We start from the raw sequence: 255,398 nt of genomic DNA on the forward strand, positions 1-255,398 counted from the left end.
TTGGCCACCACAAGCGTGGAAGGGTATGCTCAGATGTGAGTCCCTTGCTCACTGCACCATCAGGATTCAAGCAAGCCGGCCGAAGACGGCTGTAATGCCAGAAACCGGTCCCCGGAAGCTTGTTTCCTTTCCAGTAAAGAATTGACTTGGTAGTTTGGTCTGCCCTGTTCCCATGATGCACTGGGCCAGGGACAGACTAATTTGCATGTAGCCAGGTTCTGAACTGGGATGGTGCAGTGAGCTAAAAAACGGTGATGGATCAAGCCCTGATCTTTTGACTGGGTAGGAGTGTTCTGCTTAATTCAGATACTCTGTCCATCACCACCCCCCTTTATGAATCGTTTTGGCCACCACAAGCATGGAAGGGTATGCTCAGATGTGAGTCCCTTGCTCACTGCACCATCAGGATTCAAGCAAGCCGGGCCGAAGACGGCTGTAATGCCAGAAACCGGTCCCCGGAAGCTTGTTTCCTTTCCAGTAAAGAATTGGCTTGGTAGTTTGGTCTGCCCTGTTCCCATGATGCACTGGGCCAGGGACAGACTAATTTGCATGTAGCCAGGTTCTGAACTGGGATGGTGCAGTGAGCTAAAAAACGTTGATGGATCAAGCCCTGATCTTTTGACTGGGTAGGAGTGTTCTGCTTAATTCAAATACTCTGTCCATCACCACCCCCCTTTATGAATGGTTTTGGCCACCACAAGCGTGGAAGGGTATGCTCAGATGTGAGTCCCTTGCTCACTGCACCATCAGGATTCAAGCAAGCCGGGCCGAAGACGGCTGGAATGCCAGAAACGGTCCCCGGAAGCTTGTTTCCTTTCCAGTAAAGAATTGGCTTGGTAGTTTGGTCTGCCCTGTTCCCATGATACACTGGGCCAGAGACAGACTAATTTGCATGTAGCCAGGTTCTGAACTGGGATGGTGCAGTGAGCTAAAAACGGTGATGGATCAAGCCCTGATCTTTTGACTGGGTAGGAGTGTTCTGCTTAATTCAGATACTCTGTCCATCACCACCCCCCTTTATGAATCGTTTTGGCCACCACAAGCATGGAAGGGTATGCTCAGATGTGAGTCCCTTGCTCACTGCACCATCAGGATTCAAGCAAGCCGGGCCGAAGACGGCTGTAATGCCAGAAACCGGTCCCCGGAAGCTTGTTTCCTTTCCAGTAAAGAATTGGCTTGGTAGTTTGGTCTGCCCTGTTCCCATGATGCACTGGGCCAGGGACAGACTAATTTGCATGTAGCCAGGTTCTGAACTGGGATGGTGCAGTGAGCTAAAAAACGGTGATGGATCAAGCCCTGATCTTTTGACTGGGTAGGAGTGTTCTGCTTAATTCAGATACTCTGTCCATCACCACCCCCCTTTATGAATCCCTTTGGAGCGATGGCATAGTAACACAGACATGGTCACTGGAGTCAACTCTTCTGTCACTTTACGCAGCTGTAGTGTAGGAAAAGCACTATACATTTACCCAACGAGGTAGCACTTACTGATTAGCCAGTAGAAAGTACTCCAGGTGAGTAGAGGTATCGCACAAAACGGTGGCGTCTTCTTGGATAAATATGAAGGGCAAGGTTCATTCTGGCACGATGCTCCTGTCACAAAATTAAACCTCAACAGGAAGCACTTACAGCAGGTGCCCGAGTTGAAGCTCAAGTTCAGTAACGCATTCATCAGCCCAAAAAACAATTGTGAGCCTTTCAATGGCTGGGCTGGTGTGTTTTCTCCCCATATCTACCGTGTGTGGGCAAAGCCAAACGGGGGGGGCTTCCATGCGAGTTCACATGCCTCTTGTGTGTATAAAAGGTAAGAGACCGATCAGAGCAGCAGACGAAGAGAAATAAGCTCCTGGTCACATTAACTGCACAGGGATTGCGCTTGTGAAAGTGAAGGATGCAAAGCTCTGATCGGTCTCTGACCTTTTATACACACAAGAGGCATGTGAACTCGCATAGAAGCCCGCCCGTTTGGCCCCGCCCCACACACTAGCAGTGTGCACCGTCTTCCCGCCATTTACCCACTATGATGGACAGCTCACTCAAGGGACCCCTGCACCCTTCGGCGCGATGGCATATTAGTAACACACACATGGTCACTGGAGACAACACTTCTGGCACTTTACGCAGCTGTAGTGTAGGAAAAGCACTATACATTTAAAAAACCGTGAGTTCGTAGATTCTTTCAGATTCTTCCGCGAACTCGCTGATTTTTATGCCGATTTCGCGCAAATTTGCGGATCGCAGATCCGCAAAATTCGCCCATACTTAATAGATATCATCGACATATGACAATGCCTCGTCATCATAAATTTGTAGTAACTCTGTTACCCTTGCTGAGAATAACCACGGACTATTCTTGAATCCCTGTGGGAGACGACAAAACTGATGCTGGGTCCCCAATATTGAGAATGCTGTCAAATACCTGCTTTCAGGTGCTTTGTTTTCACAAAAGAAACCATTTGAAATATCTAATGTGGTTTTATATTTTTTACGTACAATGTCATACATTAATGCTGTGCTGTGTGCATTTTGCACTGCAAATGTTTTACAACAAGAGTTTAAGGGTCCCCTTATGATGTCGGGCGGATTGCCCCAGCCAGGCTTGTGGTAGCCACCGCCAGCCTGGCAGGGGCAATCCGCCCGACATCCACACTCGTTTCCCCCCGTGCGGGGGGGAACTCGGCGGACGGAAAGACCGTCCACCGCTTTTCCGCCCCGGTCGCCTTGTGGCCGTGGCGGAAAAGGAATAATATGGTGGCGGTGTCTATCAGACACCGCCAGCCATATTATGATGGGCATTTTTCAATGCATTGCCGCCACGGAAAGGCATGCGGTCTTCACTTTGGGGGCCCCCTGCGGGCCCCCAAAGTGAAGGAGGGGTGCGGGGTGCACACGGGGTACCTGTGGTACCCCCCTGCATTTGCATATACAATGCGGTAGGCAACGCGCGGTGCCTGCCGCATTGTATATGCAAATGCATACATGCATTTATGGCATTGTGGCGGGCGGTGCAGAGAGCACCGCCCGCCACAATGTTATAAATACAGGATGCGGCCGCATCCTAATACCACCCACGGGACCCCCACACTTATGGCGGGCGGTCCCTAGTCCCGATAGGACGCCCGTCATCCTAATGACCCCCCTAAGTGTCTGTAATCCAAAACTAGACAAAATGTTTTGTCTGGTTTGGAAACTAGAAACAAAAGATTGTTCATTGATGAGGTGCATGTTTCAATCACCCCTTGGTATTCAAGTTGATTTAAGATCTCCCTGACCTGTTTTTTAGCTTCTTGCTTTATTGGATACTGCCTTTGTGCAGTTGGTTGATTTTTTAACTGAATCTTATGATGGGGTGAGTCCTCATCCCATCCTACATGATTTTTGTATAATGCTGGGGCTTGGGCAACTGTCCATTTCCTGGCATAAGTATATTTTAAATGTACTGGAACATTGTTGGAGAAGGCTGACATAATGATGTCTTTGCCATGTGGGCACTCTCTGACAAATTCTGGTGGCCAGTCCTGTTCTGCTAGAAGTATGTCATAACCCATTGAAAGATGCTCCCAAAAGAGTGCTTTCACTTTTTCTTGGTATGTTTCCCTCCATCTGGAGTGTTATTTCATATAACCTATGTGGAGAACAAACCCTGGTGTCTACAGTCTCAACTTGAATGTACTCATTCAAGTACACTGTCTCCAGAAGTTCCTTCAGGTTCAGGCGAGCTATTGTTACTTCTGCTGCACTGTCCAACATTGTCTAAGCCCATTTTCCATTCTTGAGTTGTGTTCTCAGAATCCTCGGCACGTCTGATCTTCAGACCTGATTCCTTCTTTTTGGAGAATTGAGGTTTTGGTTTGTTTTTCTGAATGTGTTGATCGTCTTTGGACTTCACGCGTTCTTCTTTTTGATCCGACTGTCCTCCTCTTTCAGATGTCTGTGACGATATCTGAAAGGTACGAGAGGAACATGTATCAGTATCTTGATACCTATCAGGTTTTCTCAAATTATCCCTATTCCTGAGGTTATACCTCCTTTCAGAGGGCTCCTTTTGAGGAGACCTACCTCAGGATTGAGAATGCTTCTCTTTTATATGTTGTTTATTAGTTTCCCACTTCATTTTAGAAAAGGTAGAATGTGTCTAATAGAGTCCTTCTCAGGACCTCCAGACAGTTGTGGTTTAACTGTATAGTTCTATTAACTTGTGTATTTTACTAAGTAATTCCTTCTCTGACATTTATTCAATGTCAGGATCAGGTGTGTAGCCGGCTAAAATCGGCCATGTTGCTTCTGGTCTACCTAGTGGACCGAGCCTGGTAATGTGATTTGAATGTTTTAGGACGCCTTTAAACCAGAGATCATGCTCCTGGAATGTGAGTGGAATTTCAATATCCTCGAAAGGAATATATTCCTAAGGTGGATCATCTTCTTTGTAGAAGTGAAACATTTTTGTTACTGGATTTGATTCTGGGAATACTATCCATGAGTAGAATGGTATACACTCAAAATATCGAGTTTTAAATATCGATTTGCATAAATATTGAATTAAAAATATAGAATGGACACAATATCGAATGGACCGAATATAGACTACAAAAATATCGAAAAGAATAGCCATAATATTGAATTCAAAATATAGAATGGACAAAATATCGAATGGACAGAATATAGTCAACAAAAATATAGAATGGTCAGAATATAGACAACAAAAATATTGAATGGACAGAATATAGACAACAAAAATATCGAATTTGAGGTAAGTTGATATCAATTTTTTAACAATATCCAATTTTTTAAAGTGTTTTTATGTTAGTATATGTGTGAAAAGTGTATATTTATTTATAATTTATTTTAATTAATAATTTTATGGTATTTAATGTTTGCGTAATATAATTCTGTAGTGGGTTGTGGGTTTATAGGGTGGGAAGTAATTTAATTATAATTAATTAAATATGTTAATTTATTTATTGGTATTTATTTTGAATTATTTGTTAATTAATTGTTAATTGGTAATTAATTAAAATATAATTGGTAATATTTTTTAATTAATTGATTAATTCATAATTAGGTTAATTGTATTAATTTATTTTCTGTAGCGGGTTGTGGGTTTATAGGGTAATAGGGTGGGAAGTAATTTCATTATTATTAATTACATTTTTTAATTTATTTATTTTGAATTAATTGTTAATTAATTGTTAATTGGTAATTAATTAAAATATAATTGGTAATTAATTTTAATTAATTTATTAATTGATAATTATGTTAATTTTATTAATTTATTTTCTGTAGCGGGTTGTGGGTTTATAAGGGAATAGGGTGGGAAGTAATTTAATTATAAATTACATTTTTAAATTTATTTATTGTTATTTATTTTGAATTCATTTTTATTTAAATTTTTAATTGGTAATTAATTACAATATAATTGTAATTAATTTTAAATAATTGATTAATTGATAATTATGTTAATTTTATTAATTTATTTTCTGTTGCGGGTTGTGGGTTTATAGGGGAATAGGGTGGGAAGTAATTTAATTGTAATTAATTAAATATTTTTTTTTGTTGTAATTTGTAATTATTTTTTAATTGTTGATTGGTAAATAATTTGTATTATTAGGTAATCATTTTTAATAATTATTTTTATTTTTATTTTTAATTGATGAATTATTATATTATATAACATTGTTAATTACATTCAATTAATTTGTAATTGGTATTAATATTTAATTTATTTTTATTTATATGTGAAGTATTTACTTACCCTCCTGTTGCACTCTTTGGAGTGGGAATAGTAATTTTTACCCCTACGCTATCCAACATTTTCCCTACTGTTGCACTCACTGGAGTGGGAATAGTAATTTTTACCCCTACGCTATCCAACGCTTTCCCTACTGTTCGCTCACTGGAGTGGGAATAGTAATGTTTACCTCTACGCTATCCAAAGCTTTCCCTACTGTTGCACTCTCTGGAGTGGGAATAGTAATATTTACCCCTACACTATCCAATGCTTTCCCTACTGTTGCACTCACTGGACTGGGAATAGTAATTTTTACCCCTATGCTATCCAACGCTTTCCTTACTGTTGCACTCACTGGAGTGGGAATAGTAATTTTTACCTCTACGCTATCCAACGCTTTCCCTACTGTTGCACTCTCTGGAGTGGGAATAGTAATTTTAACTCCTACGCTATCCAACACTTTCCCTACTGTTGCACTCTGTGGAGTGGGAATAGTAATTTTTACTACTACGTTTTCCAACGCTTTCCCTACTGTTGTACTCTTTGGAGTGGGAATAGTAATTTTTACCCTCCCGCTATCCAACGCTTTCCCTACTGTTGCACTCATTGGAGTGGGAATAGTAATTTTTACCCCTACGCTATCCAACGCTTTCCCTACTGTTGCACTCACTGGAGTGGGAATAGTAATTTTTACCTCAACGCTATCCAACGCTTTCCCTACTGTTGCGCTCTCTGGAGTGGGAATAGTCATTTGTACCCTCCCGCTCTCCAATGCTTTCCCTACTGTTACACTCACGGGAGTGGGAAAAGTAACTTTCACTCCTACGCTATCCAACACTTTCCCTACTGTTGCACTCTGTGGAGTGGGAATAGTAATTTTTACTACTACGCTATCCAACACTTTCCCTACTGTTGTACTCTCTGGAGAGGGAATAGTACATTTTACCCTCTCGCTATCCAACGTTTTTCCTACTGTTGCACTCATTGGAGTGGGAATAGTCATTTTTACCCCTACGCTATCCAACGCTCTCCCTACTGTTGCACTCACTGGAGTGGGAATAGTAATTTTTACCTCTACGCTATCGAACGCTTTCCCTACTGTTGCACTCTCTGGAGTGGGAATAGTAATTTTTACCCCTACCCTTTTCAACATTTTCCCTACTGTTGCACTCACCGGAGTGGGAATAGTAATTTTTACCCCTACGCTATCCAACGCTTTCCCTACTGTTGCACTCACTGGAGTGGGAATAGTAATGGTTACCTCTACGCTATCCAACGCTTTCCCTACTGTTGCGCTCTCTCGAGTGGGAATAATAATTTGTACCCTCCCGCTATCCAATGCTTTCCCTACTGTTACACCTACTGGAGTGGGAATAGTAATTTTCACTCCTACACTATACAACACTTTCCCTACTGTTGCACTCTGTGGAGTGGGAATAGTAATTTTTACTACTACGCTATCCAACGCTTTCCCTACTGTTGTACTCTCTGGAGATGGAATAGTAAATTTTACACTCCCGCTATCCAACGCTTTCCCTACTGTTGCACTCATTGCAGTGGGAATAGTAATGTTTACCCGTATGCTATCCAACGCTTTCCCTACTGTTGAACTCACTGGAGTGGGAATAATAATTTTTACCTCTACGCTATCCAACGCTACCCTACTGTTGCACTCTCTGGAGTGGGAATAGTAATTTTTACCTCTACGCTATCCAACCCTTTCCCTACTGTTGCACTCATTGGAGTGGGAATAGTAATTTTTACCCCTGCGGTATCCAACACTTTCCCTACTGTTGCACTCACTGGAGTGGAAATAGTAATTTTTACCCCTACGCTATCCAACGCTTTCCCTACTATTGCACTCACTGGAGTGGGAATAGTAATTTTTACCCCTACGCTATCCAACGCTTTCCCTACTGTTGCACTCTCTGGAGGGAGAATAGTAATTTTTACCCTCCCGCTATCCAACGCTTTCCCTACTGTTGCACTCACTGGAGTTGGAATAGTAATTTTTACCTCTACGCTATCCAACGCTTTCCCTACTGTTGCACTCATTGGAGTGGGAATAGTAATTTTTACCCCTACGGTATCCAACACTTTCCCTACTGTTGCACTCACTGGAGTGGGAATAGTAATTTTTACCTCTACGCTATCCAACTCTTTCCCTACTGTTGCGCTCTCTGGAGTGGGAATAGTAATCTGTACCCTCCCGCTCTCCAATGATTTCCCTACTGTTACACTCACTGGAGTGGGAATAGTAATTTTCACTCCTACGCTATCCAACACTTTCCCTAATGTTGCACTCTGTGGAGTGGGAATAGTAATTTTTACTACCACGCTATCCAACGCTTTCCCTACTGTTGTACTCTCTGGAGAGGGAATAGTAAATTTTACCCTCCCGCTATCCAACGCTTTCGCTACTGTTGCACTCATTGGAGTGGGAATAGTAATTTTTACCCCTACGCTATCCAACGCTTTCCCTACTGTTGCACTCACTGGAGTGGGAATAGTAATTTTGACCTCTACGCTATCTAACGCTTTCCCTACTGTTGCACTCTCTGGAGTGGGAATAGTAATTTGTTACCCCTACGCTATCCATTATTTTCCCTACTGTTGCACTCACTGGAGTGGGAATAAGAATTTTTACCCCTACGCTATCCAACGCTTTCCCTACTATTGCACTCACTGGAGTGGGAATAGTAATGTTTACCTATACGCTATCCAACGCTTTTCCTACTGTTGCACTCTCTGGAGTGGGAATAGTAATTTTTACCCCTACGCTATCCAACGCTTTCCCTACTGTTACACTCACTGGAGTGGGAATAGTAACTTTTACCCCTACAATATCCAATGCTTTCCCTACTGTTGCACTCACTGGTGTGGGAATAGTAATTTTTACCCCTACGCTATCCAACGCTTTCCTTACTGTTGCACTCACTGGAGTGGGAATAGTAATTTTTGCCTCTACGCTATCCAACGCTTTCCCTACTGTTGCACTCTCTGGAGTGGGACTAGTAATTTTAATTCCTAAGCTATCCAACACTTTCCCTACTGCTGCACTCTGTGGAGTGGGAATAGTATTTTTTACTACTACGCTTTCCAACGCTTTCCCTACTGTTGTACTCTTTGGAGTGGGAATAGTAATTTTTACCCTCTCGCTATCCAATGCTTTCCCTACTGTTGCACTCATTGGAGTGGGAATAGTAATTTTTACCCCTACGCTATCCAACGCTTTCCCTACTGTTGCACTCACTGGAGTGGGAATAGTAATGTTTACCTCTACGCTCTCCAACGCTTTCCCTACTGTTGCGCTCTCTGGAGTGGGAATAGTAATTTGTACCCTCCCGCTATCCAATGCTTTCCCTACTGTTACACTCACTGGAGTGGGCATAGTAATTTTCACTCCTACGCTATCCAACACTTTCCCTACTGTTGCACTCTGTGGAGTGAGAATAGTAATTTTTACTACTACGCTATCCAACGCTTTCCCTACTGTTGTACTCTCTGGAGAGGGAATAGTATATTTTACCCTCCCGCTATCCAACGCTTTCCCTACTGTTGCACTCATTGGAGTGGGAATAGTAATTTTTACCCCTACGCTATCCAACGCTTTCCCTACTGTTGCACTCACTGGAGTGGGAATAGTAATTTTTACCTCTACGCTATCCAACGCTTTCACTACTGTTGCGCTCTCTGGAGTGGGAATAGTAATTTGTACCCTCCCGCTATCCAATGCTTTCCCTACTGTTACACTCATTGGAGTGGGAATAGTAATTTTCACTCCTACGCTATCCAACACTTTCCCTACTGTTGCACTCTGTGGAGTGAGAATAGTAATTTTTACTACTACGCTATGCAACGCTTTCCCTACTGTTGCACTAACTGGAGTGGGAATAGTAATTTTTACCCCTACGCTATCCAACGCTTTCCCTACTGTTGCACTCTCTGGAGGGAGAATAGTAATTTTTACCCTCCCGCTATCCAACGCTTTCCCTACTGTTGCACTCACTGGAGTGGCAATAGTAATTTTTACTGCTACGCTATCCAATGTTTTCTATACTGTTGCACTCACTGGAGTGGTAATAGTAAATGTAACCCTCCCGCTATCCTATGGTAAAAATATTGTATATTTTTTTATTAATATTATGTTTATATATATATATGTGTACTAAAAAGTGTTTTTTAAGTTACATTAATTATGTATTAATTTTAAGGTTATTTAAGTATGTTTAAGTTAATTATATATATTATTTCATTAATTTTCAATTACTTTTAAGACATTTAAAAAAATTCGATATTTTGACTAACTATATTTTTTACAACAATATTTTTGATTCAATATTGTTGTACTTACCTGTTTGGAGATAGGGATTCAATATTTTTGCATTCTATATTTTGTACTCGATATTTTGGCAAGTCTATATTTGTGTCATCGATATTCTTTCAGTGATCCGAGTAGAATACCTCTGTCTAGTGAGATTCATATGCCTCTATCACAAAAACTGCTCTACCACCTCTTTGTGTTTTTTAAGTTTTAGAGTGATGGCGCTCCTTAAATTTGGAGCGATGATTATCGCATTTTCATTAGTTTCATTAAGACCTGTATAATCAAAAGTTGACATTGTTGGGTACAGCCTCGTTGTTAATGCCGTCTTTGGTCATTGCTTTTAATGAAAGTTGCAGAGCAAGTTTCAAGGGAACGAAGATAAGGTGCACAATATTTTGCAACACTGTATCCTTCAATGTTGAACAAACCAAACAGCTAATACATAGGGTTTTTGTCCTACTCAGCGATGGCGGATATTATCCCTACCCACTCAAGACGTCTTATGGAGTTTTATGAGTAGGGGTCTCTGAGAAAAGCTCGACTGAGTTACTTCAGTATCTAGCATTAAATGAGTGCCTTACCAAACCGTTGGGTGCCATGTAGTGTAGTTCCTATATCCCTGATAGGCTCTGCGCATTGGAATAATATACACTATAGATTTGACATAGGACTTAGGTCAGTATGTCTCTATCGAGTACATTAAACTTAATTACGTGTGTGTGCCAGCTAACTCAGAGGTCACTAGAAACTTCTTGAATAAACAAGAAGGGATTAGTTTCTGACAACCGCATAAACATGACAACTTTGTTTCCCTTAGAATCGGAACAGTCTCAGCATCATGGAAACAATAGATAACAGTTTCACTAAGTCAATCGTGCATGCTTCCTTTCTACAGAGTTTGCACTGAAATAGAAAGACAGGCGTTTCAATAAAAAGGATTTATTGAACAGTCTTATTTCTTGTGCAAGTGATATGAACTGCTACAATCGTAAGACAGAATGCGAAGTATAATACGTACAGCGTTAGTAGTAAGATTAGATAATACTGCAATAGCATTGTTTGTAGCTATGACATATATTCATAAAAATACATACATAATAACACAGGCTAAAATGTAAATACTCATCTGATGCTTCTAGTTAGTTCTACCCCAGTCTACCTAACCTAAGTGTAGTAAGAGGTAAGAAATAGGTGCTGTTTCTAAAGTATAGTTAGCTATAGTTTAGTTTTGCCAGAGTTGCCAAGAGTCCCTCTAGGTTCTAGTCTGCTCCATACCTTAGAATGAGGGAGGTTGGAATATCTTTCCGGGTCTAGATCTCTAACACCCCGCAAGAGGAGTCAGAAACACTGGAGCTGGATTCTCTGTGGGGAGGATTACAGCGTCTGGTCAGTGCGTCAGGAGGGGACTTGCCGTCCTTCCGAACTTGCCTTGGCAAGCCGCGTCATTCAAGTAGGCAGCCGAACCGTGGTTTGCCGTGGCAAGTGAAGGTATATTTATACCTCAAAGGTGTTTAGGAAGTCCAGTATTGACGTAAAAGTCAGGCAGAAGAACGTCATGAATGAACCCCTAAGGAATAGATGTTCATGCATACTGAATGAGTTCTTGGTTAAATCAATAATCCAAACAAGGGGAAGTCCTAAAGGCTTAAGAGTCTGGTTTTCCAAGAACTCCTTGTGACGTTGATGGACGGATGTAGGTGGCCATACCTGTATTTGGTTAGCATGGATAATGCCTAAATAAGGGTAGGATTTCAATGCCTAAATATAGGCAATGCGAATTGTGGCCGTAGAAGGGCATGAATCGGGAAACCTATATACGGTATCTAAATCGACACACAGCAGGGTGATCGGAAGAGACACATTTAGACCACTAGAGGGGATAAGGAACCATTGGGCAGAGGACATAGGACCCCTCATGGGGACAAGGACTGGGAAAATATACTGCAAAGCACACCAAGGGTATCTCGGAACACACGATTCAGGCTCATAAGTTTCTACACGTTACATCAAGAATACATCACTCCGGAACAAATAAACCGGTAGTTCCACAGGGAGGAACCAAAGTGCCCTAGAAGTAGAGCAGTAGAAGCACATTTTATCCACATGATGTGGAGCTGCCGGGCATTGGTCCATTAATTGTAGGAGGTCACAAGGGAGACAGCCCAAATCACAGAAAAAATAGTACCCTGTACACCGACACACTGTCTGCTCAATATGTTCCCACACACGGCCAAGACCAAAGTTACAGCAGGATTCCAAGACCTGGCTTTCATATTAGACAAACGGGAAATCAACGGCAGGTGGAAGGCACGGATAGCCCTAGCATCACTATGTGGAGGCGGGAGCTGGAACGATGGGCGGGTTGTGAGAGCAGGGCCCTGATGAGTAACGCAAGACGCGGCATAGGCAGAATAGAGAGGGCCCAAGCATGGGAGATACTTGTGGAGGAGATTAAGCACACTGGCTAAGAGTCTGGCAACCCCTCCACAATGGCAGGATCCAGACAGGGGAGTCCCAGAGACAGGACCCTGAGCCTGACCCAGGACTGGGACCCAAGGAAAATGCACACAGAATTAGAAAAGAGGACCAGATCATGTACGTTTAGGAGGTGCAGATATGAAGATTACACAGCCCGCTACCGATTATTAAAGTAAAAGCGATCCATTATGGAAGGTAAGACTTGTGACAGCCTGCAGTGCGAGGGAGGCGGGAGATTTGGGGAGGGGGAGTTTGAACGAGCTCAAACAACTTGGAGATGCCAAGACAGTAACTGGGTTATCAAGAAAAACAGAATGTAACTCAAAAACAGTCAGTCATGTTGCATGAGATATGTAATCTTAATTAAAGACAGCATGAGAATGTGTGACACCAAAACCCAATAAAATATGTTTTTTTTAAAACATGATATGAAAATATGACATTGTCTTTAAAATGAAAAGTTATTTCTTTAATATGCATAAGCGTTCCAAAAGCGCTTCACCTTAATACATAAGATTTTTTTTGCACAGCGCACGCCATGAACTCATGTATTAGAAGATACCCTCAAATGTGATGACAAAGAATAAGGAGGCTCTGGAAACTAAAGTATTTGACAAGAATTAAACATTTTAGTCAAGCAGGAAAGCCAGGATTAGTCCCAGGTTTTCTGGTTTCACATTATGCAATTCACCCACTAGATGGCTACTGCCTCTTTCTCTCCTTTTCAACACCAAAGTTTTATGCTTTGCTTTTCAATTCTATGTGCCTGATGGTAGAACATGGGAGGCAGGCAGAACCCACATAAAGCTCTGTTCATTTTGAACTTGAGGGCCCAAGAGTATATCGAGTTGAGCCGGAGCCAGGCCTCTGGCTTGCACCTTAGTCGAGCCTTAAGGGGCTCGCCCATCTCTCTGTACCACCTGTCACATCAGTCTTGTGCATCCAATATTTTTGCGTCCCTCGAGTACGCCTAAGCAAAATTTTGATTACAGTGGGGTAATCTGAGTAATTTCACAATGCTCTTGTGATGTTAAATTACTAAAATCACACGATTACACCGGTTCATGCAGGGCCGGCCTAAGGCATGTGCAAGCTGTGCACCTGCACAGGGCCGCCAAACCCCAGGGGCCGCCACGCCAATATATATCCTTAGATACATATTTGTGTGGCGGCCCCTGGCAGGGATTTGGCGGCCTCGGGCCCCCTACCTACACTCCCTGCTCAGGGCCTCCGTGAGCCTAGAGCCGGCCCTGGTTCATGGAATTTAGAGTAATCTGGGGCAAAAACGCCAACCCACGAGCACAGGAACAGAGATCAAGCAGCTACTGCTGTTCCTGCTCTATTGAATTTAGCACTATTTTATTAGAGCAAAATATGATCCTCTGGGTAATGTTGGACACGAAGGTGCATCTTGTGCTGAGAAAATAGCTCTAAAGGCAGGGTTATGCTGCTCGCATAATTCTGTGTATTTTTGCTGTAATTTCATGTAATTACACTACAAGAAATTATGCAAGTTATGCCCACAATCTCTTCTCTCAGTCAACATTTACCTAATCCCCTTACCAGACCTAGGGGGTCATTAGGCACCCTATCGGTATTCGGGACCGCCCGCCATAAGAGCGGGGGTCCCGTTGGGGGAATTAGGATGTGCCCGCCACAGTGGCGGGCACATCCTTCATCTTTAGAATTGTGGCGTGCGGTGCACTCTGCACCGCCCGCCACAATGCTAAAAATGTTTAAACGCATTTGCATATGCAAAACCGCAGGCACCGCGCGGTGCCTGCCGCTTTGCATATGCAAATGTGAGGGGGCACCCTAGGTACCCCCGTGTGCAACCCCCACTCCTCCTTCACTCTCGGGGCCCGCAGGGGGCCCCCAGAGTGAAGACCGCATGCCTTTTCGTGGCGGCATTGCCGCCACGGAAAGGCATTGTCAAACGCCCATTGTAATATGGCTGCCGGTGTCTGATAGACACCGCCACCATATTAATCTTTCCGTCCGCCGAGGTCCTCCCCGCCATACTAATATGGCGGGGGGAAAACGAGTGAGGATGCCGCCTGGCGTGGGCAATCCGCCCGCCATCCTAATGGACCCCCTAATTAGATTGTTCAACCTCACTTGCTACAATTTAGTAGCTTATACACAAATAATTCTAAAACTGAATGGCCACAAATAATTCTAAAAATGAACGGCTAAAAAGACGTCTAAGGATTTGGAGATTATGAATGCCTCCATGCTTTAAATGCATGGATGAAGAATAACCACCTAAATGTCTACACCTCACAGATAGAGATTATGACATGTGGACAATGGGACACGCACCAGTATGCTGACATATGGCCTAAGGAAGTCAGGAACCTTCCAACTACATCAAGACAAGTGAGAAACCTAAAGGTAACCACAGATTCAGACCTATTCTTGATAACACATATCAACCAGGAGAGGGTGAGGGGGGGGTGTGGCGTAACAGCCAGAGCTGCTGACTTTTGAGCTAGGGAACCAGGAACGAGTCTCAGCGTTGGAGCAACATTCTATGATTCTGGAAAAATCACTTAATCTTGTTGTACCTATCAAAAATGAATGTGGTCTTGTGTAATGTAACTGGTGCTCATGTGAAGCGCTCCAACAGCTTCGGGTCGAATTCACGCTATATAAAACGGAAGGGAAAAAAAACAAGGTCACAAGGAAAACCTTCTACACAGTGAAAACACAGGGATCAGTGGTGTAACAATGGCTCCCGCAGCCCCAGCAGTGCGGGCCCCCTGAGTACAGTAGCCTGCCTTGACAGCTCCTGATTGAGTCCAGAGGGGGGTCCCTCCATATTGTTTGCATGGGGGCCCCTGAAGTTTTATTATGCTAGTGACTGGGAGAAATCTTCCAAAACCTTGGATAACAACAGAAGCTACAATCCAGCCTTACGCTTACAATCTCCAAACTCAACTATGTCACCTGCCTATATTTTTGCTCCTCCAGTTTCATCACATGCAAAATGTAATTAACCCATAATGTTACTTCAAGACTGTTTCTCCAGCTCCACCCCTGAGAGCGCCTCACACCATCTTCCAAGCACTTCACTGGACACCTGTAGCAAGGTGAGCAATGTTAAGGTACTTTGCATCATCCACACAGCCTCACAACGAAAAGGAACACTATGCATTCAAATTAAATTCAAACAATGCAAACAAACTAGGGCACTGCGCTTGAGCTTTGCATAATGGATCGTCAAAAAAACCATTGGAGACATCGCTTTCTCAGTACAATCCGACAAACCCTGGGACACACTACCTAAAAAGAATTGAAGCGCGCAAGAGCATTTACAGTTCAGAATTGAGGTGAAATCACAGCTATTTTCGAGATAACCCATAACCACACCAGCCCATAGCCCTGAGATAGGATCCAAAACAATAATCATCACAAATACAATATACGGTCTAAAGTCAACAGGTATGGGACAGCCCCACCATCACACAACTTCCAATGTCTGGTGATTTCTCTGATATTACCACAAACATTGCTTGCAGCAAGCACAAATCTATTCAGTGTGTCATGCCTTGCAAAAGGTTTATACAGCGTGCCTCTGCAGGTACAAAACTGCCATGATTTGCAAATGTGGACCGTTTGATTGGCTAAAAGGGGCCGCGTTTAATTTGGTGCCAGGGCTCTTTTTTGGTCCCATTCCCCCCCTACAGGTAGGCTGGGTCTTTAATGCCCAGGCAGGGCCTTAAAGTCAAGCAGGGTGTGTTACAAAGACGCAGCGCGTGCTAGACAGAGACAGAGCTCTTGTAGAAGCAGGCAGTGTCTGTGGCACCCAGGCAGGGTGTGATACACACAGACATGGCTCTATTGCAAGCATGGAAGGTCTGCTACATCCAGGCGAGGCATGTTACACCCACGCATGGTGTTATACACGTATGCAGGGCGGGCAAAAACCCAGGTAGCACTCCGTGACTGACAGGCACAGTCCTGTATTCCCTGGTAAGGTGTGTCCCTGGCAGGTGCCATTGAACAATTATGTATCTGCAAATAGACTGGTCAGAGATAAGAGGGAAAAAAAGAGGCTTGTCGGAGTCATTGCCTTGTGAGAAGGGCAGGAAGGAAGGAGGGACCTGCGCGGAGCTACCTCTTGGAGCACACCGAGGCCCTCTCCCTGGGCCGCTGCCAACCAACGACCTCACGGTGCCCTTGAGATGCCAGGTAGGGAAGGCAGACGACGCCTCGCCCAATAATATTAATTATAAATTGATTTGTAGCTACCTGTTCATATTTGAGTCCTGCGGGTTGATAGCGCTTTGGCTAACATTGTGGGTCCGGCGGGTGAACGTGTGCTTTTGGCCGAGGGACTAGACGCACGTGCCGCGGGGCTCGTGATCGGAGGTATTTAGCTCCAGGTGAAAAATTAAATGCGTGAAAGGGAATTACGCGAATTTCGCACAGCCCTTAATGTTAGTTATTCTGTGACGGGTGTTAGTCTAAAGTGTTCGCTGCGCTTGCCATGCTCTGACCGTAACAGAACAAAAAAAATCGCCCCCTTTACAATGATTTTAAATGCCTTTTGGATCCTTTGTCTTGTTTGTTAAACCACTTTCATATTAAATGTAACAGGAGAACCCCGATCCCTGCCAGTTTCAAGGATCTTGACAATCTGCACTGATATACCTCAAAGAACAAATATTTCCCTACAAAACTTTGCGTTAAAAGAGCTCATATTACCTTAAATAGCACGGACGCCAGTCTAAATTCAATAGAAACGCAGCTGTGTTGCTGCTCCTTCGTTCTATGATTCCCACTGCTTCGGATGGCATTTTCTTGCACATGGAAACATGGACTTATTTGCACTTTGGGTTTGGCGGTCTACTAACGCACACCTGAGGAGCTGAACTATGAATGACATTTGGCCTGGTAGTTGAAGCTTTGGCTCAAGCCTGTACATTTTAAGAGCATGACAATGCTGGCCACAGGGCGTGCAAGAAGAAAAATGTGTCTTAAAATGTTATCATCAATAAAAAAAAAACTGCAAACTAATAGCATCAATAAAAATCACCAAAATAATAGCATCAATAAAAAATTTAAAATACTAATAGCATCAATACAAAAAAACAAAATAATATTTATTTATTTATTTATGGGTTTATATAACGCTATGAATAAACTCCCAGAGGAGTATCTCCGCGCTGTAGCAACCGGTACAGAAACTGATAAAGGAGCAAAGAATTAAAAGTACTGTGAGCAGAGGGGCTAATTAAAATGAACCAAACAGAAAAGTTTTCAAATATTTTCTGAATTGAAGGTGCTCATTGGATTGCCTTAATGACAGCGGGAGTGAGTTCCACAAGTTGCAATAGCATCAGTAAAATAACAAACACAAAGTTTTGTGCTTTTGGAATTGTAAAAAACACATCCACAACCGTAACACTTGAACTTCCCAGTGGTTTGTCTTTGTTAATATTCAATTTCTTCTCTTTCGATGTGCCTTCACAAAATTTATCACCCACTTTGGCTATGTCCACCACATTCGGTTCTTCATTCTCCTTTACCCATCCTGAGGTAGGTTCTATACTCTCAATGATGGAAATATGTGACTCTTATTTAATTCCACGTGGGGGTCTTATCCGGCAAATAAGCAAGGTACCCTTTTCCATAATTTAGGGATTGAAGGGAAAAATATATATTAGAGAATAGATGAAGATCCTATTGGTCAGGATGGCGGAGAGCCAGCGCACGTCACCTCATCGCCATGTAATGAAACTCGTTCCCCGGAATCACTTGAAAGAAACAGGAAATACGGACATAAGTTAAGTACAACCTCGTAAACCATTATCAGCTGATCGAAGTCCTAAGAGCTCGCAACTCAGTGCTTTCATTTCCACATATTTTCTTGTGAACATTTGAAACACGTCCTTGAAAGAAACAGCACAATACATACTCAGAACATTGATATAGTATTGTCAGCGATTGTGTTGCCATACAAACACTGTCTAGGACCTACGCGGGCAAGAAGGAAACAAGCCCATTTAAATATAATGTTCTGCTATGTTAGGATATCTTATGCTATGCTAAGTTATGTTATGCTATGCTAAGCTATGTTATTGTAATTGTAATTATATATATATATACATATATATATATATACATATATATACATATATATATGTATATATATATATGTATATATATATATATATATATATATATATATATATATATATATATATATATATATATATATATATATATATATATATATATATGTATATATAGTACTTACTACCCTTGACGAGGCGTTGCAGCACTTTTAAGAAATAAACACATTACTCTGGAACCCAAAGGATTAGTGGTGGATTAGTATAGGTAAATATAAGTTGTTCATTTGGTGGTGGATATGGGAGTCTGTTAGTTTGACTGAACAGAATAGAGGAGGCAAAGAGGGAAAGAGGAGGAAGCGTCTAGATAGAGTTATTTGGGAGTTTATATTAGTCAGATGAGGTTTGGGATGAGTCAAAGGAGGACTAGAGGAGGGAAGAGTCTAGAAAGAGTTATTTTGGAGATCATAGTAGTAAATCGAGGTTTGGGATGGGTCAAAGAGGGATAGAGGAGGGAGGAGCCAACAAAACATATTAGGGAGACCATAGCAGTAGAATGGGGTTTATAATGAGTCAGAGAGTGATGATACAGGATATATTGAGAGAGGTATGTGATGAGACATAGAGTAGTGAGTTGGAGGTGGTTGAATGTTCTTTCTTTCTGTCTGTCTTTCTTTTCTTTCTTTCTTTCTTTCTCTTCTCCTCACTCTGGGTCTTTCTTTCTTACTTTCTTTCTTTCTTTCTTTCTAATAAAGTCATAAATATGTAGATACATACCTATATAGGAATGGTATACATGTATAAGGAAAATGAAAAAGGGATATAAAATTGTATTGCATAAAGTTCCATAGTGCAAGTATAGATAGAGAGAACTTCAGAATTTCAGGTGTTGCTGTATGTAAAAGGCAATTTAATTGAGTATTTTTATAAGTTGTTTTAATGTTTTCCTCAATATTTTAATAGTGAACCATTTATAGATGCAATTCTTTTAATATTTACATATTGTGATAGTAAATAAAATAAGCCGCGAACCATAACCATCTAATGAAAAACTGTATATGAAAACTATGCAGTGAACGATATGCATGTTAGGCATAAAATAATGCACAAATCTATCTATCTATCTATCTATCTATCTATCTATCTATCTATCTATCTATCTATCTATCTATCTATCTATCTATCTATCTATCTATCTATCTATCTATCTATCTATCTATCTATCTATCTATCTATCTATCTATCTATCTATCTATCTATCGGTATATATATATATATCAAGAGTTGCCAATAAGAGACACTAGACAGTAAGAGGTACTACACCCATGATATTGTTCTTCTTTTCTTTGTGTCATGACTGAAAAATCATCTTTTCAAACTTTATTGCACTTGACTTGCATTACCTTTTCTTAAAGAATATAGCCACACATTGATTGAAGGTACTGCACCTATAAAGTATCACAACTGTTGCATTATTATGCTGTGGGTCTTTTAACAATCTCTCACTGACATTTAACATGTATAAGTAATTATTGTTATGAAATCACTGTTATATTTTCTTTTCACAATAATTGTTTCAAGCACTATGACTCAAAATGCATTTAATATTGAGTCTTTTTTTCATTTGTATGTCTGTCTACACGTGATGATGTGAGAGAGAAAAAAATGCATTTATACTTCCGGACCAGGAAGGGTGGTCATGTGACCAAGAGCAGGATTGCTCGAAACGCGTTGTTTGTTGTACCCGATTAAAACTTAACTTTGAATTTAGTGGATCGGTGTGGCTCGTTCTTCGTTTCCTGGCTGGAGTGAAGTTTCTTGTTGGATATATATATATATATATATATATATATATATATATATATATATATATATATATATATATATATATATATATATATATATATATATATATATATATAGGTACTTATAGTTATGACCTAGGAAATTTGTTTTTTGACTTCCCTATAACTTAGGGGCTGTTTGACGAATCTTCAAGAAATTTCCCCAAAATAGTGCACCCTTGATTTTGGTTGTGCATGTCAAATTTCAGGGTGATCTGTAAAGCAGGGGATGAGAAAAAGGGGGAGGGGGTCAAAAAAAGTGTGTTTTCCATGTTAATTTCTATAGAGGCTTTAGGCACAACTACAGTCCAAACTGCTGGACAGAATTACACCAAATTTGGCAGAAATGTAGCTCTTGGTCCAGAAAGCACTCTTTTTGTTATTTGATGGAAAAGTATTCAGTAGTCTTGGAGATATTACAGAAAATCCAAATTTGTATATCTATGGTCATAAATACTTAGGAACTATTTTGCAATGAATCGCAAATGCTGACCTCTCAGCAATCCCAGGGTGTGGGACTTACTGAAGGTAACAGGAGGGGTAGTTGGCCCACATGGACGTCCTTGGGGGCCAACAACAACTGGCACACTGATGGTTGGGGGATGAAGTCCTTTTAGTTCCAGAGGGTCCTTGGGGCCAACAATCCCTCCGGTTACCTACCATAAGGACCACACAGTGGGCTGAGAGGCCTTTGGAGGCCACACCCCCTTTCTACACCACTCTGCAACCGCACCCCCAGGCACCTTGCTGGTTGTTTGATGAAGTCACCTTGGCTCCAGAGAGTCCTTGTGGTCAACAATCCCTCCTGATACATCCTGTAAGCCCAACACAGTGGGATTGCTGAGAGGTCTTTGGAGGCCAACCCAACTTTTTCTACCACTCTGCAAACGCATCTCCTGATGCCCCACTTGTTGGGGATAAAGTCCACTTTACTCCTGAGGGTCCTTGGGGGCTAACTACCCTTCCTGTTACCTACAGTAAGTTCCACACTGCTGCATTGCTAAGAGGTTATTGGAGGTCGGGCCCCTTTTCCCACCACTCTGCAAATACTGCTCCTGGCACACTACTGGTTCAGGGAAAAAGTCCACTTTAGTCCTGTGGCCCTCAGGATGCATGGGAACGTCATCCCTCTCATCAGCAGTGCGCCAAGAGGTGCGTTTGCAGAGTGGTGGAGAAAGTAGGTGTGGCATCTGACCTCTTTTCAGAAATCCTGCCGCATGGGACTTACTGGAGGTAAGAGGAGGTCTTGTTGGCCCCTAAGGTCCCTAAACGGCCAAGGAGACTTCATCCCCCAAACAGCAACACAGCAGGAGGTGCGATTGAAAAGGTTACAGAAAGGAGACTGGGCCTCCTCCATCGTGCCGGTAGAATATTCTTTTATTTAACTATAACGGAATGGGGGCCATGTGGTCCCCCTTCCCTGGGCCATATTTGGCCCTAGGGACCCCTTCCCCCAGGGCCAGACATTTTAAGAATGGGGGTTGGGGGCTATGTGGCCCCTTCCCTGGGCTGATTACGGCTCTGGAAACCCCATCCCCTGGGGCCCGGCGTTTCTTTAAAAAAAAAAAAACAGAAAGGGGCCCCATGGCCCCCATTTCCTGGACCAATTTTTGGCCCGGGGACCCCATCCCCCGGGCCTACCCTTTATTTTTGTTTTAAATGTATTTATGAAACAAGGGCGGGGGGCTTCATGGCCCCCCTCCTGGGATGTATTCAGCTCCAGGGACTCAAATCCCTGAGGCCCGGTCTGTAGTGTGCTTGCCTTGTTCCCAACCATGGCACCCCCACATCCAGGGCACCCACTGCCTTTTATGGCTCCCCATGTCCTGCAGGAGCTGGCATTGCTTTTACCTTTTGGGAGCTGCTAACATGCTGCTCCCTGTGTGTAAAGGCAAATTGTGCACCATTTCGAGCAAGCAAGAGGAAAATGCACTTGCTTGCTCAAAGTGTAGCACTGTTTGCTATGGCTTGGCATGAGCAGTGCTTCCGCCAGGCCCATCGGCCTCCCTCTTTTCTTTGTATTTGCCCCAGAGAGGTGGTGGTCCCCTGAGCTGCGGGTAGGCACTACTACTCCCCACACTAAATCTAAATAAAGCCCCGGGGAGGTGGCAGCCCCAGGGGCTGCTGGGGGGTCCATGTGGTCCCCCAACTTTTAATAAATTAAAGCCCTGGGGAGCTGGCAGACCCTGGGGCTTCGGAAGCATCTATGCAACCCCTCACAATAATTTACAATAAAGCCCCAGGGAGGTAGCAGTCCCTGTGGCTGAGGGGGTCCAAGAGGCTCCTCATTGGAAAGGTAATAATCCCCAGAGAAGTAGTGGTCCCTGGGGCAGTAGGGGAGGCGTTACGGGCATCCCCACATTCAAATTTTAAGAAGCCACAGGAAGGTCGTGGGCCCCGGAAAATAATGATCCCCAGGAGGGGGAGCCCATGCGCCCCTCCCATTATTTAAAAAAAATCCCCCAGGACTTGGCTCACCAGTGGGCAGAAAATGAAGAGCAGGATTCCATTCTTTTTTTTTTTTCTTTTTTCAGAGGGATCCACTGATTTCTCCCCCCCAAAAATGCCTTTTTGGCCCTGAGGGGTCCCAGTGGGACCCACCAAGAGGCCTAGGGGGTCAGTGTGTCTCTACCCTGCCCCCTCTTCTATTGTTAATATTTCTTGTGGGACTCAGTTCAACCGAGTACTAAGATGGCTGCCAACACTTCCTGGTTGAAGTGTTGGCAGCTAATTAAATTTCAGCCGCATTTCCGTAAGATTTTGGTCTACCCAATATCTATACTTTTTATGGTTTAAATCTTTTTATTGAAGTTTTTATCACATACAAAAATAATCATGCAGGTTTAGCCGCCGTGTCGTTAACATTGCTAAATTCATGACCCTGAAGGGACAAGCCAGATCCGTTAGTACAATAATGGGTTTGTGCCAAATTAGAAAAACCTTACATGAAATATAATTAGCGCGAAGAAACATAACAGTGCGAAAACATAATAAACCCTCCCCTTCCCCTTCCCAACCACCACCTGTGTTCCAAGTCCACCACTTAAGCTATTTAAACTATACTTGGTCTCAATCTCTATTCCGTCTGTTGGGTATCAGAGAGGCACAGTAAGCAGAGATATCGGGGGCAAGTAACTTCCCGGAATTCAGAGGCCAACATGGATAGAAAGGGTTGCAATAGTTCGACATATTTGGATCCCTCCCCCGCTGTTGTCAGTGTTAGCTTCTCCATTCCAAGTACATGCCACAGGCGGTGTACCCAGCCTGTGAAGGTTGGATGTGGGAGGCACGCCAGTGTGTGAGTATATTTTGCATCGCTGAGCCCAGCGCAATTGCTATCTGGCGGCCTCTACGAGAGCGTAGTGGATAGGTCAGGGGGTCTGGGAGGCCCAAAAGAACATATGCAGAAAAACGTGGAATTTCTGTATCAAAGTGTTTATCCACCTTGTCCAGCACTTGTTTCCAAAAAGGTTGGATATGGTCGCACTCCCACAATAAGCGGACCTGATCATTGAGCGCCCAGTGTCATGCTTGCAAATTCCGAAGTCTCTCCGCTTCAGGCATCCCATGCTCCTGTTTAAATTGGTAAAATGGGATAACTCCCTCTGTGGTATACATGTGATACAGGAATCAACACCCAGCGGGTCCCATCTTGCAAAGACTACCATGTCCATACCAGGTTGAAATCTGGGTTGTCCATCAACGGAGTGAGCGGAGATGGGAAAGTAGTAAGTTCATGTTTAAGGTTGGTTTGATCCCATATCTCCATGGGGACTTGCGTAATATGTGAAGCATATAAATTAGGGGGCCTATGTTGTTTGCGGAGAAAGGGGATTTCCTGTAGGAGCCTGGCAGCCACTGCCTGGTCCTGGAATAACCAGTGTTTTTCCGATTCCCAACAACCCCACTCAACCAGTAGGCGCAGTTGGGCTGCCTGGAAGTAGAGCTGTAAATCAGGGAGTCTGAGTCCACCTCCCTCCAGGGGGAGTGCCATCAGCCTCTGCTTCAGGCGCGGCTTCCGGCCATTCCAGATGAACTGGGCAAGTTGTGATTGCGTCTGCTGTATCCAGCCTGAAGGTGGCCTAAGAGGGATAGTACGAAATAAATGAAAGATCTGAGGCAGAATGGTCATCTTGACTGAGCTACTTTGCCTAGCCACGATATGTGGTAATGCTTCCATTGTCTCAGTTCTCGCCGGATTTTCTGTTACAGGTGCGCGTAGTTAGTGGTAGCTGTTTTCGAAAGAGAGGAGGCCAACTGGATCCCCAAGTACGGGACTGCATATGTTGCCCATTGAATGGGGAACAGGCTTTGAAGATATTCACGGGTGAGTCGCATTAGGGATAGATCTAGGGCAATCAACTTGTCCATATTCACTTTGAATTTGGCAATCCGTGCAAAGAGATCCAAGTCCCCTAGGTATGCCGGTAGTGCGCCCAGTGGGTTAGATAGTGAAATCAAAACATAATCAGCGTAAAGACTGATCGTATGGGTATAACCGTCAAATCAGATCCCGGTGATTGATGGGTTGTGCCGCATCTTTTGGGCCAGTGGTTCCATATAAAGAGCGAAAAGGAGAGGCGATAAAGGGCACCCCTGCCTTGGACCTCTCTTAATGGTGAATCAGGAAGATGTGTGTCCGTTTACGTGAACTGTAGCCATCGGGAATGTGTAGCAATTCAAGACAAATATGCGGAATTTCTCGCCCATCCCCACTCGTTCTAGAACTTGCTCCAGGTAAGGCCAGTGGACTCCATTGAACGCCTTTTCAGCATCAATAGCGATCATCATGTATTCTCCCTGTGTACGTGTGGCTTTTTCTATAAGGTGCAGTGCTCGTTTCGTGTTGTCAGAGGTTTGACGTTCAGGGATGAAGCCCGCCTGATCTGTATCAATGAGATCAGGCATATGAGGCGCAAGGCGGGCGGCCAGAATCCCCGTGTATAAGTTAAGATCTATATTAAGAAGGGAGATAGTATGATATGCCCCACACTGAGTCTTGTCCTTTCCTGGTTTGGGGATCACCGTTATGGAGACCTCCAGGAGATCTCACGGGATCGCACCAGGTTCCGTAAAGGAATTAAAAAGTTGAGTGAGGAGAGGGGCGATCTGGGCACATTTTTATAAAAAACAGCAGAGAAGCCATCCGGCCCGGATGCTTTCGCTGGTTTGAGGTGCGCAATGGCGGCAATGACTTCTTCTGGTTGAATGTCTCTATCAAGGTAGTCGGCTTGAACTTTAGTCAGAGCCGGTAGAGGGATGGAGTCGAGGAAGGCTGCCCCAACTGAGCTCTCTAGTGGAGAGTTGGCATAGAGGTTGTCCCTGTCCTCCGAGACACGTTCATCATCCCTCCGGAGAATTTCCTGAACCCTCTGCTTTTTACTGGTCTTGCGTAGCTTATGAGCAAGAAGTCACCCCCACCTATCTCCCCCTGTATAATAAGCGTGCCGCAGTCGCAAGGCCGTGAATTCCGCCCCCTATCCTGGTCGAGTGCCACGAGTTGTTGGCGCACTGCCTTAAGTTGCCTCCACACTCGAGGAGCTCCCGTTCTCTGATGCATCTGTTCCAGCACTCTGTTTTGTTGGGTGAGTTCTTTCCTCTTGCCCCTACGCTCTCCCTTGTCTGCAGCTGAGATGGCTATTAACTCCCCCCTAATGACTGCCTTTAGTGCCGCCCATTGTGTTGCGAGGGTGGTGTCAGTGTTGGCATTGTGAGAGAGGTAGTCAGTGATGGCGGGCTGTACCTGCTTAACCACTTCCTCGTGATGCAGTAGTATATACCTGAGGCGCCATGTCCTAGAGGGCCGGTGTATATGTGGGAGGGTAAGAACAGCTGTTACCGGTGCATGATCTGAGAGAGAGGCAACTCCTATTTCTACCTCTGTCGTTAGCACGTGTACGGGCGTGGATGCCAGCAGGTAATCTAATCGGGCGTATGTTTTATGCGCACTCGAGTAGTAAGAGTATTCCCGGCTTTGGGGGTGGTAGCTACGCCATAGGTCGCTGAACCTTAAGTCTTGTAAACTGGTCAGACCCTCTGCGGAAAGGGCGCCTGTCTGATGTGTTCATTGACATGATCTGTCTAGGGTGTTATCAAGAACCAGGTTCAGATCTCCCCCTAGAAGAATGTGGCGATCGGGCGTGGCTGTGGCTTCCATAAGAGCGGAGTGTACGAATCGTTCCTGGCCATCATTTGGGGCGTACACTGAGCCAATGGTGAGTGTTAAACTACCTATGAAAAATCTATAAGTCAATAGTCTACTCTTTATCTTGGCCTCTTTGTGTAAAACCTCCCCTTTAAACCGCTGAGCTACCAGGATACCAACCCCGGCTGTTTTAGTCGGACCTGAGGAGAAAAACTGAGTTGGGAACTTCTGGGACCGGAGGCGGTGATAATCTTTAGACAAGAGGTGCATTTCCGGCAACAGGCAGATATCCGTTTGGGTATGTTCCAGACACAAAAGAACCGCTCTGCGCTTCACCGGGTTATTAAGACCTTTCACATTTAAGGTGAGCATTTTAAGCGTGGTAGCAGGCCTTCACAATGGTAACAGCATAAAAAGCAATGGTGGGGCGCTGAATCCGATACTACCTAGGGGCGGGGTATTCTCTTGCCTTAGAGTGCCAGGATGACGTAGACCTACGCTAACCCTGAAAAGAAGGTGAACAATGAACACTGAAACCCCCCCAAATGTATAAACTTTGAAAAAGGAGAACAGTAACATATTGTCCATCATCCGTAGGTGATTGGAAGTGTGGCAAATTGGGGTAGTCGACCAAGATTCGAAAAGCCCCCTTCCCGCCAACGGCCCAGGGCATAGAACAAACAATCAGTCAGCCATTTGATATCGTAAAGTTCAGCCAGGCTGAGATGTAGCCAGTTCTGTCGAGGCAGTTTCAAGAGCGGTCTGCTGGCCCTTCGTTATTTCTGCAGCAGGGGGTTTCCTAGGGCGACTTCTGCGCCATCGGGGCTTGGAGTCATCCATTTCCATTTTGGGGCCCTCCGTATCATTCTCCTCCGTAGGGGGATCCACCCCCAGCAAGTGGCAGGATTCTGACAGGGATCGTAACTGGTACAGTTTATTGTCCATGCGGAACACGAGACGGAACGGATGGCCCCAACTGTATGAAATATTGCGCTGTTGGTAGTGAGCAGTGATGGGTCTAAAGGTTCTAAGTTTTTGCAGGGTGAGGACTGACAAGTCCTGGTATAGAACTGGCGTCTGATCGCAAAACGTCAGAGGGTGTAGCTGGCGAGCTTTTTGGAGGGTATCTTCTTTTATGCCGTGATCTTGCACGCAGACCAAAATGTCCAGTGGCGGAGCCAATGGGGCCCACGGGGGACCCACCCTATGTGCTCTGTCCAGGCGTAGCTCCGTTTCTAGGGGTATCCCTAGGATGTGATTGAATAGCTCCTTCATATACCTGAAAAGGTTCTTTGTGTCGTCTTCTAGTTTCACTCCTCGAATCCGGATATTATGGCACCTGGAGCGTTTTTTCAGATCTTCGAGGTGTGTCTGAAGGTCAATCTGCTGATCATTAATCCTGAAAACCTCCTGCTGCAGCGCTGCTAGTTTTGTGTCCATTCCGTCGCTTTTGTCTTCCAGCTCGGCGACTCCTTCACCTATGCCGTCCACGTCCCTGCGGACCTTCTTTATTTCCTCTGCAAATTCTCTCTTGAGTGTTTGGATATCTTTCCTTAGCGCAACAAACATGGATTCCAAGAATGCCTTGGTGATCGGTTTCGCCCCATCATGTCGCTCAGATGTGGGCCGGGTAGTGCCTGATGCCATGCTGGTAGATTGTTGCCCGACCTGGGCTTTCGCCGATAAGTCTTTCAGTGTCTTATCTCAGCGCCCCCGGGAGGAGGACATATCGCGTCAACTACTGAGTTCCAGAGGAGCTGTGAGCTAACAGTGTTCCCATCGGGGTACCAAGACCACTACCCCAGGGAACGTTGGGATCTGGTATGTCTGACCTTCTCGCTGCACTTAGCCCTTTTGGGAAACAGGGCACAATGGGTGGTGCTGTGGCTGGGCAGTCACTAGCGGAGGGGTCCCGGTGTCTCTCTCCTTGTACCCCCTCTAGTAGGCCCAACTTCTCACCCCGTGCTGTCTTACACCGAAATCCGCTGATGGCTCACTGTTTGCAGAGGTAGTCTCCCTCGCCGCTCTTACCCGCCACAAAGCTGCGCTCCTTAGGCAGCGCTTGCCTGAAGACGTCTGTGGTCTCTGTCAGACTGTGTGGAGCTCCGAGGGGCCGGTTCTTCTTCTGCTAGGACCTAGCAGCCGTATTTCCCGGCGTGAGGGGGCTCTTCCAGGCTCCCAGGGCCCCCTGTCAGTCTTGTGCCCGCCTCCGCCTCTTCGGCTTGTGGCTCTGTGATTGGTATATGGCGCTCTCTTCGTGTCCCAGGCTGGGCCTCCAACCCCCACCTCCGTGTGGCAAATGCCAAGTCAGGCTGCTCTGCACCTATAGTGGATCCGCCGAGTCAGATCATCCTCTGCTTGCACTCCGAGGCTCACCCGGCCGGGATGCCTGGCGCAGTCCGCTGCTTCCCCTCACTCTCCCCCAAATGGCAGCCGCGTCTCTGCTAGCCGTGCCGACGGCAGGAGTTTGCCTCTACACCCCCCAGTGGGGCAGGGAGTCATCCAACTGCAGGCGTATCTCTCTCGCCGCTCCCCCCGTCGCGTAGATGTGCTCGAAAAAAGGAAGGGGGGCACTTGCCTTAGATGGTCCGTTGTCTCCGTGGCTCTGTGTCAAGTCCTGCGGTGCCGATCCCACGTCACCTGGGGCCCATCAGCCGCCGATCCCAACGCAGGAGTGCTCAACTGGGCCCCAGAGCTCGTGATCAGCGTCCTATCGGACGGTGTCTCCTTGTTGTGCTTCTCGTGGGTGGCAGGTAGTTCTCCCCTCGTTGCACTGGCAGAGCTTCGATATCGGGCCTCGTGGTGGGTTTCACCGAGGCAGGCCGCTCTCTCTCCCCGCCCAGGGGATCGCCTGGCAGTAAGGCCCAGATCAGGCCAAAGTGTGCCCAGCCGGCTGCAGCTCGTCCCGCCCCGCTCAGCAAATGGCGGTCGCGTCTCTGCCCGCTGTGCTGTCAGCCGGATTCCACCCTCTCTGTCCCAATCAAGTAGGGTCCTTCGATGGGCAGCGCGCTTTAAATGGAGCCCGGGTAACAAGCCCACTCTACTCCACAGCAACTCCACTTCTGCAGTTCAGCCATCAGCGGCCGCCTGGCCGGCCGCCTGGCCCCCATCTCTATGTGCAACACCCGGGCCCCGTGCAACAACGGTGGCTGGTTTCTCAGCCGCGCCTCCACGGTAGGGCCCAGGATTGCTGCCGGGCCCTCAACCATGGCGGGGTTCGGCAGAGTCACTCCCAAAAAGGCAGACTGGAGTATTCGTCTCTTCCCAGCTTCGCTATCGGACCGCAGCCAGGCTGCCCCTTGGATCCGCCTCCTGTGACTGCTCTCTCGTGGATCAGGACCGCCAACGCTGAGTACCATCTCTCTTAGGACGTATGAGGCCTGCCACTTCGTCACCTGGGCTTCCCTCTGCCCCGTCAGAAGTCTCCCGGCCTCTCCGCGCGGTTCTGCAGGTGAGTCGCATTTGTAGTTGCTCGTCTCACGCCATTGAGGGTATGCCCTCCTGGGCTCCTTGAATGCCTCGGGCAGGTGCCCCACCAGTACCACTACTGCACAAGCCCTGGTTCTTGGGCCAACAACAGCTAAAACTGCTAAAAGCCGGTGCTATAGCGGGCCGTCGCGGGAGCTCCGGAGCAACCATCTGCTCACGCCGCCATCTTGGCCACACCCCCATCTATATATTTTAAACTTAAATATCTCTGTAACTACCGAACAAATATATACCAAATCACAAAAAGCACACTTTCTGGACCAACTGGTAGCTTTATGCCAAATTTTGTGTAATTCCGTTCAGCGGTTCAGGCTGTCGTCGTGTTCAAAAAATGAAAAATCCCAAAGACATAACATAGGGAAAATATGTTTTGGGAACCCCCTTTTTTCTTGGCCCCCGCTTGATGGATCATCCCTAAACTTTCAACACCGCAGTTGAACCTAATAGGGGAAGTTTTTGGAAAAATGTGTTAAGATTCTTAAAGCGACACCAAAGTTATTGGCAAAACAAAAAACAGTTTTCCTTTGGAAACTTTGGTCCTAGACATAACTACCAACTGGCGACCGCTAGTAGGTAATACATATATTAATATATACATATATTCATATATATAAACCATAAATAATATGTACATTTGTTAAGCAGACCTAAAGTATCTCTATATATTTTAAATCATCAATAGTATATATTTGTACAAAAAAATTCACATATCTAAATACATACATATAATTCAATTATACATATTTACATGCACAAGCATATATTGTATATTTGTGTTTGAGTGTGGTGGTCATGTGGGAAACAGTCAACGCTTAAGTAGGTTCTGAAGATAAGAAAGCTATCTTTGGCTCTTAAGCTTGGTAGTGATGAATTCCATAATTTGGTTGCTTCAACAGAAAAAGATGTTCCACCATGTTTTTTTACTTGTATGCTAGTGATTTGAGGTGAGGTGACTATATTGAGCGGAGGTTCCTTTGTTGAACGTATTTAGTGATTATATTCCTGATAAAAAGTCATCTTGTTCCATGTATTGCTTCTGGGTTACACAAATAAGCTTGCAGGTGGATGTTATGTGCCTTTGTAGAGTGCTTATAACTACAATTATATCATTATTGCGGTTTCGCACTATGGGTGCCTTGTGTATGATGTTGTGAGTGCCCCATCAATACATTGTGTCTGTTTTATGTTGGTGATTGGTTGTACACGTTGGTTAGCAGAATTCTTTTCACTGTTTGTGTTAAAAATGGTTTGTGTTGGTGAGCATGAAAGTAAATTGTAGTAATTTTGGAAGATCTTTATAGTATTGTATGCGCATGGACTAGCTTGCTGAAGACATTTCCGTTTTCTTCAGAGGCATCATCTGTAGACAATCTCTAGCTCAGAATAAAGTGCTTTCCACGAATACATCACTATCCATGGAGTTTATTATTCAGAATTTGCTGAAATTAACTGTTGTAGAAAGCCCCTTTTCTCACGTTCTTATTTTTGTTTAATTACATGTGTTGTCTGACACTTTTAAAGAAATTGATGTCAATGGGCAGGGGCGGCTCTAGGCTCATGGCAGCCCTGGTCAGGGAGAGTAGGTAGGGGGCACCGGAAGAGGAGGTCCGGGCGGGGCGGAGCGTGGAGTCCAGTGAAGAGGGGGATCAGGGTGTTTGGAAGTGGAACAGAGTCGGAGGCCGCCAAATCCATGCCAGGGGCCGCCACCCCCCTGGCAGAGGATTATTATATTAAGGATATATATTGGCGTGGTGGGCCCTGCGGTTTGGTGGCCCTGTGCAGGTGCACAGCTTGCACATGCCTAAGGCCGCCCCTGTAATGGGGTGACGTAGATGTGAAATAAGGTCGGCGATAATGCTGAACCGTGCTGTACCCTGATTTCAAATTGTCCCAGCACACCCTCTGCTCCCTTGATGTGAGAAAAGGGCCTGTAAGAACCTTTCTAGCTTGGAACACATGTGCATTGATGCTGTGTGGTGAAACACCCTATTTAATAAGAAGTAATATAGACACTGACAGCATATTATGAAGTCACGTGACAAGATTATTAGATCTTAGCGCGGCCTTCGACACCGTCAACCACTCCATTCTACTTCATAGGGTGGAGGAGGTCGGTGTCTCGGGCCGCGCACTTCAGTGGCTGCAATCTTTTCTCGCCGATAGGACCTTTGTGGTATTTGAAAATGAAGCCTCCGCCCCTCAAATGTGTCTTAACTGCGGTGTACCCCAGGGCTCATCCCTCAGCCCCACCTTATTCAATATCTATATGAAGCCGCTGGCTGAGGTGGTGCTTCCCTGGGGAATACAACTTGTTACATACGCAGATGACACACAACTGATCATCTCACTATCTACCAATGATGCCCCTTTTGAAAGACTCTCCAGCTGCCTTAATAAAGTTCAGGAATGGATGGATGAATCCTTCCTGAAACTAAACGGGTCAAAAACTGAGGTGATGATGCTGGGACATAAAGCACCCACCACAGTGGATGGTTGGTGGCCGGACAAGCTGGGCCAACCACCCAAACCTAAAACCCAAATTAAGAGCCTTGGGGTATGGATTGACCCAGCCCTTAATTTTTCTGTGCAGGCCCTGAAGGTAGCTGCTACATGCTACGCACTCTTGAGGCTTTTAAGGAAAATCATCGTTCTTCTCCCCTTTGAGGCCAGACGGATTTTAGTGCAGGCGTTGATTTTGTCACACCTTGACTATTCTAATGCACTTTATCTGGGCTCCCCTCAAGGAACAATCAGGACATTGCAGACTGTTCAGAATTGTGCTGCACGCATGCTGCTGAACATTCCACGAAGAACCTCCGCCAAACCCGCACTCCGTTAGTTGCACTGGCTTCCAGTGCAACAGAGGATCGAATTTAAAACCTTGGTGACGGTCCACAAAGTAATTCATAAAAAAGCACCCCTACTGGTACAATCATTTTTTTGTCCCCACCTCCCTAGCCGGGAATTAAGATCCTCCAACAAGAACCTGCTCTCAATCCCTAAAACTAAAAAGGTGCGGATGGGTGGCCGACGTTTCTCCCTACAGGCTTCAAGACTCTGGAACAATCTGCCACTCGATTTGAGAATGGAAAGTAACCATCTTAGTTTCAGGAAGTCGCTGAAAACCCTGCTGTTTCTCTAAATTGGGTGAATGAACGTTTGTCCAAAGCGCTGGGATGCCTTCGGGTAGCCATGCGCGATACAAATGAGTAATCATTCATCATTCATTCAGATGCATCATGGTTCCACTGTTCCAAAATGTTCTTGCCTTGACAGAGTCCGACTTACAGGGTAAAACACATGTTGGCTGTTTCGGATCTACATTTGAATGTGCTGTTATGCTTCGATCAATGTGTCTACTGTGATTCGAACACATTGTCACATCATAAATCAGAGCAAAGACTGTGAATACGTAAAAGAAGAAAAACAAATCACTGATCGATCAAGAATTGTATCGCAATTGTTGATTCTTATGTTTCTGTTGAACCTTTGACTTGCTCAAATTCTGGGGTCGTAACAAACTCATGTTGCATTGTACGAATCTGTGTTTGACCCCAAGGTCACAGGTTCAAATCCCGACGGGTCCACTTAGACTTGGATCCTTCCAATATCAATAAAATGAGCACCACTGAATTAAGTAAAACGATAACTTTGTTATTCAGCGTCAAGATGCCCCGAGTGTAATGTGTGTTTTACGGACACACGTTATGCAAGGTTTGTGTTATGCTGCATTGAGGCGCCATACCATTTGTCAGTCAGGTATACAAAGACTTTGTGCAACATCTCTTGCTTTTTGCGGTCTCCCCCTCCTTCTATGTCTTCAAGCACATATTGTCTTTATACAGGTATAGGAAGGTTCGGACTGGCCCACAGGGCAATCAGGCAGAACCCAATGGGCTGGTGTGTTGGCCAGTTTTTTAGTAGTTGTGGGTCGGTTTTATGGCTAGGTGGACCAGTTTTTGCTGTTGATTTCTCTGATATTCCACTTTTTTTGTTTGTTATTTGCTTCACTAAAGAGGCCACTTTTAATGTGGTGTCTGTGCCTGTTTTTTGCTCCAGCCACTCCCGGCTGTACCTAAACTTGTTAAAATAGCAAAGGCAGAAGTTAAACCTATACGCTGGTGCTTATTTGCTTAAGTGAATATGTGCTTAGAAAGTTTACGAAGTGTGCTCACTGTGTAACTTTCAAAGGACCTGCCTACCAATCACACATATGGAAATGTGCAACGTTGTTTTTATAAATGAAAACATATATGTAAGAAAGTGCTGTTTGCAGAGTACTGTACCGCAGATAAGGTAACCAATGAAGTGAAACACTGCCAATTGACAAGCTGAAGTGTTGCTACATCACTCGCTTGAAACCAGGCAAGCTAGCTCAGATGGAACATGCCCCTGCAGCAGAGATATGAGTGTAAGGTACAGGCTATGGATTTTTACTCCTACTGCTACTGCCATCGTCTGCATGCAATCTGCAGGAGAAAGGTTCCAATGCTGATAACATGCCTCAGTGTTTTAGTGCAGTTTCAGATGAAATTTGTATAAAACTTACAGATTTGAACATACAGGCACACCTATGCAATCAGGCAGCATACATAGGGGCACCTCTGCACCCAGACAACACACAGCCAGGGATTGATACACTCAGACAATACACATATAGGTATACATGCACTCAGACAACACACATACAGGTATACATGCGCGCAGACAACACACATAGAGGTACACATGCACTCAAAAAAGAAAGCTTTAACATCCATACACCTAGACACACACATACAGCACCCATGCACTCTAATAGCATGCAAGCACTCAGAAAACACGCACAGAGGCACAACGGCAACACATAGGCAGGTAACGATACACTCACATTACACTTACAGGCATCCCAGCACCCAGACAACACACATACAGGCACATATACACTCAGACAACAAAGGGCCACACATGCAACCAGACAAAATACATACAGGTAGGTATCCCTGCACTGAGACAACGCACATGCAAGTATCAGTGTGGTCAAACAAAACACATAGAGGCACAAAAACAAGAGCATACACCGATGCACACAAGTAATAAACATTCAACAATCACCTACCCTCACCCAACACACAGGAGCGTACTCTGCTTCACTCTTCCTGGTTTACGTACCGCTGATCAGGGGTATAACTAGACTAACATTTAAGGAGGGGGGCTAACACATGGATTGTGAAGACAGAGACATCATTAAAGTCGAATCACAATTACTTGTGGGGTGCTCCCTTGCGCTTTTCCGATGTAGTGAGTATAAAACCGAGTCATTCTTTGAGACTACATGTGGCAAATAGGGCATTTTAAAGCACATAGGGTCAGTAACATTAAAGGTATAACATGATTTTGGGGCTCTCAAGGAATTTTAGCACAGTGAATGGCAAATGTTCTATTTTAATACACATTAGGCCAGTAAACCTGGTGCAATGTGAAACACCAGATTCTATTTTACATCACATTCTCGGGCAAAACATACACTCCAAACACTCTGGGCTAGTTTTGTCCACCTAACTAGTCTTAAAAATATCTTTTATGGGTTTTACACGATATTTCACCATCCTTCCAATAACCAAAGGTTTTGAAAATTGGAAGCAAATAATGCAGTTTAAGCACATTTATTTAGTTACTGCTCTGTTCATGCTTCATTTACCGGCACACAATACTTTTATGTTATTTTCTGAATATGATGTTACTATAGTAAACAGCTTTGTAGCTGTTTGGGGGAAGCTGCCACATATCCTAGCTCTATAGCACAAAGAATGTTGAATATATATTATTTGACCACTGACGTAACGAACATTGAGAGGGCCTCCCTGCAAGGTACGGTGAGGGGCCCCCTCTGGGCTCAAATAGGAGGTCTCAGTCTCAGACCAGAGTGCAGTGCCGCGGGGGCCCTCTATAGCTTGGGGCCCCCTGCACTGCATAGGCTGCGGGGGCCTGAGTTACACCCCTGTTCGTGACAACTCCCACCAAATATTTTTTAATTTGAAGTGCTTGGGTGGTCATTTAGCAAGAAACACAACCCATGTTTGATAAGATTTGCTCCAATAACATATATTAAGGATAGAAACTGAGCACACAAGCTTGATTATAGATGATACCTTCACATCACAGATGGGTGTCAATCTGGGATTACCCAGGTGCTAACATAGTTTTCCATTTGGCACTCCTCGCAATGCTCTCAGGACCCCTTGTCTAAGTGAAAGGATCAGAAAATAAACAGAGCCTTAAAAGTCTTATGTATTTTTTACATTCCAGTTCCTCTACTTAGCCACTCTTCAGCAAATAAGTAGCTATTATGGAGCTAAGCAAGGGTAAAGAGATCAACCTTTGATGCCACTACAGCTATTGCTGCCATTTTAGTGAATAAATGCCATGGCAGCTCAGGGCTGACATTCAAACCGGAAACGTACCCCTGAACACAAATGGGAGCAGATTATTAAATAGCAATAACATTGGTGAAAATTATTTGCAAAAGTGCTCAAAGAATGAGAATGTATTTACTGATAATGGTTGCCGATTTCTGTTGAATTCTTGTGAGAAGTAAAGTAAAGTAAAGTCCACATTTGTAAAGCGCACAATCACCCGTAAGGGTCTCTAGGCGCTGGGGGCCGTCGGGAAGATTAAGCGAGCTATTGCCCAGAGTCACATGGTGCTGGGCTAACCTGCCGCCGGAGCCGGGGATTGAACCGTGGTCCCCAGATTCCAAGCGTCAGTCGCCCTGGCCGCGGCGCCAATGACGTATGGAATATGACTTCTTGGGGTGGAAGCTTAGTAGCAGTATGACGAAGTAATCCCAGAAAGAACTTTGGATGCATGAGTCTGTCATCTAATAAGAATGATGGGGCTAAATTAGAACAATTGCATAACATTTTGAAGTAATCATAGTGTGAGAAGAAGACTGGACTGCAGACAAACTAGTCGCTGCTTTGTTCTGGCAGGCAGGAAATTAGGCACAATCGCTAGGCCCTGCAAACCAAATCCCACCCTCATTTCAGTTAACATATTGGCTCTTCTGAGCAGGAGGCAATTACTGCAGAGACAGAAAACACCTTCATGAAGTTTTATCCATTTTAAGCACTGCCTGTCCTGCTAACAGAGCCTTCTGGCCTATAAACTATTGCAGAAGGCAAGACATCAATGCTGGCCTCTGTCCTTTTTTCCTCCTGCTGTCTCCTCAGCTAAATGTAACTATTATAGCGAGGATCATGAGAGATTTGCTTTGAGGCCCTATGTAGAAGGTGGACAGCTTCTGCTTCCAAGGGGTTCTACCTGGCCTGCCCTAGTATCTCCTGCTCTCAAAATACTTAGTCACAGCAGCAGTCCGTGCAGGTAACAGCGGTGGGGCCGTGTAAGGGGGGATTTCAAGGTATGATGCAGAGGGAAAATTAATTATTTATTAAATTTTCCCTCAGCATCGTCCCTCGAAATCCCCCTTACACCGCCCCACTGCTGTTATCTGTACGGCTCACGGGTGCCTGGTCAGATGTTCTTCTTTCAAATCACTTTTCATTACCAACAGGGGAATCTCAACAAAGCTTCACTGATACACACAGACAAGAACTCTGGCCTCAAAACTGGCATCCGAGCCCTTATTAATTTCGTTCAGGAAGCTACACATTGAAGGAACTTCCTTCTCTGTCCACAAAGTAACATTTTAAAACTCCCTCCCTGCAAAGATAAGAAACATCCAAAACACCCTCAGATTCAGGGATGCAATAAAGACCTGGCTATTCTGTAAAAGGTGACACCCCTATGGCAAAGCAGTCCCAAATCCTAGCAACCCCACAAAGTTGAGTCAGTCACCTACGTACTGGTGGTAGATACTTGCATCTCTCAGTCGTCTTGGCTCCATTCCAAGCTTAAGTGTAGCTAAGAATATTGCATGCATATATCTTTTTCCAAAAACACATTGAAAATGATGCTCATTAGGACTGCGCAAACGTAGGCCCTGTTTACGAATGCAATGGGGAGAGTGTGATACCTATTGCACATGTTCAGTTTGATACTAAGAGGGGGTGTCAATTTATCCGGTGTGATAAATAGCATCAATTGTGAGTTTTGTCTGAAAATGGGACATACAATACAGATTTTAGTGTCCTCTGCACCAAAATCCACATGATCTGTTATTTTCAAGGCACTTATCCCCCTGACAAAGATTTCCCAGGTACGTTTTGGCAAGGGAAACCTGTTGAAATGTACCCAGGAAAAGTGTCATGGTTGTGGAGCTTGCGATGTGGATATGTGCTGTACCAGGAGCTACCATACATTTCAAAATGAACTAGGCCGAACATATTCAGTGGCTTTAACCACTTAAGTTCATATGATACAAAGTTTTAAGCATGGTACAAAGGTGGGGACTACAAACTACAACACTTAAAAAATATATCTCAAACGTTTTTGAAAAGCATCATTGATGGTGCTTTTAAAGCTGTACCTAATTCTGAAAGACTAACGATTACTCCACAGCACACAACATTATTAAGATTTTCACAAGGCTGGGATTTAAAAAAAAGCAACATAACTGATGCCCTTCTGTACTTTTGAGACTTTTATTTATAGGGGTTCCAGTATACAACACATTGTAAACTTAGCATTGCTTGAAAACTGTTTAAGTTAAATATATAAATGTGTGTTCTACATTACACAGGCTACAGGATATTTTAAGGTTTTGCAGGATGGGGTTAGCTATTTTATCGATCCCGGAAGGATGAAAAGGTAAGATGCATTTGTTGGAATTCAAATTCAAATCCATTTCCGGGGGGCTTTAGAGTTGGTTGAGTGACTGAAGGTTCAAGCCAGGTTCGAGACAGATGCCTTGCTCTGGCTCACCTTGAGGTCCTCTTAGACCCTCAAGAACAAAAAGAGCCAAGTTTGCTTGATGCATGTCACTGTCACTGCCACTCATACTCTAACCTCATGCAGCAAATAATGAAAAACAAAGCATTGACCTGTGATGTAAAACAGAAGAAATTAATAGCCATCTAGTGTCTGAAATTCACAATGAGAAACCAGAAAAACTGAGTTCAATCCCGGCTTCCTTGCTTGACTAAATGGTGTGATCCTAGGCAATATTTTATTTCACCATACCTCCATTTATTATTGCACAAGGGAGCACCTTGAAATATGTGAGAACTGTATAAAAACTTCTTGTATTTGATTTAATAGTCTATAATGCCTCTACATCTCTATATATAAAAACGAATGTATGTCTGTCTGTTTGTCCTTTATGCATTACTACACCATTCATCCGATCTACATGAAACTTTGGGAAGTTGTTGAGTACACTCCCGCGAAGGTTTCTGGAATAACATTTTTTTACATATCGCCCCCCAGGGCCCTCATAATCTTTCGAATATCGCGCGGAATTACAAAAATCATCAGTGGCTCAGTGCACGTGCTATATTAGCAGCTACGAACAACGATGTAAATGCCATCAATTTCAGCATCCAAAATGGAATACCAGGCGAAGCGACAACGTATAAGTCCATCGATACTGTGATGAATCAAGACAAAGTTGTCAATTACCCAACAGAATTCTTGAATTCACTGGATTTGCCTGGTATGCCACCGAACATTTTGACATTGAAAATTGGCGTGCCTATCATTCTTCTCCGAAACATCAATCCACCACGACTTTGCAACGGTACAAATCTTTTGGTGAAAAAGATGATTAACAATGTCATCGAAGCTACAATTTTGAATGGGAAATTAAAGGGGGAAGATGTACTGTTGCCACGTATTCCAATGATCCCAACAGATATGCCATTTGAATTCAAACGTTTACAGTTTCCGGTGCGACTCGCTTTTGCAATGACCATCAACAAAGCACAAGGACAATCGCTGCAAGTGTGAGGACTCCATTTGGAGAATCCGTGCTTCTCACAGGGACAACTGTATGTGGCCAGCTCACGGGTCGGAAAACCTTCTGATTTATTCGTGAACGCACCACACAGAAAAACAAAAGATATTGTGTATCCACAAGCACTCGAATAAATAAATAGAATTAAAACGACACTTTGAAATGTTTTCCATATTAAAATGAATAAGTTTCAATAAAAATGACACAATGTAAATTGAATGTTATTATAACAAGTTTCCTTGAATTTCCTTTCTTCTGAGATCGCAGCAACGCGCGACGGGTAAGCTAGTGTATAATAGGAATCTAGGCCATATTTATGGTGCACATGACAACTGTCTTGCTTATTTATGGGATTTTTGCATAGGTCTGTACAACAAGACACCTAACTGTGCTGCCCTATGCCAAAGTGAAAGGGCAGGAATTCATTATTTTTTTGCACTATGGTGCATTCCTATCCTTTCACCCTGTGCTTAATGCAGCACACATAGAAAGAGGAAACAATGAGGAGAAATGAACATATTACTCAGTACGCGTCATCTTGTGAAGCATACAGATTTGGCGCTTCTCCAGGTTTACATGACTTTGTAAATCTGGGGCAGCGTCAAATTCCATAGAACGCCTCCAGGGCGCAAAGTAAGGCGATGCAGCGATTTATGCTACATCGCCTTAGTCATGATTTATGTGTGGCATCTAAATTGAAATAAGAGCTAATCATCCGAAGTATGTATGGCAGGGTGTCGGAGTGCGTTACATCACACACCTATTAAATAGAGACAATGACTCATAAATGTGAAAGTAAATGTATAGGAAATGTTACTTAAGACATTGCGGGTTACAAGGTGTAAGAGTCAGATGTCATCCATACTGGTAGGCAGTGGCATAGCATGGTCAGGGCCACAGGGGTGGTTGACCCGGGCACAATATTTTTAGGGGTGCAAAATTTTAAAAGAAAAAAACATTTGTGGTGGAAGGGACTTGAGTCACGTCGGTGCCGTTGTCTGCAAGTGCAGGTTATGTTGCCTTGCTCGCCTTTCCCCGCAGAAGGGTTGCACAGAGATGTGTCCTCGTGCATCCCTCATGGCCTTGGGCAGGTGGGAGCTGCCTGCGCTGTTTTCCAGTGGCATGAGAGCAGCGCTGCCCAGTGGCATAACAGTGGAACGTCTCTTGTGGTATCACAGCACCATACAAGGAATTTGTTTCTGCTTTTTGGCAGGCAGAAGGAGCATTTAAAGCCGGAGTTCTGAACTTGCTGCCTAATGTCATGTGTCGGTTTGGGATGGTGGGTTGAGTCACCCGGGGGGGGGGGTGCATCCATTCATTGTTTGATCCATTATTCAGTCTTTCACCATTCATTCTGTCCTTCCATTGGTGTGCCCATCCATATCCAAACCTATTCAACCATTCCCAAACCTATCCATCATCTAACCTTCCACCCATCATTTCAGTCATCCATCCCTCCACCCACCCTTTCATTCATCCATCATACATCCATACTTTCACCCATCCATCATTCATTCATCCATCCATCCATTTACCCTCTCACCCATCCAGCCATCCTTTCATTTGCTCATCCATCCATTCACCCAGTCCCTCATTAGTCCATTCATCCATCCATTCACCATTTCACTCATTCATCCATCCTTTCTTCCAGCTCTTCAACCTCCCTTTCACTCATCTGTGCATTCTTTCACTCTCCCATCCTACTTTTCACTCATTCATACACCCACTTGCCTATCCATCCTGTCAATCAGGCATCCATATTTTCACTAATCCATCCATCCTCCCTTTCTCTTTCCATCCCCCTTTCACTTAGCCATCCTTTCACCCATCCATCCACCCAACAATCCATCCACTCATGAATCCATCCATTGACCCTATCACTCACCCAACCATCCTTTCTCTCATCCATCCACCCTTTCACTCATTCATCCATCCTTTGGCCCATCTACCCTCCCATTCACTCACTCGTCCATCCTCACATCCACCCTTTCTCCACCCTTTCACGAATCCATCCATTCACCCTTTCACTTACCAATTCATCAATCCATTCATCATTTCACTCACTCATCCTCCCTTTAACTCACCCATCATCCATCCTTTCACTCATCTATCCATTATTTCACTCCTCTATCCACCCTTTTAGCATCCATCCACCCTTTTACCCTTCCATCCACCTTTTTACCCATACATCGACCATTACACTTATACATCTATTTATTTACCCTTTCTCTCATGCATTCTTCCACTCACTCATCCAGCTATCCTTTCTCTGATTATCCATCCATTCACATTTTCACTCATCCATTCATCCCTTCACTAATCCATCCAGCCATTAACCCATTCCTTCACTTACTCATTCACCCACCTTTTAGCCTTTGTCTGCAGAGTTGCGGACAGAATAGGCCCATCACGAACTTCACCCTTGATGTTGTTCCCAAAGCAAGGCTGGGGCAGGGGAAGTTCACTATGCCCCTGCACACAGGCAATCTGAAAACTTGGGGGCGTGTCCCGTGTAATTGAGGGCATGGCTTAAAACACATAAACTAAAAATCTGTGCTTAGCATAGTGTTCTGCTGCTTCTGTTATTGCATCCAGATATATAATACATCACACCTACAACAAGCCAGGACTATTGGCTTTGTCAATGGTTGTTAGTTGCATAAAATAAAAAAGCAGCAACTACGGCATTGTTGTATATAATATTGAAAATACTTCCGTTCTAAAATGATGGGACTGAAAATACTATAACCCCTCTCTTTTTTATTTCTTTTGCTGTCTTCTTTTCATGAATTGGGTTCTGTACATTTCTTCCATCTCGTGAAGTGCAACATTTTTCTTTATGTACTGTTAAAACAGAACGCCCTGCCCTAGACCGAGGCAAGAGGAGGCCACCACATGCTTTAACAGCCCAGAATGGCCCATTGTCATTCTGAATGTGACAATCAGCAGGCATACAGAATGAGAATGGGCAGGTGGGGCTGCTCTTGTGCTTAGAGGAGGAGTGCGAGGCAGATGGCACTGCTCCCCGCAATGCCCAAAAGTATGGACAAAAGGTGTCCGTAAAAGGGATCATCAGTCATGGACAATGGACGTGAGGGCCAAATCACAGATGAACGGTTGGTCACCGTACTTGAAGGTCAGGCTGGGACGCAGCAACTCCCGCTCAGGCAGCCCAGCTGGCGGCAGATAACGGGGAGGGGGGTGGTTGCCGCCCAATTAGTGTTGCGAGCCTGCGGCTGATCATGTGAGATATAGTCATGGTGGTTTCAGTGCTACATAGAAGGAAAGCTCACATGCCCAATTGCACAGCTTTCAAGTGGCACCATGTCATTTGGAGCACCATCAGCCAGTCCTCTGTGTACTGGGCCAGTGGCATTCCGCATGGCAGGATCTTTAAGCAAATACTTATAATAGCAAATTCAAATGAAAATTACAAGATCAAAAATGCAGAGTACTTCTATGTAAAAATCCAGAACAGGCAGTCCAGCTACTTCCATTGCTATTTAAGATTAAGATTGAAAGAGGTTGTGATACCTTAGAAGATTCTGCTGTTTCTCAACTACCAGCCACCAACGAAAAACAAAGGCCCCACTCAGCATGACTGAATACACAACACATGTTATTGCTAAAAAAAACATATTCAACACAGTAAGGGCGTACAGCAAAAAAGGGTGACCCCCTTGAACTTGTAAATGGCTGTTTTTAATTATGTGTGCTTCTATTTATTGCTCACCGCCAAATAATCAGTTGACTCCATCTACTGCAGCTTAATGACCTCTGTTCCACCCGCCTGCTTCTGAGCTGTCGGCCAGGGGGAGGTGCGGGGCTGTTTGCATGACACACTTTGTGCCATAGTCGTGCGTGTTGTTATTTGACTGGATCAACAGATGACAGAGAGGGGAAGGGGACAAAAGCACAGCGACTGACCAGAACCTGGCGACTCTGGAAAAATATGCAAACACAGGTTAGCAAACAATATTCCGTTGTCTTGAGGCACTGGCGTAACGAAAAGTGAGGGGACCTCCCTGCACGGTACTTAGAAGGGCCCCCTCTGGGCTCAATCAAGAGCTCTCCGGCCAGAGTGCAGTGCCGAGGGTGCCCCTTGGAGCTAGGGGCCCCCCGCACCGCGGGGGATGCGGGGGCCTGTGTTACGCCCCTGTCTTGGGGGAAGAACATTAAACTTGGTATGAGCACGTAAGGCTGGCAGCCAGAGAAACATTCAGACATCAAGCACAGCTAATAACACAATGGATGCTTTTGTATATTTTGTACCGTGGTAATTTAACCTTGCATCTTTTTAAAAGTACCTACCTGTAAACAACCCCAAAACCAGACATCCTGATAGTAAATCTGAGCCTAAATGTTTCCCAAATGCCCTCATTCTAACCAAACATAAATCCCCTACAGCTAGCTAATCCAAGCTCTAATCCAAACCTTAGACAATAACCCTCTAGCTAATTCCCCAATCATCCTAACCCTAAACCTAACATTAACATTCACTGCCTAAGACTGCACCAAGGAACATGCGTAACTACCAATCCCTAAACCTAGCCCTTCTGCTAACCTTAAATCTAGTACCATACACGTAACCTTATCCCTAACCCTACACTTGGCACAACCTCCAGCCACATTCTTAACTCTGTTACATTCATCCATAGGCCTAAAATTGACCATTTACCCTGACCCTAAGCTTCAAACTAACTACCTTAACTCTAACCCTAAAGCGTTACATTAATCCCTAAACTTAAAACTGACCTTCACACTGACATATGCTTCAAATAATAACTAACTTAACTCGAACCCTAAACCTAATATTAAACTCTTAACTATAATCATATATGATGGAAATATTCGACCAAAATGTGGAACGTGTAAAACCTGCCAGTAAAGACTTTTTACAACTGGAAAGGGTTGTTGAAGGTTCTGCAAACCTGTTATGTCTAGCAAAATTCTACAGAATTTCATGGCTTCATTGGTTAGGGTTTTTTTGGGAATGTTACAGAGTTTCTTGGTAGTTTGCATGATTCACAACCCACAACACAACAACGATACATTCAATAAATTTCGTGGCTGCTCTTCGGGAGCCTTTTCCCTTTTGTTAGGTAGAACACTAAAGCAAAGTTTCACAAATCACAGCTCTTTCATTACCACATTCCGCAAATCAAATAAAAAATATTGCCCAGGCCAAACTACAACCGTAATATTACAAGTATTATCTTAGAGAACTAGACCTTATTGCAAATATAACTTTATAACCCTAATCTCAGCTTTGCAACCATAACCATTACTATACTGTACCCTTAATTCTAACCTTAAAGCTACAACACTTACCTGAGTCCTAAGCTTAGACCCTTGACCATCAGCAATACGTTACCCTAAAGTCAACACTGGGCTGTGCATTAATCTTCATCCTCTAATGTCAACCCTACCCTAACTACAAGGTTCTTTCTTATCTTGCATGCTGTTTGAGTATGTTGGGTTCTGGAATGTTTAGGTTTGGTTGCCTGGGAGATTTTATTGGATCCGCTGAGAGGACGCTCTATGCTTCTGTGGCTGCCCTTCTTATAACTTACTTGTTAATAAGCCCTGTTTGTTCCTGGTGCATCTGTGACCCTGCCGAAGCCCACTATCACACTTTAAAACTTGCCTGCCCTGAACATTCTAACACAACCCACAACCCTAGCCTTTATAGCTATAACCCATAACCCTCTAAATCCTCTCCCCAGCACTCTAGACTTAACTCTAAAAAAATTAAACCTAACCACAATCGCTTACTTTACAACGAATCATGAAACCCTAATTCTAAGCCTATCTATAGCCAGACCCAAGAAACTCTAACTTTAACTTTTACCATGCAACTCTTAATACAACCCTAATTCTAACCACCTAAACCAGGATTCTCCAAACCCGGTCCTGGAGGGGTGGTTCCATGCCAGATTTTTAGCATATCAGCATTTAGATAAATGTAGTTATCTTAAAAATCTGGAAATGATTTGGCCCTCCAGGGCGGACTTTGGAGGACCCTGATCTGAATCATCAAACTCTAACACCAGTATTAACCCTAAACATGTAATCCTAACTCTAATTGTGTGCCTGGTCCCATAACCATCATCTTCTCTCCCTAACTGTAACACATATTAATATTTACCATTTAACAATATTGTTACTCTTGAGCCTAATCTTAACTGTGTGCCTGATTCACATTGGTAAATGTACATGTGTATATTTACTTGTGTATATTTACTACTACACCTATGTGTAATTCCACTTTTTTGTTATTCGCCATTTTCGAGTGGAGAGTTCCACTAAGGTATAGACCCACATGTATCCACCACTTCAAAGGAAGGGGTGGAGCCTCCTATGACTGTATTTATGACTGGAAAGTTACGACAATTAACTCTAGGAGTGTATTTTAAGTTCTGACGGATTGGCAGAGACCCCCACAACAGATATGGAGAGCTCCTTATGGAAAAGTATAAGGATATTAAATAAAGATTATTTTAAAAAATAAAACATCTTAATGTACAATTTAAATGTAAAAAACAATAAATAGTTATTATCCCAGGAATAATAAAATATGACTCGCAAATCAAATAACCCTCTCATCCTGACTATGACCCTATACGCAACCGTCTCACTCCATTTCCAACCATAACCATCAATTTCTATCCTATCATTAACCATCTAACTGTTCTCCCAGCCCTAATAAGGTGGTATCTTTTTTTTTGTAGTTTTATATAGCGCGAACTAGACCCGAGACATCAAGCCGCTTTACATGAGGACATATTCATTTTTTGTTAGGGGAGATTAAGTGATTTGCCCAGAATCACAGGATGTTTAGTGTCCTTGCCGAGACTCGAACCCGGTTCCACAGCTTTGAGGTCGACCGCTCTAGCTGTAAGGTTACAGCCGCTCTCCATATTCAGATATGCCCCAAGCCCTAATTCTAACCATCAAGCCACCTTCAATCCCCACACTTTCACATCAACCAGCCAGTGGCGTAACGAAACTTGAGGGGGCCCCCCTGCAAAGCACATGGAGGTGCCCCCACCCCCCCCACCGGCGGCACGGCCCACCATGTACCACTTTGGGCATGTGTAACAAACTCAGCCAGGGTTGGCTTTTCAGACAACAGCAGTTTCCATTGTAGGGTTTTGAAGCTCATGTTTATTTAGATGTGAAAACGAACCTGCAAGTGTAAAAATGCATATTGAGGTAGCCTAAAAGCCAAGACTGGCAGAAGGTGTCACCTTGACATGAGGGCCATGTGGCAGCCAAGCCTGTGATGACATGGGCCCACTTGACACCCAGCCTGGGCTTCTATGGTCCGAATTCTCAGCAGTACAAGTTTGGGTGCATTGTGCTCTCTCTGCTCATCGGAACCAGCCTTACCTTCCCCAACACTGACAGCGCCGACCTCTGAAACATAAGGCCCAACTTAGGAAGCCTTTGTACAGGCAAACAAGAGGGCGGCACGCACTGTAACATCTTGACAGTGTCGTGGTCGTAATGTTTTGATGGGCCAATAAAAACATGTCTGCCAGAAGCAGCCATTCCTGGCCAGGAAGGGCCATAATGGGGCGCAGAAATGGCTGGTGGCTGTAGCAGGGTCTGTCGGTGTTTGCAAAGGGCCAGGCAAAGTGGCCCTGCCTGGCACTGCCGAGCAAATTATCCGAGAGATTTCATTGTTGTTTCCCACGTTTTGTGCCAGACATAATTTCTGGAAATGTATATTCCTGGGTACTCAGGCCAGCTCTTGTCGTCTGATGTTATATGTTGTGCGACGCCTAGAATGTGTGAATGGGTCGAAGCTCATGGTCGTGGTACAGTTACACTGTGTGTTCTTCCGCAAGCCTCCCTTCCCCAATGCGCCTTATCTACTCACCGTTTATTATCGGTAACCTTTGTACTGCTTTAAAATGCACCATTTACACCTTATCTGTAATCACGGCTAGTAAAGTAGGCGATTCTGTGGCTCTGGCGTTTCCTGCATAATTATGATTTACAGCGCATCTGCCACAAAATCCACCATCTGCTGGTTATATTTCAAAAACAAAAAATTATTTCCTGCAAAAAAGCATTAAAGGTGCCACGTATTGGCAAACTCTTTGCAAAGACTACATGTTGTCCTATCTGCGGTTAATATAGTTCTAACAAGGTTAAACCTTTGTCCAGACAATATTAACGTATGTTAAAATGACGAAACAGTGAAATAAGAATGCGGCCACAAAGTGCGTGCAGCCGTTCAGAGCCACATATTTTGTAGACTACTATGCCGCATAAATTGGTCCTCCTTTGTATGATTATTCCAGTGATCGTGGCTGCAGTAAGTGGCACTAACTTATCTCCACCAATTTTATTTTTTTGTTTGAAACAGTTGACCCGCTTGTGGTTTGCGGCATTTATTTTTATGCTCCTATATATTTGATGAAGTATGTTTCCCACCATTGTATTTTCTGTTGACTTTATTCTCTTTATATAAACCTTATTTTCTGTTGTGTCAAAGTGCTTGTTTTTTATCTCAGTGATCCCTTTGCTTGTATTTCTCCATTTTTTAGTCTGAACTACTAGACTGAGCCTACTACCTAGCCGCAAAAGTTTTATTGTGAACTTTTAGCAGCCCATACATGGTTTGCCATTGGTAAGCTTTATTTTAACCCTCGTTTGCTCGGTTCTTATTTAGTGACTTGCATCCCTATTCTAGGATTTTCCCCTCCACTTCAGCACATCATCCCCTTACCATTTGTTTGATTGGCTAGCTAATATCTTTCCACTGCTCACTGTTAAGAATCGACTATTTTTTTGGTTAAGCACTCCAGGAGAGTGCATGTGTTTTAATCCTCTCTCCCTTGAATGCTTCTTCCACACCAAATACCCACGACTGTGCTCCATGTTGGGCACTTCCTCATGTGCTGCTCGCTGTCTACACTCCACCCATGCTACGTATTGCTCTCTGCCTCTTGCACTTTCCCCAACCCCTGTGTTGCTCTCCCCCTTGTGTGCTGCTTTTGCCCTCCTTCTTCAATCCATGTGTCTTTTTAAAATATTTTTGTTTAGGGGCTAATTAAGAGTCTGGCGGTCTGACCGCCATTGCAACGCCACAGCCGCCAGGGAACGGCGGTTCCCTGGCAGTAGTGCAGCAGTCAGGGTCTCAGTAATATACTGGTGGTGCCACTGAGGCACTGCCATGCATATAACGAGTTTCAGGACCGCCAGCGGTCCTGAAGTACTTCACTTTAAACACATTACATGTGTTGTTATCAACTACTAATTGATAACAAATGTAAAACTCTTAATATAAACAATGTTAATTTACATAACAAATATATATATATCAAAAATAAAAAGCAAATAAACAATTTGCATAATTAATAAACAGTTGAACAATAAATTAGCGATTAAAAATAATTATTATTTAATTAACTTTCCACACTACACCCCCTACAAACCTAGCAGCCCATACCTAAAATATAGCTAAAACGAATAAGTATATATCTAATTACATAATTAATAATCAATTCAAGAATTAATTGATTAAGTAATTGTTAATTAATTATTACTTAATTCACTTCCCACCCTATACCCCTACAAACCTAGCATCCCACAACTAAAAATATATCTTAAATATATAATTATTACACAATATACATAATTATGCATCAATTCAAATATTAATAAACATTATTCACTAGTTATATTAAATTATTACTTCATTAACTACCCACCCTATACCCCTACTAACTTAGCAACCCACACTTAAAATAAAACTAGCATAAATCAATATAGCATAATGAACAATGTTAATATCAATCATATACTTACTTAAAATTAATTAATGAATAACGAATTATTATTTAATTAACTTTCCACCCTATCTGTCTACAAACCCAACTACAGCACTATAAATTACTATTAGCAATTGAATTTTAAGAAATCACAACTATAGATAAAATTATTAATAACAATTATACAAACAATATTACATAAAATTAATATATGCACTAAAACATTAAAATAATCCCAAAACAATATTTTTAACTACTATATTATTGAAAAACAACAATATTACTTACCTAAATAAATGATATTTTTGACAACGATATTTCTCCCTTACAATATTTTTGTATCACAAAATGTTTTTCCCAATATTTCTGTGTCCCAATGTTAAAAACTCAATAGTTTAGCATCTAGAGGGCTACGGTAGAAATATGGGTTCACTTTTGTATTGAGAAGGACAGCCTGGAGTAGGAATAGTTTACAGGGACACCAAAGTAATGTACTTATTTGTATATGTTCTAAATCAATAAAAAATGTGCTAAACCATAAATGTGTCCCACTTGGTTGATCCATTTGCTCCGCGGTGAGGTAGGGGAGTCAGTTTCTATTGTTAAAAGGATTTATATACCAGTTGTAAATACACCTGCCTGCCAGGAAGCTCACATTCTGTTCTATTACAGTAATATGAAGTAGTTATTTTTTGTATTGACAATATTTATTGGACTCACGTGGTCGCCACATGTACTCAATGGCAGTTTTTTCCTTTTTTATTTTCGTGGCATGAACGTGCCATAAAGTTTTTTTCTCAAACTAACCATCTTGCCAGGACCTGACTTTTTTTTGCCAATGCTTCTTATGGATACTTTTTGTGATTACACGTGGCTGGAACAACAGTTAATGCTATCTATATGCCAAATCTTTAAAAATATTCAAAGGTCTTATGGCAAAAAACACATATTTATGGATTAAATACACTGCTTTGAGCAAAACTCTCGACAGGAAACAATAAACCTGATGGATATGAACCTTTCAAGCACACCCGTTCAATGCCCCTCTCCTCCCAACATCACTCACGTTACGCATGACTGCCCGCTCTTTGTACTGCCTGTTCTTGCGTTCACACATCACCCTGACTGACCTCTCTCGATCTGAAAGGGCCCAGTTCCAGACTTCTGAAGTGTAAAAACATAAAAACACCTGCAAAATTAGTCTTCACTGAACAAACCATCCCAAAACCAAACAATGGGCTATGTGCTCCATATAATACTGGCATTCGTTTGGCTGTAATGTTTTGTTGGACCAATAAACCAATATAGGGTGGCCAACTTTCCACCATAACTTCTCTGGATGCTTTGCATGTGTGGAGACACATTGCACTTGCAGAGACACTTTGCATGCATAGAGATATCAGAAGTCGCTTTTTGAGGGGGGCAAGTGAACAATGAGTCATGTGGAAAACTTTTGGGATTGAATTTGCCACCTCCTGGAAGGTGTGGGCTCTGTATATCAAATCAGGAACACCGAGTGGACACAATATTGGGACCAGAATATCGGACGCCAAAATATTGACAGATAAGTATGTATACATTTTCATTACCTATCTCCATATATATGTACTTTGAGAAGATTTATATGTATCTTCGTTCTACATAGAAGTGGATTTTGGAAAGTAAATCTATACCTCCCTCTGTACATTTGCCTCATCAGAATTTTGGGTTTTGATATTATCGTCACAATATTGCGACTGCTTGATATTCCTGCTTTGATATTCCACACTACAATTATACAGTAATTACGATTTGACTGCACCCCATTGCAACTTTTGAGAGACAAGTTTAGAAAATGAACAACTCTGATATCCAAAAGAAATGAAATAATGTTATGCACTGTCCTGGAATGGCAGGCTGGGAGCATAGTTAACACCCCCTAGGTACAACTACGCTCAACCTGGTCTGCGTTGGCAAACCGGCCAATGTTTCTGAACATCTTATTAGCACATCTTCCAAGCCTGTGTAGGAAGGCGCACGCACATCCCCACTGCTTCGACAGCGAAGATGTGCTCAGGGCCCTGAGGCTACACAAGAGAATCGGCAACAGGAGTATCGCATTAGAATAGCCGAACTCCCTTAGGGATGCCCTCATGGTATGGGACAACCACCTCAGATTTAGCTGAGGCGTAGGCAATGCCAACCTTGGCAGAGGTGTAATGGCGCCCCACAGGCCTGCTATGACAGGCCTGATACAGTGTTGACAGGCTATCCGGTAGGTGACACACTCAGTGCTACGGCCCACTACTAGCCAGTGCCGTAACCACCCTGGGTATGTGGAGTACCTCTTTATGGAGTGCACGTAGGTACAGCACATAAACCCATCACGTATGCACCCCTAGTCCAATGTGGACTTCCCTCTTCAGTATAGTGGGAAGGTGCCCAGTTTCCTAAGGTCATCCGTAGAGAGTCAACTAAGCCTAGGAGGAAAAAGCCAGAAGTTTGGGGGAAAATTCCCCTTAGAAGGGCCATGTCCAACACATTGTTTATATTGTTTTTTTGTTAATTAAAGCTTTCAAGTTCACTGTAAATCTATACTACTAGTATAAAGAGAGAACAGAAACCTTTTGGCAAGGTAAACTCAGGAACCACAGCGCTAATCCACACACCCAATACATTGTTGGAATCCTCAGGATGTGTAGATGGACATAGGCAACATAAAATAAAAATAAAACGTAAATTAAAAAATTAAAATTTACAAACAAAGTAGTCCCCTAAAACTAGTGCCGGCCGCGACGTAGCGCTGACCGCGACCTAGACGTGCGTGATGACGGCGGGGAGGAGAGGTGACGAGCAGCAAGGAGTGGCGGAGAAGTCCGGAGCTCGGGGAGGAGCGGCGCATCAGGTAAGGCGAGGCGGAGGCGGGAGGCGGTCTGGGCAATGTCGGGGCGGACGGGGGCCCGGGAGTGGCGGTGAAGTCTGGAGCGCGGCTCAGGTAAGGCAGAGGCGGGAGGCAGGCGGGCAGGAGGCAGGCGGGCGGGAGGCAGGCGGGCGGGAGGCGGGAGGCGGTCTAGGCAATGTCGGGCGGGCGGGGTCCCGGCCGGGACTGCACAACTGCAGAAAATGCTGCCCCCAGCCCCCTTCTGCCCCGGGCAATGCCGGGGCGGGCTGCTAGTAAAGGATAAAGGTACATTATAGTTAGGTTATGGGAATAATATCTTACTTTACATTAAATTTACAGAAATTCACAGACAAAAGTAACTATAACTCACACCCTCGCCATGCACAGTGTTTTCATAAATGCTGTAATTTCAGATGTCATCAGTGATGTTATCAATGCTATCACTGAAAATGACATGAGTGATATAATATATGAGAGTATAAGCAGTGCATGGCGAGGGTCCGAATTATAGTTACTTCAAGGCGCGAGTTATAATCACTTCAGTTAACTATAACTAGTGAATTTCAGTTGTTTTCTATTTAGCTAAAATGTTATGTTGCAACCAACATTTTCACCTAACTATAATATCACTTTACCATTTGTTTTATTACAGTGAATTTCTATGTTTTAAAAAAATATATAAAGTAAGATATTATTACCATACCTATCTATAACGTCACCTTCAAGCTTTAGTGTTTTCAGTGAATTTTTAGGTTAATTTTCACATAAAGTTATTTTTTTACCATAACTTATTATAACGACCCTGTGCCGTGCTGTGGATGGCCTCTGGTCATGCATAGCATGTGATGGGGCACAGTGCCTGGCCTGCGGAAAGGCACTCCATCCACCTCCCTGCAGGCGCCCAAGACTCACCCCCTTTTTTTGTCAACGGTGCAGCGGAACTGCAGTTCCACCGCAAAATAACTTGAGGGTCACGCCGAGCACCGTAATAGCTTTGTCACTCTGTGGTGCAGCAAACAAAAAGATTATTTTTGGCCATGGTACCCCAAGTCTTAACATGGCAGATGCAACTTTTACTTTAGGGTGTGGCCAGCCAATCAGATCATGTAGCTTTTGCTTGGGGAACCACAGATCTCCTGGGTGGTTTTTCTGTGGTTCAGGATCGTGAAATATACGTACATTTTGAACCTAATTTCTCAAAAACTACTGAACAGATGGATTTTAATGCACAATCTCCTTCATAGTAAAAGGTATATATTATAGTGCTAATGCTTCAAGTACATAAACATCACAGATCTATCATTTGCTTGCTCAAAGCAATAGTTGCCATCAGGCTCCTATGACTATGTTGTTAATAAAATGTGTGCATACCTGTCACAAGATACGGGCTTTCAGCTAGCCCTGTTCATTCTGCACTACAGAATCAGAGTGGGGGTGGGGGGGCAGTTTTGTCAGCTCATTGCACTCCCTTCACTGTGAGTGACAGCATTATGCCTCTTCACAAGAAGCCCTCCTGAACACAAAACAGTTCAGCTCATTGACAGGGACTACTATGGCAATATGTTTTTTTGAGAACAAAAATATTTTTTCTTTAAGGCACTGTCTTCTGTTTTTTAGATTGATGAGGGCCCAGCAGTTTCCCCAACAATAAAGTTTTGTAATTCAACCTAAAAAAAACAAGAATGAAAAACTGAAAAGGCTGGCTGCCACCGCCTGACCTACTGGCTTTGCCAGCACTTATTGTATACTGCTTGCTAGCATGGCTGAAGAGCTGCAAATGCCTTACCATTTTCCGAGTCAGGCATACGAAATTTACCAATATCAGAAGTCTGGATGGCTGAGTTGACCCTACTAGGATTGTGAGTTTTGACCTGCAGTTCGCAGTGAAAGCCCAAAGCAAGTGTTTAAATCACTCAGGCATTACACCCTTTCTAACCTTTGTGTCATTCTAAGTGTTGCAAATATCCACCTACAGGCCATTAACATCTACTGTAGACTCCTTAATCCCCGACTTCTGAAACAAAATAACACTTGTAAAGTGGTCGAATCTGAGTAAAACTCCTCATGTGCAAAGAGGCAGCCCTGTCACTTTTTCAAGGACCGTCAGTGACTCTCAGCTTCATTCCAGGATTTTTCTTTGCATTCTAGCAGTTGCAGTGTTATTGATCCCATTATTCAACCAGGACTCCAAGTCCCAGAAATAAAAAGAAACCTAGGTTGGAGCAGCTAGTCATGCCTGGACCTGGAAATGTTGGTAGCTCTGAAAGAAGGGGTCTTTGTGCGCCAGTAATGTCTGGATCATGTCTTGATTGTAAAAATTTTGTTGGGCAAATAAAGGCGTGTGAGTAGAGAGAAGATAAACATGAATAAATAGGAAAGTAACCAAGCAGGTATGTCAATTATTTACCGAGACTCAAGTGTAGGTTAATGATTACAGGTAACCTCAGTAGCACCTTGCAGTGCTTAGAGATGATATGAGAAAGTCGCCATGCCTGGTACCGCTGACAGAATTATCCCTGTGATTAGATTTTGCATTGTTTGTGCGGGCCCTAGTTTCTGCCACTTTCCGTGCCTGGTGCCGGTTGATCAACACTGAGCAGCTGGTCTTGCCTGGTGTGAAAGGGGAACAAACTCGAACTTTCCAAAAAGGCACTTCCTTGGCAGCACCATATGTACACCTTACAAAGCAACTATGCTATTGCGATGGCCCTAGAGGCAAAACACCTCGCCGAGAGCTATGAAATGTGTCTCAAAGTTAGTTCCAAAAATGCACTAGAAGCCATGAACCTGTATGTTTGTATTTCACACTGTCACTGGCCAAATGTACTCCTCACAACACATATTCACAAGTCTCTTTTCTATAAATTTAGAAGTTCATGAAAACATTACACATAATGTATGTTTATAGCATGACTAGCCAAATGGCAGTGGTGCGCTGTACACGGCCAAAGGCAAAAGTACAGTCAACCAATGATTGGGAGGTATCGAAGTTCTGGCTGCAGAAGTGGCCGTTACAGCCTTGTGATGTAGCGCTCTTCAAAGACGTGGATCTTCAACTTCAACTTGGAAGAGGGTTGGAACTGTATTGGTGGAAACAGGGATGTTATTCCGGATCCTGGATCCTGGATGCAGAGATGGACAAGGCAGGTTGCCTACTTTTTAGGTCTCAGCTAGAGTGGCTGCGCACATGTGCAGCTCGCTCGGCGAGATTTTATGATTTAAGGAGCTTCAGTAAAGGGCTTTAAGCACTGCCACTCTTTTCCATTGGCTGGCATCACGGTTTATGCTAAACGGTGGCCAGTCATTGGAAAAGAGGTTTGTATGATGTATACTTTTCTCTTTTTGAGACGGCCCACTTGGACAAGCTTGCCTGCTTTCCTTCTGAAGTAAAGGGTTTCTTATCTTTATGCGGCCATGTTTAAACACATGGCCAGATAAAGATAAGAAACCTTTTACTTCAGAAGGAAAGCAGGCGAGCCCGTCCAAGCGGGCCATCTCAAAAAAGAGAAAAGTATATGTCATAACCGGGGCTGCCTGGTGAGGGCTTGTTTTTTAGCTGTTTCCAATGCTCCTCAAATACTTTATCCAGTGTATCCTCTATCATTTCGGACCCCAGCATGCCCACACCAATTGTACTGAAGCATGTCCTCGTCCTCGTCATTGCGTCTCCGGCAGCCCAGCTACGTACCTCTGCAGCTAGCCCTCCCTTTGTTCTGTTCAGCGTGCCCCATCCTCTCAGCGTGCCCTTCGCTCCAGCCTCTATCCAACTTGCCCTTCCCACTCCCTCTCCATAGCAATGCCCTCTACTCGTGTCCCCCTGCTTGCTGGCTCTCTCTGTCATTCTGCCATGCCTTCGTGTCCCTAGCAAGCATGTCCAATCCGGTCTCATACAGCTTGCCCTCGTCTCGCCGAGTCCCCACAATGCCCACTTCTGTTTGCACATACACTCCCGGATTTGCCCCTCTCCCTGACGCCCTTGTTCTCCGCTGTGCCTTTCTCTAACATGCCATTTCCACGCGACTGAACCAAAAGTTTTGACTGAAATGACTCTCCTACGCTTCACTCAAACTTGTCCGGGCTCCATTCAGCCCTCTATCTATCATGCGCCCTTTAGTCTCCCCGGTGTCTGTTAGTGTCTTGTCCTTGCATCTACAGGAAGCACATCATTTTAACTATTCTTTCCAAAGCCATACTCTTCTAGATCCAGGTTCTCGTGGAGGTCTGGGCCTGTGTACTCTGTTGTCCACTTACCCTGGCTTTTTAATTGCACGCCCGCCCCCAAGCACTAGTTGCACCCCATCCCAGAGCCCTGCTCATCTTCTGCCGTATCTGCCCGGAGGTGGCCACCTTGCGGATGAGTTTCTGAGGGGCTCCGGGCTCGGACTCCGCGTCACTGTCTGAGGAATCCTCCGGCGGCAGCGCCGCCATCCTGCAGCTGTGTCCGTGGTTGCGTCGCCCGGTAAGGGGCGCCGCCTGCCAGGAAAATGGAACTACTACAGTCCAGTGATCCGAGGCCGGCTTGTGAACTTGCGCCCTCTGCCGGGTGACTGACGCTATTGCAGACTCGCATTTGAGGATTACAGGATAAACTGTGTAATCTTAGGGACACTTTTTACTTATTAACAACTAAGATCAGGGAGGGGGGTCCTTCTCAGATCTGGTGGGTAGATAGGCCCTTTCACTGTCGGAAAGGAAAAAGGGAATATTTCCTATCTATACATACATACAACTCAGTGTCTCACCTACAGTATCAGATCTAGTGTCAGGGCTTTAAATTGACCTGGTCCTGCTGGTGCTCCTCACTGGCAGTTTTTAAAAGCAGGTGCCGAGACGGGTCCCTTTCGGGTGCACCATTTCTATCCCCGTGGTGAAAAGAGTGAAAAACCTTAACTTTGCAATAGCACAACCCGTCACTGCCTTTGATATATCTGCAAAGAGACGTTTTCAAAATACTTTTCCCAAGAAATTGTTATATGAGTAAAGAGAACATATTTTTATTGAAGTTTAAAAATGAAGGGAGAGGTGCCTCACGATATAGGCATCACAGATAAGGTTGATGTTAGAAATGGACTTGAACGTTAAAAGCTAATGTACCATGTTATTCAAGCACAGCTTTTACATGTGTTAAGCACTGGTGAATTGTAGTTACATGAAGATGATCTTGCTTTTGCCGACAATTTTAGTACAAAGTGGAGAAGCGTGGCTCAGTGGTTAGAGGCGGCAGACCCGGAAGCTGAGATCGGCTGTGGACCAGGGTTCGATTCCCTGCCTCGGCGGGTCTCGGGCTCAAAATTCCATGGACTCGACAATTCTCGCTCCGGTGCCTACTCGACTCACGGGTCACACTCTGCGACTCTGGGCAATAGCTTGCTTAATCTCCACTACGGCCCCTCGCGGCGGGATGCCTGGCTTTCACCTTGTGGATACCCTGCCGGGGTATCTCACAGGGGAATACCAGGACGGGTTCCCTAAGCAAGCGCCTTGAGACCCCTGGGTGATTCGTGCGCTATATAAATCGAAATACATACATAGAGAACACTGTTGAAAGAGTTGTTCTCAAAGCTGCTTGTTCTAACTAGCATTGAAAATGCAATAGGTCTTGCCTTTTATTAAGTTAAAGCCATTTGCTTTGCTATACAATACCATTAGCAAAGCAAATGGCTTTAACTTAATCAAAGGCGAGACCTATTGCATTTTCAATGCTTGTTTACACTTCTTTTTCTCCAATCTGATGGTGTTCTGGCTGAGTGTGCCGAGAACGACCAGAGGTGGTAAGTACAGACCAATGTCTTTTCTGTGCACTCCCTTGTGAAGCCAAGCTTTAGAAGCCAAAACAAGGCCTGTTTGAGCCCAACTCCTCTGTCACTGTTCCTCCCAAAAGCAACAAGCATTGGCAATGCAAGTAGGGATGACTAATAGCTGAAAGTGCCTCTTGGGTCACTAGTGAGTTTCAATATATGCAATCTTCACTCATCCTTACACTCATGCATTCATTCATCCACCATAGTATTCACCGACTCAGGCATCTATATTAAAACACACATACCATCTACAAGCATATGCAAGTTAAATATTAGGACAGTGGGAGCAATGTTGCATAAATGTGACCGTCGTGCCTACAATGAAAAATATGTAAAGACTTAATAGTGGTTGACCATCATGGAATGGTATTGTGCATAGAATATCATTGCTCTAGGGAACCAGGTTGGTCAGCATGTTGTTTCTAAATATGGGCGCCATCTTGGACCGGTAAAACAATAACATACTACGGACAAAAACATTCCTAGAGCACCACCCAGTTTAGAAGCATTGGTCTCATAGGATGTGATGTACTGCAGATAGAATGAGCAGCACGCGATGTAGCTTTTTCTAGGGAGTTGCTGAGCACTGCAAGGGGAATAAACTAAATTAAAATGAGAAAAAAGAAAGACAATTATCTATAAATGATCTATATGAGCGATACATAAAAAGAGAACATAGGAAACGAAAGGATTGGTTCAAAAGTCAGAGCACTGATGCACACTCAATTTCAGGCAGATGGGTACATGTGAGCAGGCAAACTGCCATCACTAACAGGACAATCGAGCTAATGGCTACAGCAGACTAACCTTTTATCCCAATCTGTATGCTGACATGAGCGGAAACAGAATGTGAATGGCACTCGAACAGACCAGTGGCTGAAATGTGATGTTCCAAAGCCCCTTTATGTATAGTACATGAGCTAAGGTATATATCCTGCATGAGTCAATTGTTATGGGAAGTGGTAAAGCCTTACACAGAGATTTTGTTACATGGAATTCCACAGATAAAATTAGTAACCAAGGGTTTTGGTGCTGGTTAAGCGTTGGGTAAAACCTTTGGAGTAGAAGATTAGAACTGTGGTAATCCTTGTTAGATCTTCTTAAGTTGCGTAGTGTCCAGCATGCCATTGTTAAAAAAACATTAAAAAATCTACATACGTGCATATACATACACAAAGGGTCTTTGGATCCACCCTGTTCTGTCTGTTCAAGTGTCATTCTTGTGCTGTTTCTCTGCATCACATCCTAATGCATGTGGCAACCTGTTCACCCATTTGTTCCATTTGCCCTATTGCCCTCTGACTAACAACATTTGGCCTGGTCACATGTGCACATTGTCTTGAAGGAGTGTACTTCCTTGTCAGAAGCCAGTTCTTTAGTGTTCTATTTTTTCGATTTTATAGGTCCTCTTTCATTTCATTCATTCTTCTTTTGAAAACTTTTATATGCATTTTTCATTAATTGGCACGTAATATTACAATCTGACAGATATTGATACATGATGGTACATTGATTAAGCACGAAGCGGTTAAGTACATTTATATGCTCTGTTTCGCAACTCTCCCTCATAGTCCATTCTTCGCATTTATATGAATGGTGAGAGCCCCACATTTCCCCATCCCCGAATTTAGTCACTGACATCCGATATCGAGTCCTCTAGTGGCGGCTCACAAATGTTTCCCCTAAAAGTATTCCATTTTCCCCACACCCTTGTCCACTTCAAAGGGCATCCCCTATGTACATATACCACTTTCTCCGCTAACATTCCACCTTCCATGTCACAGCACCACTGACTGTGGGAGGGAGTAAGTCCAGCCCCCAGTGTTGAGCTATATTTCACTTTGCCATCATCATACCTAGCGTCGCCCAGCCCTGGGCCATTTGGGTGAGGTCTGTAGGCTCCCAGATGTTTAAGAGACATCTCTTGGGTTCCAATTCGAAAGGAGCTCCGGCCACCCACAAGATGGTGCCCATTATACTCTCCCAGTATAGTTTGATCTTCGGGCATTCCCATAGTATGTGGTAAAAGGTACCCTGCCCCCGACATTGCCTCAGACAGAGTGGTGTGTCAGCGCGACCCATGCGGTGTAGAGTTGTTCACGTATAGTAGATTCGATGTAGGATTTTTAGTTGCACTAATTTCAATTTTGAGGGTATTGCTGCCTCCTGTGGGTAAGCAAGTGCTTCCTGCTAGTCTGTCTCATCCAGCTCCCAAATGTCTGTCTGCCACCTGTCCCTTAGAGTTTTTGTGGGATCTGGTTGGTTAGTTATGATCTTGCGGTAGGTTTGGGAGATCTCCTTTTTTATCATGTGGTCTGTCAGCAGTCTGTCTTCTAATGGGGAAGGCTCTGTGAGCTCAGTACCTGGAGGGAGAATCTTCATGAGTGCATGTCTAATCTGCATGTAATGAAAGGTTTCGGTCGGCGCCATCCCATATGTTTCTTGTAGCTGACTGAACGGAATGACTGCACCCTTGTTCCATAGGTCCCCGACATGGGAAATGCCTATAAGGTGCCATTGCTTGAACCCCTTGCTATTGCATAGTTTACCCAAGCGCCGGGTTTCCCAAAGTGGTGTGGCCTTTGTTATAACCCCCTCCCATCCAAGTACACGAAGTATGGTGAACCATGTACACACTGTGTGTGCCCGTGGTCCTATAAGTGTAGTCCCCCGGTTTTTATTGTAAAGAGCCCCCATAATGCCGTCTGATCTGAGGCTATATCTATCCATACGCAATGCCAGTTCTTCCTGTGGAGCATGGATCCATTGGTTGATTACGGTGAGCTGCAAAGACCAATAGTGGACCTTTATGTCGGGGAGGGAAATTCCACCATCATACCAGCTCTTTACCAATTTATGCCTCGCTATGCATGCGAGTTTTCCGTCCCATAGAAGATTATTTACTTTAGTATCTATTGCTTTGAAGTAGGTGGAGGGGACCAGGAATGGGGTGTTTTGTAAGGTGTAAAGGTATCTAGGGTTTGCCATAATTTTTAAAAAGGGCAGCTCTTCCTAACAATGTCAGGGGTAGGGAGCGCCACTGTTTCACATCACAGTTGAACCGACCAAGGGGCTCCAGGAGTTTTTTTTCCCATAAACTGCTCAGGCTGGGGTGTAATATATATACCCAGCTATTTGAACCCATTGTCCGCGATCAGTATCTCACAGTTCCTTGGTAGTCGCAGCGGGGAGCCCCTAGGCACGTACAAAAGTGACTTTGCCCAATTAATGGTGTAACCCGAGACCCTACCGTATGCCGCACTGATATCCAGGAGGCAATTAATGGATCGGGCGGGGGATGCCCTGCATAGTAATACATCATCTGCGTATAGAGAAATGCAGTCCTCTCAGCCCTCTGACCATTTCAGTCCCCGGATTACCGGGTCACATCTTATCCAGGCCGCTAATGGTTCAAGCACCAACGTGAACAGAAGGGGTGAAAGGGGACATCCCTGCCTTGTCCCTCTGCCCAAGGGGAAGTCGGCTGAGATGTGTGTGTTCATTACCAAGTGTGCTAGGGTTTTCGCATAAAGAAGTTGGATCCACACGCAGAACTTGGGGCCAAGGCCCAAGTGTCTGAGTACTGCGAAAAGAAATGGCCATTCGACTAAATCGTATGCCATACACGCATCCAAGGAAAGAATGACAGCATCTTGCTCAATAAGTGGTATTCGCGCCATGATGCTGTGGAACCTTCGCAGGTTGAGAGCCGTGTTGTGACCCGGCATAAAACCAGATTGGTCTGGGTGCACTAACTTTGTGAGATATGGTAGTAGCCTGGTGGCCAACATCTTAGCCAGTAATTTAGCTTCTGCATTTAACAATGAAATCGGCCGATAGGACGTCCATTCCTGCGGTGGTTTGCCAGGTTTATGTATTGTGTCTATTGTCGCTATACGTTGATCCCAGGGGAGCTCTCCCTTCACCCAGGCTGTCCACATACATCCTCAGTAGATGTGGTGCGACATGGGTCACTTCTTTTTAATACAGTTCAATAGGCATGCCATTTGGACCTAGACCTTTCCCCGCGTGCAATGCACCTATAGCTATTGTTAGTTTCTCTGACGTCAAGTCTGTTTCTAATTGCTGCATCTCACTAGGGGCATGCGTAGGCATCTGGATATCTCTGAGAAATGCAAGGTTGTCATCTACTGTGGACGTAGCTGCAGGTGTATAAACTTTCTCATAATGAAGCACCAGTGCTTTGACTATTTGTTGCGGGTCTGTAGTGGTGTCCCCGTTATCTAATGTCAATTTCGCCACCCGCCCCATGAGCACATGACCCAACACCTACGAGGCCTTCAGTGGCTCACCGTCGAGAAGAGGGTCACCTTCAAACTCCTCACTCACGCCTACAAATCCCTCCATAACATCGGGCCCAAATACCTCAACAAGAGAGTATCATTCCACGTACCCAAGAAGAACCTCCGCTCCGACAACCTCGCCTTGGCAGAGGTCCCCCGCATCCGCAGACACAGAACCCGTGGGAGAGCCTTCTCCTACATCTCAGCCAAAACCTGGAACAAGCTCCCTCTGAACATCAGGCGCTCCCCGACCCTGCACACATTCAGGAAGGACCTCAAGACCTGTCTCTTCGACTGATCCGGAACCGTGCCCCCCAGTGCCTTGAGACCCTCATGGGTGAATAGCGCACCTTATAAGCCCCTGATTGATTGAGCGATCAGCCCTCTCACATCTATCCAGCCACGCCAGCAGTTTTCCTGCCTTATCCCCGACTTCATAAATAGTATGTTGTGTCTTGGTGAGCCTACTCTTCGCCTCCTCCTACATATAATCCTGATATTGTTGTTTGTCCAAGTTTAGCTTCTGTATCGTAGTGTCATTAGTGTCTGAGGCATGGTCCTCTTCTGCTTGACCCATCGCCCTCTCCAGTGCCTCTATGTGGCCCACTTGCTCCTTTTTATGTGATGTGATTAACGAGATTGCTTGGCCCCTCAGCACTGTCTTATATGCCTCCCACAAAGTTGTTGGGATGTGACTGAGTGTTCATTTTCTGAGAAGTACTGTTTTGTGGTTGTTAGTAGGCCCTTCCATATCTTAGGATTTTTCAGAAGCCCTGGATAGATGGGAAATATGCGTCATCGGGTCAGGGTATGGGATGCATATTTAACCAGAACTGGGGAATGGGCAGAAATGCCTCTAGGCAGGTGCAATGTCTCCAACATTCACTCCAAACCCGTTGCTAGTGTGAAAATATAATCTATTCTCAAGAGACTGTCATGTACTCCAGAGTGGAAGGTGTATTTACGATTCTGTGGGAACCATGAGCGCCAAGTATCCACCAAATCAAAGGCATCTAGAAATTCTGATTGCCGGAGATTCGTGCCACTCTGATCCCTTGGGGGCTGTTGGTCTATGGTGGCATCTATCACAGCATTAAAGTCGCCCCTTAGTATCAGTTCACCTTGTGGGAGTACAAGGAGGAATTTACCGAGGGCAGGGAAGGCTACCCAATACAGAGCCGGAGGGATATATACTGAAACTAGATTATATGGACGCCCCTCCCACTGGTACGCCACCGCTGCAAATCGGCCCTGCTCGTCAGTCCATGACCCAGCAATAACAATCGGGAAGCGTTTATTGATCAGACCGCCCACCCTACGAGACCCAGAAGTAAATTCAGATTGCACTACCAATTTAAACCCCCACCTATCTTGTGCCTTACAGGCTGAGCCCATCAGGTGTGATTCTTGGATTAGGGCCACTGCCGGTGCCCTGCGTAAAAGTCCTCTTTTTATTTTATCCCTAAGGCTGTTTACATTCCATGATATAACAGAGAGAGGGGCGCTCTCCTTATCAGAGGTCAGTGATCGTGCGGCCAGAGGGTCAGCCCGAGCAGTCGTTTGAGCTATGTAATACCTTGTCAACTGGAGAATCCACAGAGCAGTGCATTACCACCATCATGTATAAAGTTTGCATATGCCTAATAATCACGTAATGTGCCTGAAACATTGAGAAAACCATAATGATAAACTGGACCCGTCCCCTCACCCCCCTCCCTGCCTCCCTGCACAGCGGGCCTAAAACTACCCACCGCCCAAACATTGCAGAGTGCTTTTGACCCATAACTTGTACTTGCTTAAGGGGGGAGAGTAGTCTCACGAGCATCCCGCATCTTCCCCACATCGAAGTCATTGTATTTCGGATAGCAGTTCAATTTAGAAGTCTTTGTCTCACCTCAGCGAGAGCGCCAGTCAGAGTGAAGCTCGCTACAGTCCCAATCACAGCCAGTGATCCGCTTCAGTCCAGGCGCCTAGTGCCTAGGCCCTCCATCTACCACGTGTGGTTTCTTTCACCAGCAGATGGAGAATCACAGAATCCGGTCATACTCTCACTGTCCACCTGTCGCGTGGTATCCTCTGGTGATCTTGAGTCCCTGGAGCCCGGAGTACACCTCCAGCAAACTATGCTGTTGCTTCTTGCCTAATGCCCTCCAGCCAGTCGCGGGCCTCTTCCGGCGTCTCAAAAAACCAACGTTTCCCCTCAGCCTCGACCCTCAACCTTGCTGGGAAGAGCATAGAGTACTTCAACTCCTGGGTTCTTATTTCTTTCTTAACCTCCAGGAAGCTGCGACGTTGTTTAGTCACTGCTGCCATATAGTCTGGAAAGAAGGTAACAGTGTAGTTCTCAATAAGGACTGGAGGAGCAATTTGTGCCATCTGTAGGATCGCGTCGTGGTCACGGAAGTTAAAGATGAGGGCGAGTATGGGCCGGGCGTGCTGGGTAGCGGTCTGCTGCGCGGCACTTGGTGGGCCCTCTCAAACAAAAAGAAGTTAGACAAGCCGCGTGGTTGGAGCTGGTTCTTTAATGGGTCTTCAACAAACAAGTCCAGGGCAGGGCCTCCCGCACTTTCGGGTACACCAATAATGCGGACATTGTTGCGTCTCGAGCGGCCTTCCTGGTCTTCTGATTTGGCCGCCATTAGTTTGTTATCTGCTTCCAGTTGCTTGACCTGGCACTGCAGTGCGACAGTATCTGTGGAGAGAGTTGCCGTTGTAGTTTCATCCTCCGTCATCCTCGTGGCCATTTTCTGGAAGTCAGCACGGATTAGCGAGATGTCTGTTGAGATCGATCCCACAGTTGTTTGGAGCTTGGTCAGATTGGTCATGATGTCTTGCAGAGTGACCTCCGGAGGCTTCTCTGCAGGAAGGGCACCCCCTCGCTCTGTGTGCCTTCCCTATTGATCTGACGGATCCTTACTGTATGCATATTTGTAAAATTTCTGTTGCTGCCCTGTTCGCTGGCCCCAGCTCCCAATCGTGAGCAGTTCTCCGTATATTGCTCTAGACTGCCCGGGCAGGTGCCAGTATTTTCCGCTGCCTTCCGCGGGACCAAACAGCCACGCATGGCCTTTTGGGTTTACTGACATCTTCACCCGCAGCCAGAGCCTGTGAACGTGACTGGAGGGGAGCCCCACCTGGCCTGCCGATGTAGTTGAGTACAGAAGTACTCCGGGCCGTACTATGGTGTGTTAAAGTTGTAGTGGGACCAAGCACTTCAGTGTAGGTACCCTCAGGCGAGCATACCCGGTCCGCCCGCAGCGCCCCTCTCAAGGCCTTGGGTCCCCTCGTCGCTTACTTCAGGCTGCAGTCTGAGGTGTAGGAGAGATGTGCACCAATGTTGAACCACTCGTTTACTTTCAAGCGCTGCTAGCAGAGTGTTCTGGTGAGTGGGGTGGCATCATGGCCCTGATATCAAGGGCAGCTCTAGGACGACAGGCACAGCACACTGCAGGCACCGCATCAGGAATCACCGGCGAACGCACACCCAGTCCACTGGGCCTTAACGGGCTGATTCGCTCGCGGGCGCTGAGAGTTCACCACAGCGGGGGGGGCATGCTTTATTAAATTAAAGAGTGTGCCTCCATGCTCTTCAATAACACCAACAGCCGCAGCATGTCTCTCCCTCGCAGGCGAGCACACCGCAGTCAATTGTAATCGCACTGGGGCTTCACAGTTCAGTGCGCTGCCAGCAAGGCTCATCCCAGTGCCGCCGCTGCGCAGACCCCCACTGGGTCTCAGCTCCCGCTGCGATGCACTGCACACTCGGAGGCGCTGCTTCGCTATAGTGCTCAAAGTTACTGTAGGATCAGGTCCACTCTCCGCCGCAGATGGTCTCAATTGCCGCCCGTCCTGTCAGCGGCTTCCCCCGGCGCCGCCCACACCGCCTCACAGTCACCGTGCAACGTGATGCCCCGGCTCCACCTCAATCCTCAGGCCGCGTCTCCGGCACACGACATAGGGCGATGAATTTGCAACTCTCAGGTCTTGGGAGTGGCTCAGCCGGCTCCGCTATGATTCCGACGCCTCACTCGTGGTAGCTAGGGCATCTAGCACCGTCGGATCAGTGGACGGATCGATGAGGAAGTTGCTTCAGACACGGAGCCTCTCCAGGCAGTGGCCATTTGCTTTGGCTGCTAGCCACGCACCTCATTCTCATTTTTGTGGCATCCTGCAGCTCCTACACATTCCTACCAGACTGCGTTCTTGCCCCCCCTCCATTTCATCTGCAATGTGCTGTATCTTTTACAGTCACTATTTATACAGCCATCTTGCAAAGGAATTGTCAATAGTGTATCACTGTTTTAGTGTTCCATTATGGCCACCATGTTTAGAAACTTTGTTGGCCACCTTGGCTTAGCTCAACAGGAATGTGCTATACAATTAATCATTTGCCTAGCTCCATATTTACTAACTGGAGACCTTGGCACCCTATTCTGCATAGTATGTCATTGTTTTTCTACTCCAACGTTGCCAAATCAAACCTGGTGGTATGTTGGAACTGTAAAATAATGATACACTACGTGCAATACCATTGGAGGATATCCCCACTACTAAGTTTAATTTTATTTTTGTATTTCAAGTATATGCCTGCCAAGATTAGGTGGCACCGTGCTTATTTTTTCCTAATTTTATTCTATTCATTTATCTTCCATATTCTTGTAGAGGTTTGTGTGTCTATATTATTGCACATGGGTAAATGGGCAAATGCAAGAATGAGTCAGTGGCTGGATGAATGCATGTATGAGTTAAAGAATGAAAGGCAATGTCCATACATGATGACTTATCGAGTGCCTAAACTCATCAGTGACTGAAGATGTATTTTCAATTATCAGCCAGGCCTATTGGCCCGGCCACTGATTGTTATATAAAGAGTTTATTTGTGTAAACTTCCCAAACTCATTCGAGGAAGTTCAGACTCCCACCTCTCCTTGCAACGTCTTAGACCCCCACTATGTCTAGAAGTCCATTGGGACCTCCCATCCGGCATATTTGTATACCTTCCACAAAACTTCCTCAATCTCCACGGTCAGCTGTCTTGGACACTATCACACTGATGACATTTTCCAAAGGATAGAGAAGAGGTGGACGTTCTTCCCCAAATCCTTGTCCTGTTCATCACTGCCTCCATGAGCTTCTGTCGTGTTCTTCTGCTAAACATGGCGCTTGGCTACTTCTCTCTTAGAAAAGAAAGTTCATCACGTTGTTCCATAGGAGATTGCATTGCGTACCAGTGGTGGTTTTTGTGTTGCACTGTTTTGACTCTTCTGTTGTTATGTGGCCTGTTGTCTTTCCATTCTGTTGTGTCTGTTATTCTGTTATTGTCGATTGTTCACTTTAGATAGATCAACACATGCTACTACATTTCCAGCCACGAGCAGCACAGGCTTAGGAAAGGTGGGGGACGCTCGGCCCCCACGCACGTATGGCGGGGCCCGGCTTCCCCCCTCTCTCGTATCCTCGATGGTGGGGCGTGTCCCCACCCTTTGCGGGTCGCGCCTCGATGACGTGGCGGGGGGCGCCCCACCATCGATTGGTGCAGGCCCCCAGCGTTGACCCAGAAGCAGTAGAAGTGTTTCCGGGTCAGGGGGGGGGGCAGGTGTGCTTAAAAGGCCTGGGGAGCGCGGGAGGCGCCCTCTTACACCGGCGCTCCCCAGGGTCGCTCCTTGCCCCTCTGCTGGGGGCCACATAATTTCCCCACCCACCAGCCCTTGAAACAGAAGTTAAGTTTGGACGTTAGTTGTCATTACCGTGGAGTATACTTGCACTGTAAATATGTTTGTGAATTTCTCCTTATGCCTTTTCCCCCTTTGATACAGGCAGTATTAGCGGAAGATAAACAGTTGGGTATTTTCAAATGTTATACTTGGTTTTCTCCTTAGGCCTTTTTTCCCTTTCACAGGCGTCTTATTTGTCGTATTTATTGTAATCCTTGGTCAGGCGGTAAGGTCATGATCGGTGAGCAGCAATTTAAGGTCCTTAGAGGGCGGCACCATTCTCGAATGGGGTCGCCCAGGGGGAGGGGCCAATGGTCTCTCCTAGAACTTCAGGGGCAGGATATCCGCTTGGTCGGAAGGGTGCGGGGGAGGGAGTCACGCTCTCCTTGGGCTGTCAGCCACCCCGCACATTCACTATGACGTCTTAAAGTGGCGCAAGTGAAAGGGCCCTCCTTTTTGGTTTAATGGAGTTCACGGAGCGTATGGGGTAACCAAGAGAGGGACGCACTCTCCCGGTAACCGGACCCTGTTGCGCATGTGCACTCATACGTGAGGGCGTAGTTGGTAATAAGGATCTGACACCGGTTAACGACCTTGTCGTAGGCCCAAAAATGTAGGATGCAAAATTCATACGTAGGATGTTAGATTCGGTTAGGAACACGCTGTAAAAGACATTTGTTAAGGTTAGCCCTGCATACCTGTCTACATTGCTGTAAATCTAATGTCAGAATTTTGCATGTTAATAATTGTGTAAATAATGTTTATTTTGACAAATTTTAATTTGTTTTCATATTTTAATAAATACAGCCGGGGGGTCGTGTGACCCCCTGCCTTCCAAAGAAACTCCTCGCATGGCTAAGTTACTTTGGGGGTTGATGTGGTGGTTTTCTTGACAGGGAGGGGTGGTCGGTAGTCCCAGACCATATGACATTTGCTGTGACAAGCAGCAATTTACCACCTTTTAAGGCAGGTATTCAACTACTTAACACCAATCGGCCAAAAACTGTGGCGTAGACTGCCTTAGCTTAGAATTCACATACTTGTTACCTATCTTGAGGGAGGCCGGCTTTATTCAAGTCAGGCCTGCATTAATTTACCTCCAGATGCTGAGCAACACTCGTATTATTTACTGTGTGGCTAGTTTTTTAGCGGCGGCTTTTAGAATTAAGAATAAACATGAGCCACCGAATGCACTAAACTAACTGTGGTATTGTCCACACTGATTTTACTCTTTGCGTGTTTTGTAGCGTTTATGTTGACCTGGGCTTAGCACTGTCTTTGTATATTCATGAATTGATTATTTTAACCTTGTATGTATTTTTATGCCTTTTATGATTTTTAACAAATCGAATAAAGTGTAATTTGAGGTTGGCATATCGTTGAAGAACAAGAAAAACAATGTGGGGGCCAACACACATCCTTGTCGGACCCCTCTCCTTATGGGTATTGAATCAGTTAATGCCCCACCAGGACCGCATCTTACTTTGGCATAGTTGTTTTCGTGTAGCCTTATTATTTGCGTTAGTAGGTTAACTGGAAGCCCTTGATGTCGAAGCGTCTCCCATAAAAATTTTCGGGGAATTAAGTCGAAAGCAGCTCGCAAATCGGCAAAAGCTACATAAAAATTCCCTTTTCGAAATGTGACATACTTCCAGCATAAGCAGCAAAACCGTAGGACTTGGTCTATAATATTAATTTTGGCTCTAAACCCTGCTTGAAATTTTGTGAGGATCTCTTTTTCCTCCATCCAAATATTTATTCTATTTAAAATATGCCGTGCATAAATCTTCTGTAAGATGTCTATTAGACTGATTGGGGATCAGTTAGCAGGATCATTTCTATTGCCCTTTTTAAAAATTGTAACTACTTCCACCCCCCTCCACGTCTCCGGGAAGTCTCCACCGGCAGCTAAAACATTGCATAGACAGTTTATGTATGGAGCCCAAACACTAATATCATGCTTATAAAGGTCACCTGGAATTTTGTCTAATCCGGGAGCCTTCCCATTTTTTACTAGATTAATGGCTAATTCCGTTTCCTATAAATGGAAAACTAGTTTGTCCCTGCTCGAATTCAACAGTAGATCCACCTCCAATAGAGCTGAGTCCTCCTCCGGTGCTTCATATAATTTGGTGAAGTGATCAATCTAGGTAGTCTTATCAAGGAAGACATCCCTAGATCCTCTTTCTTTTTTATTTCCTTTTGCAACTATTTTCCAAAACAGCATATGGTCCCTACTTTTAGCCGCAGTTAACATATTGGACCAAATCTCTTCACCCCAGGCTGCTTTTGCCTTTTCCTGTATCTTCCTATATTTAAGCCTGGCCTCTTTTACAACTTCGTGTTGTTATTTTTTACCGCCTGCACTAAGTCGCCCTTTGCAATGCGGCATTCTGTACTTACCTAAGACATAGTTGCCAAGTTTTCAGTTTGCATATGTGTGACATTTCCATATTTTCAGGGTGCTTACGTGAGATATTTTAATGCCTCAAGAGTGACACATTGAGTGACCCCTCATCACAAGTAGAAAAGAATATATCTATATGTAATAAAAAAACTTTCAGAAATCACCCTTTTTTGCAATAAAATGGTTGAGAAACTGCCAATAACCCCATTTGTGCGATAGTGGCCTATAAACTGCCTTTAAAATGCTCACAATGCGAAGTACGCATGACTGAAGAGCCAAGATGGACCAAAAGAGATGTACAAATTAGACACAAGCCTGCTTCACAGCTCTTTCAGGGTCTTGTTGCTTGTCCTTGCCACCTCATTATCTTCCTCTAAAACACACACCTCTGTCTCAATCCCATAGAAGAAATTACAGTTACAGTAATAGTGCCTGGTTTATTGACCTCTGATGGATAAAAGGCAGAGTTGGTCCTACCAGACTTTGAACTTGACACCTCCAGTTTATGAGCTGCTCTCCACAGGGGAGAGCAGTGGAACCAACTACTGTGCTACCTCATCATGTATTATGACAGCACAACACTCAACACAGATCCATTCACCCCAAACATCACTAAGGTGTCTGGCATTGCAAATATTTCTCAAACTGACTTTCGTTTATTGATAACAAAGAACCAATACCGGGATAAACCTCAATGCACTCTGTGTCAACTGAAACCTGCATTACCATATGCAAGGACTATCTTTCTAGTGACTTAAAATGAATCTGCTTTTCATGATCTCCCTCCCACATCTTGGGGCCGATTATGATGGCGGACGGACCTGAGTCCGTCCGCCACCATAGAGAAGGAGGGACCGTTCGCAGGGGCAGCGGCGGTCCCTCCGTGCAAATTAGGATGTGACCGCCACCCTGGCGGTCACATCCTGTATTTTTATCATTGCGGCGGGTGCTGCTTGAAGCAGCACCCGCCGCAATGATAAAAATGTAAGTTGTGCATTTGCATGCACAAAGCGGCAGGCACCTCACGGTGCCTGCCGCTTTGTGCAGGCAAATGCAGGGGGGTACCATAGGTACCCCCCATGTGCACCCCCCAGCCCCCCTTCACCCCCGGGGGCCGCAACGGGCCCCCAAACACAAATGCGTATGCCTTTACACGGCGGAAATGCCGCCGTGTAAAGGCATCTTTCTGCAGACATCCTAATATGGCTGGCGGTGTCTGATAGACACCGCCAGCCATGTTAATGCTTTTCCGCCGCGGGCGGAATCCGCCCATGGCGGAAAAGCGGAGGACAGATAGTAAGACCCACCAGCCATCCTAATATGGCGGTGGGTCTTTCAAGGCTCCGCGGTGGATTTACCGCATCCTCCGGGCTGGCGGTGGCTTCCGCCGGCCCGGTGGATGCGGGAAATCCGCAATCGTAATAGGCCCCCTTATGTGTAACACCCACCGTACCTGACTTATTGGCAACACCGCTTACCATTATGGGACACTATGGGACACTTCATTTTGTTTTCCATTGACAGTACACTGTGGTAGCCTGTTTTACCCCGTCCCTGCATAATGACTGTCATTGCATTTAAAGCAGGGCAACTGGAAAAATGCGGCAGGAGTGGGCCAACTTATGCAGCAAGGTTGAGTAAATTATGTGGCAAGAAAAGGCAAATTATGCTGCACAGTTTATGTTAGTATTACTTTATAATTTTGCCATTTTTAAACTATGTAACACTTTATGGCCAATGGCTGCACCTCATTGGTCCCAGTTTAGTACCCAAACATAGCAATAAGCAACAGAAAGGTAACCAGTCCAGCTTTGCAAAGGGCCTTCCACTTCCACTGTCGGTGCATTTTTAGTATCCTTTCAACCGTTTGAGCTAGAAACATTTTTTTTTTAATCTACAGATTGTGCACATTGGTGGATTATGTGGCAAATGCAGCAAATCCATAACCATGTGAAAATCGCCGCGGCTGCACAATCACATAATTCCATATCCCTGATTTAATGGCGCCCATACGAGAAGGTGTTGCACTTTCATGCATGAAAAACACGGAAATGATCTTCTTGACAAAAAGCACACTGCTGTTTGAAAAACGAAACAGCAGACACTGGACAAATTACAGAATACAATATTGAACACCCCTAACTGCAGACAAATACATATTATGCTAGGTAAAAATAGAAATACGCCCAGAAGAAAGGCGCTGACCTCTGTGCTGCTCTTTTGTCCTGACCTCCTGGCTCTGCCTATGTGGCTGTTGCTGTGCTCACTGGCTAAGTAGGGAGAAGTGAACCCCTCGTCTTGTGTCGCTGCTGTCAGGGCCACGCGGCACTTGGACATTCTGGGGAGGGTCTTGCAGCTAGACGCTGATTCACACACTTCAGCTCTGAGCTTCTTTTAGACCACCTCTGATTTCTAAGTTCTTACAGGGCTGCTTGCTGCTGCTGGCATCATCGCTCTGCATTCAGCGTCTCTGCTGTGGACTCACGGTGCGCTGGTCACACTCGGGCTGCAGTCACAGCCTCGGGGCTGCTTCTAGCGAAACAGCCATGGAGTAGAGTCAACTCAGGCCAGGTCAGCAGGATGAAACTTTTAAAGTGTGTGCTCAGAAGCCAAACACCATACATGGATCCTATCCCCCAACATACACGAACAAAGGCTGCAGGTGAGGGCAGTGCAGCCTCGGCCCCTGCAGGTAAAAGCGGTGGGCTGTGGGACCTGGTGGGGAGGGGGGGTTTCAACAGACGACTACAAGGGAAAATGTATTCTTTATTTAATTTTCCCTCGTGGTCGTCTATCGAATCCCCCCAACGCAGCCCCACTGCTCTTACCTGCATGGGCCGCGGCTGGTCCGGTGGGCTGGAGGCCGGCTGCAGAGAGGGAAATGAGGCTGCCCACACAGGGCCCCCCCTCAGAGGGCGGCCACAATTAGTGCCACATTTGACAACCAAACCGGCCTAGTGGTCAGACCTCCGGGGTCCGGCGCACTCCTTGCGCCACTTCCGGCGCACAAAGTGGGTGGGGGCAAGGTATTTATACTTCCCCCGCCCATCAGGCATTCCTTTTGCACCGAGTTCCACACACTGTCACCCTCCCTACCGCATACCCGGCGTGTCGGCTAGGATGGGTAGCTAGGGTAGGAAGGCTGTTAACTTGTTACTTTGTGTTGCAGGCGGAGTTACAGGGTGATCCAGAGGCTGAATGGTACTTAGGGGTACCCAATTCAGGAGCACAAGAAGGGTGCAAAACTAAAAAAGCTTGTCCACGAGAGGCTTTGTCTTGGTGGATCCCTCTCTTTATATTTTTTTCACTCACTGACACACCAACTGGTCCAGAGAGGCTGATCTTGCTGCAAATCGCTTAAGTTATGTGAAATTGTAACAACGTGTAGCACTTTGTATGGCTCTCCCCTGCCAACCAGGCTCAGTGAGCAGCAGCTCTGTGCAGCCAGAGCCGGCACAGCCAGAATCAGCCATGTTGGCTGCTTTTTCTTCTACAACTTCTGGAGCTCTTCTTGACGGTCCCAGATGAGCTATAATGCGTTACTAAAGCATTTTAGTGCAGAGATACGGACACCAGCGCTAAAATATGTTAGTCTAACCCCTGATCCGTGGTATTTAACAGGGCTGCTGAGAAGCTAGAGAAAGTGACAGAGGGACAAAGGCAACAGCAGAGGGCCTCTGCACTCACAAATCGGACTCCAGTGGTTGCAGCCCACCAGGAAAATGTCCATGTAATAAACGAGCTGTCAGGGCCTGGTTAGCTCCAGTTTTAGCTGCGGTGTCTTGTGTCTTGTGGTCGCCTTAAGGATCAAAAACTGAGCAAAACATACACTCCTTGATACTTCACCCTGAGGATATCAAGGCCCAACAGTCCAACACTTACTCAGAAGGTAGTGTGAGGTAGAGACTCAAAACTCAGAAAAAAAACTCTATTGACTCAATCAGTGCATTTACTTTAAGAATAAAAAATTAATTATGGACTAGCAGCTAAATATTACAATCCTGCCCATGTGTACACATAAACACTACAGATGGTGCATAGTAGGAATTTTAAATAGGTCCTAATAATGATCTCACTACCTAATAGTTAGCCAGACCTATTCTGCGATGACCTCTTTTATATTCTGGTCACGATATTGTGACCACTCAATATTCCTTCAGCAATATTAGTGGTCCACACCACAAGGCACTTATTCCTGTTGGGGGAGTGCAGTTCAGTATTCCCCTGTATCCAACAACCAGTTCCTCCTTCTCCAGGCAGTCTTACAGACCTTTATCGTTCAACCTGTCAGGAGAACTGTCAATCAAAGATCTCAACTCTCACACACAGTTATTTACTCAATTACAATGCTTACTCATGTCCCGGTACTTGGGAATCCCTAGTACAATGAGCAGAGAAACTCCCCCCAGCTCTCACAAAACAGATCCCAGAGAGCTCCTACACTTTGGTCATTGGCCCCAGACAGGTCAAGGAACATTTTGTGTCAGTTACATGTAGTAGGAAAAGGGAATGAAGCTGGGAGTCCTCTGATAGGGATCGCAAAGCTGCACTTCAAGGGAAGGAAAAGGTGTCTTGCTCCCTAGCTGTTGTAACTTCATTTAAGGGAAATTCCCTGGGGTAAGGGCGGGTATCAGAAAGTGCTTACTATCAATGTACACATACAAACTTTATTTTTACCCTCGCCCACCAGCCAACAGACTCCAGCTACAGTAAACAATTCTGGGAATGTTTCAGGATTCTTTCAGGCCAGCCTGCAGGTTAAACAAAGTGACTTGGACAGCCGATGTAGGAGAGTAGGGTCTGCTTCCTATGGTTACCCCCACTTTTTGCTGTGATTCACTGGTTTTTCGACTTTAGTATGGCTGTGGCCCTGCTAATCAGGCCTACAGCCCAGCTGTTCTCTCTCTAAATTGATACCATGTACTTTAGGTACATACCAGATTCGTTACTGGGTCACCCTTGTGAGCCCCTGTATATGGTACCCTAGGTACCCAGGGCATAGGTGCACCCTAGGTCTACCAGGGGCTGCAGCATGTATTGTGCCACTCCTGGTTAGCCTTCAAAACTGACACCACAGGTCTGTACTTGCAGCCTGGGTAAGGTGGTGTAATCACCCCTTACTTAGATATAGTATATCTATATCTACCTTATATATAGACACATAGTAACCTATAAGTCACTCCTATGGCAGGCCTTGACAATCCTGGAGGCAGAGTGCTTGGTTTTGTGTGAGAGGGTGACCTAGCATGAGCTGAGCCCCTCTGCAGCTTTCAGAACCATCTACTTATAGCTGTTCTATGATATAGTCATACCATATACTCTTAAGTGCATTATAATCCTTGCGGTTAATGCTAACTTTGGTTTGGCTTTATCAAAACATGTTGTGTAAGGTGTCAAACACTTTGGAATACTACCCCCTCACCAGTCCTGGCGGCGGGGGTAGCATTCCACCCTTCTAGAGGGAGAAGACATATAGTTACTGGTAAACCCAGGGAAAGTTAAACAGAGCCCCAGCATCACAAAATGGATGCTGCTGCCACAGACACAAGTCTGCCCTCCTGCTGCTGGATGAAACTCCGGCAGGGGAGGCCTGGACAATAGGTTTCCTGTCCAGGGAGGTGCAAGCACCTCGTAGCACAAGAAGGGTACAAAGTTCCCCGATGAGAGTGTAAGAAACAAGAGTGCGTGCAGCATAGAGGAAAGACAAAGGGAAAAGGGCATTTCCCTTTTTGGAACTAAAACCCTCACACACCTAGCAAGCCAGATGTCATGCTTCATCATATGGGTTTTGCTCCTCGTCAGACTGGCGCTGCAATGTCTGACGGGCATCCGTGAAGGGGCTCTTTATCGGAGATCTTTTGTTCCGGCCATATGGTGCATGTGGGTGAGGGGGTGAGTGAAGGTGTAGTCGTGAAGTGGTGGTGAATAAAAAAGGTGAGTCCGTCCTCCCCAGACAGGCTTTAGTATATTTTGGCAGGGTGGGTTGTATTCAGTGAATGCTTTTCAGACACTGCCTGGGGCACACAAGGTGCTCCATGCATTTCCCAGTTCAAACCAGTTGCTGGGCACTCTTCCCCAGCTCTGGTGGGAAACTGGACAAAGGGGAAGGGGTGTAACCACTCCCTCCCCAGGTCCACCCATAGGAGGGACCATAGAGTTAGTCCAACCCCTAAACTTACTATAAGTAAAGAACCCCAGTCCCTAGGACTTTAGATTACCCTGGACGAAACTCTGCAACATATATCTTGGACCTTCGACATTCCATATCGACTGGAAGATGGAAGAAATCTCCCTTGTGGTCAAGGAGTGACCGCCCTCTTCAAACAGGCACCAACTGCATCTTTGCCAGTCTGCATTTTTGAGGCTCCTGCCGGATCCCAAAGAATCTGCGACTCAGGACAAAAACTTCCAGACCTCTCTGACACTAACCTGCACTCCCAGCAAAGCTGAGACCTGTGGTGGACACGAGAGACGTGGGACCGGAACTCCTAGACATCTTGCATTTTGCAAGATGCACCTACTTCTCGAGGTATTCCAAAATTGTGCATTGGGGTGCTTGAAGCCCCAGCCCGAGCACCTTTTGCATCGAAGCTCAGAGGCCCACACTCCACGAGTGTCCCGTGGGCCCACTTTGTGCATTTCAGCTTGATGCGTCTTTGCAGTTCCTAGTCCATTGGCTAGTGAGCCCCCATGAAGACTATTCTTTTATTTACTTTGTTTTCCTGGTTGGTCCAGGCTTGTTCCAACTTTCCTGCAACGGAGAAGCTCCCCAGACTTTGCTGGTTTGCACCGAAGCCAATCTTGACATTTTGCATGGGTTGCGTTTACCAAGGTTTGTTGGGTCCAATCTGGATACTGACACCACAGTCAACTAGATCCTTTGTGGGACAGCTGAAATCCAGCTCCTAGTTGTCGTCAATGCCTCCTGGACCTCGTGGCTGAAAAGACAAGCTTCACCTTCTCACCTGAAATAACCCGACATCGGCTGGCATCTTCCTATCGCCATCCTGGTCACTGGCTAGAGACCCAGACTCTGTCCCTTCTGCTTTCAGGTTCTTCACATCTTTCATCCACCCTTGGATCCACCCGGACACTTTTCCTCTGGTCGCCTGCATTATTCCTTCGCAGCTCTCCATTGGAATCGATGACGAAACCCGACACCAAAAACACCTATGCACCCGGCTTCCCTGGGTGAGGTAACACGAGTACTTCGGTGCTTCCGTGGGTATTGACTCTCCAAGTGTCCTAGTCTAAAAGGGTTCCATCACAGTTCACCTCCTTGTACCCTTAATCTTTAAAATTGTAACTTGTTTATTCTCCATAGAAAGTCAATGGTAACCCGCAGCTGTGTTTAGACACTGCACGCGTCTCCCGTGGGCCTCCTACATCCTAACCTTTGGTTGTTCCTAGAAGCCCCAGGGATTCCACAGGCCCTAGGCCTGCTTTCTAACCCAGACGTGGTTCTTATACCACTATTTTAGTATATGATTTGTGAGGGCCCCTAGGGCATAACGTATACTGAGCAACTTATCGTATGCTAATTAAGTTCCTTTTATTGTACTTTTACCTCTGACCTCATAAAGAGTCTAGAGGGGTTGTGTTTAAATTAAATACATATATATTTGATATATACCTTGTGTGGTGTGCTTTCATTTGGTATTCAAGAGATTATAAATGGTAAAACAACTAGCTTAACTTGTCTCCAAGTCTTAGCCTGAAGGCTGCTCTCCACAGCTACCACTAGGTTAGATTTCTATGAGGTTGACTTTATAACCTACCATCAATAAGGGTCGTTTGGACTGGTGCAAGGTGGCCACTAGAATAGTGGACATCATATACCAGGCCAACTTCTTACAGCCACACTTTAGCCCTCCAGTTTTATAGCTATCCACACCTAAGAATCCCAAAATGGATCCTGGTACCCAGACCGCAAAGCAGTCACACACACTCCACACTTAAGCCACCTCAGACATGCACAGTGGACACACTCCAAACTTCATTAACGAATGTAGTGAAGCACCCGGTTAAAGGACATAAGAAGACCTCTTAACAAAAGACGAGATAAGCCAAATCTTTCATGTAGGTGACAGGCAAAAGGTGTCTATCTGTTCCACTAGATTTTAATGTTGCCACCATTGCCAATCTCAGCCCAGTGAGAGGAGAGTAATCAGTCTGTGCAGGGGGTGCTCACCTTGACTTCCCCCCTTGTCCTCAGAGCGACACCCTGGGGTCTCAGTACTTTTAGATGGATAGTCCTCAGTGGACACGTGTGATTGTCATGGTCACTGAGTCAAAATCGAAATCCTGCAAAGACATGCCGTGACTTTACCAGCAGTCAAAAATAAAACATGGATGCATGCAGGGGCGTAGCTTAGTCAGCGAGTTTTCGGAAGTGTGAATCTCAATTTTCCCAACTAAAAAAGCAGGGGGCTGCAGGGTGGAGGAGTGAAATGACCAATGTTCAAGATGTACTGTGACACAGTGGTTGAAAAACGTTGGTTTGAAATGCTACCCCAAGCAATTGCTACTGGCTAAACCATCTGTAAGCATTCATCCCATCACCTTTTGGGTGTTTGATTGTCTTTTTTTTTTTTTTTTATGTTTTTATTGTTTTTTAACATTTTTATTCCCCGCTCCTCCCCCGGACAGGTAGACATTCTACACATTAACATCATGTGCTTTACATTGTTCTTGTCATACATACATAGTCATTATAGAAAATTTACGAATTTACAAAAAGCAGTAACATACACTCATAACAGCATCGATAATAATTAGTTTTGTGCGTCTCGCCATTATGTAAGAGGAGTCCAGATTTTCATACCCCTTTTACGTCGCGATCTGCCTTTTCGCTTATATATAGCTATCTCGATATTATACACAGCTAAAAGCCTGGCTAACCACTGTTGGAAGGAGGGTGGTAGCGGGTCAAGCCAAGCCGAGGCTAGGCATAGCCGCAGGACTGCCATAGCAATGAATATAAAATCGTGGCCACTCTCAAGGTGTTTGATTGTCAGTGATATTTCTGAAAACCTGAGACTGACACTGCTTCCCAAGCCTATTACTGCCAATGTTTGTGAACTTCAAAAAGTAGTACATTTTAACCCATTCTAGGAGTTCTTATATGGGTGCAGATTTGCTAATTTTTCCGGTAAACTGGTCACTATGAGGCAGATTTATGTTGGGAATGCGCCACGTTTGCGTCACGCAACTGCGGCGTAAACGTGGCGCATCCCTACGACCCATTTACAACGTGACACATCTAGGCAGATGCGTCACGTTGTAAAGCCCTGCGCCACTTGTGGGCGTTCCGGCGCAGGGTGGGCGTTCCGGGGCAGGTGCGCCTCGCAAAAGTGGCTGAGTGAAATCTATAAGATTTCACTCAGTCACTTTCAGGCCAATGCTGCGTCAAAACCCTGCGCCTGCTTGAAGCAGGCGTAGGTCTTGACGCAGCATTGTAAAGATGGGGCACCCCCGAGCCTTGCTGGAGCTGCGTCGCGCTTGCGACGCAACTCCAGCAATGCGCCACCTGTACGGCACAGATGCGTCACGCATCTGTGCCGTTTTTGCCCCATGGTGTGCCGCATTGTAAATGCGGCGCACCATGGGTGGTGGAGCAGCGGCGCAAAATAACTGGCGCATCCCTGGGGATGCGCCAGTTACCATAAATCTGCCCCTATATATTTTACGCTCCCGATCCAAACAAATTAACATGGTAAAATCTCTTAGTTAAATGAGAACAAGGAGAAAACAGACACAGTCATAGCAGAACCTGAATCAGAGACTCCAGACTGAACTACCAACCCATGAATGCATTTTGGGGTGTCACCCCCCAAACACCGCCCTTGAAGCTACCTGCTCGTTTTCACTAGGCCTAGTAGTTCTCCCTGGTAACTCATGACTATGGTGTCGTGTATTTCTATAGGTTCTGAATCAGTCCTCCTATTCCTGACCCTATTCTGGTTAAACTAACTATCAAGTTAACTAGCAGTCAGCCCATGAGGCAAGACAAGCCCCCATGATGCAGATACCGTTATCTGACGCAGTCACACTACGGCACAGGAACGTGTTATCTGATTAGGTCATAACGCTTGAGATCTAATTAGACAAGCGACATTCCTCCAGCCCCTGATAAGGCATACGACGTTCTCATAACAAATCAAACCTATGACAACCTGGAAAATCCGTGCGGCCATTGTTTTGATTTCACAGAGAACTTTAGTAAAGAATGTGCTAACGAGCAAGTCGTATGACATCTTTATTGACGTATCTATGTCCATCCTTACGTCAATCTCGGCACCTTTAAGGTATAAATATTGCCGATCTTGCCCTATGCAAACACACGCGTGGTGACAAGACGGAGCAGCCATACTTGCCGAAGCCGAGAGCAGAAGCAGACCCCGCTGGCAGCAGCCCCGCCTTCCTGACGCGCTGAGAGACGCGCTGCTATCTCAAGCCGAGAGACCCAGCACCGGCGCTTCTGGGCAGCCCTCGCAGGCAGCCTGGAATATCGAGAGCAGAGAAAGAGATACCATTCCTCATTCATCCTAACTTCCAGGTACAGAACTGAATAACCCCTCACAGAGAATTCTTTAGGTATTCACTTGGCAAAAACAAACTTAACTTAAACTGTAACTTTCTATTCCCGCCCACGCATTAGACTTAGGTCAGGTACACGGGGTAGGCGTATTTAGAAACACCAGTTGAGTACGTTTAGTCAAATGTATATGTGTATGTAAATATATTTTAATCATTTTAAACATCATATGGCTCAGAAACCATATCAATGTTTTTACAGTATTATTTTATACTATTGCTTTTAATGTATGCACTTTACTTAACTATAAGTATTGCAATAATATCGATCCATTTCTCATGTATGAGAAAAGAGACTGATCAATAAATAACACCTTTTTATTGAACACGCCCGTCTCTTTCTTTTCTCTACATTCTGATGAGACTAAGAATGCACGTACTGACTGAGTAAAATAATTGCCTTGTGCTCACACGACTCTCGAGATTGACTCTTGATTAGGGGAGAGCAAAGTTGTCATGTTCTATGGTTGTCAGAAACTAAATCCCTTCTTGTCTAATCAGGGGAGGTAATTCTTTCCTGAACATTCGAGAAAGTTTCTAGCGAACTCTGAGCTTAGCTGGCAAACCCAAAAATTAAGTCTAGTATCGACAGTAGTAGACCTAGTTAACGTCTGGTCTAGGCCTTTACTGCTTTAGGTATTATTCCAATGCGCAGAGCCTATTGGGAAAATAGGAACTACACTACATGGCGCCCAACGCGTTTGGAAAGGGCGATAAAACTAACGTAAGACATTTAGAGTAACTCAGTCGTGCTATCTCACTCAGACCCCTTTTCCCAAATACTCCAAAGACGTCTGGAGTGGGTGAAAGGTAATATCCTCCAAAACCTCGCAGGAGGGAACTCCTATGTATGGTTCTTGGTCTAGTCAACGTTGAAGGATAAACAGTTCCAAAATATTGTGCATCTAATCTCTGTTTCCATAAAGAAACCTGATCTGCAAACAACCAAATAAATATAATACCATCCTGTCGGTAAAATGGGAGACAGTGATGAAGAAAGAGAAGCAGTTAGATTAGCAGCTGAAATAGCAGCAGCTGATAATGCTGCACTAGATGCGGACGGGGATATAATACTCATCCCGGTCGCCAAAAGGAGATCTATAAGTCTAAAACTTATAGAAAATGGACTGACACCTAGAGGTGGAACAGTCATATTCGTAATTGAGGCACACGAATATCGGCAGACAGAGGTATACTATACATGGATACATTTTCCAGCAGCAAATGCTGTAACAAAGTACTTCCACTATTACAAAATAGAGGTTCCACCAGAAATGTACACTCCTTTCGAGGAGGTGGAAGTACCACTCAAATTCCAAGAGCATTTGCTCTTATTTGATGGCGCCCTAAAACATAATAATCACATAACCAGGCTCGGTCCTTTAGGTAGACCAGGAGCAACGTGGCCGGTCCTAGCCGGATACACACCACATCCAGACATCGACGAGATGCCTGCACCACAGCTGTTAATACAGCTAAAACAATTACTAAAAATTCACAGACAATTAGTACAGTATGTGATGCGGACTTCTACAATTCAGCCAGCAATTAAACTTCCACAGCTGACCCCTCACCAGGGGAACACAAATAAAATTACACCACAGAACATCCAATCCTGCCTAGGTAAAGTTCCAGCTAAACGGGAACAGATACCATTCTGGTTGGCACAGAAAATCACCCAAATAGAGGCGGTGTTTCCTGACACCACCCCGCTGGAAAAACACAGGATTCTGACTATATGTCTCCCAATGGGAATCGCACCACACATAGAGGACTGTGACACTTGGGGTACAGTCTTTGCTTCCATCTACACAAAAACGCACGGTGTTCCATCCATTTCGGTAATACCAGATGTGCTAAAACAAATTCAAGCTGAATACGGTCCAGAACCTGCTTTAACTCTTGGTATGAAATTACTAAAAGACTTCAAGCAGGTCTCGGCTATATTACTAGCCAATATAAAAGGTGAAGCAGCAAACGTGGCGATCCGCCAAAGGTTAAAAGAGACAGATATAGCAGACCAACCAGCTGAAATAGCCAGAATCATAGAAAAATCCTATGAGGAACTAGGCAGAGATAGTTTAGGTGGAATACCAGTAAAACCGCAACTGACTGAAAGTCCAGACAAAATATTTTTTAATAATAATTCACCAAAAAAGAACTGGGATGGAAACAAACAATCCAATCCTAAAGAAAAGAAATTCCAGTCCAGAGGAAGGTCTCCTAGGCGAAGAGAAAAATCTCCAAACCGAAGACAGAGGTCACCGCAGAGTGACCCCTCTGGGAATAGATATAACCTTAGAAATAGGGATAATATTAAAAAACCTGAGAGATATCAAGACATTGATACACGTCCCTCTCAATCTTTTCAGAATTCCTCGCAGAAATCGGAAAGAAGAGGACGATCAGAACAAAGAGAAGAGCACGCCAAGTCCAAAGACAAGGAACCTGCTCAACAAAAAAAGAAATTACAATTTCCAAAAAAGAAGGTAGCCAGTATCAAGGTAGTTAACAATGCCGAGAATACTGAGGACACAACTGAAAAACGGAGAGTGGGCTCAGACAATGCTAGACAGCGCAGCAGAGGTGAGCATAGCTCGCAAAGTCCTTATGAATCATCTGGAGACAGTGGACACGAATGAATATCTTCAAGTGGAAACTGCAGACACCAGAGTTAGCAAGCCCCACAAGATATACGAGATAACATTACGTATAGAGGGAGATAAGACTAGGAAAATAAGGGGACTATTTTGGGATAATCTCTCCGAGGGCTATGATATCCTTCTAGCTGAAAAAGACTGGCCACCAGAGTTTGTCAGGGAGTGCCCTCATGGCGAAGAAGTAATTATGCCTGCCTTCTCGAATCAAATACCGATTCATAAAAAATATACACTTGCTAGAAAGTGGGCAGTGGCCTTAGCACCTGCTTTATATAAAAATCATGTAGGATGGGATGAGGATTCTCCTCCTCACAAAATCCAGTTAAAATCACAACCTACTGCACAAAGACAGTACCCAATTAAGCAAGAAGCTAAGAAACAAGTAAATGAAATACTAGATCAGCTAGAATACCAGGGGGTGATTGAAACTTGCACCTCACAAATGAACAATCCTTTGTTTCCGGTCTCCAAACCAGACAATTCATATCGTCTAGTTTTGGATTACCGACACCTTAACACATGTTGCAAAACCTTTGCAGTGCAAAACTCACACAGTGCTGCACTAATGAATAACATAGTGCGCAAAAAATACAAAACAACCTTGGACATCTCCAATGGATTCTTTTGTCAAAACATAGCACCAGAGAGCAGATATTTAACTGCATTCTCAGTAAATGGCACTCAAAAACAATTCTGTCGGTTAGCCCAGGGGTACAAGAACAGCCCGGGGGTATTCTCAGCGAGAGTAACAGAATTACTACAACTATATGATGATGAAGCATTATCTTATGTCGATGACATTTACTTAACAGATGATGACTTGGATACCCACTTGAAAAGAGTGAACACCATAATACTTGGGTTCGCTGCAGAGGGTTACAAATTCAACTTAAAAAAATCCAGAATTGCCCATCTGACAGTCCTATTCTTAGGATATGAGTTATCAAGTGAAGGTAAAAGCCTGGCAGACAATTTCCTAGAGAAATGTGCCGTAATCCAAGCTCCTAAAACACTAAAAAACCTACAGTCAATTCTAGGCTTCCTAAATTTCGGAAGAACTTACATTGCAAATTACGCAGAAAGGGTCAAACCCCTTTATGATCTAATTAAACCAGACTTTAAAAGATCCAGTTGGACTCAAACACACACAGAAATTTTGAGATCCTTACAAACAGACATGCTAATTAAAACAAAATTAGAAACCCGTGATAATACACGCAACCTTGTGATCCGAGTCATCCCAGGGAGATGCGGATTCACATACCTGACCTCTAATGAGGGAGAAAAGGTACCAATTGCATTCAAATCACACTTGTACACTAAGGCTGAAATGAAATTTAGCCCAACGGAAAAAATTCTTACAGCAACACAGACAGCTATAGCAAAAGAACGAGCCCTGGCACAAGGTAAACGAATAGTAATCGTGACACCAATACCAGCCTTAGAGGCGGTAACAAAGGCAAGCATTCCAAATGCTAAAGCACTCCAACCGAGATGGATACAATGGGCTAACTCTCTTGCTGCAACAGACGTGGTGTACGAATTTGATCCTTACTTAAAAACACAAGAATTTCTGCAATATGAATTTGAATGTCCTCCGCCAACCGAAATTCTGCCTCTAGATCACTACGGCTGTATAATATATACAGACGGATCAGCACAACCCGCAGTAGGGGGTAAACAAGCTTACAGTGCTGCGTGCGCGATTGTTAAAGGTCGTTGGCACGAAGGGAAATTTAAACCAACCCTCACTAAAACACAATCCCTAGGAGATTGTACAGTTCAGCGAGCTGAACTACTAGCATTCAAGATGGCGCTTGAAAATACCGATCGAGAATTCCCCACACTCATAGTGTGCGATTCGTATTATTGCGTTCAATCATATAATGAATATTTGCAGATCTGGCTTCAGAACGGTTTCAAAGATGCTAAAGGTGGCACAATCAAGCATAAAATGCTCTGGGAACAAGTAGCTCTTTTACAAAAAGAACTACCAAAGACTCACGTGATCCATACACTGAGTCATCAACGTGATGGCGTTCACGTTGCAGGGAATTCATTGGCTGATGAGGCCGCAAAGGCAGCTGTGCAAACGGCTTCCGTAGCCGCCGTCACCCGGTCAAAAACAAAAATCGACAGCGAAATATTACAAGCTGTCAGCGCTTCAGAAAAGGATTCGATAGAACCACTCCCTAAAGGCTTTCCAATAAAATACTCATACATAACTGATGCAAACAATGTTCCTTTTGCTCGAATCCCTGGAGTGGGGGATAGGGCAATTCCAAACATGGAACATAGGTTAGGACTAATAATAGCGGCACACGAAGGGCTTGCTTCTATCCATGCTGGCGTCTCAGCCACAGTATCATTATTAAAACAGAGATACTGGTGGCCACAAATGAGAAGACAAACAAGGAACTATGTTCTAGAGTGTGAAATATGTCAAAAAATGAAAGTATCAACGGTGAGACGTCCAGCGCAGACGCCCCTTCTAATCTCGGATAAACCATTAGCCTGCATTTATCTAGACCACTGCGGTCCCTTACAAAGGGATGGTAACTATAAATATATCTTGGTCGCAGTGGACTCATGCACGAGATTCATATGGATGTGGCCCCAGCGAACGGCTGACGCCAGAACTGTTATAAAAGATTTGCGAGTCTTTATCGGCACATACGCAATTGGCATGCTGCATTCGGACAATGGTCCTGCTTTTAGCTCTCGGGCTTATAAGGAGGCCATGGTCAGCATGGGCGTGCAATTGCGGTACTCTTGTCCATTTCACCCTGAGGGGAACGGAATTGTTGAAAGAAAAAAACGTGACATAAAGCAATCTATAACGGCAAAGGTATTAGGTTCGGGAGCTGGGTGGGTCAAACATCTAATAAGTGTCCAACGTAGTCTAAATAACTTGCCAAGAAATTCTCTGAAGGGATTCAGTCCGTACGAATTATTATTCGGAACTAGGATGTTGATCTCTGACCTTGATAGTCAGACTTCAGTGGTAATAGAAAAAACCTTTGATGTCAAAGACCGTTTGGCTATTTTGCAGGACTTAAACAAAACAAGAAAAGACCTGAGCAACATACAGTTGAAACAACAGCCAACAACCACTGAAGAATCACCACCTGTCCCAGCAAGACCTGTCTGGATTCCAAAAGTCGGGGATCTAGTCAGGGAGAAGATCGCGGTAATGAAGGAATTTGGGCCTTCTTACAGAAAAGCAGTTCCTGTCTTGTCTGTCAACGGGACAAGATCAGTTGTACTACCGCCACTTGCTGGAAAAAAGGAGAACCGAGTTGTATCCATCGACCTGGTAAAACCACAACATGTGGCCGATAACAAACAGTAGGCCAAGTGGACTCCCAATAAGTAGCAGAACACCAAGGTTTGCTACCAGTACAGAGGTCCTAACAAAGAGGCTCATCACATTCGAAACGCCTACAGAAGAACAACAAGGACTATGCAACAATGCAATAGAACTCAGACCTCTGAAAACCCAAATAAAGACATTTAGCAGAGACACACCAATCTATACTGAAGTACCAAGTGAAAATGCAAGAAACAAAAATCCTGAACCAATTGGAACAATTGACAGAACTGCATCTGGGTACTTCATCAACTTCGATGGTTCCTCTGAAGGCTTCAGTGAACCAAAGACACAGCCATCATCCAAATCCTTTAAAGACAAAGCGAAGGAACTTTTGAAACAACTGAAAGAAACATATCTGATTTCTCCATGGATTGAATTTTGGGTGGGTTTTGGTGCATTTATCCTCATACTTTGGCTCATCATGGTATTAACTTTGGGACGCTTCATTGAGGGAAAATATGCTAAAATGGACACAGCAAGTCAGAACATCAACTTGGTCCTCAAACCACACACATCTTCACACGTCAAGAAAAGAGAACTTTCTCCAGAACTTTCTTCAGCCAACTTCACAGCCAATCCGATACCTGGTGGGGTAGCCTGGGACAACACTGACTATGAAATTTATGGTCCGGTCGAGATCCTGAAATATCCACACCAAATCAAGATCTCCTTGAGTGATTTTGCAAAACCAAACTCATTTGCTGATGATTGGGACTTCGAAAGCATTAACAACATGATGTCTGACTTAGTAATGTCTGCTAAATTTACAAAACATGATTATTTGCAAGGTTCTACAAATTATGATAGTATGTATTGCTATAACCATTATGGTAACCATTTTTTACATAAATCTGCACAACCTAGAAATGTTTTAAATTATAATCAATGGGAACATTGTGCTACACCTCCAAAAGGGAGCTCTAGAACCGTTTATGACAAATACTCATATTTTTCAAGTTTTAACACAAGAAATGCTGAAACATTTTATTTTAAATTGTCAAACAAGACAGGGATGAAAACCATGATAACCAACACAAAATTGATATATTCAGATTCATTCTTCGAAAAAATGAATACTTTTGGATTTGATTATTGGGACAAAAATGTTGATTTGAAAAGTGTTTGGGGTACAAAAGAATGGTAAGTACAGGGTTTAGAAGCTTTGTTTAGAGCCTGCATGATCCCAGAACAAATGATATTTTTAAATGACACTGTTCAACAAACCACCTGTCTTGGCTTAGCCAAAATCAAAGATTTAAATAAACCGTCTATTCCACAGCCAACAATGTTTAGCAATATCTCTGATACAGATGAGGAGATAAACGTAAACCATATATTAAACCAAAACAGAACACATCCTGATTGGAAACAGTGGTTGATCTGGCCAACAGATACTAATAACTGTCAAGACAGATTCCTGAATAAAACACAGGGGTTCAAAATGACCAGGCCAGACCCTAGATATCCCCAAAGACATCACCCAGGGATAATAACCACCTACAGTGTGGGTAAATTATGCCTTCAATGGCTACAAACTTCCACACTGCCTGAAATTAAGCAACACCTAACTTTACTTACTGATGGTGCTGACTTGCGTGATTTCATAATGGGACCACGCAAACAGCATCAAAAGCGTTTCATAGCAGCCTCTGTATATGCAGCATATAATGAGGCCTGGAAGGTTACTCAAATTGAAACAGCAGAGAGAATACGGGAAATTGACCGTATTAATTTGGAAAAATCACTTTCTGTAGTGGACAATGGGTTAATGACTCTGTCCTCCAGAATTTTTTCATTGGACAGCATTGTGTCTTCAGCAATCGATATATTATCGCAAGACTTACTGTTATTACAACATGGACAGTCACAATTGCGTTCTATTGTACAGCTTGGCTGGACGTTACAAAATCTGCGTTCAGGCTATGTGCCTTGGCGTTTAATCAACACAACGTCACTATTCCAAATCTTTAACCTTACTGATAGACAAATCGGTATGGCGCAAAAGGGTGCTGATTATACAATCTTGAGCATTGAAAAACTAGAAAGATTACCAATGACAATGTCAGAACGACCTGTCAGTGAATGGATAATCCACAGAATCATAAATATTCCAATCTCAACCTTCAGGTTTCAATACTGCCAAAAATATATACAGGCTGGCATGTACGAGAAATTGGGAAAGGGGTACCTTAAAACAACTTGGAACCTGCCCTATTCACATGCATGTGTCAGTAATAAAGGACAGAAAGTGTTTCTTAGTGGCAACAATTGTGCTATGTCACTAAGCGGCACGCTTCTGTGTAACGGTATTAGTTTGCACGGAGCCTGTGAAGGGAATTCATACAACCTTTCATGTCACCAGCAAGGCGCACCTGCAACTGAAATAGAACCATTCTTTCAAAGACTCTATAATGGGAGTTACATTCTTATTGTAGACCGCAGATGTTGTAGTCTTATGCCCGGGACTCCTTATCTAGTCACTACGACGGCGAAGGTCAAGTGCTGTGGACGTTCTTTGTTCCCCAGCTCCTTTCCAGACAGGGAGGCAAGGGCATGGCCCAATTTGAAAATTACTTCTATTCGAATAGATACTTTAAGCAGAATGAAAACAGTGCTTCTTCAGACGCCTACAAGGCTCACGTCATCAAAAGAAACGTATGATCTACAAGTCGCAAGGACGACTGCAGAGATACATACATTATTATCAACTAATTCCCCCGTACATTTCGCGGAAATCCTGAGCGAAATTTTAAATATTTCTGATACCAATGGGATCTCAGGGGTATTTAAGACAGTATTTTCGATGGCATTAACACCATTCAAAGCCATACTGGGTATTTTTCCAGATTTCGTCCATTCGATTTTTGGCGGACTTCCCCTGATCCTGGGACTAATTGCAGGAATCCTATTCCTAGTCCTTATCTTTCGTTATGGCAACCCATGTCACAGATCAAACTCTAGCGACAATGGAAGATACGATCCTAGCCATTGGATACCGGGACCGGATATCAAAAATCCTGGGACTCTCCCGGCTTAGAGACCTGAACATGACTTGGTTTCTATCATTTCGACCAATGTGGCAAAGGTGTGTTTTACCTGTACTAAGGTGTCTGCTATGCGGAGAAGAATGCGTGTTAGACACCTGTCTGACGCTACAATCGGATGCGCCAGTGGATGCAGATACACTGTTGGTTCCTACCAAGGTTCACGCTTTGTGCTGCCCTCAAAGGCTGCCAATCCTGATGACGGCATTCCTGGAATCTTCACCACTACGATTGAAGAGTAGTGAAGTTCAAGATGAAAGCAGCATCGAACAGGTACGACCTTCTGTCAGCAATGCGAATCAGAATGTCAATGGAGACAATCATGCGCACGAATGCATGGTTACACCTATTTCCGACTTAGAGGAACTTTCCCATGAAGCTGTTGACAGTTTTTTCGAAAGCCTGAATGATATGATGTTCTCTCCAGAACAGAAATAGAGACTTTTGAGTAAACTCGCACACGGCGTTCCCTGAATTCGGCCTTCAACTTTAAAAATAAAGTCACATGAACAATTACAATCCAGTTCACGGACAGCAATTTTTTCAGCAAACCCCTAAAATATTTTTCTTCCTATATTTTTTCCGGGACACTGATCTTCTGCTTAAAGTAAGAAACTATTCCTAGAGAACTAAGATTTCTATTTTTAGATACTTTATATAGACTTTAGCTGCCCGCTGGTATGTTCACAAATATTTTATTATGTGATGAAATGGTCTCGACTTTCCTTTCTGTATAGCCATATTAAGAGCCATTTCATGTGTATTTCTCATATACCAATAAGCAATAATGCATAAAAATGCGTGTTTACTTTTGCATTTAATTCATAGCTTAAGTGCATACAATATATATGACTGCAATTTTTCAGTATATTTGAAAATTTCGAAATGCATTTATGTATTTTGGGGTGGTAAGGTATACACTATACTCTATAGTATGTTGTACTATGTTATACTATGCATAGATTAGTAGATATGACCATAGTTAGCGTGGAGTGGGTGTCGTGTATTTCTATAGGTTCTGAATCAGTCCCCCTATTCCTGACCCTATTCTGGTTAAACTAACTATCAAGTTAACTAGCAGTCAGCCCATGAGGCAAGACAAGCCCCCATGATGCAGATACCGTTATCTGACGCAGTCACACTACGGCACAGGAACGTGTTATCTGATTAGGTCATAACGCTTGAGATCTAATTAGACAAGCGACATTCCTCCAGCCCCTGATAAGGCATACGACGTTCTCATAACAAATCAAACCTATGACAACCTGGAAAATCCGTGCGGCCATTGTTTTGATTTCACAGAGAACTTTAGTAAAGAATGTGCTAACGAGCAAGTCGTATGACATCTTTATTGACGTATCTATGTCCATCCTTACGTCAATCTCGGTACCTTTAAGGTATAAATATTGCCGATCTTGCCCTATGCAAACACACGCGTGGTGACAAGACGGAGCAGCCATACTTGCCGAAGCCGAGAGCAGAAGCAGACCCCGCTGGCAGCAGCCCCGCCTTCCTGACGCGCTGAGAGACGCGCTGCTATCTCAAGCCGAGAGACCCAGCACCGGCGCTTCTGGGCAGCCCTCGCAGGCAGCCTGGAATATCGAGAGCAGAGAAAGAGATACCATTCCTCATTCATCCTAACTTCCAGGTACAGAACTGAATAACCCCTCACAGAGAATTCTTTAGGTATTCACTTGGCAAAAACAAACTTAACTTAAACTGTAACTTTCTATTCCCGCCCACGCATTAGACTTAGGTCAGGTACACGGGGTAGGCGTATTTAGAAACACCAGTTGAGTACGTTTAGTCAAATGTATATGTGTATGTAAATATATTTTAATCATTTTAAACATCATATGGCTCAGAAACCATATCAATGTTTTTACAGTATTATTTTATACTATTGCTTTTAATGTATGCACTTTACTTAACTATAAGTATTGCAATAATATCGATCCATTTCTCATGTATGAGAAAAGAGACTGATCAATAAATAACACCTTTTTATTGAACACGCCCGTCTCTTCCTTTTCTCTACATTCTGATGAGACTAAGAATGCACGTACTGACTGAGTAAAATAATTGCCTTGTGCTCACACGACTCTCGAGATTGACTCTTGATTAGGGGAGAGCAAAGTTGTCATGTTCTATGGTTGTCAGAAACTAAATCCCTTCTTGTCTAATCAGGGGAGGTAATTCTTTCCTGAACATTCGAGAAAGTTTCTAGCGAACTCTGAGCTTAGCTGGCAAACCCAAAAATTAAGTCTAGTATCGACAGTAGTAGACCTAGTTAACGTCTGGTCTAGGCCTTTACTGCTTTAGGTATTATTCCAATGCGCAAAGCCTATTGGGAAAATAGGAACTACACTACAATGGTCATATACAAGACAATGGCATGGCGTCCCTGCTCTGGGAACACTAACTTTAAATGTATTTTCACTGCACGCACTCTTTTTTGCTGTTGCTACAAGAAGCCTTGACAGTAAAGTTCTCAAATCAATGCATCTAGGCAGAAATCCATGTTTCCAGTCCCCACATTTTACAAATCATTTATCAATTGGCTGATTTTTTCATGTACTAAGCCCGAGTTGCAAATTAAGGTGCATGAACAGCAAATCAATAGGGTGAACCGAGCCAGGTGTGGCTTGGCTCTTGGAGTCCATGCTTGAGCCGAGCCACGAACACATTTGACATGTATATCGTCGTGCAACAAACATAATGTAAAAATATTACACTGCCCCCTCAAAATTTAAAAAGTGCATTTCTTTGAGATGCAGAAGCGTTCCACATTCAACATAAGATTATTTCACTGCATAGACAGACAGTTATGAAATGTGATCGTTTTTAAACATGAATTTAGAAACATTAATGGCTCACCCTTCAACGACAATGCCATTCGTGAACTAGGAGGCAGCTCAGCTGTCTAGTAAACTCTAAACGTGGCCTGCATTCTTACTATTGATGGAGCACAATTATAGTCTGTCAAGCACAAGAAGTGTTTGTACAATACACACCCTGAACTCAAGCATTTCAAAATGCTTTCATACATGATAATAGAAAAGAGGCTTTGTGGAAATAAATGTTTGCCTAGGCTCACTTAATTTGCACAAGTATACAAGCAGATATTGATTCCAGGTTATCTGGTTTCACATTTTGAAATTCAGCCAACAGATGTATATCTCGGGCTCTATTTCTCGTTTCTGTTTTACATCAAAGGTCAAACCCGATTCAGGGATCTCAGACCTAACTAGCAAGCCAAGAATACATTTATTGGGGCGGGGGGGGGGGGGTCAAACCTCAAACACCACCCCTGAAGCTACGCCCCTGGACGCATGTTTTCTCCAGAACCATGCAGGAGCCATTTCTGTCCCAAAGTGACAAGTTGCCGTTTGCCCATCGCTTCCTTTATTTCTATTTATGATCTATATCAAGGCATTTAAAGTAAATATAGGGCGAACCACAATTAATAGTCTCATATTTCCCCTGCCGAATTTCTATTGAAATATTTGATACAGCAGTTCTTCCAAGGATAAGTTTTCTTATATTCTAAATTGTGGACTGCAGTGTAAATGACCTCTAGTTATACAATTAAATACCAGTCAGCTTGGATGCCCTTTGGGCTACCGAACCAGTCCTCACGTTTAACAAACATATTTGATGTAAAGGACTTTGGATAAAAGTGGCAAGACAACCAGAAATTACTATTATTCACCGGCATTCAGCTTCAATGCCACATATAATCTTCCTCAAGAATGGTAGTTTTGGATATCAAGTATAGGAATATTGTGATATCTTAATATTGCAGAAGATACCAAGGACCAAAATATGTATGACATGGCAAGTGCATATATGAAGGTATAGATTTACTATTGCTAATTTGTTGATTCAACATCTACGTGCCTTGAAGAGATAGATAGATAGATAGATAGATAGATAGATAGATAGATAGATAGATAGATAGATAGATGGATAGATGGATGGATGGATAGATAGATAGATAGATAGATAGATAGATAGATAGATAGATAGATAGATAGATAGATAGATAGATAGATAGATAGATAGATAGATAGATAGATAGATAGATAGATAGATAGATAGATAGATAGATAGATAGATAGATAGATAGATAGATAGATAGATAGATAGATAGATAGATAGATAGATGGATGACTTTCCATTCTCACTCCAAGGTACGGAAATAAGAAAACAAGCGACATAGCTCCATCCAGGTAGCATTTTTTATTATTTATTTATCATCAACAAACAGGGCAATGCAAGACCGACACATTTCAGTCGTAGCCTCCTACAGGGCATTATATATATATATATAAAAAACAGACTATATATGAGAGCCGCCACTAAGGATGCCGCCAACTATCTATAGTAATGAGGGCAAAGGTTTAGTATGTCTCCTACATTTTAAAGAAGCGTAAGGTCATCTCTGACCACACCGCCTGCCAGTATTGGGCTCAATGCTCTACAATGCCAATATATAACCATAAAGGTATATAGATGAGGAGTTAGATATAGCTAGCTTATATACATACTTACCTGTATCTATTTTTTCCCTCGAATTTCTAGCTATGATACTATGGCATGACAATATTTCATACTCAGCACCCATCCCTTGCTCAGTGAGATCTAATAAGCAACCCGCTATCAAGCAACTTAGAGGTCAATATTTAACCTATGATACTTGATACAGCAGCAGAAACAACACGCACACGTACAAGATGGCTGATAAATACTACAAATTCAGTCCCAGATAACATCTGCCCCTGACACCCTTCCGGTGAAATGGTTGTGAAATGAAGTGCAAACACACTGCTGTGTGTTGTTATCTCGTGTGTGTTAAGACTAGGCTCCGACTCAGAGATATTTTAAGGCATGGCGAAGTGGGCCCAACCTTTCAAGGCGGGGGGGGCTGATAGAGCCAGCTCTGTTCTGCAGAGACTCTTGCCCTGATGGCCTTGAATAATTCTTAATGGCCTTGAATAATTCTTAAAACGATTGCTTTAAATACCGTTTTCCCTTAGTTTATTTTCAATGTGGGTGGTGGAGTAATTGTTATGTTTTTCAACACCATCTAACATCCATAAACAAAGTTTCTTTTACATCAAAACAGGACCTCACATATGAAAAATGGGTGGAGGTCACAAAGATTAGTTGCAATACTATTAGTGAGCTGGTGCTGTGTAATAATATTAAAAACACACGTCACTATGATATTTAGAATTTGGGCCAGTGTATCTGTGCACTGTCTGTGACCTAGCCAAAAAGGGAATGAATGAGCCCCCCCAGATTCCTTTTGGCCCAGGTCGCCCAAAATCCTTAAAATATCCGTGCTTCGAATCACTGAGTCACTTCACACACCTGGCTCTGTGGAAGTTAAAATAAGATTAGGGTTACTTTACTTTCTCAAGTTCTTTGGCAGCAGTTTCCCTTTTCTAATCAGTGGAAAATGTGCATGAACAATAGGAAAGGTTGCCTTTGTTTGAGTTTCCTCGAACCTTATCCGCTAGCGGCCCAACATGGGCACAGCTGTGGGCATTCTCGGTCCAAGGCTAGGTGATTGGACGGGGATGGGGTCTGCCACACCCCGTCAACCTCCAGATGCATGATTGGCATGCACTAGTGGCCTGCCAGTGTACGTGTGAAGAGCTGCAGCTGAAGGGAGGTGAGGAGCTGGCAGGGCAGTGTGAGGCTGTGGCACTGAGGGGCACTGTGAGGAGCCAGTACTGGTGGGCATGGGGATAAGCTAGTACTGATGGGAAATGCGAATGGTTACAACTAAAGAGTAGTGTAAGGAGTTGGCATTGGTAAGCATTGGGAGAAGCTGGTATTGGAGGGAAGTGTGAGGGGGAGTATGATCTGGCACTGGAAGAGAGCGCGCAAAGCTGGCACTGGAGGGCAGTGTGTGCACCCAGCACTCGTTGTCAGAGACAGATGCTGGCTCTAGTGGGCAGATTCTTTCAGAAACGTCACAAGACTTCATTGAAAATCTATTTCACTAGCTAGTCACTATCCCTTCACATACGACCCCTGCTTGCCCTTCCCCTCCCCACTACTTTTCGGAAAGCCTCCTTATTTTGGAGTCTCTAGTCTGCATTGAAAAGTATTGTCTGCAGATGATGCTCTATTCTCTCCAGATGTGTCATCACCTTCTGCCCTCCTCTTTCTATAACCCCTCTTACCCTTGTCTCTCTTTCTTTTCTTTTGTATATTTTCTTTTCCCCTGGTTTTTCTCCAGGGCACCGTTAAACTAGATTTCCCTCTGGTAGATGAAGCGCATTATAAATAAGTGCATGCTAAACACAAAACATATGAGCGTGATGAGCTGGAGTGGAAAACCTGGAGCCAAAACCCTGTATCATCTCAAGTGCTTAGAAGTGAATCAGTTGACATAGTACACTACAAAGAGAACAATCTGTCCTATTATTGTCGCAGAATCCAATGCTAGACCCTTAGGGCCACATGTACAAACGCACAACAATAAGACTTCTTAATTGCGACTTTTTGCGACTCGCAATGAGGAAATCACAAAATGGCTTGTACGTTCTCATGTTTGCCCAATTTAGCAACTCAAGAACGAGTCGCATAACTAAATAGGAAATCGAAAAAAGCAATTTCCTATTTGGTCGCAATCTGTGAATGCAGTCCCAATTTGCGAGTAGGATCGCAATTAGCGACTGTATTTAAGAAAAACTCCTTTCTGCTTCTTTGGTCAGGGGAAGGACCCCAAACACAGGAAGTGCTGCCCAGGAGAAGCAAGAAGAGCAGGCAAAGGAAGGAGGTGAGAACTACTGCACACCCCAGAGTGACCGGAGCGGGCTAAAACACACCCACATTCACAACCTGAAATGGCCAGCCAACAGCCAGAGAAGGAGGCCGGGCTGAGAAAGAGGAAATTTAAGTTCTCAGAAAGAGAACTTGAAATATTGGCTGAAGATTGCTGCAACAATACCTACAGCTTTCTTTTTGGGTGTGCCTCCATGACTGTGCCAGAATCTCATAAAAGGAAGATATGGAAAGATATGCAGCAGAGGATAAATGCTGTGGGAGTGGGAGTGGCAGAATGCTTGGAGGAGGAAAGGAAAGAAAAAGTGGTATTGCCTACGCCATAGGACAAAAGATAGGGTGGCGACATGCCTGCGGGACTCTCGAGAACAGAAGGTGCTCCCTCAACTGCATCCCCACCCTCAGCAATGGAGTCAATGGTGGAGATGACCTTTGAACCAGAGGCAGTAGCGGGATCTGGGAGCCTGTCACGTCTGTGCCTCTACCATCACCAAGAAAGTGCTTAATTTCAACAAGGCCAACTTTTCTGCCCTTAAACGTGGTGACCACATGCATGTAATACAACCGTAAACTTACCTATCTGGATGGTCCATTTACATGTAGAAAAATCACACATGGTGCATTATGGGAAATGTAGTCATACACATAAACTGTGTAATCAGTGTCATAAAAATGATGAAGAATGTAGCATGACCAATGAGAATGTGTATCACATGCCAACTTTATCGATAAACCTATTATCCAATTAGACACACCTTTGTATGTAATTGAAGAACCAGGAGATGAGGGAGAAGACCAGACTGAAGTGATTAAGAGAGTGCCCTCCACATCACATGGCCAGTCCAGCACTTTGCCCATGTCCTCACAGCCAGCAACAGTAGAGTGGCAGGATAGCTGACAGCCAGTCACTCCAAGCCGCCATCCAGTCGGCAGGTCCTGACAGCAGCGCTTCAGTCTGGCTGGGTTCAGGCAGCATCACACAAAGCAGGCATCTGGGTCCCAGGCAAGATCTGAGCTGAATCAATCAATCAATCAATCATAGCATTTATATAGCGCACTACTCACCCGGAGGGTCTCAAGGCGCTGGGGGGGGGGGGTCCGCTACTGCTCGAACAGCCAGGTCTTGAGCTGCTTCCTGAAGGCGAGGTGGTCCTGGGTCAGGCGGAGGTGGGTCGGGAGGGAGTTCCAAGTTTTGGCAGCCAGGTAGGAGAAGGACCTTCCTCCTGTGGTGGCTCTTCGGATGCGGGGGACGGTGGCGAGGGCGTGGCTGGTCGATCGAAGCTGGCGTTTGGGAGCGTAGAAGTTGAGGCGGCTGTTGAGGTATCCTGGTCCTTGGTTGTGTAGGGCTTTGTGTGCGTGGGTGAGGAGCCGAAAGGTGATTCTCTTGTTGACCGGGAGCCAGTGCAGGTCTCTCAGGTGTCCGGAGATGTGGCTGCGGCGGGGGATGCAGCCACATCTGAAGAAAGCTGAAGAAAGCAATGTTACAGGTTCAGCACCTGCAGCAAAAACAAATGCGGTTGATCAACCAAAAATTGACACTGGGGTTCAGCACCCTGCCTTAGCAGTTGGCAGACACTCAGACCCGCATGGACAGCAAAATGGATGACCTAACAGGTGCCATTACTGGACTCTGCACAGAGCTGTCAGAAGACAGGAGCCTGCAAAGGTACAGAGAAAGGAGCAGGGTAGCCCAGATGGATTCCATGACAAGGACCATGGGGAGGTTTGCACAGGCCACCACAACACTGCCTAAGGGCACGGTGGCCCTACAGGTGGAGATGGTCCACCACAATAGTGATTTCTCATGGGGCCTTGCCCAGTTAACTGCAGCAGTTGAAGCTATCCAAACTGCCCACATTGCAAGCGGGGTGGCTGCAGAGGCTCCAGACAGTGAGGTGTCAAGCATCAGCAGTGTCTCTGCCTCTGATGCCCGTGTTCTGCGACACAGTGGCAGACAAACTCCAGCACCTCCACAGGGTTGGCTTCAGCACTGGTGGTGCCCAGTGCGACAATCACTTTTTATGTCCACTCCCCATGACCTCTTCCGCAGATTCCCTCACCACACCCCTCATGTCTCTGTAGCCCCTCTCTCACATACAATTCATTTGTTTTAAAGCACTGGTAAAGGTCGGCTTTACTAATCCAGTCAACTATCCACGTAAAATACAGCTCCCTTTCTTTGCAGTAGGCATATTAACCCACTGCGTGACTTTATGGTGAGTCAAAAATGCCACTAGACAGAACTCTGATTTCTCTCTCTCGATCAGGAGGATTAGTCACAAGATTTATCTTGACATTTTTATTGCTGTCTGAAAACTTGACGCACGAGGAACTCTGCAGCAGGTGCTTTTAAATATTAAGTTATTGCTAAACACAGCACCCCCTGAGGGCAGCGCCCAGTGTAGCCGCACCACTCGACCCGCCCTACAGCCAGTCCTGCACCTCCACATGGTACCAGTTCACATACTAGATGCACTTCACCTGCAGGCAATGTTGTGGAGTATGGCCCAGGTTGCCACAATCTAGCAAGCTGTCTCGGGCGCATACTGTAAGGCACCCCCACCCTTGTGCATGCACCTAACGCTGCTTTTGAGGAATCCAAATGTCCGCTTGATCATCGACCTGATGCGCCTATGTGCTGTGTTATATCTCCTTTCATGTGCAGTGACTGCTGCCAGGTATGGGGAGTGGCAGGGAAAGCAAACAGATGCTGGTTTGAAGTGCCTGTATTGCACTGTCTGGTTGTATATTTTTGGGGATTCTGTCCCTGCCTTGCATTGTTGATGTATGTTCTTCAGGGTAACACCTCTTTTGGACTGTCTGCATATTCCCACTCTTGCACCCCCAGCCCTAATGTCTTGCGTGTGAGGTGCCTCGTGTTAGCTGGCACTGCAGCATGTGGGCGAGCACTTGAATTTTAGGTCTTGAGGGTCTGCACCTCGGTGGAGGCACCTGCTCAGCTTTCACTGTGCTGAGGAATAAGGTGTAGGTAGGTCAGCTGGGTGAATAAAGTCTATAGTCCTTGCAGTAGTCCATTCCTCTGGTGGTCAGGAGTACGCTGGGTCCCTCTCGGTGCTAGGGTGGGTGTTATGGGGACCCTCTGTGGATTCAAGTTTCAGACCAGGAACTGAAGGGCCGCTTTCCCCGTGACCTTTAGGTTGGCAGTAGGGCAGGACTGGGAACCACAACCGGCCCTGGCAAAGTGCTTGCCTGGCCCCCTCCCCACTGGGGGGGGGGTTGGAGGTGCCGCCGAGCTCTTTGCCGGGGCCGGTTTACTGCCGATTTTGGTACAGGGCCGATTTTGCATCTATGATGAAAAAACGGCCCTGTAACAAAAACGGCCCCCAGGGGCCCAAAACCTGGCCCACACCCGTGCGGCGCACCGGAAGATTGCCCGGTGCCTGCTATGGCCAGTCCAGGCCTGGTTGTCAGGCTCCCCACATCACACTCCCTACGTGTCATTAGATTAGATCATTTACTTTACTTTCAGTCGATGAAACACTGCGTACATTCTGCCAAGAGGCAATGTTCGGCCAGAAAACCATTCCAGATGGAATGGGGGACATATGAGCATGTCTCCTGTCTATACACTCTATGACCTGTGGGAATCTGGCTATCCAATAAAAGTGCAATTTCTCAGTTTGCATTTCAACATCATTCCTGGACAGGTAAATGTGCTGGTGTATGTGTAGGAGCATCGCATCTAGGAAAGTGCTGAAAAAATGCAAAAGAACACTGTGCAACACTCCTCCCGCCACAGCTATCACATTTTGGCAACTGACACTGGCCAATAGGTGGAGGGAGCACAAAACCTGAACATGGGTGGGTGCTGCCTTGCTGTGCTGCTTACTGCTTGCAAGGTGAGGCTTTAAGAGTGCTATTAGCTCCAAAATTACATTGCTACTCAGTCTGTAATGTTCAAGTATCTCTTCCTCTGTCTTCTCAAACATGGTCAGCATGACTCGAATATCCTCTCCTGCCTCTGCCTCCTCTGCTGAGCAGCCAGTATACACATTCTCCTCGCTATCACTTACAGGGCAGCCATTGCAGAAGCCTTTGATGTATTCTGGCGCTGCTATTATACTTTGTAACCTGATACTTCCTGGAATGAATTGGTGGTAAATTGCATGGGCAAGTGAGACAATTTGAGACTAGTCGCAATTTGGGACTAGTTGCAATTTGCAACTCACTTGTACATACAGTTTGTGACTCACAATTAGAAATTTCCTAATTTTTACTCGCAAATTCCGATCGCACATAATACAGCCTGGCAAATAGGCTACATCGCTTTTTCCATTTTGCGAATGACTGTCATATATCATGTACAGGCCATTTTGCATTGACAAAACGATTTGCGGCCAATTTGTGAGTTACAATTCATATGTACATGTGGGCCTTAATGTCTTCCCTGGAAACGGTGGATATCCTTGAGAACAAAACACCATCACCTGTAACCATCCAGGATCGGGATATAATCACGGAAATAGACAAGTTATCCTCATAAAAGGTGTTAATAGAGAAGGAATTGTACACAATAGCATATTTTAGATTACACTCAGTGTATTATTATAGAAATGCAAAATACATTTACAAATTAATCATACCTGCATTTCTTTTTCATCCTAAACCTCACAACAGTATATTTGAAAAAATAAAATCCATGTTGACATTGGTTCGAAGGTTTCTCAAAAAATCTCCTGTCTTTTTGCATTCTATACGCCAAGTGTACTATATTTCTAGAAGTCCCTACAATCTGTTGTCTGAAAATATAGGTTTTGTTTTAAGAAATTGTTTGACAAGTAGGAAGATAGGCATATTGGAGGTACCAGCACCTTTATTTGTCAATGTTGTCATTCCACTTCCTGTAAGAAGACGTCTGGAGCTAAGGGACTCTTTCTAGAGATTGTGTTTCCAAGAGACGGCGACAGGCTGAGGCTCCTATGGTTCTATTCCTTTGCACGATTCTGATTCCTCATTGGCTCATTCCAGGGAGGAGGTTAAAAACTTAATTCCTTTGCTTCAAACTCCTGATTGGTGGACTCATCAAAAAGTGAAGAGGTAAAATCACATGATGAGCTGAGAACCTTTGTACAAAAGGGGTCTCCAGCTGAGGTGTTCATGCTCTACACACCTGTGCTCCAATTATACACCATCCCAGGACATGGTAGGCGGCGCCAGAAGTGTTCCTTACTAGCAGTGGCTGTTTCGGCAGAGCAGGGGTTCCAAAGCCACACTTGCAGCGGCTCCACCCTCTCTCAAAGGCCACGTCCCCTTCTCCCTGTTCACTCACATAAATAAAAATATTCTCAGGGCGCAGGTCTGCCGATGTGTTGATGTTCCATTCCATTTCTTTTAAATACAAGGATTTCGTTTGGTTTTATGCGCTTACAAGTTTGGAAAGTAGCTAAACTGAGCCACTTGACTTCCTCTCAGACCTGCACCGTCGGCCTGGAGCCTTTGGGCTGACTCTTGTTAGCCATTTTTGAGCCAACATGTTAGGAAACGGTCTCTTGTTTAATATTTCCCATTAGTTCCAGCGCCACTGTCTGCCTTGAGTGTGAAATATATTATCATTAGGTCTGGCGTTAGCCAAAATCTTTTGATTTTTAGATCTGGCGTTAGCCAAGGCCTTTGGAGTTTAATAACATTTTATTTAAAATAATATACTTATAAAGATTTTCAACCAACTCACTTCATCCATTGGTCTGCTGTTGTGTCACTCATGTTCTTCCACCCACTAGCACTAGAGCATACACCCAGGGGCAATGCCCACTTCAGCCATTGGCAAAATTCACTGTGAGTGACGGTTTTTTCCCTCTTGCACAATGTGCACTTGCGTTGGAAATGTAGTGCTCTTTTGTACCGAGGACTACTGGCTCAATGTGTGCAACGTTGTGTAATCAGAACTCTTTGCTGCCTACAAGATGCGAATCGGAAGTTGTGGGCCCAGTCTGCGAGTGCCCGCTGAATTGATACCATATCAATTAAAATATGTTTTACAATAGTCGCTACCTCATCCGTGGCCTCCCAAGCTACATCCTTCAAAAATCTTGCCTTGGTTTTAATTGGTGTCTGTGATGTTTATTGCCGGTAGTCGGTATGTTAAAGGCAGTGGTTAATTTGAGCTGGTGGTTTCTGGTGCTCAGCAACATCTCTTAATTACCAACACAGGCATTTATGACAGTCTGCTGTTTGTCCAAATTAGAGTTGAGCGCAACAGTTGTTTAAGAAATAATACAATATACATTAAAAACAACTAATAACTGCTACCCAAGCCTTAGTGGGCCTGGAATAGTCTGAATTGTCACACTTGGAGGATGGGATGGTCAGTAGTTGCGCTGGTACTGCTATTGGCAATAGGAAGTGCAAGCTGCAGTGGCCTCCTGAGGATGGCCTTGATACTTATTTATGTATTTTTTTTAACAAATTAAGCACTGCTTAAAGGCCTAGCGAAAAATCGCCCTTTGGCACCCTCAGTGCCCTTTGCACCAACTGATACCTCCTTCTCACCGAAGCTCGGGTGGCACGCTTGTTGTGGTGCGCACGTCACGGGCTCCCTGTTGGCCCGTGAGTTTCCAGGACGCTGGGCACATTAGCTGGGCACAGGTGCCGGGGGGTGGACGGGAACTCCCTCTGGGCCGCTAATGACAGCCGTCTTTGTTGTTGGGATTATGGCGCCTCGGAGCGATCCTTCGGCGCACCTGCTGCTGCCTGCAGTCACCTGGCAGCGCGGGCACTGCCCGGGCCCTCGACTCGAAGTGAGCACCTCGCTCCGTGGTGAGACCATGCCGGCTTCTGGAGGAGCCACTAACCGGGCCGGGGCAGGCCCAAGAGCTTCCAGATGAAGGGTCGCCAGCCTCTAACATGGCGGGTAAGAGTCAGTCAGATTGCTAAAGGCGCGCCCGCGCCATAATCCGCTCCTCAGAGCGGGAAAAACAAGCTGCTGGGAAGAGACCAGAGGGATTGTTGGGGGTAAAGAAGTAGTGGTGAGACTGCGGGGGGGGGGGGGGGGGACTGTGGAGGGAGTGCTAATAAGGAAGTGATATTGATGTGGAGGGATTGCAGGGACGGATAGTGACGTAGCGACGGTTCCCAGGGGCCCCAGTGCACGGGAAATGGCCCAGCAGACGTACAAAACCAGTGGGTCCCTTAAACCCCAGGACCCGGTGCCTCTGCACCCCCTACACTTGTAATAGGCACGCCCTCGGTGACTGTGATGGGAATAGTCCTGAGGCGGAGCGACCGGTGAGGCTGTGGAAGGAATTCGTCGTGGGGTTGTGATGGGAAGTGGCAGGGCTGTCGAGTGAATGGCGGTGTTGCAAGTGAAATGGTGGGAATATGGAGAGAGTGGGGTGACTGTGAAGGGGGGTGCCGCTGTGGAGGGAATAGTGAGGGTGTGGAGGGAACAATGTGAGTCTGGAGGAAATGTCGGAACGACAGGCGGTCTGACTGACTGACTGCATTTATATAGCACCCACCCACCCCGATCCAGGGACATTTCAAGGATTTTGGGGGCCCCGGGTCAAACGTATGTTGGGGGGCCCTGTTCTGAACAGCTTTGCTTTTATGATCTATTTTCAGCTCTTTCAGGCCCTTCATGTCCAGGTCCCCGACACACTGACAGGCATACTGATACACATTCGAAATATGTTTCCATCTAACACACAGGGATAGTGATGTGTGTTTTCGCTACTGTAACATAGCAGCAGCTCACTAATATTATTGCTAATAATCTCTGTGGCCCTCTCCCGTTTAGAATATGTGAAGCCCTGTCTGTTTCAGATCTAAAATGAACCTTTTATGTTTGTTGCATGGCGTTGAAAAACTTAAACACAGCATTGTTATGCAAAATGTCTGTAACAAACTCCCACACATTGCCCGTATCAAAAAACATAAATGACAGGAAAACAGTATTTTAAATCATCTATGTTTGAGAATCATTCAAGGTCAACAGAGTAGGGCTGTCTGCACAACAGAGCTGGTACTATCAGCCCCACCCCCCTCCGGGGGCCCTGGGCCTGTGCCCACTTTGCCTGTGCCTTAAAACGTCTCTGCCCTTTCAGGGTCTCTTCACACTGGAGGGTCTCTGGGCGTAGGGGATAACAGTGGCGAGTTAGAGAGAATGGTTGCACTAAAATGGCCGACAGTGGTGGGGGCGATAACTAAATCAAAGGCCTATGAAGGGACTGTCAGCGCTCTTGAAGAGGTTCTATGGCTGTGAAGGCGTTGCTAGGGTTGTGAAGAGAGTTGTGAATGAATGGCGGGAGTGTTAGGACTGAAGTTGGAGTGTGGCGAGAGTGGCAGAGCTGCAGTAGTGTGGTGGAGCTGTGGAAAGAGTGATTGGTGCGGATGTAGTGGGAGTGGGCAGCATTGGAGAGACTAGTGCCACTTTGGAGAGGGTGGTGGGGTCATCGTCCCTTAGCAAGAGGATTTGACCTGAGTCCAGCTCTCTCTGTGGCTCTCGAGAGCTACATCCTGTGCACGTTGTCAGGGCGATGGCACAGGTACCAGGACGCCTGCCCTGCCTCTTGAGAATACCTGGGCTCCATGCTGGGGCTCAGGTCTCTGTAGAGAGATACACATGGCTGTCCTCTTGCACATGGACGTCCATGCCAGACTGCCAAAGTAGCTCGGGTGAACACCTAGCAAGACAGCAAATTTTATGCAGTGACTGTAAAAATTCAGAGCGACCAGAGTTTTTGCGACTAGTGTAAGGAATCATAGTGGATCACAATTAAACCTAACACATGAATATTAATGAGATAGTTTGCAAATTATGACCCCATAAAAAGTGTCAACATTCAGGCCAGGGCTGCCGATCTTGGAGTTGGGGAACCAGATTCGAGCCTCAGCATCGGCTCAACATCCTTCGATTCTGGGCAAATCACTTAGGGCTAGATGTATCAACATACCCTTTTGCGATTTCCAAATAGAAATTTTTAGGGAATCGCTATTTGGGAATTGCAAAATGGCATGTATGTAGAAATTCGCTATTTTTTAGCGATTTCTGAAAATTCCTTATTTGCGATTAGCAAATTGCTAATCACAAATAAGGAATAATTTCCCATTCATTTCTATGGCCAAGAAGCCCATAGGAATGAATGTGAAATTATTCTCAATTTGCGATTCGCAATTTGCTAATCGCAAATTGAGAATAATTTCAAGGGTGCAGGGGTGTCTCAAGGACACCCTGCTGCACCCCTGAAAACGACATGTGTGCGCATATGCCCTAAGGGCATGTATGAGCGTCACATGGCACCTTTACAAATTGCATAAAGTGCATTTGTAAAAGAATTCGCAAATTACCACAAACTACAAGTTGGTGGTAATGTACGATTTCTTAGGCTTAATTCGCTAAAATGAAATGTTTCATACATAGCATTTAAGAAATCGCAATTTGCGATTTCTTAAATGCTTGCGCTATGTTAAGGAATCGCGAAATTTGCGATTCCTTAATATTGCAAACTTTTTGCATGACACATCTCATTTCCCGTTTTTCTTGTCGCAAACGCTGCTATTTTGCGAATCGCAGCGTTTGCGACAAGAAAAAAGCTTGATACATCTACCCCTTAATCTCCTAGTACCTACCAAAAAATGAATTTGTCCTTGTGTAATGTGACTTGTGCTCATATAAAGTGCTCCAATACCTTCAGGTCGAATTTCCGCTATATAAAACTGCAAGAAAAAAAAAGCTCAATTTCACAGACACGTGAGGAAAGTTGTGCTATTCTAAAATAGATGATTGAAAGAAGTACAAGTCAAACTATGTTTAGGTTATTTGCTCTGTATAAGATATAGCAGCATTGTGTAAACACTCACATATTGATGGATGTAAAAAACAAGCATATACTCTTCAAGCAGAATTTGACAGCCGTCATCAGGGATGGTTGCCACAATTTTACCCCTGTACCATGAACGATGGTGCCTGAAGCAGCGCTCGGTCGATGAATGTGGACTTTGAGTTTAGTGTGAGAACAGGCAGCTGTTGCAAAGTGATTGTGTGGCAAGACTGTTGGATGCCAGAGTGCTCTAATGTTGTGAAAGTGTTGGGTGCTTCTGCTGTGAGAACACGGGTAGTGAGAGAGCAACAGGTGTAACAGTTTGAGTATGATAGTGCGGAGCATATGATGCAACATTTATAGCTCTTACACCCGGCTTGTCTCTCACCCAGACTGCATGTGAGAATGTTGGGTGTGAGAGTGCAGGTTTGAGTCTGTAATTTATGAGAGCGCTGGGAGACTTAGGGCCAGATATACTAAGAACTAGTCAGAAAATGCTGGTTGCAATTTGCGACCAGTATTTTTGCAACCAGTGTACCGAATCGTAGTGGGTCGCAATCTGACCTACCAAATAAATATTAATGAAATAGATTGCGAATTGTGACCCCATACAATTTGTAGCCATGACAGGGATGTTGGACTTCTGGGATAAGCACACCACCATGTCTGTGATTGCTTTCACCCGCTTCCGTGCATCGCACGGCCCCTGGTCACGGTGGGCGTGTGTGGAGGACGGCCGGGGGTCGCCCGAACCACGCATGCGTGGAATTCCCCGCACAGTGGGGGAATTCTGGCCGCAGGAAAGCGGTTAAATAAAGCAAGCTTTTATTTTTAAATGCAGCATGTTTTGCTTAAAGGAAAATGGGATGCATTTAAAAAACAAAAAACTATTAACTAACATTTCTTAAGAGTTAGCAATGACCCCTGAGACTACTGCCTACTCTAAAAAAATTGTGTTTTTTCAACATTCACAAAGGCTATGGGGTCCTTTGGGGACAACCTTCCTGCTTGCAAATGGGTTATCACTATATTTGTGTTGACTGTAAAATATTATTGATTTCAGTCGCAAAACATTGATACATTACATTCCCACTGGGTTTTTGGAAAGAATGCCCTAAATACGCCCCGTCCGAGTACTTTCTCAGTTTGTGGTCGCAAACCCAAATTGCGATTTTGTAATGTGTTACCAACCCAAAATGTGGGTTTCATACATTATAAAATGCCTTTTTGTGGCCACAAACAACCTGTTTCTGCGAATCAGACTTTGTGCAAACGCAAAAAAGCCCTATACAACTGGCACTGAAACCCCTAGCCCCTTTCCCCACACATACTCACACAATTATGCTCAGACTGCTCTGTAGAAAACTGACAGTCATTATTTCCTGTACTTCCAGCACTGCCTCGATTTTTCATTCAACATGTGGATATGTTCAAAATCAGACGTGTCCAGAGAACAGTGAGAAATGAGGGGCTGATGGACAAGAGGGTCCCAAAGGCACTTTAGCATCGCTAAAGGTTGTACATCTGGAAACAGGGGTGGGGAGCGTCCTAGCACACAGGGGAAAGTGAGCAAAAGTGAGGGACGGACACAGAAAGAGAGTGTGTGAAACAGAACAGAGAGAAAGTGAGTGTCGGAAGAGAAAACAGGGAGATGAAAGAAAGTGTGAAACAGGATGATGTTGATGGTGAGAAAAGAGGAGGGAGGGATATATACAGAGAGGGAGAGCCAGAAGGCTGGGATATTGAGAGTGAACAGTGAGGCATGAGGAAATTGCATGCCTCTTTCTTCTGCCCCTTACACTTCATCTATCTAACAGGATATTTTTCAACCATGCTTTGTCACTACATTCCTTTCTCTTCCTTCTTCTTTCTTCCTTTTCTGTTTTCTTCTCTTTTGACCTGTGTTAAAGTTTCATGATGAAAAATATGCTTCGATCCCCAGGAATGTGTGCCAGTGCCACCACCTGCCCCATAGGCACAAACCAAGCACTGGGCTGTTGCCTGTTGGGTCAGCATGTCATGGTTGCATGCTACTCATTATTTTTGTTTTACAGACACAAACCTGAATGTGGGGTTATTTCTGTAAAATAAAAATAATTTTTTCTGTGGCTGGGGGTCCGGATGGGTTGTGTGAGGAGTGAGGGAGGCACCTCTAAATTTTTTTTCATGTTTGCGACACATGAATGGGCAGCCTCTTAAAGGTTTCTGACGTCATATCTAGCTGAGATCCACCACTGGGAGCCTCTGAACGAGGGAGGGAACTTTGGCTGTGGAGTAACTAGACATCCACGGGTGTACAGGCATGTGGGTGGTCTGTCCTGTTGCCTACACTCAGCTGTGTAGGATGCCAAATGAGCTGCTTTTTAGGCTGAGCATTCAAGACCTCTTGTATATACTTTAGTGTATACTTATATATATATATTCTGTGAGCAAGGTCTCCGTAGAGACCGAAACGCGTAAGGTGTTGCTGTCTTGCTGTCAATCTGAGGAAATAAACCGTACCAATCTGCAATCTATGTGTATGGTTGTAATTTGAAAATACCCGACAGTGCATGAAGAAAAACTCCCCTTCGGGGAAAACGGAACTAATATATATATATATATATATATATATATATATATATATATATATATATACTTTATATACTTATATGCGGGCTTATAGCCAGGCCACTGCTTTCATTTGTCTGTTTCAGTGTCCCTTAAAAATACTTGCTTGCTAATGGTAAATTCTTCCTCTTGTCCCTCCTTTCTACTTTTGTTTCCTCCCACATCAGCATGGATCAACTACTGTGTAGTTACGTTCATTTGTGGGACTATCTGTTTTCTGTTCTCCTGTCCCCTATCCCTCCCACCAAGTCTCCCACCTGACCTCCCATGTGCTGCATGCCTGCCCCCACCTACTCCACCTTTGCTGTTTGTTTAGGCCGTACAATTAATATTTATCTAGCTGTTCTTCTCGTCTTCCCGGGCTCCTCGTCTTTTCACCAGAAACAAATACAGTTCCACTGAATTGGGGGAATTGTAGTTCTTTTTGGCTTTAAAATGCTGTAGGCGCAGCAATAGCACAAGTTGCAGGGACTTACAGCCTGATTCATCAATCTCCCGTTTTGCGAGCCCCTAATAGCGATTCATAAGGAATCGCTATTAAGGACTTGCAAAACGGGATTCATGTAGGAATTGGAAAAAATATTGCGATTCCTACATGTTCCTTATTTGCGATTAGGAAATCGCTAATCGCAAATAAGGAATAACTCCCCATGCATTCCTGAATGAATGGGGAGTTATTGCTTATTTGCGATTAGCAATTAGCTAATCGCAAATAAGGATGCGATTTCAAGGGTGCAGGGGTGTCCAAAATACACCCTGTAGAACCCCTGAAATGTAATCTACATTGGTGTTGCGCACACACATGTCCAAAGGACATGTGTGTGTGTAACATGCAACTTGCAACTTAGAAAAATGCATTTAAATGCATTTTTCTAAGTTTTTGCTATTTACCACGAGGTCTGACCTCTCGGTAAATAGCGGCCCAAAATTGCAATTTCGCAATTTTAAAATGATTCATGAATTGCATTTAAGGATTCTCAAATAGAGATTCCTTAAATGCAATTCTTCGCAAACGTGCGAATTCTTTAATAGCGAATTTTGCATTTGGGATGATGAATCCCAAATGCAAAAATTGCACTCGCAAAAGGCAAGATTATGAGAATCTTGCCCTTTGCGAGTGCAATTTAGCTTGATGAATCAGGCTGTATATGTCCCTTAATGCCAAGCGCTTTCTCACCACCTTGATGTAATCACTGTGGGAGGAAGATCACAGAGGAGGCAGCTGGGGCCCCGGAGCAGCAGCAGCGTAAAACCGGCTCAGCTGACCCTCCTTTCAGCAGTCACTTCCTCCCTCCTCCTGCTGCTGCATTCATGAGACCTTGCAGTTCATTCTATTTCTTTTTTTATTTATGTAGCTGAAGCATTTTGAAGTGCTCCACAATGATGAAAAGAGAATATAAAATGAAACCGAAATTGAATTACCATAATGTGGCAGCAATGAACAGTTGCAGCGTGTGAAATGAAGATGAGAACTATTTTACAAGGGATTCAGCTAAGTTAAACTTTAAAATAAAATACTGGCGGGATATACTAAGACCAGCGGTTACATTCGTGTTCAAGCCCAGTGCTTGAAATGGGAAAATAGAAGTGCAGGTACTCTGTACCACAGTACCTGCTTGTTTACAAGAAGTGCCGGTACTCTCTAATTAAAAGTATAGCATTTCTCTTGAGAAGTGCTGGCACTCTTCCTAGCAAAATTAAAAAGTGCAGGTACTCAGTACTGGACAGTACCGGCCCATTTAAAGCACTGTCCAAGCCCAGTCGTATTCCTTGCCTAAACTTTTTTTCCAGTTTCTTTCTGATGCATGCACTAAGTACATAGTTTTCAAGTAATGTCTTGGCATGTAGAATATGTGTACATTCTCACGTTAATGGAATGGGAGAAAGGAGCAATATGTTAGTTATGGCGACTGTCTGGCTTTAAACACTTGCAGGCGGATTTGCAAACCCTTCAGCCACTTTTGCGTCATTTTTAACATGGGAAAAGTGACGTAACGGTGGTGCAAGGGACTTGTTAAGCCCCATGGGACCCATGAAGAACAGCAGCACTGCCTCGTTGCGGAGCCCAGCGCCTATAATTAGAAAGGGCATGCTGAGCGCACTATCTGCGGCCCACTTAACACTAATTTTGCACAAAAAAAATCCCCAAACAGGGGTATGTTTTTAAGTAGGAAAATAATAATCAATGCCCTTATTGCACAACGATTTTTAATCAGCACCGGAGCCATTGATAATGTTCTTTGCCAAGTCCTCCATGCCGTTCCTTTCAGACATGGGCAGGGAAAATCTGCGTGAGGCACCCTGCCCTAAATATTTTAACATTCCAAGAACACCCGCGTGTGGTTTCTTAAAATTATAGATTAATAACTAAACAAAAGGAAACAAGCATTGACATAACCTTGATTGCAGGCGAGGGCAAGTTTACACAGGAAATGCAAAGGTACAAAAACACTTTTATTGCTTGCAATTAGAGTGCTTTGGTAACAGCAACTATTATAATAGTGGAATTCCCACGCATTTATTGTTTCAAAGGACAGCTGTAGAGCACACCAGGCATTACTTTGTGGTGTTTAGTAAATTGCAGGCTTGTTAGCCAGAAAATATGTCACTTTTGTGTTGCTGTCTTGCTTCAGGGTAGCACATTGTCATATTCTCCCATTAGTGTTTTTTGTCAGGAATCCTAAAACTGTATATAGTTATAGGCACAAAATATGCAAGCCTACAGGAGAGATGTGATATTTTAGTTACTTTTTCATACCTGCCCTATTCAAGTGGAGTAACCCCAAGCTGTCCACTAGGGTCCAAGGAAAATGACAGCTTTCTCAAAGGGTGTATCTCAGGTGCAGGAAAGAATCCAGTTCACAAACAGTACCATGCTCAAGCATACAACTTTTAAACCATTCAATAAAAAAATCATATCCTGCAGCCAAGCATACTGTTCCAACTAGTAATGCTGAACCTTTGAAAGAAGATAGGCAAAGAAGGAGCACTTAGCGTTCTCACTGATTTTTTTTTTTTTAGCATTTCTTTTCCTCTATGTTTAGGAAGCCAGCTCCTTATATGTGGTTTGCCAAAAAGAGATATACCATGAAAAGAGTCCAGGTATTTCCTTACTAGTGATCAGGGCCTTGCTTTAGCAATCCCATGATGCTATTCTATGGGGTAGTGTGGTTGAGCAGCCGCAGGCTCATCAGAGAGAATTGTTAGACATCTGCACATACACAAATAGGAGCTCACTGGTATTGTATGCAGCAAATTAATAATCATGTGGAAAACACTGCAGCCGCAGGATTGGAGAATTCAGGTAAAGTAAATGTTTTGATATAACCTTTATGTAATTATATCGTTTTTTATAGACAAAATACTCTCTCACCATCATCACTGATAACATTTTCAAGTTGCACTCCACACCATGCCACATAATTCCAATCAGCATAATTTCACTCAATGCCACACACTTCCACACCACACAATTCAACTGTACACATTTCCATACCACATCATTCGACAACAAACCACATAATTCAACTCACCAACACAATTACACAACACATCACATACATCCAACCAACACCACAGAATTCCACATCATGCCACAAAATTCAACAAATATAACCACATAATAAAACTCCACTACATACCACTATGCAACACCAAATACCATTCCACATAATTATACTTCATGACACACAGTACCACTTAACATAATTCCAGTACATTCAATACCACATATTTACTATCCACCTAATTCCACAGCACACTGTGCCACATAATTCCACTCCACACCACACAATTCCACCACACACAATTTCAATCCAACCCACAGTACTGCATGTAAATTATCGCTGATATGCACATTGCGATATTTACAAGGAGGCCAACGCATGTTAGCAGACATTCGTTTTTGGCGAAAACCACGTTTTTTGCCAAAAACTAACATCTGCTAAAATGCTGACTTACCTATACTTAACAATGGTGGTGGATTATGCTGATACGACCACCGGGTCGTATCAGTAATGTTATCGCTGTTTTCCATGGAAAACACCGCTCTCGCTGGAATGATTATCGCCATAGCGCTATGTGTTGTTAATACAGTGCTAGCATGGTGATCATTTCCAGCAATAGCCGTCGATAAAAAATTTACCATAAGCGCGGCCAGCGATAATTATCACTGCCGCTTGATAATATGCCACCAAGTATTTCTGAGTTGAGGGAGATGGAGAATTCAAGACAGGTACTTTTTAAAATAGAGATGCTATTTAAATCTTACATATGAATGTATCATTATAAATATTGGCATCGATCTTCTCAACATTAGAAATGTATATGCCACCATATTGTTTTATTTCTTGTATAGCGCTACTCATCCAAATGCTAAGTGTTAGAGCGCTTTACATCACACGTAAACATTATACTTTGAAATAAATCATGTGTATAATTCAAATATACAGGATGTGTTACATAAGATAGTGAAGGTTACAAGGTGTAGGAGTCACGATTCCTTCATAGCTCTCTGTGCTATATTAGCAGGATTACAATTTATGAACTGCAGGTACCAAAAGGATGTTAAAAGCAGTAAGCCTGTATTTTATTTTAGGGTTGTGCCAGAGGGATTCTAGGTGCGTTTGCCTGATGCTGGTGTCTAGTATCAGGCAAACGCACCTAGAATCCCTCTGGCACAACCCTAAAATAAAATACAGGCACTGGGGTACACCGATCCTTCCATAAGATCCGAAACGGACAGAGACCTGATTGACCTCCTGCTCACAGCCGCGGTCAAGACGGTTTTAACCAACTGGAAAGACACAGCGAAAGCCACCTTCAAAGCCTGGTTTAACTGGGTCATTTTCCTACGGGGGGCTGACAACATAACAACCAACAACCTACCGAACGCAGGGAAGAAAAGCGAAAGGTGGCTCTCGCTGGACAACTACCTGTCCTCGCACAAGCCACCCTGAACGCCAGAGAGACAACCGGGAAATAAGCCCCAAGAAAGATGAAGCAAGATGAGACACCACTGAATAGACTACTAAGATCGCCTACTTTGTTAACTAGCCGAGCCTCTCTACTCTCTACTCTCTCTACTCTTTCGCTATACCTCTCTCTCTACGCCACCGGGGAACGGAAAGACAGTTGGACAATTCAGCAAGGGGGAAGGGGGAACGCCAAGAGAAACTGAAGAAGAAGTGAAAATAAAGTGGACTAACGGCTGCAAATCACTACCCAAACGTCCCCCCCCCGGAGCCCTTTCCCTTTCCCTTGTCCTCAGTTATCTCCCATGTATATCCTGTATATCCTCTGCACCATGTAAATATAATTTTCAATAAAAATCTACTGAAATAAAAAAAAATTAAAAAAGCAGTAAGCCAGTTACCTATCTACATAAAATAATAATCTGTCACCTGCTCGTTACATGATGTGTTTAGCAGGATGCATACTAATCCTCTATGCTACTTTGATTCAAAACTGGATCTAGACAAAATACAGATCTCTCCAGCAATTGTGTTAACCTGTAAAGTTATCTTACCATTGTCATTATTATTCCTTGTGATTTACTGAGTGCACAGAGATCTCTGTAGCAAGTGCCTTAACCCGATAACATATTTTAAAATGCAGACTTTGCAACTATTTGAGCATAGCAGATTTATTGGCATGTTTCTTCTTGTTAACATTTTCAATAGGTTTAAAAAAATAAATGTATACATTAAGGCCTAGATTTTGTGTCAGGTTGCATCACTTTTTTGGCACAATCCTGATGCAAAATCTCATTTGTTAAATCTCATAATTCGCTTAAATGTACCCATGATAGGCCATCTAAAGAAACATATGTGTGAGGTCTTTAATCTTATGTTACATCTTATGATGTCATGGGATATCACTTCCATACTGCGCTTAGTTAGTCCCCCACTTCTCTTTTGTTTTCACTGTTTTATGTAGCGCAAACTCGAACTAAGGTTTTGGACCTTTTTATATGAGCACCCGTTACATTACACAAGGATACATTCATTTCTGGTATGCACAGGGAGATTAAGGGCCATATGTAGGTAGCTTAATACCGGTCGGTAACGGCCGAAAATCGGTAAATTTGCCATTACCAACCGGTATTAAGCTTTTTCGAATATTGGTGGCTTGATTTTAGGATTCAGTAATTTACCGATTCGGTAATTTAAGGATTTCGTAAATTAACGAATGCTTAAAATACCGAATCGGTAAATTTCCGAATCCGAAAATCCTATGTAGGGAGCACTCAAGTGAGCGCATTTTTTATTTAAGGATTCGTTATTTACCACCAACTACAAGTTGGTGGTAAATATCGAAAACCTTTAAAAAAGCAATTTTGTACTTTTTTAAAAGTGCCATGTGGTAGATATAAATGCCCTTAGGGCATGTATGTGTGCCACATGTGCACACATGCACGATTCAGGGGTGCACCCTGCCACCCTTGAATATATTCCCCCTATTACCGATTCGGTATTTACCGAATCGGTAATGGTGAATGGTGAATGGCTTCCCATTCATTCCTATGGGCCTTAAGGCCCATAGGAATGAATGGGAATTACAGAATCGGTAAATACTGAATCGGTAATACCGAATATTACCGATTCGGTAAAATTTACCAAATTTTTACCTACATACTATTTACTGATTCTTAAATACCGTATTGGTAAAATTCGGTATTTAAGAATCGGTAAATAGAGATTACCTACATATGACCCTAAGTTATTAAGGGTGTTAAGCCGACGCCGAGACTCAAATCTGGTTCCCCAGCTCCAAAGTCGGCAGCTCAGGTTGCTTGCCACATTCTCTCTTTTTTTTTGGACTTGTGCCCTGGCTCAACCCACTCAGATGGCTTACAAGATTGTGACCTGTGGTTGCATTCCGTTCTCCTCATCCAGGCTGTACTCACTGGGCGATTTTACCGAGATTGCCCCATGGTCTTCTTCTAGTTGAACACATATACGTATGAGAACAGCACATTGATGATCTGAAGTACATTCTTTGAATCCCAGTACCATCATCTGATCACCAGAGGTCGCTGTTTGCCTGTCCAACCTATTTAGCGCAGTGAGGAAGTAAAACAAACAACTGTGTTTATGCCCAGTATGCACAGGATAACTCAAGATTAAGGGACATGCTAGCCGCGGGGTGTGTCCAAAATGTACCCAGCTTGCACTTTAGTCTGAATCACAGCATTTCTGAGTAATGCCGACACGTGACTTGGCGGAATACAGCGTCACGCTTGAAAGCTGTTTTGGCAGCCAACTACTGGCATAAATCTCATAAACTCCAGAAGTGTTTTTCTTTATTGGCTACTTACACTAATTGGAGCGCACACCTAGTAGGGCAAAGCTATTAAACGAGCCTCCCAGCAAATTATGCAGAAGATGCTTTGACATTTCCAACATAGATAGCCTTGAATCAGAAGCGAAACTGCAACGTCCTCTCGAACCGGCGCACAATACACGTGTCAGAGTTGGTTTCCCCTAAAGCACAGCTGAGCATATTTTGAGTTGCCTCACTGCCCCTTTTCGTGGCAGTCGCACCGCCATGAAAAAGGTGGCGCTGAGGCAACAAAGTTGTGCCTCTGTGTACGTGGGGGTATGCAGGGGGCACATGATGTGTCCCCCTGTAGTTTTGCACCCCCAGTTCCTGCACGGGAAGGAATGCATTCCTACCCATGCAGGAACGTGCACTGGCAGTCCCTTGGTGGTACTGTTAAAGGATCACAATCAGACTTTAAACAGCACCACCCGGACCACAAAATTACTTGTAATCGGGCGGGCGGCGGTGAGTATCGGCAGTCCTGGAGAGGAGCGGTGGTGTGCCACCCGCTCCACGACCGCCAAAACTCACACTAAGGCCCCTAGACCCATAGGTGACTGGTACAGAGTGGCTAGTCTATACTCACATGCACTGGTCCATACTCACAGGTGGCTGGCATATATTTTCAGGCATCTGGCCCATACTCTCAGGTGGCTGGCCTGTACTCTCAGGCAGCTGGCATATACTCACAGGCAGCTGGCACAGACTTGTTAGTGGCCAACGCTGAGTCCCTGGTTGCTGGCGTCAGACTCCATGGTGAGGAGTCTATGGTCATATGTGTAAGACTGTGCCGCCAATCTAGCCAAGGGGCCTCTTGTAGATGCTTAAAAAAACTTTTGTATAAAAGTTTCAGTAGTAACAATAAGTTGCAAGTTCAATGTTCCAGCAGCAGACGTATGCTATATCAGTTCCAGGCAATGGACAGCCCACATAAAACACTCGCAAACATTCAACAGCAGCATCCACAGCATCAGGAGACCACGCAAGCAGACCTTCTCTATAGCCATCAATAAGACACACCGCTTCTCTCTTCTAGTTACATACATGGATCACACATACTACTCTAACATGTACAAACAGCACGGACAAAAGACACAACCAAATCAAACTGTAAAAAACATATTTGAAATTTTTTAAAAATGCATGGAAGCTTAGAGTACATGAAAAATAAAATCATACTGAACACCTGTGACCTCTGCCTTTTCGTTAAATATCTTCCATGCTTTCGGTACCAGGGGTTCCACACAGTGGCCAAGGAGAGCTGGATCAATGCCATATTTGTCGAATAAATATGGACTATGTAAATGATTCCAACATAATTATTGAAAGTAATTGTTCCTAAAATTGACATCATAAAGGTTTAGGATGGTCTAGCCCTCTTTCATCAAAACTAGAAGCTGGCTCAGTTTTTTCAGGTTAATCACACATAGCCACCCACTTGAAATGCAGTGTTTCTCTCCCCTGGAGGTAGGTGTGTGTCACCGTCAGTGTGTTTCAGTGGGAGCTTCTCTTGATACAGGCAGGTTTCGGTACCACGATTCATAAAGCAGGGTCTCACCTGGGGCACCACAGTCCATAGAGCTGGGCATCACCTGGGGTACCACAATTCATAGAGTTGGGCATCACCTGGGGTACCACAATTCATAGAACTGGGCATCACCCGGCGAACCCCACTTCATAGAGCTGGGCATCTCTTGGAGAACCACACTTCATAGAATTGGGTATCACCTGGGGCACCACAATTCATAGAGCTGGGCAGCATTACCTGAGGTACCACAGTTCATAGAGTGGGGCATCCCCTGGGGTACCAAGGTTCATAGGAGCCCAGGAGGAGAGACAAAGCAAGCCGCTTTCTGTGTCACTCAACACCAGAGGTGTGCTCACAAAAAACACAACAATGCTGCCCAGAGGGGGTTCTGAGTGCGTTGAATCCTACCCACAAAAAAAACACAAATCCAATAACCGTGTCCTTGCACATTTTTTAAATTGGAAAACGAACAGCTAACGCACTACCAAGGTGAGCCAGAACCCAACAGAACTGCCTGTGATTGTAAAACATTTTCCTGACAATTTTCTCAAAAGGTAACGCGACAAGCAGTACTGTCCTCTCAGGCATTCGTGGGCACCTCCACAGCACTCTGTTTGATGACATACATGCCTCTCTAATTGTCTCTCGCTTTCTCTTCCTTTCCCCCTTACTCTCCTCATCTGTCTCTCACCTCCTCTCTGTCCATCTCCTGCTCGCCCCTTCACCCTCTCAATCTGTCTCACTCTCTTTCTCTCGTCTAACTTTCTCGCTTTCTTTCTTTCTTACTTTGCTCTCCTCCTTCCCTCTATCTTTCTTCTTTCTCCCCTCCAACTTACTCCTTCTGTTGCTCCTGTTATCTCTTTGGCTCCCCCTCTCTCATTATCCGTCTGACTTTCTGTCCTCAATCTTGGCCTCTTCCTCTCTTCACTTCCACCATATTTCTTCATCTCTCTCTCTCATTCTCCCCTCTTTCCCTCCCTCCCTTGGGCTAGCATATTGAGCACATTGTCTGGTCTTCCAAATGCAGGAGAAAATACTCCAGGAAGCAAACTACAGCTGTCAGTCATTAGGGCTAGAAACAACATCAACAATATGCCTCAAATCCCTCAAAGTAGAGGGGAACTTTTGATAACAACTCACTCATTTAGGGCCATATGCATGAACACATTTTCCCATAGACACAGAATGGGAAAAACCCTTTGATGCATCTGGCCCTTAATTCTTTTAAAGTTGTCTAGATCTCTCTCACTCTCTCTCTCTCTCTCTCTCTCTCTCTCTCTCCCTCTCTCTCTCTCTCATTTTTCTCTCTCGCTCTCGCTCTCTCTCTCACACACACCCACCCACACATGCACATGTATGCACATACAAACACACACAAAACACACACTTTCTCCCACACACACTTTCTCGTTGACACACACACAACACACTTTGGGACAGATTTACAATAATTGGCGCATCCCTGCATGGATGCGCCAGTTAAGATGCGACACGCAAAAAAAACCTTGCACCGTTGCGCAACGATAGACAGATGTCTGTTGCATCTTGTGTCGTAAGGGCAGCGCATTGCTGGAGTAGTGTCGCAAGCACGATGCAACTCCAGCAATGCTCAGGGGCGGCCTTTACTCATCATGCTTCTTCACTGCTTTCGGCTGCTTCAAGCAGGCATAATGGTTTAATGCAGCGAGGATGTAAAAGTGACTGTCAATTTTTTGGGGCTTCCTTCGACGGAACGCCCACCGTGCATACATTATACCTGGCGCAGGTATAATGTAGCGCAGGGATTTACAACGTGACTGTTAGACCTGGCACCATTGGTGTGGGTCTCCCTTCCATTTTTGCTGTTGCCTCATGTGTTTTTTCTGGTGTTAGATGCTTTGGGCACTGTGCCACTGCTATCCAGTGCCACAGTGCACGTGCCCCCTATTGTAAATTGATGTATTAATCAGTGGTTCCATGTTTGGCTATTTGGTTTACTTGTCAGACCCTAGTCTAGTGCACTGAGTGTGCCCAGGGCGTGTAAATCCAAATGCTGCTGGTGGGCCTGCATTTTAGTTTTTCACTATTGCAAGGCTACCTGTTCTCCATAGGCCAGAATGGGCTGTTAGAGTTATTACATTTTATAATCCTAACTGTCTCAGAGAACATGGTAGAAATTTGAGTTTAGTATGCCTGAACTCAGAATAACAAAATACTTCTTTTAGTGAAGTTGGTTTTAAGATTCTGTGTTTGCAAATACCACTTTTAGAAAGTAGGTATTTGCTTGTCTAACCATTCAAACCTGCCTCTGCTAGGTTGTGTATTCCTATGTCTGGTTTTGTGAGTGACAGGGCTGAGTCACCCAGTGTTGAATAGAGAGATCTGCATCTAGATGGGAGGGAGGAGTTGCACCTGAACCTTGAATAGGGCTGTGCCTACATTCCACAATGCTGGCTCCACCCCCTGGGGAGCGGCTGATGTCTCTGCCCTGCACACTGAAAGAAGAGAAGGAGTCCTGTAAACAAAGTGCTCCAGGACTGTACTTGCCTTCCACAATGCTGGCTCCACCTCCTGTGGGGTGTCTGATGTGCATGCCCTGCACTGTGAAAGGAAAGGAGATTTCTGGTAAACAGAGTGCTTCAGAACTGGTTTGGACTGGGCAAAGGCCCCTCTCCCCTCAGAGAACAAAGGATTTTGGGGTATAAATATTGGGACACAGATCCCATGAAATTAGATCACTTTGGACTACAAGAAGAAACCTTTACTGATGAGAGGAACCTGAATAAACTGAGGAGAGACTATTCCCAAGCTGAAGTGACGCTTGGGGGATAGGCCTGCAGTGGTTGCCTTACTGCCAAAGGAAGAAGAAAGGAACTTTGTGTACTTTGCTTTCAACTTGTGAAGGATCTCCAAGGGCTTGGAAAAGAACTTGCCTCCTGCTGAAGTCTCAGGGACAACAGACTTCACCCCCCAGCTCCCCAGAGTTCTTTGGAAGTACCTGCTGCTGTTTTGGGCCTCCAGAGGGACTGCGTGTCGCAAGGAGCTGGACGCGCGACTCAACGAGAAGAAACTCGTCGCCGTGCCTGCCAGCGCAACTCCGAAGGAGGGTGTCGCCGCTGGAACTGTCCCACTACACCGCATCGGAGAGAAGCGTGCCGCAACGAAGAGAAAGCATGTTGCCGTCGCTGCTGCTGCCGTCGCAAGTCCGAAGGAGGGTGTCGCCGCTGTAGTTGTCGCACTGCACCGCATCAGGAGAAGAATCTCGCAACGAGGTCGGAGCGTGTCGCTGTGTCGCGTGTCGCTGTCGCTGTGCCTGCCGTCGCAACTCCGAAGGAGGTTGTCACCGCTGGAACTGTCGCGTTGCACCGCATTGACCAAGAGCACCTCGCATCCCCCAGAGCTGCTGTAGTCGCATCTTAGATGTCGCCGCTGTAGTTGTCGAATCGAGCGGAAGCTTCACGCATCGTGGGAGAAGAGCGTCGCCGCTGGAGCTTTTGTCGTCGCAACGTAAGGGCGTCCCCGCTGCAGTCCACGCATCGAACCGAGAACTTCTCACGTCTTCACGTCTTTATTTCTTTGTATCTGAACTTTGCCATATTCCCCATCGCTGCGACATTGCTTGTTGTGGAAGCGCAACGTAACTTAAGGTACATTGACGCAGAGTGTCACATCTAAGAACTGAACTGAACTAAGCTTAAATCTACCATCTTAAAGTAATCATAGTGTGTATTTTTTTCGTTTATGGTCTTGTGGTAACTATTTAAAGTCTACATATTTTTTATATAAAACCTGTGTGGTGTCCATTTGTAGTGTTGTGACTGGGTTATTGTATGTGATCAAAACAGCTTAACTTACAACGCCTCTGAAGTAAAGCCCTTCTGCTTGTGCCAAGCTACCAAGGGGTGAGCAGGGGTTATTTTAGGAGTGTAATCCCCTTATCCTGACTAGAGGAGAGGGTCCCTATGTGTCACAAGTACCTACCTGTGCCAACTAGAGACCCCCAAATCTAACAGTGACGCATCTCACTAGAGGCGTCACGTTGTAAATATGTTGCATTGTGGCGCATTGTTTACGATGCCGCTGCGTCACAGAAGTGACGCAAAAGTGTTATAAAGATGTCTCAAGGGGCTTGTAAATCTTCCCCTTTCTTTTTCTCTCTCACACACAACACACACACAAACACACGCAAACCCACACAAAACACACACTATCTCTCAAACACACTTTCTCGCTCACCTACACACTCTCTCTCTTCCACATACACACAAAAACACAGCCACTTTCTCTCTCTATTACATACACATACCCACACCTACACACACACAAACACACACAAAACACAGACACATTACTTCTCTCCTCACACACACACACACACACACCCACACTCACACCCACCCACCCACACATGCATAAGTAATGCTTCCATGCTCCAGGGGTGGGACGAACACAAGAAGAGGGAGGAAATCCTACAGAAGCTGATAAATAAGAAGAAAGCAAATGAGCGTGACAATAAATCCAACCAATAGTAAGCAATAGGCCCACTGTAAGATAAAATTATATGTCTCACAACAAACGCGGTCTTAAGTGGGAAAAAAAATGAATGAACCTTGTGGAATGACTTATCTGTTTGCACAGATTAATGAAACTCAACAGGGGCAACCTTGAGGCATTGCATTGAACACTGTTCCAAGACGGCTTAGGATGAAATGGTAATTAGAGAGAAAAAAGCATAAAGTGACGCAGCATTAGGACCTATGCAAGCTCCTTTTCGGGGTCTCCCAAATTTCTGCCTGTTCCAAACACCAGCTTTCTTAATTTATAGCATGCCTCTTTGAACATTAGAAAATACTTTCACTGATAGGAGTGAAAGCTAAGCTGTGAAGCACATCTGTTTAACTTCTACTGACAATCACCAACCTAACCCTTACAGCAAAAATGACTTCAACATCTGGTTATGGTAAAGCAAATGCAGATTACAGTCTGTGCTCTCTGCTACAATCGCACACTAGGTTGAATAATCAATTTGAAATTAATGGTGGAGACCAAAGCAACTAGTAGATTTCAGGTTTTATGTTCTATGTATTTATGTAAATGTGCATTCTGCCAGTGGTATGGCTGCACAGTGCCTCTTGGATTGGGTTCCTTCTTTTCTGTGTTTTAAGGATTCCATAATATTTGGTGTTGTTTGTTTACTGTAGTAGGGTACCCCATGTGGGTGCAGTTCAACTTCTGTGTCTTTTTCTTCACAAAATAAAATCCCAAGTGGGCTGCAGTGAAATCACCAGTTCACTTCCACTGCACCCACATGGGATAATTGTTTGCAGAAATAAAACTACGGGTTCCAGCATGCCTGAAAGATGCAAATGGGGGTGGGGTCGCACACTACTCACACACCGCGGTGTCGCCCCTAAGGACTCTGGTCAATGTAGTAAAGTGTTCGCAATGCATCATCTTTCGATCTTCTGCTATCTTTGCTGTCTTCGCCATCCCTGGACACGTGTTTCGGGGTATTACCCCTCATCAGCAGGGATAGGCCGTGTACTGGGGTTGCCGATGGCTGCCAATATCTGCCAGGTATAGTACCACTCAGGCGCGTAGGTGCGGGATCCCAGGCTCGTCAGCCCGCTGCTCAAGGGAGCTTTAAAGTTGCAAATGGGGGTGGGGTCGCACACTACTCACACACCGGCGGTGTCGCCCCTAAGGACTCTGGTCAATGTAGTAAAGTGTTCGCGATGCATCATCTTTCGATCTTCTGCTATCTTCGCTGTCTTCGCCATCCCTGGACACGTGTTTCGGGGTATTACCCCTCATCAGCAGGGATAGGCCGTGTACTGGGGTTGCCGATGGCTGCCAATATCTGCCAGGTATAGTACCACTCAGGCGCGTAGGTGCGGGATCCCAGGCTCGTCAGCCGCTGCTCAAGGGAGCTTTAAAGTTGCAAATGGGGGTGGGGTCGCACACTACTCACACACCGGCGGTGTCGCCCCTAAGGACTCTGGTCAATGTAGTAAAGTGTTCGCGATGCATCATCTTTCGATCTTCTGCTATCTTTGCTGTCTTCGCCATCCCTGGACACGTGTTTCGGGGTATTACCCCATATCAGCAGGGATAGGCCGTGTACTGGGGTTGCCGATGGCTGCCAATATCTGCCAGGTATAGTACCACTCAGGCGCGTAGGTGCGGGATCCCAGGCTCGTCAGCCCGCTGCTCAAGGGAGCTTTAAAGTTGCAAATGGGGGTGGGGTCGCACACTACTCACACACCGGCGGTGTCGCCCCTAAGGACTCTGGTCAATGTAGTAAAGTGTTCGCGATGCATCATCTTTCGATCTTCTGCTATCGTCGCTGTCTTCGCCATCCCTGGACACGTGTTTCGGGGTATTACCCCTCATCAGCAGGGATAGGCCGTGTACTGGGGTTGCCGATGGCTGCCAATATCTGCCAGGTATAGTACCACTCAGGCGCGTAGGTGCGGGATCCCAGGCTCGTCAGCCCGCTGCTCAAGGGAGCTTTAAAGTTGCAAATGGGGGTGGGGTCGCACACTACTCACACACCGGCGGTGTCGCCCCTAAGGACTCTGGTCAATGTAGTAAAGTGTTCGCGATGCATCATCTTTCGATCTTCTGCTATCTTCGCTGTCTTCTCCATCCCTGGACACGTGTTTCGGGGTATTACCCCTCATCAGCAGGGATAGGCCGTGTACTGGGGTTGCCGATGGCTGCCAATATCTGCCAGGTATAGTACGACTCAGGCGCGTAGGTGCGGGATCCCAGGCTCGTCAGCCCGCTGCTCAAGGGAGCTTTAAAGTTGCAAATGGGGGTGTGGTCGCACACTACTCACACACCGGCGGTGTCGCCCCTAAGGACTCTGGTCAATGTAGTAAAGTGTTCGCGATGCATCATCTTTCGATCTTCTGCTATCTTCGCTGTCTTCGCCATCCCTGGACACGTGTTTCGGGGTATTACCCCTCATCAGCAGGGATAGGCCGTGTACTGGGGTTGCCGATGGCTGCCAATATCTGCCAGGTATAGTACCACTCAGGCGCGTAGGTGCGGGACCCAGGCTCGTCAGCCCGCTGCTCAAGGGAGCTTTAAAGTTGCAAATGGGGGTGGGGTCGCACACTACTCACACACCGGCGGTGTCGCCCCTAAGGACTCTGGTCAATGTAGTAAAGTGTTCGCGATGCATCATCTTTCGATCTTCTGCTATCTTCGCTGTCTTCGCCATCCCTGGACACGTGTTTCGGGGTATTACCCCTCATCAGCAGGGATAGGCCGTGTACTGGGGTTGCCGATGGCTGCCAATATCTGCCAGGTATAGTACCACTCAGGCGCGTAGGTGCGGGATCCCAGGCTCGTCAGCCCGCTGCTCAAGGGAGCTTTAAAGTTGCAAATGGGGGTGGGGTCGCACACTACTCACACACCGGCGGTGTCGCCCCTAAGGACTCTGGTCAATGTAGTAAAGTGTTCGCGATGCATCATCTTTCGATCTTCTGCTATCTTCGCTGTCTTCGCCATCCCTGGACACGTGTTTCGGGGTATTGAGCAGCGGGCTGACGAGGGACTTTATGGCTGCATGCCTTTGGAATGAACTCCCCCTTTCCCTCCGCAAAGCTAACAACCTCCTAGCCTTTAGGAAAGAGCTGAAGACCATGCTCTTTTCTGTGTAACCACTGCGACGGTAGCGTTGTTGCCTCTGTGTTTTTTGGACTTCAGGCCCCTTTGCCAAAGCGCCGGGACACCCTCTGGGGTAGCCGTGCGCTCTAAAAATACGGCCTTAACATAACATAACATTGTGTTTGGAGATGAAATACCAGTTTTGAAAATAAATGCTTTTTGTGAAAGCTCCCAACTGCGAAGGGCATCCTTGCTTCAGGGCGATTTTTGGGATGATATATCTATCTATCTATCTATCTATCTATCTATCTATCTATCTATCTATCTATCTATCTATCTATCTATCTATCTATCTATCTATCTATCTATCTATCTATCTATCTATCTATCTATATATATATATTCAACAGTGTATTGAAGAATGAGTGGGTGTATAAGTGTTTGAATGGATGATTTAGTAAGTGTGTGACTGTCTGTATACGTGAGTGTTTAAACATGTCTTAATGAATGCATAGGTTAGTCACTAAACTATGTAACTGTCTGTATCAGTCTGTCAGTTGGTGTGTAAGTGGTTGCATGGGTTGGTGAGTAGCTAAAGGAGTGCCTATATGGGTTACTTATTAGTTGTCTGAGTATCTGTATGGGTGCCTTAGTGTCTATGTGGGTGGGGGGGTGACTCCATGCATGGATGTGTGAGTGGGTGATTCACTGGGTGTATGGGTTCAAGATTGCATCTGTGAAGAGCTATATGGCTGGGTGAGTGTGTGTATAGGTGTGTTGTTGAATGAATGGATGTCTCAGTGTGAGTAACTACATATGTGAAAGGCAGTATATGTGGGTGTCGGAGTATATAAATAAACTATATGTGAGAGTGAGTGATTGTGAGAGTAGCTGTATGGATGAGTGTGTGGTTGTATCAGTGATTGTATAAGAGAGTAAGTATGTGTTAGTGTCTGTATGAATAAGTGAGCTTGTTTTTGTATAACTGTTTAGGGGAGTAAATGGAAGTGTGATTGATTTTTTGCATGACTGACTAGGTGAGTGAGTAAAGCTATGGATAAGTGGTGGTGTGTGAGTGTCTGTATAGGTGTATGAGTGCATATGATAGTGCTGTACTGATGAGAGACCGCATGTATGAGTGACTGTATGGGTGAATGAGTGGGTGTGTGTGAAGACTTAGGAATCAGTGAGTGGGCATGTAGTAACTGGTATTGGTGTGTCTAAGGTTTCGAAAATGGTAGTCTGTATTTTAGAGTAGGTGTATCAAAGGTTATATTAGGGTGTGAGGAGGTGCATCAGATTATCACATGGATGATGTCATCAGTGGTGTCACTGACCATGTCATGAATGATGTAATATGTGACGTCATCAGCAGTGCATTGCGGGGGCGTGAGTTATAGTTAGCTGAACTAACTATAACAGCCGAATTTCACAGGTTTTGTACAACTGAAATGTCCAACTAACTATAAGGTCCCTGTGACCTGTGGTTTTTTCAGGGAATTTCAAAGGTTTTTTAAATGCTAATTTCTAAGTATAACAACCCTGAAACCTATGTTTTTTTCAGTGAATTTCATAGGTTTTTTTATGCAAATTTCTAACTATAACGTCCCTAAAACTTATGTTTTTCAGTGAATTTCAAAGATCTTTTAAATGCTAATTTCTAACTCTAACGTCCCTGAAACCTATGGTTTTTTCAGCGATATATAAATATATATATATATATATACACACACACACATACATGCTCTATTGTATCATATTATATTAAGATGTGCACAATGTAATATGGTATTTAATACCCTTGTTTAGCGTAAGATAGGGCCATGATTCACAAGAGGCGGAGTCCTCAGTGTTTCCTACAGCCCTGCCCTCACCATTGGTGACAAATACCATATCGCACCGCGCACCTCTTCATGTATGGATGATGCCATACCATTTTTCATGTTATTAGTTTTGGAAAGTGGCATTTAAACTTAAGCTAGAATGCAAGGGGTTAAAAGTTGTGCTCTGAGGGAAAATCTCGCTGAAGAGGTCTCTTAATAATTAGCAAATGTCTTCACCAGTGTAAAGTCATTATAACATGTGGTAAGTGAGTCGGGAAACAGCCATGTCAAGATTGATGCACTTTAGCAATAACACTGAGCTTGACCTTTGCACTGTACTAAAAATGTGTGTTTATTAGAACAGTTACTCTAAATGACATGTCTTAGTGGGGCCACATACACCCTTATATAGTTATACAAGTGAATGACACAATACATCTCTGCTCTGCATATTACTAGGAGAATCAGCCCCCACCCCCCCGAAATTTTTCCTAGTCAAGCTAGCACAGCGCTTCCCGGCAGGATGCAGCGCTCTAATGATCATCATCCATTCTCAGTAGCAACCGGGCACTCCGGGAGAGTGCATACCTCCAATGTTAGACTTCCATTTCTAGCACCAACAGACTTCCAACTGAACCCCCTTCCCAAACTTTAAGTGTAGTACAACACCTTATTACTTATTCTATAAGGTAGTTCAGCGGGATAAGTGCCTGCTCCATAGATCACCAGCAGAGCAACAGTCTGAATCGACTCAGGAACAGCATTAGTTATTCTCCTGATGTAGTTGTAACGAGCGTCATCTGAATGTACAGCATAATTTATAATATTGATATTGTTATATGTTTTTTCACAGCACAAAGGAGGCAAACCTATTTCAATATAATCACTAGTGCCTTATTTTGCTACCCATGTATGTACTGGTCAGTCATATACAATGATAATAATTAGAAGCGTCAACTTTGGTCGGCATTTTGAAATGCACACTATTCCGTTTGCTCCATTATTCTTTTTTTATTTGTATAATTTCATTCACGTTCTCAAACCATTTGTTGCATTCTGCGAACAGCAGGAGACGTTTTAATTCAGCCAGTAAGGCAATATGGTATTGAACAGGTAGTGCTAGGTGAAAGGAATTAAAATCCTTAATAATAATTGTAACGTATACAATGAAACGCATGTTTGATGTCCATGCCAATGTCCTGGCATTTTAATTCATGTTTTTTTGTGTCCCTCAGCGCTCTGAGTTTGTTCACTACCCGCTGTAAATGACGCCCTCGGCCTCCGCTATATAAATGGGTAAATCAGCTCTGTCCCATTAGGAAGCGAATTGATGTGACCTACAGGGGTTATCAGCTATGCATGTTGTGCTTTCGGTTTTATGAGCTCATTTTCTTATTCTTTGTTTACTGTTTATAATGCTGCTCTGCTTACGGGCCTCCAATCATGTTACCGAGTAGGATTGTAAGGCCATGGCCATTTTAAATGTCCCCTTAAGATATGTGGTCATAAAACAGTTACAACGAACAGGTAACAGCATTGTAAATTATGGGCATAATCTATACAGTTACACATTTCACAAGCAGTTGGACGCTGGCTCTTGCTGGCAATTTCAATGTTCTGGGTCTGCAACAACAAGTCCTAGATCCAACTCTTGTAGCTGTACGCACACTTAACCCCATGTCTGTCTGCGGCCTGATGGTTTGTGGTGTCCCTTTTGCATTGTGATGGGTGTGTGGAATTCGTTGCCATTTAGTTTGTTCTTCCCTTGGCTCATGTGTCCGTGTACAAGCAGTTGCACATGTGTATTTGGGGACTGAAATAAATGTGGAAAAATACTAGCTGTAGCGTTGTCTTTTGCTTGTGGCAAACATAATGCGGATAAATACAGACAAAATGCCCAAAAAATAAATATGGATAAATACAGACAGAAATGGCAAAAAAATGAATACCATAAAACCGGGAGCCCTATTTATAACTAAAGTCGTACATATATAGTATCTATATTGCATCTTATTTCACTTTGAGCTCCAGTTCTGGTTCAATTCGACTATTTCTAACTTCTTTACAAAAGAAGTCTGCATGGTATGAACCACTGATGCTCCATATATAATAAGCTATTTATCGCCACTGTTGATGAACCGCTGCTGCATCCCTCTCTCGTGGGTTATTGCCCTGCAACACTCGACGAGAGAAATAAACTGACTATTGCACCTGCATACCTGCTTCCCCATCCTTGCTCTCAGGTGTAAGTCACAAAGTTGGTTGTGACTGAAGTACTCCCTTCCCTGAATCCTCTGCTGACACCGGTTTGCGAGTATAAGATGCTTAGCGTAGTGTCTGAAGTTTCTGCAATCACCGGACTTTTGCATCTAATAATCAGCAATCCTGACAAATGCACGAGCTGCTGCGAGTATACGAAGAGGATTGGCAGAGTATACCAACCCAGCAAGAAACTTCGTTCAGTGAAGGGGAGGTTTAAACTGATTCTGGTCTATGTTTGTAGACGTGTCTTTTATTAAATACCAAGGTGGTATGTGGCTGGCTATGATGGTATTCTAACATATGTACAGTGGCAAACTGCGGGAATTACGCCCAAGTGGGCAATGTATATACATATCATGGCGACAGGGTGGTAGCACGATAAAAACCACTGAAACTATTTGGGTCTGCACTTGCCTTTCTTCGTGTATCCAGGGGATCAAGTGGCAAGCGTGTCAATATATATATATATATATATATATATATATATATATATATATATATATATATACATTTTTTTCTAAATGTAGGACAAAGATACATGTTGCAACACTGGTAACTTAGTTTTAGATTAAATATATTAAAATAAATTAAATTATTTTTTGTGGAGCATAAATTAAAAATTAATTCCAGCTAAAGAAAAATGTATTACACATTAATGATTATTAAACGTGATGAATAGGGTTAGTTAAAAGTAATTTAATTATATTTTAATAATATTAATGCAACATTAATTTATAAAATCAAACGAAAATTGTAAAATATTTGGGTCCTTTTTGGGTTCTAGTAACTTTAGAAGTGCAGTTTGTGAACAGCAGAGGGCTTACTCCTTTGTGGGTGGGTGTATGTCCCTCCCTAAAGTCCTCCCTAACCTTTCATTAAACCCTACGTAGTCCTCACCAAACTCTTGCGATTTAGTACTACGGCCCCTTTTTCCAGCCACTCTCCCTGGTTCCTCGCACATTTGCTACTAAGCAGTAAGCTTACATGGTGAGCATATCCTCTAAGAAAAAATAGAAGAGGTGGAGGTAGCGATTCTTACTCGTAGGACGGTGAATAATATTTTGTAGTACTTTAGTAGTACTACTGAACTTACTCCACGATGCAGTTTGTGATAAGGCCCCCATGTATTAATTTGGAGCTACTCGGGGAAAACCAATGCAATATTCAAGCGCCCAGAATAACTGGTACTGCACAGATGGGTGATTATGAGGTGCCAGTACCAGATGAGTAAGGGATAGCATGAGTCGAAATGAGGGCCTACAGAACTGGAAAAAACTGGAAAAAACGGGCGTATGTAGGCTTGATCGCGGCTGGATAAAGCTAATGCTCTCCAGGCAGGCCTTCAAATGCCATCTTTCCCTTGATAATATTAAAAGAGTGTGATAGCGCTCATCTAGACTCAGGCACTCATACTTTGACACCCTTTCCTGCTCTAGAATGCCCTCAGTGGGTATGTAGTAACGAGATACAAAGCTTCAAAAATAGGGGAAAGCAAACTTTTACCCTCATATGCCCAGTTACAATAAATTAGGATATTCTATCTTAAAGGTAGTAGACTATCTCCTGATTTTGCTCCACCTACGTAATTCTTAGTAAAATGTGCCATGGATGCCCACTGCATCTGGGAAATCACCACCAAGTCTAGGGGATCAGGGTATTCATGCCCTGCCCCCTTTGTCTTTTGTCTTTTTTGTTTTATGTTTTTTTAGGGGCTTGCTCACATGTTGTGTCCCGGGATCCCAACCCCGGGATACACAGTTTCCCTTCCCGCACCGGTGTGGGCAGGGAAACCTGTGTTTGCTCCTACTTGCCAGGAGCATTTTGCAAAACTCCTGCCACACAGGAGCAAACACAAAGTCTGCACCCAGCCAGCAGGAGCTTTGAAAATGCTCCCACCGGCTGGGAGTAGAGTTGAGATCTGTTTACCTGCCTACACTGATTTTGGGCAAGGGAACAGATCACAATACTGCTTCCTCCCGGAGGGAGCAGCATAAGTAGCTATCCCTGTGGGCTGAGCAATGATGGCTCCTCCTGAATGCAGGGAGCTGGCTAGGGTTACAGGGGCTTTCGGGTTCCCCTGTGTCCCCCAACTCGGATATGGTGGGTGCCCTGAGTGGGTGCTAGGGAACCCACCTTTAAGTAATGCAGGCTCTGGAGGATGGGGTCCCTGTAGCTGGCGTGGCACCCTCCCCTTTATTTTGAGTAGTGGGTGGCCCCTGAGGATCAGGCTCCCAGGAGCCTAATAAGGCTCAGGGATGGGGCCATGCTGCTCCTCCCCTTTAAAAATAAAAAACAGCCATGGGGAATGGGGTCCCCAGGGCCTAATAAGGCTCTAGAAGGGGACCGATGGCCCTCATGTCCCTTTGAAATAAATAAGGCCCTAGGAGATGGGGTCCCCATAGCCTAATGATACTCATGGAAGGGGGCACGTGGCTCCCTCCCCTTTAAAATATATATTGCCCTAGGGGACGGGGTGACCACAGCCTTAATAGGTGGCGGGTACATAAGTTATAGTTACCTTAGGGCACAAGTTATAGTTCCTTGAGATAACTATAACTATAACTGATGAATTTCGCTGTTTTTTAGAGTTACGTTGTTACTGAACATTTTACCCAGCTATTACACTACTTTAGCCTTTGTTTTGTTGTACATATGTGTGTATATATATATATATATATATATATTTATGAGTCACTTCACAGGTCCCTATTCAGAACCTGCAAAGCATTGTACTTGACATACAAAGCAGCCCACCTCAGAAGCCATGAAGTATGAGACCTGAGCCTCTGGTTACAGATGCATAAAGCAAAACAAAGTGAAACCATCTCTGGAAATTCTGACCTTTACACAAGTAATCAATTAATACTTTTCAGGAAGGACCCCCAGAATAGGGAACACCATCCTTTTAGACCTATTCATCATCCTGTGCCTTGTGGACAAACTAAAAAAAACTCCTAATTTAATAGCAATCATACCTGCAGAACCTGCCCCAACTAAAAGACTGCCCAAAGCGAAGCTACACTCCCCATGCTTATTAGCCTGTCAGGTCCTATCAGCGGTGGCTCCTCCTCTTAGGCAAAGGAGCATTGTCCCACTGCTTTAACTACAGTGCAGAGGAAAAAGAAAATGATAATCACGGAACATTTTTTTTTTTTTACCATTCCTGCTTAGGTGCATCGAGGGGCAGGGCTGGCTAGAGCAGGGGCCGGGGGAAGAAGTGGTGAGCACACTAAAGTGTGCATGATGGTTTGGCCAGCCGTCTTGGGCTGGCCAAACACCGGTATACACACTTTGCATGTTCTCCCCCGGCTGAATTGAACAGCCTGAATGGAGAACATGCCCTGCCTTCCACTCCCTCTTTGAGCGCCAAACCATGGTGCTCAGACCAATCACAACACTGCTGTAAGGCAGCGTTGTGATTGGGTGGGAGAGTCTGGGAGCCTAGGTGCTTCCTGCGACAGAAGAAAGGTGGAGGCTGGTGGCTGGTGACCAGCGACAAGTAGGTATGTCTTCTTTTTTTATTTTCTAACCCCCCACCTCCCCCCTCACCCGCTACCACCATTCCCTACCAGCCGCCACTAGGTCCTATGCATGTAATGTAACGTTTTGCACCCACAAGGACATGGCAATCCCGATCGTCACAAGTTATGAAAACTGTATTATCTTTTTCACCCATTCAGTGTCGATCAGGCTATGACTAGAGCATATTCAGTTACCATGATATGTTTCTCCTTTGCCTCCAAAGCGGATCGTTGTTTAAGATCCTCACCTCCCTGGCTCATAAGGCATTCATTTCAATCATCATGCCATCTTTGAATCTGAAGATGCCTCTCTTGCCCCACCTTGTGTTATATAACTCCTTCTATTGTCACATCTCACACCCCATTACTAAGGTGTCTGGTGTAGGGGTTGGCAAAAGTGTGAGATAGCACTACTGTGAATGCTGCAAAAAGGTATGAAAAGAGTCCCAAATGTAATGGAATATGGGAAGATTTTTTTAATCTGAAGAGAACACATAGCAAAATGAGGGTTTTGCTGGGGGAAATATTAGAAAATATTTTTTTTGCATAATATTTCTTAAATAACACTGTAAATTACTTTTTAGCGGTGGAGTTTACTGTAAAAACAGTAGATTCCATAAGTAGAATCACAGAAAACCAATTCTGAATTTTGAAATTTCATGAAACTAAACATCACACATTTCACCCAGTTATGTGAGCATAATCTTCTATGCTACTCAAAACTGCGATTCTACTCAGACATTTCGGTTGGGCAGTCTTGCTGTACAAACGGCCTTCTTATAACTTGCATGTATAGACAGGCTGCCATTTTGAAAAAAAAATTCTCTGATAAATTGCTGTGTCAATAATTTGTGAACAAATAATTAAATAAGATCAATCAAAATAGGAATCTTTGGGGGATATGTACAAGGACTGGCGAAAACTATCACTAACGTTAGTTAGCGGCAGTATTCCTACCGCTGCTTACAGCTGAAAATTATCACAATGTTAGTGACGTATTTACAAGCCATCGCTACATGGCAATAGCTTCACGAATCGGCTGAAAAAACTGCTGCTAGCATTAGCTCAAGGGCAATAGGAATTCCGGCATTAGTGTGCGAAAACCAACAAAAGGTCCATTAGGGGCAAAAAAATGCATGTTAGTCAGCCCAACGTGAGTTTTGCCTCTAATGGAAAAAATAGCCTATCAGTCGACCTCCAATAGAAAAAAGGCCAAAAAAAATATGAAATGCAGAATGGAGAAATGAAGGCCAAGTGCACCATACATCAACAACCCCCTCTAGCCACCCAACATCCAGGATGACCAGGATGAGAGTCTGGATGCCTCGCTGGACCTGCGCCTGGAGCATGGATGCCTTGCTAGACCTGCGTCTGGAGCCTGGAATGGGATGCAGAGGAGCTGTGGAGTTGATGAGCCGTGGTAGTAGACATTGAGGCACAGCGATTGCCCCTATCTGGTGGTGAAGTCTGGCCGGTCGCATAGAGACATGTTGCTGGCTTGTGTGAGAAAACCGCCTTGCACCCCTTGGAGCTGTGATTGGTAGAGGCGCTCCTGCACACCAATGTAGGGAGGTCTGCATCGCATACTACGATCCACCACTACACCGGGTTGCACGGCGCCTCTCTGCATCAAAGGCCAGATGATGTTGCGCTGGCCGGACGCTGTGGAGGGTGAAGCCCCTGAGCTGTGCTAAACTTGTGTGGCGGGAGCGCTGCAACTTCACGCCTAAAGGGGTCCTGCTGAATCAACTGCATCGAGAGGTTCACCAGCGGACTTGGCGGAGACTGCTGTACCCAGGCTTATGAAATCCCACCTGGCTGAGGCTCCTGCTGGTTGAGTCACAGATTTGGAGAGAGTTTAGCGGATTGCACCACGGTATCAATGTCCAGGTAAGGAGAAGCCGCGACGCATAGCGGAGGAGGTCCGGAGGTCAAGTCGCCCAGGCCTAGCACCTGTAGATGACTCACCCCAAGTGGCGGATCATCTGCTATGGCAGAAGAGTGTCGCCCCACTGTTTTCAAGCAGTGCTAGAAGAGGAACAATCAGCACATGATGATAACTTCCTGATGTAATCATGCCATGTTTCCTTTGCAGGCGGGAGGGTGAGTAGTGCTGCTGCACTCACGGAGCAGGGCAGGGGTGGAGTGGCATGCCCACTCAAGTGCGCAGTGACTGTTTGGTTGGCCCGCTCAAACTGCCCAAAGCAGTGTTGCACACTGTCCTGTTCGCAATGCAGACTGCATTACAGCATGCATGGAGAACATGCCCAGCCCTCCATGCCCTGCCTGAACGCCTCGTCCTGGCGCCAATGATCAATCCCAACACTGCATTGCAGCATTGTGATTGGCTTAGGGGAGGGAGCCTGGCTGCCTACTTCCTGTTCCTGGAAGCAGATTTAGGAGAGCAGAAGCAACGAAGACACGGGACCCGGCCTCGAGGTAAGATTTCTCTCATTTAAATATTTACAACACCCGCTCACACACACACACACGCGTCCACACCCTATCAGGTGTTCTTTCCGGGGTTCCCCCCTCTCAGCTGTCCAGTATCCCCCACAGCACTTCTCAATGGTGGCCACTGTGCGGCCATGCACAGCAGGCGTACCACTGGTGTGCCAAAGGTATATATGGAGTTACGACGCATACCATTACATCGCATTCCATTATATTGCAACAGTGGCGAATGTGTTGGATTGTGGAGTTGTAAACATTACTATTCCCATTTCAGTGAGTGCAACCCTAAAACTAACCCTTCCACCCCAAAGCAAACCCTGAACCCTAAAATTCATCTTTGAGCCCCCAAAACACACCCTAAAATCACATTTGACCCAAATGCACACCCCAATTTTCATTATTACCCCAAAACACAGCCCAAATTTCAAATTTTACCCCATAATACACCCCACATTTCATCTCTCACACCCAAAACCCATATCCACCCTAAAACTTAAAAATACTCCATTACTGACCTCACAATGCATTGTAATGGAATGCAATGTAAAGGCACCTGCGTTGTTGGAGTTGCGTTGTAAAGGCATTACCATGTAATGCCTGCGTTGTAATCAACGTCTCCCATGACAAAGGCAAGCCATAACCAAGCCCGTCTGCGTCCGTCTGCCCCTGGACCACGCTCAGCACCAAGGACCCTTCCTCTCAGACACTCAACCCCTACGGTGCCAGCACCCTCCTCGCTATCCATCCTGGACACCACATCGCCTGCCAAGGCCAACATCTGCTCCAGACCGGATATCGCCATCGCCATCACTGATGGCTACTAAATCACCCGCAAGGACCACCCTGACCTCCCAGGAGGAGGCATTGACAGCACCCACAGAAGCACACACCGTCTGACCGTGCACTCGGATGACCCAACGGTGACCATGGAACAGCTCAACTTCCAGATCCGGACCAACCCCGACCCCTTACTCTGTGGCACCCTCATCTGCAGGCCCATCGGGCCATTGACACCCATTCTTCAATACCATTGTAGACCTCATTGCACACCAGGCTCTCCCTTTCACCGACCACATCCTACTCGGCGAACTCAAGTTCCACCTGGACAACCCCAATTGACCAGAACACCACCCCCCATGGGGAAGCTCCCCAACATCAGACTCAAACAGCTAGTCACTACAGCAAGCCACATAGCAGGACACACGGTGAAATGAAGCCCCAAGGGTTATCTACATTTTTAAGACCAGCTATTTTCTGGTCTTAAAAAACTGTCTCTAACTGCAGTTAGCAGCAATTTTTTTGGTCCTCCAAACTTTCAGAATCCCCTTGTAAGTATCGCGAAGTGAGGTTAGCGGCCGTTTTTGCACGGGAACGCCTTCCTTGTGTGTCATTATAATGGACGTTTTCGCCGGAAAACTGCAGCTAACAGAGGTTAGCAGTAGCTTGTACATAAGGCGATAAAAATCTCGCCGCAAAAAACCGCCGGAAAAGTGCAGCAAATCCTGCGTTTACTCCTTGTTCATATGCCCCGTTGTGTTTTTTAATTCTGGCAGAGACAATTCTTAGTAAATCGACGTTGCACACCATGAAATAAATAGTGCCTCCATTCTACCTGAAGCCCTTTCATATTTTTGTAGTGTTCAATATCAGCTGATAAATTCTGAAAACAAAAGGCTATCTATGTAAGCCTATGTAGGCTTCCCAAGAGGAAATATGGCTATCGCCTGAAAATGTTTACAATAGATCCTTGAACACAGTTCTGATGCCTCTTTTGCCTAAGTTGTCTTTAAAGAATGCTAAAATAAATACATTTTATATTTGGGGAATCGAGCTACCCTTTTTTGTTTGTTACTATATAAAAAGTCTGATCTATAAACCGCTTTTGAGAAATATCTTGCACTGTCTGAAGTCCAAATGCTAAAGGTTCGCTTTGAATATATCTAGTTACATTCGGGAGAATGATGAGTCGGCTTCATATGACGCTGGTCAGCGAGGTAGGAAACAGAGGCAGCTAGGTTAGCTCAAGATGTGCTTGTTGAAGGTCGAACATTGGATTCACACATGAGTAATCCTAAGAAACGTCCATGAACACGGCATCCGCATTCGGTGACCTAGTATGAAGTAATTGCAATATATCAAAGAGATCAAAGTTATTATACAATCATTTCCTGCTAAAACTTTAGCAAAAGTATATTTCGTAGTAAAAAAAATGATAATATAGTAGAAAAATTCTTACTTTTTGCAAGATGTTTTGCCTGCAGGTGAAGACTGGGGAATTTGACAAACTTCCAATCTTTATGAAGGGTGAAGATTGTCTAAAGGGATACAAAAAAGTGATGAGTCGAATGATTGAACTATTCTCCGCTACTGGTAGTTACTCGGGGATATATCCCCGTCAATCATTGTTTTGCCTACTAAGCCACCTCAGACAGCGCCCAGTCATATGAAAACCAGCCTTGGTCGTGCTATAATAAAAATAGCCCAGCTAGGTTCACAGTGAACCGATACACAAGCAACCCCAATTTCAACTTATTTTTCAACAAAACAAAACTTTGTGGGCTAAATTAAAATTTCTTCCTACAGGAGACAGAAGTTAACTGTAATAAAAAGCCACAGACAACAAACTGTCAACATTCTACAGAAAAAAATGTTAATCGGTAAATTTAAGACCATTTAAATTAAGACAACTACATTCCCAATTTGATTTTCCAATCTCTGCTTGCAGTGTCAAATGGATAATAGATTACCAAACGTTAATTGAAAGGGAATGTTTTTGCACTAATATATTCCAGGGAATGTGAGCACAAGTAATGTTGCAGGGGACAAAATGTTACGGTGATGAAAAAATATGTTTTTTCATTTTATCTCCAACACGAAATTTTGCATGCACCTCCAGCATAAACTGCTGAACATCAAACTTGGCGTAAAAGTAGAACTTTACTCAGTAAGCATGCTTTTGTTGGTTTGTTGTTTTTGAGATATAAGCGTTTAAAAAACTTGCCAAGGGGGCTTTAACCGTTTAACACGTTTGTATATCTGTTCATTTAGAAAATGGCCCAATGATTTGCTACTCCTGTCAATCACATTTTATATTTTTTGAGAAATGTGATTGCCTAAAAATTACAAGTGAAATCCATTTGCAAATTTTGGTGGCGAAAAAATGTTCACAACCATGAGAGGGAAACATAAGAGACATGAGTCCCACATCTGTGAAACAATCTTTTGCCCCAAATGAGGAAAAAGCATCAAAAGCAGTTTGCAAAGTAGAGAATCCCAAAAAGCGATCGCATTGCCGCAACCCGTCATTTCAGATGCCTTTTTGCGAATGATTTGTGAATAAGGTGTGATTTATGACTTTCCACCAGCATGGGGAGCCACTATCTGACATCAGACAACAGATGATAGCCACCTAGTGGTGTTGAAAACACTAGGCTGGTAGCAGCATGGCAGAGGCCGTGCCTGGCCCTTTGCACATGGCTAAAGTCTGTAATTTGCAGGTGTTGGATGACAGCAGAAGGTTGGGCGCAGGGCTGTGCAAGGCCCTGTGTCCAGTCCCAGCTAGGCACAGCAGTGCACAACCGGAGTTGGCTGACAGCAAGGGGTTGGGCGCAGTACTTGAAGCTAACCCATGCTCCACCTTGTGCAACAAGAGTCGACTGCCTGCATCAGGTTAGGCACAAGGCTGGGTGCAGATCTGGCCCTGTAGCCAACATCCGTTGTACATGTCCAAAGGCTGTACACAGTGAGGGTTTGTATTTAAGTAAGTACATCATTAAAAAATATGAAATTCACTGATTCTATCTATCTATCTATCTATCTATCTATCTATCTATCTATCTATCTATCTATCTATCTATCTATCTATCTATCTATCTATCTATCTATCTATCTATCTATCTATCTATCTATCTTTCCCTCCTACCCTTTTACCTTACACCATTTCCCTTCTAAGCTCCACTTATCTCATCTTCTACGTTCGTCAAATGTTTTACTAGTAACTGATGTAACTTATGTAATTTTGTAACTTTGTGGAACCTTATGTAAAGCGCTCTGATACCTCCGGGTCTATCCAGGGCTATATAAAACTCAAATAAATAAATAAAAAAATATATATATATAAAAATATATATATAGATATACATATTTTCCCAGTAGCAGTCCCCAGTCACCACTGAATAATTATAGTTAGAAACACGTTGCCACAGGAAACAGTTTTTTTGGTTTGCTTATAACTCTGGCGCCATTTGAAGAATCTTCCTGAAACTTAAAAAAAAAGTCTTATCCACCTCTGTTCCTTTCAGTGTATGTTCGGGTTGATCCGTCAAGCAGGGGCCAAGAAAAATGGTGAAGTCCCATGCACGTTTAAACCATGCGATTTTCCATAGGAAAACTAAACAGCGATACTGCAAAGAAAGCTTGCTTTTTGCGATACGGTTTACATTTGTTGAGTAATTAAGGTTCAAAAACTTTTATATTTCACGCCCCAGAGGATCTGTGAAGCAGACCGAGTTTGAGATAAGATCTGTTTGGCTACCACCACAACAACAACGACGTGGTGGCAGCCTTCTTAGAACTCAGAACTTGCCCTGAAAAAATTGTAAAAAAAAGATGTAAGGAGACAGGGACGGGGGAATATAGTTAAAACATTTTTACTACAAATTTGTAGTGAATAGAAAAAAGAGTAGAGAGGCGCACTCAATGAAATTAGTAGCTCAAAAAGTCCATAAAATACGTAGATCTTCTGTCGTTTTTCTTAAATATATTCTTTATTTTCATTCGCATAAAACGGCACAGCCAACGCGTTTCATCCCCAAAATGTGCCTAGGGAATTTCGTCAGGGCTGAAAAGAGACATTTACATGTACAAGTATTTAATTTATCTTACGCCTAAAGTTGCTTATAAAAAGGAACATATCCAAGCTAGTAAGTAAAAAAATATAATCTTTACAAAGAATTGCGAAGTTTAAAAAGCAAGCAAACCAATAGATCCAAACATATTGGACAGAATAGATATCTGCCATATGACAGAGTTAGTTTTCCCCTTATGGATGCATATGCTCCCTCACCAGTGCATTGCAACCATACACCCACTGAAAATGGTGAAAAGGGAAACCAGGCTGTTGGAGAGATAGATGCCTGGAAGAAATTGAGTAGTTATAACATGCATAAAGTTTGCTGTGTCCAAAGAGATAGTGTGTGGTCAAGAGGACCATAGTCCAAAATTCACAGATATAAACCACACGTGAAAGTAAAACCATTAAAACGCCATCTTAAAGTGAAAAAGTCCACAGCCTTAATGGCCCAGAAAGCCTTAGGGTATCGCGAAAAAATAACTACATAGATTTATTCCATGACTCACCATATATTGAACAGTCAGGTTAATGAAGTGGTCTTAGAAAAGATCGCTCTATCGACGCTGTTATGCCAACTTGATCACAGTAGATCTCAGTATTTTCCTAAAGTAGAGATATAATATTATAATATGATAATTAAATCATATTATTCCCCATATTATGGCAAGGTGTCCAGTTTAAATATATATTACCAGACAAAGTCGTGGTCATGCTGTTTACGTTGGGATAAATATTGTCCCAACATGCATGCTATCCATAATGTTCTATTTGAAAGGGAGACCTTTGTATTAGCAAAAAATGAAAACGGGCATTCCCCAGCCCAGGATATACCCTTCGCATTCGATAGGACAAAAAAGGGGGAGGGGGGGAAAGAGGGGGAGGGAGGTGGTGGAGGGAGGGGGGGGGGAGGGCCGCATAGCCAAAGACCAGAGTTGAGTGGTCCATAACAGCCTAATTTGTGACCAAGGGAGATTAAATGGTACCTTGGAAAGATATGTCGCCCAGGTCCAAAATAAGATAAAAGTTCATGTCCCCCGAGTTGGCCAAGGATGCAGCTTTTGACGGACAGGGTGTCTGTAGATCCTGCCCACCTAAACGTAATAAATGAGAAAATGTGTGAGGTAATGTACCGCACATAATGGCAAATGCGTGGGACTCGATTGTCAAAATCAAAATTAAAGCAATGAGAGTCATCAGATAAAGACTTAAGTTTTAAAATAAAATGAACATAGAGTCTTGTACGTGGCCGGCTAATATCGTCTGCGTTTCTAGTAAGCCGGTGATCCTTGGAGATCCAACTCAACCGCCGGTGATGGAAGGAATCATAATGGTACCTCCATTTACTAATGACATGTATATAACGAGTTCTACATTGCCCCCCTCCCTCGTCGAAAATCACATGCCTGTATACAACCCTCCGCTCTTATGAAATTCAAAAGTCCACCCGCTTACATATGATGCCTTAGGGGAACTTCACAGCAACGGGCGTTCAGCGTCCTCCAGGGGGTAACCGGCTCGTGTGGTGCCTGCTCTTCGCGTTATAGCGGAGAGTACCTACGAAGAGCCAGATAAACACAAGTTACCGCAATTTGGAACCAGCGAGTAAAAAGCCCCCCGTGGCAACCAGACCCCCCAGGTCGTTTCACGTACCTCTGATATGGTACCCGTACTCCACTGCTCCTCCTCATGGATTAGTGGCAGCGGGGAGAAGCCAGTGAGCGCCATATTTAAAGTAGGGTATGCCATTCCTCTAAGTTAGTCACATGGTGTTTGGACCATCCCGTTTTGTTTCACGGAGTGCCGTGTTTACCAAGGCGGCCATTTTTAAGTGGTACGAAAAACGGCATTTTTCTGAAGTTTACTTGTTAAAAAACGTCATTTTTTAGTGACGAATTGAAGCGTTTATAACCTAAATTAATATTACAAAAAATCAGTTTAAAACCAGAATGATTGCGTATATCCTGAAGGATATTACTTTGATGACGGTATTTTTTTTGTTGAAATATCGTAGCCATGTAATGGAGTTCAATTCAATCGAATACGTGTAATGAGAGGGGAGCACGATGTGGCCCCAACCTAATATCAAGGTATATTTCGATTCCCTTAAGGTGCAGGCAAACGAAGCGCAGTCCCCGTCGACCCTGGCGGCCATCATGGAATGGTTTAGACTGTGCATATTGCGCATGTGAAATACCCATTCAATGCACCAAATTAAATGCTGCAGAAGTATTCGTGCGCCCCCAAGTTGTTAAAACCTAACCAAGGTGCGAGTAAAGAGTGACAGTGAAGTAATGCTTACAGTGCGTCCAAGCACATAGAAGAGGAAAGACAAGTTTAAATTTAGATACCATTCAGAGAAAAGCGGGCATACCCTAAAAGGAACAGCAGCCCCCATTGACGAGTCTACAATATAGCTGATGTGTTCCCACCCCAAGAAAAAAACATATAGCAACCGTCCAATATATCAAAGGATACTTGCAATGTATAGGGCAGCAGAATCACAATGTTAGAAGGAACAATATTATATATACGTTATACAAGGTGGGTTGAAGTCCAAAAAGAAGAAAAAGAAAGAAACATCAATGTTACATACATATTGTGCAAGGTCAGAACAGGGGGAATCCATTATAACAGTTTGTTTCTTACATCATAATGCAGTATGTTCCCATCTATACAGTTATATCCTCCATTCATCCCTTGCACCTGACACAGGCCTCCAAACTGGTTTACACAATCAAATCTCAGCATCCATAACCTTGGTTAAATAGGGACAAATGGTATTGGCATTACTCTATATTTCAAGTCAAAAAGTGATGAAGCTCTTTGTCCGTGTTATGCCCCATTTGTGTCGCCCGTAAGCGGCAAATCCACTTTGCTTCCCTCTGCCTGACAGCTAGTTCTCGATCACCCCCCCTTTTATCCTGCGGGATATGATCAATGCCGTGGAACCAAAAGGAAGTATCATGTGGATGTTTCTCATCATAGTGTAAGCTTACCGGGTAGCGTTTGTCTTTACCGATAATTGCCCTTCGATGCTCTTGGATTCTTATTTTTAGTGGGCGGATGGTGCTTCCCACATAGATAATATTGCAACCACATCCCAAAACATAAATTACATGTGTGGTATTACAGTTAATAAAACTGTTTATTTTGTAATTTTTCGGTGTGTTGTACCTAAAATTGGTGGTTTTATTTAGGCCCGAAGTGCAAACTATACATGATCCACATGTATAAAAACCAGAAGGTTGGGAAGGAAACCATGATTCACGTGGGGTGGTTATGTAACTTTGACACAAGTCATCCCTAAGGGATTTGCCCTTTCTATATGAGATGAGTGGTCTATTAGGTATTAAGTCCCGTAGTCCTGGAGCATTTTGCAGAATTCCCCAATGCTTCCTAAGTACATTATGAACTTTATTGCTATTAGCATTATATTGGGTTGTAAAAGTTATACTACGGTCCTTCTTCTTGGATTTAGTAGAGTTGGCATGGGTTGTCGTCAACAGAGTGTCTTCCCTGTGTAAGTTCTTTGCTTTCTGTATTGCTACATCCACCACTTTTTGATCATAGCCCCTCTTGAGGAACCTATTTCTTGCATTAGACAGATTTTGGGCATAGGTATGTTCTTCGCTACAATTTCTGCGCAATCTCACCATCTCGCCGTACGGTATATTATTGATTACAGAGCGAGGGTGGGCGCTGTCCGCATGTAATACTGCATTACATGAGGTTTCCTTCCTGTATAGGCTGCTTTGTACCACGTCATCCTTGACATAAAAACAAATGTCCAAGAAATTGATGGTTTCTTTACTGTGTGTCATGGTCAATTTTACATTGTGTTTGTTGTTATTTAGGTATGCGTGGAATTGCTGTAAGGATTCCACCGAACCCGACCAGAGGACGATGATGTCATCTATGTACCTCCCCCAGAATACAATATATTCAGTCCAGGGGGAGGCACATTTGTTCCAAGCATGCGTCTTTTCAAAATGGCCCATAAACATACAGGCATACGCTGGAGCAGCCTTAGAACCCATAGCCGTACCACGGGTCTGATGATACCAGGCAGAATCGTGTAGAAAATAATTGTTATTTAAAATTATATCTGTCATCTCTAGTATCATACTGTTAAAGTCATGCTTGTCAGCTGGTTCCCGGTCCAAAAAGGATTGTAGTGCTTTCATGCCCATGTCTCTATGAATACAAGTATACAGACTTTCAACGTCAAATGTGATGAATGAAAGTTCATCTGACCATTGAAAGTTGTTTAACTTAGCAAGGATGTCTTTACTGTCCTTTATGTAGGAAGGAAGATCCACCACATATTTCTGCAGATGGAGATCCACAAATTCTGAGATTTTCTCCGTAGGAGACCCAATCCCAGAAATAATGGGACGTCCTGGTGGGAAGGCCCCCCCCTTATGGACCTTAGGCAGGATGTATATACAGGGGAATCTTGGTTTAGTTACCCGTAGATATTTTACTTCATCCTCCGACAGGAGGCCAGTCTCTTTCCATTCTAGTAATTTTGCTGTTACCATGCCAGTTACTCCACTGGTTGGGTTGGGTGTCGGAGGATGAAGTAAAATATCTACGGGTAACTAAACCAAGATTCCCCTGTATATACATCCTGCCTAAGGTCCATAAGGGGGGGGGCTTCCCACCAGGACGTCCCATTATTTCTGGGATTGGGTCTCCTACGGAGAAAATCTCAGAATTTGTGGATCTCCATCTGCAGAAATATGTGGTGGATCTTCCTTCCTACATAAAGGACAGTAAAGACATCCTTGCTAAGTTAAACAACTTTCAATGGTCAGATGAACTTTCATTCGTCACATTTGACGTTGAAAGTCTGTATACTTGTATTCATAGAGACATGGGCATGAAAGCACTACAATCCTTTTTGGACCGGGAACCAGCTGACAAGCATGACTTTAACAGTATGATACTAGAGATGACAGATATAATTTTAAATAACAATTATTTTCTACACGATTCTGCCTGGTATCATCAGACCCGTGGTACGGCTATGGGTTCTAAGGCTGCTCCAGCGTATGCCTGTATGTTTATGGGCCATTTTGAAAAGACGCATGCTTGGAACAAATGTGCCTCCCCCTGGACTGAATATATTGTATTCTGGGGGAGGTACATAGATGACATCATCGTCCTCTGGTCGGGTTCGGTGGAATCCTTACAGCAATTCCACGCATACCTAAATAACAACAAACACAATGTAAAATTGACCATGACACACAGTAAAGAAACCATCAATTTCTTGGACATTTGTTTTTATGTCAAGGATGACGTGGTACAAAGCAGCCTATACAGGAAGGAAACCTCATGTAATGCAGTATTACATGCGGACAGCGCCCACCCTCGCTCTGTAATCAATAATATACCGTACGGCGAGATGGTGAGATTGCGCAGAAATTGTAGCGAAGAACATACCTATGCCCAAAATCTGTCTAATGCAAGAAATAGGTTCCTCAAGAGGGGCTATGATCAAAAAGTGGTGGATGTAGCAATACAGAAAGCAAAGAACTTACACAGGGAAGACACTCTGTTGACGACAACCCATGCCAACTCTACTAAATCCAAGAAGAAGGACCGTAGTATAACTTTTACAACCCAATATAATGCTAATAGCAATAAAGTTCATAATGTACTTAGGAAGCATTGGGGAATTCTGCAAAATGCTCCAGGACTACGGGACTTAATACCTAATAGACCACTCATCTCATATAGAAAGGGCAAATCCCTTAGGGATGACTTGTGTCAAAGTTACATAACCACCCCACGTGAATCATGGTTTCCTTCCCAACCTTCTGGTTTTTATACATGTGGATCATGTATAGTTTGCACTTCGGGCCTAAATAAAACCACCAATTTTAGGTACAACACACCGAAAAATTACAAAATAAACAGTTTTATTAACTGTAATACCACACATGTAATTTATGTTTTGGGATGTGGTTGCAATATTATCTATGTGGGAAGCACCATCCGCCCACTAAAAATAAGAATCCAAGAGCATCGAAGGGCAATTATCGGTAAAGACAAACGCTACCCGGTAAGCTTACACTATGATGAGAAACATCCACATGATACTTCCTTTTGGTTCCACGGCATTGATCATATCCCGCAGGATAAAAGGGGGGGTGATCGAGAACTAGCTGTCAGGCAGAGGGAAGCAAAGTGGATTTGCCGCTTACGGGCGACACAAATGGGGCATAACACGGACAAAGAGCTTCATCACTTTTTGACTTGAAATATAGAGTAATGCCAATACCATTTGTCCCTATTTAACCAAGGTTATGGATGCTGAGATTTGATTGTGTAAACCAGTTTGGAGGCCTGTGTCAGGTGCAAGGGATGAATGGAGGATATAACTGTATAGATGGGAACATACTGCATTATGATGTAAGAAACAAACTGTTATAATGGATTCCCCCTGTTCTGACCTTGCACAATATGTATGTAACATTGATGTTTCTTTCTTTTTCTTCTTTTTGGACTTCAACCCACCTTGTATAACGTATATATAATATTGTTCCTTCTAACATTGTGATTCTGCTGCCCTATACATTGCAAGTATCCTTTGATATATTGGACGGTTGCTATATGTTTTTTTCTTGGGGTGGGAACACATCAGCTATATTGTAGACTCGTCAATGGGGGCTGCTGTTCCTTTTAGGGTATGCCCGCTTTTCTCTGAATGGTATCTAAATTTAAACTTGTCTTTCCTCTTCTATGTGCTTGGACGCACTGTAAGCATTACTTCACTGTCACTCTTTACTCGCACCTTGGTTAGGTTTTAACAACTTGGGGGCGCACGAATACTTCTGCAGCATTTAATTTGGTGCATTGAATGGGTATTTCACATGCGCAATATGCACAGTCTAAACCATTCCATGATGGCCGCCAGGGTCGACGGGGACTGCGCTTCGTTTGCCTGCACCTTAAGGGAATCGAAATATACCTTGATATTAGGTTGGGGCCACATCGTGCTCCCCTCTCATTACACGTATTCGATTGAATTGAACTCCATTACATGGCTACGATATTTCAACAAAAAAAATACCGTCATCAAAGTAATATCCTTCAGGATATACGCAATCATTCTGGTTTTAAACTGATTTTTTTTAATATTAATTTAGGTTATAAACGCTTCAATTCGTCACTAAAAAATGACATTTTTTAACAAGTAAACTTCAGAAAAATGCCGTTTTTCGTACCACTTAAAAATGGCCGCCTTGGTAAACACGGCACTCCGTGAAACAAAACGGGATGGTCCAAACACCATGTGACTAACTTAGAGGAATGGCATACCCTACTTTAAATATGGCGCTCACTGGCTTCTCCCCGCTGCCACTAATCCACGAGGAGGAGCAGTGGAGTACGGGTACCATATCAGAGGTACGTGAAACGACCTGGGGGGTCTGGTTGCCACGGGGGGCTTTTTACTCACTGGTTCCAAATTGCGGTAACTTGTGTTTATCTGGCTCTTCGTAGGTACTCTCCGCTATAACGCGAAGAGCAGGCACCACACGAGCCGGTTACCCCCTGGAGGACGCTGAATGCCCGTTGCTGTGAAGTTCCCCTAAGGCATCATATGTAAGCGGGTGGACTTTTGAATTTCATAAGAGCGGAGGGTTGTATACAGGCATGTGATTTTCGACGAGGGAGGGGGGCAATGTAGAACTCGTTATATACATGTCATTAGTAAATGGAGGTACCATTATGATTCCTTCCATCACCGGCGGTTGAGTTGGATCTCCAAGGATCACCGGCTTACTAGAAACGCAGACGATATTAGCCGGCCACGTACAAGACTCTATGTTCATTTTATTTTAAAACTTAAGTCTTTATCTGATGACTCTCATTGCTTTAATTTTGATTTTGACAATCGAGTCCCACGCATTTGCCATTATGTGCGGTACATTACCTCACACATTTTCTCATTTATTACGTTTAGGTGGGCAGGATCTACAGACACCCTGTCCGTCAAAAGCTGCATCCTTGGCCAACTCGGGGGACATGAACTTTTATCTTATTTTGGACCTGGGCGACATATCTTTCCAAGGTACCATTTAATCTCCCTTGGTCACAAATTAGGCTGTTATGGACCACTCAACTCTGGTCTTTGGCTATGCGGCCCTCCCCCCCCCCCCTCCCTCCACCACCTCCCTCCCCCTCTTTCCCCCCCCTCCCCCTTTTTTGTCCTATCGAATGCGAAGGGTATATCCTGGGCTGGGGAATGCCTGTTTTCATTTTTTGCTAATACAAAGGTCTCCCTTTCAAATAGAACATTATGGATAGCATGCATGTTGGGACAATATTTATCCCAACGTAAACAGCATGACCACGACTTTGTCTGGTAATATATATTTAAACTGGACACCTTGCCATAATATGGGGAATAATATGATTTAATTATCATATTATAATATTATATCTCTACTTTAGGAAAATACTGAGATCTACTGTGATCAAGTTGGCATAACAGCGTCGATAGAGCGATCTTTTCTAAGACCACTTCATTAACCTGACTGTTCAGTATATGGTGAGTCATGGAATAAATCTATGTAGTTATTTTTTCGCGATACCCTAAGGCTTTCTGGGCCATTAAAGCTGTGGACTTTTTCACTTTAAGATGGCGTTTTAATGGTTTTACTTTCACGTGTGGTTTATATCTGTGAATTTTGGACTATGGTCCTCTTGACCACACACTATCTCTTTGGACACAGCAAACTTTATGCATGTTATAACTACTCAATTTCTTCCAGGCATCTATCTCTCCAACAGCCTGGTTTCCCTTTTCACCATTTTCAGTGGGTGTATGGTTGCAATGCACTGGTGAGGGAGCATATGCATCCATAAGGGGAAAACTAACTCTGTCATATGGCAGATATCTATTCTGTCCAATATGTTTGGATCTATTGGTTTGCTTGCTTTTTAAACTTCGCAATTCTTTGTAAAGATTATATTTTTTTACTTACTAGCTTGGATATGTTCCTTTTTATAAGCAACTTTAGGCGTAAGATAAATTAAATACTTATACATGTAAATGTCTCTTTTCAGCCCTGACGAAATTCCCTAGGCACATTTTGGGGATGAAACGCGTTGGCTGTGCCGTTTTATGCGAATGAAAATAAAGAATATATTTAAGAAAAACGACAGAAGATCTACGTATTTTATGGACTTTTTGAGCTACTAATTTCATTGAGTGCGCCTCTCTACTCTTTTTTCTATTTGCTTCGATACACATCCTTGGCAGCGGATGGTGAGAGTAGCAGCACCACCAAATAATTTTGAAACAGGAAAAGTTGATGTGCGAAACCTTGGTCAGCTGCTGTGTGCTTTGGTTTAAAATTTGTAGTGAATCCCTGAATCTACGGCAACATTTATAATAAAAGAGAAAAAAATGGGCCTGGGTGGGGCAGACGCAAATATTTGTAGATGGGAGGCGGTGTGCATCTCCTCCCCTTTTTGCAATCCCATCCCATTGGGCTGCACTCATTTTAAAGGTGAGAAGGCATGCCCCACTCCCCAAGCCTTTAACTGGTCCCAGGGACTCCATCCACTTGGGCTGAAGAATAGTTGCTACTGGTGCCCCGGTTCCCACCCTGGACACCCACAGCAATGGATGATCCTCACAGCCCTTGCCGGCTCCCCTGCCTGCATCGTTTGCTTTGCGGAGGGATGTGGCTACTTTGGTTTGCTCCTGCATAGTGGGAGCAGCTTTTCTTTGTTAATGCTGAGTGGGATCAAACTTGGATTCCCTGCCAGCAAGAGAAGAGAATGGACAGAGAGTTAAAATGTTCCCTCCCTGCACTCTTGAAGGCAGGGAAATGTAGTGTCACTGCTGCCATTAGCTCTGGGGAATGATCCTACGGTGCCACTGGGTTGTAAGGGGAGTGTGCCTCACACCGCTCTCCCCCTAAAAAATGCACAGGTTGTGGTGGATGGGGTCCGGTGGCCCCCAGAAGGCTTCTGGAGGTGGGGCCCATGCCCCATCCCCAAAAACACCCATCCCCAAAACAAAAAAAAGCCCTGGGGGATGGTAAAGAGAACAAGCATTTGCAATGCAGTAGGTCTCGCATTAGGAAAGTTTGAGCTATTGGTCTTGTAAATGACAATTTTTTTATTTATGTGTTGGTTTTGAAAATAGCGAAATTAATAGCTTTGTCATTTACAATGCCAATAGTTATAACTTTTGCAAATGTGACACCTATAGCATTTGTAATGCAACATGTTTTGTATTTACGTGACTTAGATGTATTGATATTACAAATAACATTTTTTTAATTCATTAATACTTAAATAAAAGTGATTGTAATTTATAATGGCAATAGTCGTTTACAGTGCAGTAACACAAAATGAACCCTCCAGGTGTTACGAGTGCCCGCGAGTCTCCCATCTCTGACTGATATTCACTAGCGTGGGGCTGAATGAGGGCCCCTGAAGGATAATTATGCCCCTTCAAATCCTTGAAGGATTTGGGGCCCCACCTTGGCCGCAGGGACTGCATTATGCCTCTAATGTCTAATCAAATAATTAAGAACGTGTCAACAAAAGCTCTAGGTTTGAAAATGACGGCTTGAGGCAGCCGCAGCTATTCTCTGCCAAGTAGGTTAGACACACAACACACTTCAGAATATTAGGTTGTTGGGCAATCAAGTGATCAAAACAGTCCTGGTTGAAACAAAGCATCTAAGAAGATTGCAAAAGCACGACAAGTTACAGCATGGAATGTCACAGCGGTGCCGATTTGAGCACGATGAATTTGCATAACATGTACATTAGGACTCTGGAAGCAGGCAGGATTGCATAGCACAATAAAATAATGCACTCCAGTAAATCCGTGCTTATATATGCATATCACTCAACCATTAGTTAAACAGCTAAAAAAAATCCTCCAAGGAGCACGTAAAAAGAAACCTGTTCTACCCTTTTCAAACAAAGTTAGTGTAAAAATAAAAAGCACAACACGCTAAACCATGGCACCCTAGAAATTAAAAACTGTGTGTTTAAAAAGCAATAATTCGCTTGGGTAACATCTGAAGTCCTACCTTCTGTTTATGTGCATCAAGGACAGCTGAATGGCGTCCCCCTTTTTACAATACAGAAAAAAAACATTAGGAGTTACCTCCCTTACGGTATCCGGTTTTGGTGCCTTCGATTTTGGCACAACTGTGAAGTGACAATTACAAATAACAGTCACCTCCAAAAGCCCTCTCCTTGTGAATGAAATCCCGCTTCTGTGACCACGTTACTTGCTGACAGGATGTAAGGTGAAAGTTCATCTCCCAGCCTGCTTCCTCAGCTCCAATCACAGGCCACTGGCGACGCCCACTTGTGTCAGTGTCAGGACACAATGAAGACCAGGAAACGGCTGACTGCATCAGAATTATAACAATACTAAACTTTAAAGCCAAGTGTCCACATCCGAGAACAATTAATAACCGCGTGGGCCGGCGGAGGCCTAGAGATAAACAGTGTGCTTGCCCTGATGCTTTTCCCACAAGATGGAAACTGGGATTAACAAAAGGTCACTCACTGCACTACACAAACTGTTCGCAACCAGTGTTGCGATCGGCCTGTATGAGAGGGATTCACAAATGTTGCAATGCCAACCATAGAGACCTCATGTACAACATATACATTTCTCACACTCACACATTGAGGGCGTTCTACTGAGAGCAGGGTTTCTTACAAGAAGGTTTAGCTAACCTATAATCAAAAGGTTTTAACATTCCAAAAGATTGACAATATAGCTGAATGAATAACTACATCACAACAATAAGCATTGGCGCAGCGCGGCAGAAACGAGAGACATGGCCTTGCGGCCGTGGAAGTGAAAGTACGGCCGGCCGAAAGATTGACAATATAGCTGAATGAATGACTACATCACAACAACAAGCATTGGCGCGGCTCGGCAGAAACGAGAGACACGGCCTGGCGGCCGTGAAAGTGAAAGTACGGCCGGACGGCCGTGAATAATTAGGGGAGGAGGGAGGAACTGGGGAACAGATGGCTGGCTTTGATATGCACGCGATTTTATGTCAATGCGATTGCGCATTGAGCTTGCTTTTCACGGGCACAGCATGAAATCGCCAGTTTGGTTAAGCTGTGGATAAGCCTCTATATTCTCGCAAGCTCAATGCGCAAGCGCATTGACAGGCGAGACCTAAAAAGAGATAGGAAGGTGAGTAATAAGAGCAAAAAGGTTTATGAGTAAGCGCAGCACACAGCTGATGTCCTCTTTCCTCATCAAGCCAATATTGCATTTCTGCATCTTTATTGAGTCAGTTTCTGATGGTGTTATAGTGAAGAGTTAGCTCACTTTCTCTTTTGCGTAACCTGAGTTCTCGCTTGCCACCTCGTCTGTTGTCTTCGTGTATTATTTCAATACCATAGTAAGGGAAGGTTTTTCTGTGTGGGTGTGTCTCATGAAAATGATCTGTGAGGAGATGACCCGTTGTGTATTTCTTTATGTTCCTGTAGTGTTCTTGAATTCTGGTTCCCAAAGGCCGAACTGTGCTTCCGATATAAGGGCAGAAATTCACATAGATTACAAATTTGCTATTGCAGTCAATCCTTTCTTTGCTTTTAACCAGTGGTCCCGATGACATGGGGAGTGTTATTGATTCCCAATTTGCAAACATTGTAATTGTGGCATGTATGGAAGGCTGCTTGTCTGTATGGAAAGGTGCAGATGTTTTTCCTTTTGTCCACAAATTCTGATTTTACGCACGTCTAAAACTCACTTCTGGGTATTCTCGAAGATGATCCTTTATTTCTGGTGTGTATGGAGGTAGGTGCCAATGATGTTTTAGGACTGTCCTAATATTTTGGTGGCCATTGTGATAATTAGTAATGTAACAGATCCTATTCTCCTTTTTACTTGATGATATTTGTTGATGGCCCAAAGTTGGGGACCTTTCTATTTTCGGGATAGTATTAATCGTGGACGGAAAATGGTGTGATTTGTATCCTCTTTTTTCCAACCATGTTATCGTTTCTTTTCATTTTTGCTCAAAAGTTGCTTCTTTGCTGCAATTCCTTCTAATTCTCAGAAATTCACCCTTTGGTATGTTTACAATATTGTGTTTGGGGTGATAGCTCCTCCTCAAATTCATCGTCCCTGGAGATGGGGGCTCCAGGTCCTGCAAATGGCTCAGGGAGGGGCGTCACATGCCACTCCCCATAAACCTACATCATTGGCCCCTGGGGGACGGGGTTCCCAGGGGCATTTTCAATGGATTGGGAGAGGGGAGGCATTCCCGCCAAAAAAAATACGTGCCAACTGCCATGCCGGGGGGGGGGGGTTCTTTTTAAAAAAAAGGGTGAAACCTTTTTTTTTCCCCAAAATTATTGGTAAACCAATAAATCAATTGTCTATGGAAACATGGTCCTAACTGTAACTACACAGTGATAGATAGATAGATAGATAGATAGCTAGATAGATAGATAGATAGATAGATAGATAGATAGATAGATAGATAGATAGATAGAGATAGATAGATAGATAGATAGATAGATAGATAGATAGATAGATAGATAGATAGATAGATAGATAGATAGATAGATAGATAGATAGATAGATAGATAGATAGATAGATAGATAGATAGATAGATAGATAGATAGATTTGCAAAACAAGCTTAAAAATACATTTAACTATTTACATGGATAATTTTGCTACCATTCGAAAAGAAGTTACTTTTTAAGTATTTTAAAGGAACCTTTAAGAACGGTCTTATCTATATTTATTGTAAAGCACTGTTGAAGTATTTTCTCAGCAAGCTAACAAATACTATGACATCTACTATACATAATAATGTACTAAAGTATGCTGTATAGCACTAGTGCCCAGGCGAAATCAGCTCTGCGTTAGAACGATGGGCCAATTACTCTGTTCACATGCACAAATACATATAAACTGCTCTGTTTTGCCAAATAGCTGGCAGAAGTTGAATATGCAGCTTCTGCATGATGCCAGTGGTAACTGGCACTCTCCCATTTTCTTTTACCACCCACAGAACCCAATGAGGTTCGCTCTCTTCAGCGGGGTGAAGAAAGAACTCACAGCCACGGCTGAGGACATGAAGATACTCTTGGTCACAATGATCACCACCATACTGCACACACCCATGATTGCTCACAGGAGGATGCTGCTTGTATCCAGAGAGAGGATGCATAGTAAAAAAATGTTAAGTATATGTAGTGAATCAGTATTTTACATACAATCAGGGAAGGATATAAGTGCTCCATGGAATAAGCAGTGAGTGCAGGCTTGTGCTTTGATTTAAAACCACAGTCTAAAAAAACGAACCTTCATCAGGAGCAGAAGGAGCATGAAAGGTAATGATTGATTGATTATCCTTGCCTTGTAATTCTATTTTTTACAAGGGAGTAAATTAATCATAACATACATGCACTTGGGAGCGCGTGGGAAGCAGTTACTATTTCCCACTTGATAGATCTTTCTGTTTGACCGCGAGGCAAAAGGGAGTTGACATTCAAATGAACAATTTAACGTTTGTACAACCCATCTGGTCACACAATAAGGACCCAGAATCAATAGCTAAAGTTTTTTTTGTATAACTTGTCTTTATTCATGGCATTGCACAGTAATCATATTGTGCACTCACCATATACAGGGTACAGTGTGTCGTTGACGGACTGTAATTTACAATGATATCTTTGGCAATCCCTTAATCTGTCTGTAAGCCCGCTCTATAGGTCCATCTTGAAGTACATTATAGCTATTTACAGCATTCAAGGCTCCACCCTCTTTTTTTAATAGGGGATCATTGCTTGCAACAATATTTTTAATAGTAGAATCTAATAGAATTTAAAAGAGTAATGAAATGAAACTATAATCGAATAATAGAAAACCTTGACAGCAACTGGCGACGGACCTCAACTCATGAGGAGGATAGGAATATCATCTAGGGCTTTTGGCCTTCAGGTATCAGGATATGTGTTGCTGGACAGTCGTGCTGGCTCCCATCTCTGTTCCCCTGTTTTGTGTCATATTTTACACTCAGGTGTGAGGTCCATCCCCGGTCATTGGGGTAGGCACAAGTGTAATGTGATTCTGTGTCTGGGTTGGGTCTACCTCCCTTTCATTCTGGTCTATCACTGTCAGCATTCCCTCGAGCATGTGTTTCTATTCCTCCAGGTCCTCCTCTGCCTTCTCATCCACTCGCACCACCCTTAGGCGGCAATTCTTCTGCTATAAGCCCACTCTTGCATGTCAGTTTTCCATCTATCTAGACTGGGGGTGAGAGCGTGTGTCCAATGTAGTAATGCGGTGGTTAGCTAAAACTGGGCGCAGGAGGGCAAACTTGTGCCGCACGCACGTCCCCTTTTTTGGTTAGCTAAAGTTAAGTGCATTTACTGCACATTACTAATTAATCCAGTGAATAGGCAGAATAAGAACTTATTATGGACATGAAGCATTGCAACAGGTATGTTAATGCGTCAATACGGACTCTGGCTCGACAATAGGAGCCCAATAATGATTGCAGTCAGAATAATCCAGATACATAAGGATATGACTTGGTGTTCCTATGAGAATCTCTGTTCCTCCTTCCTAAACATCAATAGTTTGTAAAATAGTTAACCAAAGTCTTGAACCCATCTATGGAAAGGGTCCTAAGGGAAAAAGTCAACTGGGAATTTAGAACTGCAGGAAGGTGTTGGCATAGTGAAAACTCCAGTAGAAGTCTTCTAAAGGAAACAAGTGTTTTATGTACAGCTGTTCACTTGCAAGAATAACGCAAACTGAGAGGTCGGTACCTGTCAAAGTCCATAAGGCTCTGTTGTAACTGCTAACAGTGCATACCTTAATTAAAATACACAAAATCCTCATCACAGGCCATATCTCACACCACCCTCCAAAAACCAATAGAATTGAACTTCACATTGTGCAACTGCAAAATTTCCAAATGTTCTCATCCCACGAATCCTAGTAACTCACAACAACCTTGAGTATCCCACCGTTCCTGAAACGCAATGAATAGGAAGCTTCTTCAGGTCATTAGTTTGCCACATCTCTGCCAACTCAAGCCTCCCTATCGCTATTACACAGTACTCCTTTCTCTAGCTAACGAACCATGAAACACACCTGCAGAGGAGAGAGCATGCAAGGCAAACAATAACAAAATATGTTTAGAAATTCAGGCCTAGGCAAATTATCTTATTTAAACACTACAAGGTGCACTTAGACGACTAAAGGGTTATGTTTCACTGACATAATATTGATGAAACAAATATCGACCCTCAAAATGTTCTACACATTAATATCATAATCAAATATATCAAAATATTATACTTAATTAAAAAAAGTCACTAATATAAAAAAACGACATTAAAAACATCTATTTTCACATATATAAAAAAACAAAAAAATAGTCAACAAAAATATTGTCACGCATAAGTAAAAATAGAATATGGCAAAAATATCGAGACCAACAAGATTGACACCACAAATATCATAAAATAAAATAAAACTGGCCAAAACCAAAAATCTTTAATCAAAAAAATAACAAAACATATTCCACATTAATGATACAATTACTTACATACATTATAACAATTTTCATGGTTAAAAAAATTACATTTCACAAATTTGAACATAAAATTGTTTTAAAACAGAAATTTCACATATATTACCTTACTAAAATATATCACATACTTATTTTTACTTTAAATATTATGTGGCCGATTACAATGTCGGTCGGAAAGCCTCCAACCGCTAGTCAGATGCCTTCCGACTGACATGGTCAGTTTGCGGTCTGACCGCCCAATTACGATGTCGGCGTTAGGAACATAAACCGGCTGGTCATTCCAATTCGGTTCCAAGTGGCTCTCGGATTTTCGGTCGGAACTGCACCGTAATCCCCTAAGGTTGGCGTTTCCACCATCACATCAGGATTACAATGGCGGTGTTCCACAGCCTTTTCGACATGGAAAGGCTGTCGGAAAACGACTTTGGGGGCCCCCTTGCTTCCGCAGACTATGGCCGGTGGTCGAGGGGGTACCTAGGGTGCCCCCATAAATCCCTGCACTGTGTGGAGGTACCATGGGGTGCCTGACACAAGCTGCAGGGTTTTACACACACACCCATTTCTCCATAGGAGCATGTATAACAGCCGGTTTAAGGCCGTAATACAAGCTCCCATAGAGAAAAGTGTGTATACGACCGAACAGTGTTCGGTCACATCGTAATAAGGCGGTCTGAAGCAGAGGTCATTTGGTCCAGAGACTGAGACATCGTAATAAGCCTCAATTTCTCAACAAAAAAAATACATATAATATAACAAACAAAAAAATCTCCCTATGCAGCATAAAAAAACCTTATTTGGAGTTTTCCAAATAAGGACATAACAGACAAAGGGTCTGATTTTGAGTTCGGCAGTACATAGCACTGCCACACCTGTGGTGGCGGTCTGACCACCGCAGCACTGTGGAACTGCCCCCAGTATTTCGACTGCAGTGGTTGGATCCCTACAAGACCACCAGCATCGCCCGGATCAAGGATCCCATTCGGCGGAGGCGGTGCCGGTTGAGGCAGCAATATGCAGGCAGTGCCACTGCGGCACCGCCGAGCATATTACAAGTTGCCTCACCACCAGCCTTCCCATGGCAGTGAACCCACCGTGGAAAGGCTGGGGGTGAGACAACAAAGGGGGGCCCTAACAGGGCTCACTTGTGCCTCTGATCCTAGGGGTGTATGCAGGGGGGCACATGTTGTGCCCCTTTCTAGATTTTGGTGCACCATGCAGGAACGTGTTGCGACTGTGTCATGGTGGTGCCCACCTGATCTATTGGCCTTTAGACAAGCACCACCATGATACTGCTGCAGCACTGTCCGCCTGCTGAGTATTTCAATTGTAATCCATCGGGCGGTGTGAGTACGGCTTTGGCGGTCCTCCCGTGGGGTGTTGGCAGTGCATGGATGATTAGAAAGTGCTCATTTATACTACGGCTTGTGTTGCGACCCAGGAAAAAGGGTGCAGCACAAGCAGCAGTTTAAATGAGCACTTTTTACCCATCCATCCACTGTGTGCTATTCAATATGTGGTGCATGGCACATGGTGCATGGAGGTGCGTAGGGCCACTGCAGGTGCGCCAGGGACTTTCAGGGCCCCAAGCAGGGCCCCCATCTCTTGTGGGCCCGGTTTGAGGCCCTCAAAGTACGTTTGTGACAGCCTTTTCATTATGTTCTTCCCACCATGAAAAGGCTGTCAGAAAGGGACATAACAATCCCAACAGAAGTGCCTGCTTTGACAACACCTCTTGTTGAGACTGGAATTTCAACGGCCGCCCCATCAGGCTATGAAATCCTGGTGGAGACAGCGTACTTCCCCCGACCGCTGCCAGGTCAACCGCATGCAGCAAAATGCCGTAGTTGGATGAAAGGGCTGTCTGTCGGGCTTACCACCACCGACAGCCTATCATCCTATACAGGCCCTATGTTACATGGGATACACATACTGTCAAGAAAAATGTTCTACTCAGTATATTCATTAGAAATGTATCAAATATTACTGTAATACTTGTTATGAGAGGACGACTACCAGTGAAACCACAGGAAATAGCGTTAAAGACATGACCACCCACCCAATGTAACAGAAGTAGAAGTAGGAGAAGTGTTAGAAAACATAAAAGAAACAAGCAACTAGCTCCCAAGAGCCTTAAACACAAATAGGATAGGATAGGGATTTATAAAGCGCACTAAAACCCGAGGGTGCCAAGTCCTTAAAAGATATTGTACTCCATGTACCAGAATATATAACAGGTCAGTAATCTTACATATCCAACTTAAAATGCATTATAACCAGAACTAAAAAGGCCTCCAGCAAAACTCCACCTGTTCCTAAAACATTTAGACCCTTACTATGTGTCAAGCAGTCAATGGACCGCCAGCCTCACAGTGGTGTTCTGCTAACTGCCACTATTAAGATTAGGTCGGTCAGGTCGCCCTGGGATCACGCAACCGTTACAACTGCCATTCCCTGGCAGTTGTGCTGCAGTCTTGAGGCCGCAATATGCTTGGTCAGACAGCCCCTATCCCTCCAAGCATATTGCAGGTTTACTCTACGCCACGGTTTTAATGGCAGTGAGCCTGCCATGAAAACCGTGGTGGAGAGGAAACAAAGTTGCCTCAAGGCATGTGGATGCACAAAGAGGGGCACAAAATGTGCATGCAACCCAGTACCTGCACAGCTCAGAGAGGTATAGAAATCCACCTGAGCTTGTGTTAAAACACAAAGAGGAGCAATTCCTATTGTATGACAATAAAAGTCATGACAAACAAATACTAATATTTGCTACCTTTACAAACTTATTAAAACTAGGCCTAATGTCAAAAATGGATGATGGATGACACATTTAAAATGTGTCCCAAACAATTCCATCAACTTTACACCATTCGTGGTGAATTTCGTAACACCAGCACACCTGTTGTGTATGCATTATTGCCAAACAAACAAACCAGTACCTACATAGAACTCTTATCTCCAACTTAAGCAGCAGACAAACAATTACTAGCCCCAAAAAATTGTTATCGATTTCAAACAAGATATGATCCAAAGTATACTTAGGGCCTTATTTATGAGGTCTTGCGTAACTTTTATGCCGCCGGTGCATTACTTTTTGCGTAACAATGCACCATGTTTCACCCTTTTTACAAATTTACGCATCTCAGCAGATGCGTCACTTTGCAAAAGCCCGCGCCACATTATACCTGCATCAGGTATAATGTATGCAGGGTGGACGTTCCCCCACAAAAAGCCTTTCCGAAGTGCACTTTGAAATCTATGAGATCTCAGTGCGCCACGTCTAGGATGCCATTGCATCAATATCTTATGCCTGACTCACAGTAGGCATAAGACTGATGCAGGCCCTTTCACATGGGGCTTGCCCCATGTGAAAGGACACACTGCTGGAGTTGCATCTGTTTTTAGACACACCCCAGCAATGTTTAATTTTTGCACCTACAGATATGTCAGTAATACTGACGTATCTGTCATTCCTTGCGACATGATGCATCATACAGTAAATAAGACGCATCCATCATGACGCAAGGAGGGCGCACTGAGAAGTGACGCATCGCTGTGTTCACCTCATAAATAAGGCCCTAAACATTTACCCTCACACAGCCATACAGGGATGTTGCTATCATTTCAATCAAAGTCTATGGCGTCACCTACCAAGAATCTGCACTTAGGCCTTCATTACGATGTCAGGTGGTAAGCCTCCAACCAGTGGTTGAAGGCTTTCCCCCTGAAATGGTAGGTTTAAAAACCGAATGTCGCATTAGGATGACAGGAGTTTAAACCGGTGGGGGGAATCAAACGCAGTTCCCACTGGCTTAGGGAGTCTGCAGGTCAGTTGAAAAGGCACCATAATCCCTTAAAGACAGCGTTTCCACTGTCAGGATTGTGATGTCAGTGTCTGACAGCTGGAAACTGACTTTGGGGGCCTTTGGCAGGGCCCCCTTCCCTCTGGCCCTCAACATTTGTGCCAGGAGGCACCTATGGTGCCCCCTCAACATCCCTGCACTGTGTGGCAGGCGCAGGGATGTTTGCCAACTTCCATTTTTCAATGTGAGCTTGTGGTGTGTGCTTTTTCTGCCCACCGCACAAGCTCCCATTAAAAATTGGAAGTGTTTGACCACACTATGGGGTCCATTAGGATTGCGGTGAATCCGCATCCTCCGGGCCGGCGGAAGCTACCGCCGGCCCGGAGGATGCGGATTCACCGCTGCGGTAAATGATAAGACCCCTGACACATTAGGATTGCTGGGGGTCATCGGCAGACGGGAAGACCGTCCGCCCCTTTTCCGCCGCGGTCACCTTCCGACCGTGGCGGAAAAGCTCTAATATGGTGGCGGTGTCTATCAGACACCGCCAGCCATATTAGGATGAGCTTCAGGACATGCCTTTCCGTGGCGGCAATGCCGCCACGGAAAGGCATATGGTCTTTTCTTTGGGGTCCTGTTGCGGGCCCCCAGGGTGAGGGGGGGTGGGGGGTGCACATGGGGGGTACCCCCCTGCATTTGCATGCATAATGCGGCAGGCGCCCCGCGGTGCCTGCCGCTTTGTGCATGCAAATGCACAGCATGCATATTTAACTTTGCGGCGGGTGCTGCTTAAAGCAGCACCCGCCGTAATGTTAAATATAGGGGATGTGACCGCTAGGGTGGCGGTCACATCCTAATTCCACAGGAGGGACCGCCGCTGCCCCTGAGGACGGTCCCTCCACCTCGGGGGTGGCGGACAGACGCAGGTCCGTCCGCCATCCTAATAGGCGCCTAGGTGCGGTTGCATCTAATTGGGCATGCAGAACCGCCGACCCGTAGTCAGGCGGTTCTTTACTGTAACGGTGTTGGGCGGACACAAGTCTGTCCGACATCATAATGAAGGCCTAAGTGTGCAGTACACCACCAACAGCCAATTTGCATTTGAAATAAAAAAATAATAGCTCTAGCCTACGTTCCTGTAATTGAAGAAGCCAACCATTACAACATATCATTAGAAAGTCCCTATTACCAACATAATGAAGACAAATTAGCTCCCGTAATGGATTACTTCAAAGACACATAGGAGGGAGATTACACAGGTCCGGACACAAATGCCAGCCAAACTTTCACATAGCCTAGTAGAATGTGTATGACAGTACCTTAGTAAAAGAATCAAAAACAAACAACGCAGTGAAAGGATAGCATAATGCCTTTCAGTCCACACTAGGAGCAACTCAACCTACCCTACACAAACTACTACAAACCTTACAAAAAGAACAATGCTACCAAGAATTTAGGGCCTGATTACGAGTTTTGAGGTCTTGCGAACTCCAGACTCACAGTAGCTCAGGAGTGATGGTCCACCATTTTGCCAAAAACAACTAGAAAATTGTATTGATGGTGGACCGCCAGCTGACCCAGGGAACAGTTGTTCCCTGTAGGTGGCAAAGGAGCGCCAAAATGCCTTATGCTGAGCAGGGACTGGCACATATTATGAGTTCCTGCACCAGCCTTTTCATGAAGGAACCCCGCCACCGAAAGGCCGGCAGTACAGGAACAAAGGGCCTCCATGACCCCCATGCCATGGTGATACATTGAGGGGAGCATAACATGTGCCCCCTGTCTTCTGTATTCCCCCTAGTTACAGCACAGCATGGACGTCACCGTCCATGCCATGCAGGAACTTTTTGGTTGTTCCCTTTGCGGGCGCTATTTTCAAGGCACCTCCATGGCAAAGGCCAAAGGCCCACCAACCGTATTACGAGTTGTACTTTTACAACTCATAGTACGGCCGGTGCTCCATGCTCGGGTTTGGCGCTTCGGAGGCGGCATTGAGTCGACACCGCTGAGCCAAACTCGTAATCAGGCCCTTAGACTAGAACAATCTGTGACCCAAGAGGTCCTAAACTAACCAAACAAACTAGAGCAATGTATGATCATTTACAATTCAAAGTTAGTCTATTAATTAACAACAACGGACTAGACTACCTAGAAATAATAGCGAAATCTATCCTCTAAACAAAAGATATAACCTAACAAAAATGTAATAGATGTAGTAAATTTTTTAAAGATAATAAAATAGTGTTATTATACCATATTGCTACATTTTGCAATACTCACTGACATAATAAAAATAATTGTACTATTGTTTATAAAACGATTTCAAATTATTTAAGTATATAAGAATAAAACTACCTTCACATGCTTCCAAAAATACATAATATATTTTCCACAAAACTATTTTTTCAACAAATTATTAGCACATAATTATAAAAATACAACATTTCCCATCCAACACTAAAATAATGTATGTTACTTCCTTTTTTGTTGCTGCAGATCTCTGACCCATTTCAGAGAATTCTAAAGAGTAATCTACCAAAATGTTGTTCTAAAATTACCAAAAAGCCCAAAAAGAAGGCAAACATACAACTTGGAAAAAATGAATCCCTTGAAGTAATCCTCAATCTGTAGATTCCATAAAGAACCTAAAAAATACTTTAAAAAAAGGACCACTCCAGAACACCCCCCCAAAAATGAAATCTATAGTAAACAAATTAATTTATAGTATCCAACGTCCTTTTAAAAACTCCATAGGAAAAAAACCTACAAGAAATAATGACAACATCCTCCCGCACAAATCATCGTAACATCTCCAAACATCATACTACATAATGCAACTCTACACAATTATACATTACTAGTTACAATTAGGGCTCCCGGTTTTATGGTATTTATTTGTTTGACATTCCCGTCTGTATTTATCCATATTTATTTTTTGTCTACTTTATCTGTATTTATCCATATTTATTATTGGTTTTGTGAAAAAATAAAGCTGAAACCGATACATTTTTGCATTTATTTAACCAATAAATATGCAGAAAAGCTTGAATGCCTGCAAGGTTTCAGTGATATGAACATCTGCAGAAAATAAAGCAATGCACTTGTATGAAAATAACAGCACATTTCAGTATCAGCCTTGTGAATATCTCCTGCTGTTTAAGCCTCTTTACTAAAATTCCTTATTTTTTTAACCCCCTTACCTATGAATCCAGACAGTTATTGGCCTGCCAGTCATGGCAAAGTGTATTTAGAATCACTCAAATAACACCCAATTTCCGTTTTTATCCACATTTAAAAATAAAACCAGACAAGAAAATAAATGTTTTTCCGTCTGTATTTTTCTGTAATAATTAGTAAAACCGGAAAACAGGAAGCCTTAGTTAAAATACACGTAGCTAACAATACACAAACCTGTACATGCTGAATTAAAGCATACAGCAACGCAACACCAATCACTTAAAAAAATAGTAACAATTAAACTTACCTTCACCTACAAGCAGCACCCAACCGTGACCTTTACTCCAGAAATGACCTACAGATAACAGGGATAGAGTACTAAATGTAGTCAGCGGGGAAAATAAAGACTATCTCCGGTAGAAAGCAATGGGAAAAATATGAGAAATGTATTGAGAATGTTTACTAAAATGCTAAGAAAATGTTAAAAAATGTAATACATAATTTTCAAATTGAAAAAACATCTATTAAATAATATTCTACTACATATAAAAGGATTTAACATATATAAAAGATGTGATTGTTAAATACCAGCTTAAAAATATATAATAAAATGTTACGAAAAATGTTAAAACGTTGTACAATGCTAAAAAAAGCACATATTGTATATTAGTAAAAAAGTATTCAAAAGCAGTTTTTTTCTCTATATGTTTAATACATGTGAAATAAGAAATAATACATTATCTTGCCCCATTACGATGCAGTTAGAAAATCTTCCTGACCGGATGGGTTTGGGAATGGTTTCCGACTGACTCAGGTTGGGAGGGTTCGACCAACCAAGTACGATGCATCTGGATGCTTCCAGATACAATTCGGTCAGACTCCCATTGACTTCAGTGGACAGTTGTTTGGACTGCTGCTGGCTGCAGCACACGCCGTAGTCCAAAAAACACACATAGTACATATGCCTGCACTATGTGGTGCCTGCCACATGGTGCAGGGATATGTAGACAAGACCCAAAACTGAGGGCTAGACGGAAAGGGGGACCCGCTACTAGCCGCCAATGTCCCTTTTCACCAGCCTTTTCATGGAAATTAACCCACCATGAAAAGTCTGGCGGGGAGGGACATCATAATCCCTACGGCGGTGCCTGGCAGTCGATCTTTACGACCCCCACCCCTCTGCCTGCCATCTTAATGTGATGGGCGGAAACATGTTTAGAATGGCGATGAGACTGCCACCAACAGCCTGTCGGTGGCGGTCTCAAGGTCATCGTAATCAGCCTCTAAGTTCTGAATATCATGCAACTTTGCCCTGTTTTCAGTTTAACCCCTTCGACGCTGATGACGAGCTGGGCTCGTCATGAGGTAGCCTCCTCGCACGCTCATGACGAGCCCAGCTCGTCACGTAAAGTGCGCTTTTAAAAAAGTCAGCGTACGAGCGGAATTCCGCCCGCACGCATGCGGTTAAGAGATGCAGTGGGTCATTAAAGGGATTATACCTCATATATTGGTCTATTTGAGGAAAAAATAAACTGTTTATATGCTAGAATTATATACTTGGGGATTATCTGATCATTGGGAAGGCTTTCTTAATAAAGCAGGGCTGGATAGGGAGCCTAATGTAGCCCTATTTTTTTATATTTAACACTCATTATGCGCCAAGTGAGGCATTTAGTCTGACCATTGTCAAGGGCATTTTTTTTTTTATCCTCATTTTGCGATTGTATGTATAAGGAGTTTCGGGAGTCTGTTGTTTCAACGTTCTGTGCCGTCACTGCCCCGTGTTTCTCGTACTTGGCTGGGGAGTATCCCTTTACGTGTTTTTTATAAACAGGTTTATCCTTTATCCTTTATCATTGTCAATAATTCTGATTCTTACACGGGAGGGGAGCTAGCCATCCAGGCTACTCGGCAGAAATAATTCCACCTGAATTATTTTCATCGCTTTAATCATTGGATATGGTTAGCGGATCTTACAGAGGTATTAGTTAACTGTTTGGAAATACTGTTCCCATAGTTCCCAGAAGCTTGACTTTTTGCTTATTTTCCCTTTCCTATCCAGTTTATTCATTGTTAATATAGAGTTTAGCCAGTTTGCGTGCAAAGGAGATGCTGGTTTAACCCAGTTGATGCAAATCTCTCTCCTTGCAAATAGTATTAATACAAACATGGCTTTTCCTGTTTTTAGTCAATTTACTTGTCTCCATTTCATTTGTAAGGTGGATCCCAAAAATAATTAGAGTAATACTTACATCTATTTGATGACCCAACACCATAGTTATCGTCTTACCAACTTCATGTCATTCGCCTTCTCCAATCCACATTTGGGGCAGGACTTTATGTTTGCTCCTTTAAATTTCTATAGTCTTTTTGGGGTCCAGTATGCCCTATGAATTGTTAGCAAGTGGTTCCTTTTCAAGGCTGCTGGTTTTAAGGTGGACCAGCATTTTTCTAAAGATTTTTGCCAGAGAGTTTGAAGGTCTAGTTCAGGCATATCTTTCCTCCATGTTGTTTCGGGAACTGAGCAATCTTCCTCTCCGGCCTCTACGAGGGCCCAGTACCATTTCGATATTTCCTTTTTTATTGTTGAGGATTTTATCATTTCCTTCTCTAAGCCTTCATTTTTTTTTCCGTTAGAGATTTGGCCCAGCTGGTCAACTGGTAGAACTTGAATTTAGATAAGTTTGAGTTAGTGGCTGAGAAAATTTGGTCCCACGTGATTATGGAATTGTCTATTAGGAGTTGCCCCCAAGATTCGATCCTAGCTACTTTTAATGGTAGAGCCAGGGAATCTTTTAGACAGTCTGGTGTGCCAGGGGAATCCCATATCAGTGCCATATTACTGTAGTATGGTATATTTACTGTATTTCTAATTTGGTAGCAAATCTTTGCCGCGTTGTATAGGATCTTTAGTTTTATTTTTTTAAAGAATTTTGGATGGCCAAATTTGAATTAAAAGTGATCTACTTTGCCTGTCATATTCTGTAGGAAACTTGGGTAGGATTGATATTTCCATAATAGGGGTCTCATATTCTTAAAATGAAAAGCCCTGTAGTATTCGAAAAGATCTGGGCTGGCTATTCCTCCTTGCTCTTTCTTCCTCCTTAGTTTGCTCCATGCAATTCTTGTGCTTTTAGACGACCAAATAAAACTGGCTAGTTCACCCTAGATTTTCTTCAGTGCGTCTTTCTGGAATTCCAGGGGAATGGTGTTAAAAAGATATGTGAACTTAGGTAGGATTGACATTTTTATGATGTTAGATCTTCCCAGAAAGGCTAGGGGTAGCCCGTCCCACACTTTGAGTAGTCTTCTTGTTTCTGCGAGGACTCTGTTCAAGTTTAGCTGGGGGATTTTTTCCAACTCGTTGACCAGGTTGATCCCCAAATATTTCATTTTATTTCTGGAGTATGGAGTATTGGGTTGTGTATTCCAGCTCATAGCCTCAGTTTTTGCTTGGTTTGTTAAATATCCTGATACGTTGCCAAACTTAGAAATCGTGTCCTCTATTGCGTTGGTGGAATTTTCATAATTATCTGTAAATATCATCAAGTCATCCGCATAGAGTGCCACTTTCTTTGACCACATTTGATAGTCGAAAGGAGATATTGAGGTATGATTTCTCAAGGAGCATGCGAGTGGCTCGATGTAAAGATTAAAGAGATGGGGGGATAGTGGACACCCCTGTCTTGTCTCTCTTTGTATTTCAATGCTGCTGGTGAGTGATCCGTTGATTAATATTTTTGCTCTTGGTTTTTTGTAAATTTCTTTTATCGTGCCGCCAAATCTTGTCCCTAGATTGTATTTTTTGATGACTTGGTTTAAAAAGGCCCAGTTTACACTGTCGAATGCTTTGGCTGCATCGAACGTGATTATGGTTAAAGGCATTTTTTCATAAAGGGCTATGTCAATTGTTGCAAATAGTTCATGTGTTATTTCGTGTATTTGTCTGCCTTTTGTAAATCCTTTCTGATCAGGATGGATTAGTTTTGGTATTACTGTGGATAACCTCTTTGCTATGACTTGCATGCAGATTTTGTAGTCACAGTTTAACAGTGAAATTGGCCTGTAGGATTCACAGTGTTTCGGATTTTTTCCTGGTTTTTCCTGGCATTTAGTCTGACCATTGTCAAGGGCATTTTTTGTGCTACTCCCAAAGAATTTCTTTAAAAAATGGTTTCAAACCATGATCTGAGGTTATATTTTGGCTTTTGGCTGCTGAATATATTGAATTACGTACCCACAACTGGGCTCATTATATATGACACAAAGTAGTCTTCACTGTATATACCAAGGGCCTTATAATGACTTTGGCGGTCCTCCAGGGCAGCGCCACCATGTTGTTTGCTGGAGGACTGCCAAAGCAGTAGTGCGCCTGGTCACCAGATTAGGACTTTAATCCTGGTTGGGTGGGCGGTGCTGCAGCGGTCTCATGGCGGTGGGCTGTTATGCTCATAGGAAAGCCTAACATGCAGCCTGCCACCATGACAGCTCCTGCAGCACATTCCTGCATGGTGTGAAACAGGGGTGCAATTCAAGGGAGACACAGCATATGCCCCCCGGCATGCACCTCCAGTCCCAGGAGTGGCACGGGGGCCCTTTAAGGGCAGAGAGGAGGATATCCACTGCTTGCAGGTTTCTCTTCTCCCCAACAGAATTAAGTAAAACAACAGTTTTCTGTCATACCCCTGGGGGACACCCACGTTAGGCGACCACCCAGACAGAACTAGTTTGGGCTTACCTCCATGTGGATCTGAAAGATGGGACTCAGAACCTTACCAACCTCTCTCCAGAACTCCTGAATACAGGGGCAGAGCACGAACATGTGAAAGTCACATATGAAAGTCATCAGCGTCCCATAGAGCACACTTATTACTACACGCCTCCTCTGATACCCGCAGCCTTGATAGCCTCTTATGTGGCCAGAATGCTCTAGTGGAGGGAAAATAAATGGTTTCTTCTGAGATAGGCAGGTTTCAACGTGCAGTACAAAAAAGCGAAATGATACTTGCCATAACTGATTTATCCTTGGGTTAAGCAGCATGTCTCCCCACAAGGAAGCGACCGGGCCAAGGTCTTCATCCGAGATATCCAAGATTAACCCACACCAAACTGTCAACTCCTTCTTTTGTTGAGGCCCATTAATTAAATGCTTCTCCAACTCATTCGTTCTGCTCTTCTCCTCTCCCAGAACCTGAGTCCAGCTATGCAACTGGTAGAATTTAAATGTCGATACATCACCCTTTGTCACTGTCTGAAACTCCTCCCATGACCAGAGTTTTCTATCCTGAAGGACCTGGCCCAGCTCTGTAATGCCTGCTTCTCTTAAGCCTACTGCTAGCCTGTCTTTCAGGCACTCAGGGGTGCCGAGAGAGTCCACACAGGGGCAAACCTACTGTACTACAAAGCTTTGTTGCTCTCTTGATCTGTGCCCAAAATAGGGCAGCCGCCTGCAGGACTTTTGGATCACCTTCTTGAAGTATCTCATGCCACCAAATTTGAGCATAAACTTAGTCCCTCCTCCTTTCATCTTGTTCAACAAAGCTTTCCTTAGTTGGTTACACCCAGGCAGGCTCCCAGCATGCAGCAATGACCTGGAGTTTTTTAGTCGGAAGGTCCAGGCGTAAAGTTGAAAATCTGGCAGCGTGATACCACCCTTGTCATATTTCCTGCTCAGCTTTCTCAATGCAATTTTAGAAGCCTTGGAGTAGGGGGCACGCTGGACTTAGGAATAGTATTATTTACTATTCCTACTCCAGTTTGCGCACCAGCAGGGAAGGTGTTGGATTTTAAATCCAATACCAGTGTGCCCCCTACTGCAAGTCGTTGTAATGACTTGCGATGTAATGGTATTGTGTACTAACAATGCAGTCGCCGTAACGATTGCGTTGTAATGACACTGCATTGTGGAGACAGAGTTGTAAACGCTGTTTCCCATACAGCAAAATGGAAGATGTGACCAACTTAAAATTAACCTATTATTCTCCACCATTGCCCTGTCAAAGTTTAGCTCTACATTTTTTTCCAGAGAGCTACAAATCCTAATTCTCAGATATTTCAGTTTCTTTTTTATCACAAGACACCTTGTTGTGCTACACTGCATGAAAGTGAGAGGGCAGCAATGCACCTTTTGTACATGATTTGGTACACTCCTGCTTTCTCCTTCTGCTGGTGCACCTTTAGATGCCTAGTGCCAATTCAGGCACCATTGCACCAATCCTGCCTGCATTGTAGGCAGGATTATTTTTACGTAGGAAGGGACACCTTTGTACACAAAAACAATCCTTTGAGGCTTTTCCTCTTTCTATGTGTGCTGCATTCTGGCATATCATTTTGATGCATTTCCAGGTCTACCACTCATGGTAAATTTGGAAATGTGTCAAAATCCATTGGAGGATGCATGGGAACACCGACTCTTCACACCTGGAAGACCTTCATGGGACAGAGTAACGCAAGGCAGAGACTTGCACTGCCTTGCGTAACTCCAGATTTACCAAGCACCACAGGGCCACGCAAGATGACTTTGCTTGAATTGGTAATTCTCATCTAGGTTTACATCCCCCTTGTGTTACCTTGCGTGGCACAAATGCGAGACAAAACTCTGACAAATGTACCCTCTAGGTTTTGCATCCCCCTTGCGTAGCACAAGGGTGATGCAATTCTTTTAATAAATATGCCCCCAAGTTCCTTTATATATGGGATCAATTACACCTGTGGTTCATTATAAGAATATTGCCAGTCTCCGAGGAGTTCTGTGACCATATAAAGGAATGCAGCAGAAGGCAGAGTTCCTTTATAAGGTCATGGGAATACCGAAAAATTGTAATAAGAAACTTGGTGACCGGTTTTGCAGACTTCCATGCTTTAAGGACATAGCACGTTATCTGTTACAGGGCATTCTGAAGACAACTGGCCTTATTTAGAGGTTGGCAGATTTTCTATTCTCTCAAAACGTGTCAGATATCCCATCTGCCATAAGTGTCAAAGGCTATAATACGCTTGCAGAATGGAGGACAGGATATCCGTCACATTTGTGACAGAATATCCCATCGACTATGCTCTAAATAAGGGCAAAACTCATAAAATACTTCCTGCCTCATATCCCAAAATCATTATTTCTCAGCAGCAACCAGCCACGTCTGTGCTTGTTGGGAAATTGTGCTCTGCTGCTTGCTTGTGTTATACCTGAATGTCTGACTTTGTTCTTCCCTTTTAACACTTTTTTCCCTTTGTGCACTGCAGATACACCACCAAACTGGATCATTCTGTCAAAAAAGCGAATAAGGAGGTTGTGTCAGTAGCAAATGCCAGACATGTCGAAGCGGCTCTGCATCGGACTGGTTATGGTCACCTCATTTTTGGTTTTCTGGCAAAGTTACAGTACACACAAAGCAAAATCGATAAATGAACTTTCTGTCACACCAAGCGTCAAAGTGCCGAGGGAAACGCCCCAGAAAAAGTTTTCATTTCTATTTAATGAAGCTTACAAGTGCGTAGGCCGCACACCATTCCTATTGCTGTTAATACCCTCCATACCAGAAGAAGTTGCCACCCGAGATGTCATTCGGAAGACGTGGGGTAACGAGACATTGATGCCTGGCGTTGACATCATGAGGATATTTCTTCTTGGTGCTCCTCAACCACCTGCCACCTTTGCAGCTATGCAGGTATTGTTGAGGAATGAGAGTGCTACATTTGGAGACATCATACAGCAGGACTTCATGGACACATACAACAACCTGACCTTGAAGACCATGATGGGCATGGAGTGGGTGGCCACCTATTGCCCCAATGCCACCTATGTCATGAAAATTGACACTGACATGTTCTTCAATCCATTCTTTCTAGTCAACCAACTTCTCCAGCCAAACCTTGTTGCCAAAAAGAACTACTTCACTGGTTTAGTCGTACGATGGGCTAGACCTTATCGTATCAATAACTCAAAATGGTTCGTATCTATTGATGTCTACCCAAAAGATTTTTACCCAACATACTGCTCAGGAACGGGGTATGTGCTTTCAGGTGACCTGGCTGCAAAGATTTACCATATTGCACCTGTAGTGATACCCATACACATGGAGGATGTGTTCATGGGACTTTGCTTGGAGAGACTGCGGATAGAGGTCACCAATTCCCTAAATTCTGCCTTCAACGGATATCGAATAGAGTATGAACGGTGCAAGTTTACCAAGTTGATCACTGTGCATCATTACACAAAGGAAGAAATTGAACATTTGTGGCCAGACTTTGTGGAGGCAGTAAAGAGTTGTTGAGCTTTGTAAGGAGAAAAGCTGACTAGAGGACACTTCTCTGGCCAAATATGAGACCTGAAAAAGCCACGCTAGATTACACTTTGACACTAAAGGGGTTGGAAGAATCTGCATGTAGCCTATTACATCCAGGCATCAGCTGGTCTGATGAAATAATACACTTTTAATTAATTAGCTTAAAGCTTAAGACTTATGTGCATTCAATGGGATTAGACAATGTAAAAATGTTGGAGGAAAATGCTCAAATCCGTCTGAAGTACTGGTACCTACTCAGCTGGAATTCCAGTGCATTATTCATTAAAATGCCTGAGCCTTTAGAGACAGCATCAAATTAGTTGTAGATTAGTCTTAGCCCAGCACTAGTAGGGACAGTCCAGCCTGAGCTGCCAGGCCATGATGAATGGAAATACCAGCCCCCAAGATGTGTTTTAGACTTATTGGGCTTCATCAGTGAGTTGAGGCTGGAGGACCATGGGCACAGCAAGCTGGGGATCCACATCTGGACATACGTGAGGCTGGAAAAGGTTGAATCAGTTTTAAACTCACAGGCTATACTGAATAAGAACTCAAGCAACCCCACACAAGTGTCAGTTCTTTTGCACCACATTAGTGAAGTGCAGCTTGAATTCCTGTGGCAGAGTAAGCACAAGACCTACTTGTGGACATACCTGTGTCACTAAGATCCACTCATTCAGATAGCAGATAACTGGTGAATGGAAATGTTTAGCCCTCTCTAATCCACTAGTAATTTCTCCAGAGGGCATTCCGTTCCACCATTTTAGTTCATCTGTGCCATGACAGATAGAGACCAACCATATGCAAATCATTCATGACAGAGCTGTCCAACCCAATTGCTAGTCCACCTCCTCATCTAAAAGGAAACACAAGCAACCCCCATGTATATTTTAATTTTTTGAGGCTCATTGGTGATGTGCAGCTTGAGTCTCAGTGGAAGAGTGAGGTGAGACGCATGTTTGGCCATACTCAATCTGTACAGAGAGATCAATACAAGTGGTAGTCTTGATATGAACGAATGAGCCTAAAATCAATTCAGGAATGTTGACCAACTTAAGAAGGTGTGGATCTGAAGGCTGGTTGTCTTGATTTCTCTGCCATATGTATACCACTCAAAGTTAGTCCAATTGTTTTTTAAATAAAATACCTCTAATTTAACCATTTTCTGCCACCTGTGCTCCTACTTGTACAACTATTACTGTAATGTGAATGTGAAAGAAATAGCACATATTGAACAGTGCCATCGCTAAGTTGTAGGTTCAGAACTATTACTCTATTCAGTTCAGTTCAAAGAGCTTTATTTCGATAAAAACATATCTTAAAAGCATAAATACCTCTCGACAATTTTAAAACCATAAAAACAGTTTGTTAAAACAACCTTAATGACTATTACAGGATTAAAATGATTAGAAAAAGATTAGGAGGTGCACATAATCCGTTCTACAATCTCTACAAATAGTCAAGTACAAAAAGCACGTGGTCTCAATTCATTATAAAAGAATTTAAAATTTATATTAAACAATGGTCTTTAGCCTTTGAGATCTGATGGATCAAGCCCCACTTAAAAACTTTGCGATACCGCATACATAAAGTGAGCGAGTATCGGATTTAAGAATGCGGAGTGCCTCAGAATGCTGCCTGGTGCCTAATTCTTTACAGAGAGGCTTAAGCCAGCACTTTCTTGGTAATTGGTACAATGGTCACGCAAACAAAAAATGGGCCATTGACTCTACCTTCGTAATGCAGAAGGGACAGTTAGGTGTAGACTGGCAGGGAGACTTCCATCGACCAGTGAATTCACAGATTGGTAAAGTGCCAATCCTAAATTTAAAATACAGTGCCCGATCGAAAGGTTTTCGAATGGTTTCCAAATAGGGTTCACAATATGCAGCATCTTTGATCCCCATAAAACTTTCAGTAAGTCTGCACAGGTTTGGGTCGGAACATTGTTTGGACGCTACCCTGTTCCAATAGATTCCCTTCAATACTGGCTTAGGGGGGGGCAGATTTATTTGCCCAAGCGTCCTTAAGGCCCAAGTCACATAAGAGCGTTTTAACGTCCTTGAGCCACCTAATTTTGTGCCAACCATCCAAAGACATGACCTCTGACAAACCCTCTGCATACTTGGCTAGCTCGGGAACGCTCCACAACTGAGCCCATAGTAATAATGGTCGAAGTTTGGCGAGATCGGTTATCGAATGGCATCCCAAATCCATGAGAAGAGGGATCATGGGCGTGCTCTGGGGGAGCGCCATTTAGTCCTTAAAGAACTTATTTTCCGATCTCGTCAACAAGTCCACATTTCTCAATCCCCACAGATCTGCGCCGTATAGGGCTGAGGTAACTCCCTTAGCCTTGTAGATGGCTACCACCGGGGCTATGGGTTTGAATGTTGAGCAGCGCTGTTCTCGAAGGATAACCCCCCCTACTCTTTTATGGCATAGTAACATTTTCTGTAGGTGGGATGTCCACTGCATATTATCAGAGATACGGATGCCAAGGTTGTCAAAAACTGTGACCCTTTCCAGTGGGACATGGTTCAGAACAGGGGCTCTAATATGTTTTTTTGGTGGGTTTATTATCAAATATTTGGTTTTATCGGTATTTATCATCAGGCCTCGCATAGTGCAAAATGCCTGAAAGCTATCTAGGAGAGTCTGCAGGCCAACAGGGGACTTAGAGATAAGCAGGGTGTCATCGGCGAACAGGAGTGTTGGAAATTTTTCGCCCGCCAGGGATGGTACATCAGATGGAATTTGCAATAAATGCTGCACCACCCCGTTCACATATAAGGAGAACAGGGTGGGAGCCAGAACACATCCCTGGTGGACGCCCCTGTTCACCGGAATCCTGCCAGACTTTTGCCCCTGCTGGCCCCATCTTACCTACGCGAAGTTACCTTCATGCATCCTCACTAGTAGTAATAAAATATACCGGGGGATCCCCAGGATGACCACTTTCCAATAGATGAGTAGTAGGCGGAATGCCTGCTTTATGGTCCCTGTTCCTGTCCGGAAACCTGCCTGGTAGTCTGAAAGGACACTATTCTCATCTATCCATTGTTGGATTCTCTGGAGAATCAACTTTCCTGCTACTTTCTGAGAGTAATCCAGCAAACGTATTGGCCGGTAGTTGGCAGGGTCGTTCCTATCCCCCTTTTTGAAGATAGGGACGACCTCTGCCCCCTTCCATGACTCGGGGACCTGTGCGCCATTTACAATAACGTTAATTAGTCTAGTGATGATCTTCGCCCATTTTGGCCGATCAGAACGGATAAGATCTCCCGGAATGCCGTCAGGTCCTGCGGCTTTGCGGGGAACAATATAGTCAATTGCCTTTTCTACCTCCCTTTGTGTAAAGGGGACAGTATTGGGATTCTCCAAGATTCCCAAATGGATTAGCAAATTATACTGCGGTGACACACTTAGCGGGCTAGAATACAGCTTCAAGAAGTGGTCGAACCACCTTTGATCTGGTATATTACAAGTTATTAAGGCTCCATCTGGCCTGTTCTTTTCTCTGACGATACTCCAGAAACGTCCCGCGTCCCTCCCTAAACTTGCCTCTTTCAGTGCTTCCCAGTATTGATCTTCCCAGTCCTTTTTTGCTATTGCTATGACTTGTTTGTACTCGCTTCTAGCCAGTTTTACTTGATCTAGCTGCCTAGACTTAACAGCCTTAATTAACATTGTTTTCTTTTTGCGGCACTCATTATTGTACCAGCCTTTTTTGGCAACGGCCAACAAGGGCATCCTTCTCTGTCCTGATGAATTCTGGATAAGAAAAAGAAGTCTCAAAGCGGAAATCATTTTCTGGAAGATTTCTGAGACCTTAAGCTGGCCATATCGGTCAGCAAATCTAGGTCGGCCAATGCTATTATTAGCACTTCCTCGATACCCTTCAGCTTAACTTCGTCAAGGACAATTCTAGGCCATCTCAGGCGTCTTCCACAACTGGATGGATATACTTCCGCAGTAGTCAGAGTTGGAACCAAAAGATTGGGGTCTCCACTGCTTGACCACAATGAGGCCATATTAAGCGATAAAGGATTATGGTCACTATCAGTGGTCGAGAGAACTTCCATGTCCTTCATTATCCGCCATAGTTTGAAATCTAGAAGGATATAATCTATTCGGGAGGTGTGGTTTACTCTATTAAAGGTATGGGCCCCCATTAAGTCTGAAGCTGGCCTACCGTTCGCTGCTCTCAGATCAAATTCGGCAGTTAACGTATTCAGCTGTATGGCCCGTTGTGACCACCTCTTTATAGGCGGTAAATTGAGAATTGGAATGCCCCTTCTATTATCATCCTCATCAGTATCCAGGATATCCTCAGCTGCAAGGGGCTCGAATGTGCAGTTCATATCCCCCGCAACGAGAACATGCATGCCACTGGGTCACTGCCTAAGGGTTTTTTCCAGGAGGCTAATCTCGGGTGGTAGGGCTCCTCCTTTCGTCCCACGGGCATATATGTTGTAAATGTCTAATTTATTGCCCTTGCGCCCTTTACTCAGAGACAGTGCTAAGATATCAGGGGAGCTGCTTTGGATCTGTGTGATCTGGCATCCCAGCAAAATGCTCACCCATATCTAGAGCCCTCCCGACGGGCGACCTCTACCTGATTGCGAAGATACTGCTGGAAGAAAGAATGTGGTGTACCCAACTTTGTGGTGAGGAACCAGGCTCCACGTCTCTTGAAACATGCAAATTGCATGAGATTCAATGAGCTCGTTCCAGTCGGGTAGCTTCAGTTTCTGCAAAATGCCAGCTACGTTCCAGCTCAGAATCTTCAAGGGATTTGCATCTAAGGCCAGTCCTATATGGTTTTGGGGATGGACTAATGGGGGGCTACCTGCCTCCCGGGTAGATACTATGGTACTGCTTTACTGACTAGAATAATCAGAACAGAATGAGTATCCAGGCCCGCCGGGTTGTCCCTGGGAAAGTACACCCAAGGAAGGCTGGTAGTGACAAGAGCCTGCCATAATCTTTACCTGAAGATCGTACGAATCCTTGCTAGGGAGTCCGCTGTCAAGAACTTTCACTTGGATGTTCATATTATTCCTTAAACTGTGAGGATCGTGTCAATACCTAGAGTCAACCCCGTATGGGTTAGGATCAGGCTGGGCATTATAAGGTGTTGCATGCCAAACTGGGTGATTGCTATAAGAAGGATTGCTGTAGGGAGGAATGTCCTGCCACCACCCTCTATAGAAGTGCTGGGAAGCATACTGTTGCAGGCAGTGCACTGGACAAGAGTAGAAGTAGCCCAGATCGTAAGTTCTGATGACACTGCCCTCATAACAACTCTGCTGAGAGCATATAAACCCCGCAACTCTGGCATCTTTCAAATTTACCAGAATGCAGTACCCTGGGATATCCTTGGTCCTATTCCCAACCCAGTAGGTTCTTCTCACATGGAGGATCTGACCGTTCATATGGGGTTGCAATGGTCTATTATTATTTAACCAATGAGATGTTTTATTTCTGAGTTCTTGAAAGGATTACTGCCTGCCGGGTTCTAACTGCGGGACTCCAGTCAGGACCACTACAAACAGCAAACACTGTGGTGGTAAGTTAACGAATCTGGTAGTTTGTTGGGATGGCGCTATCTTGCTTGTGTCTTGGTACTGCATCGAGCTACCATTGTCGGTCATAGGAAGTTTACTCAAATTATTAACAGCTTTAGGGCTACGAGCAGGTGTCTGCTGCGGCGCAACATTCTTCTTCTCTTTACGTATGGTAGAAGATGCAGATTTGCTGGCTCCATTCGCATTGTTTCATGCACTATTTGGAGCTCCTGAGGTGACACTAGGCTGGGGTCTCGGGTTAGCATCGGTGTTTACTTTGTCATGCGGAAATGTATGCATAGTTACAGAATCTAACTCGGGCGTCTTCCCATGTTCAAGAACTTCTTGTCCTGATCTGGAATGTAATTTAATCAGTGTTTTTAAGAGAAAAGAAATTATCAAGGGTCGTTTGTTCAAATCTAATCATTCTTGCTGTTAGTACCTTTGCCCTTTCTAATATCCATTGTTCCTTCACCATTGGTGTGCATGACAAGGCTATGACCTAGGCCCAGCTAAATCAACTGTTGATTTTGCCTGTACAAGTTCATATATACATGATATGAAGTGGGCGCATTCCCTACTGTCCATTTGATTGCGGACATAGGAGTCGGAATTGTTTAAGGTAAGCATTGTTTGATACATGTGTGGGAATAAGAGTACTCCAATTTGAGACACCCCAAACTTTATCTCAATAAGTGCTCCTACATTTCACTGGATCGAAGATGGTGTTAAACTACTATTTCTTGAGGAAATGTCATCTCTTTGAGCATCAAAAAAATAACATCATTTAATAAAAGATTTGGGTCAACTCAGTGATCAAGTTCTAGCTCACAGAAAAGTTGAAGGATTTTATTACAGAATTCAAGATTAAAGCGGTACAACGTCAATGTCATGAAGGCTTTTAAACACAATTATATAACAGATGGAAAAATTAGGAATATTCTAAATCCCAAATGATTTCAATAGAAAAATGGACAACATCCCTTGTAGAATAGGAAAGTCTTCTAGCTCACCCCCAAATTTGAGTAATGTTATACTTTATTTTCGCATATGTGATGTGAGCAAATGTACACTTTTATCAGCAAATCAGAGTACATGGAAAATAAACACACATTGCCTTAACACCTAAGTATGAACCCACTACATGAATAATTTTCCAGCACCCTCTATGCTAATGTCTTTCAGAGATGCAAGAACATAACTAGGTACATGAATAAATACTTGTTATGTGTATGAATAGAGAACAGTGAATTAGCGCTAACTAACATAGCTCATAATAACACACTTCGGGCATGTGGCTGAGCCAGCCAAGATGGCTGATGTGGCTTCCTAGAGCTCTGATAGCCTGTCCGATAATCAATCTGCACCCTGGCCAGTGACACGATGGAGAACCGTACGGCCCCACGGGGGGTTACCCACATCACGGGCCTCCCTGGCAAATACCCTGGAGCTGATACTAGTGATGCTAGATAGTCCAGCACATAGGAGCTGCGTGGCTTGCTAAAACATGGCAGCGGCCAGTCACTGCTAGATTGAGCAGGGGAGAGTTCAGCTGTGGCGACCTCAGGACCTCTTGATGCGCACAATGAGGAGTGCTGCTGTTGCAAGGACAGGCCGCTGCCCTGGACTGCCCGAAGCAGCCCTGCACTGTGGGCCCAATATCCATCAGCCCAGACTGCTAAAGTGCCTGTAACAAGTTGAATAATAAGGCACTTGTTATTAAAGTTAATTAATTTATTCTAAAAGGAGAAACTCCACCCGGCAGCGGAGCGTCTGATCAGCGGCAAGCCAACGGTTACAATGGCAAACCGTGTATCTAACGTCCATGCACGGGTGATCATACATTTGTACAATAACATGTTATGCACAAGTTCATAAACATATTGTCACACGTCGCGTGAGGCTCCACGCGGTGCGTGAGGCTCCACGCGGCGTATGACGCGACTTTATACATTTACATTACATCACCTTCCTCCTTATAACAACGAATAAAGAAGAATTCAGAAAATACCTAAAATTTCACAAATTCATTGTATCTTTCTGGGGTTTTAATGCGTCTACCGAAGAAAGAAAATTGTTGATTAACAGTAGTGTTTTGAATATCTATATTTTGTCTAACAGGAAGAGGTTCATCAGAATGACATGGAACATCCAAATCATGTCTGATTGGAAGTGGTTCATTAGATTGACTAGAATTATTCGCTAAGTGTGGACCATTGATCCAAAAAGACCAGTCTAAATCATCAGAGATGTTAGAGTTCACTCTACTCTTAATAATTTCAGCTTGACGTTCAGTAATCTTTACTAATTGGCGTTTATTCCACCAACCTCTTTTATTAAGGAAAGCGGACCCTTTGCTGACTTTTAATACTTGAACAGGTGTACCAAATTTTGAACGACCTTTTGTTACCTTTCCAGGACTTTTAATTAACACCCAGTCACCTACTATTACATCAACAAGATTACTGTTTAATCCCTTGTCAAAATTCAATTTCATTTGATCTTGTTTTTCTCGTACCACATTTTTAATTGGATGAAATTCAGTTTTTTTTTTCACAGAATCTTTTTGTAACCATGATGGAAACAAAACAGAACGATTTTCTCTCCCCCTTAAAAGGGAAAAAGGGGATACGCCAGTTACACAATGGGGGTGTGTGTTTTAATGCCAGATTTTTCATGTAACGAATTCTCCTACTTTATAACCACAAGAGATTGCTGTCTGGATACCTTCCTTAATTATTCTATTTCCTGTTTCCACGAGACCATTTGAAGATGGTGAATACAAAGCTACTTTAAGTTGTTTGATATCTAACTCTTCTAAAAACGTATGCATTTTATCAGACACGAAATGTGTACCATTATCCGTAACTATAAATTTTGGAGTTCCTTCTAAATCAAAAACTTTCTTCAGAAAAGTAATGGTGGAGTTTGAATCTGGTGATTTAACAAAATCAAAGTATAACCATTTAGAAAAATAGTCAACTAAAAGGATCACATATTTATTCTCTTGTTGTAGAATGGAATATGGACCTGAAAAGTCTACTCCAACTTTTTCCCAAGGCGAATTAGGGAATTCTGTGGGATGTAAAGGCATTTTCATAGTGCGCCAATGTTTATCTGATAATAAACACTCAGGGCAAGTATCAATTAGATTCTTGACCTGGGTATCTAAGGACGGCCACCAATAGTTTTGCTTAATCCGCATAGAAGTCTTTGTTATTCCTAAATGCTCCTGATGTGCCAAATTAATAATAGATTCTCTCAACTTAAAAGGGGGAACAAATTTCTCACCTTTACGAATAATATCATTTTCAACAAAGAGTTCATCAGCCACTTGAGCGAAATTCCGTAGTTCTCCGCTCAATTTTCTCGGTTCAGGCAATTGGTGAGTAGAAAATTCTATAACCTTCAACAAAACATTATCATCTTTAGTGCCATTTTTCCAGTCTTCCTCTGAAATGATGGTACTAACTTCCTTTATGGCATCTATTAATGTGACACATTCTACTTCTTCCACTATCGAGTCTTCTTCATCATCTTTGGACATAGCCATTCTGGATAAACAATCAGCGCGAACATTTTTTCCACCTACTATATGCCTAATTGTGAAATTGAATTCTTGTAATTTTGACACTAGCCTCATGAGTCGAGATGATAAGGATGTAGAATTAGATTTGGTAAAAATATAAATCAGGGGTTTGTGGTCAGTCACTAACTCGAATTTTCTTCCCCAAATGTACACTTTAAATTTGTGAACTGCCCAAGAACAAGCTAACGCTTCCCTTTCTATTGTACTGTATCTTTGCTCAAATTCTTTTAATGCTTTAGAGGCGAATGCGACAGTTTGTTCTTGTCCGTTCACTTTCTGAGTAAGAATTGCTCCTAAACCAGAAATACTTGCGTCTACTGTAATAATTGAAGTGGCATCCTCCCTAAATGCATGAATGGCTTTTGCAGAAATAATCATCTTTTTAACTTCACAAAAAACCTTATTTAAATCGTCGGTCCAAATTAATTTTGACCCTTTTCTTAAAAGTTGTCTCAGTGGCTCAACTAACTGCGAATAAGATTGCACAAACCTGGCATAGTATTCTGCCAGACCGAGAAAAGATCGCAAAGCGTCTTTATCTGGGGGAGGTTTTGCATCTTCAATAGCTCTAACAACAGAAACTTTAGGAGTAATGCCTTTGTCTGAAACAGTATGACCTAAATATTCGATTTCATTTACTGCCATTTTGCATTTCTCCTTACTAACTGTCATATTTTTAGACATTAAAATTGATAGAACTTTTTTAAGAATTTTGTTATGTTCGTCTAAAGTTTCTGCAAAAATTAAAATGTCGTCCAGGTATGCTTGGACGCCTGTAATTCCTTGTAGTAATTCATCCATTAACCTCTGAAAAACACTACCTGCGGACGCCAGTCCAAAAGGAAGGCGCAGGAATTTGAAAGCCCCAAAGGGAGTAATGAAAGAGGTGAGTTCTTGTGAATCTTTAGACAAAGCAACCTGATGGTATGCTGACCTCAAATCTAATAGTGAAAACCATTTTGCCTGACCAATGTTTGCTAGTAGTTCATGAATTCTTGGTAGGGGATGGCAGTCGATAATAATGTTCTTATTTAAAGAGCATAAATCCGCACACATCCTAATTTTTCCAGTCTTTTTTCGAATGACTACAATTGGTGCGACCCATTGAGAAGAATTAATAGGAGAAATGATACCTTCTTTGCATAAATTATCTAACATTTCTTTTAATTCTGTTCTAACGCTCAACGGAACTGACCTGACTTTGTGTGTAACAGGTTGAGCCCCTGGGACTAATCTTATTTTATGCTCGAATCCTTTTACGCTCCCAATCTTCTCTTCAAAAACGGGTTTAAATTGTGATAAAATGTCTTGAATATTTACACTAGAATTCTCTATGCGAGCCACAGAAAGTCTATCAGGAACTGTTTTAAATTTAGGTAAGTCTCCAACTTTTGATGGGATTATCGTCACAAGGAACCAGATAAAGTCCCATCAAGGCTAAATCTTTCCATCCCACGATGTTTTTGCCTTTTTCGGCTACATAAATTTTTGTAACTGTTTCTCTTCCCAAACACTGAATCAAACCTTCAAAATAACCCAACATATTTATATCCTTTTCACCAAACGCTCTTGGATTGACATCAGATTTCAATAATTCAACTCTTTTGTCCCATTTTTCATAAAAAGTGGAATCTCTGAGAATGGTATATGGCGAACCCGAATCCGCCATGACCTGTAATTGAACATTATCAATAATGGCAGAACATAAAGGACCCTTAATAGATTCTACATCGCCATTAGAATCCAGAGTTACAATAATATTTTTAAATGAATTTGCACAATCATCTACATCAATGCAATTAATATTAGAGTTTTTCTTTGCAAATCTACAAACACCTTGAAAATGGCCTATTTTTTTGCAAATTGAACAACGTTTTTTTATAGCTGGACAGTTTGTAGCATTTGCTAAATGATCCCTTGAACCACATCTGTAACAGAAAACGTTCTTTTTCTTTTGAAAATTTTTGTTTTGGCTTTTGTTTTTAGGATTAATTGCACAAACAGTACTCTCTTGATCAGAATCAGGGTAGTCTAAAGCATTAATCCCTTGTTTAGATGGTTCCATTACTACTTTACTGGTTAAAGCGGATCGTTCAATACTGAGAGCCAGGTCGATAACTTCACTTAAAGATGAATTTTTACATCCAAGAATCCTTTGTTTGATTTTTCTAGAGACACAATTGAACACAAACTGGTCTCTTATGAATTTATCCGGAGAAGGTTCAAAATTACATGTGATAGCAAGTACTCTAAGTGCGGCAATGTATTCTTCAACCTTCTCTTCCTCCTTCTGTTTCCTGGAATAAAAATTGTGTCTCTCGGGGGGAGGAGCCAAGATGGCGATCGGGACGGACGCGTAAGCTCCCAGCTCCGTGACCCTCCGAGCCCCGCACGACTATCCTGTACACCATCCTGGCATCGCGCTATATTCTGTGTTGGGAAGGAGCGCTGAAACTGATGGCGCGATCCCCGGATCCCTGCCGGCCCCAAAACCGGAGATCTATGTGATGGCAGTCAGCGGCCCTAAAGTCTCTGGAGCCGGGACGTAGGCTGCAGTACGTGGCCGGATGCAGAGGCAACAACAGCGGCCATCTGTACTGGGGCGGAGTCGGTCTACTGGCGTGCAGTGGCCATCGGTCCGATTGTTGCCGTGGACGCCTTACTTGACAAACAAAGTGGAGATGTAGCACCCCCCGAAGCGCTGGCCTGGTGGACACATTATATGCCTGCGGAGCACATATTGTAGCTGCCCCGACGCTGTCTAAGGTCCGGCCCGGTTTTCGCGGGCCACTCCCGAATTTTCAGCTGGCAATAATCCGGGCGAGGACGATCGCTGCGGGAGATCCCTCCTTGGGAGTCTGCCTTCATTGCCTTCACGAACCGAATAGCGGCCTCATCGACCTGATTCGCCTCTGACCGGCTACCAGTCCCCGTCTGTGTTGGGAATGCCGGAGTGTCGCCTGGGTGAGACGGAGACTGCCATCCTGGTTACCGAGGTACAGCATGGGGGGGAGTATGTACAGTCAAGTGATGCTGCGCTCTGGGAGAAAAGGCCTACGCTGTCCTACGGTGATATCCTCGCTGCTATTTGTGACTTTCGAGCTGCCTGGGAAGATAGCTCCCGTGAACTGGGGAGGAAGCTGGATGGTGTTACGATCCTGCTGGGACACTCACGGTCGGATGGCCCCCTGGTACATGAGGATCTGCCCCAACCTATTTCCGAAGGGGAGTCCGTGGCCACCCCTCTTTCCGGAGGGGTACGTGTGAGATTGGACTGTGTGGTGATTTATGGACATCTATCCGTTGGCCTGGACTATTCGGATGGTCCCCCTTTACAGCAGCTGATGGCGGCTTCGAGCTCTGCACCGCTACTGACGCCCCATGCTTGGTCACAGCGACGACTGTCTCCTGTGCCTGCTTCTCCCGTCCTTGTCCTTGAATTCCCGATGTGGGCTACGTGTACTGGGACTGTCTTAGGGACGATGGCCGTATGTTCTGATGATTTTGTGGATGACCAGCGACGTCCATCTTGTGTGTTCAAGTTGCTCTTTGGCCTTGCTTGGACACTTTGTTTCTTTCTACTGACTGCTATGAGACTCGATCGGCAGATATGCCTCATGGGACTTACAAGGACTGGCCAGGGGTCAGATGTATCCCTTCAGTGTTGACATCTAGGTGGCTGGCGGGGAGGGGGGGCACGCGTACTTTTTGAGGCGCTTCTTTGTTCGGTATTTTGATAATTCTCCCCATTACTGACTGATTTGATTGATTGCTGTTGTATACTGTAGGTCTTGGGGAGGAGTGTTTTTGTGGGAGGGGGTGGCCGGGAGCTCGTACAGATGGTCCTCCTCCAGTTTTATAACCAATCTTTTTCTTCTCTTTTTTCGGACTAAATTTCGGGTTTCTTCATGGGCGATAGGCACGCTGCTAGGGGGGGGGGTAGGCCGTAGCCTCCGCAGAGGTGCAGGGTGGGGGGTAGGGTGGGGGGGTTCTTTCGTTTTGTCCTTTTTCTGTTTCTATGGGCCTTTTTGTTTCTTCTCTTTTCCTTTCCTTTGTCTTCTTTGTCTTCCCTTCCTTTTTGGGTCAGCGTGTCTGCTAGATATTGCGCCTATTGCCATTTTTGCCTTTTATGCTTTTGTACTCGTTGTTACGGTGCCTTTACGTACCTGGGGTGGGCGATGACTGGTGCGAAATGTGATTATGCATTTTTCATCCTGATAAGTACACTTCAGCACCGATACCTCACTTATGATTAATTGATCTGTTGATATACTGTTGTGGGCGTTGCTCACTCCTTGTTCTCCGTTGATTATACTGCGCCTGATCCTTTATTTTCAATTATAAAATTAACCATATCGAATCCTGTAGCTCACTGGTCACGTTAACCTGAAGTACTGTTTTGGAAATGCGATCGTATTTCGTATTGGGGGACTACTGAGTTGTCTCATTGCTGACGGATGTGCTCATAATTGCTTGCGAGGCCGGCCTGGTGGTTGTAGGCCCGTATATGTGTACTATTGATGCTCAATAAAGGTTTCAAAAAAATAAAATAAAATAAAATAAAAATTGTGTCTCTCAAGCATGATGTTAGGCTCATCACAAAATTGTTTTTTTAGTCTAGCGATGGCTTCAATATATATGTTCCATGTATTATCTCCACTTTCATCTTGAGAAATAGGGGGAGCAATAGGAACAATACTTTTAAAGATTCGTTGGCCAGCTTGACCTAAACAACCAAAAAGTAATGCGAATTTTCGTTGTGCAGAGTAACCACCCGCGTCAATGGCAACTAAATGGTTCTCGAATAAATCAAACCATTCCGACCAAATAATTTTAGGGGTCCCTGGTTTGCTTAAGAAAGGAGGTGGTTGTGTAATCTGGTGCCATTGGTTGTCAGACATGTTTAAAATTGAAGAGGTAAACAAAGCAACTCTTAACAGACTTTAAAATGATGTAGTTATTATCAATTTGTAAATAAATAACTCCTATCACATCAAGTTGTAAATATGTGATTCCAAATGATAGTTTAGTCTTGAACTGAAGGAGCGTGCGTATCGCGGTAGTGATATGCAGATTGTAAATATGTAATTCCAAACAATAGTTTAGTCTTGAACTGAAGAAGCGTGCGTATCGCAGTAGTGATACGCAGAGAGTAATTTATTCGAGCGTGTGCATCGCTGATGAACATACAATTGAATAACAGAGCGTGCGTATCGCTGTAATTGTTTGTAATATTAGTATGGTAATTATTAATAGCGTGCGTATCGCTGAAACGATACGCGTATAAGCTTTAAAACTTGAGTTGTCTTGAATGTATTTTTGAAATAAGCAAAAAGATTAACAGTACCTTGTTCCAGACGTGGGAAACGTCTACCTCTTTGTTTGTTTTCTCTCGTCGAGCGCAAACCAATTGAAATGCGCTTTGAATGCACGATTGTAACTGTCCAATGGGTGAGGTTCGATTTTGCCAAAATAAGAATGTGTGGCGAATCAATGAACCTCTTTCAATTTTGATGACCCTATTGGATGTCCTGACGTGTTGAAATGCTTGACGTGCTGAAAATCTCCGTGTCTTTGAATTGCAGCCAAATGCGAAGATGAAGAGATAATATGCCGGAGTTGTCGGTATTCGGGCGTAAGTGATTAAAATCTCTTATTTGCGTGGGAAAGGGTGGAGTTTGGTTCCCAGCGTCGCCAAATGTAACAAGTTGAATAATAAGGCACTTGTTATTAAAGTTAATTAATTTATTCTAAAAGGAGAAACTCCACCCGGCACCGGAGCGTCTGATCAGCGGCAAGCCAACGGTTACAATGGCAAACCGTGTATCTAACGTCCATGCACGGGTGATCATACATTTGTACAATAACATGTTATGCACGAGTTCATAAACATATTGTCACACGTCGCGTGAGGCTCCACGCGGTGCGTGAGGCTCCACGCGGCGTATGACGCGACTTTATACATTTACATTACAGTGCCTCCACTGAAGTGCATAGGGACACCTCACTGCACAGTGACCGGAACCTACAGAGGGGAATGCCTCCAGAATACAGTGTACTGCCTGGCTACTGCAGGATGGGGGACTTCTTGCCAAGTTCCTCTCGTCCGTGCCGGCATCCCCGCTCCCTGCATTGGTGTCATCACCCGGGAGTGTGGGGCTGCGGTGTCTTGCGTGCCTGGATATTGGGGCGGGCACCCCTTGATTGTGGATTGAGGGAGAAAAACATGCTCCATGCCCCTAGATGGCTGTGACTGGTGAGGAGCAGGGTGGTGAGAATGGGCGGGGGAGCTGGCGGCAGGGGGACTCACACCTGACCCCCGGCATCATTATCTAGGTGCAGTGGAGGACTAGCGTTGATTGATGTTGCGGGGTGGGGGCCCTGTCATTCCCTGCCTCTCCCCCACATTCTCCTCAAAAGGATTCGCTCGACTGCTGGACCTGTGGATCAGCCGCTGTTGAGCGGGCCGCAGGCCCTTAAGATACCCCATGACACACACAGCGAAGAGTGCTGTTATAGCGAGCGGAGATGACCGCACTGGATCCCCTGAGGTGGTGCTGATTGCGGGGTCGCACTTCCACTGGCCTTTACTGCCACAGTGCATTGGGACACCTAACTGCACAGTGACAAGGGCCTAAGGTGGGGACCGCTGCTCGAATACAGTCTCCTGCCTGGCAGCGTGCATCACGGAGAAAACTATGCTATAAGCCCCCAGATGGCTGTAGCAGGCGAGGAGCGGTGTGGCGGGGGCCTGGCAGCTGGGGTCCTCCCGCTCGTCCCCTCAGTCTGCACCATAATCGAGGAACGGGGATGGACTTAAACTGAATGCGGGAGGGCCAGGGCGCTGCCATTCCTTGCCGCTACCCAGCATTCTCCTTGATAGAGTTCGCTCAGCTGTGGGATCTGCAGTTCATCAAATCCCGAGTGGGCTGTGGGGCCCCTGAGGACATGGGAGTCTGAATTGCCGTGGGAGGAAGAACTCACGCATCACTATAGTCTGGCCAAGGACCAACGCAGAATGGCCTCTACACTGGTGAGATATATTGGCCCTATTGTCAACGGTGGGGGCGCTGTGCCACTGCATTGCCGTGCCAATCCAGAACAGCGAACCAACGTAAAAATCAAGATGCGCGCACCACACACATTTGGAACTAGTGTTGGAACTGGGCCCGTTCTTGTACCTATGGGATGCACTGCAAGGCCTCTGGGTGGGTGAGGAATGCCCCCCTCTCCCGCTGTGCCCCTGCGAGACTCCCTGGGTTTAGCCCCCTGTTGCCCGGACTATTCTGATGCCGATGGTGCACCTTGGGAGCAACACCTCGATATCTCCAGTTTAGGCGTGACCACACAGGTTGGCATGCCGGGCAGGAGGACCCAACATCATCACTCCCACAGAACTCATTGGGACCCACTTCCAGTCCCTAACAGCTCGGTACCTAACAGCACAATGCCCCTAGCCGAGCAAAAATGTTCCCTCAAATCTGACATCACACTACACTGCAAGTTTACATAGGCGTAGTGGACAGCACCTTACTAAGAGCATCTCTCCTATGTTAATCACCAGTGCTGAGGCAGCTTCCAACACCATGGGCTGATTGTGCATTGCAGTTGGTGCCACGACACCGACACCGACCCACGTCAGACAGTTCTCTCCAATCACCAGTGTCTAGCAGGAGGAAGAAGAGGGAACGCCGGCCCTTACTACAGTCGATAAACTAGATGAAGCACTTGCAGCCATAGAGCACTCCAGAGTTACCATAGAGGCCAGATTTGGGTCCTTGGTGGCTGACTTCATTTTCTCTGCTGATGGAGTTACAGATTGCAAGAATACCTTATCTGTTGGTTAACCACTTACTAAGGACAACCAATATGCGATCCAAGACCTACAGGTTTGTGTCACACAACTAGAGAATAGATCAGATGGCCGGAGGGGTGTCGCCAATGGAGTAATATTTGAATTCTGGGGCTCCCAGAGGGAATCAAGGGGATTGGCTCCATTGCTTACTGAGAGACTTGGTTCAAAACATTTACCCCAACTTCAGAACTTACTCCTTTCTACTCCCTTGAGAGAGTGCATCGAGAGAGCGCATCAAATCCTGGTGTGTCGCCCGCCCCCAGGCTCCTCCCGTCCAGTGACAGGGTGGGACCCCTGCAAGTGGAAGATAAGCACATTGTACTATTCTCCGACTATACCTTGGAGAACTGGGCCTTATGGGCCTAGCGGCGCAGGCACGCCTGAGATCTCCGGGTTCATCTGCCTTATCCAACAGAGACATAGGACACTCCGTTAGGCGTAGAAAATCAGGTTTATTAGCTGCAGCTAAGCACAGTTGTCCAAGAAGTTACAGAAAGTAGATTCTTAGGAGACTGCCACTTCATTCCGTGGCAAACAGTCTTTTATACCATACATATTTACAATACCCACTCCCAAAACATACAAAACTGACAAATGAGAAAAGTTCGAAAACAAGCTCTCGATTATCTAGTGCACGCCCTTCTTTCAGACCCCGTGTTCTCCCCTCCCCTCAAGTTAATCAATGCTAGTGCATGTAATTCAATTTGCAGGTGGCAGGACGTATTTGCGAGCCTCAAAGGACAGTTGTGTAACAAGAGAATACACGGAGAGAATAGTGAAGGCCAGTTAAACAAGATAAAATAAAGGAAGAATGGTGAGACCTAAACAGTAAATTAAGACAAGGATCAATCAGTCTAGACATGGATTAACTAACTCGGCCAGTCCCTGATACTAGTTTCATAAACAAGGACAAAGGGTTACTTTTTAACAGGAGAGGCGAGCAGCTGAAAAGGCAAAAACACTATGTTCGCCGTGTCGCCTGAGTGAGGGCAACACAAAATGGCGGCTGTCACAAAATGGTGGCTGGCCACAAAGCAAAGTCGAAAATCACAGAACCTCAGTCCCTCCTTTTGCCATTACTCAGGCAAAACGCAAAGGGCTCACGCTAGTCTGAGTCAATGTCAATGGTCATGAGGTCATTGAGCTGTTGCTGCAACATCATTTTAATGTTCTCTGTTTGCTGTGACACAGGCTTGGGAACACACAAGGTTGCACAAAGACCACAGATAGCAGGACCACATTGCAAACAGAGACAACAAGAGAAAATGATTGCTAAAATCATTCCAAGGAAAGTTAACACTTTCCATCCCCACGTGGACAGTAGTCCCCAAAACCATCCCATCACAGACCAATCTCCTGAGTCCTGATGAATAGACTCTGAAATCACATGCAACTTAGAGATGGCTTGGTATACTGTAGGGGCATTATCAGGAATGTAAATGCAGCAACTAGACCCAATCAGTTTACAAACTCCTCCTCTATCAGCAAGGACAATGTCTAAAACCATCCGGTTTTGTAAAGTCATGAGGCGATCCGCCTGAAGTTCAGCCGTCAAGTTACCCAAGGCTCCGGAAGTTACGTTTATCGTAGCCTCAACAACACGAACCGACTGTCTAATGTTTCTGCTATTGACCATTGGGCCCCCAAAGGGAAGAAACCCTTTAATAAAGTCTCCTCCCTCTTGTCCAGCTGTGTCTTCAGGATCAATAACCCCTCTACCATATATTTTCCTGTGATGTCCTAAAGGAGCAGTGTATGTATATAGCATGTTCCTGAAAAATAGGCAGGAAGCCATGTATAGGCCCTATCGTAAGAAACAAAATATGTACCTTGAGATGGTACTAATGGAGAAGAAATCAAGGGGGAATAGACATAAGTATGAGAACAAACACTCTTTTCCTGTTTATTCTTATTATTCTGACCGTTTATTTGCAAACATAGGATACCTTTGTGAGGTACAGTCCAAATTGGTAAGGATCTTCTTTCTTTAGCCCTGTCAGTGAGGCTAGTAATGCAACGAGTCACATTCCAACCATCATATGCTCGTTTCTCGTCCAGGGGAATCTTACTAATGTCGGCAATTTTAGCCATAGTCATATTCCCTTTATCAAAGGACTATGACTATAGTCTGATCCACCAGTATATATATCACCAGGAGGATATCGAAGTTGGTTCTGATATGCATTGGAAAACATAGCCAAATAAGCCCAAGCAGAACCTTCATATGAAAACGGGAGAACTAAATATGGCATCCCTTTCTCAGCGTTATGGTGCATGAGCCCACAGACCCAACAGTCAGTAGTGTTAACTACCAGTTGATGCTGGTGTAACAACTGGATGAATGGATTGTTAAAATATTCTGGTCTCCTAACTTGTTCATGGTCTGGGAGTGTGTAGAACTTATGCGGAGAGTTAGTAGAAGAAGTGAGCAAAGGAATAGAAGTTGAAACAGGTGCTTGCTGCATAGTGTGGATAACCCATCCCACACAAGCTAATAAACTACATAAACACACTATAATACATAATGCTACGCCACATCGACTAAACACCAATTTCTTGTACTTATTTCTTTTTACAATCATAACATCATTCCCTTCCATCTCAGTATCCATTTCTCTAAAGGCGTTGCTCACGGTAATCTTCCTAGATCACTTAGGTATGATTATTAGCCGTCCTATGACACTGCAAGTCCTGTTGACCTAGTCACTATTCAGGTCACAGCCTAAGACTCCTACCGTGACCCTGCAACTAGATGGATAGTGGAAAGGAAATGTCTTTTCAAAAAAGTAATCAAAGGAAAAGAAAAAAAAAAAGTGTTCGATTAGTGTTCAATTGTCTTTAGATAACCTGGATCTTAGGTTGTACCGGGTCTTGCCAGGTACCGTTTGGTCCCGAAACAGTGTCTCTGGGTTAGTCGTGTCCAGTTTTAGATGTGGTGGTACAGCTTCTTGTAGCACATCATCATCTTCTTTCTCAGAATTTGTCCAGTCCAGGCATGCACTACTAAAAGGTACAAATCAGGGTACTTTCTCACATTCACTATCGCCAATGCCTTCTTGAACCCACTGATCATAAGGTAAAGGCAGGGGTACCCTCTTACAGTGCACGCCGTGGACCCAGTTTTTCTTCCCAACGACTTTCACAGCTGTACATGTCGTCAAAAGCACTTGTCGCGGCGGCCCCCAATGAGGTTCCAGATTCTTCTTCCTCTGGAAGTTCCTGACGCAGACAAAGTCACCAGGTCGAATGGAGTGACCTGGGTCTGTGGAGGCCTCCGGCTAAGCGTTTTGGACCTGTTGATGAATAACACGTAATTTAGTGGTGAGGTCATGCAAGTAGTCAACCAACAATGGATATGGGATGTCAGAATATCTTTTTGGTCGAGGGACCCCCCAAACATTGGCTGGGCATCCGAAAACGACCTCATAAGGACTAAGTCCTAAACGAGAATGCACAGTTGTTTTCGTAGAGAGAAGTGTCAAAGGTAAAGCGTCAGGCCAAGCGAGGCCAGTGCTGGCCTGAATCTTCGCTAATTTGAGCTTGAGAGTGCCATTATAGCACTCTACCAAACCCGCTGACTGAGGATGGTTTGCCGCATGGAATTTCTGTCTAATCCCAAGACCCGCACACACCTTCTGCATAATTTGACCCACAAATTCACTTCCATTGTCACTCCAGACAATGCGCGGTAAACCGAACCTTGGAAAAAATTCTTTCAAGAGGACTTTAGCAGTGGACAAGGCAGTATTATCCTTTAGGGGGTAAGCCTCTATCCATCTGGAAAAGGCACAAACCACCACAAGGACATACTTGAGGTTGTTGGAACGTTCCATATGAATATAATCTATTTGTAAAACCTCAAAAGGATATGTAGGGGGAGAAAAATGACCTGCCGGAGTTGGTGTTCCCTTTCCTGGATTATGCATTAAACAAACAATACAATGCGTCACCAAATTTTCCGCACATTTAGGAATACCTTCATTCTTCCATACTGGAGCCAGAAGCTTGCATATTCCTTTCGCACTGATATGAGTTGGACCATGCGCCATAGTAACTACAGGTAGTACATAGGCATCTGGTAACAACCATCGTTGGTGTTCCGACAATTCCGTCCAACATCCTGTCTCATCCAACATTCCCGTACTTTCTCTCCACTTGCTTAATTCCTTCTCAGTCTCTTCTGCTTGAATCATTTTCACACTTTCCACTGTGTCCTCACACATACCTCCTTCTCTGACCCAGTTTGCAGGGCCTGCAACATACATATGGCTCTTAACATTTCTCGCTGTTTCTTTCGCTACTTCGTCTGCAAATGCATTCCCACGACCCACATCATCAGTAATACTTTTGTGCGCACTACACTTTACAATCGCTATTTGGGTAGGCAAGGCAAGTGATTCAAAAAGGTCAGTAACCAACTGACCATGCTGTATTTTAGTCCCATGGGAAGTAAAGAATCCTCTTTCCTTCCACAAGCAACCGCAACTATGAGCCACGCCAAAGGCGTATTGGCTATCAGTGTAAACAGTCACTCTCTTTCCTTTTGCTAACACCCATGCTCTCGTCAATGCAATCAACTCAGCTGCTTGTGCTGAATTGTGTGTAATACGTTCAGTTTCTACTACTTTATGCAAAGTGGCAACAGCATAAGCTGCAGTCGTATCACCATTAGGAAGCTTAAAACACGACCCATCTACCCATAGGATCCCATCCGGATCCACAAGCAGTGTATCTTTTAAATCTATTCTGCCTTTAGTTTTCTCCTCTGTTCGGAGAAAGCAATCATGCTGATCTTGTGTACCCTCCTCTTCTGGAGTAGGTAACAACGTTGCTGGATTCAAAACATTGCATCGTTTGATGTGTATGTGGCTTGCTAAAAGCGTCAACTCATACCCAGACAAGCGAGCACTCGTGAGATGTTGCGTTTTTGTTCTGTTCAAAAGAGTATCTACTGCATGTGGTACCATAACAACAAGAGTGTGATCTAATACCAATCCAGCAGATTGACGAAGAGAGATCACTGCTGCTGCCGTTGCTCTGAGACAACTAGGCAATGCCTTGGCTACTGGATCCAAAGTAGCCGAAAAATAGGCACATGGCCTTTGTTTGTCTCCAAATTGTTGTGTAAAAGCTGACAATGCACAACCTTCTCGTTCATGCACGTAGAGTGTAAAAGGCTTACTGTAATCTGGAGTACCCAACACAGGAGCAGAACACAAAGCAGTACGTAGATCAGAAAAACTCTTCTGACATTCGTCAGTCCAGGGAAGAGGTTGGGGTGTGTCTTTCAGAGTAAGTGCCAACAGAGGTTTAGCCAGTAAAGAAAAATTCAGAATCCACTGTCTGCAATAAAAGGTAATGCCCAAAAAGGCACGCACTTCCTTTTGCGTGGATGGTGCAGACATTCGTGAAATTGCATGAATACGTTCAGGGGTCAATCGCCTTCCCTCCTTCGACAAGAGATGACCTAAATAGGAAACCTCTTGGCGGCAATATTGTAACTTAGAAGGTGACACTTTATGCTGTAAATCATACAAATGTCGCAAAAGCAAAACAGTCGCATGTTTACAGACATCTTCTGAATCAGCAGCCACCAACAAATCATCCACATACTGAATAGGAGTAGCACCGGGAGGCAAAGAAAAAGCATCCAGGTGGGATTTCAAAGCTTGGCTATAAATGGAGGGACTTTCACAATAGCCTTGAGGTGCACGTTGAAATCTAAAGCTTCGGCCTCCGAGAGAGAAACCAAAGAGATCCCTACTTTCCTCTGCAATAGGAATGCTAAAGAAAGCATTCTTGAGGTCGATAACTGAGAACCAAGCAGCCAAAGTAGGTATCATTGTGAGCAAAGCAGTAATATCTGGGACAACAGGAAACTGAGGGACAACAATTTTGTTGACCTCTCGAGGATCAATCACAAAATGATACACAGGTGGTTTAGAGGGATCCGTACGTTTACGAACAGGCAAAACAGGACTGTTGCAAACATTTCCTCTCGTTTCTTCGACAACACCTTTCTGAACTAAATCATACACAATAGCTAACAGAGCTCTTTCACCATCGCTAGAAATCTTGTACTGAGGAATACGTGGCAACTGAACGTCTGGCTTGACAGTGATCACGTAAGGTGGAATTTTGAGCAAACCAACATCATTCGGAAGTGAACACAATTCAACTGGTAGATGATCTTTAGACAAATACATAGGAAAAATCAATTTATCTCCCAACGTAAGATGTACGCCAGAGGGGGAACAATACAACGTTGCATGTAGACGTTTTCAATAGATCCAAACCCAACAAATTCTCACCGCAACCAGTCGTTAAAATGAGTGGAGCTTCCAAATCATGAGGACCAATAGAGATGGGTAAGGGACATGAAACTGGGTTGCTAACTGAATCCTACAGAAACATTTGTTAAGCCAGACAAAGGTGCCCCAGGGAGTTTGGAGTGAATAATAGAACTTCTCATCGCACCAGTATCCAAAAGAAACGGCTCTAAAACACCCAATGCAACAACGTTAACATAAGTCCCATTCTGATCCACTGGAACTGATACCACTCCCTTGCTTTGTCTACGGCTGTCCTAGCTAGAAGAAAAGTCAGAATTTTTGTTCTCAATACAATAATCGTCATTGTAATATTGTGCAGACTGAGAATTCTGCTGATCAAAATAATTCATAGTATTCTGAGGGGGTAAGGAACGCTGTCCTTGAGGCGGCGCACCTCGCCCTCTACCCCTAGGTGCTGACTGAAAACCACCACGGCCTCGTGGCCCTGATAGTCCACAATTACGCTGCAATAAAACCAGACAACTACTCTTGAAATGACCTTCCTCTTTACAATAGGCACATTGATTAGGACCCAATGCAGGTCGCGGAACAAAAGGTGCAGGTCTCTGTAACAATCTCTGAAACTGTGGAGGCTGTTGCAATTGATGCTGAGCAGAACGAGGGGGATAGGCTTGTTGCAAAAGAACCTTTGTCTTCAACTCTTTAGTCTTTTTCTCCACTTTCTCCTTTTCTTCCTTATCCCTATTCTCGTGATACTGAGCAGTGGCTAATATCTGTGCAGATGAAGAAACAGCCCACCAACTTTCGGAGTCTTTCAATTTATGCGATAATTCGGGAAGTAAATTAAATACAAATTTATCCACAAATAATCGCTGTCCACCCTCCGTACTCATATCTTGACCACTGTGGTCGATGAACGTTTCCTCCAAACGAGTAAAGAAGTCAGAGACACATCTTTCTTCTGTTTACACGCAGCTAACTTATCCCAATTAACTCGGAGGGCAGGCATCATCGTTTTCATTAGAGCTATTATTCTACCAGACAATTCAGTGATCAAAGCATCGGGTTTAGCCCCACCTACTTGTTGCGCATCTGCAGCAGTTAAAGCAGCCCAATTACCACCCAAAGCTTGATCGTGATCTTCCTTAGGAATCCGAACCCATAATGCTTGAGTGACTACATTGCCCATCAATAAATCAATATCTGCCAAATTCATAACGCACGCATCAACAGTCTGGGACAATTCTTTGTAATACCCAGCAGGATTCTTACGAGGATCCGGTAGAGACTGTTTAAGCGCCAGAACTTCAGAACATTTCCAGGGGACATGTACCCATATACGCTGGAAATGAGCAGGGACAGGCGGAACAGCAGTCTGATCCCCTTCCCTCCATATCGGAGGTACTTCTCGCATAGGATAGTGTTTCACTTTATGCCTTACCGCAGGATCCGGCTCAAGAGAAGCTTGCGAGAAAAAGGAAGACCTAAAAGTGATAAGTGTACGAACAGCATCCTCGACATCGGAACCCACAATAAGACCCTTATCAAAGTTAACCTGTATATCAAACAAACCCTGAGGAGGTAAATCCAAATCCATATCACCCCACCCTTTAATCAAAGTATTACACATAACATTAAAAACATATCTCTGCGTAGGCGCATTCCACTGAAGAAAAGTATCCAAGATATCGTGCACATTATACAGTGGGCCACTCATGATCCAATTGTGAGCGAGAGAGTCTAACCTAATTCGTTTGTCAGTATCCGGAATTTGACTACCGGATTGTCTTCGGGACGAAGCAGGAGTCAAATTAAGAGATCCAAAGAAAGGCAACAGAAGACCGGAAACGGTATCAACTAATCGTTGACGAGCCGTAGGAGAATCTGACAATAAGACTGGATACAACGTGTTAAGCACAGTAGGAGAAGAACTATCAATGGTAAAAGAAACTGACGGTGAAGGAGACTGGGGTACAGAAGTCGGTGGCAAAGGAGATGGGGGTGGAATTACAGGAAGAGGCAATTGTGGGGGAACCGGAACAACTGGTTGGACAACAGGTTGCTGAACAACAGGTTGTAATGGGGGTGCATTAGCAGCTAATACATAAGTCGGAGGTAATCGCAACAGATGAGACATTAAGGGATCGTCGTCAAGATCTCTACTCTTTGTGGGAGGAGGCAACACCGGATAACATCTATCCATTGCCATGCGATGCTGTCGTTCTGAAATGTCAGTCATTTGATCAATTTCATTATTTTTAAACTGTTGAGCAGCCTGTAGGATCGTTATATCCTGTGCTTTCTTATCTTTTTTCGCTTGTTTAATTTCTTTCTGTTTGGCTTCCTTACGCCAGCGGCAGAAAGAGTCAAACATTGCCGGACGGGCTTTTCGCTTAAATAAAATCGCTTCTAAATTGTCTAATATATCAGGCTCAAAGCTACCATTCTGTGGCCACTGCAGAACACCATCTTTCTTTGTATATCGAATCCATGTGTCATTAAAAATAATAGGACCAAGACCATGTTTTAAATAGAGCTCATAAGTGGGAGTTCCAACCGGAGGAATTGGACAAGAGTCCTCTAGCCGGGAATCCCTATTAAAACTAAAACAGCAAAATTTCTGAAACGTACTAAGTCCAGGCATTTTGTAACGAACTGGACTTTTCTCAAACTTCAAGGGTGTTTAAGGCAATTATCACAGCACAAACGTACTTACCTCTTGGCTTCGACTAATGCATTTGTCAAATAAAAAACCCAAAACAAAAGAGTGGGAGCTACGCACGTATACTTAACTAAATATTTTCTCACGACAACAGGTGTCCGTCTAACGTCTCGCAATACCAATCATCACCAGAGGGCCAAGGCAGGGCAACAGTCAGGGCAGCAGTCATCTGCAGCCGTCGGAAAGGAGTAGCCGCGCTGAAAAAACCTTCGGTCCACTTTCGACATACAGTGGTCGCTTGACGTGGTTCGCGAATTCTCCAGAATTTTCTTGCGAGGCTCCTCACGACCTTCGGGCTGAACCGCTACCACTGAAGTCGCCCCACATTGGGACGCTAATTGGAGAACCGGGCCTTATGGGCCTAGCGGCGCAGGGCACGCCTGAGATCTCCGGGTTCACCTGCATTTTCAGACAGAGACATAGGACACTCCGTTAGGCGTAGAAAATCAGGTTTATTAGCTGCAGCTAAGCACAGCTGTCCAAGAAGTTACAGAAAGTAGATTCTTAGAAGACTGCCACTTCATTCTGTGGCGAACAGTCTTTTATACCATACATATTTACAATACCCACTCCCAAAACATACAAAACTGACAAATGAGAAAAGTTCGAAAACAAGCTATCGAGTATCTCGTGCACGTCCTTCTTTCGGATCCCGTGTTCTCCCCTCGCCTCAAGTTAATCAATGCTAGTGCATGTAATTCAATTTGCAGGTGGCAGGACGTATTTGCGAGCCTCAAAGGACAGTTGTGTAACAAGAGAATACACGGAGAGAATAGTGAAGGCCAGTTAAACAAGATAAAATAAAGGAAGAATGGCGAGACCCAAACAGTAAATTAAGACAAGGATCAATCAGTCTAGACATGAATTAACTAACTCGGCCAGTCCCTGATACTAGTTTCATAAACAAGGACAAAGGGTTACTTTTTAACAGGAGAGGCGAGCAGCTGAAAAGGCAAAAACACTAAGTTCGCCGTGTCGACTGAGTGAGGGCAACACAAAATGTCGGCTGTCACAAAATGGAGGCTGGCCACGAACCGAAGTCGAAAATCACGGAACCTCAACCTGCAAAGTACAACTCATTCCTGGTGGTAACTTGATGCCTTCACCAGCAGGGGGTACAATACTCGTTAGTGTTCCCTGCCTGCCTTAAAATAATCTCAGAGGGCACTACTATTTTCTATATTGACCGCCACAGAGGCATGGGACTGGACCGATCAGGATGTGAAAGAACTGGGGGGCATGGGTGGAACCACCCTGGACTCCCGAGTGCCACAGAACAGGCAACAGAGCAAGAGAAGGACTCAATCACAATCAAGGCCTCCATCTCGAATGTCATTGGCCAGCTCCCCCAACCTGGAACAAATAATTTGTGGACCCTACAAGCCACAGCGAACATATGGCTAATGCAAAAGGAGAATGGACACCTTGCACATATCCTTCACGTCACCATTACATAACCATGTCTGCAAACACATAACACCTGTTTTCTCACCCTCAACATGCAAAGCATGCACACCGTTATAAAGTGCTAAGCTGTCTACTCCTACAGCAAGCACCAGCAGGCACAGATAGTTTTTCTCCAAGAGACACACCTTACAGAAGAAGGACTAGACCGCTTGCACAAGCGCTGGAGAGGCACCTTTTGTGACATGATGTATTCTGCATATGCATGGGGTGCCATGGTATGGATCTGCCTTGGGGTCCCCTACCAGGACACTAACAGGTTGGTTGACAAAGATGGTCGATACACCTTCCTTGAGGGCCACCTCGATGGCCAACCAGTCCTCCTACGCAGTATCTATGCACCCGACATTGAACAGGGGAAATTCTGGGACACTCTCTCTGCCACACTAGCTCACAGCACATCGTCACCATGGATATTAGGGGGATTATATGTGTGTACTTCACCTGAATCTAGAAAGGTCCCAACCTCCCCTACCTCATTTCCCCACACAGGCAGACAGAGCGTTTCTGAATCTGGGTACACCATTGGATACTTATGATGTTTGGAGATTCTGTCACCCCACATCCAGACTATACTCCTTCCATTCCATCCCACACAACCTCTAAGTGCAGCTCGACTGCTTCCTCTGCTCTCCCACATTAGTACCCTGGATACAAAGCACACACTACCTGGGAAGGATAATTTCTGATCACGATGAACACATATGGCCCTCAAGTGAATGTCCCCCTCATCCCCCATACCCACCTGGAAACTGCCAAGCAAAGGGCTTGAAGACCAGGTGTTACACAAAGGAACAGGAGCCCTGTATCTGCCGATATTGCTCCAAAAATCAAAACCCAGTATCTAACAGAACACTGGATGTTACACTTTTAAAGCGATGGCTTCGGCAGAATGCATCCAACAGATATCAGTTTGTTGTACTCACCTGCATGTGGTGGGACGCAAACTTCTAGCATATAGAAAGGTATTGTACTTGAACTGAACCTCCTGGATCTGCTTGGGCCGCTAAGTCTTGGCTTACTTCCTGATATGCCGAGGAACAAGACGAGGATGTCCGCTCCCCCCTTTATTATTTGCTTTTGGTCTGGAGCCCCTGGCCATGCGTCTACGCAAAGAGAGCTTAGAGTGGGGTATCGCACTTGAGGGCAGGACACATGTTGTGTTCTTATATGCAGATGATCTGCTCCTTTATGTACAGGACATAACAGTCAAACTCACACCCCTCTGGGACATACTGGCAGACTTTGCCTCTGCAGCTGGACTTCAGGTTAGTTGGATGAAATCAGCCGTCTTCCTACTCAGCCTGACCTCCAACCTCGAGATGTACCAACTGGTGACTCCTGTCCTACATGGCACACACAAGCACCTCGCTACTTGGAAGTGCACCCGTACCACATCCCTCATGACCTCTACAAAGGCAATCACCACAGGGCCTTGGCGCGAATATAATCTCAAGTATACTTTTGGAGGACACTCCACCTGGCCACCGTCGGCAAGATCACCTTGGCAAAAATGGTAAAGCACATATGGGAACTGGATGCTGGCGAGTTGCCCAGGCTAAATTACAATGGACGAAAGACAGGAAATACCTTAGGGCCCCATCCTTCAAGGAGTACTTTCTGGTGATGCAGCTTCAATAGCTGTCCTGTTGGAATGCTGGGGGCTACCTCGGTGTAACCAGTTCAGAGTCCAGGTCCAGCCACTGCCAGCAATTCGCTCTTGCTCCTACAGGGGTCCAGTCATGTCTCCTTATCCCTGACAGGTGTCGGTAGCAAGGACAAGTATGGCCAGGATACATTACCTCTCCCGGAAGCCTCCGCTCTATACCTCCGCTCCAACACCCCATCCTGCCTCTGGCTGGCCTGCCCCGCGGACTATATTATTACACATCCGGAGAATTAAGTGTCTGGACTAGTCATTCACTACTTGAGGAGGGTGCCCTCTTCTTATAGAGGGCCACCTCCTCCCCTTTAATCTGCTGGTCAAGGCGAGCAAGCTCCCTCCAGAGCAGTTACTTCTTTACAGGCAACTTGTACACACCTGCCAAAACCTCTTGGACTTCTCTAGGGGAACCCACAATTCACCCGGTACTTCAGACCATGTTGACCATGAGGCTTGGTCACCATATCATCACATGGATGTACAAAGCCATACGAGAGTTGTCGGCCGCCCCACTCACTACACTCTGCCAAAAAAAGGGGGATGAGTTCAGGAGAAATACTTCACGGCAGAGAATGGGAAAGGGCACTTGAATTTCTAAAAAGGTCTGTCCCAATGATAGAAAAACAGTGCGAACGGCACCATGCGCAGCACAAGCCTCCGCTACTCCTTTCTGTCGCTTGAGTAGTTTTTCTATTCAAGCTGCAGCTTCCTCAACGCAAATGGATGGTTACTCAATGTGAGTGGTCACTATCACTCGTGACCACTAGCGATTAGAAATCTCACTGGGAGGTGATCTAGTGTTGCATCTTCCTCACTCGTCAACTTAAAGGTCTTGAGTTTTCCAGAACTCCGTATGCTCCACAGAGTGCAGAAAACTCCAAAATCTCGATTAAGGGAGCAGAGTTCACCACCCAGGCCTTATCTATACTTGGGAGGCCTGCTCCTTAGGCATATTCAAACATAGGGAGCAGTACAAAGTACAAACTCGCTTCACAGCCCTGGCCCTGCTTCTTGTCTAATGTGTAATTACATTACAGATGTGTGCACCCGCGGGCCCTCCAGTTGGAGTCATGGACAGGGGCAGTATGCAAATGGTGAGCGGCAGAGGAAGACACACTCCAATATGTGGCTCATTGGATACACCAGCGACCCATATCTCCGCAGTGGGCTATCTTACTCATGCCTTTCTGTCAAACAACCGAAAATGAAGATTTTCCCCAATAGATGTAGGGCCCCTCCTTTTAGTACCTAATTAGGTACGCCTCCCTCCGAGATGACCACCTTCCCCATTAAGCCTGCCACCCTCAAACCCCTGCTCACTCCCATTAGTGTCTCACACCTTGCGGAGCCCTGGTACACTATCCCACGCACATACTATTGTCACCATTGTGGCAGAGCACGCCAGCCTCCCTCTGCCCACACTGTCCCCCATAGTTCTTCCCAAGTTAAGAGTTGAAGTCACCATCGCAGTTAAGACACAGACGCAAAGCACTCATTTATAGGGCAGTTTAATACCCCTGGGAACACTTCACGTCATAACCCAATATGTAGTGCATTTGCCTAAATGAACCGGCATGCTTCTGAAATCTTACAATATTTACCATGTAATGTAACCTGTCACATATTGTTGTTATTTGCAATGCAACGAAAAAAGCAAAAATTCAAATACAAATGTTTTTAAAAAAAATCATAAAAACACACTTCTACAGATCCTAGAAATTTCTTTTCAAACGTAGTAACACCAAATAAGTATATTCATGTAAAATCAAGTGTGAAAAATGCATTCTGTACATTGTCAAGGAAACACATATATATTCAGAAAAATATCTTTTAAATCCGCCATTTGAATATTTTATAATCAATAAAACACAATTAATAAAATGTAAACTAATCAAGAATTACAAAACAGTCTGCATTATTTTCTGCTTCTTTCTGTCTGACTCACCATCATCTTCAGCTGGTTGTAAACACATTCTTTGATATTCTCCATTTCGAACTCTTTCTTTCACTTTAAAGATTTCTTTTCACCCTATGCCCATCATTTTTTAGCAGACACCTAGAACATTTGAAGAAGAAAAATAAAACAATTTCCCATATCATTATAATTAAAATAGAGGCTAGAATTCATTTCAATGTTCTGCCTCCCAGATTATTAATCCATTCATCAACCCTTCCCTAACTAACCAGGAAACCTAATATCTCCCACATACTATACTCTTCTAAGCCTGGCCTTCACAAGAAACGTTAGTACCGTTTTGTATATATGCATTAATAACCATGCTGTTATCAGGTCTGAAGGTGCAACACTCTTTACCTTAGTACCCTGCAAACACCACCTTCTGTCGCATGAAGAATATCTAGCACTAAACGGGTCTGCATATTCATAGCCCACATTGCTTTAATTCTTAGTTAATTTGAGTCACAGGTCCAGTTGTATTAGAAGGAAGCCTATCAACAATCATAGACAAACATCTATTTTTTACATCATTCATAGCCACAGACATATGTGAAATTATAGCTCCTAATATATCTTATACTATCTGTCCAAATCCACGCTTCACTTTCTTCAAACCAACTGCATCATCTACTACACTCACATGATAGACTGTAGGAAATCCTAAAGCAAGATAACAAAGCCAAACCCAGTTGCTTGGCAGATTGAAATTATCAGTCTTGCCACACATATAATAAGTGTCATGACTGCCTGTCCCACTTGCATATGCATGTCGTGGTGGGGCACCGGCGTACTACTAAAATAGCCGGACCCGCTATCACGCATGTGCAGGGACCGACAACAGAGTTTAAAGCTTCTCAGATCCCGAGATGAAACGCTTAGTGTTCCAGTTTCAGGACTCTCAGTATTCACTTTGACATAGTTGGGTGAAAAATGTGATCAGGAGAGATTGGGCGGGACCTTTTCAACTTTTGCATAGCGTTCCCACGGAAATGTAAGTAGGAATCTTGACAGAAAGCCCCTCTTAATATTGGCTCTTAACCAACCATGAGATCACCATTTACAGCAGAGGGCATAAAACTATGAGGCATATCAATCAATCAATCATTTGTAAAGCGCACTACATACCCGCGAGAGTCTCAAGGCCTGGGGGCCAATGGCGGCATTCACTTGGGGGCACAAATGCCTTTTTTAAGGACTTGTAAATGAAGATGGTCTTGAAGCGTGACTTTGTTTATGTTTCACAATTCCAAACCCTCTTCTTTTAAATCATGGGTATTCACAAACATTTCTCCAGTGTCCAAGAATGTTAGATGAGGGACACACTGATGCCAGCGGGGTTGGGGGTGTAAAGTGGGCACAGGAGAAGCGAAGCATGTGTATCTAGTGGCTGAATTGAATTGCTTAATGAGGATCTAGAAAATCTGGGGTCATTCCCGGCTTCCCTACTTGACCAAATTGTGTGATTCTAGGCAATTATTTTCTTTCGCAGTGCTGATGTTGACGAAGTTGCCGCATGTAAAGTTCAAGAGGGCTATGTGTGGCCACCGGTCCATACTTTGAGTATCAATGATCAACATGAAGTGATTTAAGTTAGGTTTGCCACATTTCACAGAGAAAATGCCAGCCATCTGTTCAGTTTTTATGATTCTGGAAAGGACCGAAAACAGTTAGGTAGAACTTTATATAAGCTGGTCTCAATTCATTTTTAACATGGCTTTTCCGTCTTTGTTTATTTTAATTATCTGGCAGGGGTCATTAAGGCAGCTGTATAATACATTTAAAGTGGTTTCTTCTAACATTTTCTGTCTAAAGTATGGATTGATAACAGGAAGCAAAACAGCTTTGGGTGATTTTTCTGATTTTTGTGTGATCCTGAGCCCTGTTGTGTTGGGGCCAAGGCATGGCTAAAAACAACATAATATTCTATTTTATTGTTTTTTTACCTTCGTGGCAACTGCATATGAATTATTGTACACACGGTAAATGAAAAATATATGTAAATTAAACTATTTGGTGAAAAATTCACTTTTTTATATTATAAAACATTAATTGGTTATTGCAATCATTGCAGATGTATTTTTGTGAGACCAGAGCAGATGTCTAGAGCAGCATAACTGGTGCAGTCACACTGGGGCTGACCTCGGGGGGGTGAGGGGAAGAGGAGTGTGTGCTAGAAATAACACCGGTTTACAAAGCACCTGCCAGCCTGCTAGAGAGTTTCTTGTGTGTCCAGTAGTTTTCAGGCAACAATAAAAACGTCCCAATAACTCTGGTGATTAATGTTCTTGCTGGAGAGAGGTTGAATTCTGTCTAGTGGCAATTGCCACTCATGGTGACGTAGCGCAGCAGGTTAATGTGCCTGTGGCCAAGAACATGTACCACGCAAATCACCAAACTGTACTTTATGTGGATTACTCAGGAGCTTACTGCTTTTGTCACAGAGATCCATTTGTTAATTGCAGTTCATAAATTAAAAACCTAATATAGCGCAGTGACCTATTAACTGTCATTGAAGAGCTGCATACAAGCTGCACAGTATTGAATAGAAAGTTACGTCTTCCTCAGTCTTTGATTATCCTAATGTTGATTAAAAGGGTTCATTTGGGTTGAAAAAAATTCTTATTAGTAAAGCCAATCACTGTGATAAGTTTTAAATCACGAACGTGGGTTTCTCCAAACCAAACATCATACTGCCTACTATTATTAGTGACATGTGACTCTTACTTCTTGTAATCCTCATTGTTTTATGTAATCTTTTCTATAGTCTGATTTACACTGATATATTCATTGACTCAGATAAAGTGTGTGTGATATAAAGTGCTCTGATACCCTGCACTGGTATGAGTAGGAATATAAAGCAAATCAAATGCATGTTAGAGAGAGGCTATAGAGAGATGAGGGGCACTGGTGGAGGGTGGTTGTGAGGTAATTCGTGGAGAATGATTGGGGGTGTCAATACAGATTGTCACACTGTGTGCCACCAACGTAAATGCCGGCATTGGACCAGAGAGTCACAGAATTGAACCCTCCTTCGTGCAGTGCAGAATAGTGACTTGTGCATTTATAGTGCTATGAGGTCCCAGCAAGTAAAAGAAAGCACTGCAAATATTTAAGTCATTATTTTAAAATTGTATTACACACAGTATAAAATAAGGTGTCACAAAATGATTTAGCGTATATGATAAAACAAGTGCTTTCCAAAAATACTTATTAATAATGGGAGACCGCGTTTACAATGCAGTCATCATATCGCAGTTCCTTTACAACGTGGTTGTTACAATACCCGCGCTGCTAGAAAGCGATGCCTTAACAACGCAAGTCATTAGATCGACTTGCGGTAGGGGGCAGTCTAACATAAGGAATAGTGTAATTTACTATTCCAACACCTTTCCTACTGTTGCGCCGGCTGGAGTTGGAATAGTAAATTAAACTATTCCTAAGTCCAACGCGCCCCCTACAGCAAGCACTTTCCAAAAATCAGTATCCCTATATTATCTCTCAGAAATAATAAATGTTTGTCACCATGATATTTCAAGTGACTTGTTCAAATAAAGTACTTTAGAGACTCCATGTTCGCACACTCCGTGTATTTCAGGTCCCTATTAACAGTTCAGGGATGGTTGATTTTAACAAATTGTATGGGAAATGTTTTTGTAAACAACATATCTAGTCGCGGTCATGGCAGGGATGAGCAAAATTCATGGCTTAGAGAAGGGGCGCTAAGTAGGGACCCACCTTAGCTTGAGCCTCAGAGAAGGGGCAGAACGGAGCAATGGATAGTTTAACAAAGGGCAGAGGAGACTGCCTGCTTCAAAAGAAATTGACTGTCAGTAGTGAGGCAGGTTCCGTGGCACTGGGGCCCAGAAGTGTGAAGGCCCTACTGCATCACAATTATGACTATCTTACTTTCTGATTTAGGCATGATGGAGAGTGTTAGGGCTGACAACACCCATGTTGCGAAGAGGTGGACAACACATGAAAGCTAATTTTATTATGCAAATGACAGAGGCTATTTCAAGATCAGAGTGAGGACCAGGCTTAGGGAAGAAGGAGTGAAAGAGACAGCGGGGCTAGCCTGATACTCAGGGCTGCAGCTATTATTATTACAGAAGATGCAGGAATGGGAGGAGTTCATATGACCCCAAATAATGGTAGTAGTGCTTTTGTTGTCTTTTTCAAATTTGTTATGTATTTTCTCATATATAAGTCTCATATTTATTGTGGCTTATGAGATACTGTAAAAGTACCCCTTAAATGATCCCATATCCCCCTCCCCATGTGCTCAGCTAAGCCCCTTCACCCCAGCAAGTATTTCCTTAAAGTTTTAGACAGGGGCCTGACTTTAAAACATTTTGGGTGAGGGGGGATCAGAGTGAAATAGTCTGAAGACCTCTGATTTACAGCATAATGTTGCTCACATTCGCTCTCTTCTACATATTCAAGCTTTCCAATTCTGGTTGTTTTACAATGCACCATACGCATCTCACCCTTTCTCTCATGTTCCATTGACAATCTTAGATGCACGTTTAGAAATCCAAATTCTTCCTTAGCCTTAATCTGCTGTCTTACCTTTCTCTCTCCTTCTCCATCTCTCACAATGTTAACTCTACTCTCATTGTGTTCTTTAATAAACTCACGGCCTTCATTACTCAAAACACATAAATACTCCTGATTAGTATTTTTCATTTTCTGCTTTATTTGTGCAATTGGATTTTGTAAAGTACCATATTCAAGACCCTTTTTAACACTTCCATCTTCAGAGATAGGTAGATCTTTCAGTGAGATGTTAAAGTCCAATAAGTAAGAATACAAAAGCTATTTTTTGTTACATATACTAACAAAATCATTACACAACAAGATATAAGAAATCAGTAGTTGTAATTAGGTCACGCTTTCACCCGCAGAAGATAGTAGAAAAGTGCACCCTATATTTCAGTACATTTTAGGTCATCTTCTTATAAGATTTTCTATGTTGTTCTTTTCAGATTTATCAAACATTTAAATAATTATGTGTTTCTATTCTTTAACAGTTTTTGTAATTTTTAAAGATGGTTCTTCTTCTTCAATTCCACTTTCAGGCACAAAAAGTGATTAGGCAACGATTTATTGGGCTGTAGATCTCTAATTCTGATTCTTCTTCTTCAGATATTGATGCTAGCTATACCCACTCGGATTAAGCATATTTTCTATTTAGAGTTAGCTAGTCTGTTACAGGCTGGTGATTAATTTTCATTAATTTCTGAGTCAACGTTAATTGCTTCAGTTTCTTTATTGTTTGGTTTGAGTCTCTCATTCTGTCAGGTTTTTTCTTCTATAGGTTCATTCCAGTAACTTGTTTATTAGATCCTTTCCTCTTCACCAGTGGCTACTGCTAAATCTTCTCTACTCAAGTGTGAACTTGAACTTGAACTTCGATCAGCAGCAAGTTTCACTGTAAACTGTTTTCTTCCTCTGCTGGTTCTTGTGTCTCAAATTTTTATTTGAAGTTTCTCACTATTTGGATCAGAAACTTTTTCTTCTCACTGACTTTTTGAACAACTCTGCACTCTGCTCTTCAATTTGAAACTGGACATTGTTACATGTGTGTCACTGTTCTTTTCACCAGGATCTTCACTTTCATGCAGCACAACTTCTATAACTTTGTTTGTCGCCAGTGTCACCATTTTCAAAATGCCCCAACCCCGATCCACACTGCGAACTTTAGCTTGACTCTGTGAATCAGTGGTTTTTATACCCACTTCGTCATCTGTCACTTTTGCTCTTTTTGTGTGATCAGCGTGGATGCAATGTGGAGATCTGACACACTTCACAGCAGCATTTTCCACTGATATCACTTCATAAGTGCCATGCCACCTCTCCTCCAAGCAACACTTCTGAACGTGTCTTTTGACAACCACCCAATCAGTAAGGCTTAATGTGAGGCACTGACCCACCTGTGCTGGCTCTGTTGCCAAGTTCACCTGATGCGACACAGTTATTACCATATCCACCAGACATTTGCAGTAATCCAGAATGAAGTCATCACTTATTGAAACAAGTGTACCTAAAGGAATATATTCCAATCTCATCGCTCTGCTCATCAATACTTCATTGTGCAAGATCAGTCTTTTTATCCGGGGTATTTACTCGGCGATGTGGCGAGTGCAAGGTAGGTGGTTTAATTTTTTTAAATGTTATTTTCATTTATCAGTGTCTGTCGACTTCCCCACACACCTCCCCCTCATGCTTACCTGTACCAGCCACTCCTGCAACATTCACCTTACACTTCAGACCACAAATCAATAGGAATTACAATCTCAAATGGTGAAGTCAAATCAGTCCAAAGCAATTTTCAAAATGGTAGCCATCCTGTGAACTTCTATTTGGATCGGAATCATTTTCTTCTCACTGTCACTCATACCTTTGACTTTTTAACAGCTCTGCACTCTGCTCTTGAATTTAAAACTGGACATTGTTACTGGTGTCACTGTTCTTTTCACCAGGATCTTCACTTTCATGCAGCACAACTTCTATAACTTTCTTTGTCACCAGTGTCAAAATGCCCCAACCCCGATCCACGCTGCGACCTTGAGCTTGACTCTGTGAATCAGTGGTTGTTTTACCCACTTTGTCATCTGTCACCTTTGCTCTTTTTGTGTGAGCAGCGTGGATGCAATGCGGAATTTTGACACACTTCACAGCAGCGTTTTCTACTGATATCACTTCATAAGGGCCATGCCACCTCTCCTCCAATTATTTAACATGAACAAAGGTCCTGAGCTTATTTAGACATATGAGTAATTTTTCAATATAGAACACAATAAGGACTATATACTTGACCTGTCCAGCCGGACCAGGATTTTTATTTTTACAATCAAAGACAATGAGTAGAAATACAAATGGGATTACTTATGATGGGGCACAATCCTGTACCCAAGCATTAGAAGAAACAGAGAATAGAAATAAGAGTTTAGAGCAGGTTCATCGGCTGGCAAAACCGCATCGTCGCCTCCCGCCGCCTCACTGCCGTGTATCTTGACATCGCTCGAACACACTGCGCATCTTCTAACCACGAAGACCGCCACCTGCTCTGACGGCTTCCCTCACTAATCGGTTGTTGTTCCTCAAACCATTGCGTAAAGGGCAATCTCCCTGTATAAGCCCTCAAAATCCGACCTTAAACGATCCTGGCACCGACACCAGCACGGCTAGCCGCCCCACTCGAGGCGTTATAATTCTCTCAGGCAACTCAATTGTTTTCACAGTCCTGATGATGATCCTTTTTAATTGAGCACTAGGATCGAAACGTCGACTTCATTTAGTGGGCATACATGTAACCATTGTGTAATTGTTTGTATGTTCCACTCTGGAGAACACTGCTTACACTGATTTCAAAGTGTCCAGATTGTTTTTCTCCTTGCCTGTGAATTTTTCTGCTCTAAACTCTTATTTCTATTCTCTGTTTCTTCTAATGCTTGGGTACAGGATTGTGCCCCATCATAAGTAATCCCATTTGTATTTCTACTCATTGTCTTTGATTGTAATAATAAAAATCCTGGTCCGGCTGGACAGGTCAAGTATATAGTCCCTATTGTGTTCTATATTGAAAAATTACTCATATGTCTAAATAAGCTCAGGACCTTTGTTCATGTTAAATAATCTATACCCATGGTCCTTTGCAACCTTTTGGGTCCCCCTTGTTTTCATAAAAACCTCTCCTCCAAGCAACACTTCCGAACATGTCTTTTGACAACCACCCAATCAGTAAGGCTTAATGTGTGGCACTGACCTTCCTTTGCTTGCTCTGTTGCTAAGTTCACCTGATGTGAGACAGGTATTACCATATCCACCAGACCTTTGCAGTAATCTAGAATGATGTCATCACTTATTGAAACAAGTGTACCTGAAGGAATATATGGCAATCTCATCGCTCTGCTCATCAATACTTCATTGTGCGAGATCATTCTTTTTATCCGGGGTATTTACTCGGCGATGTGGCGAGCGCAAGGTAAGTGGTTTTGTTTTTTTCCATTTTATTTTCACTCATCAGTGTCTGTCGACTTCCCCGCATACCTCCCCCTCATGCTTACCTGTACCGGCCACTCCTGCAACATTTACCTTACACTTCAGACCACACATCCATAGGAATTACAATGTCAAATGGTGAAGTCAAATCAGTCCAAAGCAATTTTCAAAATGGTAGCCATCCTGTGAACTTCTTTCTACCACTTTTCAGGTTCCTCCTGTAATTTTCAAAAATGTGTGATAGAAAAAGATCATCTCTTTTTCAAGGCACATTATTCCCTCCATGTATGTCTTTTTATTGAAATTCTGAAACTATTCCTATTTCTGTATAACTAGATGACTCTTTCACCTTCTTCCCTGTCTCTAAAACGTTCTTTTTATTTGCTGTGCCCCTGTTCCATCTTTCCCTGTATTTCTTTAAATGTCTTCATTCCTGTGTTTTTTCAAGTAAATCTTTAATGTGAGCCCTTAAAGTCATCAAACACAATTCCTTTATGTTATCATTGCTCAAATCCATTTTGTACTTTTTTCAAATATTTATAATTTTACTGATATCTACCTCACACTAATCAGTTAATTATTCAAGCTTGTCATGTGCCTCATTTGCACTCCTTGCAACTTCTTTGATTAAATATCTCATTTCATCAACATTGTATGACAAGTGTCTGGGCTGTGATAAGTGGCTGATTGAGTGGAACTAGTGAAACAGTTGTAGATTCTCCACTAGTACTCAGCAATATTGTCAATGCAATCTCAGTTGGGGCACTCACTATTGTGCTTACAGATGTAGTTGGTCCCTGTACAGTTGCACACCCATGCTATCTTACTCTGCACCCAAATCCAGTACTATAGCAGGACAAACACCCTGTACCTGTAATTCATCAGTATACGGAGAAGGTCTGAAATTCAAAAGCTGATTAAAAAAGTTATTCTCCTCATCTGAATCTTGATTTTGTTTTTCAAGCTTTCCTTTATTGGTTCTCTTTTTTCCTACTGTCTCTTTGACTGCTGCGGGGAAAACTCTAATTCCTTTCATCATAACTTTATTCCAGTAACTTTCCTGTCAATCCCATTAACTATCAAGCCATCGTCTAAATTAACTTTTCACTTTCTTTGACATTTTCTTTCCCTACTTCTTTGTAGCCATGCTACCCCATTTTTTCAATGCCTCAAACTGGGTGTGTGTAGGTAATGGCAGAAGCAGTAGATGCAGGCCATTCCGAAATCTTGGTACACGTATAGAAACCAATTTATATCATCATTTCAATGCAGGCATTTCCTCAGCAGCTTCTTTCTGGCCTTCAGTAGAAGGTACAATAGAAAATGTAGGCTTTTTCAACATAGCCCCCATTATTGATACTCAAAACAATTGAATGAGCTAGTGAATAACAACCAATCCAAGCGTTGTTATGCTAAAAGTCACCCAATTACAGCACAACACTTTCAGGAACCAACAAATGACAGCACAGCTTTGTGGTGACATCTGACCCATTTTAGCATTGCTCGCTGGCTCACTAACTATTTGTAACATGACTTCTCCAAGAACGAGGGAAACACTGCCTTTCTCAATGAACGTTTGCTAAATAAAAAATAAAATAAACTGTGTCTGGTAAACTTAAATAAGAGGAAACTCATCAAGTTAGAATAAGACAAAGCTACCAAACAACAGAAACAAGAACAGCACCTTCACACAGCACTGATTTAACCCATTCACACTAAGCAGACTCACGCCAGTGGTATTCTACCCCTGGATAATGTACTTTCACTCGTGCACTGAGGAGCAAAAGAACACCAACTTATATTAGACACACAAACATTTTCTAGGAAGGAAAACTAGTTAATTCAGAGCTATTGAATTTCGACAAATCTGATAACCAAAGCAACTTTTAATAAACAAAATCTTTTCAACACGTTAATTACAAGTAAGAAAATTACATCAAAACAACAGTGATCAAAACACCAAATGAACCCAAAATCAGCATTGTATGACCTAAAACCTCACATACAATATAACAGCCCATTTCTGAGAACAAAACTCAAAACCTCAATAACACACTATAGACACATCAGAAGCACTCACAATCACCAGAATAAGTCCACCATGTTCATGCTTACAATCCTAATCGTTCAGTAACAAGCCAGCAAATCAGGTTCCCAGAAAGTCAGAATTTCAGTTTAACCTACACTGGAAAAAATACAATCACTAAGGTTTAACCGAAAGAGATTGCTCTAAAGCAAAAAGGATATGCTCTTTAACTTTTAAACCATGCACTACTACCAAAACTGAGGGAGCAAAATGGCACCCCAAATTTGAGAAAACCCAAAATGTATCCCAATCATAGTTTCCAGATTTCACTGTTTAAGAGATGGCGTTAAGCCTCAGTTTCATGAGGCAATGTGTGCCCTTGTTAATGCATCCCCCTAAGCATCAACATCAGAAATACAATAAATTAATAAAAGACTGGGTCAACTCAATAATTGAGTTCTAGACCACTGAAAAGCTTAAGTATTTTATTTCAGAATCCTACATTAAAGCGGTACAGAGTCAAAGCAATGAAAGCTCTTAAATGTAGAGTTATACAGAGTATGTAAAAATAAGGAATTAATCAAAGTCCAGAGTGGGCAGCAAACTCAATTGAAAAAATGGACGATATCCCTAATGGAATAGGAAAGTCTTTTGTCTCACACCAAAATCGAGAGGTTTTTAATTTATCCATTATTTTTGCATATGAAACTACAGAGCCCACAGTCTCACTGTGATGTGAACAAATGTTTCATTTCATCAGTAAATCAGAGCAAAAATAAACTTCACATTGCCTTAATACCTAAGTACTAACCCACTACATGAATAATTACTCAGCAACCTCTATGCTAATTTCACCCGGACGTGCAAGAACGTAAGTAGATACATGAACAATCCCCTGGTATGTGAAAGATTGAAATACAGTGAACTGTCGGAAAGACCTTGAGAGATGTTTCAATCATTGAAAGTAAAATAACAATTACAGTGAAAATAAACCATTACATCTCAGCTTGACTGAAGGCTGCAGAGATTGTGAGGAGAGAAAGTGCGGTGGGGAAGGGGTAACAGGATGAGTGACAGAAATTACTTCCATCTTGAACAAGATGGCATTTGTGCGAAAAAGTGGCCTAACTAATTATACATGATAAAAACATGCTATAACAGATCATAGAAATGTTGTTTCAAAGGCAATAACTCTACATCAGTATATACATGTAAAATCGAGTGTGAAAAATGCATTTTATCCGTTGCTAACAATATACATAAATATTAATTTATAAAATCTCACGTGTGTAATGTCATACCCACCAGAGTTGAGGACTGTTGACATGGGATGGGGAGCGATACAGAGGAGGTAGGCCATACACTCATCTAAGTTGTTTGCTGCATTTTCTATGTCTTAGCCTTATATAACAGAGCTGTGTGATAATTAAAGTACCCCAGCCATTTTCACATGGTTAATTTTGGTAGGCTAAACCAGGCAAACTTTATCAGTGGAAAATGGGCAGAAAAAAGCATGTGATTCCTTTTTTCGAAATTGACACTTGGAAAAGGAGATATTTAAGGCGCTTGATAAATGCCTTATTCTATTCTTCACAACTTGCAATCACTACCTTAGTGTCAACTGCCCCTTTAAATAAGGACAGTAAGCAAAATCTCCTCGCGCTAGCTCCGCTCGTGTGAACTTAATGCAACTGTATTGTATGCTTTAAAAATTTAGAACATAACCTAATTGCTTTTACCAGTTTGGCTCTCGCTTGATCTGTTGCTTTCCACGGTCCACCGCAGCAATCTCGTGCTGTTTGTGTGGAGGGAGGCACTTTAGTTTTTACTTCCTGGTTGAGCACGTTAGAGCGGCCATTGTGGCAGGGTGACGCTCTGGTGCTCCATCAGTAAGGTGCCATATAAATCACACCATGACGCTAACGCGCAGCAGACGCACACCACGGGTGCGCCAACGGCGCGCCAAAGGCAAGCCCGGTTACGCCCGTCCGCCCCGTCCGGTCCCAGGGGCCATGGATTATGGCAAAAATGTAACCTATTCATCTAGGGAAGTAAAACTACTAAGACTCCTACACACCTCTGTCCTTCTCTGGACCTTAACACCCATCACCGTATTTCCATCAATGGCATCTCTAGGCCTCTATCAGAGCACCTTCCTGCTGAACCCGGTCCTGATCCCCCCGCTATCACTAACCCTACCACAAACTCTCAACTGGATCTTCATTGTGTATATCTCAACACACGCTCTTTGGTAAAACACCAATTTGACATCTTCTTGCTACTCTCCACGGAAAAACCTGATATTCTATTCATCACGAAAACCTGGTTAACCCAGGACTCATTACCGGATATCCTAGCAGCACTCCCCTCAGATTATTACATCCTATCAGCCAATCGCCCCCCGGGCAAATTGGGAGGCGGGGTGGCAGCTATTATCCACAAAAACCATGAGTTTGTCGCTCTATCCCCTCTTGTCCTGCCGGAGGTCGAGAACCTATTTTATTTTTTTATTTTTTTTTATTCGAAGAGTTTTATAAAGCACGAACAATATCCTAGCGGATATCAGAGCGCTATACAAACAGTAAATGTTACATATACAAGCCATCAGAAATAGATCCACACAGCAATACAAAGAATATAAAAAGAAAAACAATATAGTTATATTTGGCATCATGAAGTGTCTTGTGGTTGAGAGCTTATCTGTCTTTCGTCCTATTGATTCAGCAGACCAAACTCATGTGTATTTGGCCATGAGGATGGATTTAACTTCCTTTTTAAAAGCAATAGTGGACGGGTTAAGTCTGATTTCAGGAGGTAAGGCATTCCAAATTCTGGGTGCCATCCCAGAGAAGGATCTATTACAGGTTTTTTTCTTATGGAACTTTTGTGGTTTCAGGAGTAATTTTTCCGCATTTCTTGAGGGTCTGGTACCACCAGAGATCGTCAGTTTCTGTGCCAGGTACCTGGGGGTCTTTTGATGTAAGGCTCTGTGCGTCATGCATGCAATTTTCAGTTGAATTCTCGCATCTAGGGGTAACCAGTTCAGGGATTGAAGGTCCGGGGATACGTGGGAAATACGTTTAGATCCAGTTATGAGTCTTGCTGCAGCGTTGATTGAGGCTCTAAGGGGTGTAGTTGATGCTTTGGGCAATCCACAAAGGGTGACACAACCGTATTCCACTCTGGGTATAACCAGAGCTTGTACTGCCTGCTTAAAGTCATTGTGTGGAAGGAAGGGTTTTAGTTTCCTCAATGTGTTTATCTGAAGGTTGGCTTCCTTTGTAGCATTACTGATATGTTTTTGCATGTTGAGGTTACTGTCTAAAGTTATTCCAAGTGACTTCGCAGAATCCACTATGATCGGTTGTACATTGAACGCCGTAATATGTTTTATCCAGTCTTGCACTTTCGGGATTTGGGCCGGTGGGGCTATGAGAAGAAATTCAGTTTTTAGGGCATTCAATTTAAGATGATTTTCTGCCAGCCATGTTTGTGTGTTTCTAAGAGCTGTGTTGAGTAGTTTGATGTCCTCTAAGGAGTGCATTTTGAGGTAAAGCTGTGTATCGTCTGCATACATGTGGTATTGCACATTAGAGGTTTGTAGAATTTTGGTTAGCGGTTCCAGGAAGAAATTAAACAGTGTTGGAGATAGTGCTGATCCTTGCGGTACCCCCAAGGTCACTGGGACTGGCTTGGATAGGGTGTTCTTGATTTTGAATTGTTGTGTCCGGTTTTGGAAAAATGAGGTGAACCAATTTAGCACTGCCCGAGATAAGCCCATTCTGTGTTTCAGGAGATCTAACAGGTTCTCGTGTTTAACCGTATCAAAGGCTGAAGATAGGTCAAGTAGGATGAGTAAACAGGATCCATTTTGGTCAAGTATTTGCAGTGCATCATCAATGATGTGTGTCATGGCTGATTCTGTGCCGTGGCCAGCGCGGAAACCTGATTGGTGTTGGTTGAGTAGGTCAAAATGATCAATGTGTTTCGTTAGCTGTAGAAGTACACATTTTTCCAGCAACTTTGCTAGGGTGGGGATATTGGAGATTGGGCGATAGTTGCTTAGGTCCGTGGGGTCTGCCGTAGGCTTCTTTAGAATGGGTGAGACCTGGCCTATTTTGAGGGTGTCTGGGATGCATCCTTGTTGGAGGGAACTGTTTATGATCTTCGACCAGAGAGGTAGAAGCAATGGGGTGAGGTCTTTGACTGCCTTTGCCGGAAGCGGGTCGGCGGAGTGGTTGGCTGGGTTCAGAGCACTGAGAATTTTGCCTAGGGCCACTTCGGAGTAGGAGGAAAATGATGACCAGCTTGCAATATTTTTAGGATTATACTTTGATAGGGGTTGACCTGGCGTGGACATGGGAGTAGGAGAATTTATTTGTTCTCGCGTATAATGTTAGGTCCTTTAGGAGGTCTTTCTTGATGGTGTCGGTCTTGAGGGAGAAGAAGGTGGAGAATTCGTCACAATTTGGCATCGAGCATTCAGAGTCTTGTGGGCACTGAGGTGCCTCCTTAAATTGAGATTTGATCAACTCAAAGAGTTTTTTTGGACGGTTCCTTGCCTGGTCTAGTTGGAGGCTAAAGTAATTGGCTTTGGTGCGTTTCATCTTGCGTAAATATGCATTTCTCTTTGACCTAAGGATCATAAGGTGGTTGGAAGACGGTGTTGACCTGCAGATCCGTTCTGCAGTTCTGAGGGAGCACCTCTCCTCGTTGAGTAAACCATTATACCAGGGTTTAGAGTCTTTCAGAGAGACTCTTTTTAGCTGTAGAGGTGCTACCTCATCAACTATTGATGTCATGGTCGAGATGTAGTGGTTGGTGAGCTCGTGTACTGTAGTAGATCCTGCGGGTGGCAACAATAAGTTAGTACAGGAGGACGGTAAGGAGTTGAGTTTAAGTTTTTTTAGGTCTCTTTTCCACACTTTTGGTCTCGTAGGTTGGGCTGAGCTCATTTTTACCTTTTCCTTAATGGTGAAGGTGATGATGTGATGGTCTGACCAGTCGCAGGGTAGGATCGACTCAAGTTGGATGGGACCTGTTTTAGAGATTAGTAAGTCTAGAATCGATCCTTTGTCATGTGTTGGGATGTTGCAGAACTGTGTTAGGTGTAGGTCCGCTAGGAAATTCTTAAGACTGTTCACTGCTGAGTCATTAGGATCATTCCAATGGAGATTGAAGTCTCCGAGAAATATTTGGGTATTTTTTCGACCCATGCATGATGACACCATGTCCATGAAGTGTTTGGTGAAGGTGAGGTTCTCACCTGGTGGGTGATAAATGATATGCAAAAGAACATACCGGTGTTCCCTTGCTGGAAATATTAAGGCACATGTATTCACATGACTGGAAAGAAGGGGAGATGGCTCTGCTTACCGAGATGTTGTTACGATGTATGCAGGCTAAGCCACCCCCTGACTTGTGCTGGTGGTTGAAGAGGGTTCCTGACTGATAGGGATTCTCCTGAGGTTGTTGTTTGTGATGCCTCTGCTGTTAGGTTTAATGGTTCTACGGGGATTTAAGGGGATAGTAGGAATTAATGACGCGGGTGTGTTAGGCTTTAATGGCACAGGAGTTGGTGACGGAGGAAGTGTGATAGGTTTCATAGAGACGGGATCGTAAGAGCTCATCAAGGATAATAGATCACTCTCTGAGAGCAGGTTGGTGCATCTAATTGGTTGTGATGCATTATTGGAGGAAGGGACTGATGACCAGCTGGTACAGATGGGAATCCTGTTACTGGTGATTTGGCTTCTAGATTGGCAGATTTTGGGATGTCTAGTTGTTCTGTCACTCCATAGGTGATTCGTTAGATGATCATTGAGAGCTTGGAGTTCCTCTTTGATTTGGTACAGTGAAGATATGAACTCGTCGAGTCTGGGATTATGTGCAGGTGTGCATGTGTTATGTGGTTGTGTTATGTGTGTGGGTTTGGAAACGAGTTTGGATGTCTGAATTGTGGTCTGGCTTGGTGTAGTGATTGTTGAGTGTGTGGGTGTGGGTGAGAGGGGTGCTGAGGGTGTGAGTGTGTCTGTAAGGTGGGTAGTAAGAGTGACTGTGTGGATGGTTACAGGTGGGGACTGGTCTGGTGTGTTAGTATTTGTGTGTGTTAGTGTGGATGGGAGGGATGCTGCTGGAGAGGGAGTGTGTGATGTGTGGGCTGTAGGGGTAGCTATGAGTGGTGAGTGCGTCTGTGTTGATAGTATAGATGTAGATGTAAGAGCTGGGCACTGACCTGGAGTGTGGTATGGGGCTAACGTGTGCTGGGAATGGACGGGTGTTTGCGGGTAAGGTAGAGGTGATGCAGTAATATGTGTGTGTATTAGGTGGGTAGTGTGGGAGGATGGCTGGTCTGGAGATGTGGGTAGAGTTATGGGTGACAGAGTAAGGGCAGTGTTTGCTGGGGGTGCGTAGGTGGTTTCAACTGTGTTGAGTTGAGGGTTCGATGAGATGGCTTGACATGTGTTGGAGGGTAGAAGAGGGAGAGTGATGTTGTTGTTGTTGGTACGGATAGGACGTGTGGTATGTAGAGAAGTAGCTGAAGGGGAGGCTTGAGTGGACTTACGGGGTTTAGACACATATTCCTTGATGATTGGGAAGATGTTTTCTAGTAGGTTTAGATTACGATCTGTGGATTGCTTGAGTATGGTTCCATTATTATAACGGTTGCCGTCGCTTGGAAAAGTGGGGAGGGGGCGATATAAATAACTAGACCATGTGGGATTTTCCTGCTGGCTGAGCGTGTAAATAGAGTAAGAAAAGCATTTCTCCATTGCGCTCTACGCTTCGTATGGGGATGTGCCTCTCACCCTTGTTGTTGTTGTGCTCTATTGCTTCACCTGTGCAATTGCCGCTATTTTGATAAATCTTTTCAATGGGTCATTGGAACAAAGTAATGAAGAAATGTTGAAGCAATAATGAGGCAATTTCAGGATGTGAGATGCAGGCTGTGCTATTCTATAATGTTAGCGCTCTTCGTGCTGATCAGCAGCGGGCCGGGGGGTGAGGCTAAATGGCCGTTGTCTTCGAGACTCGCCCAATCGTGTTTCCTGTTGTTTACCTTTTGGCTCCGTGCTGCCACTGTGCTCGCGGTCTTTCGTTGCACCTTAGAGTCACTCCACCTCATTCGGCGAGGAGGACTGATGTGAGAGAACGAGGCGAGAGAGGGGCAGACGCGAGCCGTGCGGTTAACTCCCCACGGAGGCAGCTCACAGCGTCCATATACATCAGATCGGCGCAATCTAGGAGGACTGGCTCGAGAGAGCGTGGCGAGAGAGAGGGGCAGACGCGAGCAGTGCGGTCAACTCACCGCGGAGGCAGCTCCCAGCGTCCCCTCTGCCCATCAGGATCCTCCACCACAACGTTCCGGCTCCAGATCCTGCGCCCAGCTCAGTGGCTGTTTGGTCGAGCTTGCGGGATGTAGATCTCCGCTGGCCAGTCTGCTGCGTCTCCGATGGTCTTCCGAAATCCAGGTAGAAGAAAAAACAGTCTTAAAGCAAGTCGAATTAGCACGAAAAAGTATTATATTGAACCAGGTACGCTTAAGAATTTTCTGTGGGTTTCGTTTTCCTCAATGGTAGTCGCTATCCGGGATAATCCATAAGAAAGTATCCCTAGCGCTAGGAGCTCCTTCACGGGGCTTCTACCAGTCGGCCACGGACACTGGCTCGCTGGCACTCGTGTTGACCTATCGTACCCCTCAAGCTATGGCCACATTTCCCACCTTCCTGAGTGAGCAGATGGCCCCCTAGTGGTAAACTTAGCTAAAGTTCTCCTAATTGGGGACCTGAATTATTGGTTCAATAACACCGCAGGCGGCCCCCAGGCCGTCGAACTCTCGGAGCTCCTTCTGAACCTGAACTTGGTCCAACATATACATTCCCCCACTCACGAAAAAAGACATATCCTGGACCAAGTATGGTCACACAATCTCTCACTCTTGACTCCTTCCATCACGCGTTGCATATGGTCCGACCACCACTTAATCCAGTTCACAACCACCATCAATGGCTACACTAAATCCCTGCCCCGGGCGGGAGGGGTAACTAGGAAATGGAAGTCCTTAAACACATGGCCTTTGTCGACACTCTGAAAACCACCGTACCCACTTTTTGTTCGGATGTCAACATTATGGAAGGAAAAATCACGGAGTGGTTATCAGTGGCTAGCGACACTCACGCCCCCCCCCCCTGTTAAATTTTCCCGCACACGTTGTGTGCATGCCCACATATGGTTCACTTCTGACCTAAAAAAATTAAAACTTGAATTACGGCAGAAAGAAAGGAAATGGAGAGCAAAATACACCATGCACGATAAGGAGGAATTCTCCACAGCCTGTAGGGAATATAAGAAAACTATCCTAAATAGCAAAGCCGCTTATTTCTCTATGAGAATACTAAACTCCCAAAACAAATCAAAAGATATTTTTAAAATAGTGAATGACCTATGTAACAGCGAGAGAATGGCACCCACTCAGACCCCCACCCAGGAGCTCTGTAACTCGTTAAATAAGTTCTTTATAGACAACATCTCTGCTATTAAAAACAGCATCCCTTATCCCCTCAGTCAGAAACCATTGGATGACATCTGTAATAATCATCTTACTCTTGATGCCCTACCTCCCATTGACCCGAAAACATTGTGGAGCTTCTGTCTCGGGTCAATTCCGGGTCACCTAATGACAGCTGCCCACCACATATTATGAAAGAGGTCTTCTCGGCCCTACCCCAGAACATTCTCCCCTTCCTCAATAATTCTCTCGCACAGGGCAAGGTTCCTTGCACCTTTAAAAATGCAACGGTCGCCCCACTCATAAAAAAACCTGGGGCAGACCCCATGGACCCGTCTAATTATCGGCCCATCTCCCTTCTCCCCTTCATTGCTAAAATACTAGAGGCCCACGTGTCTAGATGTCTTTCGAATTTCATCGAACACTCTGACTATCTAGAACCTAATCAAGTTGGCTTCCGCCCGTCACACTCAACGGAAGCGGTGATCCTCGCAGTTCAGGATACTCTTAGAGTCAATGCGGACAAGGGTAACCACCAGGCCCTGGTGCTCCTGGATCTGTCGGCCGCGTTCTACATGGTCGACCATAACATACTGTTGAACCGTGTCGAACAGGCTGGCCTCAGGAGATCTGCTCTCAAATGGATTGCTTCCTTTATTACCGAGCGGACACAATCAGTAAGACTTGGAACCTTTACCGCCCGAGACTTTCTTCCCTCTGTGGGGTCCCACAGGGATCATCACTGTCACAACTACTGTTTCATTTATACCTCAGACCCCTGATACACTCCCTAGAAAACCGCAAGATTACCATTTTCAATTACGCTGATGACCTGCAGCTGATAATACCTATGGATTCCCCAGATTAAGCGGCACAGTTCCGGGCAACCATGTCCCACATACGGAGTTGGATGGACCTGAACAATCTGAAACTCAATCCAGGCAAGACGGAACTAGTACTGCCCGGGAATAGTGAGCTCAGTTGGGGCCCGCATTTCTGGCCCACCGATATGGGCTCTTCTCCCATTGCTTCCCCTTCGGTAAAAAGCTTAGGGGTCATCCTCAATGCCGACCTGTCGCTTAAAGGACAGGTGGGAGCTGTCATCTCCTCTAGCTTTTTCCAACTTCGGAAAATAAGGAAAATTGCACATCTGCTGACTTACTCTGCACTCATACAGGTAGTGATAGCCCTGGTACTCTCGCGCCTGGATTTGTCGAACGCCCTATATCTTGGCCTGCTACTGGGCTTGCTAAAATGACTTCAGATGGTTCAAAATAAGGCGGCAAGACTCATTTGGAAACAACCCAGTCAGCTAGACCGGGTATGTCAAAACTACACTGGCTACCGATTAGCCCAAAGGGTTGCCTTTAAGACAGGTTGCATAGCTTTCAAGGCATTGCATGGCAACGCCCCCAAATTTGTAAGAAACATGATTAACAACTACAAACCCCTGCATAACTTACGCTCTGCCCATCTCCACTTGGTAACTATCCCATCGTTCAAACGAAAAAAGCAAGGAGAAAGCTGTTTCTCCTACCTAGCCGCCACTTTCTGGAACTCCCTCCCCTTGTCACTTAGGAACTGTGACAATCTCTTGGTCTTCAGGAAGTCCCTGAAGACGTGGCTGTTCGAGCAAGCATATGCCTAGGGATTTGGTTACGTCTCTCTGCATCAGTGCCATGAAACCTACGGGTGTACGTGTGCTCTACAAATGGTTATTAACATAATATAACATAACATAACATAATAGGGCCTTCTTACCACCTGGCCTGGCAAAAGAAGATGCAAAATGTCTGTACAATAGTATTAATTAATTATTAGGGCCTGATCACGAGTTTGGTGGGGCTGTGTCGGGTCAGCCCTGCTGCCTCCCCGCCAAACCCGTGATCGGCCGCCCGCCAGATTACGAGTGTCTCTCGTGTCTCGTGGGATTTTTGTTACATTTCCACAGCAGTGCCTCCAAAAATGGGCACCGGAATGGGAATGCCAAAAACAGTTCCCGCATGGCACTGACTGTAAAGTCCATGTTACACATGAACTGGGGTGCATGCACACAGGGGGGCACATGCTGTGCCCCCTGCATACACCTCATTGTCCTGAGGCACAAGGGAGCCCTGTGGGGCCCCTTTTTTTCTTCTCCACCACGGTTTTCAAGGAGTAGTAATGGCAGAGAGGAAAATGTATGTGCTTGGTGGGACCGCGGCGGTCCCGCCAAGCATATTACGGTCTCAAGAGCGCCACAACAACGCAAAGGAATGGCAGATTCCTGGCAGCTGTGGTGGGAAATGCTGGTCCCACCCTAATTGTAATAGGGAGGTCGGACAACCGCCACTGATGTGCCCCCAAGAGTCTGACATTCTCATAATCGAGCCCCAAATAATGAAACTTTGCACACCCTCATTAAGAAGAGGCAGATGCATTTTCTAATGATTTAGCATGAAAGCCTAAAAGGGATTATAAATACTAGAAACCCTCACAAAACCAAATAAATGCATAATTCCTTGATTGGCCATCTGTGTGTCGATCATGTATTGCCTTCATTCGAATGCTTAACTCAATCTTGCTCGTCTTAAGATGAGACGATTTGGTCATGAAAGCAGTGCTTTTTCTAAACATACCTATTTAAAGGGGAATATTTTTTCATCATTCATATTGTAATGTTGCCTAGCTCAACAGACCAGCTAGCAGCAGAGTGAGATACAGACAAAGGGTTAAGGAAAGAAGAATGTGTGGTGTAACATTAGAAATAACAGTAAGTCATGTGAAGTATTTTTAACTGTTTTTAAAAAACTTTACTCTGTTAACAGTTTTAACATTGCTACTTTCGAACTAAGGGAGTTGGTTGGAAGAGTTGTTGGGAAAGGGGGGGCTACTCACTGTGAGCCTGTTTGCGTATTAACTGGGGCTTTATCTTGCTGGAGGGTACTCTCGCCCTGTTCAGCCGTGGCTGTTGTCGTTTGCGCGGAGGGCATTGTGACGTACCCTCGGCTTGTTTAACTTTTTTTGTGGTTTCCCTACTTCCGACCGCAGAGTGTGTGGTGCTGGTGGAGTGGTCTAGTGCTCCCGGCACACACATTACTTAACCCATGATGAAGGGGGTGCACAGCAGACGCACGCAGCGCCCGTGCCGCTGGTGCGCCAAAGGCAAGCCCGTCTGCGCCCGTCAGCGTCCCGGAGGCAAGCGGCGCCGGAGATGCTGCCGGTTTTTCTGGTAGTAATGTGTACTATAGTAGGACTGAATTGATCGACATTGGTAGACGGGTGAGCTTTTGTTCTCCAAAAGCCATTAACCCTGCAGAGAAATCACTAGTATGTACCCTTTGTAACTGGGCAGTTGTCCCATACATTAGAAAGCTCAATGCGGAAAGTGTTACTAGGCATACCAGTGGTACACCTCTGGACTTGTGTTCTTGGGAGGGTGGCCATCTTAAGGCTCTGCTTTTCAACACTCCGTCTATTAAAAAACATGAGTCACAACTATATGACCTTCTACTTGACACCAACCCCGATCTAATTCTTGTAACAGAGACCTGGTTCAACAAGGGCTCTCACCCCACAATTGCCAGTGCTACCCCGCCAGGCTACCCCCTCTTGCACTATAATCTGAGTCATACGGCGCAAATATAGTATCTTACGCCAATGATACTCAACTGTTGTTTACGTGCGACAAAGGCACTGATTTTAGAGGCAATGAGATTAACATCTGTCTGACGGAGGTTTTCTCTTGGTTACGGCATAACCAATTAAAGTGTAACACTGAAAAGTCAGAGATTATCTTCTTTGGTTGCCCGCCATGCAAATCATGACACCAATGGTGGCCTCTCGACATGTCCCCTCCCACTGCTCCAGTAAGTACAGTGAGGAACTGGGGGGTCAAGTTGAACTCCACTCTAACAATGAAGGCTCACATTCAAACTGTCACTGCCACCTGTTTTGACATGTTAAAAACGCAAAAAAACTTCCTTTCCCTGCTACCGGTTGAGTACCGAAAGACCGTAGTACAAGCCCTAATTACATCCGGGTTGGATTATGCCAATGTTTTGTATCTGGGCCTACCTGAGTATTTACTGAACCATCTGCAGGTGGTCCAGAATGCAGCGGCCAGAGCCATTCTCATGGTGAGACCCAGAGCACGCATGATGATCCTTCTGAATGCCTTGCACTGGCTACCGGTAAGGAAGAGGATCCAGTTTAAGGCTCTGGTTTTGGCTTTTTGGGCCTTTCAAGGCACTGGTGCTGTATATCTCAGGAGAAGGATCCAGCACTATGAGCCGAAACGTGCCTTGAGGTCCTCAGGGCAGTCTCTGCTGCTTTTTATTTTTTTTCAAAACCTTTATTGAAACAAACAAAGGCGAATAAGGGTGAACAGGTAGTCTGGTACAAATCATTATGTGCATGTATACAATCGTTTCCTGTGGTTCACAATAAGTTCAGAGTATACAATTTGAGCACCTAAGTAAAAAGGCAAAGTGAAACAAAGCGAGGAAGTCCATTCGCAGAGCCCAGTTGTCATCCAGGTCCAGGGCGACAAGAAGGAAAATAAAACACTGTGATATCAACATTAGTCCAGCGATCCTGGATGACACAACAAAGGTGGAACAGATATAAGGGCAATGTTCCTTCACCCATTCACCCATAACTTCCCCAACACCCTCCCCCCTCCTCCCCCCCCCCTCGCTGCCGGGCCGAGCAAAAAGAGCAAGGAGATCAAAAAAAAATTAAAGAAATAAAAATAAAAATTATTATTATATATATATATATATATTTTTTTTTTTTTGTCTTGTGGGCTTTAGTCATGGGATAGGGTTGAAGCTACCCTACCTCTGCGTCAGGTCCTCATGCGCCGGGCTGTTTTGAGCAAGTGAGCCCACCTGATCTGTGCATGTGGAAGTCAGGGTCTGCTGTGATAGCGGGGCGTCTAATCTCATCAGTTCCTGGATCATCACTCCCCAGGCCTGCAGAACCTCAAGTAATTTCCCATCCCTCCTCGTATGCCTCATATGCGCTTCTTCCGCCAAAGCCCATTCCCCCAGATCCACCCTCCACCTCCCTGGCAATGGGCCCTGTGGGGACAGCCAGTGGATTGCAATACGGCGTCGAGCCGTAACTAGGCCCAATATAAGGAAACGTCTGCTCACTTTACGTTTTGGGTCCTTGGGGATCAAGCCCAGGAGGCACGGGCGCAGGTCTAAATCAATTGCCCAACCTGTAATCCCTATCAGGGTCTCCAGAACCGACTTCCAATAAGATTGGAGGGTGGGGCACATCCATACCATATGGACAAAATCCGCTTGGGCAGTGCGACATTTCGGGCAGTGGGAGTCTCTAGTCGCATCAATGACCTGAAGCCGTTCGGGGGAGAGGTAGGTCATGTGCACTATATTATATTGAATTTGTTTAAAGCGGTTACTCACCGACACCTTCCGCACACTCTCATGTATTTTTTCCCATTCGCGGGAGGTGATTTCCTGCTGACACGCCTGCCGCCATTTGGCCTCTATAGTCAAAGGTCGTAATGTTTTATCTTCCCGGAGAGCCCTGTAAAGGTGGGTCACGAACTTCCGGCCCCCCGCCATCGCTAGCATAGTGACTAAGGTATGGGCGTGAGGTGGGGCCTCCGGAAACGAGGGCCATAGCTGTCGCGCGGTAGCCGCAAGTTTAGCGTACTGAAGGAACTGTCCCGGACCGAGCTCAAAGGTCGTGACCGCATCTTGGTATGTGATAAATTGTCCGTCTGGGTATAGGTCGGCTAACGTCAAGCAACCCCCCTCCAGCCATTTGTCCGTGGACATGACCCTCGCAATCTGAGCAAAGGATGGCATCAGCCACATATCCATGTCCGGGGCGAATGGGGTGCGTCCAATATGGCGTCTCACCACCCGGTCCCAGATAGAGGCCCCCAGCTGCACCAATGGGGGAACACCATCCTGATGTCCCCCTTTCCGCCAGAGTAACGCTCCCAGCTGTTCAGTGCCACAGGTGCCCTCCAACAGGGTCCGCTCCCAGGAGGGGTCCGTGTCCAGCCATGCGATAGCATGCTGCAGCTGCGACGCAAAGTAATACAGCTCCAGGTCGGGGACTTCCAGGCCCCCTGCGCCCCACTTGCGCTTCAGGACTTCCAGGCCTACTCTGCACCGTTTCCCATTCCACAGGAGAAGGATCAGGAGGGAGTCCAGTTCGCGGAAGACCCGGTGCGGTATCTCGTGGAAGGAACCCTGCATTGTATACAGGCAGCGCGGGAGAACAACCATTTTTATTAAAGCGATCTTCCCCATCAGGGAGAGCCTCAGGGTGTTCCAAAAAGCTATGCTCCCCTTTAGACCCTGGAGTATCCGTCCCATGTTGTGACGGTAAAAATCAAGCGGAGTCCGAGCGATCCGAATCCCCAGATAGCGGAGCGTGTCCTCCACCCAAGGGAGTCCCATCTCCAGGCGCTGGGCCCCCTCCCAGTACGCCTGTCCGCCTATAGCATAAATTTGGGATTTTGCCCGGTTCACCGCGAGGCCCGAGGCGGCCGCAAAGTGTGATAGTTCAGTCAACAGGATAGGGAGCGATTGCTCCGGTTGGTTCAGATAAACCAGGGCGTCATCCGCATAAAGGGACACTATATGTTCAATTGCCCCCACCCTAATACCCTGGCCCTGTAAAACAGAACGAAGATGGCATGCAAGTGGTTCCATTGCCAGGGCAAAGAGCAGGGGTGAGAGGGGGCACCCCTGACGTGTTCCTCTCGAAATTGGTATCTCCTCCGAGACCCACCGGCCCGTGCGAACTCTAGCCACCGGTCTGGTGTACAACAGCTGAACCCATTTCACAAACCCCTCCCCAAGGCCCATTTTCAGAAGCACTCTCCAGAGGTAGGCCCAACGGATAGAATCAAACGCTTGTTCGATGTCCAGGAAGACCAAGGAATTATGCTTGGCTCGCCCCTCCAGGGCGCGCATAACATGAGCCAGGCGGCGGATATTGCGCAGAGTGTTCCGACCCGGGATAAACCCTGACTGATCGTCGTGGACCAAACGTCTGAGATGGGGAAGGAGTCTGGAGGCCAACACCTGGCTAATAATCTTCAGGTCCACGTTCAACATGGAAATGGGCCTATAGGACCCGGGGAGGGTGGGGTCCTTGCCCGGTTTGGGTATCATTACTATCGTCGCCGCCCTCATAGACTCCGGAAGTGAGCCACGATCATAGGCCTCCATCCCCACTGCTCGGAGTTTCGGGACCAGCACCCCTCTGAACTCCTTATAGAGTTCGGACGCCAACCCGTCCATCCCCGGGGACTTCGCCGTCTGGAGGTGGGCAATCGCTGCCCGTAGTTCGTCCTCGAGGAGAGGGCCCCCTAGGTCTTCCTGGCTATCTGCTTCCACCATGGGGAGTTGCACCTCAGCAAGGTATAACTCTATATCTCTAGTGCCAGCGACTGGTTGAGAGTCCGAGTATATTCCACTCAGATGGGCATGGAACACACCATTAATGGCCTGTTGGGTATACACCACGCGGCCCTTGTCAGTCTGTAGGGCCAAAATTTGGGTGGGGTTGGGTTTCAGCCCGGATCAGGCGTGCCAGTTGTTCCCGGCCTTGTCACCCTCAGCGTACCATCGACGCCTACTAGCCGTCCTATTAAATTTACCTAGCGAGGCCCAGGCATCACCCAACTGGTGCCGCGTGGCTGTCCATTCGGGTCTCTGCTCTTTGTCAATGGGGAATTCCTTTTCCATCTCAGCCAGGCGATCCTCGTGTTGGCGGAGTTCTCGTTCTAGGACCCGTTTAACCCCTACCTCCGTAGACATACATGTCCCACGGAGGACCACCTTCATGGCGTCCCATTCGGTCGCCCGTGTGGTGGTTGACCCCCAGTTTATCTCCAAATAAGCCTCTAGTGCTTGCGCTATGGCCTCCTTAAACGTGGGGTCCTCAAGAGCGTCCGCGTTAAGTCTCCAGAGTGGGATCCGAGGCCGTGGGCTACCCAACGAATAGGTGAGCAAGAGCGGGGAATGATCAGACAGGTATCGTGCAAGATAAAGGACCTCTTCTACCCGGTCTAACACCATGCCCTGCAGGAAAAAATAGTCCAATCTACTGTGCGTATTGGTGGCAGGCGTGAAGCAGGAGTACACCTGAAGAGTGGGGTTGCGGTGTCTCCACACGTCAGTTAGGTCATAACTTTGTAGCATTTGGGTCATTGCCTCCCGCATTTTTGGTTTAGCATCCGCCTTTGGGGGGCAGCGGTCCAGAGTCCCGTCTAGTGGGCAATTGAAGTCCCCTGCTATGATGAGCTCCGTTTCAGGGTCAATATCCAGCTGTCCCAGCACATTGCCCAAAAATCCCCCCTCGTCAGTATTAGGGGCATAAATATTTATGAGGCATACACTACGCCCATCCAGGGTGCCAACCATTATTACAAACCTGCCCTCCTGGTCTAGCTTGGTGGATGTAGCCTTAAAGGGAGTCCCCGGTGCCACCCAGATTAGGGCCCCCCTGGCGAACCCTGAGTAGGACGTCGCGAAGAACTGTCCCCGCCATCTACGCTGAACATACTTAAGGCAATCTCCCCAAAGGTGCGTTTCCTGTAGGAAAGCAAAGCTGACCCCGTAGCGCCTGAGATAGGTGGCTATTCTAATCCGCTTGACTCTATTGTTAAGCCCCCTAACATTCCAAGACAGAAATTTGTATTTGCTTATATCACCTGCCATGAGTTGACCCCGATGTGTTGCAAGACGGCCCGTCATTGAACTGACGCGGCAAACCACACAAAGCAAAAACAGAACAGGACCCGGCAGCAACCCTCCCCATCCTCAAACAAACAACCCCAACAGTGTCCACCCGCAGGCGGTAGTACCACATCTCCCAATCCGAACCCGGTCAGGAGACCGCGAACCCCGCCCCAAAAGAAAGCACCCCCCCTCTAACCCTCCCAATTCAATGCACAATTAGGAACTTAACAGTAAACACTCTTCGTCTATACGCAAACTGATCACCTCTGTGTCCTTCACTCCCCACAGTCAGCAATGGTAATCTGAACACTGTAGTAGTAACGTGAAAGAGACGACCAAAAGGAAAATGGTGACCAGAAGGTAAACTATAAGAATAACCCCTCCCTACACCCCATGATTGAGCCTTCAGCCAATTGTCTGGCACCGCCCGGCGCAGCCCGGCCGAGGCCTAGCCGGTCGTGGCGGTACGGTACAATTGGCCTCTTGCAATTGGATTTAGCACAACAAAGCAGTCACTGGAATCAACAGGTCCTCTGTGCCCCCCTTCACCCAGTTCAACAGTCTTAGAGTTCTGGAAGGTAGCCCAGTTCCAGGACCTACAGGTGGTAGAATTTCCCTCATGCAAGGAACTAAAGATATACTCACAATGTCAATGTCAAAGACCCCTCGAGAGCAGATACTGACCACCAGGTGTAGCCATCAGGTGGCACGCGGCTGGCCGGTGGACGGGTCGGCGGTACCCCCCTGGTCCGACTGTGTCTCCTGCACCAGGCAAAGTGGGGAGAACTGGTTCTGAGTCGGAATTTCCTCCATCTCCGCCCGGAGGGTACCATCCGGGCCCACCGTGATGCGTTCATTCTGTGTGGCGGAACGCCCGCTCGGGGACTGACCTCCTCCCTCTCTGCGATTGCTCCGGCGCCTGGCATTCCGTCGTCTTTGCTCCTGCCAGCCTTGCGCTTGTCCGCGATCCTCCAGGCCCTGTGCGTCCATCCATTCTTCCGCGTCCGCCGGGTGGTCAAAGAAATGTGTTCGGTCACCGTGTTGCACTCGCTGCCGGGCTGGAAAGAGCAGGCTGTATTTCACCTCATGGGCCCGAAGTCGTCATTTGACTTGCAAGAAATCATTCCGCAGGTTCTGAACCTTCTTCGTGTAGTCTGGGAAGATGCGGATCTCGGTGTTCTCATATTTAGGCGGTCCGGATCTGCGAATATGCTGGAGGAGTATGTCGCGGTCCCTAAAATTAAAAAAGCGGGCTATTATCGCCCGCGGCGGGTCTCCCGGTTTCGGTGGCGGCCCCAAAGTCCTGTGGGCCCTCTCAATAGCAAACATTTTGGACAGCCGTAGGCTCGGGAAGGACTTGCCAATCCAGTCCTCTAGAAAGAGGTCTGCCGCCGGTGCCTCTGATCGTTCGGGAAAACCCAAAAAGCGGAGGTTATTCCTTCGGGACCGGCCCTCCGCGTCCTCCGCCCGATCCTCCAGCCTGGTCCCGTGCTCCTGGAGGGCCGCCACCGACTCCCTCAGTTGTCGGACCTCCGTTTGCAGTTCGGTGAGGCCGCCTTCTGTGGTGGTGACCCTGTCCGCCACCTTCCGGAGGTCGAGGCGCAGATGGTTAATATCCATGGCCATGCCGTCCATCTTCCCCTCCAGCGCCAGCCTGGAGTCTCGGATCGCCACTAGGATATCATCCTTGTCCTGCGCGGCCGCCTCCGGGCGGGGCTCCATCCTCCGGTCAAGGCCCTGTCGCTCCGCCGTAGTGGGACCGGGGACCGTGTATTGTACTATCTTGTTTGCCTGGGTCCCTCTCGACGGTCGGTCTCTTCCCATACTTCGCCCAGGGGTGTCTCCCAGAGGATAATACAGGGGGCCAGGTAGCGTCCGCGTTCTGTGACCTCAAACCCTCCACTGGGTGGCCAGGCAGCGTAGGCCACTGGTCAGTTGCGATAAATGGCCGCCGCAGCACCGCAACCGGCACGAAGCCCTCCGGCGGTATCAGAGCAGCTCTCCACCCCAGGGGCCCCTCGGAGCCTCCGGCGGCCAGTGATCAGGCTCCAGGGCACCGTGAGGAAAAGGAAGGAGGGGCACGCCGGGGCTCCACACCCCTCCGCAGGTGGAAGGCCGGCTCCGGTCGAAATTCTCGGCGTCCACGCGCCGTCAGTATTGCGCAGGCCTCAGCTCACCGGCCTCGATTTTGGAGCCAGTCCTGGGGGTCAGGCGGCCCACTCCGCTCTGGGGCGCTCACCGCTCACTCCCTGCACCGCCGGGGGGCCAGCCGACATTGAGGCAGACAGTCGTGGCAGGTCCCGGTCCGAGGTCCCCGGCGTCCGTGCACCGCCAGGGGTCACAGGCCTCGATGCCCCGGCCTCGATTTAGGAGACTGCCCCGGGGGATCACCGGCTCATCCCACCGCCGCTCCGGGGCACTCACCGTCGCTGCCGAGGGTTGCGGAGGTCGCGCGTCCCCCTCACAGATCCGGGCACCGGAGGGGGGGGGCGACTCTCCTCTCTGTCGCCGGGCAGCACTCTCCACGCAGGCACCGAGGCACCTCACCGCGCGGCAGCCGCCATTACACAGGCGCCGCCGCGGTCAGGATCAGCAGCAGTCGGGCAGACCCCCGACGTGTCCAGGGGCACCGCAATCGGCACCAGGCAGCCAGCGCGATCCAGGGGGGCACTACACCTCAGGAGTAACTGCCAAATCTTCAAGTGTGCCAGGATTCTGTAGGATCTAGGGGACAACGGGCAGGAGCTAGACTACAGCACGTCTAGTCGGCCATTGCGCCAAGCCACGCCCCCCAGTCTCTGCTGCTTACTCTGACATTTGCCGGCACCCGGGCTGGCGGTCACTTCTTTCAAGTACTGGCTGCCCGCGCATGGACTGTCTGCCTCTTTATCTTAGGCAGGACCAGGACCTGCTCTCCTTTAGGAGACAGCTAAATACCTGTTTGTTCCAGCAATAATCCTCCTTGGGCGGGTTGGCCTTTGGGCTTTGGTTGCCTGTCATCTGGTGGTCCTTTAGCACAAGAACACTCTGTGGAGTAGCTGTGCACTTTATAAGTACCTATTTTAATTTAATTTAATTTCATATGTTATAAAGTGGCATCAAATGGCCGAATTTAGGCCAACCAGATATTCTCAAAGATGAACCTTGCATGTGCAATGGTTAAAGACTAGCTTCTGCACAGGGCTGTAGCAAATCCCTTTCTTGAGCGGAAAGAGCAACGGAATATCTCCATACTACATGTGGAGTAAAGAAAGGGCTTTTTCCAAGAGTAAAAACTTTCCCCTTAGACAAAAACAGAAAAAGGCAAAACTTTGCAACTGCGCATAGTCACTGGATTCTCCCAAGTTGCAGTTTACCTTTGCCTAAAACTTCACATTGTGATAATACCAAAGTCTAAAGATGTGACATGACTAGATAATTAGTATTCCTAGAAGGCTGTGACTGGCACAGTTTTCCAGACAAACTACTAAGAATGCATGTGATTTCACAAAAGTCGTTCATCTGCATGCATTTGCTAAGCACTATCGTATGAAGAAGGAGCAGAAACTACAGAAAGTAAACTTAGCTCTTAGATCTGGGCCCACTTCCTGCAGCTGCTTTCTTCCTGAGCCAGGTGGCCATTGTGGTAAGGGTAGTGCCAGCAGTACCAAAGCGCTGGTCCCAAACCAGATGATAACCTTAGCTCTGTAATAGCCCACCTTATCTGGTCCTTGGAGTAGTACTGAGTATCCCACCATGATGAAGTCAGCAGGTAACCCAGTAACTCAAGCAGATCATGGTTCCTGTTATCTACACCGGTCAAATGACAGTGTGCCTCCAACCTATATTGACGCCAATGGTAGAGAAGGAGTGAGTTGAGAAGTACTAGCAAAGTTATCTCCACTGATTTGTAAGTCGGATGGTCTTCTTCCTGAATTTCCAGAATCAAACACAGGTCTGAGTTCTTGGGGTTGCCTGGACTGGATCTTGTCTCTAGAGAAAGCAGAGTATTTTTACACATTGAAAACAAATATAACAAGCACCGGCAAAGTCAATAGGTGTAGCCTCCATAATGTGAGTGCCATGCTGTGTTTTAAAAAAGTTAAAGAATGGAACAGTTCACAATACTGAATGAAAACCAAACATATATTTTGCTATATCTCAAAAGTGAAACTTTAATTCAATACTTTCAATTGTTATAAATGGCATGATTTAGTTTTCAAATACATTTCATGCAGGAAACTTTGAACAGAATATAAAAAGCCTGTTGCACCTGATGTAGTTAGAAAAGTAAATCAAAGGCGGAATCTGGGGCATATCAAATGCCTTGGTATACCACGCATGGAGAGACCTAATGGGTATTCCCTTAAATAGGAAAAAATTGACCCACTAGTAATAACCAGCGAGGTGGTAAGTAAATCCCTAGAATCAATAAATAATGGCTTGGACCCTAACGCTACTGACGCGGAGGTCCTAAAGAGCTTCTCAATAATAACAGCGGCAGTAAAGAGAGCCCTTTATAGGGAATTAAAGGATAATCCACCAAAGAACAAAGGATGGTTTGCTCAAAATCCCACTCTAACCTAAAAACACCAAGGTAAGTGTAGGTTTTTGTTGTTTCAAGTTTTACATTTTCGACAAAGATGTCCCTGACTTTCTTGAGGCCCCTACCTATAGACATGATGAAAAGTTTTTTTGATATTAATATTAAGGTCAAGGTCCGCCATAAAGCTGTGGTATCTTGTCACCTCACGTTGGAGTTTGACAGGTGTGCGTGCGAGGATTACGGCGTCATCGGCACACAGGAGCCCGTTCATATAATGATTTGGTGAATGCGTCATGAAATTTTTACCTAATTGATTTTAATGTTTTTATATATTTTATGGAATGTTTTAAGGTGTATGAAATGAATTGTACTTTTATGGTTTTCGAAAATTGAAATCCGAATAAAGATGATTTTGATTTGATTTGATTTTGATTTGATTTAATGGGAGAGGCAGCACTTTATAAAATTATATATCTACCCTGTTTTTTTTCGTATAACAAAATCACCCGTACGTCTTTCCAACCACCTTCTACCAAAATATCCAGCCACTGGTCTTCAAATTTCTTTGGACGGGCAAAATCCCCAGGATATTCCACACTAAATGCACTCCCCCAATGTATAAGGGGACCCTCAGCTCCCCCATTCCTCAGGCTATACTATTGGGCGGCACAGATGGTACCAACTGGATGCTGGCTTTTTGGTGACTGGAAAAACACCTCCGGGAAGCTAGAGTTGGCGTCCCTTCAAAAATTATATGGAGATAGACCCCCACCTTTGTGCAGGTGATCGGCAATGTCCCACATCAAGTGACTTAATAAACTCATCACACAGACTCCATTCTGGGCTGCCTCCAGGCTGAAACAAGTGGTGTGACTGCAGTGCTTTTTTATGTGGGACTTGATTGGGATCTCCAGATTGGGAGATATATGGGACCACAATCACACCCTGCTCTTTGAAGGCCTATAAGAGGAATTTCATTCGCACAAATCACAATTCTTAAAATAGCTCCAGATCTGTCATGCATTACATGCATATAAGGGAGATTTAGAAGAGGTTCCAGACTACAACCCGCTCGGTCTATTTAACCTTAATGGTAAATCACCAGCTCTACACTTACCCTTATACTTAATATCCCATATGCTCCTAAGGGGGCATGGACAGCCTCAGAGGAAGACATGAGTTCAATCGAGGATGATGGATGGCTAGAGGCCAGGATGGTGGCTCAGATGCTTATAATTCGCTCTAACATATATATGAATTAGTTCAACTACTTCCATTGGGTAAATTAGCACTAACAAGTGTAGAGAATAGTGAGATCTACCAACATGATATGTACATGTTGTGGTGATTCTAAAGGGACATTCTACCATATGGGCGAGACATGCCCCGTCATTTTCAATTATTTGAAGAGAGTACATGATACCCTGGACAGCCTGCGGCAACTGCCCACAACGAAGGTTGCACTATTGGGGGTTATGGAAGTCTGGGATGATTCTCAAAGTCAGAGAAGACTGGTAAGCATTGGATTTCTTGTGGCCAAACATCACATTGCTTGATACTAGTGTTCAACCGAACCACCCTCCCTGACAGTATGGATCGTAGGTATGAACCACTGCAGCAAATCTACAAAATGGAGAGGACACACTCAGAAACATCAAAGGGAATGGTGCCCTTGGACTTCTGGACATTTTGAAAACTGAACTGCCTGATCTACTACATTACTTAATATGCTTTAAGTTTGACAATGTGTATGTGACTTTTTATCGTATGGGGCAAGACCGGAAAGCAGAAATGTGGTGCCAAAGTTTATTTTGCAAATGTTATGTTAAAAATATTAAATCATAACAATAAACAATTGTGTAAAATATAATACAGAGGTATAGTTACAAGTACTTAAATTAATATAACAATAGTGTGAGGTTGTTAATATGGAGGTTTCAGAATGTATGGAAAAAAGTCTTGCCAAGGTCTAATTTATGATTCGATTTGGAACAAATATTCTTACCATTTAATGCTCTGCAGCAGCCCTGAGGCAGATTTATGGTCCTGTGGAGAAGAGACTCCTCGTTAACAGTCACACTAAGCACACTAATTGCAGCAGCCTGTCCCTCCCTCAACACCATAAATGCTATTTTTGTGTGCAAAAGTTTGGAATTTTTGGGAAAATGTGGACCAAAGAGGATAAAACAAAACTAACCCAACAAAATGGCTTAGTTAAAAATATAACTGATGTATTTTTACAGACAAGCTAGAGGAGTGCTGGTCCAGGGAGGTGAGGCGGAAGCAGCATCTGGGGAAGACAGAAAGCGAACACATGCACACCTATGGAACACTCAAAGAAAAAAATGAATTCCCTTATGCGAAACGTGAAAAAATACAAGTCATACCAACAAAAGGATGGTAAAGAAACTGTGCTTAGGGGGCAGGCATGGTTTTGGGGAAAGGTCGAGACTAGGAAGGAAAGCCATCTAATGAGAACCAAGTAAGTAAAATTGACAAGAAAGCCAGCAAATGACAAACAATGAGCTGACCCAAAGCCCACTCTTAGAATTAGTATCGTACACAATAGGTCTTCGACAACAGAAAACTAGAAGCTCTCTGTTTGCAAGACCTGAAAAATGTAGCAGCCTGGCTTGACAGTAATTAAAAAACATGACTATATTTCCGCAGTAATCATATCCCTTTATTAGATCCCAATCTGTGAGAGGATTAGCTTTAAGACCCTCTGTATGGTCCATGCAATACAGCACCACGATCTGTTGTTCTACGAAGAGAAGATCACTCCATAACAAAAGATCACCAGAAGTACCTCATTGGGTTCAGATGCTCTTCCCTAGATTCCAAAAGTCACGTACAGGGGAAGCTTCTTCTCAGTTCAGACCTTCGTAATGTAGAATTAGCTCGTTCTCTATCTGGAAAAGATAAGAGTTAACATGTTCAGACATTCCTTGACAACCTCCTCCATGTTAGTGTGGATGCCAGACCTTAATAGTGTCTAAGGGCAGATGTGCATCTCATCCTAGTGCACAGTCAAGGATTAGTCTCCTCCTACCATGATCGTCCTGCAACTCATTTCACATACACATAAAAGAGCCTCTCTACAAGGTAATTTGCACATGTAAATTTACTCTTACACCTCTTAGTAAATTTGCTAGTTTGACTGTTCACCATTGTTCACCATTTATGAGTGTAAATTTGTTACAAAAGTGTAGACTTATATGTCTCCAAATGCTAAATTCAGGGGACGGAGCCTAATTTATGACCGTAAAGCTACTGTTTGTAACTTTTCACACGTAGGCGGAGATCTCCACAATTTGGGCACCAATCTCTTTATGGTAAAGTACAGGGAAATTGTACAACGTTTATTCAATTACATTTTTTATATTTGTTATATATATTAATGGACATGAATTTAATATATTTATTTAAAATCAGGAAAGTTTTTTGTTAAAACAATAAGGCAGGTGCATGTCACTTAACATATGACATAACTGCCCCTCCATTGATTCTTTTATTAACCTAGTTGACATTCCATTCCATTCCATTCCATCACATGGTATTTCTCTTATTCGTTACCGCGTGACGAACTGGTTGTTGATGGAGACAGAAGTGTTGTGCAACTGATGGATTTCTTGCCTGTAAACTGTGACCAAACTATAGAAGCAACAAGTTGACCCTCTCTCCACAATTGCCCCTTTTCTTACACTACACTTTCAATCCAGAATTATCAATCGCTCATAACAGTGTCTTTGTCACACAAAGGTTTCTCCTCAGTAACCATTTTTGTCACTTAACTTTGTTAACCACAACTCACCTTCACACATTTCTGCTAAGTTTCAATTTAAAATCACGGAAACAAATGGAAGAAAGAAACATAATCTGTGCTTTCAAATACATTATAATAAATTTGAATCCCACCCTTTTAACAAAGTCCGCACTTTACCATTTATAGCAGAGGAAATCAATCATCAGCAGTACCATTGGAAAACCGCATAATCACTCTTAAAATGTAACTGTGATCACTCATCTCACTGTTTTTAACAAAAGATAGCAATCGTCATGAAGTGCAATAACTGAAGTGCGCATTAAATAAGCTGTCAAATAGAAGAGGGGGCTTAGCATACAACGTCTATTATCCCTCATCAGTTACTGTAGCCCCCATAGTATTTACAAATTAGAGCATAAAACAAATAACATTGTAGACAACATGTATATTCTTAATAAGTCTTCGAATATCAACTGTAAATTCAATGTATTCATAAAGAGAGTAGGCTGCATTTTACTTTTTAAGGATGAAAACAACATCATTATCATAGATATACTGCTTGTAAGATAAAATGAAAGTAAGATTTACATATCAATGGCTATTTAAAGCTATATCTTAACACAGTATAATACAAACAAGACTTAAAGTTCATTAGCAAAATGTATTAAAAATATAGTATGTATTTCCGAAATAAATATATAATCTCACACTTTACGTTAAGTCTATTTCATCAAAAGAATCTTTTTTTGGGCAATCTTAATAAAAAGTACAAGTGCATTCTTGATTTCTGATGATTCAATTGAAAATAAAATGTGCAATGCCTAAAGTCCAACAGCATCCCTAATCTTACAAATATTGACCATTTTTTCCTTTCCCCTATAAGAAGCTGATGATATTGTAGGAAGTGAATTGTGTTAAATGTATCCCATAAGTTTACCTGGAGACTAGATACCAATATTTAGATTTTTTTCATCAATACCTTTATCCTTTACGCTCAGTTTATGCCTATCCTGACTCAAATTATTTTTTTTAAATTGTGTTTGTTACTTTTACTGTTTAAGAATACACAACGGTCCACCATCAATTGTACACTTATACTCCAAGATACAAATACAACTCCACCTTTGGGTCACGGTATTCGAACAAGTCACAATGGTTGCCCAAGAGTGTTCCAAATTTAGCTGTGGCAGATGGCGCACTCCCTGCAAGTGGGGATGGCCACTGAGTCCCCTTTTCCATGTTCCGAGCCATCAATTTGAGGGTCTGCCCTGACCGAGGAGACCCCGGGGTACTCTCCCTCCCAGTCAAGTCCATAGTAGGATCTCCAGCCACCCCATACTTTATCAAACTTTCCAAGGCATACAATAGGTCCTGCCGATTATCCAGGTGGTTTTGTGGGCACTCCCAATGTTTTTCTGTGCCTCTCTTGGCTAGAATGAACCCCAACATGCAAAAAAGAAGCTGCTTACTAGGCAGCTCGATGCCCCACAGTATCCCCAGAATAGTGAACTGTGGGGAAGCTGGAACTGACACCCGCACAATTATCAAGAGCTCCCCGACTACGTCCTGCCAGTACTTCGCTATGAGCATTCAAAGTGTGTGAAAGAAGGAAACTTCTACTGCGTTGCATCTCCGGCAGTTTGGGGAAGGTGTCTTCCCCATCTTGAATAATCTACTTTGATTATAGAACACTCGGCGTAGTATCTTCAAGTAAATAAACTTTAAACTTGTTTTAATCATTACTTCACATGTGTACATTAGTGCATTTGCCCCATCTACATCATCCACATGGCCTAGGTCCGATTCCCAACTGTCCCTAAGGTGCACAAGATTGTCCGGTCTATTGGTGATGCTGCGATATATGAGATAGACTGCCTTCTTAGGCATTTCTTCAGTTAAAATTCAATTTTCAATGGGACTGCTATCGTCTAGGGTAACCCACTCTATTGCTTCCCCCTTAAGGGTGTGCTATATTTGGAGGTAGAAGAACTCCTGTAAGGGGTCTGACTCATACTCTCCCTGCAGTTCTCCAAATGACTCTTACATCTCGATCTCCCAATGAGGAAGTGTCAATCATGTCCCCCATTATATTGCCCATCAGTGGTCTCATTTCCTTCAGTCTGATGCCCTACCAAAGAGGGATGGCCCGAGAGCACTTTTGATGCCATCCCACATATATTGTGTCCTTATACCAGGCCTCCGGTGCAGTCTTGGTCAAATCTGAAAAGCTTGGCCCTGAACAATTTGCCATTTATGTAGTATATGTGCATATGCTCCCCCTATCAAGATCGTTCTCATCTTGTAACCGGGTTATCTCTGGGGACAAATCCCCATTCATTTATGGCTTTCAACTGGGAGGCGCAGTAGCACCCTCACACCTTCTCTCTGCACTGCTTATACTGTTTTGTATTATCTCATTTGTATCATTTAAAATAATAGTATTTACAAGAAGAGTTATGACATCACAAATTAAATCTTTTGTGAGAACACAGCAGAGTGGAGAGTTATAGTTAATGTAGTGTGGCTAACAAGTTGAATACACTGTTTATGGAGGTGAATGAGTTTTAATAATTTTAAGGTTTTGCTTAATTTATCAATTAAAGGTATAAGTATGATGTTAGAATTTGAGCATTTTCTGTACTTTAAATTATGTTTGTAGCTAAAGAATAAATACAATTATAGTAATTTAAAGGTAAAACGTAAATTACAAATTTAAGGTATAACTATAACTGAAGAATTTGTACTGTTTGTTTATTTTAAGTTGAGTTTGCATAGAAAGAATAAATACCGTTTTCTAACTATAACAAAGGTTTAAACTTTGGTTTTTTCATTGAATTTCAATGTTTTTTTGAAAATATATAAAGATTTTTTGAATCCTAGAGTTTACTGTCGTAACGTGTACTGTGGAAGAGTATATTGAAATACAGTGAAGTACAGTGCAGTGGAGTAGAGTAGAGAGGAATATGGTACAGTGGAGTGGTGTACAGTGGAATAGCGTGCAATGGAGTGGTGTACAGTGGAGTAGTGAAGAAAGGAGTGTTGTACAGTGGAGTAGTGCATAGCAGAGTAGTGTAGAATTGAATAGCGTGCAGTGGAGTGGCAAAGAGTGTAGTGGTGTAGATTATAGTGTGGCAGACTGTAGTAACATACAGTGGAGTAGGGTAGAGTGAAGTGGACTAAATTAGAGAGGCGAGTGGAGTGAGGTACAGTGTAGTAGAATACAGTACAATAGCACGGAGGGGAGTGGGCGCAGAGTGGACTAGCGTATGTGGTGTGTAGCACAGTGGAGTTTTGTAGAGTGTAGTGGTGTAGAGCAGAATTGTGTATAGTGTAGTGTAGTCCCTATATTCCCAATAGGCTCTGCGCATTGGAATAATATATCCTATAGATTAGATGTAGGACTTAGGTCGACTAATATATTAGACTTAATTGTGAGTGCCAGCTAGCTCAGAGGTCACTAGAAACTTTCTCGAATACACAAGAAGGGATTCGTTTCTGACAACCGCATAAACATGACAACTTTGTTTCCCCAAGAATAAAACTCATCTTCAGAGTCATGGAAACAATAGATAGATATTTTACTCAGTCAATTGCGCATGCTTCGTTTCATCAGAGGTGCAGAGACATAGAGAGACGGGCATTTTCAATAAAAGGGTTTATTGAACAGTCTTCTGTCTCATGCAAGTAAAGTGAACTGCTAGAATCGTAATAATGGTTGCAAAGTATAATGCTTATAGTAAGAAGAGTATTATAAAATAATACTGTAAAAGCATTGTATGGTTTCTTCAACCATAGATAAATACATACATAAATAACAAAGGCTAAAAAGTACTCAACTGGTGCTTCTAAAATACACCTACCCCAATGTACCTAACCTAAGTCTAGTATGAGGGAAGAAATAAGTGAGGTGTAGCATAGGTTTAGTTTTCTTTGCCAAGAATCTAACGAAGATTTCTCTTAGGGTCTAATCAGCTCCGTACCTTGGTTTTAGAATGAAGGAGGTCTGGTATCTCTGTCTAGGGACTCAATTTCCAAACACCCTGCGAGGGGAGCTTGGACACACTGGAGCTGGATTCTCAGCGAGAGAAAGGACAGCTTCTCGATCAGTGCGTCAGCTGGAGGGTCTGCCTCCTTTGGCACTTGCTGTGGCGAGCTGCGTCGGGCAAGAAGATAGTCGAGCTGCTCCGAACCACCGTGTGTTTGCTAGGGCAAGTGTAGTCATATTTATACCTTGAAGGTGCCTAGTTTGACGTAAAGTCGGACATAATAACGTCATCAAAGAACCCCAAGGGAATGGTAGTTCCTTGAAAACTCCATGATTTCTAGGACAAATCAATATTCCAGCAAGGGAAGTCCCTGACTGTTGAAGCGGAGTTTTCCAAGAAATCGTCGTGGCATTTTGGAACAAGTGGAAGTAGTCATGCCTGTATTTGGACTGGATGGGTTATGTCTAAATATGGGTATGATTTCAATGCCTATATAAGGACAATGTGAATTATACCTATATAAGGGCATGAATCGGTAAATTACGCTTGGATTCTAAAATGCTACACAACAATAGTGGAGTGGTGTAGAGTGGAGTAGCGTAGAGTGTAATTGTGAGAGTGGAGTTGCGCAAAGTGGAATAGTGTAGAGTAGAGTAGCGTAGAGGGGAATATCGTAGAGTGCAGTGGCATAGAGTGGGGTGGCATAGAGTGGAGTGTCGTACAGTGGAGTTCAGTGGGGTAGCTAGACACTTTGCCGCCTGTGGCGGTCCCTGCCTTGGCCGTCCGCTATGGATGCCTTGAAGAGCGGGGGCATGGCGGTTTGCTGGCGATTCCTGCATTAGCCACCCTGTGCCAAACAAATATAAGAGCGGGGGGAGGTGGCCGCCCCAAAACTTATGGCACCTGAGGCGGACCACATCTCCCTTGCTACACCACTATTGGAGTTGCATACAGTGAAATAGTGTAGAGTGGATAGGCGTACAGTGCAGCTGTGTACAGTGTCGTGGCATACAGTGGAGTGTCTTAGAGTGGAATAGGGTACAGTGGAATAGCGTAGAGTACAGCGTCATAGAGTGGAGTAGCATAGAGTGGAGTGGCGTATACTGGAGTGTTCTAGAGTGAACTGCTGTTTATTGGAGTGAGGTACGGTGTAGTGGTATACTTTTGGGTAGAGTGGAGTGGCATATACTGGAATGGCACACAATAGAGTAGCATACACTGGAGTGGGGTAGACTGGAGAGGGATAGAGTGTAATAGCGTAGAGTGGAGTGGCCTACCATGAAGTAGAGTAGAGTAGCGTGGCATAAAGTGGAGTAGGTTCAGTGAAGTGGCATACGGTGGAACGAAGTAGGTTGGAGTGGCGATTTGTACCATAGAGTGGAGTACTGTAGAGTGAAGTGGCATACAGTGGAATATCGAAGAGTGTAGGGTAGTGGCATACAGTGGAGAAGCATTCAGTGGAGTGCTGTAAACTGGAAACAACACTGAGTGTTACTGGGGTACAGTGCAGTGTAGAGTAGAGTGGCATATAGTAGAACAGCATCGGGTAGAGCATAGGGTAGAGTGGTGTAGAGTCAAGTGCCATACAGTGAAATAGCATAGAGTGTAGTACAGTAGAGTAGATTGGCATAGAGTACAGTGGCATAGAATGTAGTGCCATAGAATGGAGTGATTTACAGTGTAATATCGTTCAGTGGATTGTTTTAGAGTGGATTGGCATATAGTGGAGTGGCGTACAGTGGAGTGGCATAAAGTGCAGTGGGCACACAGAGCAATAGCGAACAGTGTAATGCTGTACACTGAAGTGGCATACTGTTTAGTGGCATAAAATAGAAGAGCATAGAGTTTAGTATTGTACAGTGGGGATGCATACAGGGAAATAGCACAGAGTGGAGTAGCATAGAATGGAAGGCTGTAGAGTGCATCAGAGTAGAAAATCATAAAATTAAGTGGCATAGAGTTAATAGCCTAGAGTGGAGTGGTGCAGAGAGGAGTGCTGTAGAGTGCAGTAGAATACAGTGGATTGGCGTAAAGTGGAGTGGTGTATAGTGGAGTGATGTAGAGTGCAGTAGCATAGAATGTAATACTGTAGGGTATAGTGACGTAGAGTAGAGTGGCATATAGTGCAGTGGCATGCAGTGGATTGGTGTGTGGTAATGAAACAGATGTAGCCTGAAAGTGTGTTAACAGATGTAGATGTAATGTGGGAGTAAATAGATTATTCAGTATAAATGTTAAGATTTGGTAGCATGTGTGAATAGTATAAGTATTGTTAATGTTTATAATTTTTTTAATAGTTTTATATTGTGCCAGGGTATGCTGCGGTACATGTGCATGGTAAGCCAGTATATTATTGGCTAATGGCTGTGTTTACCAAAGTAAAAGGCAGCCATGTAGTTTTCAGCACATTTTGTCTGCGTTCCCTAACTATTACCACTGTTATTGAAGTGTTAATTGGTAGAGAAGTGTATTTACAATTTGCTGCATATTTTTACAGCAGTTTAGGAAGAACTGTGCATTTTTTAAAAAGCTTTTACGTAGTGTTGTAGTGTTTAGGTATTACTGCAGTACTGCACAGACATTTTAGTGGAGATTAAATATGTTAAAAATGAAAAATACACTGGAGTATATCATATTTGTATTTTATTTACTTATTTAACACTTATTTATTATTTTATTTTTTTGGTACTGGGGTACTCACAAGGCAGTACTGTGGTATTCTATGCATTTTAAAAAAAATATACAGATACTTATAATAATTGTTCCCTACCTATTACCTACTCTAATAGGTGGGAACAAATAAAACTTTGGGGCATATCAGCAAGACAATTATTGCCGCTTAAGCGGCCGTTTTCGTCCGGAAAACGGCGATATTTGTATCGCCCTATTAGCAGGTCACACTATCGTGTGAATCCTTGCCTCAGCGCCCTTTCCCTTAACGCCCAGCTTTGATTCTCTAATGAGTTGCAAAGTGGGCGTTTGTCCCCAGAATAACGGGAGAAATCTTGCTAAGCGACATTTCTCCTATTATCAAGCCTCACGCTAACCTGCAGAGTGATAGGAAAAGTAGCGCTAACCTCGGTTATCGCTACTTTCCTTACGCCTGCTTTTCATCTGACTTAGCCATGATATCCAATGGAAGATGGATATCATGGCTAAGTATGCCCTGTCCTATCACAAACGTAGCACCAAACGTTGTGCGATTATGGCTGGAATCCCAGCGATAATTGCACATTTGGCAGCTAACTCGGTTGTTTTTATCGCTCTGGAGATAAGCGTTGCTGATAGCGCGCTATCTCCTCGATAAAAACAAGTGATAGCCGGGGATAATTATCCTAGCGCTAAGTGCGCTTAGCGATAATTATCGTCGGTTGTTGGTGATATGCCCCTTAATTCTTACCTATATCTAAGGCCGAAATGCAGAACTCAAGCAAAGTGTACCTAAAAACAACATGCGTGTGTTTACCTTTTTGTAAAGACAGTCATTAGCGAATTACATAATGTCTTGTCATCGTTATGTATCGCAGTACTTTTGCGAAATTCAGCTACATTTTGCGAAAATATAGTGACAGCAGATATCACGGAGTTAAACTGCCCTATAACTTAACAAATACTTTCCTTACTTGCCGTAAGTACCCAAAAGATCATATGTGCACCGTAATGTTTCATCCTGCCAAATTTCATATAAATTAGTTCAGTCGTTTTGCACCATTCGCCAATATAGAAGGAAGAATAGGTGTGCAACATTTTGTGGAGATTCGTCAAACAGGTACAAAGTTATTAATGGTGAAAAATCTGAGGAATGCCTATATCTGGTCATCCTAACTATAACTACAGGGGGCCTACCTCCACGCTCCATTCTGGCAGAAATTTTTGGCCTCTTCCCTAATTGACTGTGTTCATTTCTTTCTGCAGCCTTCCTGATTGATCAGCCTTCTTACACTGGATCCCAGTGTCTCTGATCCTGCTCAACAGGAGTCTCGACCCATCTAAGTCATTTTTTATCTCATGACACTTTTGATTGATATATATCCTGTGGGTAGCAGCTGCATCCACTAAGTCGTCAAATTGCTGTTTTGTAAACGAGTCAAAAGTAAACCATTGTTGTTTGTTATATACTATTGCCCCAGATTATTGGCCTAGCAGTTTGGACATACCCTTTTTTATTTCTTTATAAAGCTCATTTTTTAGAGGTAAGGGGTGCTGTTAGTAGTGTGTGACTATTAGTTTGTGAGGGATGTGAGAATCTTTTCAGTAGTATGAGACTGCCAGTATGGAAGGGCTGTGAGTGGTAACACTAGCATCAGACTATGTTTGTGATTGGTACACGTGTTGTCAGTATTGCGTCACTCTTAGTCTGAGGAGGGTGGACGAGAATAATTCTAGTACTAAGTGGCTGCTACTTTAATGGATGTATGAGTGCTGTCGATAGTGAGAGACTGCTAGTACATGAGGGGTGTAAGGATTTTTTTGGTAGAGTATGACTGGTACTTTGTGAGGGGAGTACAAGTGCTACTTGTAGTGTGGGGCACCTGGTCTGTGATGAGTTTGAGAGTGCTCACAGTAGTTAGTGTGTTTTGCTTTTTCACCATAAAGGCTTTAACACTTTCACACGTTTGACTGAGGCCAGGACTGAAAAAATGCTGTGTGCTTAATTAACAATGCACGAGCTACATTTCACTTTACATGGAGACCTTTCCCTCTGCATATGAGCTGTAATGATTGAGGGGCATTGATGATCCAGGCAGTCAATTAATTTACTTTTAGGAACACTTGCTCAGATCCCACTGGCAGATTGGCAGATTGGCTCCATCCACCAACCCCACACATGGATCACAGGTCCCCACTTCATGTATACAACTAATTGTATTTACTTGTGTCAGCAAGCAACAGTTGCACCAGTGAACAGTCACAGTGCCCTGGCCCTATCCCTTCCCTCCCCCTAGTGCACATATGCAACAAATTGCCTTTGCATGTAGGTCACAGGTTCACTAGAGTGTGCTAGGTAGGAGCAGCTGGGTCTCCACCAGGCAGGATCACTGCACTGCACATGTGCCACAGGGCACATTTTTCTTGGCACACAGAAGAGCACTAAATAATAACAGAACATGGCAGGGTCCCTGCTGTCGTCACTCACTGGGATAGAGAGGCTAAGAAGTCTTGCAATGGTTAAACTAATGCATAAAACAGTCACCACTGGAGGAAGTGCATAGAGAAGACCATACATCTTGTCCATTTGTTTGATTTTTGCAAGAGTTACCACCCACCAGCCCACTCCGTGTGCCGCCTCCCTGTCACTACATTTGTATGAGGTACACTCATGAATAGCAACTCCACAGCACATTGTGTGGCATAGACCTGCTGCTTCTGGTACAAACAGCATGCTGTGCTATTTCAGTTTTTATCATCATCACCCAACACTACACCTGTTGGAGCTTGAATCGTTGCAGTAGGGGCACTGTTGTAGTAGACAGTAGCATGGCTTGTTCCTTTTAAGCAATAACAATGCACATTCATTGTAGTTCATGTAAACATTTCAGAACTGCTCCTGTGAGGTTTCAGGGCAACCTGGGTCTACTTGGCTCCAATTGTTATCATTGGAGTCTTTTACCTCTGGTGGTCTGGGGGGTCATCTTAGGATTGGACCTAAACTGACCAAGAAGTAATTGCCTTTCAACCCTTAACCCTCAGAGTAGCAAGGCAGAGAAGTCTGCAGCTTGCTTTGGAAGGTGGCGTGGGTTAGAAACTCAGAAACATTCGATGGCGCTCTCTACAAATCTACATAACATAGCATTACTCTGCAAAACTCACAATCACACTTTATAAATCCATGGTTTGCCAATACTTTACTTTTAAAGAGAAAGGTTGCTTTAATTTACTCATAACTTAATACTAAATTTAAATTAAAAATGTACATAATGAAAATCACACACCCTCAGACCTTCTTGAATAAAAGATCTGGATAAAATGGTCTCCGCGTTAAACAATGTAAAGTCTCTACTATGGTGCAGACTTTGGAATTCAAAATGTGCCCCCCTCCCACCCCCCGGTTGCATTTGCCAGGGAGTTTACAATGTGAAACACATTCGTGTGGGGCTTCTCATAAGTTTACAGCATGCAAAGCCCCTTCTTACTGTGTTTGATATGACATCTGCATTAACAATATCTCCATCAACAATGAAGAATGCAAGTTGGTCATAGGCAGGTTAACTGAACTGCTGCCCTATCACATGCCGGTGAAGAAGAGCAACAAAGAGGCAGAACAAAAGCACCTCACTCCAAATTGCTTCTTCTGTTTAATATGGATCTTGTTGACATATTTATTATTATTATTAATCAATCTATGGTGGAGGTCTTGTGGAGAGTAGCATGTTAAATGGCACAGGTAATTGAACTATTTCTTTAGTATTTTGTTAGCAAATATGTTATTTCTTGAGTCAGGGAAGTCTGACGGCAGAAGCAGCAATACACCTGACAATATTAAGCACTTCATTGAATGCAGCTAGGTGTAAATCGTTGTAAGCTGCACCATGTCTTCCCACCTAGTGGCACAGAATAGATGGAGTACACAAGTTCCAAAAACCTATCAGGTTCTCCAGAGCACTTCTGCATTTTTATTCACAGTTTAGGATAATGCGTTTGTAAAAATGTTTATATGGTGCCAACAAATACACTTATGATTCAATATTAAAATTGAGAGAACATGTAGCTGTATAACTGAATTTCTTCTTCTTATTATTATTGATGATGAAGATAACTTTGAATAAAGCACTTAGGCGCTTATTACGATGTCGACACTGTTGTAGAAACTGGACCGACCAATCTCTGATCGGCAGTCCTGACTGCCAAATTACAATGCAACCGCACATAGGGCCAGATGTAGGTAATTCTAATTTACCGATTCATAAATACCGAATCATACCGATTCGGTATTTATGAATCGGTAAATTAGAAGGTGGGAGATGTAGGAAATTTTACTTTTTGATTTACCGAATCGGTAATATTCGGTATTGCCCATTGATTCTTATGGGCCTTGAAGCCCATAGGAATCAATGGGCAATACCGAATCGGTATTTACCGATTCGGTAAATACCGAATCCTGCAAGGGTGCAGGGGGTGTCACTTTGACACCCTCTAGCACCCCAAGTAAAGGCATGTGTGCCATGTGGCACACATACATGCCCTAAGGGCATGTCTGTGTGTCACATTGCACAGTGTGCATGCACAGCTGTGCATGCACACCTGGATTCGGTATTTTACCACACAATTGTATTGGGTGGTAAAATACCCAATTCTGAAGGCCTGTAGCACTGTGAACAGTGCTACCTACATCTGGGATTTACCGAATCGGTAATTTTACCGATTCGGTAAATTTACCGAATCAATGTAATAATGGCCCCTACATCTCAATCACCAAATACCGGTCGGTAACGGCCGAATTCGGCCGTTACCGACCGGTATTTGGTGACCTACATCGGGCCCATAGTGAGGTCGCAAACTCACATTTTCCAATGGGAGCATGTGCTACGGCCATTAACCGGCCGTTGCACAAGCTCCCATATGGACATTGAAGGTTGTATTCATCCTTGCACTGAGTGGCAGGCACTTCAAGATGCCTGCCACACAGTGCAGGGATCATCAAGGTGGTACCTAAGCCCCCTTGGTCCCCAACCAGAGGTCGCAAACAGTAGAGGGCCCTGCTAGGGGCCATTAAACTCGCTTTCCAACAGGCTTTTCCTGTCAGAAAGCCTGGCATGAAAGCCTGCTGAAACTGAGCATCGTAATCCAGACAGCGTAAAACACCATCCATATGGATTATGGGATGGTCTGGCTCCTTAAGCCCTTCAGAAGCCAGCCGGAATGACTGTCTGGCTTCACTTCTGACCACCAAAATTGTATTTGTGCGGTCAGAAGTGAAACCAACTGTATCGGTCAGAAAGTCTCCGACCTAGGGTCAGAGGCTTTCTGACCAAGATCCTAATCGGTCTCTTAGTAACACAATATTCTCATTTCTAACCTAAATAAAGGTTTTTCTAATACCCAATTTAATTGTATACTCAATATAATGGCAAAAGACAGAGTTGCCATGCAGGGATCCAAACTTGGGACCTATAGGGCACACAGGTATGTGAATAGCAATTGCTTGATTCACAGAATTATCTGCCTGCTTACAGCAATCCATACTATTTATTGAACAGTAACATATTAGATGGATAAACAATAGGTGCATTTGCCCTTCAGCATGTCCTCCTATACTCTGGCATATTTCCACCAGTGTTTTAGGAGATGGAATCACGCAGAGACACTGATCGTGTTCAGAAGGTGAACCAACCCTACATGAAACATTTTTAAAAATTTTCTCTAATGATGTGGGGCTTCCTCCTGAACATGATTACATAGCTTTGGAATTTACCTCAGGTACCTGCTGCAGATTCAATATGTTTTTGCCTTATTCTTGTATTTTTGCCACCAAGGAGTATTTATTTCCTCATGTTACAAGGTCCTGGCAGCTTGAAAGTGCTACCCAGATGCTCGGTCCATTTTCTGTGCTTGCGCATACTTTATTTTTCACTTTTTTAATTAGAATTTACTTTCCTGACATTGCTATCTGCCATATTCAAATGATTATTTATGAATAGGAAAATGGCTGTCATGCGTCACCAAGCATGCGCCTTTGTGGTTTTTGGAATAGGTTTTCTTTCAAAGAAAACCCATGGCAAGGTCTACAGGCATGTGTATTTATCAATGCTTATTATAATTATTTTGTTAAGAAGGATGTAAAAAGACGAAATACAGTAGCGGTGATGGTGGAAGCTCCTGTTTTTGACCCATGCTTAGCCGTTCAGCAGATTTTAATTGGCTGCTGTGCCCGCTTCTGTAATATGGTGTGGGTACAAAGGCAAGTGAGCACTCTCATTTGCTTGGGACAGTGGCGTAGCGAGGGGGGGACTTCTCTCCTCCCTTACATGCAGCCACAAGGGGCGGCAAACGCAGGATCCGTTTGCCAGCCCCCACCAACCTTCTTTCGGCTGGTGCTGGCAGTAAAGGCTGGGACTGCCACAGGCGGCAAAAGGTCTAGCTACGCCACTGGCTTGGGGCATGCCTCCTTGGGAATGTGGCAGTGTATGTTTTGCGCTGGTGAGTTCTATATTACAGAATGGGTAATGCAAGCATCTGCAGCCCAATCTGTAGTACCAAATTGTCCAAGGCACACGTAAGGAAGACACCAACACCAGCTCTGCCTCTTTGGCATTCCATTTAATATGGCCTCTAGTTGTCCCTTTTCAGTTTCTGTTTAGATCCTGTGTGTCTTTCTCTACATTCAGGGTCAGAGATGTACAGTCCTGCATATACCACCGCCTTCATTGATTTTCACTCTAGTTTACTTGGCAAGGACAGTGCAGGCGTACACCAAAATACACAGGTTTTTCAGCTTATAATAAACCCAGTCGTGTCAGGTGTCATTTTAGTGGTCAGAGAGCTGTGCTGATTAAGATATATTACAGTATATGTATAGTATGTGGCTAATGTAGTGTAATAACTAAGTAAATGCGCTTAAAGGTATTTAGAGAAACGCTCTTTGGCTAGTAGCGTGGGAGTCGAACCCCAATAATCATTTCACACCCAACATTTACCTCGTATTTCAGCTTCAGCGTCTCCAGTTGATCTAGTGGTTAGAGACTACACCCCTCATTAGACTATTACAATTTAGAAGAGTTAAAAAGAAATGAGTATTTAGAAGCGTAAAAGACTGAGGCCATATTTATACATTTTTCATGCAGAGGAACACAGCAAGACACCTAGCTGCGCTTTGTGAAAGGGAGAGGGCAGGAATGCACCCATATCTATCAAGATATTCTTGCACTTGTGCTGAAGAACTTCTGGCTGCCTAGAGCCAACACAGTCACCCTTGCACCATGGTGCAAGGGTGCCTGCATTGCAGCTAGAATTGCTTTGTGCAAGAAGTGACGCCGTTGTGTACAAAAATGATCCTTTGAGGCTTTTTCCTCTTTCAACAGGAAAAATGAGGAGAAATAAAGATATTTCTTCTTGGCATGCCTCACCCGGGAAGGCATGGCATTTTGACACATTCCCAGGTCTACCACATATAGTAAATCTGGGAATGCGCCAAAATCAATGGGTGGATGCGCGGGAACACCCACACTTCACCCATAGAACGCCTCCCTGGAGCAGAGTAACTAAAGTCAGTGAATTGCGATGCCTTGCGTTACTCTGAATTTACTCAGCATTGCAGGGCCACGCAAGATGGCTTTGCATGGCTTTGCATGGCTTGGTAAACCTCATCTAGCTTTTGTGTTGCCCTTGTGTTACCTTGCATGGCAAAAGGGTGACGCGAAACATTGATAAATGTAGCTCAGAGTTCTAGGCCAAAAGAATGATTTTTAATACAGAATAATAAAAATTCATGCAATGCAATAAAGGCTCGAATACAGAATTAATTATAATGCTAATCATAAAACTCATTAATCTCTAGCTAGGCAGAATTCAAGCAAGCATTCTAAAGGCTTTATTATGAGCCTGGCAGTTCATGGACCGCCAGATTCACAGGGCGCAGTGGTGGTGGTCTTCCAAACCCCCATTTACAACAAGGGTGGAAGTGCCACCCTGGGACCACCACAGCTGCCAGGGATCAGAAATTCCTTCCTGGTGTTGCAGTGGTATTGCGGCTGCAACATGTTTGGTGGGGCCGCTGAGACCCTGCCAAGCATATAACAAGGTTCCTCACCTCCACACTTTTCATGGCGATGCAACTGCCATGAAAAGTGTGTGGTGAGGAAACAAAAGGGCCCCTACAGGGCCCCCTTGTGCCTCTGTGCCATGTGGATGCACACAGGAGGGTCCAACACGTGCCCCCCAGTGTGCATGCACACCAGTACCTGCACGGCATGGACTTCAGCAGTCCATGCTGTGTAGGTACTGCCGTTGACGTTCCCAATGCGGTGCCTATTTATAGGTACCACACTGAGAACGCTTAAGAACCACCAGCCAGTTAGGAGAAAACTCCTGATCTGGCGGGCAGTGTGTACATGGGTTTTTGGCGGTGCTGGAGCAGGGCGGTCCGGCTCCTGCACTGCCAAAATCATAAAGATGTCCTAAGGGCTTATTACGATGTTGGGCGCACTTTTGTCTGACCAACACCGTTGCAGAAAGAAACCGCCCAACCTTTTGATGCGATCGCCCATTGGTTGGTCGCAAACCTCCATTTCTCAATGGAACCTTGTGTGACGGGCAGAAAATGCCCACAGCACAAGCTTCCATTGAGAAATGTGGTGCCTGCCACACGGGGCAGGGATGTTGAAGGGGGCACCATAGGTGCCCACCCAGACCCCATTGCCCCATTGCCCCATTGCAGAGGGCCAGGAGGGAAGGGGGCACTGCCAAAGGCCCCCAAAGTCAGTTTCCAACAGCCAACCCATGTCACAAAGGCCGACATGGATTGGCTGTCGGAAACTGACATCGTAATCCCGACAGTGGAGCCGAGCCTGGCTCAGCCGTCATTATAGGGATTACTATTCTGCTCCTGCCCTAACAGGTTCACAGAGACTGTCAGAAGAGGAGCAGAATCTCCCCACTGGTTTCCTCCTGACTGCCATCATCTAAATACAGAAGTCGGAGGGAAACCAAGGATGTTGGGCGGAGAGCGTCTGACCTCTAGCCGTAGGCTTTCTGCCCGACATCCTAATTGGGCCCTAAGTGTCAAACACAGAATTTAAGCAAGAATTCTAAGTGTACTCTCAAAGAGTACTGCAACATCCCATAAAAAATATTAGTCAAATGAACATAGAAAATAAAGTC

The 255,398-nt window shown here is 44.3% G+C and overlaps 1 protein-coding gene across 2 annotated transcripts; it reads left to right on the forward strand.

Moving 5' to 3' along the window:
* The first annotated feature begins 16,498 nt into the window (after window positions 1-16,498).
* Window positions 16,499-174,093, forward strand: LOC144826620 (beta-1,3-galactosyltransferase 2-like). Of its 2 annotated transcripts, none has more exons than XM_078685156.1 (2): window positions 16,499-16,727; window positions 171,893-174,093. In XM_078685156.1, exon 2 carries the CDS (start codon window positions 171,955-171,957, stop codon window positions 172,921-172,923), a length of 969 nt encoding a protein of 322 aa, XP_078541282.1. In that variant the 5' UTR covers window positions 16,499-16,727; window positions 171,893-171,954; the 3' UTR covers window positions 172,924-174,093. The 2 variants fall into 2 exon arrangements, with proteins under 2 accessions (XP_078541282.1, XP_078541273.1); XM_078685147.1 differs by lacking the exon at window positions 16,499-16,727 and adding an exon at window positions 103,858-104,220.
* The last annotated feature ends 81,305 nt before the right edge of the window (window positions 174,094-255,398 follow it).

The sequence above is a fragment of the Lissotriton helveticus genome, chromosome 1_1, assembly GCF_964261635.1.
Source record: "Lissotriton helveticus chromosome 1_1, aLisHel1.1, whole genome shotgun sequence".
NCBI classification, from domain to species: domain Eukaryota; kingdom Metazoa; phylum Chordata; class Amphibia; order Caudata; family Salamandridae; genus Lissotriton; species Lissotriton helveticus.

Coding starts and splice junctions, on each gene's coding strand:
- LOC144826620 (XM_078685156.1), top strand. CDS start 171,955: ATGCCAGACATGTCGAAGCGGCTCTGCATCGGACTGGTTATGGTCACC.